The 288358-nt window shown below is 49.1% G+C and overlaps 1 protein-coding gene and 1 non-coding gene across 5 annotated transcripts; both read left to right on the top strand.

Annotated features, from left to right (window-relative positions):
- The first annotated feature begins 137841 nt into the window (after positions 1-137841).
- LOC119944241 lies at positions 137842-137979 on the top strand. Its single transcript, XR_005455738.1, has one exon. It is a non-coding gene; the product is annotated as a small nucleolar RNA SNORA7 (small nucleolar RNA).
- Positions 137980-272221: 134242 nt separating this feature from the next.
- LOC119943737 (NANOG neighbor homeobox-like) lies at positions 272222-275524 on the top strand. Of its 4 annotated transcripts, none has more exons than XM_038764883.1 (4): positions 272222-272472; positions 273040-273353; positions 274146-274224; positions 274600-275524. In XM_038764883.1, exons 2-4 carry the CDS (start codon positions 273066-273068, stop codon positions 274602-274604), a joined length of 372 nt encoding a protein of 123 aa, XP_038620811.1. In that variant the 5' UTR covers positions 272222-272472; positions 273040-273065; the 3' UTR covers positions 274605-275524. The 4 variants fall into 4 exon arrangements, with proteins under 4 accessions (XP_038620811.1, XP_038620814.1, XP_038620812.1 ...); XM_038764886.1 differs by lacking the exon at positions 272222-272472 and adding an exon at positions 272594-272831; XM_038764884.1 differs by lacking the exon at positions 272222-272472 and adding an exon at positions 272744-272940 and having other exon boundaries at positions 273040-273314.
- Positions 275525-288358: the final 12834 nt, after the last annotated feature.

Genomic DNA, 288358 nt, shown 5'->3' with positions numbered 1-288358 from the left:
ATGTGGAGGAAGAGTGCCAGGCCCAGGCGAAGGAGGAGAGGAAAGATGAAACAGAGGTGGTGGGAAATATATCGGTGGGAGGAGGAGGACCAGGAGCAGGTGGAGGAGGAGACCCAGCACCAGACGGATGGGGGTGGGCCAGGACAAGGCAGCAGAAGAAAAGTACCAGAAGAAGGAGGAGGGCCAGGATCTGGAGGAGAAAGAAGGCCAGGATGACGCAGAGGAAGAGGACCTGCATCGAGGGAGGAGGAGGTCCTAAAATAGGAGGAGGGCCAAAACTAGGAGGAGGAGGCGAGCTAGATGGACGAGGAAGGCAAGTACCCCGTTGAGGTCCCAGGATATCTAGGATCTGGCCGAATACGAAGGCCAGGACAAGGCGGAGCTGGAGGTCCAGTGTTTGGTGGAAGAAGATTACCAGTACCAGGAAGAGTTGGAGGGCCAGGAAAAGAAAGAGAAGGACGGCCAGGGACAAGGGAAAGAGTAGGCACAGGATCTAGCAGAGGAGGAGGGCCAGGACCAGGCAGAGGAGGAAGAGGCTTAAGACCAGCCTAAAGGCGATATCCAGGGCCTAGGAAAGGATGAGGGCCAGTGCCACCCTGAGGAGCCAGATGGGATAGGAGGGCCAGGACCGGGCAGAGGAGTATGGCCAAGACCGGGTGGGTGAGGAGGGTCAGGCTCAGGCGAAGGAGGAAGGTGAGGGCCATGCAGACGACGAGGGCAAAAGATCAACTGGAGGAGGAGAGCCAGGATTAGGTGGAGGAGGAGGGCCAGGAGCCGGAGGAGGAGAAGGCCCGGGACCAGGGAGAAGAAGAAGAACAGGATCAGCAGGAGGAGGAGGGCCAGGATCTGGAGGACGAGGAAAGCAGGATGAGGCCGAGGAAGAGGACCGGGATCAGGGGGAAGAGGAAGGCCACGACCAGGATGAGGAGGCAAGCTAGATTGACGAGGATGGCTATTAGCAGGTGGTGGAGAAGAGCCAGGATCCGGCCAAGGAAGGAAGCCAGGCCTAGATGGAGGAGGGCCAGTGACTTGTGGAGTTGGAGGACCAGGTCTAGGCATCGGAGGAGGCCCAATATCCGTTGGAGCAGGAGGGACAGGACAAGGTGAAGGAGGAGGAGGGCCAGAGTGAGGTGTAGGAGGAAGGCCGGTACCAGGCAGAGGTGGAGGACTAGGACCAGATGGAGAAGGTCCTTCAAAGACCTGGGGAAAGAGGAGGAGGACCAGGACCCGGCTGAGGAGGAGGGCCAGGATCAGGCCGAGAAGGAGGAGTGGCAGGCTCTCGTATAAGAGGACGACCAGTACCAGGTGGAGTAGGAAAGAAGAGGATGATTAGGGGGTGGGGGTGGGTCAGAACAAGGCAGATGGGGGATGGCCAGCTCCTCGACCCCCTCCAGTCTGGCTTCCGTCCCCTACATTCCACGGAGACTGCCTTCTCGAAGGTCACCAATGACCTCCTGCTTGCCAAATCCAACGGCTCATACTCTATCCTAATCCTCCTCGACCTTTCAGCTGCCTTCGACACTGTGGACCACCCCCTTCTCCTCAACACGCTATCCAACCTTGTCTTCACAGACTCCGTCCCCTCCTGGTTCTCCTCTTATCTCTCCGGTCGTTCATTCTCAGTCACTTTTGCAGACTCCTCCTCCTCCTTCCATCCCCTTACTGTGGGGGTTCCCCAAGGTTCAGTTCTTGGTCCCGTTCTGTTCTCGATCTACACTCACTCCCTTGGTGACCTCATTCGCTCCCACGTTTTAACCTATCATCTCCACGCTGATGACACCCAGATCTACATCTCTGCCCCTGCTCTCTCTCCCTCAATCCAGGCTCGCATCTCCTCCTGTCTTCAGGACATCTCCATCTGGATGTCTGCCCGCCACCTCAAACTCAACATGTCCAAGACTGAACTCCTTGTCATCCCTCCCAAACCCTGCCTTCTCCCTGCCGTTCCCATCTCTGTTGACGGCACTACCATCCTTCCCGTCTCACAAGTCCGCAACCTTGGTGTCATCCTCGACTCCGCTCTCTCATTCACCCCTCACATCCAAGCCGTCACCAAAACCTGCCGGTCTCAGCTCCGCAACGTTGCCAAGATCCGTCTTTTCCTCTCCATCCAAACCGTTACCCTGCTCGTTGAAGTTCTCATCCTGTCCTTTCTGGACTACTGCATCAGCCTTCTCTCTGATCTCCCATCCTCGTGTCTCTCCCCACTTCAATCCATACTTCATACTGCTGCCCGGATTGTCTTTGTCCAGAAACGCTCTGGGCATGTTACTCCCCTCCTCAAAAATCTCCAGTGGCTACCAATCAGTCTGAGCAGCAGGCAGAAACTCCTCACCCTGGGCTTCAAGGCTGTCCATCACCTCGCCCCCTCCTACCTCACCTCCCTTCTCTCCTTCTCCAGCCCAGCCCGCACCCATCGCTCCCCTGGAGCTAATCTCCTGACCGTGTCTCGTTCTCGCTGTTCCGCCGTCGACCCCCGGCCCACGTCATCCCCCGGGCCTGGAATGCCCTCCTTCTGCCCATCCGCCAAGCTAGCTCTCTTCCTCCCTTCAAGGCCCTACTGAGAGCTCACCTCTTCCAGGAGGCCATCCCAGACTGAGCCCCTTCCTTCCTCTCCCCCTCGTCCCCCTCTCCATCCCCCCATCTTACCTCCTTCCCTTCCCCACAGCACCTGTATATATGTATATATGTTTGTACATATTTATTACTCTATTTATTTATTTTACTTGTACATATCTATTCTGTTTACTTTATTTTGTTAGTATGCTTGGTTTTGTTCTCTGTCTCCCCCTTCTGGACTGTGAGCCCACTGCCGGGTAGGGACTCTCTCTATGTGTTGCCAACTTGTACTTCCCAAACGCTTAGTACAGTGCTCTGCACACAGTTAGCGCTCAATAAATATGATTGATTGATTGATTGATTGATTGATTGCCTGATTGAGTTAAGTAATCTTCCCAAGGGCACATAGCAGAGAAGTGGCAGAGTCTTCATTAGGTCCCATGTCCTCTGACTTCCAAGCCCTTGTTCTTTCTACTGAGCCATGCTGCTTCTCCAATTGTGGTTTTTGTTAAGCATGTATATAGACGCAAAATGAGGATTAAGATTTTGAGCCCTCCTCCCCAACATTTGGAACCGTGCTTTGCACATAGTAAGCGCTTAATAAATACCGTCATTATTGTACACAGGCAAATCGGGTTAGAAACATTTCCTGGTCTACGTGGGCCTCACAGTCTCAACCCCCATTTTACAGATGAGGGAACCGAGGCACAGAGAAGTGACGTGGTTTGCCTAAATTCTCTCAGCAGACAAGTGGCGGAGCCAGGATTAGAAAACCCGTGACTTTCTGAGTCCCAAGCCGGGGCTCTCTCCTCTTCTTCTGGCAGTGAATTTGAGTCCCCACCCTCGACTCTCTTCTCATGCTGCTGCTGCCCCGCACAGGTGAGTTTTGATTGCTAAAGACAGATAGCCTCCCACTCGCTATCTTCTGCTCAAGCTAGGAATGGATGGGTGTACCTCACCCTCCCTCTGCCGAAACTGGTTGAGTACTGGAAATTATCCAAGTGTGACCCTGAGAGGGGCGGGGAGGCCTCTAGGGTTGGGATTAGTGGTTAGGTCAAGCGTTATGGTTAAGTTGAGGGTTAGGGTTGTCGTCGGTTTGAAGTTAGGATTAGGTGTATTTTTATGGTTAGGATTAATCAGTCATTCAATCGTGTTTATTCAGCGCTTGGGAAGTAACAATCGGAAACATAATCGATTAGGGTCAGAGGTGGGTTTGGGGTTAGGGTTAACAGTTATGGTTAGGTTATGTGTTAGGGTTCATCGTAGGCGTAGAGCCTAGAGCTAGACCTCGTGACAGGGTTTGTTTTTAGGGTGTGGTGAGGTTTAGTGTTACGGTTAGGGTTACTCTAGGGTTTACGTTTGGATTAGGTTTTGGGGTAGGGATCTGGTTAGTGTTAGGTCAAGGTATGGGCTAGCTTTTTAGAGTGAGCGTTAGGGTTAGGGTCAAAGTAGGGTAGGTTTGGTTAAGGGTTAGGCAGTTAACTTGTCAAAATGAGCCGAATCGCTTATTTACTTATTTTGTTTATTTCAGCAGGATAAAAGGAATATGGCACAGGCCGAAGACTCGATTCCAGAAGAGTGTTCCACTGTAAGACAAGGAGCTGCGTATCTACCTTTGGTTACCTGATGTCTTTTCTGCAAGGAATTGAATATTTGAAATTTCAAGAAGGAAATTTCTTCTTGAAGGAAATGCTTTCATTTGGCAGTTCATGGTAAACGTGATTCAAAGTCCTGAGTGCCTTTGCCAGAATGGAGAGAAACACCTAGTCACTCCACTTCCTTACTTAGCCGTATAGAACAAAGATGACATATTCAGAACTCTGGACGTCCGAAGGGATGTAACACTGCAGGGCAAGGATCAGTGTAGATATCTGCTGTTGTGTAATATAATCATAATGGCATTTATTAAGCGCTTACTATGTGCCAAGCAGTGTTCTTAGCGCTGGAGAGGATACAAAGTGATCAGGTTGTCCCACGGGGGGCTCACAGTCTTCATCCCCATTTTACAGATGAGGTAACTGAGGCACAGAAAAGTTAAGTGACTGGCCCAAAGTCACACAGCTGACAATTGGCGGAGCCAGGGTTTGAACCCATGACCTCTGACTCCAAAGCCCGTGCTCTTTTCACTGAGCCACGCTGCTTGATTCCTAACGTACATGCAACGGAATATTTGAAAAGTCAAGAAGCGGAGATTTATTGCGTGTCAGACAAGTTTCAATGTAAGTGACTTTGTCGGCATGGAAAGAAACACACATGCCCTCAGCCTTCTTACTTAGCAAGATAGAAGAAGGATGGCTTATTGCTGACGTCTAGAATCCTGATGGGCTGAACACTGCATTGCTTGCAGTGTAGCTGTGTAGCTACACAGATCGGTGGAGCTCTCTCTGTTACTGTATTACTACTGTACTTGGAAGTGCATATTTGGAATTTTTAAAAATGGCATTTCGTGTCAGACGTGTTTCAATGCAGGTGACTTTGATGATTCATTCATTCATTCATTCAATCTTTTTTATTGAGCGCTCAGTGTGTTCAGTTTCCTGTACTAAGGGCTTGGGAAGTACACGTCGGCAACATATAGAGAAGGCCCCTACCCAACAACGGGCCAACAGTCTAGAAGAAATTAAAGAGAAAACCGTGAGCTTAGTAGTGACATAATTCTTACAGCGTCAAGGGTGTTCTTTGCAATGACAACGTGACAAAATAGACTCATTTCCATATTCACTAAGGAAGGATACAAGATAAGGCAGAGCCAAACGACTCGATTCCCGAGCAGATGTACACTGCAGGGCGACGATCAGTGAAGGGTACCTTAGTTTACCATGGAACTGAACATTCGCCATTTCAAGACGAGCCCATTTTGGCATTTCCTTCCAGCGGATTTGAACACAAGTGGCTTTGATATCGGACGCGGGGGGCACCCAGTCACTCAACTCTCTGATTTAACAGGAAAGAGGAAAAGTGGCATATCCAGAAAACTAGACCGCTGAAGGGCTGTACATTGCAACACAAATTTCACTCTAAGTTTCACTCTAATTTCGACATGGACCTGGAAGCGTTGCAATCTCCAGAAGGCTCTCAGTTTGACATTTCATTCTTAGAGGCGTTTGAACACAAGCGACTTTTCCAGAAGGGAGGGAACACACTTTCTTTCAACTTCATTACTAGATTCCTGATGGACGAAGACCGATATAGATCTCTTCGGTTACTTTACTGTTGTTGTACATGGAACTGAACGGTTGAAATTTCAAGAACCGTTCATATGGACAGTTCGCATCATACCGGTTTCAAGTTAAAGTGACCTTGGTAGGGTTGAGTGAAATAGACACTCGATTACCTTTCTTATATAACTTGCCCAATTAGCGGTATAGAAGAAAAGTGATGCATGCAGAACGGTAGACGCCTGATGCCCTGTAAAATGCAGGTCAATGTCCAGCTTGAGCCTCTTCTGTTTCTCTAATGTTATTTTTAAATGGAAAGGAATAGTTGAAATTTCATGAAGCTACCACCATTTGGCAGATCGGGCCGGAGGGATTTCAACACAAATGACTTTTACAGAATGAAGGAAACGCTCATTCGCTCAACACTTCCACTCTTATTTAGCAGGCTGCAAGTAAAACGACTCATGCAGAGGCGTTCAGCAGCTATCTCTGTGAATACATTGCTCTTGAACAAGAACGTTTCTCTTGAACTGAACATTTGACATTTCCTGAAAAGTTCTTATAGTATTTCGTCCCAATAGAGGTTTCAGCGTCTCTGTCTGTTTTTCTCAACTTTGACAGGACTGAGAAAACCTCAGTCAATCCACTTTCTCATTTAACTTGCTGCAAGTTAGAAGAATAATGGTCCATCCCGAAACCTAGACTCTTGACATACATTCTAATCATCCTCCTGTTTCTGTATCAATATTTCAGATGGAATTGAGAAGTTGAAATTACATGAAGCGCCCATGAAGCATTTCGTGCCTGAAGGGATTTCAGCGCATATGTGTTGGCTGGAGAGTGGGGAAAACGCAGTCACTCGTATTTAGCAGATTAGAAGAAAAGTAAGTCGTGCAGAGGAGTAAACTCTTTTTGAGCTGGACGCTGAGTTTTAGGGATCAGCTGTTGAACATAGAAATTGAACAATTGAAATTTCAAGATGACTTCAAATAACATTTGGTGCCACAGGGATTTCAACGTAGATAGTGGCGTAGAGAACAGAAAAGAGCATATGCAGATCATGAGCCTCCTGATGGGCTGCATACTGCAATGCAAGGATTAGTGTAGGTAGTTTCTCTTTCTTCAATATTATGTTTACATGGTACCGAAGAGGTGAAATTTCATAAATCTCGTATACTCGTTCCAGAGGGATGTCAACGCGAGCGTAGTCTCTCTTCCCAGTCACCCTTTCCTACGAAGTTGGAAGAACAATGGCTTATGCCAAAGACTAGACCTCCTTTTGTGCCTCAACATGAAGCACTGAAGGGGAAGGAATCGGTATAGACATCGTCTGTGACAACCTTCAGATGGACCTGAAATTATATTTCAGGAAGAGTTCATATAGTGTTTCGCCCCACACGAGTTTCAAAGCAAGTGGCTTTGTAGGATTGCGAGGAACAGACAGTGAAAGGACTTTCTTTCTTAGCTTGTCTATTTCAGCACGTTAGAAGACAAATGGTACATGCGGCGAATTACACTCCTAATAGGCCGCATACTGTAGGGCAAGGATTGGCCTTGGTTTCTTCGATTCCCCTAAGACATATGCTTTTACAATATTACTATTGTAGATGGACCTGAATTCATATGAAAAGAAGAGTTCATAAAGTATCTCGCCGCACACGGGTTTCACAGCCTGTTGCTCTGTAGGATTGCAAGAAACAAACAGGTCTCTTTCTTAACAAGTTAGAAGAAAAATGGTACGTGCGGCGAATTAGACTCCTGAATTAGACAGACTGCAGTGCAAGGTTTGGCGTTAGAATTTTCGATTCTCCTAAGACATCTTCTGTTGCAATATTACTATAGTAGATGGACCTGGAGTAATAGTAGAGGAAGACTTGATAGAATATTTCGTCCCACACAAGTTTCACAGCAAGTTGCTTTGTATGCTTGCGAGAAACAAACGGCTTTCTTTCCTAAGGAGTTAGAAGAAAATGGTACGTGCTGTAAATTAGACTCCCGATGAGAGGCATACTGTAGTGCTTGGGTTGACCTAGGTTTCTTCGAGTCCTCTAAGATATCTTCTGTTACGTTATTACTATTGTAGATGGACCTGAATTTATATTCCATGAAGCCTTCTATAGTATTTCGTCCCACACGAGTTTCAAAGCAATTTGCTCCGTAGGATTGCGAGAAACAAATGGTTTTCTTTCTTAAGAAGTTAGAAGAAAATGGTACGTGTAGTAAATTAGAATCCCTATGGAGGCATACTGCAGTGCAAGGTTTGGCTTTGGTTTTATCGATTCCTCTAAGACATCTTCTATTACATTATTACGATTGTAGATGGACTTCAAGAAGAGTTTGTATAGTATTTCGTCCCACACGGGTTTCTCAGCAAGTGCCTCTGCTGGTTAGCGAGGAATGGTCATTCAAACGACTTTCCTTTTTAACTTTGCTATTTAAGCAAGATAGAAGAGAAACGGTACTTGCGGCGAATTGGAATTCCTACACGCTGTGTCCAGCAGGGCAAGGCATGGCGTTGGTTTCTTCGATTTTTCTAAGACATCTTCTGTTTATTTGTAGACGGACCTAAATTCATATTTCAGAAAAAGTTCATCCGAACTCCAGTTTCCAAGGAAGTTGCTTCTTAGGATTGCGAGAAACCAGGAGCTTTCTTAACAAGTTAGAAGAAAAGTGGTACGTGTGGTGAATTAGAATCCCGATAACCTGCATACTGCAATGCAAGTGTTGGCGTTGCTTTCTTCGATTCCTCTAAGACATCTTCAGTTACAATATTAATATTGTATATGTACCCGAATGTACATTTCAAGTAGAATTCATAAAGTATTTCATTCCACACGGGTTTCAAAGCAAGTGGCTTTGCAGGATTGCGAGGAACAGACTTTCTTAGCTTGTGTATTTTAGCTCGTTAGAATAGAAATGATTGGTGCGGTACATTAGACTCCCAATAGGCTGCATACTGCAGTGCGAAGATAGGAGTTAGTTTCTTAGACATCTGCCTTTACAAGGTCACTATTGTAGAGTGAGCTGAGTTTGTATTTCTAGAAGACTACATAGACGATTTCGTCCCACAGGGTTTTCAAAGCGAGTTGCTTTACAGGATTGCGAGAAACAAGCATGTTTCTTTCATAACAAGTTAGAAGAAAAATGGTACGTGCGATAAATTAGACTCCTAAAAAGCTGCATATTGTAGTGCAAGGAAAGGCGTTGGTTTCCTCGATTCTTCGAAGACACCTTCCTTTACAATATTACTATTGTAGATGGACCTGAATTCATATTTCTGGGAGAGTTCATATATACAGTATTTCCAAGCAAGTTACTTCGCGAGAAACAAACAGCTTTCTTTCTTAACCAGTTAGAGGAAAAATGGTACTTGCCGCGGATCAGACTCCCGGTAGCCTGCATACTGCCAGGACTGGCTTTGGTTTCTTCGATTCCCTTAAGATATCTTCTGTTACGTCATTAGTACTGTAGATGGACGTGAAATTATAATTCAAAAAGGGGTCGTATAGTATTTCGTCCCACACCGGTTTGAAAGCAACTGGCTTTACAGGATTGCGGGGAATAGACATTCAAACGACTTTTTTCTTAGCTTCTTTATTGAAGCACGTTAGAAGAAAAATGGTTGGTGAGGTAGAACGGACTCCGGATGGACGGCATACTGCAGGGCAAAGAATGGCTTGGTTTTCTTCGATTTTTTTCAAGGTATTTTCTGTTTACAATGTTACTACTGTAGATGGACCTGAATTTATATTTCAAGAAAAGTTCATATAGTATTTCGTCGCACACGAGTTTCAAAGCCAGTTGCTTCGTAGGATTGCGAGAAGCACACAACTTTCATTAGAAGAAAAGTGGTAATTACGATAAATTAGAATCCTGATGAGCAGCATATACAGTGCAAGGATTGACCTTGGTTTCTTTGATTCCTCTAAGATATCGTCTGTTACAATATTACCATTGTAGATGCGCCAGAAGTTATATTTCAAGAAAAGTCCCACTCGGGTTAATAAGCAAGTGGCTTTGCTGGATTGCGAGCAATAGACAATCATTTTTCTTACTTAACAAGTTAGAAGAAAAATGATAGGTGCATTAAATTAGACTCCCTGTTGGCTGCATAGTGCAGTGCAAGGATAGGCGTCGGTTTCTTCTATTCCTCCAAGACACCTGCTCTTACCATATTACTATTGCAGATCGACCTGAATTTATAGGTCCAATAAAGGAATACTATGTCGTTTCACACGGGTTTTTCAACAAGTGGCTTTGTAAGATTGCGAGGGACAGCTATTCAAACGACTTTGTTTCTTAGCGTCTCTAATCAGTGTAGAAGAAAACGGGTACATAGAGCGAATTAGATTCCTTATACGCTGCCTACTGCAGTGCAAGGATTCTTCAATACCTGTAAGATATTTACAATAGATATTGTAAGATGTTTACAATATTACCATTGTAGATGTAATTGAATAAATATTTCAAGAAGAGTTCCTATAGTATTTCGCTTCTCACCTGTTTGCTTCGTAAGATTGCGAGAAACAAGTATCTTTCTTTCTAATCAAGTAAGAAGAAAAATGATACCTCCGGCAAATTAGACTCCTGAAAAACTGCATACTACAGCGCAAGGTAAATGGTTGGTGTATTAAATTAGACACCTAAAAGGCTGCATACTGAAGGGCAAAGAAAGGAGTCGTTTTCTTCGATTCCTCTAAGACATCTTCTGTTTACAAAGTATTGTAGATGAACCTGAATTTATATTTCCCAAAGAGTTCATACAGCATTCCGTTCCACAGGAGCTTCAGAGCCAGTTGCTTCGTAGGATTGCGAAAAACAAGCATGTTTCTTCTTTAGCAATTTAGAAGAAAAATGGTGCGTGTGTTAAATTAAACTCCCTGTGGGCTGCATAGTGCATTGCAAGGATAGGCGTTGGTTTCTTTGATTCCTCTAAGGCATCTTCTATTACTATACTACTATTGTAGATGGACCTGAATTTATATTTCGAAAAGAATTCATAAACTATTTCGTTCCACACGGATTTTTCAGCAAGTGGCTTTGCAAGATTGAGAGGAACAGATATTCAACAGACTTTCTTTCTAAGCTTCTCTATTTAATCACGTTAGAAGGTAAAGCGTAGGTACGCCGAATTAGGCTCGCGATATGCTGCCACGTGCAGTGGAAGAATTCTTCGATTCCTGTAAGACATCTTCTATTTACAGTATTACTATGATGATGGACTTGAAAATATATTTCAAGAAGATTTCATATAGTATTTCGTCCCATAACCTTTTCAAAGCAAGTTGCTTTGTCTGATTGCGAGAAAGGATCATCTTTCTTTCTGAACAATTCAGAAGAAAAATGATATGTGCGGTAAATTAGACTCCTGATAAGCTGCATACTGAAGGGGAAGGATAGGCGTTCGTTTCTTCTGAGATATCTTCCTTAAACAATAGCACTATTGTAGAATAACCAGAATTCATATTTTACGAGGATTTAATACAGTACTTCGTCCCACATGGGTTTCAAAGCAAGTGGCTTTGCAGGATTGCGAGGAACAGGCAGGTATTCAAGTGACTTTGTTTCTTAGTGTTTGCCTATTTCAGCACTTTAGAAGAAAAATGCTTAGTTCAGTTAACTAGACTCCCAAAAGGCTGCAATACTACCGTACAAAGAAAGGGGTTGGTTTCTTCGATTCTTCTAAGACATCTTCCTTTCCAATAATACTAATGTAGATGGAGCCAAATTTGTATTTATAGAAGAGTTCATATAGTCTTTTGTCCCACATCCGTTTCAAAGCAAGTTGTGTATTAGAATTGCGAGAAACAAGCAGCTTTTTTCTGAACAACTTAGAAGAAAAATGGTACTTGCGGCTGATTAGATTCCCCATAGGCTGAACACTGCAATGCAAGGATTGGAGTTAGGTTTTTCGATTCCTGTAAGGCTTCTTCTGTTACACTATTACTATTTTAAATGGAGCTGAAGTTATATTAAAGGAAGAGTTCTTATAATAGATGGTACCGCACGGGTTTCACAGTAAGTTGTTTTGTAGGATTTGGAGAAAAAAACGTCTTTCTTTGTTAAGAAGTTAGAAGAAAAATGGTACGTGCGGTAATTTAGCCAGCCTCCTGATAAGCTGCACACTGGAGTGCAAAGATAGGTGTTGGTTTCTTCGATTCTTCTAAGACATCTTCGTTTACAATATTATTATTGTAGATGGACGTGAATTTATATTGAAGGAAGAGTTCATTTAGTATTTTGTTTCACACGTGTTCCAAAGCAAGGGGCTTTACAGCATTTCGAGGACCAGACAGACATTCGAAAGTCTTTCTTTGTTACTTTCTCTACTTATGCATTTTAGAAGAAAAATGGGTGGAGCGGTAAATTAGACTCCCAATAGGCTGCATATTGCAGCGCAAGGAAAGGTGTTGGGTTTTTTTTATTTTTCTAAGACAATTTCTGTTGACAATATTAGTGTTGTAGATGGACCTGAATTTATGTTTCAGGGAGAGTTCATTTAGTATTTAATCCCACAGGATTTTCAGAGCCAATTGATTCATAAGATTGCGAGAAACAAACGGCTTCCTTTCTTAACAAGTTAGAAGAAAAAAGGTACGTGCGTTACATTAGAATCCCTATGGGTTGCATACTGCAGTGCAGGGATAGGCGTTGGTTTCTTCTATTCCCCTAAGACATCTACTGTTACATTATTACTATTGAAGATAGACCTGAATTTATAGTTCAAGAAGAGTTTATATAGTGTTTCGTCCCACAGGGGTTTTTCAGCAAGGGCCTTTGTAGGATTGCGAGGAACAGATATTCAAAAGACTTTCTTTCTTAGCTTTGAAATTTAAGCACGCAAGAGAAAAACGGTAGATAGGGCGAAATTGAATCCCGACATGCTGGATGCTTACCGCAGGGCAAGAATTGGTGATGGTTTCGTCGATTTTTCTAAGATCCTTCTGTTTACGCTATTACTACTGTAGATATTTCTGAATTTACATTTCAACAAGAATTCATGTAGTATTTCCTTCCACTCGAATTTCAAAGCCAGATGCTTCATAGGTTTGCGAGAAACAAACGGCTTTTTTTCTTAACAAGTTAGAAGATAGATGGTATGTGCGATAAATTGGACTCCCTATGGGCTGCCACTGCAGTGCAAGGATAGGCGTTGGTTTCTTCGATTCCTCCGAGACATCTTCTGTTACCATACTACAATTGAAAATGGGCCTGAATTTATGTTCAAAAAGAATTCATTAACTATTTCGTTCCACACGGATTTTTCAGCAAGTGGCTTTACATGATTGTGAAGAACAGACATTCAAACGACTTTTTTCTTAGCTTCTCTACTTAATCACATTAGAAGAAAAAGACTTTGCACGGCGAAGTAGACTCGCGATATGCTGCCTACTGCAGTACAGAAATTCTTCGATTCCTGTAAAGACTTCTTCCATTTACAACATTACTATTGTAGATGGACTTCAATATATACTCCAAGAAGAGTTCATATAGTATTTCGTCCCACAATCTTTTCGAAGCAAGTTGCTCTGTATGATTGCGAGAAAGAAGCATCTTTCTTTCTGAACAAGTCAGAAGAAAAATGATAACTGCGGTAAATTAGACTGCTGATAAGCTGCCTACTATAGTGCAAGGATAGGGGTTCAAGTTCTTCGATTCTTCTAAGATATCTTCCATACAATATCACTTGTACATGGACCGGAATACATGTTTTACGAAGTCTTGATACAGTATTTCGTCCCACACGGGTTCAAAGCAAGTGCTGTGCACGGTTGCGGGGAACAGACAGACATTCAGGGGACTTTTTTCCTTGGCTTGTCTATTTAAGAACTTTAGAAGAGAAATGGGAAGTGCGGTAAATTAGACTCCCAATAGGCTGCATGCTGCAGTGCAAAGAAAAGGGCTGCTTTCTTCGATTCCTCTAAAACAACTTCCTTTACAATATTACTATTGTAGATGGAGCTGAATTTGTATTTCTAGAAGAGTTCATGTAGTATTTCGTCCACAGGGTTTTCCAAGCCAGTTGCTTTACAGGATTGCGAGAAACAAGCATGTTTCTTTCTTAACAAGTGAGAAGAAAAATGGTACGTGCGATAAATTAGGCTCCTTATGGGCTGTAGGCTGTAATGCAAGGATAAGCCTTAGTTTCTTCTAGTCCTCTAAGACAACTTCTATGCCCTTATCGCGGGAAACAAAGCAAGTTTCCAAACATACAGCATCCTTTCTTAACCAGTTAGAAGAAAAATGGTACGTGCGGTGGATTAGACTCCCGAGAACCTGCATACTGCAAGGATTGGTGTTGGTTTCTTCGATTCCCTTAGGACATCTTCTGTTACATTATTAGTATTGCAAAGGGACGTAAATTATATTTCAGGAAGGGTTGATCTAGTATTTCGTCCCACACCGGTTTCAAAGGAAGTTATTTCGTATGGCTTTGAGAAACAAACGGCTTACTTTCTCAAGATTTTGAAGAAAAATGGTACGCGCCCTAAATTAGACTCACGATGGGAGGTATACTGCATTGCAAGGATTGGCGTTGGTTATTTCAATTTTTCTAAGACTTCTGTTGTTTACCATATTAGTATTGTAGATGGATCTGAATTTATTTCAAGAAGATTTTCTATAATATTTCGTCCAACACGAGTTTCAAAGCCAGTTGTTCATAAGATTTCGAGAAACGAACAACTTTCTTTCTTAACAAGTTAGAAGAAAAATGGTAGGTGTGTTAAATTAGACTTCTTATGTGCTGTGTAGTGCAGTGCAATGATGGGCGTTGGTTTCTTCTATTCCTCTAAGACAACTTCTGTTATCGTATTACCATTGTAGATGGACCTGGATTTATTTTTCTTGGAGAATTCATATATATGAATATATATGAATATATATATATATGAATATATGAATATGAATGTGTTCGTCACACACCCATTTCCGAAGAAGTTGCTTTTTAGAAGAATTGTGACAAACAAACAGCTTTCATTCTTAAGCAGTTAGAAGAAAAATGTTATGTGTAATAAATTAGACTCCCTGTAGGCTGCATACTGCAGTGCAAGAATAGGCGTTGGTTTCTTCGATTCCTCTAAGACATCTTCTGTTACCACGCTACTAGTGTAGATGGACCTGAATTTTTATTTCAAAAAGAATTCATATACTATTTCGTCCCACACGGGTTTTTCAGCAAGTGGCTTTGCAAGATGGCAAGGACTTTCTTTCTTAGCTCCTCTATTTCATCACGTTAGACGAAAAGGTGTGTGTACGGCGAATGAGACTCCCGATATGCTGCATACTGCAGTGCAAGGAGTCTTCGATTGCTGTAAGATAGCTTCTGTTTACAATATTACTATTAAAGATGGACTTGAATATATATTTCCAGAAGACTTCATATTATATTTCTTCGCACACCAGGATTGCGAGAAACAAGCATCTTTCTTTCTAAACAAGTCAGGAGAAAAATGATACTTCCGGTAAATTAGAATCCCAGTGAGCTGCATACAGCAGTACAAGGATTAGCGTTGGTTTCTTCGATTCCTCCATGACATCTTCTCGTACAATATTACCTTTGTCGATGCGCCTGAATTTATATGTCAGGAAGAGTTCATACAGCATTTCCTGCCACACGGGTTGAAAAGCAAGTGGCTGTGCAGGATTGCGAGAAGTAGACAGTTTTCCTTGTTATTAAGTGATAGAATAAAAATGGTAAAATAGACTCCCGATAGACTGCATACATGACAAGGCTCGGCGTTGGTTTCTTCGATTCTTCTAAGACATTTTCTAAGACCTTTTCTGTTTACAGTATTACTATTGTAGATGGACCTGAATTTATATTTCAAGAAAAGTTCAAATAGTATTTCGTCCCACACCCTTGTGGGACTTTGTACCAAGTTACTTTGTAGGATTGCGAGAAACAAACAGCTTTCTTTCTTAACAAGTTCGAAGAAAAGTGGTACATGCGGTCAATTAGCATCCCGATGAGCTGCACACTGCAGTACAGGCATAGGCGTTCGTTTCTTCAATTCTTCTGACTTCTTCCTTTACAATATCACTGTTGTACATGGAACTTTATTTATATTTTAAGAAGAGTTGATATAGTATTTCGTCCCACATTGGTTCCAAAGCAAGTGCTTTGCAGGATTGCAAGGAACAGAAAGACATTCAAGCCACTTTCTTTCTTAGTTTGCCTATTTAAGCACGTTAGAAGAGAAATGTTGGTGCAGTAAATTGAACTCCCAGTAGGCTGCATACTGCAGTGCAAAGAAAGGGGTTGGTTTCTTCGATTCGTCTAAGACAACTTCCTTTACAATATTGCTGTGGTACATGGATTTGAAGTTGTATTGCTAGAAGAGTTCATATTTCGTCCCACCCTGGTTTCAAAGGAAGTTGCTTAGCAGAATTGCGAGAAACAGCTTTTGTTAACAAGATAGAAGAAAAATGGTACGTTCTGCGGATTTGATTCCTGATAGGCTGCACACTGCCACGCAAGGATTGGCACTGGGTTTTTCGATTACTCTAAGATTTCTTCTGTTACAATATGACTTTTTTAAGATTAAGCCTGAATTTCTATTAAAAGAAGAGTTCTTATAATATTTCGTGCAACACGGTTTTCAAACCAAGTCGCTCGGTAGGATTTGGAAAAACAAGCGACTATCTTTCTTAAGAAGTTAGAGGGAAAATGATACATGCGGTAATTTTACCTCCTGATAAGCTGCACACTGGAGTGCGAGGATAGGTGTTGGTTTCCTCGATTCTTCTAAGACATCTTCTTTTACTATATTACTATTGTAGCTGGACCTGAAAATTTAGATTAAAGGAAAAGTTCATTTAGTATTTTGGCTTACACGGGTTTCAAAGCAAGTGACTTTGCAGGATTGCGAGGAACAGACAGACATTCAAGCGACTTTCTCTCTTAGCTGCTCTATTTCAGCACGTTAGAAGAAAAATGGTTGGTGTAGTAAATTATGCTCCCAAAAGGCTGCAATACTGCAGTGCAAAGAAAGGCGTTGGTTTCTTAGACATCTTCCTTTACAATAGTACTATGGTAGATGGAGCTGAATTTGTATTTCTAGAAGAGTTCATATAATATTTCGTCCACAGGGGTTTCAAAGCGAGTTGCTTTTCATGATTGCGAGGAACAAGCAGGTTTCTTTCTTAACAAGTTAGAAGAAAAATGGTACGTGCGAGAAAGTAGACTCCCTATGGGCTGTATGCTGTAGTGCAAGGATAGGCCCTAGTTTCTTCGAGTCCTCTAAGACACCTTCTGTTTCCATATCGCGGGAAACAAAGCAAGTTTCCAAGCAAGCTGCTTTGTAGAACTGCGAGAAACTAACAGCTTTCTTTCTTTCCAATTGGAAGAAAAATGGTGCGTACGGAGGATTAGACTTCCGATAGCCTGAATACTGCAAGGATTGGCGTTGGTTTCTTCGATTCCCTTAAGACATCTTCTGTTACATGATTACTATTGCACATGGCCGTGAAACAAGGGTTCACATAGTATTTCGTCCCACACCGGTTTCAAAGCAAGTGACTTAACAGGATTATGGGGAATAGACATTCAAACGACTTTCTTTCTTAGCTTGTCTATTTGAGCACGTTACAATAAAAATGGTTGGTGCGGTCAAGTAGACTCCCGATAGACTGTATGCTCCAGTGCAAGGCTTGGCGTTGGATTCTTCGATTTTTCTAAGAAATCTTCTGCTTACAATATTACTATTGTAGATGGTCCTGAATTTATATTTCAAGAAGAGTTCATATAGTATTTCATCCCACACCTGTTTCCAAGCAAGTTGCTTTGCGTGAAAAAAAAAAACAGCTTTCCTTCTTAACAAGTTAGAAGAAAAGTGGTACGTGCAGTAAATTAGAGTCCCGGTAACCTGCATACTGCAGTGCAAGGGTTGGCGTTGGTTCCTTCGATTCCTGTAAGACATCTTCTGTTACAATAGTACCTCTTTAGATGGGCCTGAATTTAGACCTTAAGAAGCTTTCAATGTAGTATTCCGTCCCACAGGTGTTGAAAAGCAAGTGGCTTTGCAGGATTGCGAGAAATAGACAGTTATCTTTCTTAACAAGTTAAAAGAAAATTCGCACGGGAGGCAAATCCGACTATCAGGCTGCAAACGGTAGTGCAAGGATAGGTGTTTTCTCTTCGATTCCTCAAAGACAGCTTCAGTTAGAATATTAATAATTGTAGATGTACCTGAATTTATATTTCAAGAAGAGTTCATGTAGTATTTCGTCCCACATGGGTTTCAAACAAGTGGCCTTGCAGGATTGCGAGGAACAGACTTTCAAGCGAATTTTTCTTTCTTAGCTAGGGTATTTAAGCACGTGAGAAGAAAAATGGTTGGTGCAGTAAATTAGACTCGCAATAGGCTGCATACTGTAGTGCAAGGATAGGGGTTGATGTCTTCGATTCCTCTAAGACATCTTCCTTTACAATATTACTTGTGTAGAAGGAGCTGAATTTGAATTTCTAGAAGAGTTCATTCACTATTTCATCCCACAGGGTTTTCTAATCGAGTCGTTTTTCAGCATTGCGAGAAAAAGGCATGTTTTCTTCTTAACAAGTTAGAAGAAAAATGGTACGTTTGATAAATGAGACTCTCGATGAGCTGCATACTGTAGTGCAAGGATCGGTGTTGCCTTCTTCTACTACTCCAAGACAACTTCCTTTACAAAACTACTATTGTAGAGGGGGCTGAATTTGTATTTGTAGAAGAGTTCATATAGTATTTCGCCCCACACTCTTTTCAAAGCAAGTTGCTTGGTAGAACTGTGAGAAACAAACAGCTTTCCTTCTTAACAAGTTAGAAGAAAAGCGGTAGGTGCGGCGAATTCGACTCCCAATAGGCTGCATGGTGCGGTTCAAGGATTGGCGTTAGTTACTTCGATTCCTCTAAGACATCTTCTGATACAATATTACTATTGTACAATAAACTGAATTTATATTTCAAGAAGAGTTCATAGAGTATTTCATCCCACACCCGTTTTAAAGGAAGTGGCTTTGTAAGATTGCAAGAAACAAACAGATTTCTTTCTTAACAAGTTAGAAAAAAATGGTAAGTGTGCTAAATTAGATTCCAGATGAGCTGCATACTGCAAGTGCAAGGATTCGCGTTGGTTTCTTCAATGCCTCTATCACTATTTGACATGAGACAATAGTTGAATTTTATGATGCTCCCAGCTATGTTTTTGTTTTACTGGGGTTTCAATGTAACTGATCCTCAGAGAACGGAAAAAACGGCTACTCACACCTTACATTCACTATTACATCTCGGTCTAGAGGAGAGTTGACTCATGTGCTGAGCAAGGCGAGGCAAGGAACAGTGTAGGTCTTTTCTGTAACTATAAGACTCTATAACGTTTATATAGCCTTAATAATGATAGCAATAATACTAATAATAATGACATTTATTAAGTGCTTACTATGTGCAAAGCACTGTTCTAAGCTCCGGGGAGGTTACAAGGTGATCAGGTTGACCCACAGGGGCTCACAGTCTTAATTCCCATTTTACAGACGAGGTTACTGAGGCACAGAGAAGTGAAGTGACTTGCCCCAAGTCAAACAGCTGACAACTGGCAGAAGCGGGATTCGAACCCATGACCTCTGACGTCTAAGCCCGGGCTCTTCCCACTGAGCCATGCTGCTTCTCAGAATGGCATCTAGTAAGTCGGCGACCAACCTGGGTCGCGTTGGCAATGTTTGTATTGACGTGGTAGATCCCAAAAGCGTTTTGTGAATCAGTGTAGATGTTGGTGCTCTTCCCCTTGGCCAGAATGAAGGCCTGGTGGAGGGCCTCTAATTCCGCCGCCTGAGCACTCCATGCCGGGGGGAAGGGCCCCGACCCAGAGGGCAATGGTGCCATTGGTAACTGCCGCCCCCATGTACCTTCGCCCATAAAAGAAGACCCATCAGTGTAAAGCATTAGGTCAGCATCGTCCAGTGCCACACCCGTCAGGTCGGGTCCCGGCGTGGAACCTTCCTCCACGACCAAATGGCAATCATGTGGGTCAGATCAATCTTCCTCCGGTTCCGGTAGCAGTGAAACTGGATTCATGTCCGAGCAGCGTTTGAACGTCACGTTGTCAGCCACCAGTAGGGTGACTTTGTATCGAGTATCACGCTGGTAGGAAAATGCTTGTGTTTCTTCCTGTAGGAGAAGATTCTCCACCTAATGCGGCGTCTGAATGACAAGGGGACCATCAGTGTCGCTGCGGCTACTGCTCGTAAGCAGGAGACCGCACCCCTGGCCACGGTATCCAGTTGGGCGGAGTAATAAGCCACCTGTCGCTGTCGATCCCCGAAGCGTTGAATTAGGAGTCCTGAGGCCACCCCTCCTTTGATCATAGACAAAGAGGGTAAACGGTTTCTTATGATCAGGGATTCCCAAAGCCGGAGGGCTGGACAATAGGCCCTTCAGCTGCTCGAAGGCCCGATTTAGGTACCCGGTCCACTCTACCGGATCTGGAGCCTCAGATTTCGTGGCCTCAATGAGAGACTTCACTACTTCTCCGTAGGCAGGGATCCATGGTCTGCAGTATCCTGCGGAGCCCAACAGGGCCCGGACATGTCGCTTAAGTGCGTAGCTTGGGTAAGTGGAGCAGGGTCTCTATCTGTTTCAGTGACAGCTGTCGTTCCCCCGGGGACAGCAGGTGGCCCAGTTATTCGACCGTGGGTTGGCAGAATTGAAGCTTTTCCAGAGAAACCTTATGGCCAAGGTCCACCAGCCAGGTTAAAAGCACTACGGTGTCATTAATACAGGTGACGTTAGTCTGCGAGGGTAGGAGAAAGTCATCCACATACTGGACCAGGGTCGAGGAGCCAGGTAGTCTCAGCCCTTCCAGGTCTTGCTTCAAAATCTGTGAAAGGAGAATCGGAGATTCGACGTACCCCTGTGGCAAATGGGTCCAGGTCAGGTGTCTCCCCTTCCCACCACGCAGGTAAAAGCAAAGACGTACTGGGAAGCCGGGTCCACCGGGATGCTGAAGGAGGCAGCACATCGATTGATGAGAGTATATTCTGTGGCGTCGGGTGGGATAGAGATGATGATAGTGGCTGGATTTGGTGCAACAGCATGTCGAGGCAGCACGTAGGCATTGATTGCTCTCAAATCTTGGACGAGTCTATATACTGGTTTCCCTTCCTTATCAGGTCGAGGCTTCAGTACCAGGAGAGCAGGCGTGTTGTAGGGTACGATGTAAGGGACCAGAATACCTTGGTTTAAGTAGGAATCAATGAGGGGCTACCACAACACGAGGTTTTCCTTGTTGGGTGCTCGTCCCACCTCTGTTTAACGTTCATAACCTCGTCCCAATTGAACTGCCCCTATCCCGCTCTCCGGAGCGCCTGAAGGAGGGTCTCACGGTCTCCCCTAAATTGTGTCATATCGGTCTGATTGTTATAGCCCCAGTTTGGGTCCTGCCTCGGCCAGACCACAAAGTTCTTGTTGCCCTGGTCTCCCTTATTAATTTGTCCACTTCGCTCTAAAGCGAATCCCTCTCGTCTGGGGTTAGGAAGGACTGGAGGAGTTCGCCCAGGTCGAACCATGTAGGGTTAAAGCTTCGTATAATGGCTTGGATCTTTTGCGTCACTCCTACCGGGTCCTTCCTCAAGCCCCCATAGCCTTGATTTGTTCCTGCCACAACACCACATCCCTAGGTTTGAAGGGTGTGTGAACCAGGGTGACAGCAGCTCCTCCTGCCCCTCCCTGGCCCTGCACCGGGAGTCCGAGGACTACTACTCTTTGTAATGGGGCCTCCACCTTCGGAAAAGAGGGGTAAATGGGTGCTGGGGGCGCCGCGGCGGACGGGACAGTTGCCTTAGTGGGAGAGATAGGGATAACGTCCTGATCTTTTATCTCCTCTTCTAGGGTAAAGAGGTAGGGGAGCGCAAAGTGGGTTTGTCAGTTTATTGGGTGGTTCTGATAAGACCGCCCACACCTACCAGAAATCCATCTGCCGGTGTTGATCCGTCAAGAACCTTCATAGATCATGGAGATTTCCCCAGTCAAAAGTCCACCACTGGGGCCAGAAATACTCGCCTCCACAACTGTGGTATTTCTGCCAGTCTTGATTTAAGAACACCAGACGATGCTTAGTCATACCGGTCTGAACGTTGGATAAGGAGCCTCCATCCCACTTCCATACCGCAATGCCCAGTGAGCTCTCTGGTTGAAGCCTGGGTTGCCCGCCACCTCCCCCATAATAGCCGTCTGTACTCAAAGTAAACAACGAGTCCAAGGAGCACAAACACAAAAATAGCTGGAAGGAGCAGAGGTCGCAGGCAGGCCTCAATATTTCGCGAGGAAAAGGCATGGGTGGAGAGGCAACACCAAGGAGAATCTAGAAAAGGTAGTGGGCAATAATTGTAGTTCATTAGTGGTCTTTCAGGATTTGAAAATTTTACCATTCCTTGTTGGCCGTCCACCGGGTCCTATGTCCCGGGGCTTTTAAATCTGGGAAACCTTTGCTTGGTTTGTTTTCTTTCACTTTCGCCCGAGTCCCGGCAAGGGCCGCCCAACAAATCTCCTTTGGGCAAGCCAGAGCTGAGAACATGGGTCTTGTCTTTCCAGAACTTTCAGTCAACTTTCCCCAAAAGGAGCTACCGTTGGTGTTCTGGCCTACTTACGATAGAGACACCTCCAGCGGCCAGAGAGTAGCGGAGAGTTCTGGGCGTCTTGACCAGGCCCCATATTTTCGCCCGGGGTTCAGTTCATCTAATACATCCGTCCACATGCACATACAGACTTCACAGCACGGCCGACCAGTTTTAGAATCCATGCAAGCACACCTGTGTACACACACACCAGCCCAACACCTTTTACTTCGGGGGCTTGTAATTACACAAAGACGGGGAGGCGCGGGGTAGACAGAGAAAGCCTCTGGGCCAACATTGTGTGCAGTTGGTCTTAGTTTAACCCGGGGGGGGAGAGAGAGAGAGAGAGAGAGAGAGAGAGACAGAGAGAGAGAGAGAGAGAGAGAGAGAGAGAGAGAGACTCTTACCCAGAGCGAGTGACCCTGTTCACGGGTTTTAACTTCCTGACCCTATCCACGGGTCCTAATTTTCTGACACTATACACGGGTTCCCCGAATAGCCGACCCTGTCCATGGGTCGATCTGGTCACTCTACGGTACCGGGGATACCGACAGTGGAGCCCAAGACTCCAAACTCGCCTTACAGTCCACCGAACCGATGGGGAGGAGAGAGGCTTTCCCAAGGGTGAACTCACTCATGCCAGCGGGGTTTTCCTACTACCTATTACCCAACCCATGGTTCGCTGGACTTGCTGGCGAGTCCCTTCATGGTCGCCAAATTGGTGGACACAAATTTGGGCAGCTCGTTCTGCCGGTGCGAAAGAATGAGTCTTGAGGCAGTCAGCGTCAGCTCTGCAAAGGGTCAGAGCTCCTAGGATCAAAGACTCGTTTATTTCCCTCATGGGGTTTATATGGATTTTGTGAGGTTCAGGGGAGGAGACAGGGTTCGCTGGAGGAACACGTTCTCATAGGTTGCTTTGTAGGACGTATCAATGGGTGATTGGTTCTCTGTGGGCGGGGAAGTGGAGGTTTGTCGGGTCGTCGCCTGGGGTTTTCTGGTTCCTAAGAGCCAATCCGGGCTCAGGCTGCGGCTTCGGCCCTAATAAGGAGCGGTTGGTCCGAATCCTTGGTCCTAGGGTTAGGGTTAGGACTAGGGTTAGGGTCGTGGACAACAAACCCCACATGCACACTTCATTCCTCCGATCCTATCCTTCTCACTGTACCTCTATCTCTGCCTGTCTCTCTCGCCACCGACCGATCACTTATGGCCTGGAATGTCCTCCCTCCTCAACTCCAACAGACAATTAACTCTCTTCTCCTCATTCAAAGTCTTAATGAAGGCATATCTCCTCCAAAAGGCCTTGCCCTGACCTGCCCTTTATATTCATCCCTATGACCCTGTGGACTATCCCCTTCTCCTCCATATGTATCCAACCTTAGCTTCACTGATTCTTTCTTATCTCTCTGACCGCTTATTCTCATTCTTATTCTTTCGCTTATTCTTTCGCGGCCTCCTCCTCCCCCTCCCCTCCCCTAACTGTAGAAGGGGTCTCTCAAGGTTCAGCTCTAGGGGGCAAGGGCTAGTGTTAGAGATGGAGTAGAGTCGGTGTCCCTGGACAGTCCGGTCAATCATATTTATTGAGCACTTACTGTGTGCCGAGAGCTGAACTAAGCACTTGGGACAATACAATATAATAAAATAAAAGACATATTCCCTGCCCAGCCAGAGCCCTGGGCCTCAGCTTCCTCATCTGTCAATGGGGATTCAATCCCTGTTCTCCCTCCTATTTGGACTGTGAGCCCCATGTGGGCCAGGGACTGGGTCTAGACTTGTCATCTGGTATCGACCCCAAACCTTGGCACAGTGCTGAACAGAGACTACAATTATTATTAGTAATGTCATTATTGCTATCATTGAGAATTACCATCCACCAGAAACATCAGCTAGAGCTAGCAGTAGTATTAGGGTTAGTGTTAATTTTATCGTTAAGGGTATGGTTAAAGCTAGGAAAAGGGTTAGGATTAAGGATAGGGTTAAACCTGGGATTTGGGTTAGGGTTAGGGTTAGCATTTGGGCTAGGGTTAGGGCTAGGCCTAGGGCTTGTTTTGGGTAAACTCATATAATTGGGGTTACGGTTGGGTTTTGGCTTATGGTAAGGGTTAGTACTATGGTTAGGATTCACAGTTGGGCTAGGGCTAGGGTTAGGGCTAGGGTTAACATTAGGTCTAAGTTTGGGTTTCGGGTTACAGTTAGGGCTAGGGATAGTTTTAAGGTTAGGGTTATGATTAGTAGCAGCCTAAGGCTAGGGTAATGGTTAGGGCTAGGGCTAAGGGTAGCTTCAGGAAAAGGTGCAGAGATAGGGTTAGGGTTAAGGTTTGGTTTATGATGCACTTTAGTGTTCTAGTTAGGGTCAGCAATCGGATTAGGGCTAGGGTTAAGGAAATCGTTAGCAATGGGTCTAGGTTTGGGCTCAGCGTTAGGGTTAAGTGAGGGGGTTACAGCCGAGGTAATGGTTAGGGTTAGGTTCATGCTCAGGCTTATTTTTAGTGTTAGGGCTAGGGCCAGGGCACTGGCTCAAGTTAGAACCATTGGGGTAGAGTTGGTATTGAGGTTGGTGTTATAGGGCTGAGCTAGTTTAGGGTTATGGATAGTATTGGGATTAGTGTTGGGGTAAGTGTGAGGGCTAGGGCTAGCAGGAGAGTTAGGGGTAATGTTAGTTTTATGGTTAAGGCTATGGCTAAGGCTAGGGCAAGGGTTAGGGTTACGGTTAGACCTGGGGTTAGAGCAATGGTTAGGGTTAGGGCTATGCCTAGGGCTTGTTTTAGGATTAGGTGTTGAGATAGGGTTAAGGTTGGAGTTTGGCTTAAATTAAGGTTTCGTGTCATTAACCATAACACTGGATTAGCCAGTTGGTTAGGCTAGGGCCAAGGTTAGGGGTAGCGTTAGGGCTATGTTTTGGCTTAGGGTTAGGGTTTGGTTTGAGGTTAGTGGTAGGATTAGGGCTAGGGAAAGGGTTAGGGTTAGGGCTAGGGATAGATTTAAATTTAGTGGTTTGATTTGTAGTAGACTTAAGGCTAGGCCTTAAACTAGGATAATGGTTAGGGTTAGAGCTAGGACTGTGGCTTGCTTTAAGATAAGGTGCAGGGATAGGGTTAAGGTTGAGGTGAGGCTTAGGTTTATGGTTTATGGTGAGGTTTTGTGTTATGGTTAGAGTTAGCAGTTGGGCTCGGGCAAAGTTTGGGCAGAGGGTTAGCATTAGGTCTAGGCTTGGGCCTAGGATTATGGTTATGATTTGGGTTAGAGGTCGGGTTAATGTTAAGGTTAGATAAACGCTTAGAATTAATGATAGCCTTAGGGCTAGGGCCAGGGCAATGGCAAGCGTTAGCGATAAGGATGAAGTTAATGTTAAGTTTGAGGTTAGGGCTGAGCTAGGATTGGGTAATGGATAGGATTGGGGTTAAGGTTAGGGCTGGCGTTAGGGCTAAGCAGTAGTGTTTGAGTTAGTGTTAGTTTTATGGTTAAGTTTATGGCTAGTGCTGGGGTTAGCGTTAGGAATAGTGTTAGGGTTAGGCCTGGGGCAAGGGTTAAGGTTACTGTTAGGGCTAGGTTTAGGGCTTTTTTTAGCATTAGATGCAGCATTAGGTGTAGAGATCGGATTAGGGTTGTTGTTTGGATGACGGTAAGGTTTAGAAGCAGCATGGCTCATTGGAGCCAGGCACGGGCTTGGGAGTCAGAGATCCTGGGTTCTAATCCCTGCTCTGCCATTTGTCAGCTTTGTGACTTTGGGCAAGTCACTTCACTTCTCTGTGCCTCAGTTACCTCATCTGTACAATGGGGATTAAGACTGTGAGCCTGTGAGCCCCACATGGGACAACCTGATTACCTTGCAGCCCTCACTAGCGCTTTGAACAGTGCTTTGCATGTAGTAAGCACTTAACAAATGCTATTATTTTATTTATTTATTCATTTTTAGTTAAGATTAGCAGTTGGGCAAGGGCTAGGGGTAGGGGTAGGGTTAGCGTCAGATCTAGGTTTGGGTCTAGGGTTAGGGTCCAGTTTAGGATTAGGGTTAGTATTAGGTATACAGTTAGCTTTATTGTTAGCATTAGGGCTAGGTTTTGGCCTAGGGATAGAGTTTGGTTGAGGGTTAGGGGTAGTATTAGAGTTAGGGTAAAGGCTGGGGATAGTTTCAAGGGTAGTGTTTTGATTAAGAAGTAGACTTAAAGCTAGGCCTTAGGCTAGGGTAATGGTTAGTTTTAGGGCTAGGCCTAGGGCTAGCTTTACGATAACTCGTAGAGATGAGGTTAGGATTGAGGTTTGGTTTATGGTGAGTTTTAGTGTTATGGTTAGGGTTGGCAATTGGACAAGGGCTAGGTTTAGGGAGAGGGTTAGTGATAGGGCTCGATTTAGGGAGAGGGTTAGCGATAGGTCTGGGTTTGGGTCTAGGGTTAAGGTTAGGGTTCGGGTTTGGGCTAGGAATAGTTTTAAGGTTAGCTTTATGATTGTAGTAGACTGAAGGTGAGGCCTAAGGTTAGGGTAATGGTTAGGGATAGGGTTAGGATTAGGTATATGGTTGGGTTTAATGTTAGTATTCGGGCTGGGGCCAGGGCAATGGCTAGCATTAGAGCTAAGGGTAGAGTTAGTGTTAAGGTTGGGTTTACGAATGAGATAGGATTAGGGTTATAGATAAGGCTGGGGTTAGGGTTCGGGCTAGGGTTAGTGTTAGGGGTAAGGCTAGCAGTAGTGTTAGAGCTACTGTTAGTTTTATGGTTATGTTTATGGCTAGGGATAGGGCTAGGGTCAGGGTTAGGGTTAGGGATAGTGTTAGGGTTAGGCTTGGAACTAGGGTAATGTTAAGAGTTAGGGTTAGGGTTAGGGTTAGGGATAGTGTTAGGGTTAGGCCTGGAGCTAGGGTTATGGTAAGAGTTAGCGATAGTGTTTAGGTTAGGCCTGGGGTTAGCATTATGGTTAGGGTTAGGGCTAGGGCCAGGGCGTTAGGTATAGAGACAAGTTTAGGGGTGGGATTTGGCTTCTGGTAAGGCTTAGTCTTATAGTTAGGATTCACAGTTGGACTAGGGAAAGGGTTTGGGATACGGTTAGCATTAGACCTAGGTTGGGCCTAGGGTGAGGTTTTTCGTAGGGTTAGGGTTAGTATTAGAGCTAGAGTTAGTATTATGGTTAGGACTAGGAAAGGTGTTAAGGTTAGTGTTATGATTAGTAGTAGACTGAAGGTTAGGCCTAAGACGTGGTAATGGTTAGGATTCGAGCTAGGTATAGAGCTGGCTTTAGGATAAAGTGTAATGATAGGGTTAGGTTTGAGTTTTGGTTTATGGTGAGGTTTAGTGTTATGGTTAGGGTTAGAAATTGGGCTGGGGCCAGGGTTAGGGAGAGGGTTAGCTTTAGCTCTAGGTTTGAGCCTAGGGTTAGGGTTATGATTAGGGTTAGAGCTAGGATTAGGGTTAGGTATGCAGTGAGTCTTATTGTTAGCATTAGAATTAAGGCCAGGGCAATGGCTAGCGTTAGAGATAAGGGTAGAGTTAACGTTAAGGTTGGGGTTAAGACTGAGTAAGGGTTAGGGTTGTGGATAGGACTGAGGTTAGTGAAAGGATTAGTGATGAGAGGGGGTTAGTGAATGGATTAGGTTTAGGTCTAGGTTTGGGCCTAGGGTTAGGGTCAAAGTAGGAGTTATAGCTAGGTTTACAATTAGGTTTAGGTATACAGTTCACCCTATTTTTAGCGTGCAGCTAGGGCTAGGGCTAGGGCAGTGGCTGGCGCTAGAGATAAGGGTAGAGGTAATGTTAAGGTTGGGGTTAGAACTGAGCTAGGACTAAGGTTATAGATAACATTGGGGTTAGGATTTGGGCTGGGGTGAGTGTTAGGGCTTTAGTGTTAGAGTTCTGGTTAAATTCACGGCTAGTGCTAGGGCTAGGCTTAGGGATAACGTCAGTATTAGGACCAGGGTAATGGCTAGCGTTTGAGAAAGGGGTGGACTTAGTGTTTGGGATGGGGTTAGGGATTAGCAAGGTTTAGGGGTATGGGTAGGATTGGGGTTAGGGTTGGGGTTAGTGTTAGGGTTAGGCCTAGCAGAATTATTAGGGCTAGTGATAGTTTTATGGTTAAGGTCACGGCTAGGGCTAGGGCCAGGGTTAGGGTTAGGTTTAGAGCTTGGCTGAGAGTTTGAGTTAGGGCTAGGAATGGTGTTACGGTTAGTGTTTTGATTAGTAGTAGATTTAATGTGAGGCCTTAGGCGAGGGTAATGTTTAGGGTTAGGGCTAGGCCTAGGGCTAGCTTTAGGAAAAGGTGTAGAGGTAGGGTTAGGGATGAGGTTTGGCTTAGGGTTAGGGTTAGGGTTAGGGTTAGGGTTAGGGTTAGGGTTAGCGTTATTGTTAGCGCTTTGACCGGGGCTAGGGTAGTGGTTAGTGTAGATAAAGGTAGATTGAATGTTAAGGTTGGGGTTAGGGTTGAGCTAGGATTAGGGTTATGGATAGGATTGGGGTTAGGGTTATTGAGAGGGTTGTGTTTAGGTCTAGGTTTGGGCTTAGCTTTAGGGTCAAGGTTAGAGCTTGGTTTACCTTTACCACAGTGTTTAGCACAGTTCTGGGCATATAGTAAGTGTATGATGCCTGCCATCATTGTAATTAGAAGAAGAAAATGGCGAAAGCTTTATTTTTTTTTGTCCCAAGCATGCAGAGACTTCAAGCCCCACTGTTCCCAGCCCATTTGCCTCTCCTCCATTTTCAGAATTGGGTCTGGTTTGGAAGGAGCAGATTCCCAGGCTCTGCTCTCTGCAGCTGAGTGTGACCTCCAGCAGGAGAAAGGGAAAGGGGAGAGAGAGGTCACCAGGTTCCTTGTTCCCTTCTTGTTCCTTTCTTAGGGGATGACCTAGGTGCTGAGGCTGGAGTAAACCAAGGAAGAAATGAAAATATTCCCCTGACTCTGTCAGAAATGGGATGTGTTTTAGAGGAATGATAGTGAGAAAAAGAACTGTGGTATTTGTTATTATTATTATTATTAATAATAATAATAATAATAATAATAATAATAATAATTGTTAAGCAGTTACTATGTGCCAAGCACTGTTCTAAGCACTAGGGGAGATACAAGGTTATCAGGTTGTCCCAGGTGGGGCTCACAGTCTTAATCTCCATTTTACAGATGAGGTAACCGAGGCACTGAGAAGTTATAAAAAGAATAAGGTCAGTTACAGTCTCTGTCCCACACATGGGCTCACAGTCTAGGAGTGAAGGAAAAGTTATTTTATCTCTATTTTACAGAAAAGGAAACGGAGGCCCACAAACGTTGTGACAGTACCTAAGATCTCCCAGCTGGCCATTGGCAGAGCCAAGACTAGGACCCAGGTTACCTGATGTCCAGTTCCCTGCTCTTTTGTTAGACCACAGGAGAGCCACCAAATGCCCAACGAATTCCCAATTCCCCATTGCTGTGTCAGTCCTTCAACCACCTTAGCACTTTTATGGAAAGTGGTTATTACATCTATTCACTTACAGCTTCAGAAAAGTCTTTTCTGAAGTCTGGAGAAGCAGCCTGGCTCAGAGGAAAGAGCTCGGGTTTGGGTGTCAGAGGTCATGGGTTCGAATCCCAGCCGCGCCACTTGTCAGCTTGTCAGCCACTTGTCAACAGTGGGCTCGCAGTCTAGAAGGGGGAGACATCTCGCCTCTGATGTGTATCCTGGAGGCGAAGGGGCCCCATAGGAGGAGGCTGGTCTGGTGTCATTTTTCCCGCTTATCCTCTTCATGGTTTCTACACAGTCTTCTCAAAGAACCAACGTCATCTCTGTGATCAAGGGTCTTTATGATCGAGAGTCCCCCTATCACCCTTTTCTTACTCTTTCCACTAGAGAAGCCGCGTGGCTCAGTGGAAAGAGCCCGGGCTTTGGAGTCAGAGTTCATGGGTTCAAATCCCGTCTCTGCCAACTGCTAGCTGTGTGACTTTGGGCAAGTCACTTCACTTCTCTGTGCCTCTGTTACCTCATCTGTAAAATGGGAATTACAACTGTGAGCCCCCCCCCCATGGGACAACCTGATCACCTTGTAACCTCCCCAGCGCTTAGAACAGTGCTTTCCACATAGTAAGCGCTTAACAAATGCCATCATTATTATTATTCAGTCCCTTAACTTCTCTGTGCCTCGGTTACCTCATCTGTAAAATGGGGACTAAAACTGTGAGGCCTCCGGGGGACAACCTGATCACCTTGTAACCTCCCCAGCGTTTAGAACAGTGCTTTGCACATAGTAAGCGCTTAACAAATGCCATTATTATTATTATTATTAAGTCACTTAATTTCTCTGTGCCTCAGTTACCTCATCTGTAAAATGGGGATTAAAACTGTGAGCCCTCCGGGGGACAACCTGATCACCTTGTAACATCCTCAGAGCTTAGAACAGTGCTTTGCACGTAGTAAGCGCTCAACAAATGCCATCATCATCAAGAGGATCAGCAGAAGGGGGAGGGATAGGATATGGGTGAGAAGGAAGGCCAGGATGAGGCAGAGGAAGAGGACCTGGAACGAAGTAGGAGGAGGGCCAAAACTAGGAGGAGGAGGAGGAGACCTAGATGGAGGAGGAAGGCAAGTACTAGGTGGAAGTCCCAGGAGAGCCAGTATCTGGTCAAGGACGAAGGCCAGGACAAGGCGGAGCTGAGGGACCAGTGTTTGGTTCAGGAGGATTACTAGTACCAGGAAGAGTCGGAGGGCCAGGAAAAGAACAAGAAGGAGGCCAAGACCAAGAGAAGGAGGAGGCGCAGGATCTAGCAGAGAACGAGGGCCAGGACCAGGCAGGGAAGGAACTGGATCATGAAGAGGAAGAGGGTTAAGACCAGGCTGAAGGAGAGAATCAAGACCAAGCAGAGCATGAGGGCCAGTGCCACGTGGAGGAGCCAGATGGGGGTAGTAGGGCCACGACCAGGCAAAGGAGGGTGTTCAGGACCAGGTGGGTGAGGAGGGTCAGGACTATGTGGAGGAGGAGTGCCAGGCCCAGGCGAAGGAGGGGAGTGAAGATCAGACAGAGGAGGTGGGAAAAAGATCATTCGGAGGAGGAGAGCCAGGAGCAGGTGGAGGAGGAGGCCCAGGACCAGACAGATGGGGGTGGGCCAGCACCAGGTGGAAGAAGAAGAAGAAGAGGATCAGCAGAAGGAGGAGTGATAGGATATCGGGAAGAAGGAAGGTCAGAATGAGGCAGAGGAAGTGGACGTGAATCTTTGGAGGAGGAGGGCCAAAACAAGGAGGAGGAGGTGGCAACCTAGATGGAGAAGGAAGGCAAGTTCTAGGTGGAGGTCCCAGGAGAGCCAGGATCTGGCCGAGGACGGAGACCAGGACAAGGCGGAGCTGAAGGGCCAGTGTTTGGTTCAGGGGGATTACTAGTACCAGGAAGAGTTGGAGGGCCAGAAAATAAACGAGAAGGAGGCCAAGACCAAGAGAAGGAGGAGGCGCAGGATCTAGCTGAGGAGGAGGCCCAGAAACAGGCAGAGGAGGAACTGGATCATGAGGAGGAAGAAGGTAAGACCAGGCTGAAGGCGAGAAACAAGACCAAGCAGAGGATGAGGGCCCGTGCCCAGTGGAAGAGCCAGATGGGGTAGGAGGGCTAGGACCAGGCAGTGGAGAATGGCCAAGGACCAGGTGGGTGAGGACGTTCAGAACGATGTGGAGGAGGAGTGCCAGGCCCAGGCGAAGGAAGGCGAGTGAAGATCAGATAGAGGAGGAGGCAAAAAGATCATTAGGAGGAGGAGAGCTAGGAGCAAGTGGAGGAGGAGGCCCAGGATCAGAAGGAAGGGGGTGGGCCAGGACCAGGTAGAAGAAGTGGACGAGGATCAGGAGAAGGAGGAGGGGCAGGACCTGGAGGAGGAGGAGGAAAGCCTGGATGAGGCAGAGGAAGTGGACCGGGTCCGAGAAAGGAGGCGGGCCAAGACTAAGAGGAGGAGGAGGCGACCTAGATGGACGAGGAAGGCAAGTACCAGTTGGAGGTCCCAGGAGAGCCAGGATCTGGCCGAGGACGAAGGCCAGGAGTAGACGGAGTAGGAGGGCCAGTGATTGGTAGAGGAGGATTACCAGGACCAGGAAGAGTTAGAGGGCCTGGAAAAGAACGAGAAGGAGGCCAAGACCAAGAGAAGGAGGAGGTGCAGGATCTAGCTAAGGAGGAAGCCAGGACCAAGCAGAGGAGGAACTCGATCATGAGGAGTAAGAGGGTTAAGACCAGGCTAAAGGCGAGAACCAAGACCAAGCAGAGGATGAGGGCCTGTGCCAGATGTAGGTGCCAGATGTGGTAGGAGGGCCAGGACCAGGCAGAGGAGTTTGGCCATGACCAGGTGGGTGAGGAGGTTCAGGACCATGTGGAGGAGGAGTGCCAGACCCAGGCGAAGGAGGGGAGTGAAGATCAGACAGAGGAGGTGGGAAAAAGATCACTGGGAGGAGGATAGCCAGGTGCTGGTGGGGGAGGAGGTCCAGGACCATAGAGATGGGGGTGGGCCAGGACCAGGCAGAAGAAGAATAAGAGGATCAGCAGAAGGAGGAGTGATAGGATATGGGGGAGAAGGAAGGCCAGGATGAGGCAGAGGAAGAGGACGTGGAACGAAGGAGGAGGAGGGCCAAAACAAGGAGAAGGAGTAGGCGACCTAAATGGAGGAGGAAGGCAAGTACTAGGTGGAAGTCCCAGGAGAGCCAGGATCTGTCCGAGGACGAAGGCCAGGACAAGGCGGAGCTGATGGGCCAGTGTTTGGTTCAGGAGGATTACTAGTACCTGGAAGAGTTGGAGGACCAGGAAAAGCACAAGAAGGAGGCCAAGACCAAGAGAGGGAGGAGGCGCAGGATCTAGCAGAGGAGGAGGGCCAGGTCCAGGCAGAGGAGGAACTGGATCATGAAGAGGAAGAGGGTTAGGACCAGCCTGAATCCGCGAACCAACACCAAGCAAAAGATGAGGGCCAGTTCCAGGAGGAGGAGCCTGATAGGGTAGGAGGGCCAGGACTATGCAGTGGAGGATGGCCAAGACAAGGTGGGTGAGGAGAGGTAGGACCACGTGGAGGAGGAGATCCAGGCCCAGGCGAAGGAGGAGAGTTAAGATGAGACAGAGGAGGTGGGAAAATGATCAATGAGAGGAGGTTGGCCAGGAACAGGTGGAGGAGGAGACCCAGGACCAGACGAATGAGGGTGGGCCAGGAGAAGGCAGAAGAAGAAGAAGAGGACCAGAAGAAGGGGGAGGGCCAGGATCTGGAGGAGGAGGAAGGCCAGAATGAGGCTGAGGAAGAGGACCTGGACCGAGGGAGGAGGAGGGCCAAGACTAGGAGGAGGAGGAGGCGACCTAGACGGACGAGGAAGGCAAGTACCAGTTGGAGGTCCCAATAGAGCATGGATCTTGCCGAGGACGAAGGCCAGGAGAAGCCGGAGAAGGAGGGCCAGTGTTTGGTAGAAGAGGATTACCAGTACCAGGAAGAGTTGGGGGGCCTGGAAAGGAACGAGAAGGTGGACAAGGCCAAGAGAAGGAGGAGGTGCAGGATCCAGCTGAGGAGGAGGGCCAGGATCAGGCAGAGAAGGACCGGGATCATGAGGAGGAAGAGGGTTAAGACCAGGGAAAAGGCAACAACCAGGACCAAGCAGAGGATGAGGGCCAGTGCCAGGTGGAGGAGCCAGATGGGATAGGAGGGTCAGGGCAAGGCAGAGGAGGATAGCTAAGACCAGGCAGGTGAGGAGGGTGAGGACCATGTGGTGGAGGAGTGCCAGGTCCAGGCGTAGGAGGGGAGGGAAGATCAGACAGAGGAGGTGGAAAAAAGATCTTTGGGAGGAGGAGAGCACTGGGTGGAGGAGAGCCAGGAGCAGGTCGAGGAGGAGGCATAGGACCAGATAGATGGGGGTGGACCTGGACCAGGCAGAAGAAGAAGAAGAGGATCAGCAGAAGAAGGAGGGATAGAATATGGGGGAGAAGGAAGGCCAGGATGAGGCAGAGGAAGAGGACGCGGAAAGAAGGAGGAGGAGGGCCAAAACTAGTAGAAGGAGGAGGCGACCTAGATGGAGGAGGAAGGCAAATACTAGGTGGAGGTCCCAGGAGAGCCAGGATCTGGCCGAGGACGAGGGCCAGGACAAGGCGGAGCTGAACGGCCAGTGTTTGGTTCAGGAGGATTACTAGTACCAGGGAGAGTTGGAGGGCAAGGAAAAGAACAAGAAGTAGGCCAAGACCAAGAGAAGGAGGAGGCATAGGGTCTAGCAGAGGAGGAGAGCCAGGACCAGGCAGGTGAGGAACTGGATAATGAAGAGGAAGAGGGTTAAGACCAGGCTGAAGGCGAGAACCAAGTCGAAGCAGAGGAAGAAGGCCAGTGCCAGGTGGAGAAGCCAGATGGGGTAGGAGGGCCAGGACCAGACAGAGGAGGATGTCCAGGACCCGCTGGCTGAGGAGGGTAAGGACCATGTGGAAGAGCAGTACCAGGCCCAGGCGAAGGAAGAGAGTGAAGATCAGACAGAGGAGGTGGGAAAAAACATCACTGGGAGGAGGAGAGCCAGGAGCAGGTGGAGGAGGAGGCCCAGGACCAGATAGATGGGGGTGGACCTGGACCAGGCAGAAGAAGAAGAAGAGGATCAGCAGAAGGAGGAGGGGTAGGATATGGGGGAGAAGGAATGCCAGGATGAGGCAGAGGAAGAGGATGTGGAACGAAGGAGGAGGAGGGCCAAAACTAAGAGGAAGAAGGAAGCAACCTAGATGGAGAAGGAAGGCACGTAGTAGGTGAAGGTCCGAGGAGAGCCAGGATCTGGCCGAGGACGGAGGCCAGGACAAGGCGGAGCTGAAGGAGCAGTGTTTGGTTCAGGAGGATTACTAGAACCAGGAAGAGTTGGAGGCAAGGAAAAGAACAAGAAGGAGGCCAAGACCAAGAGAAGGAAGAGGCGCAGGATCTAGCAGAGGAGGAGGGGCAGGACCAGGCAGGGGAGGAACTGGATCATGAGGAGGAAGAAGGTTAAAAACAGGCTGAAGGCGAGGACCAAGCCCAAGCAGAGGATGAGGGCCAGTGCCAGGTGAAAGAGCCAGATGGGGTAGGAGGGCCAGTACCAGGCAGTGGAGAATGGCCACGACCAGGTGGATGCGGACTTTCAGAACGATGTGGAGGAGGAGGGCCAGGCCAAGGCGAAGGAGGAGAGTGAAGATCAGAAAGAGGAGGAAGCAAAAAGATCATTTGGAGGAGGAGAGCTAGGAGCAAGTGGAGGAGGAGGACCAGGATCGGACGGAAGGGGGTGGGCCAGGGCCAGGTAAAAGAAGAGGACGAGGATCAGGAGAAGGAGGAGGGCCAGTATTTGGAGGTGGAGGAAGGCCAGGATGAGGCAGAGGAAGAGGACCGGGATCAAGGGAGGAGGAGGGCCAAGACTAGGAGGACGAAGAGGCGACCTAGATGGACGAGGAAGACAAGTACCAGTTGGAGGTCCCAGGAGAGCCAGGATCTGGCCGACGACGAAGGCTAGGAGTAGCCGGAGTAGGAGGGCCAGTGTTTGGTAGAGGAGGATTATCAGTACCAGGAAGAGTTGGAGGGCCTGGATAAGAAAGAGCAAAAGGCCAAGACCAAAAGTAGGAGGAGGCGCAGGATCTAGCTGAGGAGGAGGGCCAGGACCAGACAAAGGAGGAACTGGATCATGAGGAGAAAGAGGGTTAAGACCTGGCTAAAGGCGAGAACCTAGACCAAGCAGAGGATGAGGGCCAGTGCCAGGTGGAGTAGCCAGATGGGGTAGAGGGGCCAGGACCAGGCAGAGGAGGATGGCCAAGGCCAGATTGGTGAGGACGGGCAGGAGGTGGGTGAGGAGGGGCAGGACCATGTGGAGGAAGAGTGCCAGGCTCAGGCGAAGGAGGGCAGTGAAGATCAGACAGAGGAGGTGGGGAAAAGATTATACGGAGGAGGAGAGCCAGGGGAAGGTGGAGGAAGAGGCCCAGGACCAGACAGAAGGGGGTGAGCCAGGACCAGGCAGAAGAAGAAGAAGAGGATCAGCAGAAGGAGGAGGGATAGGATATTGGGGAGAAGGAGGGCCAGGATGAGGCAGAGGAAGAAGACGTGGAACGAAGGAGGAGGAGGGCCAAAACTAGGAGGAGGAGGAGGCTACCTAGATGGAGGAGGAAGGCAAGTACTGGGTGGAGGTCCCAGGAGAGCCAGGATCTGGCCGAGGACGAAGGCCAGGAGAAGGCGGAGCTGAAGGGCCAGTGTTTCGTTCCGGAGGATTACTAGTACCAGGAAGAGTTGGAGGGCCAGGAAAAGAACAAGAAGGAGGCCAAGCCCAAGAGAAAGAGGAGGCGCAGGATCTAGCCGAGGAGTAGTGCCAAGAACAGGCAGAGGAGGAACTGGATCGTGAGGAGGAAGAGGGTTAAGACCAGCCTGAAGGCGAGGACAAAGACTAAGCAGAGGATGAGGGCCAGGGTCAGGTGGAGGAGCCAGATGGGGTAGGATGGCCAAGATCAGGCAGTGGAGAATGGCCAGGACCAGGTGGGTGAGGAGGGTCAGGACCATGTGGTGGAGGAGGGGCCAGGGGCCAGGCCCAGGCGAAGAAGGAGAGTAAAGATGAGACAGAGGAGGTGGGGAAAATATCATTGGGAGGAGGAAAGCCAGGAGGAGGTGGAGGAGGAGGCCCAGGACCAGACGGAAGAGGGTGGGCCAGGACCAGGCAGAAGAAGAAGAAGAGGATCAGCAGAAGTAGGAGGTCCACGATCTGGAGGAGGAGGAAGGCCAGGATGAGTCAGCCGAAGAGGAACTGGACCGAGGGAGGAGGAGGGCCAAAGCTTGGAGGAGGAGGAGGCGAGGTAGATGGACGAGGAAGGCAAGTACCATTTGGAGGTCCCAGGAGAGCCGGGATCTGGCCGAGGACGAAGGCCTGGAGTAGCCGGAGTAGGAGGGCCAGTGTTTGGTGGAAGAGGATTCCCAGTACCAAGAAGAGTTGGAAGGCCTGGAGAAGAACGAGAAGGAGGCCAAGACCAAGAGACGGAGCAGGCGTAGGATCTAGCTGAGGAGGAGGGCCAGGATCAGGCAGAGAAGGAGCTCGATCTTGAGGAGGAAGAGGGTTAAGACCAGGCCAAAGCCGAGAACTAAGACCAAGGAGAGGATGAGGGCCAGTGCGAGGTGGAGGAGCCACATAGGGCAGGAGGGTTAGGACCAGGCAGAGGTGGATGGCCATGGCCAGGTGGGTGAGGAGGGTCAGGACCATGTGGAGGAGGAGTGCCAGGTCCAGGCGAAGGAGGGGAGTGAAGATCAGACAGAGGAGTTTGGAAAAAGATCATTGGGAGGAGGAGACCTGGGAGTAGGTGGAGGAGGAGGCCCAGGACCAGACAGATGGGGGTGGGCCAGGACCAGGCAGAAGAAGAAGAAGAGGATCAGCAGAAGGAGGAGGGATAGGATATAGGAGAAAAGGAAGGCCAGGATGAGGCAGAGGAAGAGGACGTGGAACGAAGTAGGAGGAGGGCCAAACCTAGGAGGAGGAGGAGGCGACCTAGATGGAGGAGGAAGGCGAGAACTTGGTGGAGGTCCCAAGAGAGCCAGGATCTGGGCGAGGACGAAGGCGAGGGCAAGGCGGAGGTGAAGGGCCAGTGTTTGTGTCACGAGGATTACTAGTACCAGGAAGAGTTGGAGGGCCAGGAAAAGAACAAGAAGTAGGCCAAGACCAAGAGAAATAAACGGCGCTGGATCTAGCAGAGGAGGAGGGCCAGTACCAGGCAGAGGAGGAACTGGATCATGAACAGGATAAGGGTTAAGAACAGGCTGAAGGCGAGACCCAAGAGCAAGCAGAGGATGAGGGCCAGAGCCAGGTGGAGGAGCCAGATGGGGAAGGAGGGCCAGGACCAGGCAATAGAGAATGGCCAAGACCAGGAGGGTGAGGAGGGTCAGGAGCATGTGGTGGCGGAGTGCCAGGCCCAGGCGAAGGAGGAGAGTAAAGATGAGACAGAGAAGGTGGGAAAATGATGAATGGAAGGGGTAGGGCCAGGAGCAGGTGGAGGAGGAGATCCTGGACCAGACGGATGGGGGTGGGCCAGGATAAGGCAGAAGAAAAAGAAGAGGACCAGAAGACGGAGGAGGGCCAGGATCTGGAGGAGGAGGAAGGGCAAGATGAGGCAGACGAATAGGACCTGGATCGAGGGAGGAGGAGGGCCAAGACTAGGAGGAGGAGGAGGCGACTTAGATGCACGAGGAAGGCAAGTACTAGGTGGAGGTACCTGGAGAACCAGGATCTGGCCGAGGACGAACGTAAGGACAAGGCGGAGCTGGAGGGCCAGTGTTTGGTGGAGGAGGATTACAAGTACCAGGTAGAGTTTGAGGGACAGGAAAAGAACTAGAATGAGGCCAGGTCCAAGAGAAGGAGGAGGCGCAGGATCTAGCTGAGGAGGTGGACCAGGACCAGGCAGAGGAGGAACTGGATCATGAGGAGGAAGAGGGTTAAGACCAGGCTGAAGGCGAGAACCAAGCCCAAGCAGAGGATGAGGGCCAGTGCCAGCTGGAGGTGCCAGATGGGGGAGGAGGGCGAGGACCAGGCAGAGGAGGATGGCCAAGGCCAGGTGGGTCAGGAGGATCAGGACCATGTGGAGGTGGAGTGCCAGGCTCAGGCCAAGGATGAGAGTAAAGATGAGACAGAGGAGGTGGGAAAAAGATCAATGGGAGGATCTGGGCCAGGAGCAGATGGAGGAGGAGACCCAGGACCAGACGGATAGGGGTGGGCCGGGACAAGGCAGAAGAAGAAGAAGAGGACCAGAAGACGGAGGAGGGACAGGATCTGGAGTAGAAAGAAGGCCAGGGTGACGTAGAATAGGACCTGGATCGACGGAAGAGGAGGGCAAAGACTAAGAGGAAGAGGAGGCGGCCTAGATGGACCAGGAAGGTAGGTACCAGGTGGAGGTCAAAGGTGAGACAGGATCTGGCCGAGGACAAAGGTCAGGACTAGCCGGAGAAGGAGGGCCAGTGTTTGGTGGAGGAGGATTACCAATACCAGGAAGTATTGGGGGGCCAGGAAAAGAAAGAGAAGGAAGCCAAAACCAAGAGAAGGAGGAGGAGCAGGATCTAGCAGAGGAGGATGGCCAGGACCAGGCAGAGGAGGAACTAGATCATGAGGAGGAAGAGGGTTAAGACCAGGCTGAAAGCAAGAACCAAGACCAAGCAGAGGATGAGGGCCAGGGTCAGGTCAAGTAGCCAGATCGAGTAGGAGGGCCAGGACCAGGCAGTGGAGAATGGCCAAGACCAGGCGGGTGAGGAGGGTCAGGACCATCTGGTGGAGGAGGGCCAGGCCCAGGCGAAGAAGGAGAGTAAAGATGAGACAGAGGAGGTGGGGAAAAGATCACTGGGAGGAGGAAAGCTAGGAGCAGGTGGAGGAGGAGGCCCAGGACCAGACGGAAGAGGGTGGGCCAGAACCAGGCAGCAGAAGAAGAAGAGGATCAGCAGAAGTAGGAGGTCCACGATCGGGAGGAGAAGGAAGGACAGGATGAGGCAGATGAAGGGGACCTGGATCGAGGAAGGAGGAGGGACAAAACTAAGGGGAGGAGGAGGCGAGGTAGATTTATGAGGAAGGCAAGTACCAGGTGGAGGTCCCAGGATATCCAGGATCTGGCCGTGGACGAAGGCCAGGACAAGGTGGAGCTGGTGGGCCGCTGTTCGGTGGAGGAGGATTACCAGTACCAGGAAGAGTTGGAGGGCCAGGAAAAGAACGGGAAGGAGGCCAAGACCAAGAGAAGGAGGAGGCGCAGAATCTAGCTGAGGAGGTGGGAAAGGACCAGGCAGAGGAGGAACAGGATCATTAGGAGGAAGAAGGTTAAGATCACGATGAAGGCGGCAACCAAGACCAAGAAGAGGCTGAGGGCCAGTGCCCGGTGAAAGAGCCAGATGGGGTACGAGTGTCAGGACCAGGCATTGAAGAATGGTCACGACCAGGTGGGTGAGGACGTTCAGAACGATGTGGAGAAGGAGTGCCAGTCTCAGGCTCAGGAGGGGAGTGAAGATCAGATAGAGTAGGAGGCAAAAAGACCATTTGGAGGAAGAGAGCTAGGAGCAGGTGGAGGAGGAGTCCCAGGAACAGACAGAGGGGGTGGGCCAGGTTCAGGTAGAAGAAGAGGACGAGGATAAGGAGAAGGAGGAGGGCCAGGATCTGGAGGAGGAGGAAGGCTAGGATGTGGCAGAGGAAGACGACCTGGACGGAAGGAGGAGGAGGGCCAAGACTAGGAGGAAGAGGAGGCGACCTAGATGGACGAGAAAGGCAAATACCAGTTGGAGGTTCCAGGAGAGCCAGGATCTGGCCGAGGACGAAGGCCAGGAGTAGCCGGAGTAGGAGGGCCAGTGTTTGGTAGAGGAGGATTACCAGTACCAGGAAGAGTTGGAGGACCTGGAAAAGAACGAGAAGGAGGCCAATACCTAGAGAAGGAGGAGGCGTAGGATCTAGCTGAGGAGGAAGCCAGGACCAAGCAGAAGAATAACTGGATCATGAGGAAGAAGAGGGTTAAGACCAGGCTAAAAGCAAGCACCAGGACCAAGCAGAGGATGAGGGCCAGGGTCAGGTGGAGGAGCCAGATGGGGTAGGAGGGCCAGGACCAGGCAGAGGAGGATGGCCAAAACCAGGTGGGTGAGGAGGGTCAGGAACATGTGGAGGTGGCGTGCCAGTCTCAGGCGAAGGAGAAGAGTAAAAATGAGAAAGAGGAGGTCGGGAGACGATCATTGGGAGAAGGAGAGCTAGGAGCAGGTGGAGGAGGAAGCCCAGGACCAGACTGAAGAGGGTGGGCCAGGACCAGGCAGAAGAAGAAGAAGAGGATCAGCAGACGTCGGAGGTCCACGATCTGGAGGAGAAGGAAGGCCAGGATGAGGCAGACGAAGAGGACCTGGATCGACGGAGGAGGAGGGCCAAAACTAGGAGGAGGACGGGGCAAGGTAGATTTATGCGGAAGGCAAGTACCAGGTGGAGGTCCCAGGAGATCCAGGATCTGGCCGAGGACGAAGGCCAGGACATGGCGGCGCTGGAGGGCCAGTGTTTGGAGGAGGAGGATTACAAGTACCAGGAAGAGTTGGAGGGCCAGGAAAAGAACGAGAAGGAGGCAAAGACCAAGAGCAGGAGGAGGCTCAGGATCCAGCTGAGGAGGTGGGCCAGGACCAGGCAGAGGAGGAACTGGATCATGAGGAGGAAGAGGATTAAGACCAGTCTGAAGTCGAGAACAAAGGCCAAGCAGAGGAGGAGGGCCAGTGCCAGGTGGAGGAGCCAGATGGGGTAGGAGGGCCAGGATGAGGCATTGGAGGATGGCCAAGACCAGGTGGGTGAGGAGGGTCAGGACCATGTGGAGGAGGAATGCCAGGCCCAGGCGAAGGAGGGGAGAAAAGATCAGACAGAGGACTTGGGAAAAATATCATTGGGAGGAGGAGATCCAGGAGCAGGTGGAGGAGGAGGCCCAGGACCAGATAGATGTGGGTGGACCTGGACCAGGCAGAAGAAGAAGAAGAGGATCAGTAGAATGAGGAGGGATAGGATATGGGGGAGAAGGAAGGCCAGGATGAGGCAGAGGAAGAGGACGTTGAACGAAGGAGGAGGAGGGCCAAAACGAGGAGGAGGAGGAGACCTAGAAGGTGGAGGAAGACAAGTACTAAGTGGAGGTCCCAGGAGAGCCAGGATATGGCCGAGGACGAAGGCCAGGACAAGGCGGAGCGGAAGGGCCAGTGTTTGGTTCAGGAGGATTACTAGTACCAGGGAGAGTTGGAGGGCCAGGAAAAGAACAAGGAGGCCAAGAACAAGAGAAGGAGGAGGCACAGGATCTAGCAGAGGAGGAGAGCCAGGACCAGGCAGAGGAGGAACTGGATCATGAGGAGAAAGAGGGTTAAGACCAGGCTGAAGGCAAGAACCAAGACCAAGCAGAGGATGAGGGCCTGAGTTAGGTGGAGGAGCCAGATGGGGTAGGAGGGCCAGGACCAGGCAGTGGAGAATGGCCAGGTCCAGGTGGGTGAGAAGGGTCAGGACCATGTGGTGGAGGAAGGTGAGTCCCAGGCGAAGAAGCAGAGACTAAAGATGAGACAGAGGAGATCGGGAAAAGATCACTGGAAGGAGGAGAGCCAGGTGCATGTGGAGGAGAATGCCCAGGACCAGACGGATTGAGGTGGGCCAGTACAAGGCAGAAGAAGAAGAGGGCCAGAAGAAGGAGGAGAGCCAGGATCTGGAGGAGAAGGAAGGCCAGGATGACGCAGAGGAATAGGACCTGTACCGAGGGAGGAGGAGGGCAGAGACTAGGAGGAAGAGGAGGCAGCCTAGATGGACAGAAAGGCAAGTACCAGGTGGCGGTCAAAGGTGAGCCAGGATCTGGCCGAGGACAAAGGTCGGGACTAGCCGGAGAAGGAGGGCCAGTGTTTGGTGGAGGAGGATTACCAGAACCAGGAAGCGTTGGAGGGCCAGGAAAGGAAAGAGAAGGATAGCCAAGACCAAGAGAAAGAGGAGGCGCAGGATCTAGCAGAGGAGGAGGGCCATGACCAGGCAGAGGAGGAACTGGATCATGAGGAGGAAGAGGGTTAAGACCAGGCTAAAGGCAAGAACCAAGACCAAGCAGAGGATGAGGGCCTGGATCAGGTGGAGTAGCCAGATGGGGTAGGAGGGCCAGGACCAGGCAGTGGAGAATGGCCAAGTCCAGGTGGGTGAGGAGGTTCAGGACCATGTGGTGGAGGAGGGTGAGTCCCTGGCGAAGAAGCAGAGAGTACAGATGAGACAGAGGAGATCGGGAAAAGATCACTGGGAGGAGGAGAGCCAGGAGCATGTGAAGGAAGAGGACCAGGACTAGATAGAAGAGGGAGGGCCAGGACCAGGCAGAAGAAGAAGAAGAGTATCAGCAAAAGTAGGAGGTCCACTATCTGGAGGAGAAGGAAGGCCAGGATGAGGCAGAGGAAGAGGACCTGTATCGAGGGAGGAGGAGGGCCAAAACTGGGTGGAGGATGAGGCGAGCTAGATGGGCGAGGAAGGCAAGTACTATGTGGAGGTCCCAGGAGATCCAAGTTCAGGCCGAGTCCGAAGGCCAGGACAAGGCGGAGCTGGAGGGCCAGTGTTTGGTGGAGGAGAATTACCAGTACCATGAAGAGTTGGGGGGCCAGGAAAAAAACGGGAAGGAGGCCAAGACCAAGAGAAGGAAGAGGCGCGGGATCTAGCTGAGGAGGAGGGCCAGGACCAGGCAGAGGAGGAACTGGATCATGAGGAGGAAGAAGGTTAAGACCTGGCTGAAGGCGAGAACCAAGCCCAAGCAGAGGATGAGGGCCAGTCCCCGGTGGAAGAGCCAGATGGGATAGGAGGGCCAGGACCAGGCAGTGGAGAATGGCCAAAAGCAGGTGGGCGAGGATGTTTAGAACGATGTGGAGGAGGAGTGCCAGGCCCAGGCGAAGAAGCGGAGTGAAGATCAGACAGACAAGGAGGCAAAAAATCATTTGGAGGAGGAGAGCTAGGAGCAGGTGGAGGAGGAAGCCCAGGACCAGACGGAAGGGGGTGGGCCAGGACCAGGTAGAAGAAGAGGACGAGGATCAATCAATCAATCAATCAATCGTATTCTTTGAGCGCTTACTGTGTGCAGAGCACTGTACTAAGCGCTTGGGAAGTACAAGTTGGCAACATATAGAGACAGTCCCTACCCAACAGTGGGCTCACAGTCTAAAAGGGGGAGACAGAGAACAAAACCAAACGTACTGACAAAATAAAATAAATAGAATAGATATGTACAAGTAAAATAAATAAATAAATAGAGTAATAAATATGTACAAACGTAGATACACATATACAGGTGCTGTGGGGAAGGGAAGGAGGTAAGATGGGGGGATGGAGAGGGGGACGAGGGGGAGAGGAAGGAAGAGGCTCAGTCTGGGAAGGCCTCCTGGAGGATTTGAGCTCTCAGTAGGGCCTTGAAGGGAGGAAGAGAGCTAGCTTGGGGGATGGGCAGAGGGAGGGCATTCCAGGCCTGGGGGATGACGTGGGTCGGGGGTCGATGGCGGGACAGGCGAGAACGAGGCACGGTGAGGAGATTAGCGGCAGAGGAGCGGAGGGTGGGGGCTGGGCTGTAGAAGGAGAGAAGGGATGTGAGGTAGGAGGGGGCGAGGTGTTGGAGAGCCTTGAAACCGACGGTGAGGAGTGTCTGCCTGATGCGCAGATTGATTGGTAGCCACTGGAGATTTTTGATTTATGAGGAGAGCGTTTTGCCCAGAGCGTTTCTGGACAAAGACAATCCGGGCAGCAGCATGCAGTATGGATTGAAGTGGGGAGAGACACGAGGATGGGAGAAGGCTGATGCAGTAGTCCAGATGGGATAGGATGAGAGCTTGAACGATCAGGATAGCGGTTTGGATGGAGAAGAAAGGGCGGATCTTGGATATGTTGCGGAGCTGAGACCGGCAGGTTTTGGTGACGGCTTGGATGTGAGGGGTGAATGAGAGAGCGGAGTCGAGGATGACACCAAGGTTGCGGGCTTGTGAGACGGGAAGGATGGTAGTGCCGTCAACAGAGATGGGAAAGTCAGGGAGAGGGCAGGGTTTGGGAGGGAAGACAAGGAGTTCAGTCTTGGAGATGTTGAGTTTGAGGTGGCGGACAGACATCCAGATGGAGATGTCCTGAAGGCAGGAGGAGATGCGATCCTGGAGAGAGGGGGACAGAGCAGGGGCAGAGATGTAGATCTGGGTGTCATCAGCGTAGAGATGATAGGTGAAGCCGTGGGAGCGAATGAGGTCACCAAGGGAGTGAGTATAGATCGAGAACAGAAGGGGACCAAACACTGAACCTTGGGGACCCCCCACAGTAAGGGGATGGGAGGGGGAGGAGGAGCCTGCAAAAGAGACTGAGAATGAAAGACCGGAGAGATAAGAGGAGAACCAGGAGAGGACGGAGTCTGTGAAGCCAAGGTCAGATAGCGTGTTGAGGAGAAGGGGGTGGTCCACAGTGTCGAAGGCAGCTGAGAGGTCGAGGAGGATTAGGATAGAGTAGGAGTCGTTGGATTTGGCAAGCAGGAGGTCATTGGTGACCTTTGAGAGGGCAGTTTCCATGGAATGCAGGGGACGCAAGCCAGACTGGAGGGGGTCGAGGAGAGAGTTGGTGCTGAGGAATTCGAGGCAGCGCGTGTAGACAACTCGTTCAAGGAGTTTGGAACGGAATGGTAGGAGGGATATGGGGCGATAACTAGAAGGTGAGGTGGGGTCAAGAGAGGGGTTTTTTTAGGATGGGAGAGACATGGGCATGTTTGAAGGCAGAGGGGAAGGAACCAGTGGAGAGTGAGCGGTTGAAGATGGAAGTTATGGAGGGGAGAAGGGATGGAGCGAGAGATTTCATGAGATGAGAGGGAATGGGGTCAGAATCACAGGTGACCGGAGTAGCACTTGAGAGGAGAGAGGAGAGCTCCTCTGAGGATACTGCTGGGAAGGATGGGAGAGTAGCAGAGAGTGTTGAGAGCCGGGGGGTTGGAGAAAGGGGGGGAGTGACTTTGGGAAGGTCGGTCCTGATGGATTTAATTTTGTTAATGAAGTAGGAGGCCAGATCGTTGGGGGTGAGGGAAGGAGGAGGGGGAGGAACCGGGGGCCTGAGAAGGGAGTTGAATGTACGGAAGAGCTGGCGGGGATGATGGGCATGGGTGTCAATAAGGGAGGAGAAATAGTTTTGTCTGGCAGAGGAGAGGGCTGAGTTAAGGCAGGAAAGGATAAAGCTGAAGTGAACGAGGTTGGCATATTGTTTAGACTTTCGTCAGCAGCGTTCGGCGGATCGAGCATAAGAGCGAAGGAGGCGGACAGTGGCGGTGATCCAGGGCTGTGGATTAGTGGTACGAGAGCGGCGAAGGGAAAGGGGAGCGAGTGAGTCTAGCTGAGTAGAAAGGGTAGAGTTGAGAGCAGTAATCTGATCATCAAGACTGGGTAGAGAGGAGATGGAGGCGAGGTGGGGTGTGAGGCGCTCAGAAAGATGGATGGGGTCAAGAGAGCGGAGATCTCTGTGAGGGAGTAATATGGATTTACAGGGGAAAGGAGTGTGAGTGAGGAGGCAGGTGAGAAGATTATGATCAGAGAGAGGGATTTCAGAGTTGGTGAGGGTGGACACAGTGCAGCGATAGGAGATGATGAGGTCGAGGGTATGACCAAGTTGGTGAGTGGTTGAGGTGAGGTGGAGCAAGAGGTTGGCAGCGTCGAGGAGAGATAGAAGGCGGGCGACAGAGTAGTCATCAGGGATATCCATGTGGATGCTGAAGTCCCCGAGGATCAGAGTGGGCATGGAGAAGAAGAGAAGGAATGTGAGGAAGGGGTCAAAATCGTTAAAGAAGTTGGAGGTGGGGCCGGAGGGGGCGGTAGATGACGGCTACAAGAAGGAGGGCCAGGATCTGGAGGAGGAGGAAGACCAGGATGAGGCAGAGGAAGAGGACCTGGACCGAGGGAAGAGGAGGAGGCGACCTAGATGGACGAGGAAGGCAAGTACCAGTTGGAGGTCCCTGGAGAACCAGGATCTGGCCGATGACGAAGGCCAGGAGTAGCCGGAGTAGGAGGGCCAGTGTTTTGTAGAGGAGGATTACCAGTATCAGGTAGAGTTGGAGAGCCTGGAAAAGAACGAGAAGGAGGCCAACACCAAGAGAAGGAGGAGGCTCAGGATCTAGCTGAGGAGGAAGCCAGGACCAGGCAGAGGAGGAACTGGACCATGAGGAGGAAGAGGGTTAAGACCAGGCTAAAGGCGAGAACCAAGACCAAGCATAGGATGAGCTCCAGTGCCAGGTGGAGGAGCCAGATGGGGTAGGAGGGCCAGGACCAGGCAGAGGAGGATGGCTAAGACCAGGTGTGTGAGGAGGGTCAGGACCATGTGGAGAAGGAATGCCAGGCCCTGGCGGAGGAGGAGAGTAAAGATCAGACAGAGGAGGTGGGAAAAAGATCATGAGGAGGAGGGGAGCCCAGGAGCAGGTGGAGGAGGTGGTCCAGGACCTGACAGATGGGGGTGGGCCAGGACCAGGCAGAAGAAGAAGAGGAGGATCAGCAGAAGGAGGAGGGATAGGATATGGGGGAGAAGGAAGGCCAGGATGAGGCAGAGGAAGAGGATGTGGAACGAAGCGGGAGGAGGGCCAAAACTAGGAGGAGGAGGTGGAGGCGAACTAGAAGGAGGAGGAAGGCAAGTACTAGGTGGAGGTCCCAGGAGAGCCAGGATCTGGCCGAGGACGAAGGCCAGGACAAGGTAGAGCTGAAGGGCCAGTGTTTGGTTCAGGAAGATTACTAGTATCTGGAAGAGTTCGAAGGCCAGGAAAAAAACAAGAAGGAGGCCAAGACCAAGAGAAGGAGGAGGTGCAGGAGCTAGCAGAGGAGGAGGGCCAGGTCCAGGCAGAGGAGGAACTGGATCATGAAGAGGAATAGGGTTAAGACCAAGTTGGAGGCGAGAACCAAGACCAAGCAGAGGATGAAGGCCAGGGTAAGGTGGAGGAGCCAGATGGGGTAGGAGGGCCAGGACCAGGCAGTGGAGAATGGTCAAGACCAGGTGGGTGAGGAGGGACAGGACCATGTGGAGGAGGAGGGCCAGGCCCAGGCGAAGAAGGGGAGTAAAGATGAGACAGAGGAGGTGGGAAAAAAATCATTGGGAGGAGGAGAGCTAGGGGAAGGTGGAGGAGGAGGCCCAGGACCAGACAGATGAAGGTGGGCCAGGACCAGGCAGAAGAAGAAGAAGAGGATCAGCAGAAGGAGGAGGGTTAGGATATGGGGTAGGAGGAAGGCCAGGGCGAGGCAGAGGAAGATGACGTGGAACGAAGGAGGAGGAGTACCAAAACTAGGAGGAGGAGTAGGCGACCTAGATGGAGGAGGAAGGCAAGTAATGGGTGGAAGTCCCAGGAAAGCCAGGATCTGGCAGAGGACAAAGGCCAGGACAAGGCGGAGCTGAAGGGCCAATGTTTGGTTCAGGAGGATAACTAGTACCAGGAAGAGTTGGAGGGCCAGGAAAAGAACAAGAAGGAGACCAAGACCAAGAGAAGGAGAAGGCGCCGGATCTAGCTGAGCAGGAGGGCCAGGTCCAGGCAGAGGAGGAACTGGATCATGAGGAGGAAGAGGGTTAAGACCAGGCTGAAGGCGAGGACCAAGCCCAACAGAGGATGAGGGCTAGTGCCCGGTGGAAGAGCCAGATGGGGTAGGAGGGCCAGGGACCAGGCAGTGGAGAATGACCAGGGCCAGGTGGGAGAAGACGGTCAGAACGATGTGGAGGAGGAGTGCCAGGCCCAGGAGAAGGAGGGGAGTGAAGATCAGACAGAGCAGATGGGAAAGATATCATTGGGAGGAGAGCCAGAAGCAGGTGGAGAAGGAGGCCCAGGACCAGACAGATGGGGGTGGGCCAGGACCAGGCAGAAGAAGAAGAAGAAGAGGATCAGGAGAAGGAGGAGGGATAGGATATGGGGGAGAAGGAAGGCCAGAATGAGGCAGAGGAATAGGACGTGGACCGAAGGAGGAGGAGGACCAAAACTAGGAGGAGGAAGCGACCTAGATGGAGGAGGAAGGCAAGTAGTAGGTGGAGGTCCCAGAAGAGCCGGGATCTGGCCGAGGACGGAGACCTGGACAAGGCGGAGCTGAAGGGCAAGTGTTTGGTTCAGGAGGATTACTAGTACCAGGAATAGTTGGAGGGCCAGGAAAAGAACAAGGAGGCCAGGACCTAGAGAAAGACAAGGCACTGGATCAAGCAGAGGCGGAGGGCCAGGACCAGGCAGAGGAGGAAGGGGACCATGAGGAGGAAGAGGCTTAAGACTAGGCTGAAAGCGAGAACCAAGGCCAAGGAGAGGATGAGGGCCAGTGCCAGGTGGAGGAGCCAGATGGGGTAGGAGGGCTAGGACCAGGCAGTGGAGGATGGCCAAGACCAGGTGGGTGAGGAAGGTCAGGACCATGTGGAGGAGGGGCACCAGGCCCAGGCGAAGGAGGGCAGTAATGATGAGACAGAGGAGGTGGGAAACTGATGAACGGAAGGAGGAGGGCAAGGAGCAGGTGGTGGAGGAGGCCCAGGACGAGACGGAAGCGGGTGGGCCAGGACCAGGCAGAAGAAGAAGAAGAGGACCAGAATAAAGAGGAGGGCCAGGCTCTGGAAGAGAGAGAAGGCCAGGATGACGCAGAGGAAGAGGACCTGGATCGAGGGAGAAGGAGGGCAAAGACTAGGAGGAAGAGGAGGCGGCCTAGATGGACGAGGAAGGCAGGTACCAGGTGGAGGTCAAAGGTGAGCCAGGATCTGGCCGAGGACAAAGGCCAGGACTAGCCGGAGAAGGAATGCCAGTGTTTGGTGGAGGAGGATTACTATTACCGGGAAGAGTTGGAGGGCCAGGAAGAGAAAGAGAAGGACAGCCAAGACCAAGAGAAGAGGAGGCGCAGGACCTATCAGAGGAGGAGGGCCAGGACCAGGCAGAGGAGGAACTGGATCATGAGGAGGAAGAGGGTTAAGACCATTTCTGAAGGCAAGAACAAAGACCAAGCAGAGGATGAGAGCCAGGGTCAGGTGGAGGAGCCAGATCGGGTAGGAGGGCCAGGACCCGGCAGTGGAGAATGGCCAAGACCAGGCGGGTGAGGAGGGTCAGGACCATGTGGTGGATGAGGGCGAGGCCCAGGCGAAGAAGGAGAGAGTAAAGGTGAGACAGAGGAGGTGGGGAAAATTTCATTGGGAGGAGGAGAGCCAGGAGCAGGTGGAGGAGGAGGCCCAGGACCAGACGGAAGAGGGTGGGCCAGGACCAGGCAGAAGAAGAAGAAGAGGATCAGCAGAAGTAGGAGGTCCAAGATCTGGAGGGGAAGGAAAGCCAGGATGAGGCAGAGGAAGAGGACCTGTATCGATGGAGGCGCAGGGCCAAAACTAGGAGGAGAAGGAGGCGAGGTTGATTTACGAGGAAGGCAAGTACCAAATGGAGGTCTCAGGAGATCCAGTATCTGGCCGAGGACGAAAGCCAATACAAGGCAAGGCTGGAGGGCCAGTGTTTTGTGGAGGAGGATTACCAGTACCAGGAAGAGTTGGAGGGCCAGAAAAAGAACGGGAAGGAGGCCAATACCAAGGGAAAGAGGAGGCGCAGGATCTAGCTGAGGAGGAAGCCAGGACAAGACAGAGGAGGAACTGGATCATGAGGAGGAAGAGTGTTAAGACCAGGCTAAAGGCGAGAACAAAGAGCAAGCAGAGGATGAGGGCCAGTTCCAGGTGGAGGAGCCAGATGGGGTAGGAGGGCCAAGACCAGGCAGAGGAGGATGGCCAAGACAGGTGGGTGAGGAGGGTCAGGACCATGTGGTGGAGGAGGGCTAGGCCCAGGCGAAGGAGGAGAGTAAAGATGAGACAGAGGAGGCGGGGAAAGGATCACTGGGAGGAGGAGAGCCAGGAGCAGGTGGAGGAGGAGGCCCAGGACCAGACGGAATAGGGTGGGCTAGGACCAGGCAGAAGAAGATGATGAGGATCAGCAGAAGTAGGAGGTCCACGATCTGGAGGAGAAGGAAGGCCAGGATGAGCCAGACGAAGAGGACCAGGATCGAGGGAGGAGAAGGGCCAAAACCAGGAGGAGGAGGAGGCGAGGTAGATTTATGAGTAAGGCAAGTGCCAGGTGGAGGTCCCAGGAGATCCCGTATCTGGCCGAGGACGAAGGCCAGGACACGGCGGAGCTGGTGGGCCAGTGTTTGGTGGAGGAGGATTACCGGTACCAGGAAGAGTTGGAGGGCCAGGGAAAGAATTAGAAGGAGGCCAAGATCAGCAGAAGGAGGAGGCGCAAGATCTAGCTGAGGAGGTGGGCCAGGACCAGGCAGATGAGGAACTGGATCATGAGGAGGAAGAGGGATAAGACAAGGCTGAAGGCGAGAACCAAGATCAAGCAGAGGATGAGGGCCAGTGCCAGGTGGAGGAGCCAGATGGGGTAGGAGGGACAGGACTAGGTAGTGGAGGATGGCCAAGACCAGGTGAGTGAGGAGGGTCAGGACCATCTGGAGGAGGAGTGCCAGGCCCAGGCGAAGGAGGGGAGTGAAGATCAGACAGAGGAGTGGGAAAAAGATCATTGGGAGGAGGAGAGCCAGGAGCTGGTGGAGGAGGAGGTCCAGGACCAGACAGATGGGGGTGGGCCAGAAGCAGGCAGAAAAGAAGAAGAGGATCAGCAGAAGGAGGAGGGATAGGATATGGGGGAGAAGGAAGGCCAGGATGAGGCAGAGGAAGAGGACGTGGAAAGAAGGAGGAGTAGCGACAAAACTAGGAGGAGGAGGCGACCTAGATGGAGAAGGAAGGCAAAGCCTAGGTGGAGGTCCTAGGAGAGCCAGGATCTGACCGAGGACGAAGGCCAGGACAAGGCGGAGCTGAGGACCAGTGTTTCGTTCAGGAGGATTACTAGTACCAGGAAGAGTTGGAGGGCCAGGAAAAGAACAAGAAGGAGGCCAAGACCAAGAGAAGGAGAAGGAGCAGAATCTAGCAGAGGAGGAGGTCCAGGCAGAGGAGGAACTGGATCCTGAAGAGGAAGAGGGTTAAGACTAGCTGGAAGGCGATAACCAAGACCAAGCATAGGATGAGGGCCAGTGCCAGGTGGAGGAGCCAGATGGGGTAGGAGGGCCAGGACTAGGCAGTGGAGGATGGCCAAGACAAGGTGGGTGAGGAGGGTCAGGACCATGTGAAGGAGGAGTGCCAGGCCCAGGCGAAGGAGGAGAGTAAAGATGAGACAGAGGAGGTAGGAAAATTATCAATGGGAGGAGAGGGGCCAGGAGCAGTTGGAGGAGGAGACCCAGTACCAGACGGATGGGGGTGGTCCAGGGCAAGGCAGGAGAAGAAGAAGAGGACCAGAAGAAGGAGGAGGGCCAGGATCTCGAGGAGTAGGAAGGCCAGAATGAGGCAGAGGAAGAGGAACTGGATCGAGGGAGGAGGAGGGCATTGACTCGGAGGAAGAGGAGGTGGCCTAGATGGACGAGGAAGGCAAGTACCAGGTGGAGGTCAAAGGTGAGCCAGGAGCTGCCCGAGGACAAAGGCCAGTACTAGCCGTAGAAGGAGGGCCAGTGTTTGGTGGAAGAAGATTACCTATACCAGGAAGAACTGTAGGGCCAGGCAAAGAAAGAGAAGGACTGCCAAGACCAAGAGAAAGAGGAGACGCAGGATCTAGCAGGGGAGGAGGGCCAGGACCAAGCAGAGGAGGAACTGGATCGTGATGAGAAAGAGGGTTAAGACGAGGCTGAAGGCGAGGACCAAGCCCAAGCAAAGGATGAGGGCCAGTGCCCTGTGGAAGAGCCAGATGGGGTAGGAGGGCCAGGATCAGGCAGTGGAGAATTGCCAAGACCAGGTGGGTGAGGACGTTCAGAAAGATGTGGAGGAGGAGTGCCAGGCCCAGGCGAAGGAGGGGTGTGTAGATTAGACAGAGGAGGAGGCAAAAAGATGATTTGGAGAAGAGAGCTAGGAGCAGGTGGAGGAGGAGGCCCAGGACCAGACGAAAGGGGGTGGGCCACAACCAGGTAGAAGAAGAGGACGAGGATCAGCAGAAGGAGGAGGGCCAGGGCCTGGAGGAGTAGGAAGGCCAGGATGATGCAGAGGAAGAAGACCTGGATCGAGGGAGGAGGAAGGCACAGATTAGGAGGTAGAGGATGCGGCCTAGATGGACGCGAAAGGCAAGTTTTACCAGGTGGAGGTAAACGATGACCCAGGATCTGGCCGAGGACGAAGTCCAGGACGAGGGGGAGCTGGAGCTCCAGTGTTTGGTGGAGGACGATTACCAGTACCAGGAATAGTTGGAGGCTAGGAAAAGAACGAGAAGGAGGCCAATACCAAGAGAAGGAGGAGGCGCAGGATATAGCTGAGGAGGAGGGCCAGGACCAGGCAGAGGAGGAACTGGATCATGAAGAGGAAGAGTGTTACGACCTGGCTGAAGGCGAGAACCAAGACCAAGTAGAGGATGAGGGCCAGTGCCCAGTGGAAGAGCCAGATGGGGTAGGAGGGCCAGGACCAGGCAGTGGAGAATGGGCAAGACCAGGTGGGTGAGGACGTTCAGAACGATGTGGATGAGGAGTGCCAGGCCCAGGCGAAAGAGGGGAATGAAGATCAGACAGGGGACGAGGCAAAAATGTCATTTGGAGGAGGAGAGCTAGGAGCAGGTGGAGGAGGAGACCCAGGTCCAGACGGAAGGGGGTGGGCCAGGACCAGGCAGAAGAAGAAGAAGAGGATCAGCAGAAGGAGGAGGGATAGGTTCTGGAGGAGGAGGAAGGCCAGGATGAGGAAGAGGACCTGGACCGAGGCAGGAGGAGGGCCAGACTAGGAGGAGGAGGAGGCGACCTAGATGGACGAGGAAGGCAAGTACCAGTTGGAGGCCCGAGGAGAGCCGGGATCTGGCCGAGGACGAAAGCCAGGAGTAACCGGAGTAGGAAGGCCAGTGTTTAGTAGAAGAGGATTACCAGTACCAGTACTTGGAGGGCCTGGAAAAGAACGAGAAGGAGACCAAGACCAAGAGAAGTAGGAGACGCAGGATCTAGCTGAGGAGGAGGGTCAGTACTTGGCAGAGGAGGAACAGGATCATGAGGAGGAAGAGGGATAAGACCAGGCTAAAGGCGAGAACCAAGACCATGCAGAGGGTGAGGGCCCGTGCCCGGTGGAGGAGCCAGATGGGGTAGGAGGGCCAGGACCAGGCAGAGGAGGATGGTCAAGACAAGGTGGGTGAGGAGGGTCAAGGACATGTGGAGGAGGAGTGCCAGGCCCAGGAGAAGGAGGGGGTGAAGATCAGACAGAGGAGGTGGGAAAATGATGACTGGGAGGAGGAGAGCCAGGAGCAGGTGGAGGAGGAAACCCAGGACCAGACGGTTGGGGGTGGGCCAGGACAAGGCACAAGAAAAGAAGATGACCAGAAGAAGGAGGAGGGCCACGATCTGGAGGAGGAGGAAGGCCAGGATGAGGCAGAGGAAGGGGACCTGGATCTAGAGAGGAGGAGGGCAAAGACTAGGAGGAAGAGGAGGCGGCCTAGATGGACAAGGAAGGCAAGTACCAGGTGGAGGTCAACCGTGAGCCAGGATCTGGCCGAGGACAATGGCCAGGACTTGCCGGAGAAGGAGGGCCAGTGTTTGGTGGAGGAGGATTACCAGGACCAGGAAGAGTTGGAGGGCCAGGAAGTGAAAGAGAAGGACGGACAAGTCCAAGAGAGAGAGGAGGCGCAGGATCTAGCAGAGGAGGAGGGCCAGGACCAGGCAGAGGAGGAACTGGATCATGAGGAGGAATAGGGTAAAGACCAGGCTGAAGGGAAGAACCAAGCCCAAGCAGAGGATGAGGGCCAGGGTCAGGTGGAGGATCCAGATGGGGTAGGAGGGCCAGGGCCAGGTAGTTGAGAATGGCCAAGACCAGGTGGGTGAGGAGGGGCAGACCCATGCGGTGGAGGAGGGCGCGGCCCAGGCGAAGAAGGGGAGAGTAAAGTTGAGACAGAGGAGGTGGGGAAAAGATCATTGGGAGGAGGCTAGCCAGGAGCAGGCGGAGGAGGAGGCCCAGGACCAGACAGATGGGGGTGGGCCAGGTCAAGGCAGAAGAAGAAGAAGAGGGTAGGCAGAAGGAGGAGGGATAGGATATGGGGGAGAAGGAAGGCCAGGATGAGGCAGAGGAAGAGGACGTATAACGAAGGAGGAGGAGGAGGGCCAAAACTAGGAGGAGGAGGCGACCTAGATGGACAAGGAAGGCAGGTCCTAGGTGGAGGTCCCAGGAGAGCCGGGATCTGGCCGAGGACGGAGGCCAGGACAAGGCGGAGCTGAAGAGCCAGTGTTGGTTCAGGAGGATTACTAGTACCAGGAAGAGTTGGAGGGCCAGGAAAAGAACTAGAAGGAGGCCAAGACCAAGAGAACGAGGAGGCGCAGGATCTAGCAGAGGAGGAGGGCCAAGACCAGGCAGAGGAGGAATTGGAATATGAAGAGGAAGAGGGTTAAGACCAGGCTGAAGGCGAGAACCAAGACCAATTAGAGGATGAGGGCCAGTGCCAGGTGGAGGAGCCAGATTTGGTGGGAGGGCTAGGACAAGGCAGTGGAGGATGACCACGACTAGGTGGGTGAGGAGGCTCAGGACCATGTGGAGGAGCAGTGCCAGGCCCAGGCGAAGGAGGAGAGTAAAGATGAGACAGAGGAGGTGGGAAAAAATCAATGGGGGGAGGAGGGCCAGTAGCAGGTGGAGGAGGAGATCCAGGACCAGACGGATGGGGGTGGGCCAGGACAAGGGACAAGAAGAAAAAGGGGATCAGAAGAAAGAGGAGGGCCATGATCCGGAGGGGAAAGAAAGCCGGGTGACGCAGAGGAAGGGGACCTAGATCGAGGGAGGAGGAGGGCAAACACTAGGAGGAAGAGGAGGTGGCCTAGATGGACGTGGAAGGTAAGTACCTGGTGGAGGTCCCAGGAGAGCCAGGATCTGGCCGAGGACGAAGGCCAAGAGTAGCCGGAGTAGGAGGTCCAGTGTTTGGTGGAGGAGGATTACCAGTACCAGGAAGGGTTGGAGGGCCAGGAAAAGAAAGAGAAGGAAGCCAAGACCAAGAGAAAGCGGAGGCGCAGGATCTAGCAGAGAAGGAGGGCCAGGACCAAGCAGAGGAGGAACTGGATCATGAGAAGGAAGAGGGTTAAGATCAGGCTGAAGACAAGAACCAAGACCAAGCAGAGGATGAGGGCCAGGGCTTGGCATTGCAGGATGGCCAAGACAAGGTGGGTGAGGAGGGTCAGGACCATGTGGAAGAGGAGTGTCAGGCCCAGGAGAAGGAGGGTAGTGAAGATCAGACAGAGGAGGAGGCAAAAAGTTCATTTGGAGGAGGAGAGCTAGGAGCACGTGGAGGAGGAGGCCCAGGACCAGACGGAAGGGGGATTACCAGGACCAGGTAGAAGAAGAGGATGAGGATCAGCAGAAGGAGTAGGGCCAGGATCTGGAGGAGGAGGAAGGCAAAGCTGAGGCTGAGGAAGAGGACCTGGACCGAGGGAGGAGGAGGAGGAGGGCCAAGACTAGGAGGAGGAGGAGGCGGCCTAGATGGACGAGGAAGGCAAGTACCAGGTGGAGGTCAAATGTGAGCCAGAATCTGTCCGAGGACAAAGGCCAGGACTAGCCCGAGACGGAGGGCCAGTGTTTGGTGGAGGAGACTTACCAGTACCAGGAAGAGTTGGAGGGCCAGGAATAGAAAAAGAAGGACGGCCCTCCTCCTGCCTCGGTCCAGGTCCTCTTCCTCTGCCTCACCATGGCCTTCCTTCTACTCCACATCCTGGCCCTCCTCCTTCTGCTGATCTTCTTCTTCTTCTTCTACCTGGTCCTGGCCCACCGTCCTGGGCCTCCTCCTCCACCTGCTCCTGGCTCTCCTCCTCCCAGTGATCTTTTTCCCACCTCCTCTGTCTGAGCTTCACTCCCCTCCTTCGCCTGGACCTGGTCCTGGCCCTCCTCCTCAGCTAGATCCTGCGCCTCCTCCTTCTTTTGGTCTTGGCTTCTTTCTCTTTCTTTTCCTGGCCCTCCAACACTTCCTGGTACTGGTAATCCTCCTCTACCAAACAGTGGCCCTCCTACCCCGGCTACTCCTGGCCTTCGTCCTTGGCCAGCTCCTGGCTCTCCTGGGACCTCCAACTCGTACTTGCCTTCCTCGTCCATCTAGGTCGCCTCCTCCTCCTCCTAGTCTTTCCACTCCTCCTCCGTCGATCCAGGTCCTCTTCCTCTGCGTCATCCTGGCCTTCTTTCACCTCCAGATGCTGTCCCTCCTCCTTCTTCTGGTCCCATTCTTCTTCTTCTGCTTTGTCCTGGCCCACCACCATCTGTCTGCTCCTGGGATTCCTCCACCACCTGCCCCGGCCCTCCTCCTACCATTTACCTTTTTCCCACCTCCTCTGTCTCATCTTTACTCTCCTCCTTCACCTGAGTCTAGCGCTCGACTTCCACATGGTCCTGGCCCTCCTCACCCACCTGGTCTTGGCCACCCACCACTTCCTGGTCCTGGCCTCCCTCATCTGGCTCCTCCACCTGGCACTGGCCCTCATCCTCTGCTTGGTCTTGGTTCTCGCCTTCAGCCTGGTCCTAACCCTCCTCCTCTTCATGATCCAGTTCCTCCCCTGACTGGTCCTGGCCTTCCTCCTCGGCTAGAACCTGTGCCTCCTCCTTCTCTTCGTCTTGGCCTCCTTCTTGTTCATTTCCTGGCACTCTAATTCTTCCTGGTGCTAGTAATCCTCCTGAACCAAACACTGGCCCTTCAGCTCCGCCTTGTACTGGCCTCCGTCATAAATCAGATCCTGGCTCTCCTGGGATCTCCACCTATTACTTGCCTTCCTTCTCCATCTACGTCGCCTCCTCCTACTCTTAGTTTTGGTCCACCTCCTCCTTCATTCAACATCCTCTTCCTCTTCCTCATCCTGGCCTTCCTTCTCCCCCATATCTTATCCCTCCTCCTTCTGCTTATCCTCTTCTTTTTCTTGTGCCTGGTCCTGGCCCACCCCCATCTGTCTGGTCCTGGGCCTCCACCTCCACCTGCTCCTGGCTCTCCTCCTCCCAGTGATCTTTTTCCCACCTCCTCTGTCTGAGCTTCACTTCCCTCCTTCGCCTGGGCCTGGTCCTGGCCCTCCTCCTCGGCTAGATCCTACGCCTCCTCCTTTTGTTCTTGGCTTCTTTCTCTTTCTTTTCCTGGCCCTCCAAAACTTCCTGGTACTGGTAATCCTCCTCTACCAAACAGTGGCCCTTCATCTCCGCCTTGTCCTGCCCTCCGTCCTCGGCCAGATCCTGGCTCTTCTGGGACCTCCACCCTGTACCTGCCGTCCTCCTCCATCTAGGGCGCCTCCTCTTCCTCCTAGTTGGCCCTCCTCCTCCTTCGTTACACGTCCTTCCTCTGCCTCATGCTGGCTTTCCTTCTCCCCAATACCCTATCCCTCCTCCTTCTGCTGATCCTCTTCTTCGTCTTCTGCCTGGTCCTGGCCCACCCCCAACTGTCTGGTCCTGGGCCTCTTCCTCCATCTGCCCCTGGCTTTCCTCCTTCCAGTGAACCTTTTCCCACCTCCGCTGTCTGATCTTCTTTTCCCTCCTTCGCCTGGGCCTGGCACTGCTCCTCCAACTGGACCTGACCCTCCTCATCCACCTAATCTTGGCCATCCTCCTCTGCCTGGTCCTGCCCCTTTTATCCCATCTGGCTCTTCCACCTGGCACTTGCCCTCATCCCCTGCTTGGTCCTGGTTCTCGCCTTTAACCTGGTCTTAAGCCGCTTCCCCCTCATGATCCAGTTACTCCTCTGCCTGGTCCTGGCCCTCCTCCTCAGCTAGATCCTGTGCCTCCTACTTCTCTTGGTCTTGGCCTCCTTCTCGTTCTTTGCCAGGCCCTCCAACTCTTCCTGGTACTGGTAATCCTCCTCTACCAAACGCTGACCCTCCTCCTCCGGTTACTCCTGGTCTTCGTCCTCGGCCAGATCCTGGCTCTCCTGGGACCTCGAACAGGTACTTGCCTTCCTCGTCCATCTAGGTCGCCTCCTCCTCCTCCTAGACTTGGCTCTCCTCCTCCCTCGGTCTAGGTCCTCTTCGTCTGCCTCATCCTGGCCTTCCTTCCCCTCCAGATCGTGGACCTCCTACTTCTGCTGATCCTCTTCTTCTTCTTCTTCCTGTTCCTGGCCCACCATCTTCCGTCTGGTCCTGGGCCTCCTCCTCCACCTGCTCCTGGCTCTCCTCCTCCCAATGATCTTTTCCCCACCTTCTCTGTCTCATCTTTACTTTCTCCTTCTTCGCCTGGGCCTTGCCCTCATACACCACATGGTCCTGACCCTCTTCACCCACCTGGTCTTGGCCATTCTCCACTGCCTGGTCCTGGCCCTCCTACCTCATCTGGCTCCTTCACCTGACCCTGGCACTCATCCTCAGTTTGTTCTTGGTTTCTGCCTTCAGCCTGGTCTTAACCCTCTTCCTCCTCATGATCCAGTTCCTCCTCTGCCTGGTTCTGGCCCTCCTCCTCTGCTAGATCCTGCGCCTCATCTTTATTTTGGTCTTGGCATCCTTCTTGTTCTTTTCCTGGCCTTCCAACCCTTCCTGGTGCTAGTAATCCTCCCGAACCATACACTGCTTCTTCAGATTCGCCTTGTCCTGGCCTCCATCCTCGGCCAGATCCTGGTTCCTCTGGGACCTCCACCTAGTACTTGCCTTCCTCCTCCATCTGGGTCGCCTCCTCCTCCTTCTAGTTTTGGCCCCCCTTCCCCTTCGTTCCACGTCCTCTTCCTGTGCCTCATCCTAGCCTTCCGTCTCCCCCATACCCTATCCCTCTTCCTTCTGCTGATCCTCTTCTGCCTGGTCCTGACACACCCCCATCTGTCTGGTCCTGGGCCTCCTCCTCAGCCTGCTCCTGACTCCCCTCCTCCCAATGACGTTTTTCCCACCTCCAATGTCTGATGTTTACTCCCCTCCTTCGCCTGGGCCTGGCACCCCTCCTCCACATGGTTCTGACCCTCCTCACCCACCTGGTCTTGGCCATCTTCCTCTTTCTGGTCCTGGCCCTCCTACCCCATCTGGCTCCTCCACCTGGCACTGCCCCTCATCCTCTGCTTGGTTTGGTTCTCGCTTTTAGCCTGGTCTTAACACTCTTCCTCTTCATGATCCAGTTTCCCCTCTGCCTGGTACTGGCCCTCCTCCTCAGCTAGATCCGGCGCCTCCTCCTTCTCTTGGTCCCCTTCTCGTTCTTTTCCTGGCATTCCAACTCTTCCTGGTACTGGTAATCCTCCTCCACCAAACACTGGCCTTCCAGCTCCTCCTTGTCCTGGCCTTCGTCCTCGGCCAGATTCTGGATCCCCTGGGACCTCCACCTGGTACTTGCCTTCCTCGAAAATCTCGCTCGCCTCCTCCCTCTCCTAGTTTTGGCCCTCCTCCTCCTTCGATCCAGGTCCTCTTCGTCTGCCTCATCCTAGCCTTCCTTCTCCTCATGATCCTGGACCTTCTACTTCTGCTAATCGTCTTCTTCTTCTTCTGCCGGGTCCTGGCTCTCCCTCTTCCATCTGGTCCTGGACCTCCTCTTCCACCTGCTCCAGGCTCTCCTCCTCCCAATGATCTTTTCCCCACCTCCTCTGTCTCATCTTTACACCTCCTCCACCACATGGGCCTGACCCTCCTCACCCACCTGGTCCTGGCCATTCTCCACTGCCTGGTCCTCGCCCTCCTTCCCCATCTGGCACCTCCACCTGACCCTGGCCCTCATTCTCTGCTTGGTCTTAGTTCTAGCCTTCAGCCTGGTCTTAACCCTCTTCCTCCTCATGATCCAGTTCCTCCTCTGCCTGGTCCTGGCCCTCCTCCTCTGCTAGATCCTGCGCCTCCTTGTTCTCTTGGTCTTAGCCGTCCTTCTCTTTCTCTTCCTGGTCCTCCAACTCTTCCTGGTACTGGTAATCCTCCTCCACCAAACACTGGCCTTCCAGCTCCTCCTTGTCCTGGCCTTCGTCCTCGGCCAGATTCTGGATCCCCTGGGACCTCCACCTGGTACTTGCCTTCCTCGAAAATCTCGCTCGCCTCCTCCCTCTCCTAGTTTTGGCCCTCCTCCTCCTTCGATCCAGGTCCTCTTCGTCTGCCTCATCCTAGCCTTCCTTCTCCTCATGATCCTGGACCTTCTACTTCTGCTAATCGTCTTCTTCTTCTTCTGCCGGGTCCTGGCTCTCCCTCTTCCATCTGGTCCTGGACCTCCTCTTCCACCTGCTCCAGGCTCTCCTCCTCCCAATGATCTTTTCCCCACCTCCTCTGTCTCATCTTTACACCTCCTCCACCACATGGGCCTGACCCTCCTCACCCACCTGGTCCTGGCCATTCTCCACTGCCTGGTCCTCGCCCTCCTTCCCCATCTGGCACCTCCACCTGACCCTGGCCCTCATTCTCTGCTTGGTCTTAGTTCTAGCCTTCAGCCTGGTCTTAACCCTCTTCCTCCTCATGATCCAGTTCCTCCTCTGCCTGGTCCTGGCCCTCCTCCTCTGCTAGATCCTGCGCCTCCTTGTTCTCTTGGTCTTAGCCGTCCTTCTCTTTCTCTTCCTGGTCCTCCAACTCTTCCTGGTACTGGTAATCCTCCTCCACCAAACACTGGCCCTCTTTCTCCGGCTTGTCCTAGCCTTTGTCCTCGGCTAGATCCTGGCTCACCTTTGACCTCCACCTGGTACATGCCCTCCTCGTCCATCTAGGCCGCCTCCTCTTCCTCCTAGTCTTTGCCCTCCTCCTCCCTCGATCCAGGTCCTCTTCCTCTGCCTCATCCTGGCCTTCGTTCCCCTTCAGCTCCTGGCCCTCCTCCTTCTTCTGGTCCTCTTCTTCTTCTTGTGCCTTCTCCTGGCCCACCCCCATCCGTCTGGTCCTGGCCCCCCCTCCTCCACCTGCTCCTGGCCCTCCTCCTCCCATTGAACATTTTCCCACCTCCTCTGTCTCATCTTCACTCTCTTCCTTCGCCTGGGCTTGGGACTGCTCCTCCACATGGTCCTGACCCTCCTCACCCACCTGGTCCTGGCCATCCTCCACTGCCTGGTCCTGGCCCTCATACCACATCTGGCTCCTCCACCTGGCACTGGCCCTTATCCTCTGATTGGCCTTGGTTCTCGCCTTCAGCCTGGTCTTAACCCTCTTCCGCTTCATATTCCAATTCCTCCTCTGCCTGGTCCTGGCCCTCCTCCTCTGCAAGATCCTGCGCCTCCTCCTTCTCTTGGTCTTGGCCTCCTTCTTGTTCTTTTCAAGGCCCTCCAACTCTTCCTGGTACTAGTAATCCTCCTGAACCAAGCACTGGCCCTTCAGCTCTGCCTTGTCCTAGCTTCCGTCTTCGGCCTGATCCTGGCTCTCCTGGTCCTGGCCCCTCTACCCTATCTGACTACTCCACCTGGCACTGGCCCTCATCCTCTGCTTGGTCTACGTTCTCGCCTTTAGCCAGGTCTTAACCCTCTTCCTCCTCATGATCCAGTTCCTCCTATGCCTGGTCCTGGCCCTCCTCCTCAGCTAGATCCTGCGTCTCCTCTTCCTCTTGGTTTTGGCCGTCCTTCTCTCTCTTTTCCTGGCACTCCAACGTTTCCTGGTAGTGGTAATCCTCCTCCACCAAACACTGGCCCTCCGTCTCCGGCTAGTCCTGGCCTTTGTCCTCGGCCAGATCCTGGCTCACCTTTGACCTCCACCTGGTACTTGCCTTCCTCGTCCATCTAGGCCGTCTCCTCTTCCTCCTAGTCTTTGCCCTTCTCCTCCCTCGATCCAGGTCCTCTTCTTCTGCGTCATCCTTGCCTTCTATCTCCTCCAGATCCTGGCCCTCCTCCTTCCTCTGGTCCTCTTCTTCTCCTTCTGTCTTATGCTGGCCCACCCACATTTGTCTGGTCCTGGGTCTCCTTCTCCACCTGCTCCTAGCTCTCTTCCTCTAAATCATTCTCTTGCCTCCTCCTATGTCTTATCTTTACACCCCTCCTTCGCCTGGGCCTGCCACTCCTCCTCCACATTGTTCTGACCGTCCTCACCCACCTGGTCTTGGGCATTCTCCACTGCCTGGTCCTGGCCCTCCTACCCCATCTGGCTCTTCCAGCGGGCACTGGCCCTCATCCTCTCTTGGTCTTGGTCCTCGCCTTCAGCCTGATCTTCACCGTCTGCCTCCTCATGATCCAGTTCCTCCTCTGCCTTGTCCTGGCCCTCCTCCTCTGCAACATCCTGCGCCTCCTCTTTCTCTTGGTCTTGGCCGTCCTTCTCTTTCTTTTCCTAGCCCTAAATCTCTTCCTGGTACTGGTAATCCTCCTCCACCAAACACTGGCCCTCATTCTCCGGCTTGTCCTGGCCTTTGACCTCGGCCAGATCCTGGCTCACCTTTGACCTCCACCTGTTACTTGCGTTCCTCCTCCATCTAAGCAGCCTCCTCTTCCTCCTAGCCTTTGCCCTCCTCCTCCCGCGATCCAGCACCTCTTCCTCTGCGTCATCCTGGCTTACGTTTTCCTCCAGGTACTGGCCCTCCTCCTTCTGGTCTTTTTCTTCTTCTTCTGTCTTATCCTGGCCCACCTCATCGTCTGGTCCTGGGTCTCCTCCTCCACCTGCTCCTGGCCCTCCTCCTCCCAATGATTTTTTCCCACCTCCTCTGTCTCATCTTTACTCTCCTCCTTCGCCTGGGCCTGACACTCCTCCTCCACATACTCCTGACCCTCCTCACCCACCTGGTCTAGGCCATCCTCCACTGCCTGGTCCTGGCCCTCTTACCCCATCTGGCTCCTCCAACTGGCACTGGCCCTCCTCCTCTTCGTGGTCTTGGTTCTCACCTTCAACCTGGTCTTAAACCTCTTCCAATTCATGATTCAGTTCCTCCTCTGCCTGGTCCTGGCCCTCCTCCTCTGCTAGATCCTGCGCCTCCTCCTTATCTTGGTCTTGGCCTCCTTCTTGTTCTTTTCTTGGCCTTCCAACCCTTCCTCGTTCTAGTAATCCTACTGAACCAAACACTGCTTCTTCAGATTCGCCTTGTGCTGGCCTCCGTTCTCGGGCAGATCTTTGCTCTTCTGGGACCTCCACCCAGTACTTGCCTTCCTCCTCCATCTAGGTCGCTTCCTCCTCCTCCTAGTTTTGGCCCTCCTCCTCCTTAGTTCCACGTAATCTTTCTCTGCCTAATCCTGGCCTTCCTTCTCCCCCATATTCTATCCCTCCTCCTTCTGCCGATCCTCTGTTTCGTCTTCTGCCTGGTCCAGGCCCACTCCTATATGTCTGGTCCTGGGCCTCCTCCTCCACCTGATTCTGGCTCTTGTCCTCCCAATGATCTTTTTCCCACCTTCTCTTTCTTACCTTCACTCCCCTCCTTCGCCTGGGCCTGGCACTCCTCCTTCACATGGTCCTGCCCCTCCTCACCCACCTGGTCTTGGTCATCCTCCTCTTCCTGGTCCTGGCCCTGCAACCCCATCTGGCTCCTCCACCTGGCACTGGCCCTCATCCTCTGCTTGCTCTTGGTTCTTGCCTTTAGCCGGGTTTTAACCCTTTTCCTCCTCATGATCCAGTTCCGCCTCTGCCTCGTCCTGGCCCTCCTCCTCAGCTAGATCCTGCGCCTCCTCCTTCTCTTGGTCTTGGCCTCCTTCTCGATCCTTTCCAGGCCCTCCAGCTCTTCCTGGTACTGGTAATCCTCCTCTACCAAACACTGGCCCTCCTACTCCGGCTACTCCTGGCCTTCATCCTCGGCCAGATCCCGGCTCTCCTGGGACCTCCAACTGGTACTTGCCTTCCTCGTCCATCTAGGTCGCCTCCTCCTCCTCCTAGTCTTGGCCCTCCTCCTCCCTCGGTCCAGGTCCCCTTCGGATGCCTCATCTTGGCCTTCCTCCTCCTCTAGATCCTGGCCCTCCTCCTTCTGCTGATCCTCGTCCTCTTCTTCTACCTGGTCCTAGCCCACCCCCTTCCGTCTGGTCCTGGGCCTCCTCCTCCACCTGCTCCTGAATCTCCTCCTCCAAATAATTTTTTGCCTCCTCCTCTGTCTGATCTTCACTCCCCTCCTTCGCCTGGGCCTGGCACTCCTCCTCCACATCGTTCTGAACGTCCTCACCCACCTGGCCTTGGCCATTCTCCACTGCCTGGTCTTGGCCCTCCTACCCCATCTGGCTCTTCTACCGGGCACTGGCCCTCATCCTCTGCTTGGGCTTGGGCTTCGTCCTCAGCCTGGTCTTAACCATCTTCCTCCTCATGATCCAGTTCCTCCTCTGCCTGGTCTTGGCCCACCTCCTCAGCTAGATCCGGCGCCTCCTCCTTCTCTAGGTCTTGGCCTCCTTCTCGTTCATTTCCTGGCCCTCCTTCCCTTCCTGGTACTGGTAATCCTTCTCCACCAAACACTGGCCCTCCAGCTCTGCCTTGTTCTGAACTTCGTCCTCGGCCAGATCCTGGATCTCCTGGGACCTCCACCTGGTACTTGCCTTCCTTGTAAATTTACCTCGCCTCCTCCTCCTAGTCTAGGCCCTCCTCCTCCCTCGATCAAGGTCTTTTTCGTCTGCCTCATCTTGGCCTTCCTTCTCCTCCAGATCGTGGACCTCCTACTTCTGCTGATCCTCTTCTTCTTCTGCCTGGTCCTGGCCCACCCTCTTCCGTCTGGTCCTGGGCCTCCTCCTCCACCTGCTCCTAGCTCTCCTCCTCCCAATGATCTTTTTCCCACCTCCTCTGTCTGATCTTCACTCCCCTCCTTCGCCATGGACAGTCACACCTCCTCCACATGGTTCTGACCCTCTTCACCCACCTGGTCTTGGCCATCCTCCTCTGCCTGGCCCTGGCCCTCCTACCTCATCTGGCTCCTCCACCTGGCACTGGCCCTCATCCTCTGCTTGGTTTTGGTTCTCGCCTTCAGTCTGGTCTTAACCCAATTCCTCTTTATGATCCAGTTCCTCCTTTGCCTGGCCCTGGCCCTCCTCTTCAGTTAGATCCTGCGCCTCCTTCTTCTCTTGGTCTTGGCCTCCATCTTGTTCTATTCCTGGCCCTCCAACTCTTCCTCGTCCTAGTAATCCTCCTGAACGAAACACTGGCCCTTCAGCTCCACCTTATCCTGGCCTTCGTCCTCTGCCAGATCCTGGCTCTCCTGGGACCTCCACCTAGTACTTGCCTTCCTGCTCCGTCTAGGTGGCCTCCGTCTCCTAGTTTTGGCCGTCCTCCTCCTTCGTTCCACGTCTTCTTCCTCTGCCTCATCCTGGCCTTCATTCTCCCCCATATCCTATCCCTCCTCCTTCTGCTGATCCTCTTCTTCTGCCTGGTTCTGGCCCACCCCCATCTGTCTGGTCCTGGGCCTCCTCCTCCACCTGCTCCTGGCTCTCCTCCTAAGAATGATCTTTTTCACACCTCCTCTGTCTGACCTTCACTGCCCTCCTTCGCCTGGGCCTGGCACTCTTCCTCCACATGGTCCTGCCCCTCCTCACCCACCTCCTGCCCCTCCTCACCAATCTGGACTTGGCCATCCTCCTCTGCCTGGTCCTGGCCCCTCTACCCCATCTGGCTACTCCACCTGGCACAGGCCCTCATCCTCTGTTTGGTCTTGGTTCTCACCTTTTGCCTGGTCTTAACCCTCTTCCTCCTCATGATCCAGTTCCTACTCTGCCTGGTCCTGGCCCTCCTCCTCAGCTAGATCCTTCGCCTCTTCCTTCTCTTGGTCTTGGCCTCCTTCTCGTTCTTTTCCAGGCCCCCCAACTCTTCCTGGTACTGGTAATCCTCCTCTACCAAACACTGGCCCTCCTACTCCGGCTACTTCTGGCCTTCGTCCTCGGCCAAATCCTGGCTCTCCTGGGACCTCCAACTGGTACTTGCCTTCCTCGTCCATCTTGGTCACCACCTCCTCCTCCTAGTCTTGGCCCTCCTCCTCCCTCATTCCAGGTACTATTCCTCTGCCTCATCCTGGCCTTCCTCCTCCTCCAGATCCTATCCCTCCTCCTTCTGCTGATCCTCTTCTTCTTCTTCTCCTTCTTCTTCTTCCTGGTCCTGGCCCAAACCCATCTGTATGGTCCTGGGCCGCCTCCTCCACCTGCTCCTGGCTCTCCTACTCCCAATGATCTTTTTCCCAACTCCTCTGTCTCATCTTTACTCTCCTCCTTCGCCTGGGCCTTGCCCTCCTCCATCACATGGTCCTGACCCTCCTTACCCACCTGGTATTGGCCATTCTCCACTGCCTTGTAATGGCCCTCCTACCCCATCTGGCTCCTCCACGTGACCCTCGCCCTCATCCTCTGCTTTGTCTTGGTTCTTGCCTTTAGCCTGGTCTAAACTCTCTTCCTCCTCATGAACCAGTTCCTGCTCTGCCTGATCCTAGCCCTCCTCCTTAGCTAGATCCTGCGCCTCCTCCTACTCTTGGCCTTGGCCTCCTTCTTGTTCTTTTCCTGGCCCTCCAACTCTTCCTGGTACTAGTAATCCTCCCGACCCAGACATTGGCCCTTCAGCTCCGCCTTGTCCTGGCCTTCGTCCTTGGCCAGATCCTGGCTCTCTTGGGACCTCCTCCCAGTACTTGCCTTCCTCCTCCATCTAGGTCGCCTCCTCCTCCTCCTAGTCTTGGCCCTCCTCCTCCCTCGGTCCAGGTCCTCTTCCTCTGCCTCAAACAGGCCTTCCTTCTCCTAAAGATCCTGGCCCTCCTCCTTCTGCTGATTCTCGTCCTCTTCTTCTACCTAGTCCTGGGCCACTCCAGGCAGTGGCGGATGGCCAAGACAAGGTGGGTGAGGAGGGTCAGGACCATGTGGAGGAGGAGTGCCAGGCCCAGGCGATGGAGGGGAGTGAAGATCAGATAAAGGAGGAGGCAAAACGATCATTTGGAGGAGGAGAGTTAGGAGCAGGTGGAGGAGGAGACCCAGGTCCAGACGGAAGGGGGTGGGCCAGGACCAGGTAGAAGAAGAAGAGGATCAGCAGAAGGAGGAGGGCTAGGATGTGGAGTAGAAGGAAGGCCATGATGAGGCAGAGGAAGAGGACCTGGACCGAGGCAGGAGGAGGGCCGTCCTTCTCTTTCTCTTCCTGGCCCTCCAACTCTTCCTGGTACTGGTAATCCTCCTCCACCAAACACTGGCCCTCCTCGGGCTAGTCCTGGCCTTTGTCCTCGGACAGATCCTGGCTCACCTTTGACCCCCACGTGGTACTTGCCTTCCTCGTCCATCTAGGCCGCCTCCTCCTCCTCCTAGTCTTGGCCCTCCTCCTCCCTCGGTTCAGGTCCTCTTCCTCTGCCTCATCCTTGCCTTCCTCCTCCTCCAGATCCTGGCCCTCCTCCTTCTGCTGATCCTCGTCCTCTTCTTCTACCTGGTCCTGGCCCACCCCCTTCCGTCTGGTCCTGGGCCTCCTCCTCCACCTGCTCCTAGCTCTCCTCCTCCAATTGATCTTTTTGCCTCCTCCTCTGTCTGATCTTCACTCCCCTCCTTCGCCTGGGCCTGGCACTCCTCCTCCACATGGTCCTGACCCTCCTCACCCACCTTGTCTTGGCCATTCTCCACTGCCTAGTCCTGGCCCCTCCACCCCATCTGGCTCCTCCACCTGACCCAGGCCCTCATCCTCTCCTTGGTCTTAGTTCTCGCCTTCAGCCTGATCTTAACCCTCTTCCTCCTCATGATCCAGTTCCTCCTCTGCCTGGACCTGGCCCTCCTCCTCAGGTAGATCCTGCGCCTCCTCCTTCTCTTGGTCTTGGCCTCCTTCTCGTTTTTTTCCTGGCCCTCCAACTCTTCCTGGTACTGGTAATCCTCCTCCACCAAACACTGGCCCTCCAGCTGCGCCTTGTCCTGGCCTTCCGACTCGGCCTGAACCTGGATCTCCTGGGACCTCCACCTGGTACTTGCCTTCCTCGTCCATCTAGCTCGCCTCATCCTCCTCCCAGTTTTGGCCCTCCTCCTCCCTCGATACAGTTCCTTTTCTTCTGCCTCATCCTGGCCTTCCTTCTCCTCCAGATAGTGGACCTCCTACTTCTGCTGATTCTCTTCTTCTTCTTCTCCCTGGTTCTTGCCTACCCTCTTCTGTCTGGTCCTGGGCCTCCTCCTCCACCTGCTCCTGGTTCTCCTCCTCCCAGTGATCTTTTCCCGATCTCCTCTGTCTCATCTTTACCCTCTGCTTCTTCGCCTGGGCCTCGCCCTCCTCCATCACATGGTCCCGAACCTCCTCACCCACCTGGACTTGGCCATTCTCCACTGCCTGGTCCTGGCCCTCCTACCCCATCTGGCTCCTCCACCTGACCCAGGCCCTCATTCTCTGCTTGGTCTTGGTTCTTGCCTTCAGCCTGTTCTTACCCCTCTTCCTCCTAATGATCCAGTTCCTCATCTGCCAGGACCTGGCCCTCCTCCACTGCTAGATCCGGCGCTTCCTCTTTCTCTTGGTCTTGGCCGTCCTTCTCTTTCTTTTCCTGGCCCTCCAAACCCTCCTGGTTCCGGTAATCCTCCTCCACCAAACACTGGCCCTCCTTCTCCGCTAGTCCTGACCTTTGTCCTCGGCCAGATTCTGGCTCACCTTTGACCGCCACCTGGTACTTGCCTTCCTCGTCCATCTAGGCCAACTCCTCTTCCTCCTAGTCTTGTCCCTCCTCCTCCCTCGGTACAGGTCCTATTCCTATGCGTCATGCTGGCCCTCTTTCACCTCCAGATCCTGGCCCTCCTTCTTCTTCTGGTCCTCTTCTTCTCCTTCTGTCTTGTCCTGGCCCACCCCCATCCGTCTGGTCCTGGGTCTCCTCCTCCACCTGCTCCTGGATCTCCTCCTCCCAGTGATCTTCTTCCGACCTCCTCTATCTGAACTTCACTCCCCTCCTTGCCTGGGCCTCGCCCTCCTCCTAAACATGATCCTTACCCTCCTCACCCACCTGGTCTTGGCCATCCTCCACTGCCTAGTCCTCGGCCTCCTACCCCATCTGGCTCCTCCACCTGGCACTGGCCCTCATCCTCTTCTTAGTCTTGTTTCTCGCCTTCAGCCTGGTCTTAACCCTCTTCCTCTTCATGATCCAGTTCCTCTCCTGCCTGGTCCTGGCTCTCCTCCTCTGCTAGATCCTGTGCCTCCTCCTTCTCTTGTTCTTGGCCTCCTTCTTGTTCTTTTCCTGGCCCTCCAACTCTCCCTGGTACTAGTAATCCTCCTGAACCAAACACTGGCCCTTCCACTCCGCCTTGTCCTGGCCTTCGTCCTCGGCCATATCCTGGCTCTCCTGGGACCTCCACCTAGTACTTGCCTTCCTCCTCCATCTAGGTCGCCTCCTCCTCCTCCTCGTTTTGGCCCTCCTCCTCCGTCGTTCCACGTCCTCTTCCTCTGCCTCATCCTGGCCTTCCTTCTCCCCCAAATCCTATCCCTCCTCCTTCTGCTGCTCCTGTTCTTCTTCTTCTGCCTGAACCAGGTCCACCCCCATCTATCTGGTCCTGGGCCTCCTCCTCCACCTGCTCCTGGATCTCCTCCTCCCAGTGGTCTTTTTCCCACCTCCTCTGTCTGATCTTCCCTCCTCTCCTTCGCCTGGGCCTGGCATTCCTCCTCCACATGGTCCTGACCCGCCTCACCGACCTGGTCTTGGCCATCCTCCAATGACTCGCCCTGGCCCTCCTACCCCATCTGGCTCCTCCACCTGGCACTGGCCCTCATCCTTTGCTTGGTTTTGGTTCTCGCCTTTAGCCCGGTCTTAACCCTCTTCCTCCTCATGATCCAGTTCCTTCTCTGCCTGATCCTGGCCCTCCTCCTCAGCTAGATCCTGCGCCTCCTCCTTTTCCTGGTCTTGGCCTCCTTCTAATTCTTTTCCTGGCCCTCCATCTCTTCCTGGTACTGGTAATCCCCCTCCACCAAACACTGGCCCACCAGCTCTACCTTGTCCTGGCCTTCGTCCACGGTCAGATCCTGGATCCCCTGGGACCTCCATCTCGTACTTCCCTTCCTCGTAAATCTACCTCGCCTCCTCCTTCTCCTAGTTTTGACCTTCCTCCTCTCTCTATCCAGTTCCTCTTCGTCTGCCTCAGTCTGGCCTTCCTTCTCCTCCAGATCGTGGACCTCCTACTTCTGCCGATCCTCTTCTTCTTCTTCTGCCTGGCCCTGGCCCACCCTCTTACGTCTGGTCCTGGGCCTCCTCCTCCACCTGCTCCTGGCTCTCCTCCTCCCATTGAGATTTTCCCCACTTCCTCTGTCTCATCTTTACTCTCCTTCTTCGCCTGGGCCTGTCCCTCCTCCACCACATGGTCCTGACCCTCCTCACCCACATGGTCTTAGCCATTCGCCACTGCCTCGTCCTGGCCCTCCTACCCCATCTGGCTCCTCCACCTGACCCTGGCCCTCATCCTCTGCTTGGTCTTGGTTCTCGCCTTCAGCCTGGTCTTAACCCTCTTCCTCCTCATGATCCAGTTCCTCCTGTGCCTGGTCCTGGCCCTCCTCCTCTGCTAGATCCTGCACCTCCTCCTTCTCTTGGTCTTGGCCGTCGTTCTCTTTCTCGTCCTAGCCCTCCAACTCTTCCTGGTACTGGTAATCCTCCTCCACTAAACACTGGCCCCCCGTCTCCAGCTAGTCCTGGCCTTTGTCCTCGACCGGATCCGGGCTCACCTTTGACCTCCACCTGGTACTTGCCTTCCTCGTCCATCTAGGCCAATTTTTCTTCCTCCTAGTATTTGCCCTCCTCCTCCCTCGATACAGGTCCTCTTCCTCTGCCTCATTCTGGCCTTCCTCCTCCTCCGGATACTGGCCCACCTCCTTATTCTGGTCCTCTTCTTCTTCTTCTGCCTTGTCCTAGCCCACCCCCATCCGTCTGGTCCTGGGTCTCCTCCTCCACCTGCTCCTGGCCCCCCTCCTCCCATTGATCATTTTCCCACCTCCTCTGTCTCATCTTTACTCTCCTCCTTCGACTGGGCCGGGCACTCCTCCTCCACATGGTCCTGAACCTCCTCACCCACCTTGTCTTGGCCATCCTCCACTGCCTAGTCCTGGCCCTCCTACCCCATCTGGCTCCTCCACCTGGCACCGGCCCTCATCCTCTCCTTGGTCTTGGTTCTCGCCTTCAGGCTGGTCTTAACCCTCTTCCTCTTCATGATCCAGTTCCTCCTCTGCCTGGACTCGGCCCTCCTCCTCTGCTAGATCCTGCGCCTCCTCCTTCTCTTGGTCTTGGCCTCCTTCTTGTTTTTTCCTGGCCCTCCAACTCTTCCAGGTACTAGTAATCCTCCTGAACCAAACACTGGCCCTTCAGCTCCGCCTTGTCCTGGACTTCGTCCTCGGCTAGATCCTGGCCCTCCTGGGACCTCCAGCTAGTACTTGCCTTCCTCCTCCATCTGGGTCGCCTCCTCCTCCTCCTAGTTTTGGCCCTCCTCCTCCTTCGTTCCACGTCCTATTCGTCTGCCTCATTCTGGCCTTCCTTCTCCCCCATATCCTATCCCTCCTACTTCTGCTGAATCTCTTCTTCGTCTTCTTGTGCCTGGTCCTGGCCCACCCCCACCTGTCTGGTCCTGGACCTCCTCCCCCACCTGCTCCTGGCTCTGCTCCTCCCAATGATCTTTTTCCCACCTCCTCTGTCTGATCTTCACTCCCCTCCTTCGCCAGGGCCTGGCACTCCTGCTCCACATGGTCCTGATCCTCCTCACCCACCTGGTCTTGGCCATTCTCCATTGCCTGCTCCTGGCCCTCCTACCCCATCTGGCTCCTCCACTTTACCCTGGCCCTCATCCTCTGCTTTGTCTTGGTTCTTACCTTTAGCCTGGTCTTAACCTTCTTGCTCCTCATGATCCAGTTCCTCCTGTGCCTGGTCCTGGCCCTCCTTCTCTGCTGGATCCTGCGCCTCCTCTTTCTCTTGGTCTTGACCGTCCTTCTCTTTCCTTCTCTGGCCCTCCAACCCTTCCTGGTACTGGTAATCCTCCTCCACCAAACACTGGCCCTTCTACTCCGGCTACTCCTGGCCTTCGTCCTCGGCCAGATCCTGGCTCTCCTGGGACCTCCAACAGGTACTTGCCTTCCTCGTCCACCTAGGCCGCCTTCTCTTCCTCCTAGTGTTTGCCCTCCTCCTACCTCGATCCAGGTCCCCTTCCTCTGCGTCAACCTGGCTTTCTTTCTCCTCCAGATCCTGGCCCTCCTCCTTCTTCTGGTCCTCTTCTTCTTGTGCCTTGTCCTGGCCCACCCCCATCCGTCTGGTCCTGGATCTCCTCCTCTACAAGCTCCAGGCCCTCCTCCCCCCAATGATCTTTTCCCCACCTCCTCTGTCTCACCTTTACTCTCTCCTTCGCCTGGTCCTCGCCCTCCTCCACCACATGGTCCTGACCCTCCTCACCCACCTGGTCTTGGCAATTCTCCACTACCTGGCCCTGGCCCTCCTACACCATCTGGGTCCTCCACCTCACCCTGGCCCTCATCCTCTGCTTGGTCTTGGTCCTTCCCTTCAGCCTGGTCTTTACCCTCTTCCTCCTCATGATCCAGTTCCTCCTCTGCCTGGTCCTGGCCCTCCTCCTCTGCTAGATCCTGCGCCTCTTCTTTCTCTTGGTCTTGGCCGTCCTTCTCTTTCACTTCCTGGCCCTCCAACTTTTCCTGGTACTGGTAATCTTCTCCACCAAACACTGGCCCTCCTTCTCCGGCTAGTCCTGGCCGTTGTCCTCGGCCAGATCCTGGATCACCTTTGACCTCCACTTGGTACTTGCCTTCCTCGTCCATCTAGGCCGCCTCCTCTTACTCCTAGTCTTTGCCCTCCTCCTCCCTCGATCCAGGTACTCTTCCCCTGCCTCATCCTGGCCTTCCTCCTCCCCCAGATTCCGGCCCTCCTCCATCTCCTCGTCCTCTTCTTCTTCTTCAGCCTTGTCCTGGCCCACCCCCAACCGTCTGGTCCTGGGTTTCCTCCTCCACCTGCTCCGGGCTCTCCTCCTCCTAGTGATCTTTTTCCCACCTCCTCTATCTGATCTTCACCCCGTCCTTCGCCTAGGCCTGGCACCTCTCCTCCACATGGTCCTGACCCTCCTCACCCACCTGGTTTTGGCCATCCTCCTCTGCCTGGTCCTGGCCCTCCTACCCCATCTGGCTCCTCCACCTGGCACTGGCCCTCATCCTCTTCTTGGTCTTGGTTCTCGCCTTTATCCTGGTCTTAACCCTCTTCCTCCTCATGATCCAGTTCCTCCTATACCAGGTCCTGACCCTCCTCCTCAGCTAGATCATGCGCCTCCTCCTTCTCTTGGTCATGGCCTTCTTCTCGTTCTTTTCCAGGCCCTCCAAGTCTTCCTGGTACTGGTAATCCTCCTCTACCAAACACTGGCCGTCCTACTCTGGTTACTCCTGGCCTTCGTCCTCGGCCATATCCTGGCTCTCCTGGGACCTCCAACTGGTACTTGCCTTCCTCGTCCATCTAGGTCGCCTCCTCCTCCTCCTAATCTTGGCCCTCCTCCTGCCTCGGTCCAGGTCCTCTTCCTCTGCCTCATCCTGGCCTTCCCTCTCCTCCAGATCCTGGCCCTCCTCCTTCTGCTGAACCTCTTCTTCTTCTTCTTCTTCTTCTTCTGCCTGGTCCTGGCCCAACCGTCTGGGCCTGGGTCTCCTCCTCCACCTGCTCCTAGCTGTCCTCCTCCAAATGATCTTTTTGCCTCCTCCCCTGTCTGATCTTCACTTCCCTCCTTCGTCTGGGCCTGGCACCCCTCCTCCACATCGTTCTGAACGTCCTCACCCACCTGCTCTTGGCCATTCTCCACTGCCTGTTCCTTGCCCTCCTACCCCATCTGGCTCTTCCACTGGGCACTGGCCCTCATCCTCTACTTGGTCTTGGTTCTCGCCTTCAGCCTGGTCTTAACCTTCTTCCTCCTCATGATCCAGTTCCTCCTCTGCCTGGTCATGGCTTCCTTCTTGTTCTTTTCCTAGGCTCCAACCCTTCCTGGTACTGGTAATCCTCCTCCTCCAAACACTGGACCTCCAGCTCCGTCTTGTCCTGGCCTCCGTCCTCGGCCAGATCCTGGCTCTCCTTGGACCTCCACCAAATACTTGCCTTTCTCCTCCATCTAAGTCGCCTCCTCCTCTTCCTCCTAGTTTTGGCCCTCCTCCTCCTTCCTTCCCAGGTTATCTTCCTCTGCCTCATCGTGGCCTTCGTTCTCCCCCATATCCTATCGCTCCTCCTTCTGCTGATCTTCTTCTTCTTCTTCTACGTGGTCCTGGCCCACCCTCAACAGTCTGGTCCTGGGCCTCCTCCACCACCTGCTCCTGCCTCTCCTCGTCCCAATTATCTATTTCCCACCACCTCTGTCTCACCTTTACTCCCCTTCTTCGCCTGGGCCTGGTCCTCCTCCACCACATGGTCCAGACCCTCCTCACCCACCTGGTCTTGGCCATTCTCCACTGCCTGGCCCTCCTACCCCATTAGGCTCCTCCACATGGCACTGGCCCTCATCCTCTTCTTGGTCTTGGTTGTTGCCTTTAGCCTGGTCTTCACCCTCTTCCTCCTCATGAACCAGTTCCTCCTCTGCATGGTCCTGGCCCTCCTTCTCTGCTAGATCCTGCGCCTCCTCTTTCTCTTGGTCTTGGCCGTCTTTCTCTTTCTTTTCCTGGCCCTCCAATTCTTTCTGGTAGTGGTAATCCTCCCCCACCAAACAGTGGCCCTACTTCTCCGGCTAGTCCTGGCCTTTATCCTCGGCCAGATCCTGGCTCACCTTTGACCTCCACCTGGTACTTGCCTTCCTTGTCCATCCAGGCCGCCTCCTCTTCCTCCTAGTCTATGCCCTCCTTGTCCCACGATCCAGGTCCGCTTCTTCTGCGTCATCCTGGCTTCCTTTCTCCTCTAGATCCTGACCCTCCTCCTTTTTCTGGTCCTCTTCTTCTTCTTCTGTCTTGTCCTGGCCAACCCCCATCCGTCTGGTCCTGGCCCTCCTCCTCCCACTGATCTTTTTCCCACCTCCTCTGTCTCATCTTTACTCTCCTCCTTCGCCTGGACCTGGCACTCCTCCTCCACATGGTCCTGCCCCTCCTCACCCACCCCCTGTCCCTCCTCACCCTCCTGGTCTTGGCCATCCTCCTCTGCCTGGTCCAGGCCTTCCAACCCCATGTGGCCCCTCCACCTTGCACTGGCCCTCATCCTCTGCTTGGTCTTGGTTCTTGCCTTTAGCCTGGTCTTCACCCTCTTCCTCTTCATGATCCAGTTCCTTCTCTGCCTGGTCCTGGCCCTCCTCCTCAGTTAGATCCTGCGCCGCCTCCTACTCTGGGTCTTGGCCTCCTCGTTCTGTTCCAGGCCCTCCAACGCTTCCTGATACTGGTAATCCTCCTCTACCAAACACTGGCCCTCCTACTCCGGCTACTCCTGGCCTTCATCCTCGGCCAGATCCTGGCTCTCCTGGGACCTCCTCCTGGTACTTGCCTTCCTTGTCCATCTAGGTCGCCTCCTCCTCCTCCTAGTCTTGGCCCTCCTCCTCCCTCGGTTCAGGTCCTCTTCCTCTGCCTCGTCCTGGCCTTCCTCCTTCTCCAGATCCTGACCCTCCACCTTCTGCTGATCCTCATCCTCTTCTTCTACCTGGTCCTGGCCCACGCCCTTCCGTCTGGTCCAGGGCCTCCTCCTCCACCTGCTCCTAGCTCTACTCCTCCAAATGATCTTTTTGCCTCCTACTCTGTTTGATCTTCACACCCCTCCTTCGCCTGGGCCTGGCACTCCTCCCCCACATCGTTCTGACCGTCCACACCCACCTGGCCCTGGCCATTCTCCACTGCCTGGTCCTGGCCCTCCTACCCCATCTGGCTCTTCCACTGGGCACAGGCCCTCATCCTCTGCTTGGGCTCGGTCCTCGCCTTCAGCCTGGTCTTAACCCTCTTCCTCCTCATGATCCAGTTCCTCCTCTGCCTGGTCCTGGCCCTCCTCCTCAGCTAGATCCTGCGCCTCCTCCTTCTCTTGGTCTTGGCCTCCTTCTCGTTCTTTTCCTGGCCCTCCAACTCTTCCTGGTCCTAGTAATCCTCCTGAACCAACCATTGGCCCTTGAGCTCCGCCTTGTCCTGCCCTCTGTCTTCGGCCAGATCCTGGCTCTTCTGGGACCTCCACCCAGTACTTGCCTTCCTCCACCATCTTGGTCGCCTCCTCCTCCTCCTCCTAGTTTTGGCCCTCCTCCTTCTTCGGTCCAGGTCGTATTCCTTTGCCTCATTCTGGCCTTCCTTCTCCCACATATCCTATCCCTCCTCCTTCTGCTGATCCTCTTCTTCGTCTTCTACCTGGTCCTGGCCCACCCACATCTGTCTGGTCCTGGGCCTCCTCCTCCACCTGCTCCTGGCTCTCCTCCTCCCAATGACCTTTTTCCCACCTCCTCTGTCTGATCTTCAATCCCCTCCTTCGCCAGGGCCTGGCACTCCTCCTCAACATGGTCCTGACCCTCCTCACCCACCTGGTCTTGGCCATCCGCCTCTGCCTTGTCCTGGCCCTCCTACCCCATTTGGCTCCTCCACCTGGCACTGGCCCTTATCCTCTGCTTGGTCTTGGTTCTCGCCTTCAGCCTGGTCTTAACCCTCTTCCTCCTCATGATCCAGTTCCTTCTCTGCTTGGTCCTGGCTTCCTCCTCAGCTAGATCCTGCGCCCCCTCCTTCTGTTGCTCTTGGCCTCCTTCTCGTTCTTTTCCAGGCCCTCCAGCTCTTCCTGGTTCTGGTAATCCTCCTCTACCAAACACTGGCCCTCCTACTCCGGCTACTCCTGGCCTTCGTCCTCGGCCAGATCCTGGCTCCCCTGGGACCTCCAACTGGTACTTGCCTTCCTCGTCCGTCTAGATCGCCTCCTCCTCCTCCTATTCTTGGCCTTCCTCCTCCCTCGGTCCAGGTCTTCTTCATATGCCTCATCCTGGCCTTCTTTCTCCTCCAGATCCTGTCCCTCCTCCTTCTTCTGCTCCCCTTCGTCTTCTTCTGTCTTGTCCTCTCCCATCCCCATCCGTCTGGTCCTGGGTCCCCTCCTCCACCTTCTCCTGGCCCTCCTCCTCCCGCCACCTAAAGCTCAACATGTCGAAGACTGAATTCCTTGTCTTCCCTCCCAAACCTTGCCCTCTCCCTGACTTTCCCATCTCTGTTGACGGCACTACCATCCTTCCCGTCTCACAAGCCCGCAACCTTGGTGTCATCCTCGACTCCGCTCTCTCATTCACCCCTCACATCCAAGCCATCACCAAAACCTGCCCGTCTCAGCCCCGCAACATTGCCAAGATCCGCCCTTTCCTCTCCATCCCAACCTCTACCCTGCTCATTCAAGCTTTCATCCTACCCCGTGTGGACTACTGCATCAGCCTTCTCTCTGATCTCCCATCCTCGTGTCTCTCTCCACTCCAATCCATACTTCATGCTGCTGCCCGGATTATCTTTGTCCAGAAACGCTCTGGGCATATCACTCCCCTCCTCAAAAATCTCCAGTGGCTACCAATCAATCTGCGCATCAGGCAGAAACTCCTCACCCTCGGCTTCAAGGCTCTCCATCACCTCGCCCCCTCCTACCTCACCTCCCTTATCTCCTTCTACAGCCCAGTCCGCATCCTCCGCTCCTCCACCGCTGATCTCCTCACCGTACCTCGCTCTCGCCTGTCCCGCCATCGACCCCCGGCCCACGTCACCCCCCGGGCCTGGAATACCTTCCCTCTGCCCATCCGCCAAGCTAGCTCTCTTCCTCCCTTCAAGGCCCTGCTGAGAGCTCACCTCCTCCAGGAGGTCTTCCCAGACTGAGCCCCTTCCTTCCTCTCCCCCTCGTCCCCTTCTCCATCTTCCCCATCTTACCTCCTTCCCTTCCCCACAGCACCTGTATATATGTATATATGTTTGTACATATTTTTTTACTCTATTTATTTATTTATTTTATTTGTACATATCTATTCTATTTATTTTATTTTGTTAGTATGTTTGGTTTTGTTCTCTGTCTCCCCCCTTTTAGACTGTGAGCCCACTGTTGGGTAGGGACTGTCTCTATATGTTGCCAATTTGTACTTCCCAAGCGCTTAGTACAGTGCTCTGCACATAGTAAGCGCTCAATAAATACGATTGATGATGATGATGATCATTTATCTTTTTCCCATCTCCTCTGTCTCATTTATACTCTCCTCCTTCACCTGATCATGGCAGCGCACCTCCACATGGTCCTGACCCTCCTCACCCACCTGGTCTTGGCCATCCTCCACTGCCTGGTCCTGGCCCTCCTCCCCCATCTGGCTCGTCCACCTGGCACTGGCCCTCATCCTCTCCTTGGTCCTGGTTCTCGCCTTCAGCCTGGTCTTAACCTTCTTCCTCCTCATGATCCTGTATCTTCCTCTGCCTGGTCCTTTCCCACCTCCTCAGCTAGATCCTGCCCCTCCTCCTTCTCTTGGTCTTGGCCTCTTTCTAATTCTATTCCTGGCCCTCCATCTCTTCCTGCTACTGGTAATCCTCCTCTACCAAACACTGGACCACCAGCTCCGCATTGTCCTGGCCTTCGTCCTCGGCCAGATCCTGGATCCCCTGGGACCTCCACCTCGTATTTGCCTTCCTTGTAAATCTACCTCGCCTCCTCCTCCTCCTAGTTTTTTCCCTCCTCCTCCCTCGATCCAGTTCCTCTTCGTCTGACTCATCCTGGCCTTCCTTCTCCTCCAGATCGTGGACCTCCTACTTCTGATGATCCTCTTCTTCTCCTTCTGCCTGGTCCTGGCCCACCCTCTTCCGTCTGGTCCTGGGCCTCCTCCTCCACCTGCTCCTGGCTCTCCTCCTCCCAATGATCTTTTCCCCACCTCCTCTGTCTCATCTTTACTCTCCTTCTTCGCCTGGGCCTGGCCCTCCTCCACCACATGGTCCTGACCCTCCTCACCCACCTGATCCTGGCCATCCTCCTCTGCCAGGTCCTGGCCCTCCTCTTTCATCTGGCTCGTCCACCTGGCACTGGCCCTCAACCTTTGCTTGGTTTTGGTTCTCGCCTTTAGCCCGGTCTTAACCCTCTTCCTCGGCATGATCCAGTTCCTTCTCTGCCTGATCCTGGCCCTCCTCCTCAGCTAGATCCTGCGCCTGCTCCTTCTCTTGGTCTTGGCCTCCTTCTCGTTCTTTTCCAGGCTTTCCAACTCTTCCTGGTACTGGTAATCCTCCTCTACCAAACACTGGCCCTCCTACTCTGGCTACTCCTGGCCTTCGTCCTCGGCCAGATCCCGTCTCTCCAGAGACCTCCAAATGGTACTTGCCTTCCTCGTCTATCTAGGTTGCCTCCTCCTCTTCCTAGTCTTGGCCCTCCTCCTCCCTCGATCCAGGTCCTCTTCCTCTGCCTCATCCTGGACTTCCTCCTCCTCCAGATCCCGGCCCTCCTCCTTCTCCTGATCCTCGTTCTCTTCTTCTACCTGGTCCTGGCCCACCCCCTTCCGTCTGGTCCTGGGCCTCCTCCTCCACCTGTTCCTAGCTCTCCCCCTCCAAGTGATCTTTTTGCCGCCTCCTCTGTCTGCTCTTGAATCCCCTCCTTTGCCCGGGCCTGGCACCCCTCCTCCACATCGTTCTGAACGTCCTCACCCACCTGGTCTTGGCCATTCTCCACTGCCTGGTCCTGGCCCTCCTACCCCACCTGGCTCTTCCACCGGGCACTGGCCCTCATCCCCTGCTTGGTCTTGGTTCTCGCCTTCAGCCTGGTCTTAACCTTCTTCCTCTTCATGTTCTTGTTCCTCCTCTGCCTGGTCCTTTCCCACCTTCTCAGCAAGATCCTGCGCCTCCTCCTTCTCTTGGTCTAAGCCTCCTTCTAATTCTTTTTCTGGTCCTCAATCTCTTCCTGGTACTGGTAATCCTCCTCCACCAAATACTGGCCCACCAGCTCCTCCACATGGTCCTGACCCTCCTCACCTACCTGGTCCTGGCCATCCGACTCTGCCTGGTCCTGGCCCTCCTACCCCATCTGGCTCCTCCACCTGGCACTGGCCCTCATCCTCTGATTAATCCTGGTTCTCGCCTTTAGCCTGGTCATAACCCTCTTCCTCCTCATGAACCAGTTCCTCCTCTGCTTGGTCCTGGCTTCCTCCTCAGCTATATCCTGCGCCTGCTCCTTCTCTTGGTCTTGGCCTCCTTCTCGTTCTTTTCCTGGCCCTCCACCTCTTCCTGGTACTGGTAATCCTCCTCTACCAAACACTGGCCCTCCTACTCCGGCTGCTCCTGGCCTTCGTCCTTGGCCAGATCCCGTCTCTCCAGAAACCTCCAAATGGTACTTGCCTTCCTCGTCCATCTAGGTCACTTCCTCCTCCTCCTAGTCTTGGCCCTCCTCCTCCCTCGGTCCAGGTCCTCTTCCTCTGACTCATCCTGGCCTTCTTCCTCCTCCAGATTCTGGCTCTCCTCCTTCTGCTGATCCTCGTTCTCTTCTTCTACCTAGTCCTGGCCCACCCCCTTCCGTCTGGTCCTGGACCTCCTCCTCCACCTGCTCCTGGCTCTCCTCCTCCAAATGATCTTTTTGCCTCCTCCTCTGTCTGATCTTCACTCCCCTCCTTCGCCTGGGCCTGGCACTCCTCCTCCACATGGTCCTGTCCCTCCTCACCCACCTCGCCTTGGCCATTCTCCACTGCTTGATCCTGGCCCTCCTACCCCATCTGGCTCTTCCACCGGGCACTGGCCCTCATCCTCTGCTTGGGCCTGGTCAACCTGGCCTCCTCATGATCCAGTTCTTCCTCTGCCTGTTCTTGGCCCACCTCCTCAGCCAGATCCGGCACCTCCTCCTTCTCTAGGTCTTGGCCTCCTTTTCGTTCTTTGCCTGGCCCTCCACCTCCTCCTGGTACTGGTAATCCTCCTCCACCAAACACTGACCCTCCAGGCTGCCTTGTTCGGGACTTCGTCGTCGGCCAGATCCTGGATCTCCTGGGACCTCCACCTGGTACTTACCTTCCTCGAAAATTTACCTCGCCTCCTCCTCCACCTAGTTTGGCCCTCCTCCTCCCTCGATCCAGGTCCTCTTCGTCTGCCTCATCCTGGCCTTCCTTCTCCGACATATCGTGGACCTCCTACTTCTGCTGATCCTCTTCTTCTTCCGTCTGGTCTTGGGCCTCCTCCTCCACCTGCTCCTGGCTCTCCTCCTCCCAATGATCTTTTCCCCACCTCCTATGTCTCATCTTTACTCTCCTCCTTGGCCTGGGCCTGGCCCCCCCTCTACCACATGGTCCTGACCCTCTTCACCCACCTGTTCATGGCCATTCTCCACTGCCTGGTCCTGGCCCTCCTACCCGATCTGGCTCCTCCACATGACCCTGGCCCTCATTCTCTGCTTCGTCTTGGTTCTTGCCTTTATCCTGGTCTTAACCTTCTTCCTCCTCATGATCCAATTCCTTCTCTGCCTGATCCTGGACCTCCTCCTCTGCTAGATCCTGCGCCTCCTCTTTCTCTGGGTCATGGCCGACCTTCTCTTACTCTGCCTGGCCCTCCAACTCTTCCTGGTACTGGTACTCCTTCTCCACCAAACACTGGCCCTCCTTCTCCGGCTAGTCCTGGCCTTTGTCCTCGGCTAGATCCTGGCTCACCTTTGACCTCCACCTGGTACATGCCTTCCTCGTCCACCTAGGCCACCTCCTCTTTGCCCGCCTCCTCCCGCGATCTAGTACCTCTTCCTCTGCGTCATCCTGGCCTCCTTTCTCCTCCAGATACTGGCTCTCCTCCTTCTTCTGGTCCTCTTCTGCTTCTTCTGCCTTGTCCTGACCCACCCCCATCCGTCTGGTCCTGTGTCTCCTCCTCCACCTTCTCCTGGCCCCCCTCCTCCCATTGATATTTTTCCCACCTCCTCTATCTCATTTTACTCTCCTCCTTCGCCTGGGCCTGGCGCACCTCCTCCACATGGTCCTGACCTTCCTCACACACCTGGTCTTCGCCATCGTCCACTGCCTGGTCCTGGCCCTCCTACCCATTCTTGCTCCTCCACCTGGCACTGGCCTTCATCCTCTGCTTGGTCTTGGTTCTCGCATTCAGCCTGGTCTAAACCCTCTTCCTGGTCATGATCCAGTTCCTCCTCTGCTAGGTCTTGGCCCTCCTCCTCTGCTAGATCCTGCGCCTGCTCCTTCTCTTGGTCTTGGCCTCCTTCTTCTTGTTTTCCTGGCCCTCCAACTCCTCCTGGTACTAGTAATCCTCCTGAAGCAAACACTGGCCCTTCAGCTCCGCATTGTCCTGGCCTTCGTCCTCGGCCAGATCCTGGTTCTCCTGGGACCTCCACCTAGTACTTGCCTTCCTCCTCCATCTAGGTAGCCTCCTCCTCCTCCTAGCTTTGGCCCTCCTCCTCCTTCGTTCCACGTGCTCTTCCTCTATCTCATTCTGGGCTTCCTTCTCCCCCTTATCCTACCCCTCCTCCTTCTGCTGATCCTCTTCTTCTTCTGCCTGGTCCTGGCCCACCCTCATCTGTCTGGTCTTGGGCCTCCTCCTCCACCTGCTCCTGGCTCTCCTCCTCCCAATGACCTTTTCCCACCTCCTCCGTCTGATCTTCACACCCCTCCTTCGCCTGGACCTGGCACTCCTCCTCCACATGGTCCTGACCCTCCTCATCCACCTGGTTTGGGCCATCCTCCTCTGCCTGGTTCTGGTCGTCCTACCTCATCTGGCTCTTCCCTCATCCTCTGCTTGGTCTTGGTTCCCGCCTTCAGCCTGGACTTAACCTTCTTCCTCCTCATGATCCAGTTCCTCCTCTGCCTAGTCCTGGCCGTCCTCCTCAGCTAGATCCTGCGCCTCCTCCTTCTCTTGGTCTTGGCCTCCTTCTCGTTCTTTTCCAGGCCCTCCAACTCTTCCTGGTACTGGTAATCCTCCTCTACCGAACACTGGCCCTCCTACTCCGGCTACTCCTGGCCTTCGTCCTCGGCCAGATCCTGGCTCTCCTGGGACCTCCAACTGGTACTTGCCTTCCTCGTCCATCTAGGTCGCCTACTCCTCCTCCTAGTCTTGGCCCTCCTCCTCCCTCGGTCCAGATCCTCTTCCTCTGCCTCATCCTTGCCTTCCTCCTCCTCCCGAACCTGGCCCTCCTCCTTCTGCTGGTCCTCTTATTCCTCTTCCATCTGATCCTGGCCCACCCCCCTCCGTCTGGTCCTGGGCCTCCTCCTCCACCTGCTCCTAGATCTCCTCCTCAGAATTACATTTTTCCGTCCTCCTCAGTATGATCTTCACTCCCCTCCTTCGCCTGGGCTTAGCACCCCTCCTCCGCATTGTACTGACCGTCCTCACCCACCTGGTCTTGGCCATTCTCCACTGCCTGGGCCTGGCCCTCCTATCCCATCTGGCTCTTCCACGGAGCACTGGCTCTCATCCTCTGCTTGATCTTGGTTCTCGCCTTCAGCCTGTTCTTAAGCTTCTTCCTCCTCATGATCAAGTTCCTCCTCTGCCTGGTCCTGGCCTTCCTCCGTAGCTAGATCCTGTGCCTCCTCCTTCTCTTGGTCTTGGCCTCCTTCTCGTTTTTTTTCCTGGCCCTCCAACTCTTCCTGGTACTGGTAATCATCCTCCACCAAACACTGGCCCTCCAACACCGCCTTGTCCTGGCCTTCGTCCTCGGCCTGATCCTGGATCTCCTGGGACCTCCACATGGTACTTGCCTTTCTCGTCCATCTAGCTCGCCTCCTCCTCCTCCTAGTTTTGGCCCTGGTCCTCCCTCGATCCAGGTCCTTGTCATCTGCCTCATCCTGGCCTTCCTTCTCCTCCAGATCGTGGGCCTCCTACTTCTGCTGATCCTCTTCCTCTGCTGCCTGGTCCTGGCCCACCCTCTTCCGTCTGTTCCTGGGCCTCCTCCTCCACCTGCACCTAGCTCTCCTCCTCCCAATGATCTTTCTCCACTTCCTCTGCCTCACCATTACTCTCCTTCTTCGCCTGGACCTCGCCCTCCTCCACCTTATGTTCCAGACCCTGCTCACCCACCTGGTCTTGGCCATTCTCCACTGCCTGGTCCTGGCCCTCCTAACCCATCTGGCTCCTCCACCTGACCCTGGCCCTCATCCTCTGCTTGGTCTTCGTTCTTGCCTTTAGCCTGGTCTTAACCCTATTCCTCCTCATGATCCAGTTCCTCCTCTGCCTAGTCCTTGCCCTCCTCTTCTGCTAGATCCTGCCCCTCCTCTTTCTCTTGGTCTTGGCCGTCCTTCTCTTTCTTTTCCGGGCCCTCCAACTCTTCCTGGTACTGGTAATCCTCCTCCACCAAACACTGGCCCCCCTTCTCGGGCTAGTCCTGGCCGATGTCCTCGGCCAGGTCCTGACTCACCTTTGACATCCATCTGGTACATGCCTTCCTTGTCCATCTAGGTCTCCTCCTGTTCCTCCTAGTCTTTACCCTTCTAGTCCCTCGATCCAGGTCCTCTTCCTCCGCGTCATCCTTGCCTCCAGATCCTGTCCCGCCTCCTTCTTCTGGTCCTCTTCTTCTTCTTCTGTCTTGTCCTGGCCCACCCCCCATCCGTCTGGTCCTGAGTCTCCTCCTACAGCTGCCCCTGGCCCAACTCCTCCCGTTGATCTTTTTCCCACCTCCTCTGTCTCATCTTTACTCTCCTCCTTCGTACTGGGCCTGGCACTCCTCCTCCACATGGTCCTGAACCTCTTCACCCACCTGGTCTTGGCCATCCTGCACTGCCTGGTCCTGGCCCTCCTCCCCAATCTGGCTCCTCCACCTGGCACTGGCCCTCATCCTCTGCTTGGTCTTGGTTCTCGCTTTCAGCCTGGTCATACCCCTCTTCCTCTTCATGATCCAGTTCCTCCCCTGCCTGGTCCTGGCCCTCCTCCTCTGCTAGATCCTGCGCCTCCTCCTTCTCTTGGTCTTGGCCTCATTCTTGTTCTTTTCCGGGCCCTACAACTCTTCCTGAAACTAGTATTCCTCCTGAACCAAACACTGGCCCGCCTTGTCCTGGCCTTCGTCCTCGGCCAGATCCTGGCTCTCCTGGAAACTCCAGCTAGTACTTGCGTTCTACCTCCAACTAGGTCGCCTCCTCCTCCTCCTAGTTTTGGCCCTTCTCCTCCTTCTTTCCACGTCCTCCACCTCTGCCTCATCCTGACCTTCCTTCTCCCCCATATTCTATCCCTCCTCCTTCTGCTGATCCTCTTCTTCTTATTATTCCTGGTCCTGGACCACCCCCATCTGTGTTGTCCTGGGCCTACTCCTCCACCTGCTCCTGGCTCTTCTCCTCCCAATGATCTTTTTCCCATCTCCCCTGTTTGATCTTCACTCCCCTCCTTCGCCAGGGCCTGGCACCCCTCCTCCACATGGTCCTGACCCTCCTCACCCACCTGGTCTTGGCCATCCTCCTCTGCCTGGTCCTGGCCCTCCTACCGCATCTGGCTCCTCCACATGACACTGGCGCTCATCCTCTGCCTGGTCTTGGTTCTCGCCTTTAGCTTGGTCTTAACCCCCCTCCTCCTTATGATCCAGTTCCTCCTCTGCCTGGTCCTGGCCCTCCTCCTCAGCTAGATCCTGCACCTCCTCCTTCTCTTGGTGTTGGCCTCCTTCTCGTTCTTTTCCAGGCCCTCCAACTCTTCCAGATACTGGTAATCTTCCTCCAGCAAACACTGGCCCTCCTACCCCGGCTACTCCTGGCCTTCGTCCTCGGCCAGATCCTGCCTCTCCTGGAACCTCCAACTGGTACTTGCCTTCCTCGTCCATCTAGGTCGCCTCCTCCTCCTTCTAGTCTTGGCCCTCCTCCTCCCTCGGTCCAGGTCCTCTAACTCTGCCTCATGCTGGCCTTCCTCCTCCTCCAGATTCTGGCCCTCCTCCTTCTGATCGTCGTCCTCTTCTGCTACCTGGTCCTGGCCCACCCCCATCTGTCTGGTCCTGGGCCTCCTCCTCCACCTGATCCTGGCTTTCCTCCTCCCAGTGATCTTTTTCCCACCTCCTCTGTCTGATCCTCACTCGCCTCCTTCTTCTGGGCCTGGCGCTCTTCTTCCACATCGTTCTGAACGTCCTCACCCACCTGGTCTTGGCCATTCTCCTCTGCCTGGTCCTGACCCTCCTAACCCATCTGGCTCTTCCACCGGGCACTGGCCCTCATCCTCTGCTTGGGCTGAGTTCTCGCCTTCAGCCTGGTATTAACATTCATCTTCCTCATGATCCAGTTCTTCCTCTGCCTGGTCCTGGCCCTCCTCCTCAGGTAGATCCTGCCCTTCCTCCTTCTCTTGGTGTTTGTCTCCTTCTCGTTCTTTTCCTGGCCCTCCAACTCTTCCTGGTACTGGTAATCCTACTTCACCAAACACTGGCCCTCCAGCACCTCCTTGTCCTGTCCTTCGTCCTCGACCTGATCCTGGATATCCTGGGACCTCCACCTGGTACTTACCTTCCTCGTCCATCTACCTTGACTCCTCCTCCTCCTCCTATATTTGGCCCTCCTCCTCCCTCGATCAAGGTCCTCTTCGTCTGCCTCATCCTGGCCTTCCTTCTCCCCCATATCCTATCCCTCCACCTTATGATGATCCTCTTCTTCTTCTGCCTGGTCTTGGCCCACCCCCATCTGTCTGGTCCTGGTCCTCCTCCTCCACCTGCTCCTGGCTAGCCTCCTCCCAATGATCTTTTCCCCACCTCCTCTGTCTCACCTTTGCTCTCTTCTTCTTCGCCTGGGCCTCGCCCTTCTTCACCACATAGTCCTGACCCTCCTCACCCACCTGGTCTTGGCCATTCTCCACTGTCAGGTCCTGGCCCTCCTACCCCATCTGGGTTCTCAACCTGACCCTGGCCCTCATCCTCTGCTTGGTCTTGGTTCTTGCCCTCAACCTGCTGTTTACACTCTTCCTCCTCATGATCCAGTTTCTCCTCTGCCTGGTCCTGGCCCTCCTCCTCTACTAGATCCTGTGCCTTCTCTTTCTCTTGGTCTTGGCCGTCCATCTCTTTCACTTCCTGGCCCTCCAACTCTTCCTGGTACTGGTAATCCTCCTCCACCAAACACTGGCCCTCCTTCTCCGGCTAGACCTGGCTTTTGTCCTCGGCCAGGTCCTGGCTCACCTTTGACCTCCACCTGGTACTTCATCATCATCATCATCATCAATCGTATTTATTGAGCGCTTACTATGTGCAGAGCACTGTACTAAGAGCTTGGGAAGTACAAATTGGCAACATATAGAGACAGTCCCTACCCAACAGTGGGCTCACAGTCTAAAAGGGGGAGACAGAGAACAAAACCAAACATACTAACAAAATAAAATAAATAGAATAGACATGTACAAATAAAATAAATAAATAAATAGAGTAATACATATGTACAAACATATATACATATATACAGGTGCTGTGGGGAAGGGAAGGAGGTAAGATGGGGAGGATGGAGAAGGGGACGAGGGGGAGAGGAAGGAAGGGGCTCAGTCTGGGAAGGCCTCCTGGAGGAGGTGGGCTCTCAGCAGGGCCTTGAAGGGAGGAAGAGAGCTAGCTTGGCGGATGGGCAGAGGGAGGTCATTCCAGGCCTGGGGGATGACGTGGGCCGGGGGTCGATGGCGGGACAGGCGAGAACGAGGTACGGTGAGGAGATTAGCGGCGGAGGAGTGGAGGGTGCGGGCTGGGCTGTAGAAGAAGAGAAGGGAGGTGAGGTGGGAGGGGGCGAGGTGATGGAGAGCCTTGAAGCCCAGGGTGAGGAGTTTCTGCCTGATGGTACTTGCCATCATCGTCCATCTAGGCCGCCTCCTCTTCCTCCTAATCTTTGCCCTCCTCCTCCCTCAATCCAGGTAATCTTCCTCCGGGTCATCCTGGCCTTCCTCCTCCTCCAGATCCTGGTTCTCCTCCTTCTTCTGGTCCTCTTCTTCTTAGGCTGCGTTGTCCTGGCCCACCCCCAATCGTCTGGTCCTGGGTCTCCTCCTCCACCTACTCCTGGCTCTCCTCTTCCCAGTGATCTTTTTCCCACCTCCTCTGTCTGATCTTCACCCCCTCCTTCGCCTTGGCGTTGCACTCCTCCTCCACATGGTCCTGACCCTCCTCACCCATCTGGTCTTGGTCATCCTCCTCTGACTGGTCCTGGTCCTCCTACCCCATCTGGCCCCTCCACCTGGCACTGGCCCTCATCCACTGCTTGGTCTTGGTTCTTTCCTTTAGCCTGGTCTTAACCATTTTCCTACTCATGATCCAGTTCCTCCTCTGCCAGGTCCTGGCCCTCCTCCTCAGCTAGATCTTGCACCTCCTCCTTTTCTTGGCCTTGGCCTCCTTCTTGTTCTTTTACTGGCCCTTCAACTCTTTCTGTTACTAGTAATCCTCCTCATCCAAACATTGGCCATGCAGCTCCAGCTTGTCCTGGCCTTCGTCCTCGGCCAGATCCTGGCTCTCCTGGGACCTCCAACTGGTACTTGCCTTCCTCGTCCATCTCGGTCGCCTCCTCCTCCTAGTCTTGGCCCTCCTCCTCCTTCGGTCCCTCTCCCTCATCCTGGCCTTCCTCCTCCTCCAGATTCTGGCCCTCCTCCTTCTGCTGAATCTCGTCCTCTTCTTCTACCAGGTCCTGGCCCACCCCCTTCCATCTGGTCCTGGGCTTCTTCCTCCACCTGCTCCTAGCTCTCCTCCTCCAAATGATCTTTTTGCCTCCTCGTCTGTCTGATCTTCACTCTGCTCCTTCGCCTGGGCCTGGCACACCTCCCGCACATCGTTCTGAACGTCCTTACCCACCTAGTCCTGTCCATTCTCCACTGCCTGATCCTGGCCCTCTTAACCCATCTGGGCTATTCCACCGGGCACCGGCCCTCATCCTCTGCTTGGTCCTGGTTCTGGCCTTCAGCCTGGTCTTATCCTTCTTCCTCCTCATGATCCTGTTTCTCCTCTGCCTGGTGTTGGCCCTCCTCCTCAGCTAGACCCTACGCCTCCTCCTTCTCTTGCTCTTGGCCTCCTTCTCGTTTATATCCTGGCCCTCCAACTCTTCCTGGTACTAGTAATCTTCCTGAACCAAACACTGGCCCTTCAGCTCCGCCTTGTCCTGGCCTCCGTCCTCGGCCAGATCCTGGCTCTCCTGGAATCTCCTCCTCCTAGTTTTGGCCCTCCTCCTCCTTCGTTCCACGTACTCTTCTTCTACCTCATCCTGGCCTTCCTAATCCCCCATATCCTATCCCTCCTCCTTCTGCTTTGCCCTCTTTGCCCTCCTCCTCCCTCGATCCAGGTCCTCTTCCTCTGCATCATCTTGGCCTTCCTCCTCCTCCTCCTCCAGACCCTGGCCTCCTTCTGGTCCTCTTCTTCTTCTGCCTTGTCCTGTCCCACCCCCATCCGTCTATTCCTGGGTCTCCTCCTCCACCTGCCTCTGGTCCTTTTTGGCAGACCTTACGTCTGGGCCTAAGTAGTAAGCCAGGCCCGACCCCCCCCGGCCTTCCGTGCTCACAGGAAGACCGACAAGGAACCATGAAGGAAGTCAGGCTGCTAGATAAATAACTTGGCGCTGTTCTGAGAATTGCCTTAGGAACGTGCCGATCTAAGGATGAGCTCAGCCTTGCTGATAAGCTCAGTCTTGCTGATAAGCTCAGGCTTGCTGATGAGCTCAGTCTTGCTGATAAGCTTATCAGGCTTGCTGATAAGCTCAGCCTAGCTGATAAGCTTGCAGTCATCCGCCTGTCACCTAACTCCCTTGAGGATCCTCACTGTATAAAATCCTCTACAGTGTGCTGAATAAAATGAGCCGGGATTCGAACCCACGACCTCTGACTCCAAAGCCCATGCTCTTTCCACTAAGCCACGCTGCTTCTCTACAAACATATATACAGGTGTTTTGGGGAGGGGAAGGAGGTAGAGCGGGAGGGATGGGGAGGGGGAGAAGGAGGAGGGGGATCAGTCTGGGAAGGCCTCCTGGAGGAGGAGGTAGAAGGAGACCAAGTCCCGGATACATAGAGGTGTGAGCTGACTGTGGGCAGGGATTGTGTCTATTTACTGTACTAGTGTACTCTCCCAAGCTCTGAGGTGACTGCTTTGCATACAGTGAGCATTCAATCAATGCAATGGAATGAATGAATGAAGCAATAAATGAATGAATGAATTCTCGGGGTTTATGTTACTTCATCTACGCTGATGACACCCAGATCTACATCTCTGCCCCTGCTCTCTCCCCCTCTCTCCAGGCTCGCATCTCCTCCTGCCTTCAGGACATTTCATCTGGATGTCTGCCCGCCACCTAAAACTCAACATGTCCAAGACTGAACTCCTTGTCTTCCCTCCCAAACCCTGCCCTCTCTCTGACTTTCCCCATCTCTGTTGACGGCACTACCATCCTTCCCGTCTCACAAGCCCGCTACCTTGGTGTCATCCTCGACTCCCGCTCTCTCATTCACCCCTCACGTCCAAGCCGTCACCAAAACCTGCCGGTCTCAGCTCCGCAACATTGCCAAGATCCGCCCTTTCCTCTCCATCCATACCGCTACCCTTCTCGTTCAAGCTCTCATCTATCCCGTCTGGACTACTGCATCAGCCTTCTCTCTGATCTCCCATCCTCGTGTCTCTCCCCACTTCAATCCATAGGTCATTCTGCTGCCCGGATTGTCTTTGTCCAGAAACGCTCTGGGCATGTTACTCCCCTCCTCAAAAATCTCCAGTGGCTTCCAATCAATCTGTGCATCAGGCAGAAACTCCTCACCCTGGGCTTCAAGGCTCTCCATCACCTCGCCCCATCCTACCTCACCTCCCTTCTCTCCTTCTACAGCCCAGCCCGCACCCTCCGCTCCTCTGCCGCTAGTCACCTCACCGTATCTCGTTCTCGCGTGTCCCACTATCGACACCCGGCCCACGTCCTCCCCCGGGCCTGGAAAGCCCTCCCTCTGCCCATCCGCCAAGCTAGCTCTCTTCCTCCCTTCAAGGCCCTACTGAGAGCTCACCTACTCCAGGAGGTCTTCCCAGACTGAGTCCCTTCCTTCCTCTCCCCCTCATCCCCCCTCCATCCCCCCATCTTACCTCCTTCCCTTCCCCACTGCACCTGCATATATGTATATATGTTTGTACATATTTATCACTCTATTTATTTATTTTACTTGTACGTATCTATTCTATTTATTTTATTTTGTTAGTATGTTTGGTTTTGTTCTCTGTCTCCCCCTTTTTAGACTGTGAGCCCACTGTTGGGTAGGGACTGTCTCTATATGTTGCCAACTTGTACTTCCCCAGGGTTTAGTACAGTGCTCTGCACAGAGTAAGCGCTCAGTAAATACGACTGATGATGATGATGATGATTAACTTGTATCTACCCTAGAGCTTAGAACAATGCCTGGCACATAGTAAGCACTTAAACCAAATCATTAAAAAAATTAAAAGAACCCACATGGGGCTCAAGATCTAAACTCTTTTATGCCAATTTCTTACATGCTGTATAGGTCTTGTAATAATAATAATGATAATAATGATAAAATATGAATTGTTCTATTTGTGAAGCACTTACTACATGCCAACACTGTACTAAGAAAAGGGGTTGATACAAGATAATCAGATATGCTATTGATTCCTGTCTACTTGTTTCATTTTGTTGTCTGTCTCCCCCCTTCTAGACTCTGAGCCCTTTGTGGGCAGGGATTATCTCTATTTGTTCCTGAATTGTACTTTCCAAGTGCTTAGTACAGTGCTCTGCACACAATAAGTGCTAATAAATGCGATTGAATGAGTGAATGAATGAAGGTAGAATACAGTTTCTCTCCCACATAGGGTGGAGAGAGCAGGTATCAAATTGTCATTTGACAGACGAGGAAACTGATGTACAGAGATGTTAAATGACTTGCCCAAGGGCTCACAACAGACAAGTGTAAGAGTTGAGATTAAAATCTAGGTATCCAGATCTCCTGACTGTCCGTTCTGACCTTCTTTCACTAGGCAGAAAGAGACGAGGTCATCTCTTGTTTCTTGGGTTGTTCGGGTTGGATTATGTGGGTCTGAGCAAGGCTGGAGGTACGAGGGTAAATGATTGATGAAGCTTTGGGACATGGGGAGAAGAGAGTATAGGGAAGCCTCAGGGAGAGGAGGTAATAATAATAATAATAATAATGATATTTTTAAGTGCTAATTATGTGTCAAGCATTGGGGTAGTTAGAAGGAAAGCACCTTGTCTCACATGGGGCTCACACCTTTAATGCCCATTTTACAGATGAGGTAACTGAGACACAGAGAAGTAAAGTGACTTGCCCAAAGGCAGACAGCAGACAAGTGGCATAGCCGGGATTAGAACCCATGTCCTCTCATCCTATCCCGTCTGGACTACTGCATCAGCCTTCTCTCTGATCTCCCATCCTCGTGTCTCTCTCCACTTCAATCCATACTTCATGCTGCTGCCCGGATTATCTCTGTCCAGAAAGGCTCTGGGCATATTACTCCCCTCCTCAAAAATCTCCAGTGGCTACCAATCAATCTACGCATCAGGCAGAAACTCCTCACCCTGGGCTTCAAGGCTGTCCATCACCTCGCCCCCCTCCTACCTCACCTCCCTTCTCTCCTTCTACAGCCCAGCCCGCACCCTCCGCTCCTCCGCCGCTAATCTCCTCACTGTACCTCGTTCTCCCTTGTCCCGCCATCGACCCCCGGCCCACGTCATCCCCCGGGCCTGGAATGCCCTCCCTCTGCCCATCTGCCAAGCTAGCTCTCTTCCTCCCTTCAAGGCCCTGCTGAGAGCTCACCTCCTCCAGGAGGCCTTCCCAGACTGAGCCCACTTCCCTTCCTCTCCCCCTCCGTCCCTCTCTCCCTCCCCCCATCTTACCTCCTTCCCTTCCCCACAGCACCTGTATATATGCATATATGTTTGTACATATTTATTACTCTATTTATTTATTTATTTATTTTACTTGTACAGATCTATTCTATTTATTTTATTTTGTTAGTATGTTTGGTTTTGTTCTCTCTCTCCCCCTTTTAGACTGTGAGCCCAATGTTGGGTAGGGACTGTCTCTATATGTTGCCAATTTGTACTACCCAAGCGCTTGGTACAGTGCTCTGCACATAGTAAGCGCTCAATAAATACGATTGATGATGATGATGATGTCCTCTGACTCCCAAGCCCGGGCTCTTTCCACTAAGCCACGCTGCTTCTCTTTATAAAGATTAAAGGTGTCTGCCAAGAACTTGATACAGTAAGACATTGTTATGCTCCCAGTAAGAATCTGCACATAACTGCACAAAATCTGATTGATTATTTGGGGAAAGATTACTAAAGGGAACCCTCACCCAACGCGGCTATATTTTATTCCCACAAGCAATTCATACAAATGTTCTGCACAGATTGGGCACTAGATAAGTAATATCGATTGAAGATAGTGGAATTTATGAAGGAATTTGAAGATGGGGAAATCTACGGTCCACTGGGTTGGGAGAGGGGGAGTTCCAGTTCTACCGGAGCAGCATAGTGGGGAAGGGAGGAGGGCCAAAGAAAGTCTCTTGATGTCTATAGAAATTCTCCGGTGGAACAAGACTTCAGTTCTCAGACTCATATCCCTTCATAATGCTGAGCTGATTCTGCAGAATCATCTATTAACGTCTGCTCATCTTCCTGAGCCACAGATGGACCTTTTATAATTGAATCTCAGCCTATGAGATAAGGTAGATGGATGCTCGGCAAAGGTTTCCTTTTTGTTTTCAGATCGAGAGAGGCTTCATGAAACCTGAAGCCCCTAGGCTGAAAAAAAATGACTGGTTCATGTATGCATTTTACTCAATTTGAAAATGGAACTAAATTTGCATGACCCTGTCAATCAATCAGTGGTATTTATTAAGTGTTTACTATGTGAAGAACGCTGGATTAAGCACTTGGGAAAAACAAAGAACACTATTGTTGCCTTTTAGGAGCAGCAGGGCACAGTGGATAGAGCACAGGCCTGGGAATCAGAAGGTCATAATAATAATAATAATGGTATTTGCTAAGTGCTTACCATGTGCAAAGCACTGTTGTATGCTCTTGGGGGGGATACAAGGTGATCAGCTTGTCTCACATGGGGCTCACAGTCTTAATCCCCATTTTACGGATGAGGTAACTGAGGCACAGAAAAGTAAAGTGACTTGCTGAAAGTCACACAGCTGACAAGTGGCAGAGCTGGGATTAGAACCCATGATTTCTGACTTCCGAGCCCGTGCTCCTTCCACCGAGCCATGCTGTTTCAATGTCATGGGTTCTAATTCTGGCTCTGCCACTTGTCTGCTGTCTGACCTTGGTTAAGTCACTTCACTTCTCTGTGCCTCAGTTATCTCATCTCTAAAATGGGGATTAAGACTGTGAGCCCCATGTGGGACAGCCTGATTACCTCTTATCTACCCCAGTGCTTAGAACAGTGCTTGGCACATAGTAAGCGCTTAAATACCATTATTATTATTAATATTATTATTATGTCTGCTGTGTGACCTTGGGCAAGCCACTTCAATTCTCTGTGCCTCATTTATCTCATCTGTAAAATGGGGATTGAGACAGTGAGTCCCATATGGGACAGGGATGGCATCAAACCCGATTTGTGAAGCAAGTGCTTAATAAATACCACAAATATTATTAGTATTATCATTATTATGGTTTCAAAAATGATGCATTTCTTGGGTGAGATTGCATCCATGAATGTGTCCATATATAAAGTGCTCTGCCCACAGTAAGCTCGCAATAACTATGGTTGATTGATTGATAGCATCTTTGAAAGATATATCTTGAACGCAGAAAATAAAGTATGGCCCCTTTTCTGGCCACAGTCAAATGAAAAGGCTTCTTCCCAGCCCTCAGAGAGCTTGCAGTCAACTGACGTAGCTTGTAATGAAATGGAAGAGCTTTCACCTTGACATAGCAAATCACTCCTATGATTTAAAAACTATACCCAATGTCTTCCTGAATGCCTTCCTTCTTTATACCAGAACTATTTGAGTTGCAGAGAAAATCAAGCTCTTTCTTAAGAGTTGCTCTTTAAGCTTGTGAGTGCCTTCATTACCAACATCACCTCACCTAAGTTCTGTCCTAAGTAAAATCCTATGACAATTTCAATTATATAGCTTGTTTTTTACACTGGCCAGAAACTAGACAAATATGATCTTGGCTTGGGTACATTTTTAGTTGTTCATAGTGCAATTTATTTATTTTGTTCTCTAATAGACAAATGGCTGTTTAAGAAGCGTTTAGTTTTACAAACCACTGGCTCATAATAATAGGCATAAGAAGTCTTGTTATTTAAATGGAAGATTATGATAATTATTGCCTTCAGAGAGCAGACATTTTGTCCGTATGCTTTATAGGCTTGGAGGATTATTTTTGCTAACATGAACCACGGGAGTAATCTCATTATCTGTTACTTTCTCAGGCATTGTGAGTGTGTTATAACAGCATGATCATCCAGTGGGATTATGTAAAATCCCATCTGGGCAACCATCACCAGCTTTTAACTGACATCAGGGGATACAGTGGCATTTTAGATCTGTTTCCTCTTTAATAAAAGTTAAGGCTGTAGTACATTAAGGGATGGAATTTGAGAAAAGTGTGACAAAGAGGCAGGAGAATGGGCTAAATGTTGGACAGATTTAGAGCTACAATACCTTCTCAAGTTCAGACCCAGTCAAAGTGGTTGTAACAAGAGTTGCCTGGTAGTAAACACAGGAGTCATTGTATGCAGGGAATGTGTCTGTTATACTGTTGTGTTGTACCCTTCCAAGTGCTTAGTCCAGTGCTCTGCACAGAGTAAGCACTCAAGAAATACTATTGACTGAGTGACTGACTGACAGGGGACCAAAGCAGGAGACCATGTTTCTAGGTCCCAGCCATGCCACTGACCTGCTGTGTGATCTTGGGCAACTCACCTAACCTCTCTGATTCTCAATTTCCTTATCATATGTGAAAAACTGGATAAAGCCCGAGTCTCAGAATTAGAAGGACCCCTAGGTCTAATCTCAGCTCTGACACTTGCCTTTTGTGTGACTTTGGGTGAGTCACTTCACTTTTCTGTGCCTTTGTTACTGTATCTGTAAAATGGGGATTGATTGTGAGTCCCATGAAGAACATGGACTGTGTCCAACCTGATTAGCTTTCATTTACCACAGTGCTTAGTACCACCCTCTCCGGGTCACACCTAGAGAGTTTCCAGTATTCTACCACTCTTAACTATGGGAGGAAGAGTCAAGCAGAGGCATATCCGTTCCATTCCTAGCTTGGGCAGTGGTTAGCGAGGGGAAGGCAATCTGCTACAAGTCCCCTATGCAGCACAGTCAGCTCTCCTATGCAGCACAGTCAGCTCCCCTATGCAGCACAGTCAGGGAGAGTCAAGGGCGGAGACTCGAATTTACTGGAAACGACTTAATGGCAAAAGACAAGTGCTTAGTACAGTGCCTCACACATAGTAAGTGCTTCACAAATACAATAAAAAAAATTCTGCCTGTGAGCCTCTAATGGGATAGGGAATGCCTGTGTTTAATGCAGTGAATGGCACTTAGAAAATGTTTAATGAATTATCAGTGAGGGAGTGGAAGGTGTCAGCTAATTCTGTTTTGTTGTCTTCTCCCAAGTGCTTAGTATGGTGTTCCATACATAGTAAGTTCTCAGTAAATATCACTGACTGATTGATGACATTGGGAAGGACCCGACTCTTGAAATTGTGTCTTGATGGAAATTGTGATGCATTTGCACTCTTAGAAATAATAATATTTGTTAAGCAGTTACTATTACCTGGCTCCTCCACTTTTCAGCTATGTGACCTTGGGCAAATCACTTAACTTCTCTGTGCCTCAGTTACCTCATCTGTAAAATGTGAATTAAGACTGTGAGGCCCACGTGGGACAACCTGATCACCTTGTATCCTCCTCAGTGCTTAAAGCAGTGCTTGGCACATAGTAAGCACTTATCAAATGCCATTATTATTATTATTATCATTATTATTATTGGACAAGCACTCTTCTAAGCAGTGGGGTTTATACAATGTAATCAGGCTGGACACCATCCCTGTCCCACATGGGGCTCACAGTCTGAATCTCCATTTTACAGATGAGGGAACTGAGGCCCAGAGAAGTGAAGTGACTTGGCCAAGGTCACACAGCAGGCACAAGGCAGAACCAGGTAGAACCCAGATCCTTCTGACTCCCAGACCTATGCTCTATCCACTAGAACATGCTGCTTAGAGGGGTGAAAATCAGCAATGACTCACCTTAGCCAATCCAGGTTGAGGACCAGCCCAACAGCAATCCTGAAAATGGGGGGCCAACGTGGGCAGCCAAGAAGCCAGTCCCGTCTTCCAGTGCAGTTATGGTGCTCTACCCTATGTTCGCTTCAAACACAAATGAGAAACGTTTCTGGGCACTTCTCGATGTGTATGTATTGAGCATTTACTATGTGCAGAGCACTATACCGGGCGCTTGGGAGAGTACAATGCAGCAGTAAACAGATGTTTTCCCTGCCCACAATGAGTTTACAGTCTATATGGGGAGACAGACATTAATATAAATAAATTACAGATATGGGTGTAGATTGTGTTCAGTCCTGGAGTACCAAGACGAGGTTTGTCAGGCATTGACCATGGGCCTGGGAGTCTGAAGGTCATGGATTCTAATCCCACTGCTGCTTGTCAGCTGTGTGTTCTTGGGCACGTCACTTCACTGGGCCTGCTACTTCATCTGTAAAATGGAGATTCAGATTGTGAGTCCCTCGTAGGACAGGTACTGTGTCGAACCTGATCTGCTTGTATCCACCCCAGCGCTTAGTACAGTGCCTAGCACATTCATTCATCATTCAATCGTATTTATTATTTGCTGCGTGCAGAGCACTGTATTAAGCTCTTGGGAAGTATAAGTTGGCAACATATAGAGATGGTCCCTACCCAACAACGGGCTCACAGTCTAGAAGCACTTAATATGTTAAGCGCTTAAAGAATACCATCATCATCATTATTATTATTGTTAGAGACAACGTACCCACTTTAGAGATGAAGTATTTGAGGCACAAAGAGGTGAAACGATCAGACTGAAGCCATACCCCAGGCTAATGACAGAACAGGGACTGGAACCCAAATCTTCTGCGTCAAAACCTTTTAGTCCCATAAAACAGACTGCAGCCTGCCCACTGACGTCTTTCTTCTCCACCTGCATCAGTTCCAGTGAAATCTGGGAAGCTCAATTCTTCCTTTTTTTCATCCCCTCAATTCATCCCTCACATACGTCCACCTGGGCCCCTAGGCATTACAAGGAGCGGTTGCTACATAGACAGAATTTCAGGGTTGACGTTATTTCAAGCTCAGTCTAATTGCATTCTCAACGAAGTCAAATCACGAATCTAATCTCAATCTGCACCTGGCTAGCCTTTGAACAAAAATCAATCCAAAATACTCGGGTTTTTCCGGGGCACACACTGACGGACCGACGGCTTCTCAACCTCGTTTCCTGCAGCTGGATTTTGGGTGGACTGAAACAACAATTTAGCCCAGAGCCTGTGGTTGGGGTGGGGGGGTCTGCCTCTCACTGGCTCCCATTTGGGGAATAGGGAGAGTTACGCGTTTCAGGTGGATTGTAAGGATGTGCTGGCCAGGTGAACCCTGTTGGATGGAGATTCGACTCCAATCAGTAACCTGGTGCGTTTGTGCATTAAGATGGTCATGATTCTGTCAGGCAGCCAACATGAATAGCTCACAATCTGTTTTCTTCCTTTCACAGGCATTCTGCATCAGGCAAATTTCCTGGGGAACCTGCCTGAACTGAACAGCCTATTTTCTTTAGCCCAATCAGACCCCGTTTTTAGTCCTTCTTTTGCAAATAACTCAGTTGCACACCTGATCAGTACTATTTGTAAATATTTTCCCCTTACTCTGTTCCATTGGAGTGTAAGCTTTTTATGGGCAGAGGCCATGTTCCTTCATTTTCTGTGTTTCTCAAGCTCCAAGTACAGTATATCACAGCAAGTGGGCACTCCATAAGTATTACTAATAACTGTGGTATTTGTTAAGTGCTTACTATGTGCCAGGCACTGTACTAAGCACTGGGGTGGACACAAGAAAATCGGGTTAGATATAGTCCCTGTCCCATGTGGGGCTCAATCCTTATTTTCAGTGAGAAAACAGAAGCACGGAGAAATGAATTGACTTGACCAAGTTCACACAGCAGCCAAGTGGCAGAGGTGAGATTAGAACTCATGATCTTCTGACTCCCAAACACATGCTCTGGCCACTATACCATGATTCCTTCTTGTACTCCTCCCTTTCTCCTCCTCCTCCTCTTCCACTCCCCTTCTTCCTCTCTTCCTCCTTCTTCTCTCTCTTCTTCCTTTCCTCCTCCTCCTCCTCTCCCTCTCTTCCTCTCTTCCTCTCCTCCTCCTCCTCCTCCTCCTCCTCTCCCCTTCTTCCTCTCCTCCTCCTCCTCCTTCTCTTCTCCTCTTCCTTCTCCTTCTCTTCTTCTCCTCCTGCTCCTCCTCCTCTTCTTCCTCCCCTTCTCAACTTTCAGAATGTCAAGAAGACTCTGTGACTACTGAATTCTGAGCTGCAAGGAGCCTAAACCTTAGCTAGGAAAAATGCTACATAAGCAGCATGGCTTAGTGTAAACAGCATGGGCCTAGGAGTCAGAGGATGTAGGTTCTAATCCTGTCTCTGCCACCTGTCTGCTGTGTGACTTTGGACAAGCCACTTAACTTTTTTGTGCCTCTGTTGCCTCATCTGTAAAATAGGGATTAAGACTGTGAGCCCCACGTGGGGCAACCTGCTTACCTTTTATCTATCCCAGTGCTTAGAACAGTGCTTGGCACATAGTAAGTGCTTAACAAATACCACTAGTATTTTAATTATTATTACTGTTCTTGTGTTGTATGTTATTTTTGTGGTTTTATTGTTTCATCCTTCTTTATGTATGTGTCACATGTCCCTTCTCCTTTTTCTTATTCTCAGATTGTGAATCCTCTGAAGTCCAGAGACCATGTCTAAGATTCTCTGCAGAAGTCAGCGTGCATTCACCCATTTCTTTAGTTATCTTTGAGTAATGATGAAACTTAAATAGATACCCCACTAATTGATTCATTTGGATTTAGGTCAAATCAGAGGATTGAGCCATGTTGGATTTAGGACTAAAGCAGTTAAAGTCAGAATGAGATAGTTACATTCTTCTGGACAGGTCATGATCATTACAGTATCTATTAAGTGCTTAGTATGTGCTAAGCACTGGGGTATAAGGTTATGAGATCAGATGTAGTTCCTATCCCCCACGGGTCTCTCAGCCTTATCCCCATTTTATAGATGAGGTAACTGAGTCCTAGAGAGATTGAGGAACATTTATAATGTCACAGTAGGTCATTGGTGGACACAGGACTTGAATCGAGTTGCTTGATTCTTTCCAACGAGCCATGTGGGAGGTTGAGGAAAACACCGCGGACTCTGTTGGTGACTTGCTTGGTTCGGACAAGACTCAGGGACCACTGATTGGGGAGAAACAACTGGCCAAGGGATCCCAGAGGCCTGGTTCAAGGGGTGTAAGCACCGAATCAGCACATAGCTCTGCTCCTAAACCACCCAAGAGCCTTTGAGTCAAAGGACCTGGGTTCTAATCCTAGCTCTGCCACTCACCTGTTGTGTGACCTTGGGGAAGTCACTTCACTTTGGGCCTCAGCTTCCTCATCTGTGAAATGGGGATGCGTTGCTCGTTCTCCCTCCCTTGACTGTGAGCCCCATGTGGAAGTGGAACTGTGTCCAACATCATCATTTTGTGTCTTTTTCAGCTTTTAGTACACTGCACAGTCAATGCTTAAGAAATGCTCCCCTTTGAGCAATCGGGTGCAGCGAGAGGGTCCTCTGCTCAAGGCCTCTCGATAATAAGCTTTAGTCCTGAATATGGACCTTCATTTTCTTGGCAGTTAGAATGTAAGTTCCTCAATAGGGAAGTGACCATCTCACTTCATTACTCTGTACTTACTAAGCACAAGTAGAGTAGCAGTGTCGTTCAGTGGAAAGAGCAGAGGCTTGGGAGTCAGAGGTAGTGGGTTCTATTGGCTAGTGGCTCCGCCACTTGTCAGCTGTGTGACTTCGGGCAAGTAACCTCATCTCTAAAATGGTGATTAAGACTGTGAGCCCGACGTGGGACAACCTGATTACCTTGTATTCTCCTCCAGCGCTTAGAACAGTGTTTGGCACATAGTGCTTAACATTCCATTAAAAAAAGTATAGTGCACCACCCCAAATGAACACTCAATAGCTGCTGTTACTACTACTACTACTACTACTACTACTACTACTACTACTACTACTACTATTACTACTACTACTACTACTACTACTACTGTCTGTATTTCTTCTAATACTACTGCTACCGGAGAAGCAGCATGGCCTTGTGGCAAGAGCATGATTTTGGGAGTCAGAGGACAAGAGTTTTAATCCTGGCTCTGCCACTTGTCTGCTGTATGGCCTTGGGAAAGTTACTTAACTTCTCTGTGCCACAGTTTCCTCATCTGTAAAATGGGGATTAAGACTGTGAGCCCCATGTGGTATAACATGATTACCTTATATCTACCCCAGTGCTTGGAACAGTGCTTGGGACGTAGTGAGTACTTACCAAATATCATCATCATAATAATAATTATTATTACTACTATCATGGCCTTGTGGATCGAGCACGGACTTGGGAGTCAGAAGGACCTGGGTTCTAAACCTGACTCCACCATGTGTCTTCTGTGTGACCTTGGGCAATTCACTTCACTTTTCTGTGCCTGTTACCTCATCTGCAAAATGGTGATTAAAATTGTGAGCCCCGTGTAGGTCAGCGGCTGTGTCCATCCTAATTTGCTTGTATTTACTCCAGTGTTTAGAACAGTGCTTAACACACAGTAAGAACTTAACAAATACCATCATTATTCCTCCTCCTCCTCCTTCTCCTCCTCCTCTCCTACTAGAAGCTCCTGTGACGTCAAAATGTCAGGAAGACCTTGGTGCTGCAAATGGGCTCTCTCTTCCATAGCACCTGCAAGGAGTCACAGATAGGAAGATGGAGAAAACAAAATAAAATGAAGAAAAATTAAGATGAAAAGATTAGACAGTGAATTTAAAATACCAATAATTTTATTTATTATTCTTGGACCTGCATCCTTTGGCTGCCAAAATGCATTTCTTGAAATACTTTCATGAGGTCTCCTCCCGCCTCTCAAGTGCTACTCCAGCCACCTGTGCTTCTGACCCCATTCCCTCTCATCTTATGAAATCTCTCGCTCCGTCCCTACTCCCCTCCTTAACTTCCATCTTCAACAGCTCACTCTCCACTGGTTCCTTCCCCTCTGCCTTCAAACATGCCCATGTCTCTCCCATCCTAAAAAAACCCTCTCTTGACCCGACCTCACCTTCTACTATCTCCCTCCTACCATTTCTTTCCAAACTCCTTGAATGAGTCGTCTACACACGCTGCCTCGAATTCCTCAATGCCAACTCTCACCTCGACTCCCTCCAATCTGGCTTCCGTCTCCTACATTCCACTGAAACTACCCTCTCAAAGGTCACAATGACCTCCTACTTGCCAGATCCAATGGCTCCTACACTATCGTAATCCTCCTCGACCTCTCAGCTGCCTTCAACACTGTGGACCACCCCCTTTTCCTCAGCATGCTATCCAACCTTGGCTTCACAGACTCTGTCCTCTCCTGGTTCTCCTCATCTCTCCGGCCGTTCATTCTCAGTCTCTTTTGCGGGCTCCTCCTCCCCCTCCCATCCCTACCTTACTGTAGGGGTTTCTCAAGGGTCAACTCTTGGTCCCCCTCTGTTCTCTATCTACACTCACTCCCTTGGTGAACTCATTTGCTACCACAGCTTCAACTATCATCTCTACGCTCATGACACCCAAATCTACATCTCTGCCCCTGCTCTCTCTCCCTCCCTCCAGGCTCTCATCTCCTCCTGCCTTCAGGACATCTCCATCTGGATGTCTGCCCTCTGTCTAAAACTCAACATGTCCAAGACTGAACTCCTTATCTTACCTCCCAAACCCTGCCCTCTCCCGGACTTTCCCATCACTATTGACGGCATTACCATCCTTCCCATATCACAAGCCCGCAAACTTGGTGTCATCCTCGACTCCACTCTCTCGTTCACCCCTCACATCCAATCCGTCACCAAAACCTGCAGGTCTCACCTACTCAACATCGCCAAGATCCGCCCTTTCCTACCCATCCAAACCGCTACCCTGCTCGTTCAATCTCTCATCCTATCCCGACTGGATTACTGCATCAGCCTTCTCTCTGATGTCCCATCCTCCTATCTCTCCCCACTTCAATCTATACTTCACGCCGCTGCCCGGATTGTCTTTGCCTAGAAACTCTCTGGGCATGTTACTCCCTTCCTCAAAAATCTCCAGTGGCTATCAGTCAACCTATGCATCAGGCAAAAACTCCTCACCCTTGGCTTCAAGGCTCTCCATCACCTCGCCCCCTCCTACCTCACCTCCCTTCTCTTCTTCTAGAACCCAGTCCACACCCTCCGCTCCTCTGCCGCTAATCTCCTCATCGTGCCTCGTTCTCTCCTGTCCCGCCGTCGACCCCCGGCCCACGTCACCCCCCTGGCCTGGAATGCCCTCCCTCCGCACATCCGCCAAACTAGCTCTCTTCCTCCCTTCCAAGCCCTACGGAGAGCTAACCTCCTCCAGGAGGCCTTCCCAGACTGAGCCCCCTCCTTCCACTCCCCCTCCTACCCCTCCCCATCCCCCCAGCCTTACCTCCTTCCCCTCCCCACAGCACCTGTATATATGTATATGTGTTTGTACATATTTCTTACTCTATTCATTTTACTTGTACATGTTTATTCCATTTAATTTATTTTGTTAATATGTTTAGCTTTGTTGTCTGTCTCTCCCTTCTAGACTGTGAGCCCGCTGTTGGGTAAGGACCATCTCTATATGTTGCTGACTTGTACTTCCCAAGCGCTTAGTACAGTGCTCTGCACACAGTAAGTGCTCAATAAATTCGATGGGATGAATGAATAAAAAAGGAAAGACAGTGTCTTTGAAGAAGGAACAAAATAATCCATAATGATTATTTGTCTCAGGCCAATGGAGACAAGCTTGATTCATGCTAGTCTTTATAATATGCCCGTGTTTTTCCTCCATGCTTTTATTAATTTCTTTTAATCTACACAGTTATCCTCCTGAGGTCTATTTTAATAATATCTTTCAGCACTTCAAATTAAATTCAAAGAAGAAATTTCAAATGAAAAATATGCATTTGGTCTGTCCAGCCTTAATGTTTTAGTAGAATATTTCTAGCTCAATCATCCATCCCAATCATCCATGGGTGTTGTGACTGAGGGTATCAGCTACATTTGCTGTGGGTGAGGAAGGAGTGAGATGGAGGTTAAAGGAGGAATGATCGTGGGGAAAAGGCTCATAATTTCCCAGGTAAACTACAGGATTTTCAATTAATAATGATAACTGTGGCATTTGTTAAGCACTTACTATGTGCCAGACACGATACTAAGCACTGCGGTGAATACAAGCAAATCGAGTTGTACACAGCCCCTGTACCACTTGGAGCTCACAGTCTTCATCCCCACTTTACAGATGAGGTAAGTGAGGCACAGAGAAGTGAAGTGACTTGCCCAAGATCACACAGCAGACAAATGGCAGAAGCGGATTAGAACTTGTGTCTTCTAACAGGCCCGTGCTCTTTCCACTAGACACACTCCTTCTGTCTTCCTGCTTGCTGTTTTTCAACACTCACATACAATTTACTGTTAAATCCCATTGTTTCTCTCATGTACAATTCACTGCCAAATATCATCCGTAATTCATGGGCTTGGAATTCAGAGATCTTGAGTTCTTATCCCAGCTCTGCCACTTGTCAGCTGTGTGTCTTTGGACAAGTCACTTAGCTTCTCTGTTACCTCAACTGGAGATTAAGACTGTAACCCCCACGTGGGACACTCTGATTACCTTGAGAAGCAGCGTGGCTCAGTGGCAAGAGCACGGGCTTGGGAGCCATAGGTCATGGGTTCTAATTCCAGCTCTGCTGCTTGTCAGCTATGTGACTTCGGGCAATTCACTTAACTTCTCTGTGCCTCAGTTACCTCAACTGTAGAATGGGGATTAAAACTGTGAGCCCCATGTGGGACAACCTGATCACCTTGTACCCGCCCCCCCCCAGAGCTTCACACATAGTAAGTGCTTAACAAATACCATTATTATTATTATTATTATTATTATTATTATTATTATTATTATTATTATTATCATTACCCAGGCTCTTGGAACAGTGCTTGGTACATATTAAGTGCTTAACAAATTCCATAATTATTTTTCTACACTACATTTCTTGATTCTTCCCCTTTCTCACTCACAAACAGCTAACACTCAGACACAAGCTCTGGTCATAAAGAGACTAGATTAGTTTATTTGAATCCTCACAGGTCTTCCTGTCTTCAGTTTCTCCCTCCAACCTATATTTCACATCGCTACAATGATCATTTTCTTGAAGTGTCTCTCAGCTGCTGTCTCTCTTCTCTTCAAAACCAACCCCAGTTTCTTTTGTCTCTCTGCATCAAGCAAAACTCCCCCCAATCTGCTCCAAGGCTATCCACCATCTGGTTTCACCTTACCTTGCTATTATTTTATCATTTCTTAATGGCATTTGTGAAGAACTTATTATGTAACAAGCACTCTATTAAGCACTAGGGTAGTTACAATATAATCAAGTCCCTTATGGAGCTCTAAGGAGGAAGGAGAATGGATATTAAATTCCCATTTTTCAGAAGAGGTAACTGAGGCAAAGAGAAGTTAATTGACTAGGCTGAGGTCACACAACAGAAAAGTGATGGAGTTGGGATTAGAACCCAAGTCTTCTGACTCCCAGGCCCATACGTTTCCACCAGTTCACATTACTTCTCACAGTTTAAGAACAGTTTGCTAGAATTTGTTCTTTGTGGGAGTACTCAGCTCAGGGAGAAAAGATTTTCCATTCCATAACTATTTGTTGGCCCAAGTTGTGTAGCAGCACGGTATTTAGAATTAGTCAGAGATTTTGTGCATGCAGGTAATTAAGAAAGAGAAAGAGCACCTTTATCTTTTTCCGTATCCTCATAGAAAAACATCATCATCAAATGCCATGGAGTCATTTCAGATTCATATAGACTTTATGGATTTATCCATATTGATTTCTTGGTGAAAAATACAGAAGTGGATAATCAATACCCTCTTCCACAAGGTAAAAACTTAAATCCCTACCATTGTCTTTGACCATCGTAGACCACAAAGGGCAGCTGAACTCTAATTTCTGACTGAATTTTCCTATCTTGGATTACTTTGCCAGGTTGAAAAATCATCTTCTGCTTTTAAGAGTACACTTATACACTGCATCATCGACACAAACTGCATCTGACATTTTTGCTAGTGAGACGTTTTCTTCAACTGCTAAAGACCTGCGTTCCGGGACCTTGGGAGATAGTGAGTTGAAAGTTCACAATGGTTAACTAGAAAATGATAGGGAGGAAATGCTGAGAGCTGATCCTCCAACTGAGAGTTTTAAGACATAACAAATCCAACTTACACAGTCAATAAATTATTCTTATTCTACTTGGAGTAAATATTTTATATAATAATGATAATTATTGTGGTATTTTTCAAGTATTTACTATGTGCCAAGCACTGTTCTAATCATCATCATCATCATCATCAATCGTATTTATTGAGCGCTTACTATGTGCAGAGCACTGTACTAAGCGCTTGGGAAGTACAAATTGGCAACATATAGAGACAGTCCCTACCCAACAGTGGGCTCACAGTCTAAAAGGGGGAGACAGAGACCAAACATACTAACAAAATAAAATAAATAGAATAGATATATACAAATAAATTAAATAAATAAATGAATAAATAGAGTCAAAAAAAATGTACAAACATATATACATATATACAGGTGCTGTGGGGAAGGGAGGGAGGTAAGATGGGGGGATGGAGAGGGGGACGAGGGGGAGAGGAAGGAAGGGGCTCAGTCTGGGAAGGCCTCCTGTAGGAGGTGAGCTCTCAGCAGGGCCTTGAAGGGAGGAAGAGAGCTAGCTTGGCGGATGGGCAGAGGGAGGGCATTCCAGGCCCGGGGGATGATGTGGGCCGCGGGTCGATGGCGGGACAGGCGAGAGCGAGGTACGGTGAGGAGATCAGCGGTGGAGGAGCAGAGGGTGCGGACTGGGCTGTAGAAGGAGAGAAGGGAGGTGAGGTAGGAGGGGGCGAGGTGATGGAGAGCCTTGAAGCCCAGGGTGAGGAGTTTCTGCCTGATGCGCAGATTGATTGGTAGCCACTGGAGATTTTTCACTGGGGTAGATGCAAGTAATCAGGTCAGACACAGTCCCTGTCCTACATGGGGCTCACAGTCTTAATCTCCATTTTACAGGTGAGGTACCTGAAGCACAGAGAAGTTAAGTGACTTGCCCAAGGTCACACAGAAGACAGGTGGCAGAGCTGGCATTAGAACCCATGTCTTCTGACTCTCAGGCCCGTCTCTTTCCACTAAGCCGTGCCGCTTCTATCTCCCCCATTTATATTAGCTCTTTGTGGGAACAGAATGTGCCTTGTGCTTCTCTTTTCTTTCTCATCATGTAAAACAGTGCGCTGTACCTTGTGGGTGCTTAATAGATGCCATTTCCACTGTTACTGCTGCTATTACTCCTCCTCTTCCTACTACTATTGTGGCACTATTATGTACTGTTCTAAGCACTGGGGTAGATGCAAGTTAACCAGTTTTGCCACAGTCCCTTTTCCTCACTGTGACTCAAATTCTATTTTAATAATAATTGTGGTATTCGTTAAGTGCTTAGCATGTGCCAGGCACTATACTAAGCACGAGTGTGGATACAGGCAAATTGGGTTGGTCACACTTCCTGTCCAACATGGGGCTCACAGTTTCAATACCCATTTTACAGATATGGTACCTGAGGCACTGAGAAGTGAAATGGCCTGCCCAAGGTCACATAGCAGACAGGTGGTAGAGCTGACAACCTTCTGACTCCCAGAACTGTGCTGCAGCTACTACTAAATGCTGTTACTATTAAGATTACTAGTACAACTACTTTTACTTCCCCCTCCCCATCCCTTCCGCCCTGCCTCCTTCCCCTCCCCACAGCACCTGTGTATATGTTTGTACAGATTTATCACTCTATTTTACTTGTACATATTTATTATTCTATTTATTTTATTTTGTTGATATGTTTTGTTTTGTTGTCTGTCTGCCCCTTCTAGACTGTGAGCCCACTGTTGGATAGGGACCGTTTCTATGTGTTGCCAACTTGTACTTCCCAAGCGCTTAGTACAGTGCTGTGCACACAGTATGCGCTCAATAAATACGATTGAATGAATGAATGAATATGGTAACTGAGACACTGATAAGTGAAATGGTCTGCTCAAGGTCATTCAGCAGACAAGTGGTAGAGCTGACAACCTTCTGACTCCTGGGGCTGTGCTACAGCTGCTAGTAAATACTGTTTCTACTGTTATAATCACTAGTACAACTACTTTTACTACTACTCCTATTACTTCTTTCTTCTTTTTCTTTTTCTTCTTCTTCTTCTTTTCCTCCTTCTTCTTCCTTCTTCTTCTTTCTTCTTCTTCTTTCTTCTTCTTCTTTCTTTTATTCTTCTCACCACTGCCTCGAAAACCTCTGTTTCTGCTTGCACCTCTTGTCCCATTTCCATTGCAAGGAAGGTAGCTTGGTTTAGTGGATAGAGCACGGGCCTGGGAGTTAGAAGGACCTGAGTAGGAATCCCAGTTCTGCCACTTGTCTGCTGGGTGATTTTGGGCAAGTTACTTAACTTCTCTGCATCTCAGTTACCTCATCTGTAAAATGGGGATTAAGATTGTGAGCCCCATGTGGGACATGCACTGTGTCAAACCTGATTACCTTCTATAATAACAATAATAATAATTATTATTATTATTATGGTATTTGGTAAGAGATTACTATGTGCTGAGCACAGTTCTAAGCCCTGGAGTAGATCCAAGGTAATCAGGTTGTCCTACATGGGGCTTACAGTCTTAATCCCCATTTTACAGATGAGGTAACTGAGGCACAGAGACGTTAAGTGACTTGCCCAAGGTCACACAGCAAAGTGGCAGAGTCACTTGTCACCCACAGCCTCTGACTCCCAAGCCTGGGCTCTTTCCACTGAGCCATGCTGCTTCTCTAATTACTATCTACTCTAACATTTAGAACAGTGCCTGGCACAGAGTAAATGCTTAACAAATACCATAAAATAAGATTCTCCCTGGAGCGGGAACTCATTCAATGCTTGGGCTGTGAGGATACCAGTTCATGTCCAGCCCTCAGTTGTAGCATCAAGCCTGCCCTCAACAACAAAGACCACAAACTCTCCCCTGAAGTCCTGGCATCTGTAAGAACCTCATTCCAAGCTAGGGGGGAATGAAGCAGACAGTCGCATCTTGTTTTCTTTTCTGATTCTGGTCCAAATCCATGAGTGAGGCAGACTACCTCTGCTACCCTTTTAGTTGATCAATTAATCAATCATATTTATTGAGCCCTTACTATGTATAGAGCATTGTACTAAGCACTTGGGAGAGTACAATATGACAGAATTAACAGACAATCCCTGCCCATAATGACCATCGGTAGGAATAAATATGGTATTTATAACATACAATTTAAAGATATGTTTGTAAGTGATGTGGGTTTGGAGGTGGGGAGAATATCAAGTATCCCGGAGTCTCAGATTGGGATGCATAGACATCACAGGAGGGATTAGCTTCAAAGCTCTCCATCGCCTCGCTCCCTCCTACCTCATCTTCCTTCTCTCCTTCTACAGCTCAGACCGCACACTCCGCTCCTCTGCCACTGATCTCCTTACGGTCCTCGTTCTCACCTGTCCTGCCTTCAGCAACTGGCCCACATCCTACCTCTGGCCTGGAATGCCCTCCCTCCTCAAATTCGCCAAACTAGCACACTTCCCCCCTTCAAAGCCTTACTGAAAGCACACCTCCTCCAGGAGACCTTCCTCGACTGAGCCCCACTTTTCCTCTGCTCCCCCTCCCCTCCGCATTGCCCCCAATCAATCCTTCTATTTATTTTATTTTATTTTATTTTATTTTATTTTATTTTGTTAGTATGTTTGGTTTTGTTCTCTGTCTCCCCCTTTTAGACTGTGAGCCCACTGTTGGGTAGGGACTGTCTCTATATGTTGCCAATTTGTACTTCCCAAGTGCTTAGTACAGTGCTCTGCACATAGTAAGCGCTCAATAAATATGATTGATGATGATGATGATACAGCACTTGTGTGTATAAAAGTTCATATTTATTTTTCTATTTATTATATTAGTGATGTGTACATACCTATATTTCAATTTATTTGTATTGATTCTCCCAAAACCTATTTACTTGTTTTGATGTCTGTCTCCCCCCTTCTAGAATGTAAGCCCGTTATGGGCAGGGATTGCCTCTGTTCCTGAATTGTACTTTCCAGGCACTTAATACAGTGCTCTGCACACAATAAGCACTCCTCCCCCTCCCCGTCCCCCCACCTTACCTCCTTCCCCTCCCCACAGCACCTGTATATATGTTTGTACATATTTATTACTCTATTTTACTTGTACATATTTACCACTATATTTATTTTATTTTGTTAATATGTTTTGTTTTGTTGTCTGTCTCCCCCTTCTAGACTGTGAGCCCGCTGTTGGGTGGGGACCGTCTCTATATGTTGCCAACTTGTACTTTCCAAGCGCTTAGTACAGTGCTCTGCACACAGTAAGCGCTCAATAAATACGATTGAATGAATGAATAAGCACTCAATAAATATGAATGAATGAATGAATGAATGAATGAATGAATGAATGAATGAGAGTTTGCTGGGGAAAAGAGGGTTTCATATGGAAAGGCCTCTCGTAGGAGATTTTATTTATTCATTCATTCAATCATATTTATTGAGCACTTACTGTGTGCAGAGCACTATTCTAAGTACATAGGAAATACAAATAGAGACGGCCCCTACCCAACAACAGGCTCACAGTCTAGAAGGGGGAGAAAGACAACAAAACAAAGCAAGTAGACAGGTATCAACAGCATCAGAATAAATAGAATTATAGTTATATATGCATCATTAATAAAATAGATTAATAAATATGTATAAATATACCCAAGTGCTGTGGGGAGGGGAAGGGGGTAGGGCAAAGGGAGAGAGGGGTTGTGATGGGGAGTGGAGGAGGAGGAGAGGAAAGGGGGCACACAGTCTGGGAAGGCTTTCTGGAGGGTGATTTCTCAGTAGGGCTTTGAAGGGAGGAAGAGCACTAATTTGGCAGATGTGTGGAGGGAGGGCATTCCAATCAATCAATCAATCAATCAATCGTATTTATTGAGCGCTTACTATGTGCAGAGCACTGTACTAAGCGCTTGGGAAGTACAAATTGGCATCACATAGAGACAGTCCCTACCCGATAGTGGGCTCACAGTCTAAAAGGGGGAGACAGAGAACAGAACCAAACATACCAACAAAATAAAATAAGTAGGATAGAAATGTATAAGTAAAATAAATAAATAAATAAATAAACAGAGTAATAAATATGTACAACCATATATACATATATACAGGTGCTGTGGGGAGGGGAAGGCGGTAAGGCGGGGGGATGGAGAGGGGGACGAGGGGGAGAGGAAAGAAGGGGCTCAGTCTGGGAAGGCCTCCTGGAGGAGGTGAGCTCTCAGCAGGGCCTTGAAGGAAGGAAGAGAGCTAGCTTGGCGGATGGGCAGAGGGAGGGCATTCCAGGCCCGGGGGATGACGTGGGCCGGGGGTCGATGGCGGGACAGGCGAGAGCGAGGTACAGTGAGGAGATTAGTGGTGGAGGAGCGGAGGGTGCGGGCTGGGCAGTAGAAGGAGAGAAGGGAGGTGAGGTAGGAGGGGGCGAGGTGATGGAGAGCCTTGAAGCCCAGGGTGAGGAGTTTCTGCCTGATGCGCAGATTGATTGGTAGCCATTGGAGGTTTTTGAGGAGGGGAGTGATATGTCCAGAGCGTTTCTGGACAAAGATAATCCGGGCAGCAGCATGAAGTATGGATTGAAGTGGAGAGAGACACGAGGATGGGAGATCAGAGAGAAGGCTAGTGCAGTAGTCCAGACGGGATAGGATGAGAGCTTGAATTAGCAGGGTAGCGGTTTGGATGGAGAGGAAAGGGCGGATCTTGGCAATGTTGCGGAGCTGAGACCGGCAGGTTTTGGTGACGGCTTGGATGTGAGGGGTGAATGAGAGAGCGGAGTCGAGGACGACACCAAGGTTGCGGGCTTGTGAGACGGGAAGGATGGTAGTGCCGTCAACAGAGATGGGAAAGTCAGGGAGAGGACAAGGTTTGGGAGGGAAGACAAGGAGCTCAGTCTTCGACATGTTGAGCTTTAGGTGGCGGGCGGACATCCAGATGGAGATGTCCTGAAGGCAGGAGGAGATGCGAGCCTGGAGGGAGGGGGAGAGAGCAGGGGCAGAGATGTAGATCTGGGTGTCATCAGCGTAGAGGTGATAGTTGAAGCCGTGGGAGCGAATGAGGTCACCAAGGGAGTGAGTGTAGATTGAGAACAGAAGGGGACCAAGCACTGAACCTTGGGGAACTCCCACAGTAAGAGGATGGGAGGGGGAGGAGGAGCCTGCAAAAGAGACTGAGAAAGAACGACCGGAGAGATAAGAGGAGAACCAGGAGAGGACGGAGTCTGTGAAGCCAAGGTCAGATAACGTGTTGAGGAGAAGGGGGTGGTCCACAGTGTCAAAGGCAGCTGAGAGGTCGAGGAGGATTAGGACAGAGTATGAGCCGTTGGATTTGGCAAGCAGGAGGTCATTGGTGACCTTTGAGAGCGCAGTTTCCGTGGAATGAAGGGGACGGAAGCCAGACTGGAGGGGGTCGAGGAGAGAGTTGTTGTTGAGGAATTCTAGGCAGCGCGTGTAGACAACTCGTTCAAGGAGTTTGGAAAGGAATGGTAGGAGGGATATGGGACGATAACTAGAAGGTGAGGTGGGGTCAAGAGAGGGTTTTTTTAGGATGGGAGAGACATGGGCATGTTTGAAGGCAGAGGGGAAGGAACCAGCGGAGAGTGAGCGGTTGAAGATGGAAGTTAAGGAGGGGAGAAGGGATGGAGCGAGAGATTTCATAAGATGAGAGGGAATGGGGTCAGAAGCACAGGTGGCCGGAGTAGCACTTGAGAGGAGGGAGGAGAGTTCCTCTGAGGATACCACTGGGAAGGATGGGAGAGTAGCAGAGAATGTTGAGAGCCGGGGGGTTGGAGAAAGGGGGGAAGAGACTTTGGGGAGGTCGGACCTGATGGATTTAATTTTGTTAATGAAGTAGGAGGCCAGATCGTTGGGGGTGAGGGAAGGAGGAGGGGGAGGAACCGGGGGCCTGAGAAGGGAGTTGAATGTACGGAAGAGCTGGCGGGGGTGATGGGCATGGGTGTCAATAAGGGAGGAGAAATAGTTTTGTCTGGCAGAAGAGAGGGCTGAGTTAAGGCAGGAAAGGATAAACTTGAAGTGAACGAGGTTGGCATGGTGTTTAGACTTTCGCCAGCAGCGTTCGGCAGCTCGAGCATAAGAGCGAAGGAGGCGGACAGTGGCAGTGATCCAGGGCTGTGGGTTAGTGGTGCGAGAGCGGTGAAGGGAAAGGGGAGCGAGCGAGTCTAGCTGAGTAGAAAGGGTAGAGTTGAGAGCAGTAATCTGATCATCAAGACTGGGTAGAGAGGAGAGGGTGGCGAGGTGGGGTGTGAGGCGTTCCGAAAGATGGGTGGGGTCCAGAGAGCGGAGATCTCTGTGAGGGAGTAATACGGATTTACAGGGGAAAGGAGTGTGAGTGAGGAGGCAGGTGAGAAGATTATGATCAGAGAGAGGGATCACAGAGTTGGTGAGGGTGGACACAGTGCAGCGGTAGGAGATGATGAGGTCGAGGGTATGACCAAGTTGGTGAGTGGGTGAGGTGGGGTGGAGGAAGAGGTTGGCAGCGTCAAGGAGAGATAGAAGGCGGGCGGCAGAGGAGTCGTTAGGGATATCCATGTGGATATTGAAGTCACCAAGGATCAGAGTGGGCATGGAGAAGGAGAGAAGGAATGTGAGGAAGGGGTCAAAGTCGTTAAAGAAGTTGGAAGTGGGGCCCGGAGGGCGGTAGATGACGGCTACAAGAATCTGGAGGGGGTGGTAGAGGCGAATAATGTGGGCTTCAAAGGAGGGGAAGGAAAGGGAAGGGGGAGGAGGGATAGTGCGAAAGCGACATTGGGGGGCGAGAAGGAAACCGACACCTCCTCCTTTTCCAGTGAGTCTGGGGGAGTGGGAGAAGAAGAGGCCTGCACTGCAGAGAGCAGCAGAAGAGACCGTGTCGTCCGACGACAGCCATGTTTCAGTTAGGGCGAGGAGGAGTAGAGAACTGGAAAGGAAAAGGTCCAGGATGAAAGGAATCTTACTTAAAACGGAGCGGGGGTTCCAGAGGCCACACTTGGCATCAGCTGTCGAGGGTGGGGAGGGAGGGGGAAGGGTGCGAGGGGTGGGGAGGGTTTGGATTGGGATGAGTTGGCGGGGGCCTGGGCGGGGAGAGTGGGAAGGGGGGTGGCGATGGGAAAGGAGAACTGGGATGGGGTGGGGGCGGGGAGAAGGGGAGGAGGGGGGTCGGGAGGGAGAAGCAGAGGACCTGCGCTGGTACAGAGGAATCCTTGGTAGGGGTTGAGGGGGAGCGGTCTTGGTGGGTGAGAGGGAGGGAAACAGCTGGGTGGGAGAGGGGAAGGGGAAGGTGAGGAATGGGAATGGCAGTTGGGAGCAAGGGAACTGAAAGTTCATGGTGAGGTCAGCAGGGCGAGTGACAGTACAGTGGGGGGTTAACAATTGAGATGCAGAAGCAATAAAACAGTAGCAATGATAAAAGTAGGCGATGGCATCACAGGGTGTAGTTATATTGAACTTTCCCAGTACAGTGCTCCAGACTCATTACCGACTGACTGAGGGCAGGAATGGTGTTGACTGAAATTGTCCCCACCTAGGCACTCTGTACACTGCTCTGCACACAGTTCCAGACCAGAGGTAGGACGTGGGCCAGGTGTTGACGGCGGGACAGGCAAGAAAAAGGCATAGAGAGGAGGTTAGGAGATCTCAGTGAATACTATTATTAAACCTACCCCACAACCAAAAACCACCGGTCATGAAATAGGGAGAATAGATGTCCCATGTCATGGGGGCTAGTTGAGCCTCCAGGGGTTTGGTAAGTGAAGGCCAAATCCACTAAATTTACTACTGGAACTTTCTCCCCCATATGCTGGACCACTACTCTTTCTATCCTCAAAGCATTACTAAGAGAGCTTCAAAGGTCTCCATTACCTCACCCCCTCCTACCTCACCTTCTGTCACTCCTTCTCCAGCCTAGCCTGCACACTCCACTCTTCTATGGCCGCTAACCTCCTCACTAGGCCTCGTTGTCACCTGTCCTGTTGTCGACCCCTGGCCCACGTCTTACCTCTGCCCTGGAATGCCTTCCCTTCTCACATCTCCCAAACGAGCTCACTTCCCTCCTTTAAAGCCCTACAGAGAGCTCACCTCCCCCAGGAAGCCTTTCAAGTCTGAGACCCCCCCCCCCACCTTTTCCTCTGCTCCTTCTCCCCTCTCCACGCCCCGATTCCCTCCCTCTGCTCTACCCCCTTCCCCACCCCTCAGCACTTGTATATATTTGTACATATTTATTATTCTATTTATTTTATTAATGATGTTTGTATATCTATAACTCTATCTATTTTGATGCTATTGATGCCTGTCTATTTGTTTTGTTTTGTTGTCTGTCTCCCCCTTCTAGACTGTGAGCCCATTGTTGAGTAGAGATTGTCTCTATCTCTTGCCGAATTGTACTTTCCAAGCACTTAGTACAGTGCTCTGCATACAGTAAGCACTCAATAAATACGATTGACTGAATGAATGAATTATTATCATTATTATTTTTCATTAAACATGTTCTGTCGGCCAAGCTCTGTTCTAAGCGCTGGGAAACGTACAAGATAATTAGATCAGACACATTCCCTGTCCTAAATTGGACTCACAGTCTGAGAGGGAGAGGGACTCAGCTGTATCCCTATTATATCTAATCTGTCATCTCACTGACTTTACTGTCTCCTTCCTCTCCCCACTCCAGTCCATTCTTCATTCTGTCTGGATCATTTTTCTACGAAAGGCATTTAGTACAGTCCCCAGTCCTCAACATCCTCCAGTGGTCAAACCTAAACTCCTTGTGAATCACTTTGTCCCCACTTAACTGATTTCACTCATCTCCAAACACAGCTCAGCCCACACACTTTGCTCCTCTGTCACTAACTTGCTTACTGTATCTCAAACTCATCTCACTCGCTGCCAACCCTTTTCCCATAACCTTCCTCTGGCCTGGAACTCCCTTCTCCTCCACGTATGACAGATTACAGCTGTCCCGACCATCCCTGACTAAGCCCTCTTTTCCTGACTAAGCCCTCTTTTCCTGGTTCCCTCTCCCTTTAGCATCGTTTACTCACTTGGAGGTGTACATTTTAAGCACTTGATATCCACCCCACCCTCAGCCCCACAGCACTTAGGTACCTATCAGTACATGTATAGACTGGAAGACAAACATGGCCTAGTGGGGAGAGAACATAGGCCTAGGAATCAGAGGCCCTAGGTTCTAATTCCAGTTCTGCCAGCTGCCTGATGTGTGACTCGGGGCAAGTCACTTCACTTCTTTTTGGGTCAGTTTCCTCATCCGTGAAATGGGGTTTCAGAACCTCTCTTCTTCTTCCTACTCCGACTGGGGGCCCCATGTGGTTCAGCGACTGTGACTGACCTGATTAACCCCAACGCTTAGAACAATGCTTAGCACATAGTAAGTGATAAACAAATATAATAATGATGATAATAATCCATAATTTCCCTATTCATATTGGTGTCTGTCTCTCCCTCTAGAATGTAAGGTTAATGTGGGCAGGGAACATGTCTATCAACTTTGTTGTATTTTACTCTCCCAACCACTTAGTATAGTGCTCTGCACACAGTGAGAGCTCAATACATTGTACTGACCGATTAGTAGAAAAGTAGCATGGCGTAGTGGCTAGGGCACAATCCTGGTAATAATAATAATGATGGCATTTATTAAGCACTTACTATGTGCAAAGCACTGTTCTAAGCGCTAGGGTGGTTATAAGGAGATCAGGTTGTCCCATAGGGGGCTCACAGTTTTAATCGCCATTTTACAGATGAGGGAACTGAGGCACAGAGAAGCAAAGTGACTTGCCCAAAGTCACGCAGCTGAGAATTGGCAAAGCCACGATTTGAACCCATGACCTCTGACTCCAAAGCCTGTGCTCTTTCCACTGAGCCACGCTGCTTCTCTGGTAGTTAGAAAGTCATAGGTTCTAATCCCAACTCCACCACTTGCCTGCTGTGTGACCTTGGGCAAGTCACTTCGTTTCTCTGGGCCTCAGTTACCTTAACTGTAAAATGGAGCTTGAGGCTGTGAGTCCCATGTGGGACAGGGATTGTGTCCAACCCTATTTGCTTGTATCCACCCCAGCATTTAGTACAGTGCCTGGCACACAGTAAGTGCTTAACAAACACCAACATTATTATTACAAATGATCTAAATAAGGCCCCGAGAAATTGTGACTTACTTGTCCAAGGCCGCACAGCAGACAAGTGTGAGAGTTGGGGCAATTTTACGGGTTTCCTGACTCTCGGTTCTGTGTTTTTTTCCAAAAAATCCTCCCATGGGGATACACATGTATTTGATTCCTGGATTCCTCGGCTGGAAAAAGACCCTGTAAATTCACTGATGCTAACCCACTGCCTCCAGGCAGGGTTACACATTACGAAGCTTGCAGAGATTGATTTCTACATATTCCTTTAAATACATTTAATAATCTAACTATATATTATGGATTTATCATTTTATGGATTTATCGGTACCATAAAGTCTTTGCTAAACAATTTTCTCCTATGTTAAATTGCTCCGTGTTTTATACTTAGAGAAGCAGCATGGCTCAGTGGAAAGAGCACAGGCTTTGGAGTCAAAGGTCATGGGTTCAAATCCCGGATCCGCCAATTGTCAGCTGTGTAACCTTGGGCAAGTCACTTAACTTCTCTGGGCCTCAGTTACCTCATCTGGAAAAAGGGGATTAAGTCTGTGAGCCCCACGTGCGACAACCTGATCACCTTGTAACCTCCCCAGCACTCAGAAGAGTGCTTTGCACATAGTAAGCGCTTAATAAATGCCATTATTATTATTACTACTTGTTCTTCCATAGATTTTGAGCCCCTCATGTCTAAATCCCTCTTCTATTCTCTTTCCCACATTTGCACCGTGTTCTGCACACTTCATTCACTCAGTCGTATTTATTGACCACATACTGTGTGCAGAGCACTGTAGGTACTTAACTTCTCTTACTACTGTGACTTTCATTCCTTATTCAATTTTGTCTGCCTTCATAGTTAGACTGAAGACTGCTTGAGGACAGGATTAACTTGAGGACAAAGTCACTTCCCCCCCTTATCCAAGCCCCCGGCTCTCAACACTCTCTGCTACTCTCCCATCCTTCCCAGCAGTATCCTCAGAGGAGCTCTCCTCCCTCCTCTCAAGTGCTACTCCGGCCACCTGTGCTTCTGACCCCATTCCCTCTCATCTCATGAAATCTCTCGCTCCATCCCTTCTCCCCTCCTTAACTTCCATCTTCAACCGCTCACTCTCCACTGCTTCCTTCCCCTCTGCCTTCAAACATGCCCATGTCTCTCCCATCCTTAAAAACCCTCTCTTGACCCCACCTCACCTTCTAGTTATCGCCCCATATTCCTCCTACCATTCCTTTCCAAAATCCTTGAACGAGTTGTCTACACACGCTGCCTCGAATTCCTCAACAACAACACTCTACTCGACCCCCTCCAGTCTGGCTTCCGTCCCCTACATTCCACGGAAACTGCCCTCTCAAAGGTCACCAATGACCTCCTGTTTGCCAAATCCAACGGCTCATACTCTATACTAATCCTCCTCGACCTCTCAGCTGCCTTCGACACTGTGGACCACCCCCTTCTCCTCAACACGCTATCTGACCTTGGCTTCACAGACTCCGTCCTCTCCTGGTTCTCCTCTTATCTCTCCGGTCGTTCATTCTCAGTCTCTTTTGCAGGCTCCTCCTCCCCCTACCATCCCCTTACTGTGGGGGTTCCCCAAGGTTCAGTGCTTGGTCCCCTTCTGTTCTCGATCTACACACACTCCCTTGGTGACCTCATTCACTCCCACGGCTTCAACTATCATCTCTACGTTGATGACACCCAGATCTACATCTCGGCCCCTGCTCTCTCCCCCCCTCTCCAGGCTCGCATCTCCTCCTGCCTTCAGGACATCTCCATCTGGATGCCTGCCCGCCACCTCAAACTCAACAAGTCCAAGACTGAACTCCTTGTCTTCCCTCCCAAACCCTGCCCTCTCCCTGACTTTCCCATCTCTGTTGACGGCACTACCATCCTTCCCGTCTCACAAGCCCGCAACCTTGGTGTCATCCTCGACTCCGCTCTCTTGGTCACCCCTCACATCCAAGCCATGACCAAAACCTGCCGGTCTCAGCTCCGCAACATTGCCAAGATCCGCCCTTTCCTCTCCATCCACACCACTACCCTTCTCGTTCAAGCTCTCATCCTATCCCGTCTGGACTACTGCATCAGCCTTCTCTCTGATCTCCCATCCTCGTGTCTCTCCCCACTTCAATCCATAGGTCATTCTGCTGCCCGGATTGTCTTTGTCCAGAAACGCTCTGGGCATGTTACTCCCCTCCTCAAAAATCTCCAGTGGCTACCAATCAATCTGCGCATCAGGCAGAAACTCCTCACCCTGGGCTTCAAGGCTCTCCATCACCTCGCCCCCTCCTACCTCACCTCCCTTCTCTCCTCTACAGCCCAGCCCGCACCCTCCGCTCCTCTGCCGCTAATCTCCTCACCGTACCTCATTCTCACCTGTTCCGCCATCGACCCCCAGCCTACCTGGGCCTGGAATGCCCTCCCTCTGCCCATCCGCCAAGCTAGCTCTCTTCCTCCCTTGAAGGCCCTACTGAGAGCTCACTTCCACCAGGAGGCCTTCCCAGACTGAGCCCCTTCCTTCCTCTCCCCCTAGTCCCCCTCTCCATGCCCCTATCTTACCTCCTTCCCTTCCCACAGCACCTGTATATATGTATATATGTTTGTACATATTTGTTACTCTATTTATTTATTTATTTATTTTACTTGTACATATCTATTCTATTTATTTTATTTTGTTAGTATGTTTGGTTTTGTTCTCTGTCTCCCCCTATTAGACTGTGAGCCCACTGTTGGGTAGGGACTGTCTCTATATGTTGCCAACTTGTACTGCCCAAGCGCTTAGTATAGTGCTCTGCACAGAGTAAGCGCTCAATAAATAAGATTGATGATAATGATGATGACCGCATGCCTTTATATGGTTGTTTTCTTCCACGCACATAGGAGGCACTTGCAGTACAGTATCTAGCATTTAGTAGGCAGTCAAAAAGTTAACTGATTAAGCAGTTCCAAAAATGTTGCCTCGCCCTGATTTTGAGCCTCTTGTTAATGCATTCCAGTTCTCACGTCTCACAATTAGATTTCTCTCTCGATTTCTCTCCTGCCTTCTTGGCTAATCTGTTTCCATCTCTTCCACTGTTTCTTCTTCCATCCCTCCTCCCCAAATTCATTCACGCCATCATATTTATTTATTAATAGTAATAATAATAACGATAATAATAATAATAGCATTTGTTTAGTGCTTACTATGTGCAAAGCACTGTTCTAAGCACTTGGGAGAGTTCAATACCACAATAAACAGACACAATTCCCCACCCACAATGAATTTATAGTCTACTGGTGGTCCACAGGGTTCTGTTCTGCACCCTCTTTAGTTCTCACTTTTTACAATAGCCCTTACGTATGTGTCCCTGTGCTCTGCTTTTCCCCCCATCTGTAATTTATTATAATATCTGTCTTTTCCTGTAGACAGGGCATGGATTGCTTCTACCAATTCGATTGTATCACATTTTCCCAAGTGCTTAGCACACAGTAAGCACTCAAAAAACACATTGTTTAATTGATTAATTGGTTTATTACTGATTTTCTCAGAGTGTTCATCTACCCTTGATCTTCAGCTTATCACCTTTGTGTGCATAACTCTTAAATCTGTTCCCCTAACCCCAACCTCTCTACCCAATGTGGTGAGAATTGAAGTCAAACAATCAATCAATTTCATTAATTGAGTTCTTACTATGTACAGAGCACTGACCTAAGCACTCAGAAGAGTACAAGACAACAGAATTAAAAGACAAATTCCCTGCTCATACAATCCTGTAGCCAAGAGGGGCTTAGAGTGTAGAGTCCTTATCTTCCCTACTGAATCCTAACTTTCCGAGGTAACTCCACCATCCTTCCTTTTTCTGAAATAGGCAAACTTTGCATTATAATGGATTCTGGGGTCTCTTACCCCAGCCTGACTCTCTGTTCCTTCCAAGTTTACCTTCTCATTATGCCTCTTTCCAGAATTTCCCACCTATGACCCTCAGCTTTCTCCCACGTAGGACTCCCTACCCCTCCAAATCTGACATATCCCAGCTGTTCTGTCTTCAGAACCCTTCTAAAATCCCACTTTCACCCCAAGACTTTTCCCAAATAATTTTCCTCTCCTTTACCATTTCAGCATATCTATGTTCACAACCTCTTGCTGAAGTCTGTACATATTTATTTACATATTTGAGCACTTTTATTTGTAGATTATTTTATCCTTGTTTTCCCTCTAAACCAGTGAGTGCCTTGTGGACAGGGAACATGTCTGCATGACCTAGAAGATAGAGCACAGGTTTGGGAGTCGGAATGACCTGCGTTCTAGACCCGACTCTGCCACCTATCTGCTGTGTAACCTTGGGCAAGTCATTTTACTTCTCTATAGCTCAGTTGCCTCATCTGTAAAATGGGGATTAAGACTGTGAGTCCTATGTAGGTCAGGGATTGTTTCCAACTGATTACCTTGTATCTACCCCCACTCTTAGCACAATACCTGGCACATAGTGAATGCTTAACAAATACCACTATTATTATCATTATTAGCATTATTATACTCTCCCAAGTGCTTCACATGCAGTGCTCTGCACACAATATCAATCAATCAAGCAGTCATTGTTTATTGAGTGTTTACTATGGGCAGAACATTGTACTGAGCACTTGGGAGAGTGATAATAATAATAATAACAATGATGGTATTTGTTAAGCACTTACTATGTGCAAAGCACTGTTCTAAGCACTAGGGAGATACAAAGTGATCAGGTTGTCCCACGTGGGGCTCACAGTCATAATCCCCATTTTACAGATGAGGGAACTGAGGCACAGAGAAGTTAAGTGACTTACCCAAAGTCACACAGCTGACAATTGGTGGAGCCGGGACTTGAACCTGTGAATTCTGACTCCAAAGCCTGGGCTCTTTCCACTGTGCCACGCTGCTTCTCAAATACAATATAACAGAGTTGTTAGATATATTCCCTGCCCACAACGAGCTTATAGTCTAGAAGGGGAAACAGATGTTAATGTAAATTCATAAATTAGAGTTGTGGGGCTGAGGGAGGGGTGAATGAAGGGATCAAATCAAAGTACAAGCGTAATGAACAAGAGAGTGGGAGAGGAGGAAATGAGGGCTGAGTATGGGAAGGCCTCTTAGAGGAGATGTGCCTTCAGTAAGGTTTTGAAGGTGGGGAGAATAATTATCTGTGAAATATGAAAAGGGAGGGCATTCCAGGACAGAGTCAGAATGTGAGCAAGAGGTCGGCTGTGAGAAAGATGAGATCGAGGTACAGTGAGTAGGTTGGCATTAGAGGATTAGAGGAGCAAAGTGCGTGGAATGAGTCGAACTAGGAAATCAGGGAGGAAGGAGCAAGGTGTTGGAGTGCTTTAAAGCTGATGGTAAGGAGTTTCTGTTTAATACAGAGGTGGATGGGCAAAGACTGGAGGATTTTTGGAGTGGGGAAACATTAGATTCTCAATAAATAGCATTGTTTGACTGAGCCAAACTTAATCTCTACCCGATATACTTTAAACAATTTCCTCTAGTCTATCCATGAATGGAAATTGAGAGCACTCTATTGCATAAGAAAATAGGATACGATTACTGCAAAGACAATTAGGCTCCTGGGGATCATGGGAAGTCATTAGGACATTTGTGAGTGAGGGGCTAAAACATAACTTTTTGCCTATAGATGTGATATTTTCATACTTTTCAGGTAAAAGGTCAAAGTGTTTCTCTTGCTCCTCCTCATTTTCTGGTTTCTACTAAGAGCTCTTTACATTTTCATTAATATGTGTATTTATGTAGGACCTGATTCATTTACATACACTGAAATGTGATTTATGCATCCAAGGGGAGTTTATGACCATACATACTCTATTATGTGGTTAAATGCTCTAGGAAATATGACATTTTACTCTGACTCCCCTTCCACTCCCGTTACACATTTCGTGATAAAAGTTGGTGATGTGCAAGCTTTGATATTATATAAAAATATATTGTCACTGGTAAGATTAACAGTCATTTTATTTATAATTCTATTACCAGACCAATATTTTTATAACCATGTTGTCAGCAGTAACCTTCCTGCTTTCAACCTTGAATGGACAAGTTTACATTAGGTTTTTACACCCTTTCATGAAACGATGATGTTGATGTGGATACTTTTCGCCCTTGTTCCCAAGAGTAATGATAATAATTATGGTACTTATTAAGCGATTACTATGTGCCAAGCACTGTTCTAACCACCGGGGTAGATACACGTTAATCAGGTTGGACACAATCCCTGTCCCACAAGGGGCTCACACTCTTAACCACCATTTAACAGATGAAGTAACTAAGACAATGAGAAGTGAAATGACTTGCCCAAAGTCAGATGGCAGACAAGTGGCAGATTCAGGATTAGAACCCAGATCCTTCTGACTCCCAGGCCTATGGTCTAGATTATGAGTTTGCTGTGGGAAGAAATGTATCAGTTTGTTGTTATATTGTACTCTCCCAAGAGCTTAGTACAATGATTTGCACATAGTAAGCACTCAGTAAATACGATAGACTGAATGAATGAATGAATGAATGCTCTATCCACCAAACCACACTGTTTCCCTTTATGCCATAAACCTATAGCCCTGTCTCTCTTTCCATTTTCTCTCATTTCCTTTCTCCTTATTTTTCAGTTTCTTTCTTTCTTCCTCCCTCCTTTTCTTCTCTCTCTCTCCCTCTTAATCGCTCCTTTCTCGCTCTCTCCCTCTCTCTCTCTCTCTCTCTCTTCTTGCTTCCTCTTTTTCTCTCTTTCCCTTCCTCTGTCTCTCCATTCTCCCTTTTTCTCTCTCTCTGTCCCTTCCTTGTCCTTCCCCCAAACACATTCACATGGCTCCACTGGATTCACTCTGTAATTCATAGCATTAGCCTGTGTAGTTTTCTCTCTCGTCCCCATAGTCTAAGCATAGCCCACACCTTTCCTTTTGGAGCATCACATGGATATTTCTGGATTTCCATATCTGGCTTCAAAGTACGATAGTCACACTTGGTTGAAATTTGTGCCTTTGGATTTAAAAATTGTCTGTTATCGGGCTTCTCCAGCTTTACAAGAGTGAGGAATATGCACACTCCTCTTCCTGCATACATATTAGAAGTATCTTTATCCTCTGCCGAGCTATGGTCTATGGGAAAAAAGAGAAAAATATCTTAAACCTTTGTTCCTCTGGCCTTGCAGAAAACTGTGTTTTATAATAGAAAGGGGAAATAAAGTCTTTATACATATCAAAGAGCTTTCACTGACCTCAAAACAATGAGTTGTTCTTTAGCAAAATTGATATTTTGGCCAGTGTCTACCTAACCGATTTAAACCGGATGCTTATTGCCATGACAGCATTGCTTTCCCCTGCTTCTGGCCAATGGGTTTATACTTTTTTATGGTATTTGTTAAGAGCTTACTCTGTGCTGGTCAGTAGTCTAAGCACTGGGATAGATACAAACGAATCAGGCTGGACAGAGTCCCTGTCCCACATGGGACTCACAGTCTTAATCCCCATTTCACAGATGAGGTAACTGAGGTACAGAGAAGTTCTGTGACTTGTCCAAAGTCACACAACAGATATGTGGCAGTGTTAGGATTAGAACCCAGATCCTTCTGACTCCCAGGCTTTGTCCTTTATCCACTAGGCCACGCTGTTTCTCTAGATTACTAATATACCTGGGATAAAATCAAAGGTTCCTCTGCTGGTTGACCTTATTTGGTGGACTAGAGGATGGGGCTTTTCCACAATGGGTTCATTTCTCTTAATTTCTCCAGCAGTTCTGATGTAACAGAATTCCAAATCGTTATTAGTTTAGATCATTGCTATGTAGCCTAGAAAAAGTTCCCAGAAATATTGGTTTTTAAGTTCCAAATCTCACTTGATATCAGAGGAAGGTAAGAGAAGGGGAATATGATACCTCTATAATATTGGATCCGGAATCAAGAGCTGTGGGTCTCTGAAAGGTTATTTCATGGTAGGAGAAGCTGGGTGAGATCTAAAAAAACCTACCACTATCATCCCTTGTTTTAATTTTCCTAACTTTGGTGTTTACAATTCTATTGTCTAAGGTTGACGTTTTCTGAGCCTCTATTGTGGAAGTTATTCATTTCTCCCTTAAAAGAGTGGAGTATCATTCATTTAGGGTCATATTACTTTATTTTTAATATTGGCTTTCATCAAGAAATGAAAGGATAATCAGATATGTCAGTCTCTGTCCCGTTCAGACACATACACTAGACTGTGAGCCCGTTGTTGGGTAGGGACCGTCTCCATATGTTGCCGACTTGTACTTCCCAGGCGCTTAGTACAGTGTGCTGCACACAGTAAGCACTCAATTAATACGATTAAATGAATGAATGAATGAAAAAAGGGGGGAAGAGGAGATATCTTATCTTCATTTACCAGATGAGGTAACTAAAGCGAAATGAAGATAAGAAAGTAGCAATGTGGTCTAGTGAAAAGAAAATAGGCCTGGGTGTCAGGGGACCTGGGTTCTAATCCTGACTGTCACTTACCTGCTGTATGTGACTTGAGCAAGTCACTTCACTTCTGCATATCTCAGTTTCCTCATCTGGAAAATAGGAATTAAATAACTGTTTTCCATCCTCCTTAGACAGTGAGCCCCAAGTGGGACAGGGACTATGTCCTATCTGATTATCTTGTTTATACCCCAACAAGATAATAATAATAATTATTATTATAATTAATAATAATAATAATAATGGTATTTGTTAAGTGTTTACTATGTGCAAAGCACTGTTCTAAGCGCTGGGAAGGTTACAAGGTGATCAGGTTGTCCCACGGGGTGAAATCACAATCTTCATCCCCATTTTACAGACGAGGGAATTGAGGCCCAGATAAGTTAACTGTCTTGCCCAAAGTCACACAGCTGACAATTGGTGGAGCCGGGATTTGAACCCATGACCTCTGACTCCAAAGCCCGGGCTCTTTCCACTGAACCACGATAAGAAGCCCTTAATAAATACAGATTTATTAGTCAGTCAGTCAATCATTTATTGAGCACGTGCTGTGTGCACAGCACTGTACTAAGGGCTTAGGAAAGTATACTATAACAATAAACAGATACATTCCCTGCCCACAAGGCAGTTACAGTCTAGAGGGGGGACAGGCATTAATATAAATAAATGAATTAGAGCTATGTAAGTGCTTTGGGGCTGGGAGGGGGGATGAATAAAGGGAGCAAATCAGGGTGATGCAAAAAGGAGTGAAAGAAGAGGAAAGGGGGACTTAGTCAGGGAAGGCCTCTTGGAGGAGATGTGCCTTCAATAAGGCTTTGAAGAGGGGGAGGGTCAGATATGAGGAGGGAGGGCATTCTAGGACAGGGGCAGGATGTGGGCAAAACATTTAGTGTCATCATAAAATGACTTGCCCACACAGCAGGACAATAGCAGAGCTAGAACTAGAACCCAGGAGTTCCAGCTCTCAGCTCCATGCTATATCCACTAGGGTACATTATCACCTGTATCTTAGAGAGTCATTGGGTGGCATGGGGCCTCTGCCAAACTAGCTCTCTTCCTCCCTTCAAATTCCTACTGAGAGCTCACCTCCTCCAGGAGGCCTTCCTAGACTGAGCCCCCCCATCTTCTCCTCCTCCCCTCCCCATCGCCCGCACTCCCTCCCTATGCCCTACCCCCTTTCCCTACACACAGCACTTGTGTATATTCGTGCACCTTTATTACTCTATTTTATTAATGATGTGTCCATATCTATAATTCTATTTATTTTGATGATATTGACAGCTGTCTACTTGTTTTGTTTTGCCCTCTGTCTCCCCCTTTTAATGATAATAATAATAACAATGGCATTTATTAAGCACTTAATATGTGCAAAGCACTGTTCAAAGCGCTGGGGAGTTTACAAGGTGATCAGGTTGCCCCACGTGGGGTTCACAGTCTTAATCCCCATGTTACAGATGAGGTAACTGAGGCACAGAGAAGTTAAGTGACTTGCCCAAAGTCACACAGCTGACAAGTGGTGGAGCTGGGATTTGAACCGATGACCTCTGACTCCAAAGCCCGGGCTCTTTCCACTGAGCCACGCTGCTGTAAGCCCGTTGTTGTGTAGGGACTGTCTCTATATGTTGACGAATTGTAGTTTCCAAGTGCTTAGTACAGTGCTCCGCATACAGTAAGCGCTCAATAAATACGATTGGATGAATAAATACATTAATTAATGGGGCAATTATAACTGCCTTGATTAGGAATCTTTATTAAGATTGTTGACAGTTACAATGACAGGAGGGTGCAATCGGTGTGTTACTTGAGTTGTTACTGAGGGGTACACTATGCCCTGGAAGAGTCAGATCCTTTCTACAGCATCTGACTCTCAGAGTCCTTCATCTGCAGATTTTTCAGTCGATATCCAGTTAGCTCACAGTGGAAGACATGAAGCGTCCAAATGACTCCACCTGAGAGAGTCTGCCCATGAAAGAAGCACAGGGATTGCTATTTTTCAAGCATTGCTTTGATTTGGGGCTTCTTTCTCATTTTATTCCAGCAGTAACTTATGCATTTATGTACATATTTGAAGAACAGTTAGACAGCAACCTATTCTCTGATGGCCCGGGCCATTTTGTGCAGTATATTGCATTTGTAATAATAATAACGAGTAATACTAGTAATCGTAATCATAATGATGGCCTTTGTTAAGTGCTTTCTATGTGGCAAGCCCTGTTCTAAGGACTCATGTAGATATAAGTTTATCAGGTTGGCACAGTCCCTGTCCCAAATGGGACCCAAAGGCAGAATGTACAAACACACATGCATGTGTGTTACGCTCAGATTGTAACCTAGGTAAAATTAGAAGTGCTGGTAACACGAGGTACTTGTTTTCATGAATTAGATGGCTTCATTTAAGAGTTTCATTTAATTACTTTCTTGGCTTTTTCTTATCCTTCCAGATTGTGAGCTCCTTGTAGGCAAAGAATGTGTTGATCAACTCTGTTGTATTATACTCCCCAATGGATTTAGTAAAGTTCTCTGCACACAATCAGAGCTCAGTAAATGCCTCTGATTGACTGACTGATTGATTGGTTCACAACTTTCATCTAACGATTGCCATTGATGCCTTAGAAGTTCCCATTGCCAGTAGATATCGGTGGATCTGGGCCTGGTGGAAAATTCTGTCCCTCACAAGTTGATTCTTTCTTGGATTTGTGGACCCCTCACTGCTTGGAGATCATTTTCTCTTAGGCTCAGAATTTTTCCAAAGCCCCAATTCTTAGTATGCTTTTGCTAATAATAATAATGATGATGATGATGATGATGATAATAATAATAATAATGGCATTTATTAAGCTTTTAGTATGTGCAAAGCACTGTTCTAAGCACTGGATTTTTTGTGACTTTTTTTGTGAAAAAAGACTTTGGAAAAGAGGGAAGCAACAAAGCGAAAGTGGGAATTAGAAAACCTGGGTCCCAGTTTTCAGTCTATCTCACTGATCCTTACGAGGCTTCCCAAGACTTTTACCGAAAAACTGTGGTATTTGTTAAACACTTACTATGTTCCAAACACTATACTAAGAAATGGGGTAGACAAAGGATGAATAGTTTGGACACAGTAGCTATCCCAACACTGGGCTCATAGTCAAAGTGGAGGGAAACAGATATTTCATCCCCATTTTATAGATGAGGGAACTGAGCACTTATGTATACACTTCTAATTTTATTAGTATTGATGCCTGTCTACCCACTTTTAGACTGTGAGGTCATTGTGGGCAGAGAAATATTGTTGCATTGTACTTTCCCAAATGCTTAGTACAGTGTTCTGCACACAGTAGGTGCTTAGTAAGTACGATTGAATGAATGAAGCTAGAAAGCAAAAAGAAAGAAGGCACAAAAAGCAACATGGCCCTAGTGGATTGACCATGGGCCTAGAAGTCAGAAGGATCTAGGTTAAAATCCTTACTCTGCCACTTAACAATAATAATAATAACTCTGGTATTTGCTAAGTGATTACTATGTGCCAGATAATAATAAAAATGATACTGAAGTTATTTGTTAAATGCTTACTATGTGCCGAACACTGTTCTAAGCGCTGGGGTTGATGCAAGGTTAACAGGTCGTCCCACGTGGGGCTCACAGTCTTCATCCCCATTTTACAGATGTGGTAACTGAGGCCCAGAGAAGTTCAGTGCCCAAAGTCACACAGCTGACAAGTGGCAGAGTTGGGATTTGAACACGTGACCTCTGACTCCCAAGCCCAGGCTCTTTCCACTAAGCCATGCTGCTTCTCAGGTATTGTTTTGAGCTCTGGTAGACACAATATAATTGGATTGAACACAGTCCCTGTCCCACATAGGGCTCAGTCTTAATACCCATTTTATAATGGGAGAACTGCGGCACAGAGACATGAAATGACTTGCCCAAGGTCACACAGCAAAGTATTGAAGTCAGGATTAGAATACAGGTCCTTCTGACTCCCAGCCCCTTGCTCTATCCACTAAGCCACACTTGTCTGCTGTGAGCAAGTCACTTCACTGCTCCGGGCCTCAGTTACCCTATCTGTAAAATGGGGATTAAGAATGTGAACTGTATTTGGGACATGGACTATGTCCAATTAGAGTAGGTTCTATCTCCCCCATTGCTTTGCCTGGCGCACAGAAAGCACTTAAAAAATATGACTCAACAAGAAGTACTTATGAGGACTCCCCCAGTAGCACAGCAGTTAAGTGGCAGAACTGGCATCAGAATCCAGGTTTCCTGACTCTCAAGCATGGGCTCTGTCTATGAGGTCTCGCTCCACCTCTTAAATTTTGGTTTACCCCACCATCTCTTTTCAAGCTCTTCAAACTCTCTTCAGTTCCCCATGACTCCTGAAAAACAACCCCAGTAACCTATTGGTGGAAAGAACGCAGGACAGAGAGTCAGGAAACGTGGGTTCTAATTCTCATCTGATTGTACTGTTTCTGCCTTAGCACTTACCACAGTGCTTGGTACAGAGTAAGTGCTTAAGAAGTGCCATAATACTATCTCTATCATCATTATCCCTGACCCCCCTTAACAGGCCCACCCTACTCCAGCACTTAATAGTTTGTATCTGCTCTCTGTGACATCATTATCTGCCAATTTTATTATTGCCAAAGCATATTTATTGTTTAACTACACCCTGTGATGCCATCGCCTGCTTATATCATTGCTACTGTTTTATTGCTTCTGCATCTCAATTGTTAACCTCCCGCTGTACTGTCACTCGCCCTGCTGACCTCACCATGAACTTTCAGTTCCCTTGCTCCCAACTGCCATTCCCATTCCTCACCTTCTCCTTCCCCTCTCCCACCCAGCTTTTTCCCTCCCTCTTTTTCCCTCTCCTCTCCAAGGATTCCACTGTACCAGCGCCAGTCCTCCGCTCCTCCCTCCCGGCCCCCTCCCTCTCCTTCTCCCTGCCCCCACCACATCCCAGTTCTCCTTTCCCATCGCCACCCCCCTTCCCACTCTCCCCGCCCAGGCCCCCGACAGCTCATCCCAATCCAAACCCTCCCCACCCCTCGCACCCTTCCCCCTCCCTCCCCTCCCTCCACAGCTGCTGCCAAATGTGGCCTCTGGAACCCCCGCTCCGTTTTAAGTAAGATCCCTTTCATCTTGGACCTTTTCCTTTCCAGCTGTCTACTCCTCCTCGCCCTAACTGAAACATGGCTGTCTCCGGACGACACGGTCTCTTCTGCTGCTCTCTGCAGTGCAGGCCTCTTCTTCTCCCACTCCCCCAGACTCACCGGAAAAGGAGGAGGTGTCGGTTTCCTTCTCGCCCCCCAATGTCGCTTTCGCACTATCCCTCCTCCCCCTTCCCTTTCCTTCCCTTCCTTTGAAGCCCACATTATTCGCCTCTACCACCCCCCTCCAGATTCTTGTAGCCGTCATCTACCGCCCTCCCGGCCCCACTTCCAACTTCTTTAACGACTTTGACCCCTTCCTCACCTTCCTTCTCTCCTTCTCCATGCCCACTCTGATCCTCGGAGACTTCAATATCCACATGGATATCCCTAACGACTCCTCTGCCGCCCGCCTTCTATCTCTCCTTGACGCTGCCAACCTCTTCCTCCACCCCACCTCACCCACTCACCAACCTGGTCATACCCTCGACCTCATCATCTCCTACCGCTGCACTGTGTCCACCCTCACAATCTCTGACATCCCTCTCTCTGATCATAATCTTCTCACCTGCCTCCTCACTCACACTCCTTTCCCCTGTAAATCCGTATTACTCCCTCACAGAGATCTCCACTCTCTGGACCCCACCCATCTTTCAGAGCGCCTCACACCCCACCTCGCCGCCCTCTCCTCTCTACCCAGTCTGGATGATCAGATTACCGCTCTCAACTCTACCCTTTCTACACAGCTAGACTCACTCGCTCCCCTTTCCCTTCACCGCTCTCGCACCACTAACCCACAGCCCTGGATCACTGCCACTGTCCGCCTCCTTCGCTCTTATGCTCGAGCTGCCGAACGCTGCTGGCGAAAGTCTAAACACCATACCAACCTCGTTCACTTCAAGTTTATCCTTTCCTGCCTTAATTCAGCCCACTCTTCTGCCAGACAAAACTATTTCTCCTCCCTTATTGACACCCATGCCCATCACCCCCGCCAGCTCTTCCGTACATTCAACTCCCTTCTCAGGCCCCCGGTTCCTCCCCCTCCTCCTTCCCTCACCCCCAACGATCTGGCCTCCTACTTCATTAACAAAATTAAATCCATCAGGTCCGACCTCCCCAAAGTCTCTTCCCCCCCCCTTCTCCAACCCCCCGGCTCTCAACACTCTCTGCTACTCTCCCATCCTTCCCAGTAGTATCCTCAGAGGAGCTCTCCTCCCTCCTCTCAAGTGCTACTCCGGCCACCTGTGCTTCTGACCCCATTCCCTCTCATCTCATGAAATCTCTCGCTCCATCCCTTCTCCCCTCCTTAACTTCCATCTTCAACCGCTCACTCTCCACTGCTTCCTTCCCCTCTGCCTTCAAACATGCCCATTTCTCTCCCATCCTAAAAAAAACCCTCTCTTGACCCCACCTCACCTTCTAGTTATCACCCCATATCCGTCCTAACATTCCTTTCCAAACTCCTTGAACGAATTGTCTACACGCGCTGCCTAGAATTCCTCCACAACAACTGTCTCCTCGACCCCCTCCAGTCTGGCTTCCGTCCCCTACATTCCACGGAAACTGCCCTCTCAAAGGTCACCAATGACCTCCTGCTTGCCAAATCCAACGGCTCATACTCTGTCCTAATCCTCCTCGACCTCTCAGCTGCCTTTGACACTGTGGACCACCCCCTTCTCCTCAACACGCTATCTGACCTTGGCTTCACAGGCTCCGTCCTCTCCTGGTTCTCCTCTTATCTCTCCGGTCATTCTTTCTCAGTCTCTTTTGCAGGCTCCTCCTCCCCCTCCCATCCTCTTACTGTGGGGGTTCCCCAAGGTTCAGTGCTTGGTCCCCTTCTTTTCTCAATCTACACGCATTCCCTTGGTGACCTCATTCGCTCCCATGGCTTCAACTATCATCTCTAACGCTGATGACACCCAGATCTACATCTCTGTCCCTGCTCTCTCCCCCTCTCTCCAGGCTCGCATCTCCTCCTGCCTTCAGGACATCTCCATCTGGTTGTCTGCCCGCCACCTAAAGCTCAACATGTCGAAGACTGAACTCCTTGTCTTCCCTCCCAAACCTTGTCCTCTCCCTGATTTTCCCATCTCTGTTGACGGCACTACCATCCTTCCCGTCTCACAATCCTGCAAACTTGGAGTCATCCTCGACTCCGCTCTCTCATTCACCCCTCACATCCAAGCCATCACCAAAACCTGCCGGTCTCAGCTCCGCAACACTGCCAAGATCCGCCCTTTCCTCTCCATCCAAACCACTACCCTGCTCGTTCAAGCTCTCATCCTATCCCGTCTGGACTACTGCATCAGCCTTCTCTCTGATCTCCCATCCTCATGTCTCTCTCCACTTCAATCCATACTTCATGCTGCTGCCCGGTTTATCTTTGTCCAGAAAACGCTCTGGGCATATTACTCCCCTCCTCAAAAATCTCCAGTGGCTACCAATCAATCTGCGCATCAGGCAGAAACTCCTCACCCTGGGCTTCAAGGCTGTCCATCGCCTCGCCCCCTCCTTCCTCACCTCCCTTCTCTTCTTCTACAGCCCAGCCCGCACCCTCCGCTCCTCCACCGCTAATCTCCTCACCGTACCTCGCTCTCGCCTGTCCCGCCATCGACCCCCGGCCCACGTCATCCCCCGGGCCTGGAATGCCCTCCCTCTGCCCATCTGCCAAGCTAGCTCTCTTCCTCCCTTCAAGGCCCTGCTGAGAGCTCACCTCCTCCAGGAGGCCTTCCCAGACTGAGCCCCTTCTTTCCTCTCCCCCTCGTCCCTCTCTCCATCCCCCCCATCTTACCTCCTTCCCTTCCCCACAGCACCTGTATATATGTATATATGTTTGTACATATTTATTACTCTATTTATTTATTTATTTTACTTGTACATATCTATTCTATTTATTTTATTTTGTTAGTATGTTTGGTTTTGTTCTCTCTCTCCCCCTTTTAGACTGTGAGCCCACTGTTGGGTAGGGACTGTCTCTATATGTTGCCAATTTGTAGTTGCCAAGCGCTTAGTACAGTGCTGTGCACATAGTAAGCGCTCAATAAACACGATTGATGATGATGATGATGATTAAAGGGAGCAAGAGGAGGAGAGAAATTGTCTGTCAGATTTGAAGAGGGAGGGCACTACAGAACAGAAGCATTCACTGGAAATAAAATAGGCAGTGTACCCAGAAGAGAGTTTTTTTTAAAAGGTAGTTTTTAAGCACTTAACATGTGTCAGGCACTATACTAAATGCTGGGTAGATACAAGCTAATCAGGTTGAATTTCGTTTATGTCCTATGTGTGTCTCACAGTCTTCATCCCCATTTTACAAATGAGGTAACAGAGGTTCAGAGAAGTTAAGTGACTTGCCCTTGGTCACAATGCAGTGGTGGAACTGGAATTAGAATGCAGGAGCTTCTGACTTCCAAGCCCATGCTCTATCCATTAGGCCATGCTCTTTCTCAACATTTAAAACATTCTTAACAACCAATGAAAACTAATCCAGTTAAGACCACCTTTCCCTGGATCTACTACTTGCCCCCTTCAAGGCTCAGCTTAGAGTCCACAGTTCTTCTTTCCACATGCAGTACTTGGCACATAGTAAGCGCATAACAAATACTATTATTATTATTATCATTATTATGATAATAAGAAGCAGAGAAGCAGCGTGGCTCAGTGGAAAGAACCCGGGCTTTGGAGTCAGAGGTCATGAGTTCAAATCCCGCCTCTGCCAATTGTCAGCTGTGTAACTTTGGGCAAGTCACTTAACTTCTCTGTGCCTGAGTTACCTCATCTGTAAAATAAGGATTAAGACTGTGAGCCCCTTGCGGGACAACCTGATCTTCTTGTAACCTCCCCAGCGCTTAGAACAGTGCTTTGCACTTAGTAAGTGCTTAATAACTGCTATTATTATTATCATTATTATGTTCCTGCAGCATCTGGTGCTTCTCCTCCAGCCCCTATCACAGGCAGATACCAGGATCTGAGATCTTAACATTCTTTTTTCTGGTATTTGGTAAGCACTTACTATGTGCCAGGCACTGTGCCCTAAGCTAGGGTAGATATAAGATTAGTACAGTGCTCTGCACGCAGTAAGTACTCAATAAATACAACTGAATGAATGAATAAGCTACCCTACTACTAGTATAAGCTACTGTGTCGGGTTGGACACAGTCCAGCTCCCACAAGGGGCTCTTTGATTTAATCTGCATTTTGCAGATGAAGTAACTGAGGCACAGAGAAGCAAAGTAAATTGCTGAAAGTCACATAACTGACAAGTGGTCAGTTAGAAACCAGGTTCTTCTGATTCCCAGGCCCGTGCTCTTTCCTCTAGGCCAAAGGCTGCTTCTTTGAGTTGTCAACCTATGTGCCTACAGAAAGTTTTAAAAAATACACGATGGTAACTGTTAAGAGCTTACTATGTGGCATGCACTAAGCACTGGGACAGATAAAAGCTAATCAGGTTGACACAGTTCCTGTCCCACAGAGAGCTCAGAGTCTTAATCCCCATTTCACAGATGTGGTAACTGAGGTACAGAGGAGTTAAGTTACTTGCCCTAGGTCATACAGCAGACAAGTGGTGGAGCTGGAACTAGAACTCAGGTCCTTCTGATTCCCAGGCCCATGCTCTTATCCACTAAGCCATGCTCCTTCCCATGCTGCTTTTGTAGAACATCAAGAGATGCACAGTTACAAAGATAACAATTTTACTTAGCAAGAGACTCATTTGACTGGTCATGCCAGAGGCATGTGACATAATAATATTAATGATAATAATAATAATAATAGGATTTGTTAAGCGCTTACTATGTGCAGAGCACTGTTCGAAGCACTGGCACTTTTCTAAGCGCTGACATGTCAGTGTATACTAAACGAGCACACTAGATTGCCTGGATGGGGGAGGAATTGATCAACAGTGCACCTCTCTCTGGAAGGTGATCATCACAGGAGATAAAATTTGAGTTTGAGTAATAATAATGATAATAATGGCAATAGTATTTAGTTAAGTGCTTACTGCATTCCAAGTACTGTACTAAGCACTGGGGAAGATACAAAAGAAGCAGGGCAACATGGGCTCACTGAGTAAGTAGGAAGGAGAACAGGTAATGAATCTCCATTTAATAGAGGAGAGAACAGAGTTCCAAAGAAATTAAATGATTTGCCCAAGGTCACGCAGCAGACACGCACGTTGTGGGCAGGGAACGTGTCTGTTATATTGTACTCTTCCAAGCGCCTAGTATAGTTCTCTGCACACAGTAAGGGCTCAAAAATTACTATTGACTGACAGACAAGTAGGGGAACCAGGATTAGACGAGCCCTCTCTTTAGAGAAGCAGCATTGCTCAGTGGAAAGAGCCCGGGCTTTGGAGTCAGAGGTCATGGGTTCAAATCCTGGCTCTGCCAATTGTCAGTTGTGTGACTTTGAGTAAGTCACTTCACTTCTCTGTGCCTCACTTACCTCATCTGTAAAATGGGGAATTAAGGCTGTGAGCCCCATGTGGGACAACCTGATCACCTTGTATCCTCCCCAGCGCTTAGAACAATGCTTTGCACACAGTAAGTGCTTAATAAATACCATTATTATTATTATTATTAGAACTCAGGTCCTTTGACCCCCAGGCCCTTGGACCCCCAGGCCCGTGATCTATCCACTAGGCCACGATGCTTTGTGTTTCCTTGTTGTGCCCTGTTTGGACTTTTCAAGAGTCAGGGTCTGGGTCTCTTGGTCTTTCAGTCTTTCACAGAGAGGAGAGGTCTGCCAGGGGGTGAGAGTCCTTGAGGAGTCCAGGCAATCAGCTCAGAGAATAATAATAGTTGTGGTATTTGTTAAGCGCTTACTATGTGCCAGGCACAGTACTAAGCACCAAAGTGGATACCACCAAAGAAGGTTGGACAAAGTCCCTGTCCCATGTGGGCCTCACAATCTCCGTCCCCATTTTCTAGATGAGGTAACTGAGGCAAAGAGAAGTGTAGTGACTTGCCCAAGTTCGCATAGCAGTCAAGCGGTGGAGCAGGGATTAGAACCTTCATAATAGATGTCACTAAATAATAATAATAACATTTGTCAAGCGCTTACTATGTGCAAAGCACTGTTCTAAGCACGGGGCTGGGGGTGGGGGAGCGGGGATACAAGGTGATCAGGTTGTCCCACATGGGGATCGCAGGCTTAAGCCCTATTTTACAGATGAGGTAACTGAGGCTCAGAGACGTTAAGTGACTTGCCCAAGGTCACAAAGCAGACATGTGGCAGAGCCGGTATTAGAACTCATGACCTCTGCCTCCCAAGCCGGTGCTCTTGCCGCTGAACCACGCGGCTTCCAGTATTGTTTGAGACTGGGGAACGGGAGGAGTCGCCTCATGGGGCACTCACAAAAGTTTCTTCGTCTGTAAAATGGGGTTAATATGCCTGTTCTAGTCATAGAACATGTGCCCACGTGGGACAGTATCCATCAGATCATTAAATCCGTCTAGCTACGTGAGTTTATATGAGGCCCTCATGCAGGCAATATTTCTGCTCACAGGAATAATGCTATTATACTACCCATATTTATTATCCCTCTCAGGGTCGCACCTGGAGAGTTTCTAGTATTCTACCAGTCACGGCTACAGGAGGGAGAGTCAAGCAGAGGCATACCCATCTCTTTCCTAGCTTGGGTAGTGGCTAGTGAGTGGAAGGCAATCTGCTACAAGTCAAAACTCGCCAATGCTGGGCAGCAGCGGCATGGGAGAGACTTAAGGGCAGAGACTCATTTACTGCGTGGGAGGTGGCAATGATAAACCGCTTCTGTATTTTTACCAAGAAAATTCTATGGATATGCTACCAGAGCAATTGTAGGTTGAAATGGGGCATTCTGGGAGAGATGTGTCTTGGACGTCGCTATGGGTGGGACATGACTCGACAACATAAGACAACAGTGATATTTATTAAGTGCGTAGTATGTGCCAAGTTACGTCTGCTTGTTTTTGGAATTAGAACCCAGAACTTCTGATTCCCAGTTTCATTCTCTGGCCACTAGGTCATGTTGTTTCCCAAGGATATGTTCAAGAAGATGGCAGTTTAAACAGTTGGTGAGGAGGCAAACTGGATCCAAGACTAGATTGCACTATCTAACTTGTCAAGCTCTCTGTCGTCCATCACCAAACAGCTCTGAAAAACAAATCCCACCTCCTCTAGGAATTCTTCCCTGACTAGCCAGAAGTGCGGTGTTGAACCGCCCCCGTCGACACAAGCATATGCCAGATCTGAGAAACGGCACTCTATATAAAGTCTAGATGGATGTCTTCCTTGCTTGTTCATCATGGAAATGTGTCATTACTTTTTCTATATTTGTGCCTGCATTCATTCATTCAATCAATGGTATTTTTGGAGTGCTTACTGCGTGCAGAGCAGGTTTGATGCATTCATTCATTTGTTAGTATATCTGCAAATGTTTAATTATTTTCTATATTAATATTTTCTTTTCTAGAGAGCGGGGATTCTGTTTAATTTGCTTAGAAAGTTGCCTAGAACAGGAATATAGAGGCACATAACAGAACGTTTATTATGACTCACACACAAGGAAATTTGCTGATCATGGCAACAGTGGCAAATTTAACTCCCCAAACCAGAGGTTGCATGTCCTAATGGAAAGACCATAGGTGTGGGAGTTAGGAGACTAGGGTTCTGAATACAGTTCTGCCATGGGCCTGCTGTATTACTCTGGGCAAGAAATGTAGCCTCTCTGTGGCCTACTTTAATAATGATAGCATTTGTTAAGCGCTTACTAGGTGCAAAGCACTGTTCTAAGCGCTGGAAAAAAATATGCTCCAGGTGAGGATCAAACTCACAACCTCTGCATTCCCCACACCCTTACCGCTCATCTGTACAATAGGGATAAAATACCTACTCTTCCTACTTAAATTGCAAGCCTAGCATTGGTCAGGGACTGAGTCTTTTATGATTGTCTTGTAGCTACCAAAGTGCTGGTGTCCTTAAACTGATTAACTTGTTCTGAAGGACCTAAAAATCTAAACTTTTATGTTCATAATCTAATGTAATAAGTAAAACAAGAAAGTTTCTAACAGTACCTTTGTCCTGAAATTAATATTTTGTCGAGGGCAGGTGAAGCACTTCATCTGTTGCCCCCCTATACATACAGGCTTTCCCTTTCCCAGATAGCCTCCTCATGCATAGCCTCTGTTAGCAGATGGGTCTCAAACCAGCCTTTTGAGCCCAGACAAAACAGTCAGTTTCAGCCCAGGTTCAGACTCCCTGTCAAGGTCTGGCAGCAGAGATCTTTTTACACATGTAGAGAAGCAGGGTGGCTTAATGGATAGAGCAAGGGCCTGAGAGTCAGAAGGACCTGGGTTCTAATCTATGCTGTGTCACTTCCCTGCTGTGTGACCTCAGGGAAGTCACTTAACTTCTCTTTGCCTGTTACCTCATCTGTCAAACCTGCCGGTCTCACCTCTGCAACATCGCCAAGAACCGCCCTTTCCTCTCCATCCAAACTGCTACCCTGCTGGTTCGCTCTCTCATCCTGTCCCGACTGGATTACTGCATCAGCCTCCTCTCTGATCTCCCATCCTCCTGTCTTTCCCCACTGCAGTCTGTACTTCACGCTGCTGCCCGGATCATCTTTGTGCAAAAACGCTTTGGGCATGTTACTCCCCTCCTCAAAAATCTCCAGTGGCTACCAGTCAACCTATGCATCAGGCAAAAACTCCTCACCCTCAGCTTCAAGGCTTTCCATCCCCTCGCCCCCTCCTACCTCACCTCCCTTCTTTCCTTCTCCAGCCCAGCCCGCACTCTCCACTCCTCTGCCGCTAACCTCCTCACCGTGCCTCATTCTCGCCTGTCCTGCCGTCGACCCCCAGCCCAAGTCCTCCCCCTGGCTTGGAATGCCCTCCCTCTACACATCCGCCAAACTAGCTCTCTTCCTCCCTTCAAAGCCCTACTGAGAGCTCACCTCCTCCAGGAGGCCTTCCCAGACTGATCCCCCTCCTCCCTCTCCCCGTCCCCATCCCTCCCGCTCTACCTCCTTCCCCTCCCCAAAACACCTGTATATATGATTGTAGAGAAGCAGCGTGGCTCAGTGGAAAGAGCATGGGCTTTGGAGTCAGAGGTCGTGGGTTCGAATCCCGGCTCCACCACATGCCTGCTGTGTGACCTTGGGCAAGTCACTTCACATCTCTGAGCCTCAGTTCCGTCATCTGTAAAATGGGGATTAAGACTGTGAGCCCCGCGTGGGACAACCTGATCACCTTGTATCCCCCCAGCGCTTAGAACAGTGCTTTGCACATAGTAAGCGCTTAACAAATGCCATTATTATTGTTATTATTATTACAATCTTTGCCATGTAGGAAGCATTTAACAATAGTAATAACAGGAAATAATATCAAATCCATCCCTGTCTGCTTATAACAGAAGTAGACTGTAAAGTTCAATAAGCCTTTGTTTCCAGAGGATGTCTCTCTCTTGGTTCATTCTGTTTAACTATATTTCATTTTCCCCATAAGATGTGGTTCTTATCACAGCAACCTTCAGGCAAGTCGATTACTAGACTCAAATTCTGGGAGAAAAACTACAATTATTCAGGGAGGATGATCGAGGATTACACATTTTGCCTTCGAATGCCATAATGATTTCAAAACTAAATGACAATCTATTTTTCCATGGGAGAATATGGTGGAATCTTTTTCTTTGCTTATAAACACAGTTAAATTGCTAATAAAGTAATTGGGTGAATCTTGATTTAGAGTTAGAATTGTTAGTAAATTCATTGAGAAGCAGCGTGGCTCAGTGGAAAGAGCACAGGCTTTGGAGTCATAGGTCATGGGTTCAAATCCTGGCTTTACCAATGGTCAGCTGTGTGACTTTGGACAAGTCACTTAACTTCTCTGTGCCTCAATTACCTCATCTGTAAAATGGGGATTAAGACTGTGAGCCCCACATGGGAAAACCTCATCGCCTTGTAATCTCCCCAGAACTTAGAACAGTATTAGAACACTTAGAACACATAGTAAGTGCTAAATAAAGGCCATCATTATTATTATTGTTTGAAAAATTCGTTGAGACAGCTAATGATGAATTGATGGGGCTTTATGACCAAAAAATAGAATAAAATAAATTTAACATAGAGCATTTTCCACAATTATTTTTTGACTGACTCTGGACTGCTACTATCAATCAATCAATCAATCAATCGTATTTATTGAGCACTTACTGTGTACAGAGCACTGTACTAAGCGCTTGGGAAGTACAAGCTGGCAACATACAGAGACAGTCCCTACCCAACAGTGGGCTCACAGTCTAGAAGGGGGAGACAGAGAACTAAACCAAACATACTAACACAATAAAATAAATAGAATAGATAGGTACAAGTAAAATAAATAAATAAATAAATAGAGTAATAAATATGTACAAACATATATACATATATACAGGTGCTGTGGGGAAGGGAAGGAGGTAAGATGAGGGAGATGGAGAGGGGGATGAGAGGGAGAGGAAGGAAGCGGCTCAGTCTGGGAAGGCCTCCTGGAGGAGATGAGCTCTCAGTAGGGTCTTGAAGGGAGGAAGAGAGCTAGCTTGGCAGATGGGCAGAGGGAGGGCATTCCAGGCCCGCGGGAGGATGTGGGCCGGGGGTCGATGGCGGGACAGGCAAGAACGAGGTACGGTGAGGAGATTAGCGGCAGAGGAGCGGAGGGTGCGGGCTGGGCTGTAGAAGGAGAGAAGGGAGGTGAGGTAGGAGGGGGCGAGGTGATGGACAGCCTTGAAGCCCAGGGTGAGGAGTTTCTGCCTGATGCGCAGATTGATTGGAAGCCACTGGAGATTTTTGAGGAGGGGAGTAACATGCCCAGAGCGTTTCTGGACAAAGACAATCCGGGCAGCAGAATGACCTATGGATTGAAGTGGGGAGAGACACGAGATCAGAGAGAAGGCTGATGCAGTAGTCCAGACGGGATAGGATGAGAGCTTGAACGAGCAGGGTAATGGTTTGGATGGAGAGGAAAGGGCGGATCTTGGCAATGTTGTGGAGCTGAGACCGACAGGTTTTTGTGACGGCTTGGATGTGAGGGGTGCATGAGAGAGCGGAGTCGAAGATGACACCAAGGTTGCCGGCTTGTGAGACAGAAAGGATGGTAGTGGCGTCAACAGAGATGGGAAAGTCAGGGAGATGGCAGGGTTTGGGAGGGATGACAAGGAGTTCAGTCTTGGACATGTTGAGTTTAGCCATGTTCTGGGTTTGGCATTCTTCTTCCCTACACTCACCCTCTTGAGGAGTTCATAATAATAATAATAATAATAATAATAATAATAATAATAATAATAATAATAACAATGAGATTTATTAAGTGCTTACTACATGCAAAAAACTGTTCTAAACGCTGGGGAGATTACAAGGTGATCAGGTTGTCCCATCGTGGCCTCACAGTCTTCATCCCCATATTACAGATGAGGTAACTGAGGCCCAGAAAAGTTAAGTGACTTGCCCAAAGTCACACAGCTAAGTGGCAGAGCCAAAATTTGAACCCATGACCTCTGACTGCAAAACCCATGCTCTTTCCACTGAGCCACACTGCTTCATCTACTCAAGTGGCTTCAGCTACTGACTCTATATGTGTGTCTATCAAACTAATCTCTCTAGTCTTGACCACTCATCTGACCTACAACACATCTCCCCATGTCTCCAGGATATCTCCACTTGGATGTCCCACCGGCACCTCAAAAGCAATAAGTCTGAAGCAGAATTTGTCTTTCTCCCTAAACTCACTCTTCTGTAGTTCCCATTTTCGGAGAGAACAGCACTATCCTCTGTCACCCAGAAGCTTGCCATCTCTGTGATTTTCTCATCTCCATGCTGTCTTTCAACTCTAACCCTAGGATCTTTCTATTCATTGTCACGGGCTCCTGGTTCATACCAACCAGGACCTTCCTGGACCGGGAGAGCCTCAGTGATAGGTAGTAGAAGTCAAACTACACCTCTGATCATCAAGGTTAATGTGGAAAGATTTTTACTTAGTTCTACCAGCACACAAGGGTGTTACACATACACACACCCACTCGCTCTACCATACCACGGTCCAATACCAGTCTGAGGTCAAAGGAGCCCGTTCTGTCAATGTTTCTTCTTTCTGCTTCCAAGTGCTGCTCTCCTTCTGCTGCTTCTCTGCATGCCTCTGTCTGTCTGTCCAGGAGCCCCCCTCTTTCGGGATGCCTCTGTGCCTCAAAGCAATGGCCTTTTATCTTCCTTAGGCATTGCAGCTGTGGCCCTCCATGCAGTCATTGATTGGTCAAGGCCCATTACTGGGTAGAACAGGAAGAGAAAGCCCCATATTTCTCCATGTTCCACACCCTCACAGACCCAAAAATCACCTGCCTCAGGTAGAGCACATCAGTGCCTTTGCAAATAACTACAACCCTTTTACCAGCTATAGTAATATGGTGGTAGATGTTTTATCAGCTTCCTCATTGGGTATTGTGCCACTAGCCTAATTGGTACTACAGTTGAAACTACACTCTACTGAGCAGATCATCTTCCTGAAGCATCACCTTCACTACATCTGGCTTCTTTTCAAAACCCACCACTGATTTTCTATGTCTCTCAGCTCAAACAAAAGATCCACTCAATTGAATTCAAGGCTTCCCACCAAATCTCCCTGCCTAGCTTTTCTGCTCTCTTTCTGCTATTCCACAGTTCACTCTCTTCGTTTCTCCCAGACTAATCTGATAACTACACCTTGCTCTCTAATCTCTTACCTTCGTGCTCACCACTCAGACTGTTTCCCAGATTTTAAACTTCATCCCTCCCCAAACCCAACGGGCCAAAAACTCTCCCCACATTGAACAGGATCTTAAAATATCATCTTTTCCATTAAGCCTTCCCTGATTAGTTCCCAGCACCCCAAGTCATAGGAACCATCAGCTATTTCTAGAACTTTGAGAAACAGCTGTGCCTACTGGCAGGAGCAAGGGCCTAGGAGTCAAAAGATGTGGGTTCTAATCCCAGCTCTGCCATTTGTCTGCTTTGTGACCTTGGACAAGTTACTTCAATTCTCTGGGCCTCAGTTACCTCATCTGTAAAATGGAGATTAACACTGTGAGCCCCAAGCGGCACAGCAACTGTGTCCAACATGATTAACTAATATCTATCCCAGTTTTTAGCAGGTAGTAAGTGCTTAACAAATACCACAATAATAATTTATGAACCTATTTACCCCCCATCCTATGCACTTCTCTACACAGGTTTTTCTACTGTATGCACAACTAGGGCATTTATATTGATGAGTCTATTTGTAAAATAATAATAATAATATTTGTTAAGCAGGTTGTCCCACGTGGGGCTCACATTCTTAATCCCTATATTACAGAAGAGATAACAGTTACGGAGAAGTTAAGTGACTTGCCCAAAGTCACACAGCTGACAATTGGCAGAGCTGGGATTCGAACCCTTGACCTCTGACTCCAAAGCCTGTGTTATTTCCACTGAGCCACGCTGCTTCTCTATGTCTGTCTGTCTGACCAGTTAGGGTGTAAACACTTTGTTCGCAGGGGATGTATTGCTTCTTGGTTTTGCATTTCCTAAGCACTTAATACAGTGTATAGCACTCAGATAAAGGGTCCACAAAAGCAAGAAACTCAGAGTGTATCTCTTTCTTGCCATCATGATAGAGGGGAGAAAGCTGGTTCCCATGGTAGTTTAAAGATATTAAAGAGGTATGTTAAGGCCATTTATAAAGCCCACAGGTTTTTTGCTTCATTTTGGAATCTTTTTGTTGTTTTTAATGACATTTGTTAGCACTTACTATGTGTCAGGCATGTACTAAGTCCTGGGGTAGATACAAACTAATCAGGTTGGACACAGTCTATGTCCCACATGATGCTCATGGTTTTAATCTCCATTTTACAGATAGAGTCACTGAGGAACAGAGCAGTTAAGTGACCTGCCCAAGGTCATGTGGCACACAAGTGGTACAGCATGGATTAGAATCCAGGTTCTTCTGATTCCTAGGGCCTATCCACTAAACCACGCTTCTTCTCAGTTCACCAACATGAGTATTACCAAAGAGGTGCTGAAAACTCTGCATATCTAATAAGATATTTGTGGACTGTGAGCTCCTCAAGGGCAGGGAATGTGTGTCTTGGCTTTCTAGTGGACACTTCCAAGTGCTTAGAGAAGCTGCTTTGCAATGGAGGCACTCAGTAAATGCCATTGATTGATTGATTGATTTTAGGATATTGTACTAAGCATTTGTAAATGAAATCCTGTCCTCACAGATAATAATAATAACAATAATGGTATTTGGTAAGTGCTTACCATGTGCCAGGGACTGTACTAACCTCTGGGGTGGATACAAGCAAATCAGGATGGACACCGTCCCTGTCTCACGTAGGGTTCACAGTCTCAATCACCACTTTACAGATGAGGTAACTGAGGCCCAGAGAACTGAAGGTCGCACAGCAGACAAGTGGCAGAGCAGGGATTAGAACCCATGACCTTCTGAGTTCCAAACCCATGCTTTATCCTCTACACCATGCTGCTTCATGATGGCATCCTTACTACTTTTGCAGATTACAATCCTAGACAGAATGGATATCACTAGAGATGGAAGTGTTCCTTTATAAAGACCACAAGGGAAGCAGCTTGTCAATCAGAGGACCTGGGTTCTAAACTCAGCTCTGTCTCTTGCCTGCTGTGCGATCATGGGTAAGTCACCTAACTCATCTGTGCCTCAGTTTCCTCAACGTACAATGGGGCTTCAATACCTGTTCTCCCTCCTACTTAAATTGTGAGCCCCATGGAGAGAAAGGATTGTGTCCCACCTGGTTTTCTTGAACCTACTGTAGTGAGAATTACAATGCTGGCACAAAGTAAGTGCTTAACAAATACCATTAAAAAAAGGAACACACCAGGATGTGGTTCAGAGTCTAAGTTCCTACTTTCCTTTCAACTCCCTCCCTTCTTTCAGTCTCATCACTTCCACAGGTGCTTTCCAAGGAGTGAAATCTAATTTTCAGTAGCCAAGAGTCCTGGGACAGTCAGTATAATGACCTCCTCAGTTCTCCAGGTTTAATCACGCCACACATAGCCAATATCATAGCAAGGTGTGTGTACTGGAAAAAAGCAATTACCTTTGTGAGATGGAAGAGCTAATTCACTTCACTTGGGTGAGCAGACTACTTCCAAAGAGTAATTTACTCACTGTTGGATCTGACCCATTAATAACTAATGAAAACAGTAATCCCGAGCACAATAAGAATAATTAGTAGCATAATAATAATTATGATCAGTGGTCTCCCAACTGCCATCTGGGGCAAGTAAGTGTTAATCCCATTTTAGAGAGAGTTAAAATAACAAGAAATTCAGCAATTTTCCCAAGGTCAACTAGAAAGTTGGTTGCAGAAAACGAGGGGAAATTAACTTTCCTGATCCCTTTGGAGATAAAATGGTAAAATTCGTCCTTTACTAATGAACCTTTTCTACAATGAATTTACAAATGGCATTCATTCATTCATTCAATCGTATTTATTGAGCACTTACTATGTGCAGAGCACTGTACTAAGTGCTTGGGAAGTACAAGTCGGCAACATATAGAGATGGTACCTACCCAACAACGGGCTCACAGAGGGGAGACAATAATAGTAGCTATTCCACCATTCATTCATTCAATCGTATTTATTGAGCGCTTACTGTGTGCACAGCACTGTACTAAGCGCTTGGGAAGTACAAGTTGGCAACATATAGAGACAGTCCCTACCCAACAACGGGCTCACGGTCTAGAAGGGGGAGACAGGCAACAAACCAAAACATATTAACAAAATAAAATAAATAGAATAGTAAATAAGTACAAGTAAAATAAATAGAGTAATAAATCTGTACAAACATAAATACAGGTGCTGTGGAGAGGGGAAGGAGGTAAGGCGGCGGGGATGGGGAGGAGGAGGAGGGGGAGAGGAAAGAGGGGGCTCAGTCTGGGAAGGCTTCCTGGAGGAGGTGAGCTCTCAGTAGGGCTTTGAAGGGAGGAAGAGAGCTACCTTGGCGGATGTGCGGAGGGAGGGCATTCCAGGCCAGGGGGAGGATGTGGGCCGGGGGTCGACGGCGGGACAGGCGAGAACGAGGCACAGTGAGGAGGCCAGCGGCAGAGGAGTGGAGGGTGCGAGATGGGCTCTAGAAGGAAAGAAGGGAGGTGAGTTAGGAGGGGGCGAGGTGATGGAGAGCTTTGAATCCGAGAGTGAGGAGTTTTTGCCTGATGTGAAGGTTGATTGGTAGCCACTGGAGAGTTTTGAGGAGGGGAGTAACATGCCCAGAGTGTTTCTGCACAAAGATGATCTGGGCATTCATTCATTCATTCAATCGTATTTATTGAGCACTTACTTTGTGCAGAGCACTGTACTGAGCGCTAGGGAAGTACAAGTTGGCAACATATAGAGACGGTCACTACCCAACAGTGGGGGCAGCAGCGTGAAGTATAGATTGTAGTGGAGTGAGACAGGAGGATGGGAGATCAGAGAGGAGGCTGATGCAATAATCCAGTCGGGATAGGATTTCCAACTCAGAATGCTTTCACCTGGTATTCATTTATTCATAACTGGGAAAGCAACATGGGAAAGAGCACAGGACTGGGAGTAGGGGGAATTGGGTTTAAGTTCTAGCTCTGCCTATCACATGCTGTTTGACTTTGGAAAATCACTTGACAACACTGGGCCTAAATTACCTCAATTCTAAAATAAGGATGAGATAGTTGGAAACCCCTCTTGGACTGAGACTCATGTAATAGCTTTGTACCTATCCCATTGTTAAGCACTGTAAATTCTTAAAAACGTCAATGTTCTAATTCTTATTCTTCTTATTACTTCATCATTATTATTAGTAGAACCGACTGTGAGCCCACATTTGGGTAGGGACCGTCTCTATATGTTACCAACTTGTACTTCCCAAGCGCTAAGTACAGTGCTCTGCACACAGTAAGCGCTCAATAAATACAATTGAATGAATGAATGAATGGTGTCAGGAACAAGCACAGTTTAGAGTGGAGAATCCAGAAGACTTTCTTCAGCATTCTGCATTTCTAAAGATCTTTTAAATGCTCAATGCACCAGAGAAGCAGCGTGGCTCAGTTGAAAGAACCCGGGCTTTGGAGTCAGAGGTCATGGGTTCAAATCCCAGCTCTGCCAATTGTCAGCTGTGTGACTTTGGGCAAGTCACTTAACTTCTCTGGGCCTCAGTTCTCTCATCTGTAAAATGGGAATTAAGACTGTGAGCCCCCCGTGGGACAACCTGATCACCTTGTTAACTCCCCAGCGCTTAGAACAGTGCTTTGCACATAGTAAGCACTTAATAAAATGATATCACTATGAATGAGATATCAGAATGAACATTTAGTTCAGCAAAGTTTGGCAAGTTTAGGATAAAGTATTCCTTTACCTTGTTACTTTCTAATTGCACAGTTTAACAAGCAATCAAGGTGGAAAGTAGCTAAGTCCCAATTGAGAATTTGTTGGAAACTCTTTTCTCAAGAGCTGGCAGTTAAAACATTCCCTGGAACTTTCAATACCTAAGTATTTTCCCATGTTTCAACTAGTTTGCATGAGGCTCTGATGATATTTGCTTTTAAGTATCAGTTGAACTCAATGACCCAGTGAAACTCAAAGATCAAACCAATCAATGAGGCAGGGTGGACAAGTTGCAAGACCATAGGGCTGACGGTTAGAAGATCCGGACTTAAATACTAGACATATCATTAACTTTGGACAAGTAAGTTAAGTTCTTTGGGTTTTGTTATCTGTAAAATGGGGATGAAGTATCCTATTCTTCTTATCTCTCAGATCATAAGTTCCATGTGGCCCAGGGGCTGTGATCTGATCTTATGTCTTGTAATCACATTAATTTGCAGCATAGGGCTTGGCACTTAGAAGAGACTGTAATAGTAATAATAATAATAATTGCAGTATTTGTTAAGTGATTACAATGTGTCATGCACTGTACTAAGTGCTGGGGTGGATACAAGCTAATCAGGTTAGACACAGTCCCTTTACCCCATCAGGTTCACAGTCTTAATCTCCATTTTACAGATGAGATAACTGAGGCAGAGAGAAATGAAGTGACTTTCCCAAGGCTACACAGCATACAAGTGGCAGAGACAGAATTAGAACTCAGGTTCTTCTTACTTCCAGGTCCATGGTCTTCTTTTTCCTAGAATAAAAGGATAATTAAAATATAGAGGGATTAAATAGAATTTTCTTATTTCAATGGGGAATATATTATGAGAGAGAGAGAGAGAGAGAGAGAGAGAGAGCATAGGCAAGCGTATGCTAAGATTTCAACATTGGGGATCTCTTCTATCAGATCAGATTGTTATTTTGTTTTAGATAGATTTAGATATCAAATGTTCCTGAACCAAATGTCTGGGTAGATACCTTCAAACACAAATTTCCACTCCTCTCTCTAAATTACTTTATTTCTTTCCAAGGAACAGACGGTGTTTTAATTTTGAGAGAAAGGATTAATAGTCTCATAGTTAACATTCACATGGACCGTGATCAGATATTTTGGGTCTCCCTTAAATAACTTCAGATCACTTTGTTTCTACAACTGTGGTTTGGGATTATGGCTTCATATTGTAAGTGTAATGTTATAAGGTCTGAACTGCAAGACACAAGATTCTTCAAAGACATCAGATTTTGGTATCAAATGAACTCAGTCTAAAAACCTTAGGGAGGTTGTTATTTGGCAGTTCAGGAGAAGGAGAAAGTTCAAAATGTCATTTGCTGTCCTGGAAGTATTTCATTCTAGAGATGGGTAAAAGATGAAATAGTGGTTCCATTTTAGAGTTGACAACTTTATTCTTGTCTAGATTTTCTAACTCACCCCAGGTCATTGCAGTTCAAAAGATCTTATTATTATTATTATCATTATTATTATTAATATGTGCCGTTGAGTTGTTTCTGATTCATAGCGACTCCATGGATCTACTTTCTCCAGAACGTCCTGTTTTCTGCCATAACCCACACCTTTCTAATGGTTCTTCCGTTATCATTGTTATGGTCTCTATCCATTTTTGCCTGATGCGTCGGTTGATTGGTAGCCACTGGAGATTTTTGAGGAGGGGAGTAAGATGCCCAAAACGTTTCTTCACAAAGATGATCCACGCATCAGCGTTAAGTATAGATTGAAATGGGGAGAGACAGGAGGATGGGAGATCAGAGAGGAGGTTGATGCCGTAATCCAGTCGGGATAGGATGAGAGATTGAACCAGCAGGGTAGCGGTTTGGATGGAGAGGAAAGGGCGGATCTTGGTGATCTTGTGGAGGTGAGACCGTCAGGTTTTGGTGATGGATTGGATGTGAGGGGTGAACGAGAGAGTGGAGTCGAGGATGACACCAAGGGTGCGGGCTTGTGAGATGGGAAGGATGGTAGTGCCGTCAACAGTGATGGGAAACTCAGGGAGAGGGCAGGGTTTGGGAGGGAAGATAAGGAGTTCTGTCTTGGACATATTAAGTTTTAGATGGGGGCAAGACATCCAGATGGAGATGTCCTGAAGGCAGGAGGAGATACGAGTCTGGAGGGAGGGAGAGAGAGCAGGGGCAGAGATGTAGATTTGGGTGTTAGTGTAGAGATGATAGTTGAAGCTGTGGGAGCGAATGAGTTCACCAAGGGAGTGAATGTAGATAGAGAACAGAAGGGGACCAAGAACTGACCCTTGAGCAACCCCTAAAGAAAGGGGATGGGAAGGGGAGGAGGAGCCCGCAAAAGAGACTGAGAATGAACTGCCGGAGAGATAAGAGGAGAACCAGGAGAGGACAGAGTCTGTGAAGCCAAGGTTGGATAACGTGTTGAGGAGAAGTGGGTGGTCCACAGTATTGAAGGCAGCTGAGACGTTGAGGAGGATTAGGATAGAGTAGGAGCCGTTGTATTTGGCAAGCAGGAGGTCATTGGTGACCTTTGAAAGGGCAGTTTCCGTGGAATGTAGGGGACGGAAGCCAGATTGGAGGGGGTCGAGGAGAGATTGGTGTTGAAGAATTCGAGGCAGCGCGTGTAGACGACTCGTTCAAGGAGTTTGGAAAGGAATGGTAGGAGGGATATGGGGCGATAACTAGAAGGTGAGGTGGGGTCAAGAGGGTTTTTTTTTAGGATGGGAGAGATATGGGCATATTTGAAGGCAGAGGGGAAGGAACCAGTGGAGAGTGAGCGGTTGAAGATGGAAGTTAAGGAGGCGAGGAGGGACGGAGTGAGAGATTTCATAGGATGAGAGGGAATGGGGTCAGAAGCCCCCATGTGGCCGGAATAGCACTTGAGAGGAGGGAGGAGATCTCATCTGAGGACGCTGCTGGGAAGGATGGGAGAGTAGCGGAGAGGGTTGAGAGCTGGGAGGTTGGAGAAGGGGGAGGAGTGACTTTGGGGAGCTCAGACCTGATGGATTTAATTTTATTAATGAAATAGGAGACCAGATCATTGGAGGTGAGGGAAGGAGGAGGGGGAGGAACAGGAGGCCTGAGAAGGGAGTTAAATGTATGGAAGAGCTGACGTGGATGATGGGCATGGGTGTCAATAAGGGAGGAGAAATAGCTTTGTCTGGCAGAGTTAAGGCAGGAAAGGATAAACGTGAAGTGAACGAGGTTGGCATGGTGTTTAGACTTTCGCCAGCAGCGTTCAGCAGCTCGAACATAACAACGAAGGAGGCAGACAGTGGCAGTGATCCAGGGCTGTGGGTTAGTGGTACGAGAGTGGCAAAGGGAAAGGGGAGCGAGGGAGTCGAGCTGAGTAGAGAGGGTAGGGTTGAGAGCAATAATCTGATCATCAAGATTGGGTAAAGACGAAATGGAGGTGAGGTGGGGTGTGAGGCGCTCAGAAAGATGTTTGGGGTCGAAAGAGCGGAGGTCTCTGTGAGGTAGGTACTATGGCAAATAGTAAGTGCTTAACCAATACCACTATTATTATTGCCCTTCCCCTCCCCACAGCACTTGTGTAAATTTGTACATATTTATTACTTTATTTTATTACTGATATGTATATAGCAATAATTTATTACTGATATGTATATAGCTATAATTTTATTTATTCTGATGGCATTGACACCTGTTTACTTACTTACCTACTTTTTTTGTTTTGTTGTCTGTCTCCCCGTTCTAGACTGTGAGCCCATTGTTGGGTAGGGACCACCTCTATATGTTGCAAATTTGTACTTCCCAAGTGTTTAGTACAGTGCTGTGCACACAGTAAGTGCTCAGTAAATACTACTGAATGAATAAATGAAGAGAGAAGTTAAGTTAAGAGAGAAGTTAAATGACTTGCCCAAAGACACACAGCAGACTAGCAGTGGATCCGGGATTAGAACTCACGTCTTTCTACTCCCAAGCCCATGCTCTTTGCAAAGCCAAACTGCTTCTCCAGTGACATTAGATGTTCAACACAGTTGAATTAATGCAAACGTAAGTGAATTTTCTGTGTGGAAGGATAATCCAAAGTCTTCCTCATTTTAGGAGTACATGTGTATGTTTTGAAATACTCACTGTCTTCCTCATCCTCAACCTAAATCTTCTTAAAGTCCCTAATCAGTATTGATTTCACCTTACTGGAAACACTTCATTTTGAAATCAAGCAAGAGGTCCCAACATGCCTAGTTTTAACAATCTCCCATCATAAAATCTAAGACTGTGCAGTGCACAGGAAAATTAGCTCCATGAGTATGATACTTCCTTTACCAATCAGTAGCATTTATTGAGCACATACTCAGAACAAAACAGTTGGGAGAAAACTACAGAAACAAAATACATTAAACTTTAGGAAAATCAACTCTCTCCCCTCCAGTAAACTTCACTCCTTTCCCACTTGCAATCCAGCCTGTACATTTTACTACTAAAACATCAACCTATGAACCCTGCTTCACTCTTGTCTCTCACCATCAACCTCTGACTCCTATCCTCCCTCCTGCCTGGAGCTCACTAGTCCTTCATATCCAGCTGACTACTACCCTATAATCCTGGTCGTGAGTTCTAATCCCGGCTCCACCGCTTACCTGCTGTGCGACATTGGGTAAATCACTTCACTTCTCTGTACTTCAGTTACCTCATATGTAAAATGGGGATGGAAACTGGAAGCCCCATGTGGGAAAGAGACTCTATCCAACCTGATTAGCTTGTATCCACCCCAGCGCTTAGTACATTTCTTGGCACTCAGTAAGCACTTAACAAATTCCACAAATATTATGATAAACCATCCCATCTTCAAAGCCCTTCTGAAATCACAACTCGTTCAGGAAGCCATCCCTGAGCATTCTATAATTTATCTCCCTCTAGACTGCAAACTCGTTGTGGCCAAAGAACATGTTAATGTCAACCAATTTATAGAGGCAGCCTGGCTTAGTGGATAGAGCTTAGTATGGTGCTCTGCACACAGTAAGTGCTTAATAAATATGATTGAATGAATAGAGCATGGACCAGGGAGTGAGAAGGACCAGGATTGCTCTGCCATTTGTCTGCTGTGTGATCCTGGACAAGTCACTTCACTTCTCTGTGCCTCAGTTATCTCATCAGTAAAATGGAGACTAAGACTGGGAGCTCAAGGACTGTGTCCAACCCGATTATCCTGCATCAACACCAGCACTTAGAACAATGTCTGACACGTAGTAAGCACTAAACAAATACCACAATTATTACTATTACATTAACTCCATTTTATTGTATTCTCCAAAAGGCAGTACAGTGCTCTGCCAATAGGAAGCACTCAGCAAATACAATTGATTGATTAATCTTTCATCTCCCCATCTGATTTTCCCTCCCAATTACTTACCCCATGAGCATGTCTGTACTCACCCACCACCATCTTCTACCCCCGATGTACTCTCCCAAGCTCTTAGTACAGTGTTCCACAAAGAGTAACTGCTTATTAAGCAGCATTAGAGAAGCAGCGTGGCTCAGTGGAAAGAGCACGGACTATAGAGTCAGAGGTCATGGGTTCGAATCCTGGCTCTGTCACTTGTCAGCTGTGTGACTTTGGGCAGTCACTTAACTTCTCTGGGCCTCAGTTACCTCATCTGTAAAATGGGTATGAAGGCTGTAAGCCCCCTGTGGGACAACCTGATCGCCTTGTATACCCCCAGCGCTTAGAACAGTGCCTTGTACATAGTAAGCACTTAATAAATGCCATTATTATCATTATTTGTACATATTTATTAATCTATTTCATTAATGATGTGTATAAATCTATAATTCTATTTATCTATTTTGATGGCATTGACACCTGTCTGCTTGTTTTGTTTTGTTGTCTCTCTCCCCCTTCGAGACTGTGAGCCCGTTGTTGGGTAGGAATTGTCTCTGTTGCCGAATTGTACTTTCCAAGTACTTGGCACATAGTAAGCACCCAATAAATGTGATTAAATGAATGAATGAATGAATATTATTATTGTATTTGTTGAGCACTTACTATGTGCCAGGCACTGTACTATGCACTGGGTTGATACAAGCAAATCAGGTTGGACACAGTCCCTGTCCCATGCGGGCCTCACAGTCTCCATCCCCATTTTACAGATGGGGTAACTGAGGCCCAGAGAAGTGAAGTGACTTTCCCAAGGTCACACAGCAGGCAGTGGTGAACTGGGATTAGAACCCCGGTCCTTCTGAATCCCAGGTCCCTACTCTATCCACGAGGCCATGCTGTTTCCCACTATGCAGTAGTACTGTATGCAGAGCATTTTAACTGTAATGGGGATATATGTTGACAAGTTGTACTTTCCAAGCGCTTACTACAGTGCTCTGCACACAGTAAGCGCTCAATAAATATGATTGACTTATGAGAATCAGCAAGACCCAATCCCTGCAAAGAATTAGCATGTAATTGACAAGACAGCAGCGTGGCTCAGTGGAAAGTACACGGGCTTTGCAGTCAGAGGTCATGGGTTCGAATCCTGGCTCCACCAACTGTCAGCTGTGTGACTTTGGGCAAGTCACTTAACTTCTCTGGGCCTTAGTTCCCTCATCTGTAAAATGGGGATGAAGACTGTGAGCCCCCCATGGGACAACCTCATCACCTTGTAACCTCCCCAGCGCTTAGAACAGTGCTTTGCACATAGTAAGTGCTTAATAAATGTCATAAAAAAAACCTGATGCAAATGCACAAATGTGAAAGTAATTCATTCATTCATTCAATAGTATTTAGTGAGTGCTTGCTGTGTGCAGAGCACTGTATACTCTTGGAAAGTTCAATTTGGCAACAGATTGAGACAATCCCTCTCCAACAACGGGCTCACAGACTAGAAGTCTCAGGATGTATAGAACAAAAAGAGAATAGAAGTACCCCACAAGACGAATCATGCATACCATTAAAACAGGGGTCTACAAAGTGTTAAACAAGGGAGCTGGGAATAGAGTCATGATGAAGGGTGAGGCATAGTTTGGTAAAGAGGACAAGGAATTAGAATGGTTGGAGGGCACATCAAAAGATGGTGAACAGATTATCTTGCAGATCTCATTGCCTCAAGTAAACCCCACTGCCACCTCTCCAGTAGATGGTTGCTCTGTTGCCCTGATCATTTTTCTAAGAAGCATTTTTCTGAGAAGCAGCATGGTCTAGTGATTAGAGCACAGGCCTGAGAGTCAGGAGGACCTGGCTTTTAATCCCAGCTCTGCTACCTGTCCATTATATGACCTTGGGCAAGTTGTTTAACTTATCTGTGCCTCAGTTACTTCATTTGTAAAATGAGGATTAAGACTGTAGGACGGGGACTGTGTCCAACCTCCTTGATTATATCTATCCTAGTACTTAGTACAGTGCCTGGCGCATAGTTAGCACTTAACAAGTACCACAGTTATTGTAATTATCATTATTATTATTAAGGCACAATTTTGTACATACCTCCCTGTGACATTGCTGGGGTTCCCAGACAGTGCTTAGCACATAGGAAGCATTAAATACCATCATAATCATTATTATTAAATTCCTGCTGTAAGGGCCCATGGAGTTACTTTAGAAGCAGTGTGGCTTAGAGGGAAAAGCACGGGCTTGGGAGTCAGAGGTGGTGGGTTCAAATCCCGGCTCTGCTGCTTATCAGCTGTGTGAGTTTGGGTAAGTCACTTCACTTCTCTGTGCCGCAGTTACCGCATCTGTAAAATAGGGATTAAGACTGTGAGCCCCACGTGGGACAACCTGATCACCTTGTATCCCCCCAGTGCTTAGAACAGGGCTTTGCACATAGTAAGTGCTTAACAAATACAACTATTATTATTATTATTATCATTATTATTACATAGAAGCACCAAGATTCTGGTCAGCCTTCACAGAGTCCTAAGCCCCTCCAGTTCTTCTGATCTAACTCACATTTGGGGAACTCCTGCTCAGTGCACCCCTAGGCTTCCACTACCCTTTAATCAATCAACAAATCAATCGTATTTATTGAGCACTTACTGTGTGCAGAGCACTGTACTAAGCGCTTGGAAAGTACAAGTTCATGACATATAGAGATGGTCCCTACCCAACAGTGGGCTCACTGTCTAGAAGGGGGAGACAGAGAACAAAAAAAACATATTAACAAAATAAAATAAATAAAATAGATATGTACAAGTAAAATAAACTTTAACTGAGATAAAGGCGAAGGGGTCATAAAAGATTCACCTACCACCTCCATCCTGGAGGTGGCTAAAGGAAACTCACAAAAATATTGCTCTTTTTGGCACATTCCAGGTCCGCAATGCGTGTGTCACTGCAGCACCCAGATCTTCTCCTCCAGCCACGACTTGTTACACATCAAGATCTGAGATCTCAATCATGTTTAATAGTTTCTTAATTGAATAGCATAGCATGGAAAACAATTCCAGTTCAATCCGCCTTTCTGTAGGATTAATATTCCCCCGCCAATCCGTTCTTCCCCCCAGGACCCTATCTACTTCCTGTAAGTATCTCGGGGCCCACGTTTATCTGGTCTTTTCTTCCCTGCTTAATCGTTATATCTAAGGTTCCAGTCTCCCCTTTTAAGTTGTTGAGACATACGGTCTGTCAGGGGCACAGCATATCTGGAGTCTTAGCTGCTGGATCCCAAAATTTCAGGGTATCAACTCACAGCCGGGATCCTCTCCAATCTTACTTATGGCCTGTGTCCTTGCAGGGTCTAAACCATGAGCTACCCCCATATCCCACCACCACCTCATCTATGAGATGGCCAAAGGCTGTCTGTTCAGCTTCCTGGACCCTACACTGTCTCCCAATCCTGTCTAATTGGCATGGTTTAGAATTTACACTTTCCTATGGGAGAGTTATCAAGAAGTGATTCACCTGGCTTCCTCCTCCCTGACTCCTGAAGGTGGGGGGCAGCTAGACAGACCGTCCTACAACCCATGTCTCACAATCCTCTAATGGTTGACCATTCCTTCTCCAGTCATTCATTCAATTGTATTTCATTCAGCCAATCACATTTATTCAGTGCTTCCCTTGTGCAGAGTACAATATAACAATAAACAGCCACATTCCCTGCCCACCAGCTTACAGTTTAGAGGGAGGAACATAGAGTCTAGAGTCTACAGTCTAGTCCTCCGTATTGAACAGAAACTTTTGAGTATTGGCTTTAAGGCACACATTCACCTCTCTCCCCTCAATCTCATTCCTCTCCCTCTAGCCACGTTCTCATGCTTCTTCTCTTCCCAAGCCAACTTAACCCACTGTTCCTCATTCTTGTCTCTTTCTGCTTTGATCCTTTACTCATGACTTCCTTTCTTCTTGGAACATTCTGCTCTTTCACATTCAAAAGACCATTACTCCCCTCTTCATCATCATCAATCGTATTTATTGAGCGCTTACTATGTGCAGAGCACTGTACTAAGCGCTTGGGAAGTACAAATTGGCAACATGTAGAGACAGTCCCTACCCAACATTGGGCTCACAGTCTAAAAGGGGGAGACAGAGAACAAAACCAAACATACTAACAAAATAAAATAAATAGAATAGATATGTACAAATAAAATGAATAAATAAATAGAGTAATAAATATGTACAAACATATATACATATATACAGGTGCTGTGGGGAAGGGAAGGAGGTAAGATTGGGGGGATGGAGAGGGGGACAAGGGGGAGAGAAAGGAAGGGGCTCAGTCTGGAAGGCCTCCTGGAGGAGGTGAGCTCTCAGCAGGGCCTTGAAGGGAGGAAGAGAGCTAGCTTGGGGGATGGGCAGAGGGAGGGCATTCCAGGCCCGGGGGATGACGTGGGCCGGGGGTCAATGGCAGGACAGGCGAGAGCGAGGTATGGTGAGGTGATTAGCGGTGGGGGAGCGGAGGGTGCGGGCTGGGCTGTAGAAGGAGAGAAGGGAGGTGAGGTAGGAGGGGGCGAGGTGATGGAGAGCCTTGAAGCCCAGGGTGAGGAGTTTCTGCCTGATGCGCAGATTGATTCCACACAACATGCACAATCCATTTTATTCTCAATTTCCTGTCTTATGCTGTCAAGTCATCTCCGACCCATAGCAAGGCCATGGACAAGTCTCTCCCAAAATGCCCCACCTCCACCTGCCATGCTTCCAGTAGTGGATCCATAGAGATTTCTTGGTAAAAAAACCAGAAGTGATCTGCCATGTCCTCCTTCCACACAGTAAACTTGAGTCTCCACCCTCGGCTCTCTCCCATTCTGCTGTTGCCCAGCACAGATGAGCTCTTACTTGTAGGAGATTGCCTTCCACTCGCTAGCCACTAGCCAAGCAAGCAATGGAACGAATATGCCTCTGCTTGACTCTCCCTCCCTTAGTCGAGACTGGTAGAGTACTGGAAACTCTCCAGGTGGGACACTGAGAGGGGTATTACTGATGGAGAAGTTGAAACCCAGAGAGGATAGCGACTTGTTCAAGGTCTCACAGCAGATTAGTATCAGCTAGGATTAGAAACTGGGTCGTCTTCCTCAGGTCTTGTGCTACTAATTATGATGATTGTATTTATTATGGACTACTATGTACCAAGTACTGTGCTAAACACTGGGATATTTTCAACTTAATAGTACTGGACACAGTCACTGTTCTGCGTAGGGCTCACACTCTGAGAAGAAAGATGGAGTGCAGGTATTTTATCTTCATTTTAAAGATGAGGAAAAATAAGGCAAAGAGAAAATAGCTGGCAGAGCACAGCAGGATCTAGAACTTGTTTTTATGTACTTTTTAATGGTACTTGTTAAGCACTTCAAATGTGCCAAGCACTGTTCTAAGTGCTGGGGTAGATACAAGCTAATCAGTTTGGACACATTCCATGTCACCCTTGGGGCTCACAGTCTTAATCCCCCTTTTACAGATGAAGTAACTGAGCCCCAGAGAAGTTAAATGACTTGCCAAACGTCACACAGCAGAAAAGTGGTGGAGCTGGAATTAGAACCCAGCTCCTTCTGGTTCCCTAGCCCAAGCCTGTCTACTTGGTTTTTTTTTTTTTTGTTGTCTGTCTCCCCCCTTCTAGACTGTGAGCCCGTTGTTGGGTAGGGATTATCTGTATCTGTTGCCTAATTGTACTTTCCAAGCGCTTGTACAGTGCTGTGCACACAGTAAGCGCTCAATAAATACAATTGAATGAGTAAATGAATGATCTATCCACTAGGCCACGCTGCTTCTCCTGCCAGTTATGTGCTCTTTCTATTAGGACATAAATCAATCATTCAATGACATTTATTGAGGTCTTACTATGTGCAGATGATAATATGATGATGGTGGTATTCGTTAAGCGCTTACTATGTGCGAAGCACTGTTCTAAGCAACACATCAAATGCTTGGGAGAGTATAAGACACTAGAGATGGTAAACACGCCAGGTCATAGTGCTGAGGTGCATCATAAAAGACATTTTGGAAGTGCAAAATGAAGGAATGACACATTTCTTGCTCACAATTACTTTACATTCTACTTATGCTATGCAATTTCTATTAATCCCTTTAATCTATTTGAAAATCATCCTTAATCCCCTCCCTCAGCTTTTTCTGTGGTAGTTAATTCCAGTGAGAACCCAGGACTGAGTAACTAGAGACAGTGACATTTCTCTGACTACCAGCGTATTTTGGGATCTCGGACAAGTCATTTAAATTCTGAAGGCCTCAGTTCCTTCTGTAAAATGGGGTTAAAATAGATTGTTAATCTGGGGTGACAGGGACTGTGTCCAACCCAATAACCTTGTATCTACCCCAGAGCTTAGCACACAGAAAGAAGTAAATCAATACCCTAATTATTATTATTCTTTCTTCTAGGATATAAAGCTGCACATTAACCTAAAACTAATTGATGGCAAAATGAGGAGAATAGGATGTCAGGAAAAAAGTGTAATTGGGCAATGCTACTCTTGCCTTTGCAGAAATTTCCAACCATTTCAGGAAGGTCTAAATTGTACAGATACCTGAATAACTTTGCACTTTCCTCTGTGCTCAGTGGACCTGGCCTCAACCAAGAATGGTTGGGTCTGCAAAAGACAAAATTAATGGCAGGATGAAAATAAATACCTTCCATAGACTGTCTGGAGATGATCTGGATAGTATTTGACACTTCAAGGCAGCTAAAGAAAGGGAAATTTGCTGCTTGTATTATTGGTTGCATTTTAGTTCAGAAGGGCTAAAATATGTCTGTGAAGAACGGAGAGCTGATTCCTGCTCTCCCCAGGAGTTGAAGGGATTTTGAAGGATAAGGGAGGGCAGAAACCTGAACCTTATGGTGTTTTCTCGAGAGATGAGAAGCTGAAAATACAGCTGAAAATCACTGTGGTCTAATGGATAGAGCATGAACCTAGGGGTCAGATGGACCTCGGTTCTAATCGTGTCTTTGCTGCTTGTCTGCTTTGACCTTGGACAAGTCAATTTCTCCTTGCCTTAGTTGCCTCATGTAAAATGGGCACTCAGAGCCCCATATGGGACATGGACTGTGTCCACCTGATTAGTTTGTCAGTACAGTGCCTGGTACATAGTAAACAGTTAATGAATCCCATTTTAAAAAATCAAAATACAAAAAATGAACAAGGAGACAAGTGAGCTCACAAATCATGAAATCCTGCTGCCTACGGTGGACACAACCAATTTCTTTCCTGCCACAAGATTTTTGCTTCCAGTCATGGTCACACAGCCTCAGAGAATAAGACTGTGGCACAGTGAAAAACAGGGCTATACACTGCAAACAGCAACCATGGCCACAAAGGACAGAAAAATGTCCTTAGACCAGGCATTTCATTCATTCATTCATTCAATCATATTTATTCATTCAATCATATTTATTGAGCGCTTACTGTGTGCAGAGCACTGTACTAAGCGCTTGGGAAGTACAAATCAGCAAAATATAGAGATGGTCCCTTCCCAAAAATGGGCTCACAGTCTAGAAAGGGGAGACAGACAACAAAACAAAGCAAGTAGACAGGTACCGATACCATTAGAATGAATAGAGTTATAGCTATATACACATTATTAATAAAATAGAGTAATAAATGTGTACAAATAGAATACATAGAGTAATAAATACGTACAAATATATGCAAATGCTGAGGGAACGGGAAGGGGGTAGAGTGGAAGAAGGGAAGGGAGGTGATGGGGGAGAATGAGGAGGAGAGGCAAAAGGGGGGAATCAGTCTGTGAAGGCCTCCTGGAGGAGGTTAGCTCTCAGTAGGGCTTTGAAGGGAGTAAGAGAGCTAGTTTGGCGGATGTGTGGAGTGAGGCCATTCCAGGCCAGAGACAGGACGTGGGCCAGGGGTCGACGTCAGGACAGGTGAGAATGAGGCACAGTTAGGAGGTTAGCGACAGAGAAGAGGACGGTGCGGGCTGGGCTGGAGAAGGAGAGAAGGGAGGTGAGGAGCTTCCTCACTCTTGGCTTCAAGGCTCTCCATCATCTTACCCCCCAACCTCACATCCCTTCTCTCCTTCTCCAGCCCAGCCTGCACCCTCCACTCCTCTGCTGCTAACCTCCTCACTGTGCCTCGTTCTTGCCTGTCCCACTGTCGACTCCCAGCCCACATCCTTCCCCAGGCCTGCAATGCCCTCCCTCCACTCATCCACCAAGCTAACTCTCTTCCTCCCTTCAAAGCCCTACTAAGAGCTCACCTCCTCCAGTAGGCCTTCCCAGACTGAGCCCCCTTTTCACTCTCCTCCTCCCCATCCCCCCGCCCTAACTCCTTCCCCTCCCCACAGCACTTGCATATATTTGTACGGATTTATTTCTCTTTATTTTACCTGTACATTTTTACTATTCTATTCATTTTGTTAATGATGTGCATATAGCTTTAATTCTATTTGTTCTGACGATTTTGACACCCGTCTACATGTTCTATTTTGTTATGTTGTCTGTCTCTGCTTTCTCGACTGTGAGCCCATTGTTGGTAGGGACTGTCTCTATATGTTGCTGACTTGTATTTCCCAAGCGCTTGGTACAGTGTTCTGCACACAGTAAGCGCTCAATAAATACGATTAAATGAATGAATGAATGAACGAATGAATATTTTTACATAGAGAAGCAACATGGCATAATGGAAAGAGCACGGCCCTGGGAGCCAGAGGACCTGGGTTCTAATCCCAGCTTCGCCATTTCTCTGCTGTGTGCCTTTGGGCAAGTAACTTCACTTCTCTGGGCTTCAGTTGCCTCATCTTTAAAATGGTGATTAAAGCTGTGAGGCCCATGTGGACAGGGAGGAATACTCCTGTACCTCCGCAGCACTTCGTACAGTACTTGGTTCATGATAAGCATTAAACAAATACAATTATTCTTATGCCATAATTATCCAGAGGGGAGGGCATGCAGAAAGGTGGATGGGAAGTTTGTGGGTGAAGAGCGGTGTTGGCTGCATGGCAGTTTCTCTGCCACGGAGACTGAGTCTGAGGAGCAAGCAGCTCTGCGGATGCCTGTTGGGTTTGTATAAATTAGGATACATATAATTTTATTGTCCCCAACCTCACCCCTCCTCTCACTGCATGAGATGCTTGCTTTTACTTCTGGAAGACTAGGATTCACCTAGGGCTGTGATCTTCTGTGAGAGCTTGGGCAAGTCACTTCATTGGAAAGACCCCGGGCTTGGGAGTCAGAGGTCATGGGTTCTAATCCTGGCTCCACCACTTTGTCAGCTGTGTGACTTTGGGCAAGATAGTTAACTTCTCTGTGTCTCAGTTAACTCATTTGTAAAATGGGGATTAAGACTGTGAGCCCCACGAGGGACAACCTAAATACCCTGTATCTCACCCAGTGCTTAGAACAGTGCTTGGCATATAGTAAGCGCTTAACAAATATCATCAATATCATCTTTGATATCAATATCATCTTTGTACCTCAGTTACCTCAACTTTAAAATGGGGACTTTAAGTCCCATGTGGGACAGGGACTGTGTCCAACCTGATTACTTTGTATCTACCCCAGTGCTTAGAACAGTGCTTGGCACATAAGTGCTCAACAAATACCATTTTATTATTATTATTATCTTGAACAGTCAGGCTGCAGTGCTTGCCTGTTATGAAGTCAAGAGGACAGGTACAAGCAATGGACTGAGCTCAGTTGGATTCCTGTTGTGGGAAGAAGGTGTCTGTTACATTGTTATATTGTACTCTCCCAAGGACTAAGTACAGTGCTCTGCAAGCAGTAAGCACTCAGTAAATTCAGTTGATTAATTAATCAAATTCTAGCCAAATCTGAGTTGAAAACATGCATTGCATGTGAGCTGAGTACATCTTTTAAGAAGAGTCAATAACACTATTATCATTTGTTTGAAGCAATGAACACTGTGTCAAAGTCTTTCCTGAAAGTTATTTGTTTAATAGTTGTGACATTTGTTTAAAGCTTATGTGCCAAGCACTGTAATAATAATGATAATGTTGATATTTGTTAAGCACCTACTATGAGCCAAACACTGTTCTAAGCACTTGGGTAAATACAAGGTAATTAGGTTGCCCCACGTGGGGCTCACAGTCTTAATCCCCGTTTTACAGATGAGGGAACTGAGGCACAGAGAAATGACTTGCCCAAAGTCACACCCTGGGGTAGATACAAGATAAGGCCCCATGCTGGGCTCACAGTCTAAGTAGATGGGAGAAATGGCTGGGAAGATAAGGGAGCTGAGGTGCATAGAAGTTGTTGCTTGCCCAAGGTAACACAGCAGGTGAACTGCTGAGGCAGGATTAGAACCCAAGTGCTCTGACAGCCAGGCCTGTGCTCTTATGGGAAGCAGTATGGCATAATGGATAGAGCACAGCCCTGGGAGTAAGAAGGTCATGGGTTCTAATCCCAGTTCCACCACCTAATAATAATGATAACAACAATACTAACAATTGTGGCATTTGTTAAGCACTTACTATGTGCCAAGCACTGTTCTAAGCACTGGGGTACATACAAGGTCATCAGGTTGTCCCACGTGGGGCTCACAGTCTTCATCCCCATTTGACAGATGAGATAACTGAGGCACCGAGAAGTGGAGTGACTTGCCCAAAGTCACACAGCTAAGTGGTGGAGCTGGGATTAGAACCCATGACCTCTGACTCCCAAGCCTGTGCATTTTCCACTAAGCCACACTTGTCTGCTGTGTGACCTTGGCAAATCACTTAACTTCTCTGTGCCTCAGTTACCTCATCTATGAAATGGTGATTGAGATTGTGAGCCCCATGTTGGGCAGGGACTGTGTCCAACCCAATTTGGTTGTGTCAACCCCAACACTTAGTACAGTGGCTGGCACAAAGTAAGCACTTAACAAATACCAGTATTATCATAATTATTTCCACTAATAATAATAACAATAGTATTTGTAAAGCGCTTACTATGTGCAAAGCACTGTTCTAAGCACTATTTCCACAGCACTTCTTTAGAGTTGGAAGGCCCAAGTCGGTATAACTTCCCAGACAATACTCCAGAGAAAAAGACCGGAGATCACCGTAGAACTGGTAATGATGGTTAGTATAAAACCTTTATCCAATCAAGTTTAACTGCAAGTGAAATGGAGGTGTCTTCAGTCGGTTGCATTAAACTTGAGCCTGCTTTAATCTTTTCTGAGAGCATGTCTCCAGGACTAGGGCAGCTAAGAGTCTCATTTTCTCCAAAGGTGGAAATGGATGTACAGGCCAGTGTGAATGCAGTGATCTGCCCCTTACTTCCTCCAGACTTGAGGATAAATCGATAGAATCGGTCATGACTTGTGCTTTCTGGAGAGAGGGGATAGTAAGCCTAGTAGGAAGCAATACGGCCTAGTGGATAGAGCACGGACCTGGGACTCAGAAGGGCATGAGTTCTAATCCCAGCTCTGCCACTTGTCTGCTTTTTGACCTTGAGCAAATCACTGTAACTTCTCTATTCCTCAGTTCCCTCATCTGGAAAATGATCATAATAATAATTATGGTATTTGTTAAGAATTTACTATGTTCACGGCACTGTTCTAAGTGCTGAAGTTAATACAAGATAATCAGATTGCATACAGCCCCTGTTCATTCATTCATTCATTCATTCAATCGTAAGTGCTTGGGAAGTACAAATTGGCAACATATAGAGACGGTCCCTACTTAACAACAGGCTCACAGTCTAGAAGGGGGAGACAGACAACAAAACAAAACACGAAGACAGGTGTCAAAGCCGTCAGAACAAATAGAATTAAAGCTATATGCACATCATTAACAAAATAAATAGACTAGTAAATATGTACAGGTAAAATAAATACAGTAATTAATGTGTATAAATATATATGCCAGTGCTGTGGGGAGGGGAAGGAGGTAGTGCAGGGGGTATGGGGAGGAGGAGTGGAAAAGGGGGGGTGGCTCAGTCTGGGAAGGCCTCTTGGAGGAAGTGAGCTCTCAGTAGGGCTTTGAAAGGAGGAAGAGAGCTACCTTGGCGGATGTGCGGAGGGAGGGCATTGCAGGCGAGGGGTAGGACGTGGGGCCAGGGGTCAACGGTGGGACAGGCGAGAACGAGGCACAGTGTGGAGGTTAGCGGCAGAGGAATGGAGGATGCGGGCTGGGCTGTGGAAGGAGAGAAGGGAGGTGAGGTAGGAGGGGGCGAGGGTATGGAGAGCCTTGAAACCCGAGAGTGAGGAGTTTTTGCTTGATTTGTAAGTTGACAGGCAACCACTTGAGATTAAGTGACCTGCCCAAGGCCACTCAGCAGACAGGTTGCAGAGCCGAGATTAGAACCACAACCTTCTGATTCCCAGGCCTGTGCTCTATCCACTAAACCATGCTGTTTCTACAAGGATTAAGAGTGAGTCACATGTTGGACAGGGACTGTGTCCAACCCAATTATCTCGTATCTACCCCAGTGCTTAGAACAGTGTCTGGCCCGTAGTATTTACTTAGCAAATACAAAAATGATTAATTATTGTTATTATTATTATTGCTTCCCCAGGATTCATTTACTATTGAGTAGGGTTTGGTAACGAGAATTATTTAGGACTAGTAAAAGTTGGGTTTATCATATAATCTTCTTTTCTCGTGGTATGTTAAAGCACCTACTATGTGCTAGTTATTGTTTTAAGCCCTGAAGTACTTGCAAGACCATCAGGTTGGACACATTCCATGTCCCACGTGGCACACACAGTCTTAATCCCATTTTACAGATAGAGTAACTGAGGGACAGACGGGTGAGGTGACTTGTCCCAGCTCGCACTGCAGACAACCGGCAGAGCCAGGATTAGAACCCAGGTGCTCTGATTCCCAGGCCCATGCTTTTTTCCAGTAGACCATACTGTTTCTCCTTATCCTTTCCAAGTTGTAAGGGACTGTGGGATAGTATCTTCTTTCCCGGGATCCTCTTCCCTAGTCAGATCCTTTCGGACCCTACTCTCCCTTTTTTTGCCCCAATTCCACAAGATAAGTGCTCACGGCTCACAATGTAACTGATCCAGAGGAAAGAACACTGGTCTGGAAGTCGGGAGACTTGGGTTCTAATCCTGGCTCCCTTACTTGTCTACTTGCCCAAGGTCATGTCTTGTAACACCAAACTTTCCTGTGCCTCAGTTTCCTCATCTGTAAAATGGTAATTCACTACCTATTCTTCCTTCTACTTAGACTTTGTGAGCCAGTCATAACACAGTGCTTGGCACATAGTAAACACTTTACATATGCCATAATCAGTATTATTATTCTGTATGTATCAATGAATCCGTTGGATTTATTGAGAAATTTCTGTTCGCAGAACACAGCAATAAGCACTTCAGAGAGTACGATAGAGTTTAACTCATTCACTCATTCTTTCAATTCAGTCACATTTATTGAGCACTGACTGTGGGCAGAGCACTGTACTAAGCGCTTGGAAAGTACAATTCAGCAGTAAAGAGTGACTGTTCCTGCCCACAACAGGCTTACAGTCTAGAAGGGGGAAAACAGACATCAGAACAAGTAAACAGGCATCAATAGCATCAATAAAAGTAAATAGAATTATAGATTATGTACACATCAAAACAAGTGAATAGGCATTAATATAAGTAAATGGAATTATAGATATGTATACACAAGTGCAGTGAGGCAGGGGGGTAGAGCCAAGAAAGCGAGTCGGGGTGATGGGGGGGCAGAACTGAGTTAAAGGGGGGCTTTGTCTAGGAAGGAGGAGGTGAGCCTTGAGTGGGGCTTTGACGGGGGTATATGTGATTGGCAGATTTGAAGAGGGAGGGCATTCCAGGCCAGAGGTAGGACGTGGGCCAGGGGTCCATAGCAGGACAGGAGAGAATGAGGCACCGTGAGAAGGTTAGCACCAGAGGAGTGGAGTGTGTTGCCTGGGCTGTAGAAGGAGAGAAGGGAGGTGATGTAGGAGAAGATAAGGTAATGGAGAGCTGTATTGCCTGCACACAAGAAGTGTATAGACTGATGTACTCTTTTATATACATTGCGGACTTGTTCCCAAGTGCTCAGTACAGTGCTCTGCACACAGTAAGCACTCAATAAATATGATTGAACGAATGAATGAATTCAAACATTTATTAATCTACATATCCATTTTCCCATCCTCTTTTTCCTCCTAACTGTTGTTCTTTTGTGTCTGCCCACTAGATTGGGCAGATCATTAGGGCAGTGACTTGTCACACCTCTCTATTGTACCATGTAAGTGGTTAGTATAATGTTCTACAAGCAATAGGAGATCAGCGTGGCTCAGTGGAAAGAGCCCGGGCTTTGGAGTCAGAGGTCATGGGTTCAAATCCTGGCTCTGCCAATTGTCAGCTGTGTGACTTTGGACAAGTTACTTAACTTCTCTGGGCCTCAGTTACCTCATCTGTAAAAATGGGGATTAAGACTGTGAGCCCTCCGTGGGCCAACCTGATCACCTTGTAATCTCCCCAGCGTTTAGAACAGTGCTTTGCACATAGTAAGCCCTTAATAAATGCCATCCCATCGTCAATGAATCAATGACCATAGAGAAGCAGCATGGCTCAGTAGAAACAGCACGGGCTTAGGAGTCAGAGGTCATGGGTTCAAATCCTGGCTCTGCCAATTGTCAGCTGTGTGACTTTGGACAAGTCACTTAACTTCTCTGGGCCTCAGTTACCTCACCTGTAAAATGGGAATTAAGACTGTGAGCCCCCCATGGGACAACCTGATCACCTTGTAACCTCCCCAGCGCTTAGAACAGTGCTTCACATGTAGTAAGTGCTTAGTAAATGCCATAAAAAATGAATGCTATTCAGTGATAAAAAAATACACTTTTTGTATTTCAAGCACTTACTATGTGCCGAGCTCTGGGGTGGAACCAAGATGATCAGGTGAGACACACCCCTTTCCCATTTAGGGTTTACAATCTAAGTGGGACTAAACCGATCATCATCATCATCATCAATCATATTTATTGTGCGCTTACTATGTGCAGAGCACTGTACTAAGCGCTTGGGAAGTACAAATTGGCAACATATAGAGACAGTCCCTACCCAACAGTGGGCTCACAGTCTAAAAGGGGGAGACAGAGAACAAAACCAAACATACTAACAAAATAAAATAAATAGAATAGATATGTACAAGTAAAATAAATACATAAATAAATAGAGTAATAAATATGTACAAACATATATACATATATACAGGTGCTGTGGGGAAGAGAAGGAAGTAAGATGGGGGGGATGGAGAGGGGGACGAGGGGGAGAGAAAGGAAGGGGCTCAGTCTGGGAAGGCCTCCTGGAGGAGGTGAGCTCTCAGCAGGGCCTTGAAGGGAGGAAGAGAGCTAGCTTGGCGGATGGGCAGAGGGAGGGCATTCCAGGCCCGGGGGATGACGTGGGCCGGGGGTCGATGGCGGGACAGGCGAGAGCGAGGTACGGTGAGGAGATTAGCGGCGGAGGAGCGGAGGGTGCGGGCTGGGCTGTAGAAGGAGAGAAGGGAGGTGAGGTAGGAGGGGGCGAGGTGATGGACAGCCTTGAAGCCCAGGGTGAGGAGTTTCTGCCTGATGCGTAGATTGATTGGTAGCCACTGGAGATTTTTGAGGAGGGGAGTGATATGCCCAGAGCCTTTCTGGACAAAGATAATGCGGGCAGCAGCATGAAGTATGGATTGAAGTGGAGAGAGACACGAGGATGGGAGATCAGAGAGAAGGCTGATGCAGTAGTCCAGACGGGATAGGATGAGAGCTTGAATGAGCAGGGTAGCGGTTAGGATGGAGAGGAAAGGGTGGATCTTGGCAATGTTGTGGAGCTGAGACCGGCAGGTCTTGGTCACGGCTTGGATGTGAGCAGTAAATGACAGAGCGGAGTCGAGGATGACACCAAGGTTGCGGGCTTGTGAGACAGGAAGGATGGTAGTGCCGTCAACAGAGATGGGAAAGTCAGGGAGAGGGCAGGGTTTGGGAGGGAAGACAAGGAGTTCAGTCTTCGACATGTTGAGCTTTAGGTGGCGGGCAGACATCCAAATGGAGATGTCCTGAAGGCAGGAGGAGATGCGAGCCTGGAGAGAGGGGGAGAGAGCAGGGGCAGAGATGTAGATCTGGGTTTCATCAGCGTACAGATGATAGTTGAAGCCGTGGGAGCGAATGAGGTCACCAAGGGTGTGCGTGTAGATCGAGAATAGAAGGGGACCAAGCACTGAACCTTGGGGAACCCCCACAGTAAGAGGATGGGAGGGGGAGGAGGAGCCTGCAAAAGAGACTGAGAAAGAACGACCGGAGAGGTAAGAGGAGAACCAGGAGAGGATGGAGTCTGTGAAGCCAAGGTCAGATAGCGTGTTGAGAAGAAGGGGGTGGTCCACAGTGTCAAAGGCAGCTGAGAGGTCGAGGAGGATTAGGACAGAGTATGAGCCGTTGGATTTGGCAAGCAGGAGGTCATTGGTGACCTTTGAGAGGGCAGTTTCCGTGGAATGTAGGGGACTGAAGCCAGACTGGAGGGGGTCAAGGAGAGAGTTGTTGTTGAGGAATTCTAGGCAGCGTGTGTAGACAATTCGTTCAAGGAGTTTGGAAAGGAATGGTAGGAGGCATATGGGGCGATAACTAGAAGGTGAGGTGGGGTCAATAGAGGGTTTTTTTTAGGATGGGAGAGAAATGGACATGTTTGAAGGCAGAGGGGAAGGAAGCAGTGGAGAGTGAGCGGTTGAAGGTGGAAGTTAAGGAGGGGAGAAGGGATGGAGCGAGAGATTTCATGAGATGAGAGGGAATAGGGTCAGAAGCACAGGTGGCCGGAGTAGCACTTGAGAGGAGGGAGGAGAGCTCCTCTGAGGATACTGCTGGGAAGGATGGGAGAGTAGCAGAGAGTGTTGAGAGCCGGGGGATGGAGAAAGGGGGGAAGAGACTTTGGGGAGGTCGGACCTGATGGATTTAATTTTGTTAATGAAGTAGGAGGCCAGATCGTTGCGGGTGAGGGAAGGAGGAGGGGGAGGAACCGGGGGCCTGAGAAGGGAGTTGAGTGTACAGAAGAGCTGGCGGGGGTGATGGGCATGGGTGTCAATAAGGGAGGAGAAATAGTTTTGTCTGGCAGAAGAGTGGGCTGAGTTAAGGCAGGAAAGGATAAACTTGAAGTGAACGAGGTTGGCATGGTGTTTAGACTTTCGCCAGCAGCGTTCGGCAGCTCGAGCATAAGAGCGAAGGAGGCGGACAGTGGCAGTGATCCAGGGCTGTGGGTTAGTGGTGCGAGAGCGGCGAAGGGAAAGGGGAGCGAGTGAGTCTAGCTGAGTAGAAAGGGTAGAGTTGAGAGCGGTAATCTGATCATCCAGACTGGGTAGAGAGGAGAGGGCGGCGAGGTGGGGTGTGAGGCGCTCTGAAAGATGGGTGGGGTCCAGAGAGCGGAGATCTCTGTGAGGGAGTAATACGGATTTACAGGGGAAAGGAGTGTGAGTGAGGAGGCAGGTGAAAAGATTATGATCAGAGAGAGGGATGTCAGAGTTGGTGAGGGTGGACACAGTGCAGCGGTAGGAGATGATGAGGTCGAGGGTATGACCAAGTTGGTGAGTGGGTGAGGTGGGGTGGAGGAAGAGGTTGGCAGCGTCAAGGAGAGATAGAAGGCGGGCGGCAGAGGAGTCGTTAGGGATATCCATGTGGATATTGAAGTCTCCGAGGATCAGAGTGGGCATGGAGAAGGAGAGAAGGAAGGTGAGGAAGGGGTCAAAGTCGTTAAAGAAGTTGGAAGTGGGGCCGGGAGGGCGGTAGATGACCGCTACAAGAATCTGGAGGGGGTGGTAGCGGCAAATAATGTGGGCTTCAAAGGAAGGGAAGAAAAGGGAAGGGGGAGGAGGGATAGTGCAAAAGCGACATTGGGGGGCGAGAAGGAAACCGACACCTCCTTCCACAATGAAATGAAACCTTCCACAATGAAACCGATTCATTGATCTACTTGTTCAAACAAGATGGCTCAACCCAACACCACCTAGCACTGCCCAATCGATGACTGGTATTCACTGAACACTTACTGTGTGCAGAGAACTCTACTATTCATTCATTCATTCAATCGTATTTATTGAACACTTGGAAAGTACAATTCGGTAACATATAGAGACGGTCCATACCGAACAACAGGCTCACAGTCTAGAAGGGGGAGACAGACAACATAACAACACATGTAGACAGGTGTCAAAATCGTCAAAACAAATAGAATTACAGCTACATGCACATCATTAACAAAATAAATAGAATAGTAAATATGTACAAGTAAAATGAATAAAGTGATAAATCTGTATAAATATATGCAAGTGTTGTGGGGCAGGGAAGGAGGTAGGGCAGGGGGGAATGGACAGGAGGAGAGGAAAAAGGGGGGCTGAGAAGTAGGGGGTGGTCCACAGTGTCAAAGGCAGCTGAGAGGTCGAGGAGGATTAGGACAGAGTATGAACCGTTGGATTTGGCAAGCAGGAGGTCATTGGTGACCTTTGAGAGGGCAGTTTCCGTGGAATGTAGGGGACGGAAGCCAGACTGGAGGGGGTCAAGGAGAGAGTTGTTGTTGAGGAATTCTAGGCAGCGCGTGTAGACAGTTCATTCAAGGAGTTTGGAAAGGAATGGTAGGAGGCATATGGGGCGATAACTAGAAGGTGAGGTGGGGTCAAGAGAGGGTTTTTTTTAGGATGGGAGAGAAATGAGCATGTTTGAAGGCAGAGGGGAAGGTGAGCTCTCAGTAAGGCTTTGAAAGGAGGAAGAGAGCTAGTTTGGAGGATGTGTGGAGGGAGGGCATTCCAGGCCATGGGAAGGACGTGGGCAGGGGCTCGATGGCCGGACAGGCGAGAATGAGGCCCAGTGAGGAGGTTAGTGGCAGAAGAGCAGAGGGTGTGGGCTGAACTGCAGAAGGAGAGAAGGGAGATGAGGTAGGAAGGGGCGCGATGATGGAGAGCCTTGAAGCCGAGAGTGAGGAGTTTTTGCTTGATTCGTAGGTTGACAGGCAACCACTGGAGATTTTTGAGGAGGGGAGTGACATGCCCAGAGCATTTCTGTACAAAGATAATCCACGCAGCAGAATGAAGTATAGACTGAAGCGTGGAGAGACAGGAGGATGGGAGATCAGAGAGGAGGCTGATGCAGTAATCCAGTCAGGATAGGATGAGAGATTGAACTAGCAAGGGAGCTGTTTGGATGGAGAGGAAAGGGTGGATCTTGGCGGTGTTGTGGAGGTGAGATCGGCAGGTTTTGGTGATGAATTGGATGTGCGGAGTGAACGAAGAGAGCGGAGTCGATGATTCATTCATTCATTCATTCAATCGTATTTATTGCATGCTTTGTGTGTGCAGTGCACTGTACTAAGCACTTGGGAAGTACAAGGTGTGCAACATATAGAGATGGTCCGTACCCAACAATGGACTCACAGTATAGTTGGAGGAGACAGACAACGAACAAAACAAAACATGTGGACATGTGTCAAATAATCAGAACAAATAGAATTAAAGCTAAATGCACATCATTAACATACTAATGTTAGCTTTTAAGTGCTTACTATGTGCAAAGCACTGTTCTAAGCGCTGGGGAGGTTACAAGGTGATCAGGTTGTCCCACGGGGGGCTCACATTTTTAATCCCCATTTTCATAGATGAGGTAACTGAGGCACAGAGAAGTTAAGTGACATGCCCGAAGTCACACAGCTGACAAATGGTGGAGCTGGGATTTGAACCCATGACCTCTGACTCCAAAGCCCGGGCTCTTTCCACTGAGCCACGCTGCTTCTCTGTCACCAAGGATGACACCAAGGTTGAAGGCTTGTAAGATGGGAAGGATGGTAGTGCCGTCAACAGTGATGGGAAAGTCAAGGAGAGGACAGGGTTTGGGAGGGAAGATAAGGATTTCAGTCTTTTACATATTGAGTTTTAGATGGCGGGAAGACATCCAGATGGAGATGTTCTGAAGGCAGGAGGAGATACGAGCCTGGATGAAGGGAGAGAAAGCAGGGGTGGAGATCTGGATGTAAATTTGGGTCCAAAAGCGGTTTCGAACTTTAAAACTTTAGCTATTTCTCACACGCAGCTCCAGTGGTACTGCAGAGTTGATGACTTGTGTGCACATTTGTGCCGGGCTGATCCCTATAAAGTTCTGGGAATAAAAGATTATGGGCCTCCTCTTTGAGACAAAAGTAGGTACAACTTCAGCTCTCTTCACACACTCAATGGTGACTTGATAGATATGCTAATCTCCTAATCCCTCAGCCTCAGGTGAATGCTTGGACTGATTTTATCTTGTTATAAGGCAATTCTTGTCTTCTGTCCCCAGCTCTCACTGACTTCATGAATCCTGATTCAGAGGAGAAGTTGAAGATTTTATCCCGTCCTCAACAAACCAGTCCCTAGCTACAAGAAGCAAGATATTATTCAAACCTATTACTTCCAGTGTTGAAATGAAATGTCACCCTATATCACTTTTAATATGTTAAGATGCACAACCTCTGACTGAAGTTCTTATCTTAGAAGTGAGCAAATTTTCACAACCAAAACAGGCAGTAGCATAACGGAAGACATTTGGAAAATTATTCTGGGAGCTGGTGATGATCAGGTGTTAGATTTGGGGATATTTTTATGGATGGGGCAGCCTTGCTATTCGGGAAGAAGATAGAGAGCTATTGTTAAATATCCATTCATTAAATTGTATTTATTGAGCACTTGTTGTGTACTAAGCACTTGGAAGAGTACAATATAACATCAAACACATTCCCTTCCCACAACATGCTCACAGTCTAGAGGGGGAGACAGACATTAATATAAATAAATCAATCAATAGATAAAAAATTACAGATATATGGAGTAGGGAAGGGAGGGAGGATGAATGAGGAAGCGAGTTTGAGCAGTGCATAGGGTAGTGGGAAAAGAGGAGAGGAGCGCTCAATCAGTGAAGGTTTTCTGGAGGAGATGTGCCTTCAATAAGACTTTGAACTGAAGGAGAGCAATTATCTGTCTGATGTGAGGAGGGAGGGCGTACCAGGCCAGAAACAGGATGTGGGTGAGAGGTTGGCAGCGAGATAGACAAGATCGAGGTACAATGAGAAAGTTAGCACCTGAGGAAGGAAGTAATTAAGAATCTATTACGATAACTTGTAAAGCCTGGAAGGATTACCATTTATTAATTAATTTATTCAAACGTATTTATTGAGCACTTACTGTGTGCAAAGCACTGTACTAAACACTTGAGAGAGTACTATATAACTATAAGCAGACACATTCCCTGTCCACAAGGAGCTTACATTCTAGACCAGGAGACAAACATTAATAAATATATAAACGGATAAATTACAGATACATAAGTGTTTTGGGGCTGGGAGGGGGATGAATAAAAAGAGCACATTAGGGCGACACAGAAGGGAGTGGAAGAAGAGGAAAGGAGGGCTTAGCCAGGAAAGGCCTCTTGGTGAAGGGAAGCTTGATAACAGCAATTCCATTTGTGGCTTAATAACAGAAGAGTAATAATCACCTACACCATGATAGACAGGTATAGTTTACAGGTAGGCCAGATTTTCCTAAATTCAGGAATGATCAAAAAGACATTCTGGGTATATTTGGTATGTCATGGACTAATTTACCAGCTTTTCTATGGCTGTAGTAAGCTTGGGAATTCATCACAAAAGTCTAAAGGGGTGGGGCGATGGAGAAACTGAGAACAGAGGAGGTGACTTCAAGGCTTCTCTTCCATCCCCAAGACATCTCTGCTACCTCATGCCATAGTTGAATGTGCCAGAGCTTCTCTGATCTCTAAAGCTAATCAGGGTCCGGCCTTGTTAGTACTTGGATGAGAGGCAGCCCGGGAATACCGGGTGCTGTAGGCTTTATGTTAAAGGAAGCAGCGTGGCTTAGTGGAAAGGGTCCGGGCTTGGGAGTAAGAGGTTATGGGTTATAATCCCACCTTTGCCACTTGTCAGCTGTGTGACTTTGGGCAGGTCACTTAACTTCTCTGTAGCTCAGTTACATTGTAAAATGGGGATGAAAGCTATGAGCCCCACGTGGGACAACCTAATTACTTCGTATCTACCCCAGCACTTAAAGCAGTGCTTGGCACATAGTAAGCACTTAATAAATGCCATCATTATTATTATTATTGACTGGAGGGTAGTGTATCTCAACACAGCACCAACATGATAGACCACTCTTCCCTTGCTCCCTCCAAGCAGGAGCCTGGGGATTGTCATAGAGCCTGCAGATCATACTCATGTTCCCATGACATAGACAGTCCTTGCTTATAACCAGCTCCTGCAGCTAGTTCTGGATGCCTCTGCATAGAATGTCTTACATCTGATTACCTTGGATCTACCTCAGAGCTTAGAACAGTACTTGGCACATAGTAAGCCCTTAAATACCATCATTATCATTGTTATTATTTATGCAAGAAGCAGCAAGGCTTAGTGGACAGAGTATGGGCTTGGGAGTCAGAGGTCGTGGGTTCTAATCCCGGCTCCACCACTTGTCTGCTGTGTCATCTTGGGCAAGTCACTTAACTTCTCTGGGCCTCAGTTCCATCATTTGTAAAATGGGGATTAAGAATGTGAGTCCTATGTGGGACAACCTGATCACCTTGTAGCTACCTCAGCTCTTAGAACAATGCTTGGCACTTAACAAATACCACAAGTATTATTATTACTAATGGAGGTAGTAGTAGTAGTAGTAGTAGTAGTAGTAGTAGTAGTAGTAGTAGTAGTAGTAGTAGTAGTAGTAGTCACTTGTCTACTTGTTCTTTGTCATTGTCTGTCTCCCCCTTCTAGACTGAGACCATTGTTGGGTAGGGACCATCTCTCTATGTTGCTAACTTGTACTTCCCAAGCACTTAGTACAGTACTGTGCACACAGTAAGCACTCAATAAATATGATTGAATGACAATGAATCGTAGTAGTAGTATTCGTTGAGCAAGCAACCCCATGAATTAGACACAGAACTAAACACTTGCAAAAAGTAAAACAAGAAGGTGAACATTTTCTCTACCCACAGGGTACTTACATTCTAATAGGGGAGAGACCGACATAGAAATATGTGCAAATACAGTAGAAATCAATACTTCAGTGTACAACTGAATAAACACAATAACCAAGAGTTATCCACAGCTGAACAAAGTCAGTGCTGAAATAAGACCTCCTGAAAGTGAGTCCATAGATGCCCCCACTATTAATCCTGGGATAACTCATTCTAGAAAGCATTTCATATTTCATCATTTCCCCAATTTTAAACTTATCAGTGTGCATGTCTGGTTTTTTTAACTTTTCTAAGTTCACTGGTGAAACCCCATCTAGTGCAGAGAAAATTACTGTGGTATTTTTTGTTTTGGCTTTCACAGGTCACAAAGTCCTTGTCGGAACTGAATTATTGTCTGAGAGAATGGAATATGAAGCTTGACTTTGCGAACTGGAATGATTTATCCTCATATCTCTAGAACTAAGGATGAGTCCATCTGGCAGATGGAAGGCATTTGGCCGCTAACTTCCGGTGAGTATTGATGTGCCGTGCTTTCATTCTTTTAACTTCTGAGGTCATGGGTTCAAATCCCACCTCTGCCAATTGTCAGCTGTGTGACTTTGGGCAAGTTACTTAACTTCTCTGGGCTCAGTTACCTCATCTATAAAATGGGGATGAAGACTGTGAGCCCCACGTGGAACAATCTGATCGCCTTGTATCCTCCCCAGTGCTTAGAACAGTGCTTTGCACTTAGTAAGTGCTTAACAAATACCATCATCATCATCATCATCATCATCATACCATTACTGGTTTGGACCAATGATCCCAAAAGTCCAAAATGTTTAAGTACTTAATATGTGTCTATCATTGTACTAAGCACTGGGGCAGATACAAGTTAGTCAGGTTGGACACAGTCCCTGTCCCACATAGGGCTCACACTTTTATTCCAAATTTTACAGATGAGGGAACTGAGGCACAGAGACGTAAAGTGACTTGCCCAAGGTCACATAAGAGACAAGTGTTGGAGTAACGATTAGATCCCAAGTCTTTCTGACTCCCAAGCCTGTGTTCTACCCATTAGGCAATTCTGGTTCCTCTTTGCTAAGCACTTACTCTGTGTCAAACACTGTTGTAAGTGCTGAGATAGGCACAACATAATTAGGACAGACAAGGTCCCTATAGTGCATTGAGCTCACAGACTAAGTAGGAGGGAGAACAGGTATCTTCATTTTACAGTTGAGGAAACAGAGGCACGGAGAAGTGACATGACTTGCCTAAGGTCACACGGCAAGCAATTGGCAGAGCAGGAATTAGAATCCAGGTCCTTCCAACTCCCAGGCCTGTGTGCTGCCTCTCAGGGCAGTGAGGGTGGATGGGAGGGGAAGGGAAGCACTTATTATGGATGTTATCCCATGCGTAAATTGCCAAATATATCCAAGGCTCAGATTATTTGAGTAGCACTGGGGTTCATTTCCAGATGAAGCATGTGTATGTGTGTGTGGGAGGTGTGTGTTAGTGTATTTTCCATATAAAAATCACAGTCCTGGAACACTCAACCTTTTCAAGCTTGGGACTGAAATTAAGAGTGGACTATCAGATTCCTACTTCCTTTGGGGCTTAGAAACTGGATACGGAGACAGAACACTTGTTTGGAGGTGGCAAGGAAAACTTAGAGTGCATTTTCCTTTCTATCCCAGGGATGTCCTATCTTTTCTTTGGTTATGGCCTGTGAATGGACCTTGCTGACCTTCCTGCTTCCTGTCTCTCCCCTCTTTGGTCCATGCTTCACTTTGCTGCATGGATCGTTTTTCTGAAAAACCTTTCAGGTCATGTCTCCCAACTCCTCAGAAATGGCTGACGATTGCCTATCCACTTTCATGTCAAACAGTCCTTACTTTAAGGCAATCAGCTCTCTCCCTTCTACCTAACCCGGCAGATCTCCACTACAACCCAATCGGTACACTCCCTTCCTTTCTACATCGACTAGGCCCTTGTTTGTGTACCCCTTGAGTGCTCTGATACTCATCCTAGTCCCACAGCATTTTTGTACATCTCCTTATACTCTACCATTTCCTGTATTCTAAAAAATATCTAGCTCCCCTGTCTACTGTGAACCCCTTGTGGGCAGGTAGTGTGCCTTCCAACTCTCAGGTGTTGTATTTTTCCAAAGGCTCAGTACGATTTTCTGCACCCAGTAAAGACTTAATAAATATCACTGATTAGTTGATAGTGGAGCAGAGTTTCATTCTCCATGTGGCTCAATACCAACAGCAACAGCCTTCCCAGTGTTTTAAGGTTAATAATAATAATTATAATTAATAAAGATAGTTAAGTGCTTTGTGTCAAACCTCTAACCACCGGGGTAGATACAAGGTAATCAGGTTGGACACAGTCCCTGTCCCACATGGGGCTCACAGTCTTAATCCCCATTTTACATATGAAGCAACTGAGGCACAGAGAAGCAAGGTGATTTGCCCATGGTTACACAGCAGACAGGTGGCAGTACTAGGATTAGAACCCATGAACTTCTTACTCCGAAGCCCGTGCTCTATCCACTAGGCCACGTTGAGAGGGTGGGTTCCATTCTCATATTCATTGCTCGCTTCCCTGCACATCCAGTGATTGAAAGACTTTCTCTGACACAGTTCACTGAGTTGCCTCTCCTATCATTTAATACGTTAAACAGTAATATAAACAATTATGATAATGCGAGAGGCCACACAAAATTACAAGCTGAATCATAATGTAAATGATTATTTAAATCACAGTACTGTACTAACCTTTAGCAGCTGAACCTATGGCAATCCATTGATTTTTGCATAATAATAGCAAATTTGTAGGACTATATATTCTAGAGCAAAAAGGGAAAGAACTTCAGGCATGGATAGAGCCATTTGAAATTGTCTACATAATGAAGGCTCCATTCTGGTAATGACAGCAGGATAATGAGATGTTAATCCACCCAAGATTTAATAGATATACTTTAAAAATGAGTAAGATTTGACAGCTTTAACAAATAGAAAACAGTATCTGGCTTTTGACAGCTGTACAGATGGAAGGTTGGAGTAAGACCTGAAACTTCACTTTAGAATTTTTCTTCCAGACCAGTGGACAGCTCCAATAGCTGTCCTGAAATTCCCTGATATTATTTTTAGCTCTGCACTAAATGAAGAGAATCTTCACGGCTGAAGTGTGAGGACAAACAAGATTGAAACTGTTTTTCAGGTGTATTGATAATGTTATGAGAAAGCTAAATGGCATTTGATAAAGGTGGGCTCTAGCAGCTTTGTTGAGAAGCTCAAACATAATAATAATAATTGCGGTATTTGTCAAATGCTTCCTACTGCCAGGCACTGTACTAAGCACTGGGGTAGCTACAAGCTCAACCGGTTGGACACAGTCCCTGGGCCACATGGGACTCTTAAGTCTTATATCCATTTTATAGATGAGGTAACAGGTGCAGAGAAGTGAAGTGAATTGCTCAAAGTCCCACGGCAGGCAAGTGGTGGAACCAGGATTGAAACCAGGTCTTTCAGATTAGCAAGGCCTGTTCTATCTAGCAGGCCACACTGCATCTCTACCACATCTGCCACAAACCTTGATATCAACTGTTTTGGCAACTCCCAGCCCTGTCCCTCTTCCTAAAGTCCCAGTGATGTCTCTGAGGGTGCACTTCCCTTTCAATTCAACTTTAACATGGCCACCACTTGATATTCTTCCAGTGTGCTCCAACTACTTTTAGGTCTGGGTTGACAGGACACTGCAGGTCTGCATGGAGGCTGCTTTAAGTCAGGGAAAATGTTCTATGAATAATCTGAATGACTACCAAACGTAGCAAAGGCGTTTGATGGGGAATATCCAGGCTCCATCACTAGTCTGTTTTATAACCTTAGGCGAGTCACTTTAAATTTTCTGGGCCTCAGTAACCTCATCTACAAAAACTGGGATTCAGTACTCATTATGCCTCCTACTCAGGCTATGAGCCCCATATGGGACCTGATTTTCTTGTATCCACCCCAGCGCTTAGAGCAGTGTTTGGCCCATATTGGGGGCTTAATTAATACCACAGTTATTCTTCTTATTATTATTAGGCAGTCAGTCAATCATATTTATTGAGGGTTTACTGTGTGCAGAGCACTGAACTAAGCACTTGGAAGTGTCCACACTGAGTTTAACATGATACAGCAGAGCTGAGGAGCATTCTGATCCACAATCACAGACTGATTCGTCACCTCAAGCCTACCATTTAAGAGAGGCAGTGTGGCTTAGTGCAAAGAGCCCAGGCTTGGGGGCCAGAATTCATGAGTTCTAATCCCGGGTCCACCATTTGTCAGTTGTGGGACTTTGGGCAAGTCAATTCAGTTCTCCGGGACTCAGTTACCTCATCTGTAAAATGGGAATTAAGACTGTGAGCCCCATGTGGGACAACCTGATTACCTTGTATCTATCCCAGTACTTAGAACAGCGCTTGGCACATAGTAAGCGCTTAACAAACACCACCATTATTATTATTATTTTTTAAAAAATGACACTGTCGAATGGGTATAAAAGAGGCTATCCAACTGTTTTTAGGAACCAAGCCCATTATAATTATCATTATCCCTATCATTGTCATTATTATTATCATCATTACTCCGATTACATTTTCTCAGAGCTTACTATGTGTCAAATAATAATAGTAATTGCATTTATTAAGTGCTTATTATGTGCAAAGCACTGTTCTAAGCACTGGGGAGGTTACAAGGTGAACAGGTTATCCCACGGGGGGCTCACAGTCTTAATCCCCATTTTGCAGATGAGGTAACTGAGGCCCAGAGAAGTTAAGTGACTTGCCCAATGTCACACAGCTGACAACTGGTCGAGTTGGGATTTGAACCTATGACCTCTGACTCCAAAGCCCGTGCTCTTTCCACTGAGCCACGTATTGGGGTAGAATCATGTTAATCAGGTTGGACCTAATCTTTGCCCCACATGGAGCACACATTCTTAGTATGAGGGGGAATGAATAGGTATTTAATCCCCATTTTACAGTTGAAGGAACTGAGCATAGAGAAGCGAAGTGACTTGCCCAGTGGCACACAGCAAGCAATTGGCAAAGCAGGGATTAGAACCTAGATTCTCTGAGCCCGTTGTTGGGTAGGGACCGTCTTTACATGTTGCATATTTGCATTTCCCAAGTGCTTAGTACAGTGCTCTGCACACAGAAAGCACTCAATAAATACGATGGAATGAGTGGACAAATGATTTCCAGGACCACGATCTTTTCACTAAGCCATGCTGCTTCTCTTCTTATGAGAAAATAGAAAGCAGTATGGCATATTGGATAGAGCACAGAGGAGGAGACATAAGGACTTGGGTTCTAACCCTAGCTCCACTTCTTGTCTTTTGTGTGTTCTTGGGCAAATCAATTCACTTCTCTGGGCCTCAGTTACAACATCTGTAAAATCGGGGTTAAGGCTGGGAGTCCCATGTGAGACAGGGACTGTGTCCAACCTGATTAGCTTGAACCTACTTCAGTGCATAGTAGAGTACTTGACACTTAGTAAGAACTTAACAAATTACATTAAAAAAATTTCAACTTAAAATGCAGTTTTCAGGGACCATTGTGTCAAAAGGCAGGGATCATGTATACTAAATCTACTGTATTCTCTCAAGAGATTAGCATAGATTTTGGCACAAAATAGTCACCCAATAAATATTACTGATTGATTGGCACATGCTACATGCTTAATAAAAGAATGACTTCATGTCCTGGAGGTAACAGCACAGTAAAAGACAATCTTTACATGAATAGTATGTGGAAGAGACCTTTAATGCATTATTATTTTTTGCTACACCTGGAAAAATTAATAATAACGAAAAGTAATAACAATGACATTTTTATGTGCTTATTATGTCCTAAGCACTGGAGTAGATACACAATAATGAGATCAGATGTGGTCTCTGGTTCAGAGGGAACTCATAGTCTAAAAGCAGCAAAGAAGCAGAAGCAGAAGAGAAGCAGTGTGACTCAATGGAAAGAGCCCACGCTTGGGTGTCAGAGGTCAGAGGTTCTAATCCTGGCTCTGCCACGTGTCTGCTGTGTAACGTTGGGCAAGTCACTTCACTTCTCTGAGCCTCAGTTCCCTCATCTGTAAAATGGGGATTAAGTCTGTGAGCCTCATGTAGGACAACCTGATCACCTTGTATCCCCCCAGCACTTGGAACAGCATCTAGCAAATGCGACCATTATTACTATTATTAAAAAGGATGGAGAACAGGTATTTTACCCCCACTTACAGATGAGAAAACTGAGGCACAAATGAAATACGTGACTTATCCAAGGTCTCACAGAAGGCAAATATGCGAGTCAGGACTAGAACCTGAGTCTTTTGACCCCTGGGTTTGGGCTTTTTGTGCCGGGCCACAATGAATTCATTTATTCATTCATTCAATCATATTTAGTGAGCGCTTACTGTGTGCAGAACACAGGCTGGGATGAAAGATTGTTCAGACCCAAGAATAGCACTGTATTTTCATGTTCTTTGGAATTTGCTAACAACTATGGGGAGAATACCTCAAGTAAACCATGAATGGAAAATGTGGTTATCTCTACATGCTTAAGGAGTAACTGTTAAAATAGAAGATAAGAGAATGAGGCCCGGGGTTGCCTAGAGCCATGAGGAGAACATAGCAGTAAGCATTCTCAATAGATAAGAATCAGTAAATACGTCTACCCACTTGATAACTATAGGTTATTTGGTGCTGGTTACATTACCACAATCTGTGATTAGAATCAAATTTTTAATGTGAAGCAGCGAATTAACTGCAGTTGCCCAGGATACAGGAGCCCTTACAGGAGCCCTTAACAAAAAGAAAACAAGAAAGACAAGAGTTGGTGGGTGAGAAGTGTGAACCCCAGACCTCCATCTTGAAGGGACCTCCATTTTCAAGGTGAATTTCCTTTCCTTCAGTGGCATTCGTTCATTAAATCATCTATATTGAGCACTTAATGTGTGCAGAGCACTGTACTAAGTGCTTGGAAAGTACAATTTGGGCAACAAATAGAGACAATCCCTACTCAATGATGGGCTTACAATTTAGACGTGGGGAGGCAGATAACAAAATAAAACAAGTAGACAGTCATCAATAGCATCAGTAAAAATGAATAGAAATGGCTCAGTCTAAAGAGTTTCAATCTATGGGTTTGAATCACAGCTCCACCACTTGTCAGCTGTGTGATCTTGGGCAAGCCACTTCAGTTCTCTGTGCCTCAGTTACCTCATCTGTAAAATGGGGATTAAGACTGTGAGCCCCAGGTGGAACAACCTCATCACCTGGTATCCCACAGCGCTTAGAACAGTGCTTCGCACATAGTAAGCACTTAACAAATGCTATCATTACTATTATTACAGATAAATACACATCATTAATAAAATGAATAGAATAATAAAATAATAAATATGTACATATATACACAAGTGTTGTGGGGCAGGGAGAGGAGTAGAGCAGAGGGAGGAAGTAGGGGTGATGGGGAGGGGAAGATGAGCAGAGGAAAAGGGGGGATCAGACTGGGATGACCTCCTGAAGGAGGTGAGCTCTCAGTGGGGCTTTGAAGGGAGGAAGTGTGCCAGTTGGGCAGATTTGAGAAGGGAAGGCATTCCAGGCTAGAGGTAGGACGTGGGCCAGGGGTCGGTAGGCGGACAAGTAAGAACGAGGCACAGTGGGCTGTAGAAGGAGGGAAAGGAGGTAACGTAAGAGAGGGCTAGGTGATAGAAAGCTTTGAAGCAAATAGTGAGGAATTTTTGATTGATATATGCAACTGCACAGACTAGTAATCTGACTGCTTAATTTGTAAATATTCGTGTGCTTGTCTCCCTCAATAGATTGTAAATTCCTTGAGGGTAGAGGAAGTGTCTTGTGTATCTGTTGGACTTTCCCAAGCATTAAACACAATGCATTACACCCAGTTGTTGCTCCATAAATAGTGGAACTACCCAAGGAATGGGTCTGTTATAGTGTTGTGTTCATTCATTCATTCAGTCGTATTTATTGAGTACTTATTGTGTGCAAAGCACTGTTCTAAGCACTTGGGATAGTACAGTATAACAATAAACAGACACATTCTTGCTCACACTTTGGGGGGGAGAAGACAGCATTATTATGAATAAATAAGAACATAAATAAATGAATTGCAGATGTATACAGATATACACCTATGTGCTGTGGGGATGAGAGGGAGAATGAATGAAGGAGCAAGTAAAGCAGTGCAAAAAGGAATGGGAGAGGAGGCGAGGAGCGTTTAGTCAGGGAAGACTTCTTGGGGAGATATGCCTTTAATAAGGTTTTGAAGTCGGGGAGAGCAATTATCTGTCTGAAATGAGGAGGGAGGGGGTTCCAGGTCAGAAGTAGCATATTCAATCATTCGCTCCCACGGCTTCAACTATCATCTCTACGCTGATGACACCCAAATCTACATCTCTGCCCATGCTCTCTCTCCCTCCCTCCAGGCTCGCACCTCCTCCTGCCTTCAGGATATCTCCATCTGGATGTCTGCCCGCCACCTAAAAAATCAACATGTCCAAGACTGAACTCCTTGTCTTCCCTTCCAAACCCTGCCCTCTCCCTGACTGTCCCGTCACTGTTGACGGCACTACCATCCTTCCCATCTCACAAACCCACCACCTTGGTGTCATCCTCGACTCTGCTCTCTCGTTCACCCCTTACATCCAAGCCATCACCAAAATCTACTGGTCTCACCTTTGCAACATTGCCAAGATCCGCCCTTTCCTCTCCATCCAAACCGCTATTCTGCTCGTTCAAGCTCTCATCCTATACCGTCTGGATTACTGTATCAGCCTCCTCTCCAATCTCCCATCCTCCTGTCTCTCCCCACTTCAATCCATCCTTCACGCCGCTGCCCGGATTGTCTTTGTCCAGAAACACTCTGGGCATATTACTCCCCTCAGAACTCTCCAGTGGCTACCAATCAACCTACGCATCAGGCAAAAACTCCTCACCCTCGGCTTCAAGGCTCTGCGTCACCTGCCCCCCCCCACCTCACCTCCCTTCTCTCCTTATACAGCTGAGCCCGCACCCTCTGCTACTCTGCCGCTAATGTCCTCACCGTGCCTTGTTCTTGTCTGTCCCACCGTCGACCCCCGGCCTATGTCATCTCCCTGGCTTGAAATGCCCTCCCTCTGCACATCTGCCAAGCTAGCTCTCTTCCTCCCTTCAAGGGCCTAGTGAGAGCTCACCTCCTCCAGGAGACCTTCCCAGACTGAGCCCCCTCCTTCCTGTCCCTCTCTTCACCCTCCCCATCCTCCCCACCTTACCTCTTTCACCTCCTCTCAGCACCTGTATATATGTATATATGTTTGTATGTATTTATTACTCTATTTTATTTGTACATATTTATTCTAATTATTTCATTTTGTTAATATGTTTTGTTTTGTTCTCTGTCTCCCCCTTCTAGACTGTGAGCCCACTGTTGGGTAGGGACCATCTCTATATGTTGCCAACTTGCATTTCCCAAGCGCTTAGTACAGTGCTCTGCACACCGTAAGCGCTCAATAAATAAGGTTGAATGAATATGGGCAAAAAGTCGGTGGTAAAATAGATGAGATCTAGGTACAGTGAGAAGGTTAGTTTGTGGTGTGTTGTACTCTCCCAAGCGCTTAGTACTGTGCTCTGTGGACTAAGTGCTCAATAAATGTGATTGATTGAAGTAGTAGTAGCATTCTTTGACTGCCCACTTGAGATGGTGGATGTTACTAGGAGCATGGGAAGTACAGCACAAGAAAGTGCTATGTACCTTTCTGTCAAAATGATTTAACGATAATGAAGAAGGCAAACGTAAAATGATTTACGACAGTCAATAAACATAAATCGAGCAGACCTATGGACATAATAATAATAATAATAATAATAATAATGACATTTGGTAAGTGCTTACTATGTGCAAAGCACTGTTCAAAGCTCTGGGTGATACACGGTGATCAGATTGTCCCACGTAGGGCTCACAGTCTTAATCCCCATTTTACAGATGAGGCAACTGAGGTTCAGAGAAGTTAAGTGACTTGACCAAAGTCACACAGCTGACAAGTGGTGGAATGGGGATTAGAACCCATGACCTCTGACTCCCAAACCCATGCTCTTTCCCCTGAGCCACGCTGCTTCTAATGAATGTTAATTGTTAAGGGCTAGTGTTGACTGAAGGATGATATGGCTCAAGGTACAGGGAATTTTTCTGGAGAAGGTTTGTTGGACAAGGTGGGTTTAGAGAGGGATTTGAAGATGGGGAGAGCTCTCACACAACAATCCTTCGAACACCAGCCTGTTCACTGTACCTTCATCTCACCTACCTCAACACCAACCCCTTGACCACATCTTCTATTTCCTTCATATTTGAGAGGCCACCGCTCTCCTCACCTTCAAAGCCCCACAAACATCAAACCTCCTCTAGGAAGCCTTCTCTGATTTAGGCCTTCATTTCTATTCGCCCTCTCTACTATGTTGTCTATTCTCCCTCCTCCTTAGACTGTGAGCCCCGTGTGGGATAGAGATTGTGTCCTACTTGGTTTGATTGAATCTATCCCAGAGCTTAGTACACTGCCTAGGACATAGTGAACACTTAGCAAGCACCACAATTATTATTTATTAGTATTAATAATAATAATAATGATAATGGCATTTATTAAGCACTTGCTATGTGCAAAGCACTGTTCTAAGCGCTAGGGAAGTTACAAGGTGATCAGGTTGTCCCATGTGGGGCACACAGTCTTAATCCCCATTTTACAGATGAGGGAACTGAGGCACAGAGAAGTGAAGTGACTTGTCCAAAGTCACACAGCTGACAAGTGGCGAGCCGGGGTTTGAACCCATGGCCTCTGACTCCAAGGCCCGGGCTCTTTCCACTGAGCCACGCTACTTATTAAGTGGTCTACAAGTCATCTTCCTGCATGTATTCCTGAATGTGGTCCCAATAGAAAAAATGTTGTCATCTTCCAAGAAATGCATCATTATCATTATTATCATCATCATCATTTTTATATTTGCGAAGTACTTTGTGTCAAACACTGTTCTAAAGCACTGGGGTTTAAACAAGTTAATATGATCCACACAGTCCCAGTCCCAGGAGCTAAATAGGAGGGATAATTTAATCCCCATTTTACAGTGGAGAATTGTGGCTAGACACCCAGGCAAGCACTTGGAGACTCAAAGCGTCTCTTCCAGCTGTTATGTTGGATCCCTCCAGTTCTGGCCTCTCTACCTTCTCTCCTGACCTGACCCCATTGTACACTTTACCCTGGAGAAAAGGTATTTTCTTCTTTTTGTCCTAGACTAATATAAAGGCACAATAGAAATATAAAATTCCAACTAAATTTATGAATGGACTAAAGTGCTCAATATCCCCTTGTGTGAAAGAACATTGCTGTTGTTTCAGCAATCTCATTTCATCTACCCACTGAATATAAAATATGCCTGAGATCCTTTAGACTAGTCAGTTCTCATTTATTATGGACATGCCACCTTATATGAATGTGTGTGTTTCATGCCTGGAATATTTTTTCATTCACCACTTCCTGGTTTTTTTAATTGACTGAACCATTGAAGATTTGACTAATTAGTATGCCATTTCTCAGGATGTCAAAAATGAAAATACTTCATCAAATGTTGTGCTTCTGACAGGACCACATCTGCTGCAGGCTCACCTCAAGTCTCTGGATTGGATGAGTTACTTGCTGGTCTAAAAAGAGTAATATCCTGCACTTCCTTCCCTGGTCTGAAACTTGGTCCTGAGTCCCACCACGTTCCCATGATTCACTTCCATCCAACCTCTAGCATTGCCCCTGGTGGGCATTAAATAAAGGTTATTTCTCCTTCGACTACGTACGGGCCTTAACCCATTCATTCCTCAATACATTTTGATTTTTACTGTTTCATTTGTGGACCTTTACACTGAAGGTGTTTTTGCTGTTTTCTTTCGTGGTATTTTTTAAGTATTACTATGTGTCAGGACTGTTCTAAGCAGAACATGATGCACTGGGTAGATGTATTTTTATCATGTTGACACAATCCAGACTAAGCCCCCTTTTCCCTCTCCTCCTCCCCATCCCCCCACCCTACCTTCTTCCCCTCCCCACACCACCTGTACATATGTTTGTACGGATTTATTTCTCTATTTATTTTACTTGCACATATTTACTATTCTATTTATTTTGTTAATGATGTGCATCTAACTTTAATTCTATTTGTTCTGATGACTTGACATCTGTCCACATGTTTTGTTTTGTTGTCTGTCTCCCCCTTCTAGACTGTGAGCCCGTTGTTGGGTAGGGACTGTCTCTATATGTTGCCGACTTGTACTTCCCAAGCACTTAGTACAGTGCTCTGCACACGGTAAGAGATCACTAAATACGATTGAATGAATGAATGCATGAATCCCTCTCCTGTATAGTGCTCATGGTCCAAGTTGCCTCATCCATTACTTTTAGTCCTAGAGGTTAGGATTGCTAAAGCCTGGGACTGTGGCCGACCTGATTATCTTATATCTACCTCGCTGCTTAGTACAGTGCTTGAGACATAGTAAGCGCCTGGCTTAGTGGATAGAGCACGGGCCTGGGAATCAAAAGGACCTGAGCTCTAATCCCAGCTCTGCCACATGTCTGTTGTGTGACTGGGTAAGTCACATCACGTCTCTGGACCTCAGGTATGCGGTGTGATCCACCAAGCTTGCTCTCTTCCTCCTTTCAAAGCCCTACTGAGAGCTCACCACCTCCAGGAGGCCTTCCCAGAATGAGCCCCTTTTTTCCTCTCCTCCTCATCCCCCCCCACCTCCTTCCCCTCCCCACAGCACTTGTATATACTTGTACAGATTTATTTCTCTATTTATTTTACTTGTACATATTTACTATTCTATTTATTTTGCTAATGATGTGCATATAGCTATAATTCTATTTGTTCTGAAGATTTTGACCCCTGTCTACATGTTTTGTTTTGTTGTCTGTCTTCCCCCTTCTAGACTGTGAGCCCGTTGTTGGGTAGGGACCGTTTCTATATGTTGCCGACTTGTACTTCCCAAGCGCTTAGTACAATTCTCTGCACACAGTAAGTGCTCAATAAATACGATTGAATGAATGAATGAATGACTGTGAGCCCCATATAGGACAAGGACTGTGTTTAACCTGACTAGCTTGTATCTACCGCAATGCTTAGAACAGTACTTGGCACATACTAAGGGCTTAACAAGTACCATTATTATTATAGTTAAATACTGCTATTATTGGTAAACTGATTATTAAAGTGTCTTATGACCCCTTCTAGACTGTGAGCCCTCTGTTGGGTAGGGACCGTTTCTATATGTTGCCAACTTGTACTTCCCAAGCACTTAGTGCAGTGCTCTGCACACAGTAAGTGCTCAATAAATACAATTGAATGAATGAATGAATCGTTATTCATAATTGGGTTGTAAAGAATGGACACTGCTGTAAAGTAATAAGGATGATCTGGAAAAGAAGCCAACAAGAGAATGGATGTGGGAAATCTTATCTTTCAGAGGCAAACAGGGAAAACTGAAAAAAGACAACTTGAAAATAATCATTATAGCAGAATGTGATATGAATTATGTTCCCCTTCATTGAAGGAGTTAGTTTAGTGAAAAGAGCATTAAGGTGGAAGTAAGGAGGCCTGAGTTCTAGTGCCAGTTGTGTCACTGGCCTGTTGTATGACTCTAGGCAAGTCACTTAAATTCTTTGGGCTTTAGTTTTCTCAGGTGTAAAATGGGGGTAAAATGCTTGCCCCCCTTACCTCAAAGATTGGAAACCCAGAACTGTGTCCAATCTGGTTATTTTAGAAATACTCCAGTATTTCATGGAGTACTTGTCATGTGATAAGCATTTAAATCATCATCATCATTGTGATACTTGGTAAGCACATACCATTCCCCAAATACTGTACTGAGCATTGGGGTTGAATCAAGATAATGAGGTCAGATTCTGTCCCTGTCCCACATGAAACTCATTGTCGAAGTGGGAGAAAAAACAAGTGGTCTTATCCCCATATTGCAGATGCGAAGACTGGGGCACAGAGAAGTGCCCAGGGACATTCCACAGACAAGTAGTAGATACATGCTCTTTCCACTAGACCATGGTGCCCAAGTTTTGATTGGTTCAGGCTTGGAAAGAGGAGTCATGGCGACACAGATACATACACATACATATACACACAGAATGATAACCAGATTAGGAAAAATTGGCAGTAATGAATTTCATTTTATGTGGAATGATGGTCCTTAAAATGATTGGATGAACCCCTGTCATTTCACATAGTTTATTTCCAACTGGCGAGTCATCAACTGCCCTTTTGATATGAGTGTGTTGTCAGAGAATATTAATTGTTTGGGGCATATTTGCTAGGCTTTAAATTAGAAAAAAAGGGTGCATTTTGACCCTAGTCTTTTTCTTACGATTTCCCTGGGTAAGTGAGAAGGAGAAGCAAGAAAGGGTCCTAGCAAAAAAAACCTAAAGAACTTTAATCGGAATGTGGGATATGTTATAGGGTAATCTTCCTTTCTGAATACTTTCAGGAATAGAATAAAATTTTCTACTCCAACCTGCCTCAAGGCAGAACCCAATTGGAAAAGAGTCTAAAGGCTCATTTAGTCTAAGAGAAGATTATGTGATTTTTATGGTCACTTCTGTAGACTGGAGAGGCTGAGGAAGGTGTTTAAAGCTGAATTGGTGTAATATAGTTTAGAAAAAATAGTCTGGAAAAGGGATGGCCCCAAATATCAGTTTTGACTACATTAAAACAACACTAAAGCAGCTAGGGAATGCTACTTAGACAGCTCCATCTAATGAGGACAATGATATCTTAAATCATTTTTAAAGACTTCAGAAGCATAGGTAGGACTGTGGATCTGGCCAACGGAAGCAATATGGTGACAAGTGTTTTCACAAAAGTGGGATTCCTTCCAGGGAAATAAGTTGAGCCTTCATTGACTGTGGCCATTGTATTCTCACTGTGGAGAGGTTCTTGGGATTTTGACTGACACGCTATTTGAGGGAAGTGGCAATCACTGGGAGTAATTTTCACAATAATTTGCATCTGCATCAGGCATTACAGGGAAATCATTATCATCATCATCATCCATGGTACTTATTGAGCACTTACTGTTGCCGAGCACTATACTAAGAGCTTGGGAGATTAATGTACAGCAGAGTTGGTAGATATGTTCCGTGCCCAGAGTGAGCTCACAGCCTAAAGTGGGAGACAGATATTCAGATAAATAAATCATTTATAGACTGGTACATACGTTTTTGGGGGCTGAGGGTGGGGTAAATAAAGGGTACCCTTTCCAAATACTGTAAGGAATAGAATCAAAGTCCAAAATTGACCTTCCTCTGGGCAATGGGGAAAATCCTTTCCTGGGAATTTGCCAGTACTTGACAATGCTTTATTGATTAATGATGCTTCCATTTTTTATGGTATTTGTTCAGTGCCTACTGTAAGCACATATATATGTATGCATACATATATATATATATATATATGTGTGTGTGTGTGTGTGTGTGTGCGTATGCACACACACACATTAAGCACTCTATTATGTACTGGAATAGATACAAAATAATCAAGTCCTTTTCCCATGTGAACCTCAGTCTAAGTAGGAGGGAGAACAGGAATTGAATCCCCATTTTACAGATGAGGTAACAGACACACAGAGAAGTTAAGTGACTTGCCCTAGATGACACAACAGACATATGGCGGACCTGAGATTTAAAAGCCAGTCCACTTACTCCCAGGCCCATGCTCTTTCCACTAGGCCATGCTACGTCATTCATTCATTCATTCAATTGCATTTATTGAGAGCTTACTAGGTGCAGAGCAATGTACTAAACGCTTGGGAAACAATAAATGGACATTTTTCCCTGCCCAGAACGAGCTTACAGTCTAGAGAGGGTAGGCAGACATAAATATAAATAAATAAATGACAGAGGTATACAGAAGTGTTGTGGGGCTGGGAAGAGGGAAGAACAAAGGGAGCAATTCAGGGTGAGGCAGAAGTGAGTGGGAGAAGAGGAAAGGGAAGCTCAGTCTGGGGAGGCCTGCTGGAGAACATGTACCTTTAATAAGGCTTTGAAGCCAGGGAGAGTCATTGTCAAAATTGTCTGCTTCTCACTTGAATAGTGGGATTCAGAGCCCAGAGTGCTAACTGAGCCTTTGACATTTGAGGTCTTCTGAATTTATGTTGCTGGAATGAAAACAAAAAAGATCTGCTTGTAGAAACAGGATTAAGCCCTGGGGTGAGTCTGACCACTCAGCTTGATTTCCTCTAGTGCTCAATAAGTGCTCAATAAGTGCCATTGATTGGTTAAAACTTTTTTGAACATGAATGTCTCCACTGCATTTCTTTACTGACCTGAGAACTGAACTGTCAGTGCCATGTCTTCAATTCCAGCATTTTCATCCATCTGCAGAGCAATGCTTCTGATGTTTGGAGTCAGAAAAAATAACTATGTCACAAATCAATAATTTCCTTTCTTTGCTCTATAAATATGTCACCTACATTACTGGGATCAAATCCTAATGTTTTGCTTTTCTCAGTAATTTTTTACAATGTACTGTTCACGATAAAAGCTAACCAAACACTCTAATGGCTCTCTAAAATTGCATTGCTCATGCATGGATTTTGCTGCTTTCATTTTAAAAATTAATTGCTCATCAAAATTAAAAAGGGTTTACACAATTGCTGCTTTCCACACCATTAACCTCCTTCGTTTTGAGTCATTGTTTAATTCCTAGCAGGTATCTTTTTAAAATAAGCTGAGGAAATGCAACGAGTGCTGATTACACATTTTATACATAGCTCATGCTATCTGGGAAAGTGTAGATGCTTGGCAAAGCCTAATATGGTTTGATCACATGTTTGAAGGCAGAGGGGAAGCAACCAGTGGAGAGTGAGTGGTTGAAGAAGTAGAAGTTAAGGAGGGGAGGAGGGAAGGGTTGCCCTCACCAACTCTGAAATCCCTCTCTTGTCTGTCTCCTTCTTCTAGATTGTGGACCCGCTGTTGGGTAGGAACAGTCTCTATATGTTGCCAACTTGTACTTCCCAAACGCTTAGTACAGTGCTCTGCACACAGTAAGTGCTCAATAAATACGATTGAATGAATGAATGAATACGGAGAGCTCACTTCCTCCAGGAGGCCTTCCCAGACTGAGCCCCCTCTTTCCTCTCCCCCTCCTCCCCATCCCCCTGCCTTACCTCCTTCCTCTCCCCACAGCACCTATATATACGTATATATGTTTGTACATATTTTATTACTCTATTCTACTTGTACATATTTATTCTATTCATTTTATTTTGTTAATATGTTTTGTTTTGTTGTCTGTCTCCCCCTTCTAGACTGTGAACCCGCTGTTGGGTAGGGACCGTCTCTATATGTTTCCAACTTGTACTTCCCAAGCGCTTAGTACAGTGCTCTGCATACAGTAAGCACTCAATAAATACGATTGAATGAATGAATGAATGCTGAGAGCTCACCTCCTCCAGAAGGCCTTCCCAGACTGAGCCCCTCTTTCCTCTCCCCCTCCTCCCCATCCCCCTGCCTTACCTCCTTCCCCTCTCCACAGCATCTATATATATGTTTGTACATATTTTTATTACTCTATTTTACTTGTACATATTTATTCTATTCATTTTATTTTCTTAATAGGTTTTGTTTTGTTGTCTGTCTCCCCCTTCCACACTGTGAACCCGCTGTTGGGTAGGAACCGTCTCTATATGTTGCCAACTTGTACTTCCCACGTGCTTAATACAGTGCTCTGCACACAGTAAGTGCTCAGTAAATACGATTGAATGAATGAATGAATAACCTTCTCACCTGCCTCTTCACTCACATTCCTCTCCCCTGTAAATCTGTATTACTACCTCACAGAGACTTCCACTCTTTCGACCCCATCCATCTTTATGAGCGCCTCACACCCCACCTCGCCTCCCTTTCCTCTCTACCCAATCTTGATGATCAGATTACTGCTCTCAACTCTACCCTCTCTATTCAGCTCAACTTGCTTGCTCCCCTTTCCCTTCGCCATTCTTGTACCATTAACCCACAGCACCTGTATATATGTTTGTACAGATGTATTACTCTATTTATTTTACTTGTACATATTTACTATTCTATTTATTTTGTCAATGATTTGCATCTAGCTTTACTTCTTTTATTCTGATGACGTGACACCTGACCACATGTTTTGTTTTGTTGTCTGTCTCCCCCTTCTAGATTGTGAGACCGTTATTGGGTAGGGACTGTCTCTATATGTCGCCAACTTGTACTTCCCATGTGCTTAGTACAGTGCTCTGCACACAGTAAGTGCTCAATAAATATGACTGAATGAATGGATGAATGAATAGGGCAGGTACAAGATAACCAGGTCCCACATGGGTCTCATAGTCTAAAAAGGAAGGGCCAACAGATATTGAATCTCCATTGTGCAGTTGAGGGAATTGAGGCACAGAGGAGTGAAGACACTTTCCCAAAGTCATTCAGCAGGCAGGTGGTGGGATCAGGATGAGAACACAGGTCCTTCTGACTCCCAGGCCAGGGCAGTCTGCACTCAGCCAGACAGAACCCACTGAGGCCTAGCTCCAGGGGCTCTGAGTTTACAAAGACCTGGCGATCCCAAAATGAGTCGGGTGCCGTTTTAATGAGAAACAGGTATTCTGAGGGACCATGTGAGAGTGGAGTCAAAGATAAGAAAAGGATATTGGACGCACCCTTCAACATTAATCAATCCATCAATCACTGCAATTTGTTAAGCACTTGTTGTATGCAGAGTCCTGAATTAAGCACTCGGGTGAGTACCATACAACAGAGTAACAATAATAATAATAATAATGTTGGTATTTGTTAAGCGCTTACTATGCGCAAAGCACTGTTCTAAGCGCTGGGATAGATACAAGGTAATCAGGTTGTCCTACGAGGGGCTCACAGTTTTCATCCCCATTTTACAGATGAGGGAACTGAGGCCCAGAGAAGTGAAGTGACTTGCACAAAGTCACACAGCTGACAAGTGGTGGAACTGGGATTTGAACCCACGGCCTCTGACTACAAAGCCCGGGCTCTATCCACTGAGCCTCACTACTTCTGCCTACGTTGAGCTTACAGTTCCGAAGGGGAGGCAGACATTAAAATAATGAAGTTATGGATAAGCCATCAGCAAGTACAAATCTGGGCACATTACTGTTTCACCTCCAGGTGAAATAATAAATGGCAGAGCTGCAAAAGGCTTTGGAAATCAAGAAAGGGCTGGAGAAATTTAAAACCTGAACAGTCCTCTAGGCGGCCCGCTCCTGCTATCCAGACAAGCGCTCAGCGTACACCATTGATTGCTTGATTAAGTACCACATGGTGTAGTGGATAGAGCACGGATCTTGGAGTCAGAATGTCATGGGTTCTAATCCCTGTTCTGCCACTCGTCTGCTGTGTGACTTTGGGTGAGTAACTTCAATTCTCTGGAATTCAGTTACCTCATCTGTAAAATGGGGATTAAGACTGTGAGCCCCACATGGGACAGGCACTGTGTCCACCTGGATTTGCTTGTATCCTCCCCAGAGCCCTGTACAGTGACTAGGCTTAGTAGATAATGCATGAGCCTGGTATCCACCCCATTGCTTAGTTCAGTGCCTAGCACATAGTAAACACTTAACAAATACCACAATTATCATTATTATTATTACCTCTACTACTAACGTTACTCTTGCTAGTACTGTTACTGCTATGGCTACTGCTATTACTACTACTACTACTACGATGACGACGACGATGATGACGACGACAACTATCAATCAATCAAGTTTACTGAACACTTATTGTATGAAGACCACTGTAAAAAGGGCTTGGAAGAGTACCATCCAACAGAGTTGGTAGACAAACTCCTGCCAACAAGGAGATTTAAGTCTAGAGAAGATAGACTTCTCTGAGCCTCAGTTATGTTATCTGTAAAATGGGGATTAAGGCTATGAGTCTCATGTAAAACATGGACTGCGTCCATGGAGGAGCAGATCTTCTGCACAGGTTCTCATTCGTGAAATCTCATCCCTGAGGATCCTCTATTGCTCTTTTTGGGCGATGCCAGCAGACACTATCTCTATCTTGGGGGGGTCATTTATAAAGGAGGTTGCAGGTTGGATTCTCCTATAAATAGTTCATTGTGGGCAGGGAATGTGTCTACCAACTCTATTTTACTATACTCTCCCAAAAGTGTAGTACAGTCCTCTGCCCACAGTAAGTGATCAGTAAATATCATTGATTGGTAAACTTATCCAGTGTATTTGATAACTGATAAGGTATAGTTGTCTTTTGTACTCAAAGAAGATACCATTGTTGGTTAAATTAATTTTTGGGTTCATGAATACTGCAGAAATACTGTAAATGCTTAACAAATACTATTATTATAATATCATTGTTATTATTGTTGTTGTTATTCTTCTTTGGGTCTAAGGACAGAGGTTCCCAAGTCTGACAAATTCTTAGAGATCAAAGGGTCGGTTCACTTTTCTTTCCATCAGATTCAGATGTTGATAAAAATAAGGCGGAGTCTCTGTGTGCTAGAAATATTTAGGAAATTTACTGGCATAATGATAGTGAATTCAGCTGACAACAAAAGTCTATATTCAAATCGTGGTTTGACCAGTGGTAGAGTTGCAGTTTTAGGTTTGCATTAACAAAAGGCCCAGGAGTGAAAGTAGCTATAATTAAGGGTTCCCAGTGATGACCCTAACAAGCCGTTTTGAAGGATTTTGGCAAATACTTCAAAATCTAGAATGATATTACATAGACCATCTGTTGGTTTGAATTAGATTTTCCCTCATCAACAGCCTTATTAAGTAGAACCAAATTTGCTTAAAAAAGCATCCTGACGTCTGTGCTTTAAATTGGAACATTGATTGATATTAATAGCAAGTCTTCTTCACCTAAATTCATTATTAATAGGGAGTTAAATACAGGATGTAAATGTCACATTTTGAAAGGTACGAACCTAACTGAAGAGGCAGGATATACTTTAGTCATAGTGGCAGAGGTCGATAAATTTTATTAATTGAGTGTTTCCTGTGTGCAGAGCATTGTACAATATGGAATAGAGCTGGCACACTAAACCAATCCAGGGGTGAGTCACAATAGTAATAATAATGATGGTATTTTTTAAGTGCTTACTCTGTGCTAAGCACTGTTTTAAGCACTGGGGTGGTTATCAGCAAATTAGGGTGGACACAGTCCCTGTCCCATGTGGGGCTGTCTCAATCCCTATTTTACAGATGAGGTAACTGAGTCACAGAGAAGTAAAGTGACTTGTCCAAGGTCACACAACAGACAAGTGGCAGAGTGGGGATTAGAAACCATGACCTTCTGACTCCCAGGCCTGTGCTATAGCCATTACTCCATTCTGCTTCTCTACTAACGTGCATCTCCAAGTCTTGGCTCTGAGTTGTTGGATCCAGGATGATGGAAGGAGGGTGTCTCGAATTGGTAGCAATGATAATAATAATGGTATTTCTTAAGTGCTTCCTGTGTCTCAAGCACTGTTCTAAGGGCTGAAGTAAATTCAGGCTTTTCAGTTTAAACACAGTCCCTGTCCTACATGGGGCCCACAGTCTTAATCACCATTCTACTGATGAGGTAACTGAGGCACAGAGAAGTGAATTGACTTTCCCAAAGTCACACAGCAGACAAATTGGGGAGCTGGGATTAGAACCCGGGTCCATTTGACTCCCAAGCCCGTACTCTGTCCATTAGGCCATGAAACCAGACATATAAATAGGAGAAAAGGCAAGGACAGTGATAATATGAATTATAATTGTGCTATTTAACACTTATTGCATGCAAAGCACTGTAATAAGCTCTGGGGTAAATACGAATTAATCAGGTTGGACAGAGTTTATGTCCCATATGGGGATCACGATCTTAATCCTCATTTTAGAGTTAGTTGCAGGAACTCAGTCACAGAGAAGTAAAGTGACTGTCTCAAGGTCATACAATGGGCAAGTGCTGGAGTCAGGATTAGAACACCGGGCCTTCTGACTCCCAGGAACCAAGCTCCTGGAGATGTTATTTTTGTATGACTTTGAAGATGGGGAGAACTACAAGACATTATGACAGAAGGAGTTCTAAGCAGGAGGAAGCATATGTGCAAGAGGTCGACTGTAAAAGAGAAGAGAGAGCAAGGCTCTCAGTTAATTAGGCAGGTACAAGAGGAGCCAAATGTGTGGAGCGAGTTGTAATGGGAGAAGAGAGGGAGGAGAATGCTGACTGAGTGCAGAGATGGATGAGATGGAGGTTTTTGAGGACTGGAAAGACATGAGAGAGAAACAGCATGGCCTAGTGGATCTCTATCCTGGGGATCAGAAGGACCTGGATTCTAATCCTAGCTCTACCACTAGCCTGCTGTCTGGTCTTGGGCAAGTCATTTCACTTCTCTGGGCCTCATTTCCCTCATTTGGAAAATGGGGATTAAGACTGTGAGCCCCTTGTGCAATGGCGACTGTGACCAACCTGACTTGCTTGTAACCACTTCAGTGTTCAGTACAGTGCCTGGCACATAGTAAGAGCTTATAAATACCACAATTATTATTACATCCTCAGAATGATGGCTTAGAAATGTATAAGCAACAGAGTGAAGTATGGACTAGAGAGAGGAGAGCACAAATACAAAAGAGAACACATCATGTAACAAACTATTCTAAATGAACTATAGGGATTTTCTATCTACCCAAAGATAAGCAAAATGATCCAGAAGGCCTCGGACCCTGCCCATCCCCATCAAATTAATCAATATCCTTTTGCTGATGGCTGTAGTGACTTTTGAAAAAAACTGATTCTTCTATAAATGGCCACCTTGGCCAAAATCCTGGGAATTGAACCTTTCATTCATTCATTCATTCATTCAATCGTATTCATTGAGCACTTACTGTGTGCAGAGCACTGTACTAAGTGCTTGGGAAGTACAAGTTTGCAACATATAGAGCCGGTCCATACCCAACAGTGGTCTCACAGTCTAGAAGGGGGAGACAGAGAACAAAACAAAACATATTAACAAAATAAAATAAATAGAATCAACATGTACAAATAAAATAAATAAATAGAGTAATAAATACGTACAAACATATATACATATATACAGGTGCTGTGGGGAGCGGAAGGAGGTAAGGCAGGGGGATGGGGAGGTGGAGGAAGGAGGGGGCTCAGTCTGGGAAGGCCTCCTGGAGGAGGTGAGCTCTCAGTAGGGCCTTGAAGGGAGGAAGAGAGCTAGCCTGGTGGATGTGCAGAGGGAGGGCATTCCAGGCCAGGGGGATATCATGGGCCGGGGGTCGATGGCAGGACAGGCAAGAACGAAGCACGGTGAGGAGATTAGTGGCAGAGGAGCAGAGGGTGCGGGCTGGGCTGTAGAAGGCAAGAACCAGAACTTCTGGTTTCCCAGAACCTCTGGGAAAACATCCTGCTATTTGGAATCATTGGAAGACCAATTACTCTTCCTCTTTCAGATCATTAAAAAAACCCAACCAGTTCTATAATATGGCTGGTTTTAGCACCCACACCAGCCACCACACAATTTATGCATTTCCACATCCTACAAATGGCCATTTATCCCTGTTCTTTGTTTCTTTTTAGCCTGCTTTCTGCCCATCACAGACTGTTCCTCCAATGTCCTGACTACCCTGGGTTTTTGGGGTTTTTTTAAAGCCATGTTGTGGAATCCAGTTTAAAGAGCATTGCAAAAAGTCTAAACCTAATAAATCCACTGCTTCTTTTCTATCCTCATATCCATTGACCCCTTAAAAGAACTCCAGCTGATTAGCCAACCACAATTTTCCCTCCCAGAAACCATCCAGTCTTTACCAAGTAGGAGTGGTTTACTAAGTGTTCACTGATCCTGAACTTAATCATCCATATTTTTTTAAGGTTTAGAACTATGACAACCTAAGCCAAGATTTCCAGAAATCTTTCTTATGGATGGGAGTTACACTGTTGATTACCCAGTGACCTAACACAGGCCTTTCTCCTATTCCTTAATCAGTCTCCCTTGCTCACAATTCTAAACCTGAGTTCCTTTAGGACCCACCATCGATTCCGATCTGGTCACAGGGCTTTGTTTCCATCTAGGCCTTCAAATTGCTCTAAAATAATCTGTGCGGTTGCCACAATTTGATCCAATTCCACTGAGCTGTCTGCTAAAAAAAAAATCAGTTTGGTTGTGGAACCCCCTTGTAACATCTTCCTCAATCGAGTCAGAACTAAAGAATTTGCTGATTCTTTCGGCTACCTTCCCCCTTGATCTCTGAGTGCACCATTTATGCTGGGATGATTAACTGGCCGCATGGACTCCCTAACAGACTTCTGGCTTTTGATAATGAAAATCTTTCATTGGGTTCATTATCTGCTCTTCCTGGGTGCTCTTCCAATTCTATTTTGACCTTCTAATTTTCTTCTTGTGTGACCTCCGATGCTTGAACTTTAAAATTCCTCTCACTCAAGTAAGCTTTCCAATTTCTTAAAGGATGACCTTTTCCCCACTTTTGACCACTTTCACTTTACCAGCTACGTAAGCAGGATTTCTCTTCGATTGGACCCATTTTTCAATCCATCAACACCTGTTTGACTTCGCCCTTTAATAAAGGTACTTTTGAACATCCCCTTCTCCTCTTGTAATGACTCCTCTTGGATTTATCCTAAGGATCACAATTTACATTCCTCATCTGTAAAATAGGGATTAAGACTGTGAGCCCCGTATTGGACATTGCATGTGTCCTAACTGATAAGTTTGTATCTAACCTAGCACTGAGTACAGTGCCTGGAACATAGCAAGTGCGTAATAAACAGCACTAAAAAAATGGCAGAAGGTAAGGACTTTCTGTTTGTTGTGGAGGTAGATGGGCAACCAATGGAGATTCTTGAGGAGAGGGGAAACATGGACTGAAAGTTTTTTGTGGAAAAATGATACGAGCAGCAAAGTGAAGTAAGGACTGAGGTTGGGAGAGAGAGGAGATAGGGAGGTCAGCAAGGAGGCTGATGCAGTAATCACGGTGGGATAGAAAAATTACTTGGATTAAAGTGGTAGCAGTTTGGATGAAAAGGAAAAGGAAGATTTTAGTAATGTTGTGAAGGTTGAACTGACAGGATTTAGTATTAATCATTGAATATGTGGGTTGAATGAGAGAGATGAGTCAAGGATAATGGAGGTTGATGCAGTAATTAAGGTGGGATAGAAAAATTACTTGGATTAAAGTGGTAGCAGTTTGGATGAAAATGAAAAGGAAGATTTTAGTCATGTTGTGAAGGTTGAACTGACAGGATTCAGTATTAATCATTGATTATGTGCGTTGAATGAGAGAGATGAGTCAAGGATAATGCCAAAGTTAGGGGCTTGTGAGGCAGATAGGATAGTCGTGCTGTCTACAGTGATGAGAAAGTCAGGGGATGGACAGGCTTTGGATGGGAAGATAATGAGATCTGTTTTGGACACGTTAAGTTTGAAGTGATGGCAGGACATCCAATGTGCCATCTTGAAGGATATCTTGAAGTTCATCTTGAAGGCAGGAGGAAATGTGAAATTTGAGAGAGGGAGAGAAATAAAGGCTGGAAATTTACATTTGGGTATCATTCACAAAGAGGTGGTAGTTGAAGACATCAGACTAAATGAATTCTCCAGGTAATGGGTATAGATGGAGAAGAGAAGGAGACTCAGAGCTGAACCTTGAGGGTCCCCCACAGTTAAAGGGGCAGAAGCAGAGGGAGGTGCGTGCGAAAGAAACTGAGAATAAGTGGCATGGTAACTGGCCTAGTGAAAAGAGCCCAAGGCTTGGGAGACAGAGAACCTGGGTTCTAATCCGGCTCCATCACTTACCTGCGGTGTGACCTTGAGATGTTATTTCTGTAAGACTTTGAAGATGGGGAGAGCTACTAGATATTATGGAAGAAGGAGTTCTAGGCAGGAGGAAGCATATGTGCAAGAGGTCGACTGTAAAAGAGAAGAGAGAGCAAGGCTCAGTTAAGTAGGCAGATACAAGAGGAGCCAAGTGTGGAGTGAGTTGCAATGGGAGAAGAGGGGGAGGAGAATGCTGACAGTGCAGAGATTGATGAGATGGAGGTTTTTGAGGACTGGAAAGACATGAGAAACAGCATGGCCTTGTGGATAGAGCACAGGCCTAGTAAGTCATTCCACTTCTCTGTACCTCAGTTGCCTTATCTGTAGAACGGCAAATAAGTCTGCGAGCCCTTGGTGGGACAGGGACTGTGACCAACCTGATTACTTAGTAACTACCCCAGAGTTTAGAATGGTGCCAGGCTTATAGTAAGCACTTAACAAATGCCACAATTATCATTATTATTATCATTGTTAAAGCCTTCAAGTAAGTAAAATTGCACTTCAAATCCCCCCCCCCTCACTCTACATGTGTACTTCTTCCTTGTTATTGGAGTTTTTCTGTTCCTCTAGACCTCAAATTTATTACAATCCTCTGCCACCTTCTCATTCCAGACTTCTGGCATGCCCATAATAGAGTGGGGATATATGTCTTAAAACTGTGGCTGTCTCATGAATGGTTTTATCATTGCACTCAACTAATACTAATACTAATGATGGCATTTATTAAGCGCTTACTATGTGCAAAGCACTGTTCTAAGCAGTGGGGAGGTTACAACCTGATCAGGTTGTCCCATGGGGGGCTCACGGTCTTAATCCCCATTTTACAGATGAGGTAACTGAGGCACACAGAGAAGTTAAGTAACTTGCCCAAAGTCACACAGCTGACAGTTGGCAGAGCCGGGATTTGAACCCATGATCTCTGACTCCAAAGCCCGTGCTCTTTCCATTGAGCTACGCTGCTTCTCTGTGCTTGCATGTTACAACATCTGGAAAAATAATGGGAAATTATCTTACTGTGCCATACACTGTTGCATTAAACATGAAACACTAACTTTGTTTAATCTCTGTCTAAATAATCCGAAGTATAACATCGCAACAATAATTTGTCATTGTAAAGCATAACATCGCCAACAATAACTTGTCATTGTAGTATGAATTGTATGAGTTATAATAGATGTAATAGTATGAACTGTAGTATGAATCTTTGCAGGAGCCTGCAAAAGTAGAAGCTTGTTCTTCCCAATATTTTTCAACTAACACCCTTCTTTTTGCCTTCAAGTAGAGTACCTTAATAATTATGGTATTTGTTAAGTGCTTACTATGTGCCAAGCACTGTATTAAGTGCTGGAGTAGAGATAAGATAATCGGGTCCCACATGAGGCTCATAGTGTAAATAGTAGGGAGAATAGATATTGAATACCCATTTTGCAGATGAGGTAACTGAGGCACAGAGAAGTTATATGACTTGCACAAGGTCACACGGCAGACAAGTAGTAGAGGGCGAATTAGAACACAGGTCCTCTGACTCCCAGGTCTGTGCTCTTTCTACTAGGCCATATTGCTTCTTCCCACACCTTTGAATGAGCCATGAATTCCACAAAACTCTGCCCTTCTCACTGCAATATCATATGGCTTTTAATCAATCAATTAATGATAATAATGGCATTTACTAAGACCTTACTATGTGCAAAGCACTGTTCTAAGCGCCGGGGAGGTTAAAAGGTGATCAGGTCGTCCAGTGGGGGTCTCACAGTCTTAATCCCCATTTTAAAGATGAGGTAACTGAGGTACAGCGAAGTTAAGTAACTTGCCCAAAGTCACACAGCTGACAATTAGTGGAGCTGGGAATTGAACCCATGACCTCTGACTCCAAAACCCAGGCTCTTTCCACTGAGCCATGTTGCTTCTCTTGAGCCACGCTGCTTATGTGCACAGCACTGTATTAATTGCCTGGGAAAATACAGTAGAATAGAAAGTCATGAGCCACACCCTCAAAAACCTTACAATCTATTCTATTTTTTTCTTTTCATAGCTGTCCTTTGCTTTTTATGTTGGTTTTTTTCTTCTCATTATTTGATTTTTACATGTGAGTTTGGCAAGCCACTTAACTACTCTGTGTTTCAGTTACCTCAGCTGTAAAATGGCGATTTAGACTATCAACCCCATGTGGGACAGGGACTGTGTCCAACCTTATCTGCTTGTAATCACCTCAGCTCTTAGAACAGTTTCTCACACACAATAAGTGCTTAAAAATGCCACAATTATTATTGTTATTAAAACTAGACTGTATTGGTTGGTTGACCATTGGATATTCACTGAGCATCTCATGGAGAAGGATGTCTTGGTCAAATAGAAAAATTAACCTGAGAAAGAAAGTGACTCTCTCCCACTCAATTTAAGAGAGTTAGTGTCTTGCCCCGTATACATTTATCATTTCAGTGATGACCTCCAAATTGTACAGTGCTCATAGGTTGCTAAAAATCATTAGAGAAGCAACGTTGCTCAATGGAAGCAGCAAGGGCTTGGGAGTCTGAGGTCATGGGTTCAAATCCCAGCTCCGCCAATTGTCAGCTGTGTGACTTTGGGCAAGTCACTTAACTTCTCTACGCCTGTTACCTCATCTGTAAAATGGGGATGAAGATTGTGAGCCCCACGTGGGACAACCTGATCACCTTATATCTCCCCCAGCGCTTAGAACAGTGCTTTGCACATAGTAAGTGCTTAACAAATGTTATTATTATTTTATTATTATTATTATTATTCCTGTATATGTGAGAGGAAAACATCACGGTCACTTAGCCTCCAGAAGCAGTCAAACAGCTGAGACTGACAGAGCACTACTCAGGAAGGAGTAGGGTTAGAGTTTGGTAATTGTGATATTTATTAGCTACCAATTATTTACTATGCTCCAGGCACCTCACTAAGTGCTGGTGTGGAGACAAGTAAATTGGATTGAACACAGTCCCTGCCCCACAAGAGGCTCACAGTCTCAATCCCCATGCTACAGATGAGGTAACTGAGGCACAGAGAAGTTAAGTGACCTGCCCAAAGTTTGTAACTCCGTGCTCTCCCTACCGACTGACCTCCTAGACTGTCAGCTTGTTGTGGGCAAGGAATGTGTCTGCTATATTGTTACATTGTACTCTCCCAATCGCTCAGTACAGTGCTCTGCACACAGTAAGCCCTCAAGAAATATGACTGACTGAGTGGTGCCCAGCAGGACTCTCTCCCAACTCCAAAATGGAGGTATCTGAGGCCCTCTGATTTACTTTAAGCAATCAGTGGTATTTATCGAGCACTTACTGTGTATAGAGAACTATACTAAGTGGTTGGAAGAGTACAAAATAAATGATTGATGGGGCACAAGTTGAGAGTCTCCCAATAATTGTATAATTGGGATCCAGGGACAAGGTTTTTGTTTTTGGTGCTGATATTTTATGAGATCATAGAGGAAAATATAAAAATGAACATAATTAAAGACTAAAAGTCACATATTGGACTTTTAACATTTCTAAAAACTTTTTTATATGGTGTTAACTGGATAACTCCAGGACAGTGACCCCCGAAGACTGTGGGATTCCTTATTGGCAGCAATTTGGCAGTACATTAAACTCTCAAAATCAGAGGATAGCAACAGTTCTTTGAGGGTGGGACCAGTTCTGGATTGAGAAGCAGCACAGGCCTAGTGGAAAGAGCACAGGCTTGAATCAGAAGATCTGGGTTCTAATTCCAGCTCCACCACCTTCCTGCTGGGTGACCTTGGGCAAGCTATTTAACCACTCTGTGCCTCAGTTCCCTCATCTGCAAAATGGGGATTCAATACCCATCTTTCCTCCTACTTAGACTTTGAGCTTCATGTGAGTTCTGATTATCTTGTATCTACCCAAGCATTTAGTAGTATAGTGCTTGACACAAAGCAAGAGCTTAACAAATACCACAATTACTAATTATGATTATTTTCACCTTATATGTCTGTCTCCAGGCCTCTGTCTCCCACTTTATTCTTCGATTGTGAGCCTCTTGAGAGCCAGAGATCTTGTCTAATTATCAACCACATACTCTATCCCAGTGTTTAGTGCAATGCTTTGCATCCAATAGTTAAGTGCTTAATAATTACTTTTGCCACTACTACTACAGTGAATTTTCTCCATCAGGATGATCTTCAACAATTTTACAAATTCACCTGCTTTCCTCAATTCCCAGATCTTTTGGCATTTTGCAATCTTTCATTGGATTGTCAAGATGTCAAACTATAAGGGTTATTTTTCCAAATTGTACGTATCGTGGGGTGGCTGTAACCTAGGGTATGCCCCTACATAGTAGTGGGCAGGGAAAGTGTCTGTTTATTGTTTTATTGTATTCTCCCAAGCACTTAGTACAGTGCTCTGCACACAGTAAGTGCTCAGTAAATACGATTGAATGAATAACTGCAAGAAAGAATAAAATTAATGTGATATGGCCCCACCTGTCACAAAAAGGAAGAAGTCACTAGTGCTGACAGGCAAAAGTAACACTCTTCTTTGTCACAATGCCAGAATCTACTGTTTCATGTTTCCTCTCACAGTACTTTGACAAGGCATTGCCATCTGTACCAGTCTGTATTATTCATGTAGCATTTTACATCAAATAGACACGTTATGATTTCTTATATTGAGAGTTTTAAATAAATGCAATGTGCTTCTGATATGCCACTCTCTTAAATGCCAAAACCCAGGTTTTCTACCATGAACTGGCAAAAGTATGCCTTAGAAGTGGTTCATATTAAATTAGCGAGAAAAATATATTCTATGTATTCTGCAAAGCTGCATCTTTTCCATTCATCCAAGTTTGCTTCTCTGCCAAAGAACTTGCTTTTAGTCCATTAGGGGCTTGATAATATTCTTGGTTGAGACTGTTTTAGTACCATTGGTATTTTTAGAAACTTAACACACCATGCTCATTTACCAGTTCAATGGAAATCTCTAGGATAGAAAAGCCCCATTTCTCATACTTTTGATTCTTTTCCAAAGGTTTAGTAAGGTAGCTCGGGAAACACTGGGTGATTATGATGATGCTAATGATGATGATGATCATAGAAATGGTGCAGTGCTACCTCGTGGGTAGAGCACAGGCCTGGTAGTCATAGGGACCTGGGTTCTAATTCCAGCTCTGCCACTGTCTGCTGCATGACCCTGGGCAAGTAATTTCACTTCTCTGTGTCTCGGTTTCATCATATATAAATTATTAATGATTAACGAGATAAATTAATGGGGATTAAGGCTATAAATCCCTGTGGGACATGGACTGTGTCCAACGTGATTAGCTTGTATCTACCTCTGTTCTTAGAACAGTGCATGGCATGCATGATATGTTCAATTCCAGTCCCAAGGAGGATACTTTTCTCTCCAAAGAGTTGACCTAGTAGATAGAACATGGGCCTGGCACTCAGAAGGACATGGGTTCTAATCCCAGCTCCTCCACTTGTCTGCTGTGTGATTTCCCTGAGTCTCAGTTATCACAACTGTAAAATGGGGAGTAAGACTGTTATCATTATTATTGTTACTATCATTATCATTCACTACAAATCCTCCAGGCCACAACAACTCCAAAACTTGACTTTTCCACTTCTCTCCTAAAACCACTCCTCCTTCTAATGTCCCCCTATGTATTATAATATTGTCATTCTCCCTGTTCTAGAAACCTGCCACCTTGGCGTCATTCTCAACGACTCACTTTAAATTCTCACACACAACTGCCAAATCCAGCCAATCTATCAGTCAGTGGCATTTATTGACAGCTATGTGCAGAGCACTGTAGTGAGAAATTGGGAGAGTAGAATACAATAGAATTATCTACCCATCATCTACAACATTTTTCTGAGTTAACCTGTTTTTCTCCACCAAAACAGCTTCCACCCTGGTCCAAGCTCTCGTCAGACACCACCTATACTACTGAACGATCAGAGAGCTTCTTTTGAAATCCAGACACCAGGCAGATATTAGCCATTTCAAATTCACTTTGCTTACTTGCCCTCTCTTGCTTTCTATTTCCTCAAATCCCTTCATGACCCTCAACAACCTGGTTTCTGCCCCTTCTAATCTAGCAGTTTGAATGAACATTGGAGCTTGAAAGATAGTAAGGCATCGAGAAAGACACCGAGGCTGCCGAATTCTGTTCTGGAGAGAGAACTCTCCAAAGTCACCAAGAGCCTCCTCCTTTCAATAAAGGGTAGCATCTACTAGAATAGAGACTATACTCTCTTCTAATCCTCCACAATCTCTCAGATGCCTTTGACAGTATGGACCATTCTATTCTCTGGGAAATGCTTTTTGACCTTTTTATCAACAGACTTCTATCTTAATCTTTCTCCTATCAATGTTACCACTCTTTCTCAGCCTCTTTCATTGGCTCTATCTCACCATTCATTCCCTAACTGTAGGTGCCCCCTAAGGCTCTATTCCGTGTCCCTTTCTCTTAACTATTTCCACGTACTCTTTTGGGGAGCTCGTCAATTCCCATGGCTTCAAGAACCACCTCTAAGCAGATGACTCCCAAATCTACATCCCTAACCTTGACACTTCATCTCCTTGGCAATATCACACTTTTCTCTTGTCTCTAAGATATTTCCACATGAGTGTCCCACTGGCACTTTAAATTCAATATATCTAAAAAGGAAATCCTCATGTTCCCTTTCCAAGTCCTCTCCAACCAATTTTACCTTCACAGCTAAAAACATTAGCATCATCCCCAACTCTGAAGCCTACCAGCTTAATATTTTCTTTAATTCATCTCCCACTTTCTGTTAAAATCCAGAACAGTCGATCGATATTTTTGGCTGTTAGTGTAGATCTGTGGTCAAAGCACCTTTCAAAAATAAAATTCAAAGGGGGCTATCAAATTTTTGCCAAGTCAGTCTGACATTGCATATCGATATCCCAAGTAGGAGATTGTTCCTATAGCATAGTAGAGATTGAAGCAGATTCTTAAAAGTCAGCCATTTAAAGACCCACAGAAGGAATTGTGTTTATTTTATTGGATTTCAAATTGCTTTTATTCCAAGTCGCAGTTTTCTTCTTATGGCTAAAACGGAATCTTGGGGAAGTAGACACTTGATAGCAGAATTCAGTAACAGCATTCTACTCTTTGTGTCACAACATACACTTTCATCTTTCCCCCTCATTATAGTGTAAGGTCCTTGTGGGGCATGAGCATGCTTCTTGCTTTTATTGTACCAAACGCTTAGTACTGTACATTGCAGTTAACTGTCGCTCAATACAAACTAGACTGTGAGCTCGTTGTGGGCAGGCATTGTCACTATTTATATCCCAAGAGCTTAGTACAGTGCTCTGCACACAGAAAGTGCTTAATAAATAAGATTTAATAACAGAATGGATCATGACATCTGCAATAAGAGACTACAAATGACAAATCGAATGATTCTCATTCCCTTTTACTTAATTTGTGGTGACATAACCTCGAGGATGTGTTTGGTAGCAATAGATTCCTTAAAAAACAACTCCTAACTAAATGTTTTCTCAAAGACAAAATTTTAAAATCTGAACATTTCCAAAAAGTGAAAGATCATTTGGCTAAACAAATGAACCTCTATTTAAATACAAAAGGGTATCATTTGAAGGGTATGTGGTTGAACTACTATATTTTAATTTCATAATAATAGCTTTAAATGAATATTCCCTAGAGATCATTTTCAAAGGATTTATAAACTATTTATGTCACAGCCTATGTAAGGTGAATAGCAGTTCAAGATACCAGTGCATGTTTGGAGACTCTTTTCTAGTTAGACAATTTAGCATTATGAGCATAGGGTATTCTTTTCCATATCCTTTGAAATTAACATCAGCTATAGGACAGCAGCTGCATATAACACAAACCCTGATGGCCAATAACGTCAGGAAGGACATGTTATTGAAACAATAGAGGAACCCCTAGTCCGTGTCCTGCCTCTGACCTGGAACACCCTCCCTCCTCAAATCCCACAGACAATGACTCTCCCCGACTTCAAAGCCTTATTGAAGGCACATCTCCTCCAAGAGGCCTTCCCAAACTAAGCCTCCCCTTTCTTCTTTCCCCATTCCCTTCTGTGTCACCCTGACTTTCTCCCTTTGCTCCACCCCCACTCCCAGCCCCAAAGCACTTAAGTATGTATCTGTAATTTATTTAGTTGCATTCATGCCTGTTTCCATCCTCCTAGTCCATGGCTCATTCTGGACAGGTAATATGTCTGTTTATTTTTATATTTTACTCTCCCAAGTGCTTAGTACAGTGCTCTGCAAATGGCAAACCCAATAAATAGGATTGAATGAAGAAGCGAATGAATGAACAAAGTTTTCTGGTTGCTGAGGGATTTTACCCCACGTTTTCACCTTTCCCTCTCCACCTCTCTCACATTACTCAGTAGAAAAGCGAATGTAGGGAAAATTGTGACAGTGGCCTGATATTCTGATTTTTAGCATAATAATATGATTCTCAGATAGGAAGAGTCAGTTCTTAGACTTGAAGGGCAAGAGAGTTCCATGCAGAAGGCTGTCTTTATATCAGACAGCCAATCATTCTTCACACTTTCCAAGCACATCTCTTCCACGAGACCTTCCTAGGCTAAGCCCTCATTTCCTTTAATCCTACTCCCTTTTGTGTAGACCTTGTATTTGGATTTGTACCCTCTTTTTCACCCCTCCCACAGCCTCACAGCACTTATGTACATATCCATAGTTCATTTATTCATATTAGTGGCTGTCTCCCTCTCTAGACTGTAAGATCATCGTGAGCAGGGAACATATCTACCAACTCTGTTACCCTGTACTTTCTCAAGCACTTAGCACAATGGTTTGCACATAGTAAGTGCTTAATAAATACCAATGATTGATAGATTGATTGACTGAAGTCTGGGCATGAGGAAGAGGATCTCTCCCAGAAATCTCTCCCAGAAATCTCCCCCAGAATGCCCTGCTCTCCATCTGCAAACATTCTGGTAGTGGATCCATAGAGCTTTCCTGGTAAAAAAAAATGCAGAAGTGGTTTACCACTGCCTCCTTCAGTCCTTCTGTTTAATCACCTGGATAGATTCATAACAACAGTATCCATATATTTATCTAGACAGGCTTTCAGAATTGAAAGGGGTATCTCATGAGCACAATGTATAAGTAAAACATGGTTTAATTGTTTCACATTGTGCTTGTCAAACAATATAATCTAAATTCAATTAAATTAAAGTAATCTCTGTACTAATAATGGAAGTCAGAAGAAAGCGGTAAAGCATTAGCTTTGTATTTTAGAGCCCAATCATGTTGGTGAAATCTAACTAAAGGCTCAGTGATCTATTTCGTTTTGCAGTATTTTCTGGAAAAGGGATTTAAATGGGAAACATAAAGCAACTGCATCATGATAGGATTACTATTCAAATTGTCCTTGTTAAATTGGAAAAGCCATCCAAAGCCAATAGAACCTGTACATTAGGAACCTGCCCTGGGTAGTTCATTTGCAGAAGAATAAACTGTGCAAACAGAAGGCAGGGACTGACTAGCTCTATTTGAGTAAGGAAGAGAAATGTCTAACCTCCTAGCTTACAACATATCCACAGGTGTAGCAACCTGACTAACTATCCATATTCTAGAAGAAGAAGCCATCCGCAACGAGTTTCACAAGGGAATTCTGGAAGCCCTGTCAAGATTAAAGGTAATGGAGATTACTATCAAAATATAGATTTTGGCTTATATGACTCTGCTCACCCCATCACAGCACTTTTTACAGTACAATACAACCTAGGGTCGGTTGTAGATGACCGAGCATTAATCAGCAACATAGGCCAAGTGTAGGGAAACAGGCATGGGATGCAGACACGTTAAAAGTTGAGTGTATTTGTAACCATGTGGTAATCTTTCCACTTTCCAGAGTTCCCCGAGTTTTTTTTTTGTCCTTACAATTAATGAAGAGCATGGGAATGGTTCTAAAAATAGCAGTTAATATTTTAGGTTTAGGAAATGAAACCTATGAGGAAAATAGAAAGGAGGGGAAACTGTTCCCTTATGGAAGAGAAGGTGATACAAACATGAGGATGCACATAACACTATATTGAAGATGGTGAAGCAGGAATGACTAAGTTGATAGAACCTTTGAGATGGTTATAATGATGAATTTTCTTCTAGTATGATTACCACACACCCATTTAACTTTAGACTGGATATTTTGGTGAATCATGAGGTCCAAAAAATTGAATGTGTCTTGCAGCACGAGACCTATTTCACTTGATCCTTTGTCCTGTCACTTCAGAGATTAATTAATCAATCAATGGCTTTTCCTGAGCACTTACTACTATGTGCAGAGCACTGTACTGAGGACCTGGAAGAGTATAATACAACAGAATTGGCAGACACGTTCTCAGACCATAATAAGGTTACAGTCTAGAGAGGGAGACAGACATTAATAGGAATAGATCAGTATTTTACAATATGTAATATATACGGAAGTGCTGTAGGTTTGGGGATGGGGTTTAGTACAGTGCTCTACACACACACTCAGTAAATACTATGGATGCATTGACTGAAACCAAAAAGAATATGTCTAATAGAAATATTCTGCTCTGATCATTCATTCATTCAGTTGTATTTATTGAGCACTTACTGTGTGTAGGGCACTGTACTAAGCACTTGGAAAGTATAATTCAGTAATAGAGACAATCCCTGCCCACACTGGGTTTACAATATAGAAGGAGGGAGACAGACATCAAAACAAGTAAACAGGCAATAATCTAAATATAATTATAGATAAGTTCATAAGTACACAAGTGCTGTGGGTGGGGGGGGTACAGCAAAGAGCTAGCTGGGGTGACACGGAAGGGAGGGGGAGTGGAGGAAAAAGGGGGCTTAGTCTGGGAAGGCCTCTTGGAGGAGGTGATCCTTCAGTAAAACTTGGAAAGGGGTGAGTGTGATTCGTGGATTTGAGGAGGGAAGGCATTCTGGGCCAGAGGTAGAATGTCAATCATTTTTATTGAGTTCTTACTGTGTGCAGAGTACTGTACTAGGCACTTAGGAGAGTACAATACAACAGATACATCGGGACATTTTTGTTGCCATGTCCATATCATGCTAATCACAAGGTGAGTTATAAGATTGAAGGAAATTAAGGAAAGGAGAATTTAACACATTTATCATTTTGAATATTTTACAAATTTGTTTTTCTAAACCAAAGCCAAATTAATAGCCGCTGCATTCATCTCTTCTAGAAAAAAACTCAAAAGACATTGACTCAACAAAGTGGCCAGTTTCATTGGACTGTGAGCACGTTGTTCGGTAGTGATTGTCTGTATTTGTTCCCAAATTGTACTTTCCAAGTGCTCAATGTAGTGCTGTGCATACCATAAGTGCTCAATAAATGCAATTGAATGAATGAGTGAATTAGAGTTGGCCGAGGTGACTTACGGCCGGGATGGGGAAAGACTCAACGGGCCTGGATGTAGCAGGAGACTAAGGCCAGGAGGCAGGTAGGGACCAGCGCAGGGAGGCAGATAGGGACTAGCGCAGGGTGGCAGAGGGGGACCTGGGCCATGAGGCAGAAGGGTACCTGGGCCGGGAGACAGGGCGACCAGGGCTGGGAGGCAGAGGGGTACCTAGGCGGAGAGACGGGGTACCAGTGCCAGAAGGCAGAGGGGGAAAAGGGCCGGATGCGGCGGGGTAGCTAGGCCGGAAGCCACAGGAGGACCCGGGCCGAGAGGCAGGTGGGACCATGGCAGGGAGGCAGAAGTTGACCAGGGCAGGGAGGCAGAGGGTGACCAGGGCCGGGTGGCAGAGGGGGACCAGGGCCGAGAGGACGAGGAGACCAGGGCAAGGAAGCAGAGGCAGACCATGGCCGGAAGTCAGAGGGGTACCTGGACCAGGAAACAGGGGGACCAGTGCCACGAGGTAGAGGGGTACCTGGGCCGGGAGGCAGGGAGACCTGAGCAGGCAGGTAGAGGGGACACAAGGCCGCGACAAAGAGAAGGATAGGGGCCTGGAGGTAGACGGAGAACAGTGCCAGGAAGCACAGAGGGCCCAGGCCACGGAGGCAAAGGGGGACCTTGACAGGGCGGCAGAGTGAGACAAGGGCCAGGAGGCAGAGGGGTACCTGGACAAGGAAGCGGAGGGGTACGAGGGCCAGTAGGCAGAGGGGTACCTGGGCCAGGAGGCAAGGGGACAAGGGCCTGGAGGTAGAGGGCAGCCAGGCTCGGGACGGATTGAGACCCAAGGGCCTGGACGTAGAGGGAGATTTGGTCTGGGAGGCACAGAGCATCCAGGGCCAGGAGGGTCAGGGGGACCTGGGCTGGGAGGCAGTGGGACTAGGGCCGAGAGGTGGGGGGAACCAAAATATGGAGGCAGAGGGTGACCAGGGCCTGGAGGCACAGGAGGACCAGGATGGGGAGGCAGAGGAGGGAATCAGGTCCCAGAGGCAGAGGGGGTACCTGGGCCGAGAGACAGGGGGACCAGGGCCTTGATGCAGAGGGGGCAAAGGGCCAGGGTGCGGCAGGGTACCTGGGCCGGAGGCAGAGGGGGACCAGGTCCAGGAGGCAGAGGGGAACGAGTTCCGAGAGGCGGGGAGGACCAGGGCAGGCATAGGGAGACCAGAGATGGGAGGTAGAAAGGGACCAGGGTGGCGAGGCAGAGGGGACCAGGGTCGGGAGGTAGTGGGGTACCTGGGCCGGGAGACAGTTGGACCAGGGCCTGGAGGTAGAGGGAACCAAGGGTCGGTATGGAGAGAGACCCCGGGCCTGGAGGCAGAAGGAGACCAAGGCCGGGAAGGACAGAGGGACCAAGTCCGGGAGGCAGAGGAGTACCTTGGCTAGGAGACAGGGGGCCGATGGCCAGGAGGCAGAGGCGTACTAGGCCAGGAGACAGGCAGCAGGGCTGGGATGTATATGGCTGGGACGGAGAGGGGAAGCCGGGCCTGGAGGCAGAGGAGGACTAGGGCCAGAAGGCAGATGGATACCTGGGCTGGGAGATGAGGGACCAGGGCCGGGAGGCAGAGGGTGACCTGGGCTAGGAGACAGAAGAACCAGAGTCGGGAGGCAAAGTGGGCCCAGGGCGGAAAAGTGGGGGCGACGAGGGCCGGGAAGCAGAGGGCGACCAGCGCCCAGAGGCCGAGGGGGACCAGGGCCTGGAGGCAGAGAGGATCAGGGTTAGGAGGCAGGGGGATATCCGGCCCTGGAAACGGGGACTTGGGCCTGCAGGTAGAGGTGACCCAGGGCCGTGACGGAGAGAGGGACCAGGTCCTGGAAGCTGAGGGAGACCAGGGCTGGGAGGCACAGAGGGACCAGACCCGGAATGCAGATGGGGATCAGGGCAGGGAGGAAGAGGGGGACCAAGGCCAAGAGGCAGAGGGATACCTTGGCTGGGAGACAGGAGGATCATGACCCTGAGGAAGAGGGGTAACGGGGCCGAGAGACGGGGCACCAGGGCCGGGAGGCAGAGGGGTAACTGGGCCGAGAGACGGGGCACCGAGAGATGGGGCACCAGGGCCCGGAGGCAGAGGGTGACCAGGGCCAGGAGGTAGAGGCGTACCCGGGTCAGGAGGTAGAGCGGGACCATGGCCAAGAAGTAGTGGGGACTGGAATCGGGAGACATAGGGGGACCTGGGCCGGGAGACAGGGGTACCAGGGCCGGGAGGTAGAGGGGACCAGGGCCGGGAGGCGGATGGGGACCAGGGCCAGGAAGCATACGGGTACCTGAGCCGGGAGACAAGGGACCAGGGCCGGAAGGCAGAAGGGTACCTCGGCCAGATGAAAGGAGGACCAGGACTGAGAAGCAGATGGGGACTAGGGCCGAGAGTCACGGGTCGGCCAGGTCATAGACGCAGAGGCGGACCAGGGCCTGGAGGCAGAGGGGCACCTGGGCCGGGAGACAGGGGACCAGGGCCGGTGGGTAGAGGGGACCTGGGCCGGGATGGAGAGAGGGACCAGGGCCTGGAGGTCCAGGGAGACCAGGGCCGGGAGGCACAGAGGGACCGGGGCAGGAGGCAGACAGGGATCAGGGCAGGGCGGCAGATGGGGACCAGGGCCAGAAAGCATAGGGGTACCTGGGCCGGGAAACAGGGGGCAGATGGGGACCATGGCCAACAGGCAGAGGGGAACCAGGGCCAGGAGGCTGAGGGGTTCCTGGGCCGGGAGGCAGAGGGGAATCAGGGCTGACAAGCAGGGGGGTCCAGGGTATGGAGACAGAGTCGGATCTGGGCCAGCAGACATGGGGACCACGGCCATGAGGTAGACGTGACCCAGAGCTGGGACTAAGAGAGACCCAAAGGCCTGAAGGTAGAGGGAGGTCAGGACCAGGAGGCACAGAGGGACCAGGGCCAGGTGGCAGAGAGGAACCAGGGCTGGAGGTAGAAGGGTGCCTGGTTCTGGAGACAGGGGGGCCAAGGGCTGGAGGTAGAGGGGACCCAGGTCCTGGACAGAGAGAGACCCAAGGGCCTGGAGGTAGAAGGAGACCCGGGCCGGGAAACACAGAAGGACCAGGGCCGGGAGGCAGAGGGGGCCCAGGGCATGGCGGCAGAGGCGTACCATGGCCAGAAGGCAGAAGGGTATTTGGGCCAGGAGACAAGGGGACCAGGGCCGGGAGGTAGGGGGGTCCTAGGGCCAGAAAGCAGAGGGGAACCAGGTCCGGGAGGCAGAGGGGGACCAGGGCCGGGAGGCAGAGGGGTACCAGGGCTGGGCGGCAGAGGGGGACAAGGGCGGGAGGCAGAGAGGAACCAGGGCCGGAGGTAGAGGGGTACCTGATTCAGGTGACAGGGGGGCCAAGGCTTGGAGGTAGAGGAGACCCAGGTCCGCGACGGAGAGAGACCCAAGGGCCTGGAGGTAGAAGGAGACCAGGGCCGGGAGGCAGAGTGGGACCAGGGCAGGGTGGCAGAGGCGTACCAGGGCCTGGAGGCAGAAGGGTAGCTGGGCCAGGAGATAAAGGGACCAGGGCCAGGAGGTTGAGGTGACCCAGGGCTGGGACGGAGAGGGACCCAAAGGCCAGGAGGTAGAAGGAGACCAGTGCTGAGAAGCACAGAGTGTCCATGGCGGGAAACAGAGGGGTACCTGGGCCGGGAGGTGGGGGACCAGGGCCGGGAGGCGGAGGGATACCTGGGCCAGGCGGCATAGGGATAACTGGGCCAGGCGGCATAGGGATACCTGGGCCGGGAGGCAGAGGGGGCCAGGGCCGGGAGGCAGATGGTGACCAAAGCAGGTAGGCAGAGGGGTACCTGGGCCGGGAGACAGGGGGACCAGAGCCGGAAGGTAGAGGAGACCCAGGGCTCGGACAGAGAGAGACCCAAGAACATGGGTGTAGAAGGAGAAAACGGCTGGGAGGCAAAGAGGGACGAGGGCTGGGAGGTAGAGGAGGACATTCATTCAATCGTATTTATTGAGCGCTTGCTGTGTGCAGAGCACTGTGCTAAGCGCTTGGGAAATACAGGTTGGCAGCATGTGGAGACGGTCCCTACCCAACAGTGGGCTCACAGTTCACTTCTCTGGGCTTCAGTTACCTCATCTGTAAAATGGGGATTGGGAATGTGAACCCCACGTGGGACAACCTGATCGCCGTGTATCCCCCCCCAGTGCTTAGAACAGTGCTTTGCACATAGTAACCGCTTAATAAATGCCATCTATTCATTTATTTATTTTACTTGTACACATTTATTCTATTTATTTTATTTTGTTAATATGTTTTGTTCTGTGTCTCCCCCTTCTATGGACTGTGAGCCACTGTTGGGTAGGGTCCGCCTCTATATGTTGCCAACTTGTACTTCCCAAGCGCTTAGTACAGTGCTCTGCACAAAGTAAGCACTCAATAAATACGATTGATTGATTGATGGATTGACCAGGTCCGGGTGGCAGAGGGGGACCGTGGCCAGGAGGAAGAAGGGTACCTGGGCAGGAAGACAAGGGGACCAGGGCCGGGAGGTAGAGGGGACCGTGGCCAGGAAGTAGAGAGGACCCAGGGCCAGGTCGGAGAGAGACCTGCCTTCCAGGGCCGGGAGGCAGAGTTGGACCATGGCAGGACAGCGGAGGGGGACCAGGGCCATGAGGGAGAGGGGTACCTGGGCCGGAACACGGACCAGGGCCGTGAGAACAGGGCTGGGAGGCAGAGTGCTACCTGAGCCGGGAGACAAGGGGACCAGGCCCTGGAGGTAGAGGGGACCCAGGGCCAGGACGAAGAGAGACCCAAGGGCCTGGAGGTAGAAGGAGACCAGGTAGAAGGAGACCAGGGCTGGGAGGCAGAGGGGGACCAGGGCCAGGAGGGAGAAGGGTACCTGGGCCGAAAGACAGGGCGACCAGGGCAGGGAGGCAGAGGGGTACCTGGGCCGGAAGACAAGGGGACCAGGCCCGGGTGGCACAGAGGGACCAGGGCTGGGAGGCAGAAAAGGACCAGGGCCGGGAGGGACAGAGGACCAGGGCCGGGAGGCAGAGGGGGACCAGGGAAGGGTGGCAGGGGTGGACCAGGCCCAGGAGGCATAAGGCTAGCTGGACTGGGAGCCAGAGGGGGATCAGGGCTGAGAGACGAGGGGCACCAGAGCAGGGAGGCATAGGGGGCCATGGCCAGGGGGCAGAGGGGTATCAGGGAATGGCTGGGAGGCAGAGAGGGGTCAGTACTGGGAAGCAGAGGGGGACCAGGTTCGGGAGGTAGAGGAGTCCCAGGGCTAGGACAGAGAGAGACCCAAGGGCCTGGAGGTAGAAGGAAACCATGGCAGTGCTGGGTGGCAGGGGGGATCAGGGCCAGGAGGCACAGGGTTACCTGGGCTGGGATACTGGGGATCAGGGCTGAGTGGCAGAGGGGGACCAGGGCCGAGAGGTGGGGCGACAAGGGCCTGGAGGCAGAGAGTGACCAGGGCCAGGGGCCAGAGGGTTACTGGGGCCCGGAGAAGGGGGACCAGGGTCGGGAGGTAGAGAGGGACCAGGGCTAGAAGGCAGAGGAGTACGTGGGCAGGGAGACTAGGGGTACAGGGCCGGGAGACAGGGGGACCTAGGCCGGGAGGTAGAGGGGACGGAGAAAGGGACCAGGGCTTGGAAACCAGGGCTGGCAGAACAGGGGGAACCATGGCTGGGACGGTGAGAGACCCTTGGCCAATAGTTTGGAGGGAGAAGGGGGCCAGGGCATGAAGGCAGAGGGGTACCTGGGCCAGGAGACAGGGGGCCCAGGGCCAGAAGGTAGAGGGAGATCAGGTCTGGCAGAACAGGGGGACCAGGGCCCGGAGGCTAAGGGGGACCAGAGCAGGGAAACGGGGATCACGCCGGCAGGCAGAGTGATACCTCTGCCTTCCTGCCCTTGTCCCCCCCACCCGCTTCTCGGAAGTAAAGGAGAACTAGGGCTGAAAGTCATAAGGGGACCAGGGACTTGTGGCAGGGGGCGACCAAGGCAGGGAAGCAGAGGCGGACCAGGGCTGGGAGGCAGTGGGGGACCATGGCCCGGATTTAGAAGGGTACCTGGGCCAGGAAACTGGGGGAACAGGGCCCAGAGATTGAGGGGACGCAGGGCTGGGAGGCAGAGGGGGACCCCGGCATGGCGGCACTGGGGGACCAGAGCCAGGAGGCAGAGGGGTACCTGGGCCGGGAGATGGGCTACTAGGGCCAGGAGGAAGAGGGGGACCGAGGCCAGGGACAGAGCGGTACCTGGGCTGGAAGGCAAAAAGGGACCAGGGCCGAGGGGCATGGGGCGACCAGGCCAGAGCGGCGGAGGCCTACAAAATCTGGGAGGCAGAGGAGGACCAGGGCGGGAAGGCAGAGGGGGACCAGGGCCAGGAGGCTGAGGGGCACCTGGGTCAGGAGATGGGGGACCAGGGCCGGGAAGTAGAGATGGAACAGAGCCCGGAAGCAGGGTGGTACCTGGGCCGGGACGCTGAGGGGGACCAGGGCCGAGAGAGGGGACCAGGGCAGGGAGGCAGAGGGGGACCAGGACCGAGAGGCAGAGGGGGACCAGGTCCGGCAGTCAGAGTGGGACCAGGCCTGGGAGGTACAAGGCGACAAGGGCCGGGAAGAACCTGGGCTCCAATGCTGATAGGCAAAGAGGGACCAGGTCCGATCAGAAGATGGGGACAAAGGCAGTGAAGTAGAAGGGACTTACGGCCAGAGGGATAAGGGGAACAGACCCGGAAAGCTTGCGGGGACAAGGACCAGGGATTAAAGGGGTACCAGGGCTGAAGGTCAGCGGGGGACCAGGGCTGAGAAGCAGAGGGGGACCAGGACGAGAGGCAGGGGATGACCAGGTCAGAGAGGCAGAGGCAGACCAGAGCCGTGAGGCAGAGGATTCCCTGTGCCAGGAGACAGGGGGATTAGGGCCGGGAGGCAGAGGAGGACCAGGGCTATGACGGAGAGATACCCAAGGGCCTGGAGGTAGAAGGAGATGAGGGCCGGGAGGGAGAGAGGGACCAGGGTAGAAAGACAGGGGGACAAGGGCAGGGAGGCAGAGGGGTACCTGGGCTGGAAGACAGGGGGACTAGAGATGGGTGGTATAGAGGACCCAGGACCAGGACAGAGAGACAGAGGGCCTGGAGGTGGAAGGAGACCAGGGCCGGGAGGCACAGAGGGACCATGGCCGGGAGGCAGGGGAGACCAGGGAAGGGCGGCAGAGGGGAAACAGGGCGAGGAGGCAGAGGGCTACCTGGGCCGGGAGGCAGATGGGGACCAGGGCTGAGGCGGTCGTGGGGGCGGGGACCGGGGCAGGGAGGCATAGGGGGACCAGGGCTGGGAAGCAGAGGGGGACCAAGGTAGGAAGGACGAGGGGGACAAGGGCCAGGAGGCAGAGGGGTACCTGGGGTGGGAGACAGGGGGACCAGGGCCTGCAGGTAGAAGGGACCCAGGGCCGTGAAGGAGAGAGACCCAAGAACCTGGAGGTATAAGAACAGGGCCGGGAGGAACAAGGGGACCAGGGCCAGGAGGCAGCAGAGTAGCAGGGTAGGGTGGCAGAGGGGGACCCGGGCCGGGAGGCAAAGGGGTAGCTGGGCTGGGAAACAGGGTGACCCGGGCAGGGAGGTAGAGGGGTACCTGGGCCGGTATCCAGGGGGACCAGGGCCCGGAGGTAGAGGGGACCCAAGTCCAGGATGGAGAAAGGGAACAGGGCCTGGAGGAAGGAGACCAGGACCTGGACGTACAGAGTGAGCAGGTCCGGGAGGCACAGGAGGACCAGTGCCAGGAGGCAGAGGGGTACCTGGTCCAGGAGGCACAGAAGGTCCAGGGCCAGGAGGAAGAAGTGTACCTGGGCGGGGAGACTAGGGGATCAGGGCCAGGAGGTAGAGGGGACCAAGGACCGGGAGGTACAGGGGACCAAGGGCTGGAAGGCAGGGGTGGACCATGGCCAGGAGGCAGAGCGGTACCAGGGCCAGGAGGCTGAGGGGTGCCTGGGCCGAAAGGCCAAGGGGGACCAAGGCCCAGAAGCGGGGGGGGGGGGGGACAAGGGAAAGATGGCAGAGGGGGACCAGGGCCTGGAGGCCGAGGTGGGCCAAGGGCCAGGAGGCAGAGGGCTACCTGGGGCGGGAGACAGGGGAACAGGGCCGGGAGTCAGAGGTGGACTAGGGCCTGGAAGCCGGGGGGACCAGGTCCAGGAGCAGAGGGGTAACTGGGCCTGTAGACGGGGGACCAGGGTCGGGAGGCAGAGGGGGACCTGAGCTGGGAAACGGGGACCAGGGCCGGAAGGAAGAGGGGGCCTCCCTGCCCTTGTCCTCCCTCTTCTTAGAACTAACGGGGAACTAGGCCTAGCAAGCACAGGGGAACCAGGGATGGGAGCCAGAGGGGGACCAGGGCAGGGTAGCAGAGTGGGAGCAATGCCAGGAGGTAGAGAGGTACCTGGGCAGGAAAACAGGGGACCAGGGAGGGGAGGTAGTGGGGACCCAGGACCGGGACGGAGAGCCTGGAAGTAGAGGAAAACTAGGGCTGAGAGGCACAGAGTTACCAGGGCCTGGAGGAACAGAGGGATCTGGACAGGTACAGAAGGATATGGACTGGGAGGCACAGAGGTACCATGGCCTGGAGGCACAGAGGGACCTGGGACAGGAGGCAGATGGGGACCCAGTGCTGGGAGGCAGAGGGGTAAGTGGGCCGGGAGGCAGAGGGGGACCAGAGCCGGGAGGCAGAGGAGGATCAGGTCCTGGACGCAGAGGGGTTCCTGGGCCAGGTGACCCGGGATCCAGGGTCGGGAGTAGAGAGGTACCTGGGCCGGGAGGCAGGTGGACCAGGGCAGGGAGGTAGAGGGGACCCAGAGCCGGGACGGAGAGATACCCAAGGGCCTGAAGGTAGAGGGAGAACAGGACCAGGTGGCACAGAAGGTCCAGGGCCCGGAGGCACGGAGGGACCAGGGCCGGGAGGCAGACGGTGATCAGGGCCGAGAGGCAGAGGGGTACCCGGGCTGGGAGACAGGTGGACCAGGGCCGGGAGTCAGAGGGGTACCTGGGCCGGGGGACAAGGGGACCAGGGCCAAAAGTCAGAGGGGGACCAGGGCCGGGACAGAGAGAGACCCAAGATCCTGGAGGCAGAAGGAGACCAGAACCTTGAGGCACAAACGGTCCAGGGTTGGGAGGCAGAGGGGGAGCAGGACAAGGAGGCTGAATGGTCCCGGGACCAGGCGATCAGGGCCTAGAGGTAGTGGGGACCCACAGCCAGGGAGGAGAGAGACCCAAGGGCCTGGAGGTAGAAAGAGACAAGGGTCTGGAGGCACAGAGGGTCCAGGGCTGGGAAGCAGAGGGGGAACAGGGCTGGGCGGCAGAGGGAGACCAGGTCAGGGTGGCAGAGGGGTACCAGGGCCAGGAGGCAGTGGGGTACCTGGTCCAGGAGACAGGGGGACCAGCGCCGGCAGCTAGAGGGGACCCAGGGCTGGGACAGAGAGCGATCCAAGGGACTGGAGATAGAAGGAGACCAGGGCCAGGAGCAACAGAGCTACCAGAGCCGGGAGGCAGAGAGGCACAAGGGAAACGTGGCAGAAGAGGACCGTGGTCAGGAGGCAGAGGGTTACCTGGGCCGGGAGACGGGGTACCAGGTCAGGGAGGCAGAGGGGTACCTGAGCCCGGAGACAGAGGGACCACGTCTGAGAGGCAGAGGGGTACCAGGGCCGAGATGCAGTGGGGGACCAGTGCCGAGAGGTAGAGTTGCCTCTGGGCTGGGAGACGGGGTCCAGGGCTGGAAGGCAGAGGGGGACCAGGGCAGGGAGGCATAGAGTGACCAGGACTGGGAGGCGGAGGGTGACCTGGGTCAGGAGGTAGAAGGGACCCAGGACCGGGAGGCAGAGGGATACCTGGACCAGGAAACAAAGGGACCAGGGCTGGGAGGTAGTGTGGTACCTGGACTGGAAGTCTTGGGGACCAGGGCCGGGAAGTAGAGGGCGACCAGGGCGGGAGACACAGAGGGTCCAGGGCAGGGAGGCAGAGGGGGACCAGGGCAAGGAGGCAGAGCGGTGCCAGGGCCGACAGTCAGGGGGACCAGGGCCGAGCAACAGAGGGAGACCAGGGCCAAGAGATGGAGGGGGGACCAAGGCCGGGCAACAGGGGGAAGAGGGCCGGGAGGTTGAGGGGTACCTGGGCCCGTAGACAGGGGAACCAGGGCCGAGAGGCAGAGGGGGACCATGGCCGTGAGGCTGGTGGGGGGACCAGGGCTGAGAGGTGGGAGGGACCAGGGCAGGGACACAGAGGGGGACCAGGACTGGGAGGCAGAGGGGGACCTGGGTTGGGAATCAGAGGGTGACCAGGGCTGGGAGGCTGAGGACTACCTGGACTGGGAAACAAAGGGACCAGGGCCGGAATGTACTGGGGTACCTGGGCCGGAGGTCTTGAGGACCAGGGCCGGTTGGTAGAGGGGAATCAGGGCAGTGAAGGAGAGGGACCAGGCCCAGGAGGCAGAGGGGCACCAGGGCGGGGAGGCAGAGGGTGACCAGGGCCAGAAGGCAGAGGGGTACCTGGGCCTGCAGTCTGGTGGACCAGGAGCGAGCGACAGAGGGGGACCAGGGCCAAGTGGCAGAGGGAGACCAGGGCCTAGAGACATGGGGCACCAGGTCCGGGAGTCAAAGGGGTACCTGGGCTGGGAGGCAGAGGGGTACCTGGCCCGGGAGACATGGGGACCGTGGCTGGAAAGTACAGGGGTACCCGGGCCGAGAGAAGGCCACCCAGGGCTGGCAGGCAGAGGGGAACCAGGGCCAGAATACCTGGACTGGGAAACAGGGGGACCAGGGCTGGTATGTAGAGAGGACACAGGGCCGGGACCGAGAGAGTGGCCAGGACCTGGAGGTAGAGGGAGACCAGTGCTGGCAGGCGCAAGGTGACCAGGGCTGGGAGGCAGAGGGCGGCCACGGGCCGGAGGCAGAGGGGCGTTGCTCCCCGTGGTTTCGGGGGCAACTCTCGGGTTCTTACCCTCTCCGGGTCTTCGGATGTCTCCGGAAGCGGCCCGCGCGTTCATACCAGGAAGAGTCAGCCAGAGGTTCAAAGCTTGGTTGCCGTTTATTTGCTATCAGCGGTTACATGGTTGAAAGAGAGAGCGAGCGAGAGAGAGAGAGAGAGAGAGAGGGAGTGAGCGCGCGCATGCCCCCCCCCCCCTTTGTCTTGTTCGTCTCTTATACCCCCCGTTGCCCGGGGGCAGGGTTTTCTCGGGGGATGGCGTATCGAGGCTTTGACCGCCCTCCAGCCACTAGCCTAACAACAGCTCTGTCCAGTCATGAAGCGTTTGCTCTGGCTCGCCCCCAGCCACCCGTTGCCAACCATCGCTGGCTGCAGATATGACCTTGAGGTTGCCTCCGAGCCTTGCAGGTGCAAGCTTGCTTTTCTTGCCCTGGTCTCTTTATCTCCTGTTGCTGAGTCTGTTTGGCCTTGAGCCGTTGGGTACGGTTTGTGTGCACATATTGCCCGTCTCATCGCCTTCCCCCGCTCCCTACGGAGGGGCACCAGGGCCAGGAGGCTGAGGAGTTTCTGGGCCGGGAGGCAGAGGGGGGATCAGGGTCGATAAGCAGGGGGAACCAGGATATGGAGGCAGAGGAGGACCTGGGCCGGGAACCAGATGGGGACCGGGGCCGGGAGGCAGAGGGATACCTGGGCTGGGAGACAGGGGGACCAGGGCCGTGAGGTAGAGGGTACCCAGGGCCAGGATGGAGAGAGACCCAAGGGCCTGAAGGTAGACGGAGACCAGAACCAGGAGGTACAGAGGGACCAGTGCTGTGAGGCAGATGGGGACCAGGGCCTGGAGGCAGAGGAGAGCCAGGGCCAAGAGGCTGAGGCGTTCCTGGGCTGGAATACAGATGTACCAGGGCAGGGTGGCAGAGGGGTACCTGGGCCAGGGGACAAGGAGACCAGTGGCAAGAGTCAGATGGGGACGAGGGAGGAGATTCAGGGGGTGGACCAGGGCTAGGAGGCACCGGGAAACAGGGGGACCAAAGCCAGGTGGTAGAGTGGTACCCGGGCCGGGCCGGAACCATGACAGGAAGGTATAGGGGACCCAAGCCCGGGAAAGAGAGAGGGACCAGGGCCTGAAGGCAGAGGGAGACCAAGTTCGAGAGACAGGGAGGGACCAGGGCAGGAGACAGAGGGTGACCAGGGCGGGGAGGCAGAGGGTTACCCGGGCCAGGGGGTAGAGGGGTACCTGTGTCCGGAGACAGGGGGCCAGGGCCTGAAGGTAGATATGACCCAGGGCCTGGACGTAGAGAAAGGCCAGGGCCAGGAGGTAGAGGGAGACGAGGGCTGGCAGGCACAGGGGGACCTGGGCCTGTAGGCAGAGAGGAACCGGGTCCAGGCGAAAGATGGGGACCACGGCAGGGAGGTAGAGGGGAACTAGGGCCGGAGGGAGAACGGGACAAGGGCCGGAAGCTTGGGGGAGACCAGGGCCAGAATGTAAAGTGGGACCAGGCCTGAAAGACAGAGGGGGATCAAATTGGTACCCGGGCTGTGAGAGGGGGACCAGAGTCGGGAGGTAGAGGGGATCCAAGGCAGGGACACAGAGAGACCCAAGGGCCTGGAGGTAGAGCGAGACCAGGGTCAGGAGTTCTTCTAGTCTTCTAGAAGAATGGTTGGGTGGTTGGGTAGGGACCGTCTCTATATGCTGCCGACTTGTACTTCCCAAGCGCTTAGTACAGTGCTCTGCACACTGTAAGCGCTCAATAAATACGATTGAATGAATGAATGGGTGACCAGGGTCCGGAGGCAGAGAGGTACCCGGGCCGGGAGGCAGAGGGGTATCTGGGCCGAGAAGCGGTGTGACAAGGTCAGGGAGACAGAGGGCGACCAAGACCGGGAGAAAGAGGGGGACCAGGGCCGGTAGACAGGGCGACCAGGGCCGGGAGACAGGGGGACCAGGGCCGGGAGTCAGAGTGGTACCTGTGCCGGGAGACAGGGAGACTAGGGTTGAGCAGCAGAGGGGAACCAGGCCAGAGAGGCAGCGGGTGACCAGGTCAGAGAGGCAGAGGCGGACCAGGGTCGAGAAGCAGAGGAGGACCAGGGCGGGAAGGCAGAGGGGGATCAGGGCCCGGAAGGCAGAGGGGGATCAGGGCCGGGAGGCAGAGGGGGACCAGGGCCGGGAAATGGCCAGTAAGCCAGCAGGCAGGGTGGTACCACTGCCTCCCTGTCCTTGTACCCCCGGCTTCTCAGAAGTAAAGGAGAACTAGGGCCGAAAGTCAGAGGGGGACCAGGGACTTAAGGCAAGGGGCGACCAAGGCAGGGAGGCAGAGGGGGACCAGGGCGGAGAGACATAGAGGGCTAGGGCTAGGCCGCAGAGGGACCATGGCCGGAAGATGGAGGGGACCCAGGGCCGGGAGGCAGAGGGGGACCAGGGCAGGGAGGCAGTGGGGAACCAGGGCCAGGAGGCAGAGGGGTACCTGGGCCAGGAGACGGGGGTTCAGGGCTGGGAGGATGAGGGGGACCAGGGCCCGGAGGCAGAGGGGTACTCGGGCTGGGAGATGGGGGACCAGGGTCGGGAGGCAGAGGGGAACCAGGGCAGGGAAACCGGGACCAGGTCCTGCGGGCAGATTGATTCCTCTGCCTCCCTGACCTTGTCCCCCTGCTTCTTGGAACTAAAGGGGAACTAGCGCTGTCAGGCACAGGGGAACCAGGGACGGGAGGCAGAGAGGGACCAGGGCAGGGTGGCAGGGGAGACCAGGGCCAAGGAGTCGAGGGGGGGATGGACTAGGGTAGGGAGGCAGAGGCGTACCCGGGCTAGTAGATGGTGGACCTGGGCCGGGAGGTAGAGGGGAACCAGGGCCAGGAGGTAGAGGGGTACCTGGGGCAGGAGGCAAACGGGGACCAGGGTCGAGTAGTGAGGGCGACAATTCGGGGAGGCAGAGGTTTACCTGGGCCGTGAGACGGGGGACCAGGGCCGGGAGGCGCTTAGTACAATGCTCTGCACACAGTAAACGCTCAATAAATACGATTGAATGAATGAAAAGGAGACCAGGACCCGGAGCCACAGAGGGACCAGGGCCGAGAGATAAAGGGGGACGAAGTCAGGGTGACAGAAGTCGATTAGGTGGAAGAGGGGCACCTATGCCGGGAGACAGCGGGACCAGGGCCCGGAGGTAAAGGTGACCCAAGTCCGGGATGGAGAAAGAAACAAGGGCCTGGAGGCAGAAGGAGACCAGGGGCGGTTGGCACAGAGTGTCCAGGGCCGGGCGGCAGAGGGGGACCAGTGCAGGGTAGCAGAAGGAGATCAGGGCCAGGAGACAGAAGGAGACCAGGGAAGGAGGCCAAGGTGTTCCTGGGCCCGGAGATGGGGTACCAGGGCAGGGAGGCAGAGAGGTACCTGGGCTGGGAGGCAAAGGGTGACAAGGGAAAAGAAGTGGGGACGACAAAGACAGGGATGCCCAGGGGGATCAGGGTCTGGAGGCAGAGAGGGATCAGGGCTAGGAGGCAGAGGGGTACCCTGGCCGGAATACAGGGGAACCAGGGCTGAGAGGCAGAGGGGGACCAGGGCCGGGAGGCAGATTGGGACCAGGGCGGGTAGGCAGAGGGGGACCAGGTCCAAGAGGCAGAGAGGTACCTAGGCCGGGTGACATGGGACCAGGGCCGGGATATAGAGGAGACTCACCCAACGGCCTGGAGGTAGAAGAAACCAAGGCCGGGAGGCCCTGGGGGACCAGGGCCGGTAGGCACAGCGTAACCAGGTCCGGGTGTCAGGGGGGACCAGGACGGGGTTGCGGGGCAGACCAAGGGCAGGAGGCCGAGGGGTACCTGAACTGGGAGACAGGGGGACCAGTGCCGGGAGGTAGAGGGGTACCTGGGCCGGGAGGCAGATGGGGACCACAGCGGGTTGGCAGAAGGGCACCATGACCAGGAGGAAGAGGGGTACCTAGGCCAGGAGACAGTGGACCAGGGCCAGGAGGCAGAGGGGTACCTGGTTCTTGAGGCTGGGGGACCAGGGCCAGGAGGTCGGGGGAACCCAGGACCGGGAGGTGGAGGGTGACCAGGGCAGGGAGGCAGTGGGGGACCAGGTCCAGGAGGCAGAGGGGTACCTGGGCCAGGAGACACAGGATCAGGGCTGGGAGGATGAGGGGGACCAGGGCCCGGAGGCAGAGGGGTACCTGGGCCGTAAGGCAAATGGGGACCAGGGCCGAGAAGCATTGGGGGACAAGGGCAGCGAGCCAGAGGGGGACCAGTTCCTGGATGCAGAGGGGGACCAGGGCCAGGAGGCAGAGGGTACTTGGGCCGGGAGACGGGGCACCAGGGTGCGAAGGCAATCGGAGAATCCGGGAATCGGAGACCAGATCCTGTGGGCAGGTTTGTTCCTCTGCTTCCCTGCCCTTGTTCCCCCGCTTCTAGGAACTGAAGGGGAACTAGGGCCGTCAGGCACAGGGGAACGAGGGCAGGGAGGCAGAGGGGGACCAGGACCTAGAGGCTGGGGGTGACCTGGGCCGGGAGGCAGAGGGGGACCTGGGCCGGGAGGCAGAGGAGTACCCGGGCCGGTAGATGGTGGACCGGGGCCGGGAGGTAGGGCCAGGAGGCAGTGGGGTACCTGGGCCGGGACGCAAAGGGGGACCAGGGCCGAGTAGTGTGGGGGACAAGGTCAGAGAGGCAGAGGGGGACAAGGTCCGTTAGACAGGGGACCAGAGATGCGAAGCAGAAGAGTACCTGGGCCGGGAGACAGGGGGCCTGGGGCTGGGAGGCAGAGTGGTACTTGTGCCGGGAGACAGTGGGACTAGGGCTGAGAAGCAGAGGGGAACCAGGGCCGAGAGGCGAGGGGCGACTGGGTCAGAGAGGCAGAGGCCGGCCAGGGCTTGGAAGCAGAGGAGAAGTAATCATGATGATGGTATTTATTAAGCCCTTATTGTGTGCCAAGCACCGTACCTAAGCCCTGGGGTAGAAAAAAGAAAGTCATGTTGGACACAGACCCTATCCCATTCAGATAAATTCATTCAATCGTATTTATTGAGTTCTTACTGTGTGCAGAGCACTGTACTAAGCGCTTGGAAAGTACAAGTGGGGAACATATAGAGACGGTCCCTACTCAACAGTGTGCTCACAGTCTAGAAGGGGAAGACAGAGAACAAAACAAAACATATTAACAAAATAAAATAAATAGAATAAATATGTACAAATAAAATGAATAAATGGAGTAATAAATATGTACAAACATATATACATGTGCTGTGGGGAGGGGAAGGAGGTAAGGCGGGGGGATGGTGAGGGAGAGGAGGGGGAGAGGAAGGAGGGGGCTCAGTCTGGGAAGGCCTCCTGGAGGAGGTGAGCTCTCAGTAGGGCTTTGAAGGGATCTCAGTCTAAATTGGAGGAAGAACGGGAATTTAATCCCCACTTTCCAGATGAGGAATCTGATGCACAGAGATGTTACGGGAACGTGACTACCAGCTCTGTTTGATTGTACTCTCCCAAGCACTTAGCACAGTGCTCTGCACACAGTAAGTGCTTAGAAAGTACAGTTGCTTAATGAACTTGCCAAAGGTCCCTAAGCGGGAAGGTGGTGGAGCTGGGATTAGAACCCAGGGCCTCTTACTTCCAAGTCCGTGCTCTTTCCTCTAGGCCACACATTTCCCCTTGGTGCTTACCCATGCTTTTTCTCCTAAGGACTGGGTGTTTTATCATCTTGTCCAATTTTGAGCATTGTCATTTCTTTTCTCAAGATTTAAACATGATCCCATTTTGCTGATGTCAAAAGTTCCACTTGTATATGAGCCAAATGGATTTTACATGACTCAGTGGGACAGTGGGTGACACAGTAAGTGCTCAAAAGCTGTTGACCCCTGTTAACGGCTTTAAGAGTGCTTGGTCTCAGTGGGTCTGTAAGCCATACTGTGTGCCTGCTAGTTTGGTGAGAAGGTAAACGGCACCAGAGGAGTGGAGTGTGTGGGCTGGGATGTAGAAGAAGAGAAGGGAGGTGAGGTAGGAAGGGGCGAGGTGATAGAGAGCATTGAAGCCAATAGGAGTCTTTGCTTGATACAAAGGTTGGTAGGCAACCACATACTATGTACCAGGCACTTTACTAAACGCTGGGGTATTTCCAAGCTGATCAGATCGGACACAGTCCCTGTCCTGCCTTAGCTCACGATCTTCATCTCCATTTTACAGATGAGGTGACTGAGCCAAAGAAAAATGAAGTGACTTCCCCAAGGTCACGCAGCAGAGTGTTGCATTATTAACCATATTTATTGAGTGGTTACTATATGCAAAGCACTGTGCTAAATGTTTGGGAAAGGACAATGTACCATCAAACACATTCCCTGCCTACAACCGAGCTCACGGTCTATAGGGGGAGACAGACATTAATATAAATGGATAAATAAATCACAGATATGTACATATGTGCCATGGGAAAGGGAGATAGGATGAGTGAGGGAGCAAGTATGAGTGGAAAAGAAGGGAGTGGAAGAAAAGGGGTCAGTCAGGGTAAGCTTCCTGGAGGAGATGGGCTTTCGATAAAGCTTTGAAGTGGGGGAGAGCAATTATCTGTATGAAAGGGGGAAGGGAGTTTCCAGGCCAGAGATACGTTGTGGGTGAGAGGTCGGCTGCGAGAGAAATGAGATCGAGGTACAGTGAGAAGGTTAGCAACAGAGGAACAAATTTACAAGCTGGGTTGGAGGAGAGTAACAAGGTGAGGTAGGAGGGGACAAGGAGATTAAGTGCTTTAAAACCAATGATGAGTTTTTGTTTCTTGTGGAGGTAGATGGGCAACCTCTACAGTTTCTAGTGGGGAAACAAGATCAGAATGTTTTTGAAGGAAAATGATTCAGGGAGCAGAATGGAGTATGGACTGGATTGGGCAGAGACTGGAGGCAGGGAGGTCAGCAAGGAGGCTGATACAGTAATCTAGGCGGGCTAAAATAAGTGCTTGAATTAATGTGGCGGTTTGGATGGAGAGGAAGGGGTGACCTGGCAAGGTTGGGAAGGTAGAACTGACAGGATTTAGTGATGACTTGAATATGTGGGTGGAATGAGAGAGGAGTCAAGGATAATACAAAGGTTATGGGCGTGAGAGACAGGAAGGATGGTGGTGCCGTCGGCAGCGATGGGAAAGTGAGCAGGAGGACAGGGTTCGTGGGGGAAGAAAAGTTCAGTTTTAACCGTATTAAGTTTGAGGTGACGAGAGGACATCCTTGAAGTAAGGAGGAAATGCAAGACTGCAGAGAAGGAGAGAGATCAGGGCTGGAGTTGTAGATTTGGGTGTCATCAGCATAGAGGTGATAGTTGAAGCTGTGTGAGCGAATGAGTTTTCCAAGGGAGTGTAGATGGACAAAAGACAGGGACCCAGAACTGAACCTTGAGGGACACCCACAGTTAGGGGATGGGCTCAGAGGAAGCAGTGTGGTGAGAGAAGCCCCCGACTCACACCAGTGGAGCGAATGTCTGCTGGGCTTTTGGGGCCAGGAGAGAGGGGGCTTGAGAATGTAGCACTGTTGGGCAGGGGGTTGCTATGGTGAGGAGGCAGGGAGAGGTAGAAACTTCCACTTGGGCTCCTTAAAGTTCAGCCATCAAATGCGCCCAAGGAGGTTTCTGGGAATCAGGTGAAAAAACCCAGAGTTCCTAAGTTTTCCATCTGATGGTGGAGAGTAGAGGGCAGGAGTCGGGGAACTGGCCCAGTCTCCCCTCTCCCCTTAGTACCGTCCAAAGGAGGGAGAAGGTTCCGGAAGCCACTGGCAGCTGGGACATTGAGAGGGCTGTGGAGGCCTGAAGTGAATCCCTGTCCGTGGCCGACTTGTTCCGCTCTACCTGGGTGTTGTCTGGTGAGTGACTGATTTGATTCGGGGGGCGAGGGAGGACCAGTTTTTGGGAGTGGGGGGTTGTCTTTGAGGGGACCCATCCTCCTGGGACCAACAGGTAGCCATAGCCCAGCATGGCAGAAACATCCCTAAGGCAGCCATCTGAGGCAGACTTGTTACAGCCTGCCGTGATGGTGGCAGCAGCCCCTCAAGACTCAGCCTAGTGGGAAATGATGCTAATAATTATGGTTTTTATTAAGCGCTAACACTTTGCCAGGTACTGTTCTAAGTGCCGGGGTAGATACACATTAATCAAGTTGGACACAGTCACTGTTCCCCGTGGGGCTCACAGCCTTAATCCCCATTTTACAGATGAGGGAACTGAGGCCCAGAGAAGTGAAGTGACTTGGCCAAGGTCCCGCAGCAGACAAGTGGCAGAGCCGCGATTAGAACCCAGGTCCTCGTAACTCCCAGGCCCATGCTCTACCTACTAAACCATGTTGCTACTGCCCCTCCCTCCTCTCCCCAGGATGCCACGCCCTGGGTACACAGCTTTCCACACGCCACCACTTGTGACTTGCTAACCTCAGGTGGCATCCGTTGTTGGGTAGGGACCATCTCTATATGTTGCCGACTTCTCCTTCCCAAGCGCTTAGTAAAGTGCTGTGCACACAGTAAGCGCTCAATAAATACGATTGAAAGAATGAAGGGCCACCCTGTTAGTATGTTTGGTTTTGTTCTCTGTCTCCCCCTTTTAGACTGTGAGCCCACTGTTGGGTAGGGACTCTCTCTATATGTTGCCAACTTGTACTTCCCAAGTGCTTAGTACAGTGCTCTGCACACAGTAAGCACTCAGTAAATACGATTCATAAGATAAGATAATCAACGGCATTCATTCATTCATTCAATCGTATTTATTGAGCTCATTGTGCGCAGAGAACTGTACTGAGCGCTTGGGAGAGAACAGTAGACAATAGGGCACGGGCTTGGGAATCAAAAGGACATGGGTCCTAATCCCAGCTCTGCCATTTACCTGCTGTGCAATTTTGGGGAAGTCACTTCGCTTCACTGAGCATCAGTTCCTTCATCTGTAAAATGGGGGTTCAACACATGGACTGTCCAACCTGATGACCTTGTATCTACTTCAGCGCTTAGAACAGTGCCTGACACAAAGTGCTTATAAATGCCATTTTAACACAAATATAGTAAAGAGAGACTAGAGCTCTAATCCCAGCTCTGCCAGGGCCTGATCTCTGTGAGCTTGGACAAGCCTTCTCTTAGTTTCTTCATCTCCTTCCCTATTAATTAATTAATATAGTTTTAGTTATGGTACTTGTTGAGCACTTACGCTGTTCTAAGCACTGAGGTAGATACAGATCTCTACCCAACCTGCCTACCCTGCCATCAGCAGCTCTTTTCAAAGGGCACCCTCCCTCCTTTCTTCCTCCTTAAAGGTATTTTGTTAAGCACTTACAATGTGCCAAGCACTGTTCTAGGAACTGGGGTTGATACATAGTAATCAGGTTGTCCCACTTGGGGCTCACATCTTAATCCCCATTTTACAGATGAGGTCACTGAGGCACAAAGAAGTTAAGTGACTTGCCCAAGCTCACACAGCAGACAAGTGGCAGAGGTGGGATTAGAACCCTTGGCCTTCTGACTCCCAAGCCCATGCTCTTTCCACTGTCATGCTGATTTCCTCTCTTCTCCCTCTTTCCCATCTTCCCTTCTTCCCCTCTCATTGCTTCCTCCTGCTCCTCTCACTCCTCTGCCCCTCTCTTTCTCCCTGCTCCTCCCTCCCTCCTGCCCCTCTCCCTCGTTCCTGGGCCCACTCCCCATGCTCCCCTGGGGGCCGCCTGTCCCAGCCCATCCTGACCAGACTCTCCCCTACCTGCTTGCTCTCTCCTAGGCTGGCCACCATGGGCATCTTCCAAATCCTGATGAAAAAGAAAGATCGGCAGTCTTCCCCTCCCTCGGCCCCTTCCCCACTTCTCCCTGCCCCTGTCTGTTCCTTTGACTGGGCTATCGGGGGGAGATCTCACCCCCACTTTCCTTATCTCCTCCTTCCTACTCCCCCCAATTCTGCCATCCCTATATTCTCACCACTTCCTTTGCCTCCCTGCTACCCCCACCTCCCTCTTCCCAAATCTCTCCCCTGCAACTACCTTAACCTTCTTTCCTCTCCTCCTCCTCTGCTCCTCCTCTGCTACACCTACCTCCGTCCCCCACCTCTTTCTCCCCTAGTCTCTTTCCCCTTCCCTTGCCTCTTCCTCCCGCTTCTTCCCCCATTTCCTTCTCATCTCCACCCATCTCCTCCCTCCACCTACTTCTCCCCAAACTCCTCCCCCATGTCCTCTTACCATCTCCTCTCCTGCTCCCCTCCTTTCCCCCACTTCCTCCTCCCCATTTTCTCCCCCCACTTTCCCCCATTTCCTCCTCTTCTACCCCTACCTTTTTCCAACTTCTTTATTCCCCTACCTCCTCCCCATCTCCTTCCTCCACCTCCTTTTCCCCCATCTCCTCCCCCTGCTACCCTAACCGCTTCCTCCACATCCTCTTCCCATCTCCTCCTCTGCCACTCCTACCTCCTTCCCCCAACTTTTTCCTCCCCCCCGGCTATCCCTATTTCCTCCTCCCACTTACTCCTTCCCATCTTCTACCCTCACTGTCCCCCATTTTTCTCCTTGGCTACGCTTACCTCCTTTCTTCCCACTTCTTTCTTCCCCCATCTCCTCCCATCTCCTCTTCCCACCTCCTTCTCCCCCAATCTCTTCCCCTCTCTATCCCTCCCTCCTCCCCAATCTCCCTCCTGTTACCCCTATCTCCCAACCCCCACACCGTTTCCTATTTTTCCTCAATCTCCTCCGCCCTGCCACCCTTCCCCCTCCCCAATCCAGCTCCCCCAGGGCCACCTGACCCTTGACCCTGGCCCCTGACCGCCATCTGTACCTTGGCTGCTCCCCAGCTCATCCCACTGGCTACCATCGTCACCATCGCCGGGTTGGGAGCCAACTCCGTGTCCGTGTACTCTCTCTTCAAGACGGCCGTCATGTGAGTAGCAGGCCCCAGGACCTGTCTGGCAGTCAATCCATCAATCAATCAGTCGGTGGCATTTATTGAGCACTCACTGGGTGCAGAGCAGTGCACTAGTGCTCGGGAGACTACAGTAGAACAATGTAACGGACACACTCACTACCCACGGTGAGCTTACAGTCTAGAGAGGGAGGCAGACAAGTATGAGAAGTGACAGATTGTAGGGATAGAAACCTAAGTGCTTTGGAGTAGGGATGGGGTGAGTATTGGTGGCTTAAGGGGCATCCATACAGCAACTACTCTCCCTGCCTTCAAAGCCTTATTGGAGGCACATCTCCTCCAGGAGGCCTTCCCCAACTAAGCCCTCCTCTTCTCCCACTCCCTTCTGCATCTCCCTGACCTGCCCCTTTATTCATCACCCAACCCCCACAACTAGCTCCACAGCATGTAGATACATATCTGTAATTTATTTCTAATTAATGTCTGTCTCTCCCTCTAGACTGTAAGCTTGTTTCGTAGGGATGGAACACGTCTGCTAATTCTGTCGTACTGGGCTCTCCCAAGCACTTAGTACAGTGTTCTGCATACAGTAAGTGCTCAATAAGTTCCGCTGATTGATTGATTGCCTCACCTCCTCACCCCTCCTACCTCACCTCCCTTCTCTCCTCCTACAGCCCACCCCACACCCTCTACTCCTCTGCCACTAATCTCCTCACCGTGCCTCGTTCTCGCCTGTCCCGCCATCGACCCCCGGCCCATGTCATCCCCCGGGCCTGGAATGCCCTCCCTCTGCCCATCCGCCAAGCTAGCTCTCTTCCTCCCTTCAAGGCCCTACTGAGAGCTCACCTCCTCCAGGAGGCCTTCCCAGACTGAACCCCTTCCTTCCTCTCCCCCTCGTCCCCCTCTCCATCCCCCCATCTTACCTCCTTCCCTTCCCCACAGCACCTGTATATATGTTTGTACATATTTATGACTCTATTTATTTATTTATTTTACTTGTACATATCTATTCTATTTATTTTATTTTGTTAGTATGTTTGGTTTTGTTCTCTGTCTCCCCCTTTTAGACTGTGAGCCCACTGTTGGGTAGCGACTGCCTCTATATGATGCCAACTTGTACTTCCCAAGCGCTTAGTACAGTGCTCTGCACACAGTAAGCACTCAATAAATACGACTGATTGATTGATTGATTCAGTTCCTGTTCAGGGCTGCTGGGGTTTGGTGGGGTTGAAGGAGAGTACAACATAATTAAATCAATCAATGGTATGATCAATCAATTAATGAGCACTTGCTGTGTGCGGAGCACTGTACTGTTTGGGACTACAACAAAACAATACAGTCAATCAATCAATGGTATTTATCAATCACTTACTGTATGCAGAGAACTGCACTAAGTGTTTGGGAGAGTACAATAAACAGAATCGGTAGACACGTTCCCTGCCCACACTGGGCTTGCAGTCTAGAGATGAGCTAACAATCAATGCTATCGATTGGGTTCTCTCTGTGTGCAGAGCACTGCATTAAGTGCTTTCAGAGTACAATATAACAGATTTGGTAGACACGGTTTCTGCCCACAACAAGCTTAGAGTCTAGACACGAGTTTACAATCGATGGTACTTACTGATCTCTTACTGTGTGCAGAGTACTGCACTAAGCACTTGGACAAGTACAATATAACAGAGTTGATAGACACGTTCCCTGCCCCCAATGAGCTTCCAGTCTAGGGAGGGGGGGGGATAGGAAGTTCAGAAATGTCATTTTCAGGTGGACACTACAACTGCTTAGCATCTTTCCTAATGGATGCCATCTTGGGCTTCAGCTTCAACAGATCCAAAAATCCAGAGCCATGGGAGAACGTGGATCCCACCCAGCCTCAAAAGGTAGCGGGCCCACCTCCGCCCCTTCTTCTGAAGGGCTCCTCCGTCCCCCGCTGAACAATGGCAGGCTCCTTGACCTGATGACCTTGGTCCTGAGCCCAATCCTCTCAGAGGGGCAACTGCCCGCAGCCCCCCTGCCCTGCCCTGCCCTGCCCTCTGGGCCCCGGGAAGAGAGGCATTGGTGCTACTTCTCGGTGTGTGGGTGGGGAAGGGAGGAAGCACGGGGGCATTTGGGCAGGGTGGGCCGGTCGAGATGGGAGAGCAGGTGGACCAGAAAGGCCATCTCCTGGATCTTTATGATCCCAGTCTGACCCAGGGATGAGGAGGGACACTGTGGGAGTGAAACAACCATTTTGTTTTTGTTTTTTACGGTATTTGTAAAGCTCTCACTATCGGCCAGGCACCGTACTAAGCATTGGAGTAGACACGAGCTAATAATAATACACTTACTATGTGTCAGGCACTGTACTAAACATTAGCATAGATACAACCTAATCTGGTTGGACACATCCATGTCCCACGTGGGGCTCACAGTCTTAATTCCTATTTTACAGATGAGAGAACTGAGGCACAGAGAAGCAAATGGACTTTTTTAATGCTATTTGTTAAGTGCTTATTCTGTGCCAGGAACTGTACAAAGTGCTGGGGTAGATACAAGCTAATCTGGTTGGACACTGTCCCTGTCCCACATGGAGCTCACAGTCTTAGTCCCTATTTTACAGATGAGGGAACTGAGGCACAGAGAGGTGAAGTAACTTTTCTTAATGGCATTTGTTAAGCACTTACTATGTGTCAGGCACTTGTTCTAAGCACTGGGGTAGATACAAGGTAATCTGGTTGGACATAGTCCCAGTCCCACATGGGGTTCACGGTCATGGAGTTCATGGTCTTAATCACTATTTTACAGATGAGGTAACTGAGGCCCAGAGAAGTGAAGTGACTTGCCCAAGGTCACCAAGCAGAAAAGTGGCAGAGGCAGGATCAGAACCCATAACCTTCTGATCCCAAGGCCCATGCTCTGTCCACTAGGCCATGCTGTCGCAGTCCCAGTCCCACATAGAGCAGAGAACTATTTTCTGGGTGAAAATCAAGGGAAATCACTTTCTAATGACTTATCAATCAGGAATATTTCCCATGCACCTACTATCTGCAGAACAGTATACAAAATACCCGGGAGAGGACAATAATGTTAATAAATACCATTCCTGCCCTCAGTCAGTCAATCAGTTCGTCTTTGTTGCACACTTACTTTGAGCAGAGCACTGTACTAAGCACTTGGGAGAGTACAACATAACAATACAACAGAAACGTTCCCTGCCCACAGTGAGCTTGCAGTCTAGCAGGGGAGGCAGAGATTAATATAAATAAATAAATTACAAATATGGACATAAGGAGCTCAGGAAGCTTAGGATCTAGCAGAATGTATTCTCCAGGGTTGTGGTTCCTGGAACACAGGTTTTGTCTCTCTGCTCTGCAGTTACTCTCGGTTAACCAGCAGTGGAAACCCATTGAGTAACTGCAGAAGGTGAGAAGGCTGACCAAGTGACCAAGCCACCAGCCCCCACCCCCTGGGAATCCAGAGGAATCACCTCTGCGCAAATTCACCTTCCGAACCAGCACACGGAGATACTTCCGCTGCATTCTCGGGGTCATCCCCCAATCTGGGGGCCTTCTTGGTCTGGGGTCTCCCGCCCCACGGAGGGACCACCTTGCAGGCTGGCGACCAGACAAGTGGCATCCGACCCTAACCCAGCACTCCCAGTTTGGCGCCCACGGTCTTCTCTGGAAAGGTCAGTGGTGGCCTCCCCACTTCAGCCTTCCTTGAGCGGAAACAGGTTCGCATCTACTGCTTTGTGAGGTAGATTGAATAAAGTCCGTTTTTTTCCCCCCAAATAAAGGCAGAATGCATGCTTCCTCATTCAGACAATTTTAGCTCATCCAAAGGAAACACATTCTGAAAAAAAGAAACACGCAGAATTCATAGTTAGGGAACTTGGAATGTCAGAATTCATTCATTCATTCATTCATTCAATCGTATTATTGAGCACCTACTGTGTACAGAGCACTGTACTATCATCATCGTCATCATAGTAAGCGCTCAATAAATACGATTGATGATCATCAATCGTATTTATTGAGAGCTTACTGTGTGCACAGCACTGTACTAAGCGCTTGGGAAGTACAAGTTGGCAACATATAGAGACAGTCCCTACCCAACAGTGGGCTCACAGTCTAAAAGGGGGAGACAGAGAACAAAACCAAACATACTAACAAAATAAAATAAATAGAATAGATATGTACAAGTAAAATAAATAAATAAATAAATACTGTAATAAATATGTACAAGCATATATACATATATACAGGTGCTGTGGGGAAGGGAAGGAGGTAAGATGGGGGGGTGGAGAGGGGGACGAGGGGGAGAGGAAGGAAGGGGCTCAGTCTGGGAAGGCCTCCTGGAGGAGATGAGCTCGCAGTAGGGCCTTGAAGGAAGGAAGAGAGTGTTTGAGTGTACTAAGTGTTTGAGAGAGTACAGTAGGATAAAAAATAGACACATTCCCTGCCCACAACAAGTTTACAGTCTAGAGGACCTGGCTTCTAATCCCAGCTCCCCCATTTAAGAATTGCGGTAAGCAGCATGGCTCAGTGGAAAGAGCTCGGGCTTGGGAGTCAGAGGTCATTCTTTCATTCATTCAATCCTATTTATTGAGCACTTACTGTGTGCAGAACACTGTACTAAGCACTTGGGAAGTACAAGTTGACAACATATAGAGACTGTCCCTACCCAACAGCGGGCTCATTTTCTAGAAGTCATGGGTTCTAATCCCAGCGCTGCCACATCTGCTGTGTGACATTGGGCAAGTCACTTAACTTCTCTGAGCCTTAGTTACCTCATCTGTAAAATGGGGATTGAGACTGTGAGCCTCACACGGGACAACCTGATCACCTTGTATCCCCCCAGTGCTTAGAACAGTGCTTTGCATATAGTAAGCACTTAACAAACGCTATTATTATTATTATTATTTTTATTTTTATTTTTATTATGGGACTTGTTAAGCCTTTAGTATGTGCCAAACACTGTTCTCTGCACTGGGGTAGGTATAAATTCATCAGGTTGGACACAGTCCTTGTCCCACATGGGACTCATTATCTAAGTAGGAGGGAGTAGGATTTCATCCCCATTGTGCAGATGGGGTAACCGAGGGACTTGTCCAAGGTCACAAAGCAGACAAATGCCAGAGCAGGGATTAGAACCCAGGTCCTCTGACTTCCAGGCCTGTGTTCTTTCTACTAAGCCAAGCTGTTTCTTTGCCTACTGTGTGACGTTAGGCCAGTCTCTTCCCTTCTCTGGGCTTTAGTTCCCTCATCTGTGAAATGAGGATTAAAATTAAGAGCCCCATGTGGGACAAGGCCTGGGCTGTGTCCACCCTGATTACCTTGAATCTACCCAAGCACTTCCCCTCTCCCGGTCATACATGGAGGGTTTCCACTACTCTACCAGTCTCGGCTATGGGAAAGAGAGTCAAGCGGCCTACCCATTCCATTCCTAGCTTGGGCAGTGGCTAGCGAGTGAAAGACAATCTGCTACAAGTCAAAGCTCAGCCATGCTGGGCAGCAGCGGAATGGGAGAGAGTCGCGGGCGGAAACTCGAGTTTACTACGCAGAAGGCGGCAATGGTAAACCTCTTCTGTATTTTTACCAAGAAAAATCTATGGATACACTACCAGAACGATTGCAGATGGAGAGCCAGGAGTTTTTGGGAGAGATAGGTCTATGGTGTCGCTATGGGTTGGCAATGACTCGACCACATAAGACAAGACCCAAGCCCTTAGAACAATGCATGGCATCTAGTAGGCACTTAACAAATAACGTAAGAAAAAGGAAAAAAACAAGATCAGATGAGAAGGCTCATGAGTCATATCTGAAGCTTGACCTTACCATAGGGATTGTCTCTGGTGCCGGTTTGTACTTCCCAAGTGCTGTGCACACAGTAAGCATTCAATGAATATGATTGAAGGAGTGAAGGAATGAACCATTCCTTCCCATCGTCTGCCCAGAGAAGGATCTCCAGGAAAAATCTTCCAGGCTTTTCAAAAGACATAAATGAATTCCACATTCCCAAAAGAGATTTTCATGTATTTATGCATTACAATTATCATTATTATTATTATCCTTCACAATACAGGTATACCTCCCAACTGTAGTATGTTCCACCAGGTCAATGCTTTGCACAGAGAAAGCAGCCAGTAAATACCATTCATTGATTCCCTCTAGACTGTTTAGCTCGTTTTGTCAGGGAGCACGTTTGCTGGTTCAGTTGTACCATACTCTCCCAAGCACATAGTAAGCGCTCAGTAAATACGGTTCACTGATTGGTTGAAGTGGCTTTGTGGTCTCGTTGTATTCATTCATCTGATCGTATTTATTGAGCATTTACTGTGTGCAGAGCACTGTACTAAGCACTTGGGAGAGTACAATATAACAGACACGTTCCCTGCTAAGAATGAGCTTACAATTTAGAGGGGGAGACAGACGTTAATATAAATAAATAAATAAATACATAAATAAATAAATAAATAAATAAATAAATGGTAGATATGGACATTCTCCTGCTGCAACTCAGCCCACACACTTGGTTCCTCTGGTGCTGACCTTCTCACTGTGCCTCGGTCTCGTCTAGCTCGCCGCTGACCTCACGCCCACATCTTGCTTTTGACCCGGTACCCTCTCGCTCCTCATGTCAGACAGAGCTCCTCCAAGAGGACTCCCCTGACTGGGCCCTGCTCTCCTCTTCTCTCACCCTCTTCTGAGCCGCTATTGCTTGCTCCTTCATTCATCCCCCATCTCATCCCCACAGCATGTATGTTGATGTCTTGCACGTGGAAGCAGCGTGGCTCAGTGGAAGGAGCCCTGGCTTTGGAGTCAGAGGTTATGGGTTCAAATCCCAGCTCCGCCACTTGTCAGCTGGGTGACTTTGGGCATGTCACTTCACTTCTCTGGGCCTCGGTTACCTCATCTGTGAAATGGGGGTGAAGACTGTGAGCCCCACGTGGGACAACCTGATCACCTTGTAACCTCCCCAGTGCTTAGAACTGTCCTTTGCACATAGTAAGTGCTTAATAAATGCCATTGTTATTATTATTATTATTATTATTATATCTGTGTGCATATATATAATACACATATAAAATATATACCCATAATTCATTTATTTATATTAATATCTGTCTCCCCCTCTAGACTGTAAGCTCATTGTGGGCAGGAATGTGTCTGTTTGCCGTTATAGTGTACTCTCCCAGTGCTTAGTACTGTGCTTTGCACACAGAAACGCTCAATAAATATGATTGAATGAATGATTGAATGAAAATGCTATGGGGCTGGGACAGAGGATGAAGGAAAGGGAGCAAGTCAGGATGATGCAAAAGGGGAATGGTGAAGAGGAAAGTAGGGCTTATCAGGGAAGGACTCTTGGAGGAGATTCATTCATTCATTCAATTGTGATTCATTCATTCCATTGTAAAACCTGGCCCCTGACCCACCCCCTGCCTGATTGATGGACAGCTGCTGCTCAGGGTCCCAGAACCCTGATCTCTGCCCCCTTAATAATAACAATAATGATTATGGTATTTGTTAAGTGCTTACTAAGTACCAAGCACTTTTTTAATGGCATTTATTAAGCACTTACTATATGCAAAGCTCTGTTCTAAGAGCTGGGGAGGTTACAAGGTGATCAGGTTGTCCCACGTGGGGCTCACAGTCTTAATCCCCGTTTTACAGGTGAGGTAACTGAGGTACAGAGAAGTTGAGCCACGCTGCTTCTCTAATCACTGTTCACTGTTCACTCTTCTAAGCACTGGGGTAGGTAGAAAAATGCAATCAGGTTGGGCACAGTCCTATCCCACTTGGGGTTCCCAATCTCAATCCCATTTCACAGACGAAGTAACTGAGACACAGATAAGTGAAGTGACTTTCCCAAAGTCACACAGCAGACAAGTGGCAGAGTCAGGATTAGAACCCACAACCTCCAACTCCCAAGCCCGTGCTCTTGCCACTAGGCCCTCCCCTTGCCTGCTTGACAGACGGCTGCTGCTGTAAACTGTCCCCTTACCCTAACTCCACTTACAGGGCTCTGGGAAACCACCTGGAGGAAGACAGTGACAATGAGGAAGTTCATTCATTCAGTTGTATTTATTGAGTGCTTAATGTGTGCAGAGCACTGTACTGAGTACCTGGGAAAGTACAATACAGCAATAAAGAGAGACAATCCCTGCCCACAACGAGCTCACAGTCTAGAGGTGGGGAGGCAGACATCAAAACAAGTAAACAGCCATCAGTATAAATAAATAAAATTACAAATATATACACAAGTGCTGTGGGGCAGGGAGTAGGGGAAGAGCAAAGGGAGTAGGTCAGGGTGACGTGGAAGGGAATGGGAGATGAGAAAAAGTGGGGCTTAGTCTGAGAAGGCCTCTTAGAAGAGATGTGCCTTCAGTAAGACTTTGAAGATGGGGAGAGTAATTGTCTGGCGGGTTTGAGAAGGGAGGAAGTTCCAGGCCTTGGGTCAGGGGTCGGCAGCGAGACAGGCGAGATCGAGGCATGGTGAGAAGGTTAGCATCAGAGGAGTGGAGTGCGGGCTGGGTTGTAGAAGGAGAGAGGTGAGATGAGTTAGGAGGGAGCACGGTGATGGAGTGCTTTAAAGCTCATGCTGAGGAGTTTTTGCTCGATATGGAGGTGCATAGGTAACCACTGGAGATAGTTGAGGAGAGGGGTGACATAACCTGAACGTTTCTGTAGAAAGATAATATGGGCAGCGGAGTGAAGTATGGATACTGCTCTCTCCCCGTCTCTCCAGGCTCGCATCTCCTCCTGCCTTCAGGACATCTCCATTTGGATGTCTGCCCGCCATCTAAAGCTCAACATGTCGAAGACTGAACTCCTTGTCTTCCCTCCCAAACCTTGCCCTCTCCCTGACTTTCCCATCTCTGTTGACGGCACTACCATCCTTTCCGTCTCACAAGCCCGCAACCTTGGTGTCATCCTCGACTCCGCTCTCTCGTTCACCCCTCACATCCAAGCCGTGACCAAAACCTGCCGGTCTCAGCTCCACAACATTGCCAAGATCTGCCCTTTCCTCTCCATCCCAACCGCTACCCTGCTTATTCAAGCTCTCATCCTATCCCGTGTGGACTACTGCATCAGCCTTCTCTCTGATCTCCCATCCTCGTGTCTCTCTCCACTTCAATCCATACTTCATGCTGGTGCCCGGATTATCTTTGTCCAGAAACGCTCTGGGCATATCACTCCCCTCCTCAAAAATCTCCAGTGGCTACCAATCAATCTGTGCATCAGGCAGAAACTCCTCACCCTGGGCTTCAAGGCTGTCCATCACCTCGCCCCCTCCTACCTCACCTCCCTTCTCTCCTTCTACAGCCCAGTCCACACCCTCCGCTCCTCCACCGCTGATCTCCTCACCGTACCTCGCTTTCGCCTGTCCCGCCATCGACCCCCGGCCCACGTCATCCCCCGGGCCTGGAATGCCCTCCCTCTGCCCATCCGCCAAGCTAGCTCTCTTCCTCCCTTCAAGGCCCTGCTGAGAGCTCACCTCCTCCAGGAGGCCTTCCCAGACTGAGCCCCTTCCTTCATCTCCCCCTCGTCCCCCTCTCCATCCCCCCCATCTTCCCTCCTTCCCTTCCCCACAGCACCTGCATATATGTATATATGTTTGTACATATTTTTTACTCTATTTATTTATTTATTTTATTTGTACATATCTATTCTATTTATTTTATTTTGTTAGTATGTTTGGTTTTGTTCTCTGTCTCCCCCTTTTAGACTGTGAGCCCACTGTTGGGTAGGGACTGTCTCTATATGTTGCCAATTTGTACTTCCCAAGCGCTTAGTACAGTGCTCTGCACATAGTAAGCGCTCAATAAATACGATTGATGATGATGATGATGATGATGATGATGATAGGAGTTGGGGAATATAAGGAGGATGTGAGGTCAGAAAGGAGGCTGATGAAGTAATCTAGGTGGGATAGAGTAAGTGATTGTACTAACTTGGTAACAGTTTGGATGGAGAGGAAAGGGTGGATTGTAGCAATGTTAAGAGGAGACAGACAGGATTTGATGACGGATTGGATATGTGGATTGAGTAAGAGAGAGGGGTCAAGCATAATGCTGAGATTCTGGACTTGTGAAGGAAGGATGGTGGTGCCATCTACAGTGATGGGAAAGTCCAGGAGAGGACAAGGTTTGGGTGGGAAGATAAGGAGCTCTGCTTTAGACATGGTAGGTTTGAGGTGATGGGAGGACATTCGAGGTAGTGATATCTTGAAGACAGGGGCAGATGCAAGCCTGGAGAGAGGGAGAGAGATCAGGGAGGAGATGCAGATTTGGGTATCATCTGCATAGAGATGGTAGTTGAAACCATGGAAGTGAATGAGTTCTCCAGGGGAACGAGTGTAGATGGAGAATAGAAGGAGACCCAGAACTGAACCCTGATGGACCCCCACGGTAAGGGGGTGGGAGGGAGAGGAGGAGCTCGCGAAAGATACTGAGAGTGAACGGCCAGATAGATAAGAGGAGAACCAGGAGAGAAGGTGCAGTGGTCTCACTGATCGGCAGGCAAACCCAGCACAAGGTCCTTGGCAGGGTCGGGTGTAGGACCAAATCTGTTTGCCTCAGGCAGAGCGGGATCCCAAGCTGAATTTTTTCTAGGAAAACAGTGGAAATTGAGAATAGAGAAGCAGCATGGCCTAGTGGATAGATCCTGGGCCTGGAAGTTAGAAGGACCTGGATTCTAATCCCAGCCCGGTCACCTGTCTGCTGTGTGACTTTGGTTAAGTCACTTCATTTCTGGGGGCCTCACTTCCTTCATCGGCAAAATGGGGATTAAGGCTTGAAGCCCAGGTGGGGCTGGGACTGTGTCCCAGTTGATTAGCTTGTATCCACCCCACTACACTACCTGGCACAGAGTAAATGATTAACAAATGCCTTAAGGGAAAAAAAGGTGCTTAACAAATATCATTCATTCATTCAATTGTATTTATTGAGTGCTCACTGTGGTCAGAGCACAGTACTTGGGAAGTACAAGTTGGCGACATACAGAGATGGTTCCTACCTAACAATGGGCAAGAGCTTAGTCCAGTGCTCTGCACATAGTAAGGACTCAATAAATATTGATTGCTTGATTGGCACATAGTAAGCACTTAACAAATACTGTAAGACAAAAGAGATGTGCTTAAGGAATGCCAACTGCTTAGTCTAGTGCTCTGCACATAGGAAACACTCAATACCATTGATTGATTGATTGGCACATAGTAAGCACTTAACAAATATCATTAAAAAAATAAAAAAGAAAGTCGGGTTTTTTTGCCACCCTGGCTCCTCTCCTGGGACAGATAAAGTTTTGGGTGCATGGGAAAATGGGCAAATCGTGGAGGTTGGCACAGACTAGTGGCCAGAGCCTAGGCCTGATAGGCAGAGAATCTGACAGTAAGTTTTTTAAGGGCAGGGATCACGTTTCCCAACTCTACCATACTCTGTATTGCAGTATACCAAGCAGCATGGTTCAGTGGAAAGAGCACGGGCTTTGGAGTCAGAGGTCATAGGTTCGAATCCCAACTCTGCCACATGTCTGCTGTGTGACCTTGGGAAAGTCACTTTACTTCTCTGAGCCTCGGTTACCTCATCTGTAAAATGGGGATTAAGACTGTGAGCCCTACGGGGACAACTTGATCGCCTTGCCCCCAGGGCTTAAAGCAGTGCTCTGCACATAGTAAGCGCTTAACAAATGCTATCATTATTATTATATTCTTCAAAGCACTGTATTAAGTGCTCTGCACAGGTACGCTCTCAAGGAATACCACTGATTGATTTTCTCAGCCTTGACATAGGCCTGATATATGAGCTTGAGCCAGGCACTTAACCTTTCTGGGAATCAGTTTCCTCATCTGGAAAAGTGGCATTAATAATAATACTTATTAAAAAATAATGTCTGTGATATTTTAAGGGCTTACTATGATCCAAGGACTGCACTGAGTACTGGGTAGATACAATGTGATCAGATCAGAATAAATCCCTGTTCCAAATGGGGCTCAAAGGTTAAGGTGGAGGGAGAACTGTTATGTAATTCCCATTTTACAGATGAGGAAACAGAGGCACAAGGAAGTTAGGTGTCTTGCCACAGTTTTACAACAGGCAAGTGTCTGAGCCGGGATTATAAACCAGGTCTTCTGACCCCCAGGTATTTGTCAGCCTACTTCCCAGGACTGCTGTGTGTGGCCTAGTGGGCTGGGAGTCAGTGGAACCTGGGTTCGAAGTGGTTAAAGGGCTATCCTGAAGGTCAGGATGGGTTTTTGGGTTTCGCAAGACCTAAGTGGGTCATTGGGGCCCACCAAGGGTAAAAGGTCACTGGGGCCTCCAAAGGCTCAGGTGGGTTTTTGTGTTTCTCTAGGTGGGGGAGGTGAGCAGGATTGTCCCAGTTTGTAATGGAAAGGAGACAGAGCATGGCCTGCCCTGGGCTTTGGTGAGTAGGGGGCTTTGGCTACTTCACCTTCTCCCTCCCTCTTTTAGAGGGGTGTGGGATTGGGCTTGTTGGAATTGTTGATGCCTATTGTATTGGTGATGAAGATGACAATGACAATAATGATGCTGTGGGGTTATCAGGGTTGAGCAGGTGGGGTGGAGAGGAGTTTGGAGGAGGTGTTGATTACTACCGTTTCAGAAATGATTTAAATGTTCATTTTGTTGAACTGTGTGGGGATGAAGACTGTGGGGGCAAGGGAGAGGTGCTTGATGTTGATGGGTTGTGGCGCTGCTAATGCCAAGTATACACTGTGCCCTGCCTGGGTGTGGGACAGTGGGGAAACTGGGGAGGAGTTGGGGTGGTGATGACTGTTTTGGGTGTTCTGATGATGTTTCCAGGATATTGCCGCTGGGCTGGCGTGGGGTCTGAAGTGGAAGGGAGGGGGGACTGGAGGCTGAAAGCTGCCCTTGCTTTTTCAGGCCGGGGGTGGAGAGCATATGCAAGAGGAGATGGCATGGAGGAAGGCTTTGGGATCAGATGGGCTTGGGGAAGGCCTGGGTTGGGGGTGACTGCTGGACCTGGGATTGAGAGTCCTGGGAGGCTGGGTTAGATGACCCCTTATGCACGGGGGTATGTAGCATGGTTTAGTGGAATGAGCCCGGGCTTTGGAGTCATAGGTTATGGGCTCAAATCCAGGCTCCACCAATTTTCAGCTGTGTGACTTTGGGCAAGTCACTTCACTTCCCTGGGCCTCAGTTACCTCATCTGTGAAATGGGGATGAAGACTGTGAGCCCCCCATGGGACAACCTGATCACCTTGTAACTCCTCAGCTCTTAGAACAGTGCTTTGCACCGAGTAAGCGCTTAATTAATGCCATTATAAAAAAAATGATGAAAACATGACTTGGCGCGTGCTCGGTGTCTGTCTGTGTCTGTGGGTCTGTCCATTCTGTGTCTCCCCTGTTCCCACTAGATTGAGGGTCAGGACGGTGTTCTCTCCATCCCCCTAGACCTCATCACAGCGATCGGTGCCCAGTTGGTAATGGTCATGGTGGGCGAGGGGCTCCTGATATAGCTGCAGTGCTCATCCCACTGCTCCTACCCCTGTAAGGCTGAGGGCAAGCATCCGGTGTGTGTGGGCAAAGACTGTGTCTCTTCTTCAGTGGGCTGCCCCCTGCTTTATCTCACTTCTTAAACCTTCCTCTTCCTGCTAGCTAAAAGGAATTATATTAATCAATGGTATTTATCGAGCGCTTGTTGAGTACAGAGCACTGTCCTATATCACATGGTCAACTCCTTAAAAACAGTGATGGCTTGTCTTGTCTGTGTTGAATCGCCCCCAGTGACTAGCAGGCAAAAATGTCCTTAATATGAGATGTGCTCACTACGGTTCTCTGCCCAGTAAATGACAGACAGTAGGTCGGTCATTCATTCATTCATTCATCCATTCATTCATTCAATCATTTATTGAGCATTTACTGTTTGAAGAGTACTGTACTAAGCTCTTGGAAAGTACAGTTCAGCAACAAATATTCATTCAATCATATATATTGAGCGCTTATTGTGTGCAGAGCACTGTACTAAGCGCTTGGGAAGTACAAACCGACAACATATAGAAACGGACCCTACCCAACAATGTGCTCACAGTCCAGAAGGGGGAGATGGACAACAAAACAAAACATGTAGACAGATGTCAAAATCGTCATAATAAATAGAATTTCACGATACTCCAATAATCACCTTGCCCCAGCTGACTGCCGTTAAACACGTCTTTGGGATTTTGTCAGCGGTAGGGAACCAACAAAATGTAAACGTAGATTCTAACAACAACAAATTGTGTTCTATAGCCCAGCCCGCACACTCCACTCCTCTGCCGCTAACCTCCTCACTGTGCCTCAGTCTCTCCGGTCCCGCTGTCACCCCCTGGCCCACATCCTCCCTCTAGTCTGGAAAGCCCTCCCTCCTCAAATCCATCAAACTAGCACACTTCTCCTTTCAAAGCCCTACTGAAAGCTCCAGCAGGCCTTCCCAGAATGGGAAAGATGAAATTCCTTCAATGGGCTCACAGTCTAGAAGGGGGGAGGCAGACATCAAAACAAGGAAACAGGCAACAATAATATCAATATAAATTAATAGAATTAATGATATATACACATCAATAAAATAAATAGAATTATAAATATGTACATATATAAACACAAGTGCTGTGGGGTGGGGAGGGGGGTAGAGCAGAGGGAGCGAGTGGGGGCGATGGGGAGGGGAGGGGGAGCAGAGGAAAAGGGGGTGCTCAGTCTGGGAAGGTCTGCTGGAGCTTTCAGTAGGGCTTTGAAAGGAGAAGTGTGCTAGTTTGATGGATTTGAGGAGGGAGGGCTTTCCAGACTAGAGGGAGGATGTGGGCCAGGGGGTGACAGCGAGACCGGCGAGACTGAGGCACAGTGAGGAGGTTAGCGGCAGAGCAGTGGAGTGTGCGGGCTGGGCTATAGAAGGCGAGAAGTGAGGTGAGTTGGGGGGACAAGGTGATGGAGAGCTTTGAAGCCAGTAGTGAGCAGTTTTTGGTTGATATGGAGGTTGATAGGCAACCACTGGAGAATTTTGAGGAGGGGAGTGACATGCCCAGAATGTTTCCGTAGAAAGATAATCAGGGCAGCAGAATGAAGTATAGACTGGAGTGGGGAGAGACCGTAGGTTGGGAAATCCACAGGGCCTGTCCAACCCAGTGAGGCCACTCAATGGCCTGTCTAATATTGTGAGCCCCTCGAGGGCAAGGTCACCTTGAGAGTAGGCCTGTCTGATGTTTTGAGCCCCTGCCCTGGAGACAGGGCCACAGGGACTTTGTGACATTCTGACAATGTGAGCCTCCCACAGCAGGGGCTCTGCAAAGGTGAGCCTGTCTGACTTTGTGAGCCCCCTGAGGGAAGGGCCCAGGTACCAGGGAGAGAGAGAAAAATATGGGTGCATGGAAAAGGGGGCTAGCTTCATGCCATGAACCCCAGATTTGAGTCTTCAAATCTCAGGGCACCGGGAAGAACAATACAGATATGGGTGCTGGTAAAAAGGGACTGGTTTCATGCCATGAAGCCCAGATTTGACATTTGGGTCTTCGTGTCCTGGGATCCAGGAAGGATACTAAAAGTTTGGGTGCCAGCAAAAGAGGGGCTAGCTTCAAGCCACAAAACCCGGAGCCCCAGGGCCTGAGAGTAATCACATGGGTGCTGGCAAAAGGAAGTGCGAGAAGTGGGGGAACTGGTGATATGCCATGAACCCAGGAAACAGGGAGAGAGAGAGAAAAACATGGATGCTGGCAAAAGGGAGACTGTCTTCATGCCATGAGTCCTAGATTTGTGTCTTCCTATTTGAGTCTTCGTGGTGCAGGCACAATAAAGATTAATAAAAATATGGGTGCTAGCTAAAGGGGATTGGCTTCATGGTGATGGTGATATTTATTAACTGCCTGCTATGTGTCAAGCACCGTTCTAAGCACTGGGGTAGATAAAATCTAATCAGGTTGGATCTAGTCCCTGTCTCCCAGTATTAATCCCTATTTTACGGACGAGGTGATTGAGACACAGAGACGTTAAATATCTGCTGTGTGACCTTGGACAAGTCCAGGTGTGGAACTAATATTAGAACCTAGATCCTTCGCACTCCCAGACCCATGCTCTGTCCATTAGACCATGTTGCCTCATGCCCCGAACCCCAAATCCAAGTGTTCCTTTCTGGAACTTCTTGTCCCGGATACTGGGAAGAACAATAAAAGCAGGGGTGCTGGCAAAAGGAGAGACTGGCTTCATGCCATGAACCCCAGATTTGAATCTTCCCAGAGAGATCTTCATAACCTAAGCACCAGGAAGCAGAAAAATAAAATGGGGGCAGGCGAAAGGAGGCTTGGTTTCATACCAAGAACTCCAGCTTTTTGTCTTCCTATTTGGGTCTTCACGGGCCAGGTCCTGAGAAGAGCGATTAAAAATATTTGTTCTGACAAAAGGGAGGTTGGCTTCACGCTACTAACGAAAGATTTGCGTCTTCCCATTTGGGTCATCATGGCTAAGGTGCCGGGAAGAAGAATAACATGAGTACTAGCAAAAGAGGGCTGGCTTCATGTCCTGAACCCCAGATCTGAGTCGTCCCACTTGGGTCTTCACGGCTCACACATCGTGATGAAGAATGATAAACGTGGGTGTCGGGAATCGCGGGTCTGGATTCGTGCCATGAACCCTCGATTTGAGTCTTCCCATTTGGGTTTTCATGGCCCAGGTGCCGGGAAGAACCATAAAAGTGTGGGTGCTTGCAAAAGGGAGGTTGACTTCATGCCATGATCCTCAAAGTGGACTCCCTTTGGGGTCTTGATGACCCAGGTAGTAGAGAGAAAGATAGAAAATAAGGGTGCCAGCAAACCCGGATACATACACATCATTAATAAAACAGAATAATAAATATGTACATATATACACAATTGCTGTGGGGTTGGGAGGGGCGGCAGAGCAGGGAGAGGGAGTCGGGGCGATGGGGAGGGGAGAAGGACTAGAGGAAAACGGGGGCTCAACCTGGGAAGGCCTCCTGGAGGAGGTGAGCTTTCAGTAGGGCTTTGAAGGGAGGCAGTGTGCTTATCTGGCGGATGTGAGGAGGGAAGGCAGTCCATATTTCACTACGCTGCCCCGATTAACTTTCTACAGAAAAGTTCAGGGTATGTCACCCCCCACCTCCTCAAAAAATCTCCAGTGGTTACCTATCAACCTCCTTATCAACCAAAAACTCCTCACCATTGGCTTCAAACCTCTCCATCCCCTTGTCCCTCCTACCTCACCTCCCTTCTCTCCTTCTCCAGCCCAGCCCACACCCTCCGCTCCTCTGCCGCCGCTAACCTCCTCACTGGGCCTCGTTTTCTCCTGTCCCACCGTCGACCCCCGGCCTACGTCCTTCCCCTAGCCTGGAATGCCCTCCCTCCACACATCTGCCAAGCTATCTCCCTTCCTCCCTTCAAAGCCCTACCGAGAGCTCACCTCCTCCAAGAGACTTTCCCAGATTAAACCCCTTTTCTTCAGGTACCCCTCACCTCACCCCGACTCGCTCCCTTTGCTCTACCCCCACCCCACCAAACAGAACTTGAGTAAATATGCACATATTTATAATTCTATTTATTTATATTAAAGATGTGTTTATATCTATTATTCTATTTATTTATATTGATGTTATTGATGCCTGTTTACTTCTTTTGATGTCCCTCTCCCCGCTTTTAGACTGTGAGTCCGTTGTGGACAGGCACTGTCTCTGTTCCTAATCCTCCTCGACCTCTCAGCTGCCTTCGACACTGTGGACCACCCCCTTCTCCTCAACACGCTATCCAAACTTGGCTTCACAGACTCCGTCCTCTCCTGGTTCTCTTATCTCTCTGGTCGTTCATTCTCCATCTCTTTTGCAGGCTCCTCCTCCCCCTCCCATCCCCTTACTGTGGGGGTTCCCCAAGGTTCAGTTCTTGGTACCCTTCTGTTCTCGATCTACACTCACTCCCTTGATGACCTCATTTGCTCCCACAGCTTCAACTATCATCTCGATGCTGATGACACCCAAATCTACATCTCTGCCCCTGCTCTCTCCCCCTCCCCTCCATCCTCGCATCTCCTTCTGCCTTCAGGACATCTCCATCTGGATGTCTGCCCGCCACCTAAAATTCAACATGTCCAAGACTGAACTCCTCGTCTTTCCTCCCAAACCCTGCCCTCTTCCTGACTTTCCCATCATAGTTGACGGCACTACCATCCTTCCCGTCTCACAAGCCCGCAACGTTGGTGTCATCCTCGACTCCGCTCTCTCATTCACCCCTCAAATCCAAGCCATCACCAAAAGCTGCCGGTCTCAGCTCCACAGCATTGCCAAGATCTGCCCTTTCCTCTCCATCCAAACCGCTACCCTGCTCGTTCAAGCTCTCATCCTATCCCGTCTGGACTACTGCATCAGCCTTCTCTCTGATCTCCCATCCTCGTTTCTCTCCCCACTTCAATCCATACTTCATGCTGCTGCCCGGATTGTCTTTGTCCAGAAACGCTCTGGGCATGTTACTCCCCTCCTCAAAAATCTCCAGTGGCTACCAATAAATCTGCGCATCAGGCAGAAACTCCTCACCCTCGGCCTCAAGGCTCTCCATGACCTTGCCACCTCCTACCTCACCTCCCTTCTCTCCTTCTACAGCTCAGCCGGCACCCTCCGCTCCTCTGCCGCTAATCTCCTCACCGTGCCTCGTTCTCGCCTGTCCCGCCATCGACCCCCGGCCCATGTCATCCCCCTGGCCTGGAATGCCCTCCCTCTTCCCATCCGCCAAGCTAGCTCTCTTCCTCTCTTCAAGGCCCTACTGAGAGCTCACCTCCTCCAGGAGACCTTCCCAGACTGAGCCCCCTCCTTCCTCTCCCCCTCGTTCCCCTCTCCATCCCCTCGTCTTACCTCCTTCCCTTCCCCACAGCACCTGTATATATGTATATATGTTTGTACATATTTATTACTCTATTTATTTATTTATTTTACTTGTACATATATATTCTATTTATTTTATTGTGTTAATATGTTCGGTTTTGTTCTCTGTCTCCCCCTTCTATCAATCAATCAATCAATCAATCGTATTTATTGAGCGCTTACTATGTGCAGAGCACTGTACTAAGCGCTTGGGAAGTACAAATTGGCATCACATAGAGACAGACTAGACTTCTAGACTGTGAGCCCACTGTTGGGTAGGGACTGTCTCTATATGTTGCCAACTTGTACTTCCCAAGCGCTTAGTATAGTGCTCTGCACACAGAATGTGCTCAATAAATACGATTGATTGATTGATTGATCGTTGCTGAATTGTACTTTCCAAGCATTTAGTACAATATTCTGCACAGATTAAGCACTGAATAGATTGAACAAATGAAGTGTAGTTTCAGTACAATCCCTACCCCCTGCTCTCCCAGCCCACACCCCTGCTGACTTGAGCTCAGCTAGGACTCCACCCAACCCCGTCCGGAGCCTCTGCCACTTGTCAGCTGTGTGACTTTGAGCAAGTCACTCCACTTCTCTGGGCATCAGTTCCCTCATCTGTAAAATGGGGATTAAGACTGTGAGCCCCCTGTGGGGCAACCTTATCACACTGTAACCTCCCCAACCTTCCTGTAACAGGTCGGACACAGTCCCTGTCCCACATAGGGCTCACACTCTTAATCCCTATTTTACAGATGAAGGAACTGAGACTCAGAGAAGTGAAGTAAATTGCCTAAGGTCACACTGCAGACATGTGGTGGAGGTAATTATATTAATGATAGTAATGATGGTATTTGTTAAGCGCTCATTATATGCCAAATAGTTTTCTAAGCTCTGGGGTACAGACAAGGTCATCAGGTCATCAACCCATGTGGGGTTTACAGTGGACCTGCAGATAGGAAAGCAGTGTGGCACAGCGGAAAGAGCCCGGTCTTTGGAGTCAGAGGTCAGGGGTTCAAGTCCCGGTTCTGCCAATTATCAGCTGTGTGACTTTTGGCACGTCACTTCAATTCCCTGTGCCTCAGTGACCTCATCTGTAAAATGGGGATGAAGACTGTGAGCCCCCCATGGGACAACCTGATCACCTTGTAATCTCCCCAGCGCTTAGAACAGTGCTTTGCACATAGTGAGCATTTCATAAATGCCATCATCATTATTAGTATTGTTATAGGCAAAATGACTCGGAGACATGAGTTCAGTTACAGCAATAAAGGAGGAAGGTGGCTACCAGCCCGTCTCCCGAGAGAGGTACGAATGACAATTGGGTAGGGACCATCCCTATATGTTGCCGACTTGTACTTCCCAAGCGCTTAGTACAGTGCTCTGCACACAGTAAGCGCTCAATAAATACAATTGAATGAATGAATGAATGAATGACAAGCAGCCCCTAGTTCCATTCCCACTGTCTTTTATTGAGTTACAGCAACGGGCGAGCGAGCAATGGGTACTTAAGGGACCCAATGAGGACCGACAGGATGGTCGTAAATTTTCATTGGTCTCTTATCACAGCCTTGAGTTATTTGATATCAGCCCTACAACATTGCATAGACAGGTGTTAATTGTTTACTGGACTTGACGACATTCTGTTGTTGAGCCATACATAAAATACAAAAAAAAGGAGTTGCTCTCAGCCAGCACAAAATGGAGGATTACTGTCAGTATGCACAAGATACAGTCAGTCACGTCAATTCCGCTGGCGGAGAACAGAAGGGAAACTCATTTATCATGCAAACTGGAATTGGAAGGGAAACTTAACTATCTTGCTCGGAAGTCTGGGGAGAACTTGAATTCCCGAGGCGAAACTGAGTAAGTTTGCAGAAAAGTCTGAGGAGCACTGGAGTGGATGAGGAAAAACGGATTGTTTTGCAGAGGAGTTTGAGGAGTGGGTACATTGTTCTCCTTGGCGGGAGAAAGCCTAGCAGATCGGTTGGAGCCCGAGGGGTAAATCAGCACGGGGTTGGTGGCAGGCGTGGTCGCGGTCCTCCCTGGCTTCTCCTGGTAATGAGCCGCCGGGGTTGCAGACCCCGCGGAATCGGAGCAACAATGGGGAACTCCCGCTGCCTTCCCCTTCCCCCCCCCACCCCCCCGGCCCTTCAACAACCGATAAAAGGAGGAAAGAACTGTTCCCCTGGGGCCGCGGAACAAAGAAATGAAAACCATCCAAGACTTGCCCTGAGACACCTTATTGTTGCCTAGGCCAAAGCACCTAAGACTGGAACCAGGGTGGCATGCTGCGGGAGGCCAGACTCCTTCAAACTCCTCTGACGTGGGACTATCTTCACGAAAGGTGGGGAAGCCCGTCGGAATGGTAGCCGTTTTTTGTGATAATTGTGTGTGTTGGTGCGTGTGTGTCGCGATCCATCCCCCTTTTAATTAGGCTAAGTGTGGACTAAAATGTTCCCGCTGTATACAGTGGTAATAATAATGATGGCATTTATTGAGTGCTTATTATGTGCCCTGTTCTAAGCTCTGGGGAGGTTACAGGGTTATAAGGTTACCCCACAGGGGGCTCACAGTCTTAATCCCCATTTTACAGATGAGGGAACTGATGCCCAGAGAAGTGGAGTGACTTGCCCAAAGTCACACAGCTGACAAGTGGCGGAGCTGGGATTCCAACCCATGACCTCGGACTCCAAAGCCCGTGGTGGTGGCTTGGTTTCACTTTTCAAGTTGTTCCCGAGCACCTGACACTGAAGGGGAGACAATTCCCTGATGAGCTTGGTAGTCAAATTCATGGGTTCTAATCCCGGCTCCACCACTTGTCAGCTGTGTGACCTTGGGCAAGTCACTTCATTTCTCTGTGCCTCATGTACCTCATTTGTAAAATGGGGATTAAGACTGTGAGTCCCACGTGGGACAGCCTGATTACCTTGTATCTCCCCCAGCGCTTAGAACAGTGCTTGGCACATAGTAAGTGCTTAACAAATACCATCATTATTATTAAGTACTTAGTACAGTGGTCTGCACACTGTAAGCACTCAATAAATACGATTGAATGAATAATTGAATTCTCCTGTGACAGGCTCATCCGTCGAGCACCCGAAACCGAAGGGAAGACAATAATAATAATTATAATAATAATAATGGCATTTGTTAAGTGCCTACTCTGTGCCAAGCACTGTTTTAAGCGCGGGGGAAGAGGGAGGGGATACAAGGTAATCAGGTGGTCCCACATGGGGCTCACAGTCTTAACCCCCATTTTCCAGATGAGGTAACTGAGGCACAGAGAAGTGAAGTGACTTGCCCAAATTCACACAACTGACAAGTGGCAGAGGCTCCGGACAGGGTTGTGTGGGGTCCTAGTTGAGCTCAAGTCAGCAGGGGTGTGGGCTGGGAGAGCAGGGGGTAGGGATTGTACTGGAAACTACACTTCATTCGTTCAATCTATTTAGCGCTTAGTCAGTGCAGAATACTGTACTAAGCGCTTGGAAAGTACAATTCTGCAACAGAGACAAAGCCTTCCCACAACGGACTCACAGCCTAAAGGCGGGGAGAGGGATATCAAAACAAGTGATGGCGGTGGTTGTTCCGGATGGCCACCAAGTCGCCGGGCGACTAAAGAATTAGTCAGACAGCATGTGACTCCCGAAAGTTTTAATAAAATTTTATTGGTAAGACCGAAGACCGAATAGGGGGTAATGCACCCGGAGAGCTCATTTCCCTAAGGGAAAAGGCCCCGAGTGCCCGATACAACGGGCTTATATACTGCTGTTGCTGATCACAGTGACTGGTAGATTTGAAAACAGTGGGGACTGGATTGGTGCAGATTTGGTACAGAGCTGGGTGGAGTCTATCTCCTTATTTGGTTTGGTTCCTGGACCCAGCCAGTGGGCTGCAGGGTCTAAGGCCCACACCAAATATGGCAACAGAACCGCATACATTCAAACAATATCTGCAACCTTTCCATGGTGCATGGGGGGGCCCCCATCATTTTCCCCCCACCAAAGACATAGGACCCTTATTCCTAAGCAGTTGCTGAGGGTTGATGGTCCGTCTTCTGGAGCGGCTTCATGCTGACAGTGGGCGATGAACTCATAACTAGATGCATTCAGGGTCGTATGGTTGTACCACAAACTGGCCGTGAGCCTGACAGCGAGATGGCGGTGGTGTCACGGTTGGGGTGATTTCTCGTAGAGCCTGTAAGATGGGGGCAGCGTCCCTGTCAGGTTCCTCAGTTGACTTCTGTCCCATGGGTTGGTGCTCTTCCCTGTGGAGCCGGAGGCGGAGGTCGCCAATTCGGTCACAGGTGTATTGTGAGGGAGTGTCCTTCTGGGGAGAATCAGAAAAATCTGGAACAAGAGGTGTCCTCGGTTTTGGTGCGGGCTGCCAGCAGCTGAGTCTGGAAAACGATTTCCCATGATTATTTCTGTATTCCCCTTTTGGTGTCCTGACAGTGAATTACAACCACTTCCCGAGGTTCCCCAAAGTGCTGCGAGTAGCTGGAGGATTTCCTCTGCATGTTTGATAGGGGTGCCTCGGGCAGTAAGGAGACCTCACTCTTTCCAAATAGTCCCATGAGCATGTAAGACATGGAAGCCATATTTGGAGTCAGTAAATATGTTAAGACGCATCCCCTTTGCCAATTCCATAGCTTGAGATAGGGCTACTAGTTCTGCTTTCTGCGTGGAGGTCCCTGGAGGGAGGGGTGACCTCGTGGAGGCTCCCTACTGCGTACCCTGCATATCGGACTCCCTGGTCCATGTAACTGGACGCATCAGTGAACCAGTTAGCATCCACGTTTTCAAGGGGTAAGTCCCTAAGTTCTCATCTGCTAGAGTAACTCTCATCAATTTTGTTTAGGCAGTCATGAACTGGGGCTGGCCTGTCCCCTTCGCCGTCTTCTGGGAGAGTGAAAAGCGTTGCTGGGTTCATAGAGTTACAGGTCTTTAAGATAACCTCAGGGGTGTCAAGAAAGAGGGCCTGGTATTGCAGCAAGCGACCTCCAGTGAGCCAACGCTTGCCCCTATTTCCTAGCACTGCTAGGACTTGATGTGGAGTATAGACAGTAAGGGCTTAGCCCAAAGTCAGGTTTCTGCTCTCCTGTACTGTTATGGTGGTGGCCACTACCGCATGGAGACATGCTGGCCAACCAGAGGTGACACTATCCAATCACTTGGAAAAATACGCTACCGCCCAAATGTCTGACCCCAAGGATGGACTTAGAGCCGTAGCACAGTGGTGTCGCTGCTCGACTACATATAAGGCAAAAGGTTTGGCTAAGTCAGTTCCTGCTAGTATAAACATGATAGGGGGGCAGTTTGGCGACAAGATTTTGAGATGCCGTCGATCCCCACCACCCATACTCCAGATGGATGGGTACGGCCGCGAAAACTGGGAAGGACAGAGTAGGTGGCCCCCGTATCGATAAGAAAATTATATAATCTTACTGGACACTTCCATGCTCACCCTGGGTTCGGCCATGGAGATTGTTCCTGCGGGGGCCCGGCCGTTTCCTGGGCCCCATCAGTCCCGGCTCTCAGACACGCCAATAGCCGGGAACTGGCCAGCCTCAGGGTCGGCACTCGCCTCCAGTAGTGGGCAGTTCTGCTTCCAGTGCCCGTGTCCCCGGGAGAGGGGGCACTGTCCAAGTGGCTGGTGACCGCGACCAGGCCTCCGTGCCGGGGGGCACTCCCTTGCCCAATGGCCAGACTGGTGGCACACAAAACAGGGCTTCCCAGACCCTGGGCCAAGGGCAAGCACCATTGCCGCATTGGGCGACCTTCCAGGGTGAGACCGGCCCTTTGTCAGGGCCGCCACAAGTAACTGGGCCTGCTCTCTGGCCTTCACTTTGGCCCTGCAGTCCTTCTCATCCCGGGCTGCCTGGTCACGGTTGTTAAAAACTCTAAAGACAGCCTGTATCAACTGATTCGTGGGGGTTTTTGGCCCCAACTGCTCCTTCTGTAGTTTTCGGTGGATATCTTCAGCCAATTAATAAAGTACAGATTTAGAATTACACTTCGCTCTACCGAGTCAGGATCAAGCTGGGTGTACTTTCGAATCGCCTCCGCCAGCCTGAGTCTAAACATGGCACGGTTCTCGGTAGAGTCCTGGGTGACAGCTCAGACCCAATCATAGTTAACTTGCTTCCTTATTCCTTTCTCCATGCCCGCCAGTAGGCATGTAATTATATGATCCTGGAGCTATCAGTACTCTCCCCCTGATAACTCCACTCTGGTTTGGAGCAAGGGACCGCTATAAAGCAACAGGTTAAGATCTTCCCATGACAGATTGTACTGCAGGGTCAGACTCCAGAATTCTTCCCGAAAATGCATGGGGTCCACAAAATATTGTCCCAATTTCCGTTTTGCCATTTCCAATTCGCTCAAAGAGAAGGGTGCCTGTACCCGCACTATCTGTCCCCTTTCCCTTGTGACCTCCTTCAAAGGAAGTATCCTTTCCTCTGACTCTGGAAGGGCATAGCGTGTGCCTCCCCGGGTGCTGGAAGGGCTTAGAACCCACGAGGTGGACTGGTATGGAAAGCCATCCTCCCGGGGTCCCCGGTCGAGGAGAGGATCATCCAGTACATCTGGGGAATCGGACATTAGAGCTGGACCCCCGGGAGGGGCCCAGGAAAAACACATGGCAGTTCTTTCCCTCAGGGCTCTGGGACAAAGCCAGAAAAGCTTGGACATATGGGATTTCTGACCATTTATCTAACTGCCTGCAATATAAGAGGTCCAGCTGGAGAATGGTATTAAAATTTAGTGACCCATATTCGGGCCAGACCTCCTGATCCTCTAATGTATACTAGGGCCATTTTGTGTTGCACAAAAAAAAATCAGTTACTGGCATTTTAAATCGGCCGAACCAAATTTGTCCTTATTTAAACATTCCTCTTTTGAGGTGATTGAAAAAAAAAAAACTTCCGATAATGGGTGGAAAACGTTCCTGTTTTGAGGCTCTGTGTCTGTTTCGGGTTATGAACGACCCGGTCGGCCTCCCTTCCTCCCTAGTGAACCTGGAGACTAGAGGGTGCCACCGCGAGAGCAGACAAGAACAATTCCGGTTCTGTGTCTGTCTCGGGCTATGTCCGAGCGCCACGTGGTGTCCCACTGGCGCTGAAATACCCGTACCATCTCCTGACGAGAGGTCCTTTTACCAGACCGACCTGGTCGGCCTTTCTTCCCCCCAGTGTACCCAGGAACTAGAGGGTGCCTCCGCGAGAGCAGACAAGAACAATCCCGGTTCTGTGTCTGTCTCGGGTTATGCCCACTCACCGAGTGGCGTCCCACTGGTGTTGAAATGCCCGAACCGTCTCCTGATGAGAGGTCCTTTTCCCAGACCGACCCGGTCGGGCTTCCTTCCCCCTTAGTGTACCCGGGAACTAGAGGGTGCCTCCGCGAGAGCAGACAAGAACAATTCCGGTTCTGTGCCTATCTCGGTTTATGCCCAAGCACCGCGTGGCATCCCACTTGCCCATGCTGTGGTCCCTCCAACTCAAGGAGTCGCCTGATGAGAGGTCCCTTCCCCGGACCGCCTCCTGACAAGAGGTCCTTTTCCCGGATCGCCTCCTGATGAGAGGTCCTTTTCCCGGACCGACCCGATCTGTCCTTCCTTCCCCCCTAGTGTACCCTGGAACTAGAGGGTGCCTCCGCGAGAACAGACAAGAAAAATTCAAAAAAAAAAAGAACTCACCACTCTGATGGCTTCAGGCTGTGCTGTGGTCAGCCAGGATGGCAGCAGTCGCATCTACTGGATCTCCCTGTACAGGCCACCAAAATGATGGCGGCGGTTGTTCCAGATGGCCCGCAAGTCGCCGGGCGACTAACTAATTAGTCAGACAGCATGTGACTGCCGAAAGTTTTAATAAATTTTATTGGTAAGGCCGAAGACCGAATAGGGGGTAACACACCCGGCGGGCTCATTTCCTTAACGGAAAAGGCCCCAAAGACCGAATAGGGGGTAACTCACCTGGCAGGCTCATTTCCTTAAGGAAAAAGGCCCCGAGTGCCCGATACAACAGGCTTATATACTGCTGTTGCTGATCACAGTGATTGGTAGATTTGAAACCAGTGGGGACTGGATTGGTGCAGACTTGGTACAGAGCTGGGCGGAGTCTATCTCCTTATTTGGTTTGGTTCCTGGACCCAGCCAGTGGGCTGCAGGTTCTAAGGACCACACCAAATATGGCAACAGGACCGCAATTGAAACAATATCTGCAACCTTTCCATGATGCATGGGGGGGGGGGGCATCACAAGTAAACAGGTATCAATAACATCATTATAAATAAATAGAATTATAGATACATACACATCTTTAATATAAATAAATAGAATTATAAATGTATACATATTTACACAAGTGCAGTTTGGTTGGGAGGGGGGTAGAGAGAAGGGAGTGAGTGGGGTGAGATCATCATCATCATCAATCGTATTTATTGAGCGCTTACTATGTGCAGAGCACTGTACTAAGCGCTTGGGAAGTACAAATTGGCAACATATAAAGACAGTCCCTACCCAACAGTGGGCTCACAGTCTAAAAGGGGAAGACAGAGAACAAAACCAAACATACTAACAAAATAAAATAAATAGAATAGATATGTACAAGTAAAATAAATAAATAAATAAATAGAGTAATAAATATGCACAAACATATATACATATATACAGGTGCTGTGGGGAAGAGAAGGAGGTAAGAAGGGGGGATGGAGAGGGGGGCGAGGGGGAGAGGAAGGAGGGGGCTCAGTCTGGGAAGGTCTCCTGGAGGAGGTGAGCTCTCAATACGGCCTTGAAGGGAGGAAGAGAGCTAGCTTGGCGGATGGGCAGAGGGAGGGCATTCCAGGCCCGGGGGATGACGTGGGCCGGGGGTCGATGGCGGGACAGGCGAGAACGAGGTACGGTGAGGAGATTAGCGGCGGAGGAGCAGAGGGTGCGGGCTGGGCTGTAGAAGGAGAGAAGGGAGGTGAGGTAGGAGAGGGCGAGGTGATGGAGAGCCTTGAAGCCGAGGGTGAGGAGTTTTTGCTTGATAAGGAGGTTGATAGGCAACCACTGGAGATTTTTTGAGGAGCGGGGTGACGTGCCCAGAACTTTTCTGTAGAAAGATAATCAGGGCAGCGGAGTGAAATATGGACGGCCCTCCCTCCTCACATCCTCCAGATAAGCACACTGCTTCCCTTCAAAGCCCTACAGAAAGCTCACTTCCTCCAGGAGGCCTTCCCAGATTGAGCCCCCGTTTTCCTCTAGTCCTTCTCCCCTCCCCATCGCCCCGAGTCCCTCTCTATGCTCTACTCCCCCTTCCCCACCCCACAGCACATGGCTCAGTGGAAAGAGCCCGGGAATTGGAATCAGAGATCATAGGTTCGAATCCCGGCTCCGCCACATGTCTGCTGTGTGACCTTGGGTAAGCCACTTATTATTGCAATGGAACTCGTGCAGCCATATCGTAACTGGGGCGGGTGGGCCATTCTGACCTCTCGGACCAAACTCGAGACGTGCCGCTCTGCACAGAGACACTACACCTACAAGCATCTGCCCACGACCTGAATCAGGGTCAACAACACAAACTCCGACAGAGCCAAAGCCCGTACCCCCGTAAAGCAGTGAAAAAGTCAGAATAAGCCCCCTACCTTCACTCACCATGACCCGGGAATACAGAGACGAGGGCAGGCACTGGGAAGCTACTGAAGAGGCAGCAGCTGGGAGAAGGCCCATCCTCCGGGGACCTTATACAGAGTAGGGAAGGGGCGGGACTCAACTGCCTGGCAATCCCTTGATTGGGAGCAGCAGAGCAGTGGGCCACCATTGGAGGGGACTGTGCCAGTGAGCGGCTCATCCTTTGCAGAACAAACACCGTACCTGCTTGGCAGAGTGTGTGGGATGCGGCAGGGGGCTTCCTCGGCAGCCGGTGGCATGGTAAACCCAGTAGGGAAAGACCGAAAAGGAATCTGGGGTACTCCATGGGATCCAGGGGATGGGAGAGCTAGGGTATGGCCCAGCTGAATATTTAAAAAGAAAGAAAAAAAAACGAACTTAAAGTTTCCCGATCCAACATTCTGCCCCAAGAGGCGGGAATCAAATAAAATTTCTTTCGATTTGGACAGTGAAGACCCAGTGAGACTGGAACTGAGACCCTGCCGATCTTCAAGTGTCCACCCCAAGAGGTGGACCCCGGGAAGAGTGCCCTAAATCCCACAGGGAAATAAAATTGAAAAAAAAACCCAAGATGGCCTCCAAAAGAAGAGAAGGGTTTAAAACATGCCTTAGAAACCTGAGGACCACAACAGGAACCGAAATGAAAAAGTAATTGGCATTTTGATTTCCTCTTAAATTTATTTTAAGATAAAATCAAAAAGCCAATGCATCATCTGACTATTAATATCCATGGTGCCTCGGGAAGGGAGGTGGTTCCTTTAGAGGATGTACAAAGGGAATTGCCGGCCCGAAGGTTTTTTCGTGTTTTGGGGATTTTTTTTAATGGCCCATCCACCTTCCTTCCAGCATTGGGGTAGACACATGGCTAGTCGGGCAGCCCACCCGAGTCTGTTCCACTTTCCAGAGTAATCTCCATCGATTTTCAAGGAAATCAAAGTACCTCTGGACATCCAGAATATTGATATCCTTTATCCTCCCATCAGGAATATCAAATTACCAGTCAAAAGTCATTTTGGGCACCGTTGGGGACCAAAAACCATTTTAGGCCCCCCCCACCGTTATTTAAGGTTTACTTGTGACCCTGCGGCCCACAATCGCACTTTTGGGTATGTGTGGACATCGACAAAACCCTCGACCGACGCCCACTTCTCCCCATGGTGCCCAAAGCACTCATTAGGGTATCCACGGGCACCAGAAATCCTTTTGGATCCTATAGCCACCTAAAAACCGGTTTTGCGATCGTGGGCACAAATCAACAGATTTGTTCTGCCGGGAGCACCAACAAAGCGTTTGCTCTTGCAGTATTCAGTTGGGGAGAGTGATTTTCGTTTTAAAAATAGGGAGGGTGTGAGGTTTGGGTTTAAAAAGCCTTCTACAGTTGTTCCTTTTTTACGAGGAGGACTAGATGCGGAAAACGGGAGAGGAAGCACCAGGAAAAAAAAAAAGGCTGTAAGCTATTCACTTGCAGGGGTTTTGTGGAGGAACAGCCACGTCTCCCAAGGCTCTGGGTCAGTGATTAATCTAAATAGAAAGCCAAAAAAATTAGAGAAGCAGCGTGGCTCAGTGTAAAGAGCGTGGGCGTTCGAGTCAGAGGTCATGGGTTCAAATCCCGCCTCCACCATTTACCAGCTGTGTGACTTTGGACACGTCACTTCACTTCCCTGGGCCTCGGTTCCCTCATCGGTAAAGTGGGGATGAAGGCTGTGAGCTCCGCGTTGTACAACCCGATTACCTTGTAACCTCTGCCGCGCTTAGAACAGTGCTTTGCACATAAAAAGTTCTTAATAAATGCTACTATAATAGATGGAATTATGATTCCAATGGAACTCGTGAGCCATACCGTAACTGGGGCAGGTGGGTCATTCTGACCTCTCGGGCCAAAGTCGAGACGGCCCCCTCCGCACAGAGACACTACACCTACAAGCATCTGCCAACGACCCGACTCAGGATCAACAACACCAACTTCGACAGAGCCAAAGCCCCTACCCCCAGAGAGCAGTGAAAAGTCAAAATAAGCCCCCTACCTTCACTCACCATGACCCGGGAATACAGAGAGGAGGGCAGGCACTGGGAAGGAACTGAAGAGGCAGCAGCTGGGAGAAGGCCCACATTCCGGGGGCCTTATATAGAGTAGGGAAGGGGCGGGACTCAACCGCCTGGCAATCCCTTGATTGGGAGCAGCTGAGCAGTGGGCCACCATTGGAGGAGACTGTGCCGGTGAGCGGCTCATCCTTTTCAGAACAAACACCGTACCTGCTTGGCAGAGTGTGTGGGTTGCGGAGGAGGGTTTCCTCGACAGCTGGTGGCATGGAAAACCCAGTGGGGAAGGACCGAAAAGGATTCTCGGGAACTCCAAGGGACCCATGGGATGGGAGAGCTAGGGTATGGCCTAGCTGATTATTTAAAAAGAAGGAAAAAAAAACGAACTAAAAGTTTCCCGATCCAACATTCTGTCCCCAAGAGGCGGGAATCAAATCCAATTTCTTTCGATTTGGACAGTGAGGACCCAACGGGGCTGGAGCTGGGACCCTGCCGATCTTCAAGTGCCCATCCCAAGAGGTGGACCTCGGGAAGAGTGCCCTAAATGCCACAGGGAAATAAAATTGAAAAAAAAAAACCCGATGGCCCCCAAAAGAATAGAGGGGTTTAAAACATGCTATAGAAACCTCACAACCACAACAGGAACCGAAATGAAAAAGAAATTGGCTCTTTGATTTCCTCTTAAATTTATGTAATTTAAGAGGAAATCAAAAAGCCAATGCATCATCTGACTATTAATATCCATGGTGTCCCGGGAAGGGAGGTGGTTCCTTAAGAGGATGGAGAAAGGGAATTGCCGGCCCGAAAAATTTTTCGTGTTTTGGGGATTTTTTTTTAATGGCCCATCCACGTTCCTTCCAGCATTGGGCTGGACACTTGGCTAGCCGGGCAGCCCAACCGAGTCTGTTCCATTTTCCAGAGTGATCTCCATCGATTTTCAAGGAAACCAAAGTACCTCTGGACAGCAAGGATATTGATATCCTTTATCGTCCTGTCAAGAGAAACAAATTACCAGCCAAAAGTCAATATGGGCAAAGCTGGGGAATCCAAACCAGTTTAGGCCACCCCAACGGTTATGCTAGGTTTACCCGTCACCCTGTGGCCCCCAAACGCACTTTTGGGCAGGTTTGGGCATCGACAATCAATCAATCGTATTTATCGAGCGCTTACTGTGTGCAGAGGACTGTACTAAGCTCTTGGGAAGTACAAGTTGGCAACATATAGAGGCAGTCCCTACCCAACAGTGGGCTCATAGTCTAATACACTCGACAGTCACAATACACTCGACAGACGCCCCCTCCTCCCCGTGCTGCCCAAAGCACACAATATGTTATCCACGGGCACGTGAAATCCGTTTGGATCCTGTGGCCACCAAAAACTCGGCTGTGCGATCGTGGGTACAAAAAAACAGATTTGGTCTGCCGGGAGCACCAAACCGTTTGCTCTGGCAGGGTTACGTTGGGGAGAGTGATTTTCGTTTTTAAAATAGGGAGGTTGTTGGGTTTTTGTGTAAAAGCCTTGTACAGTTGTTTCCTTTGTTTTTATGAGGAGGGGAAGATGCGGGAAAAGGGAGAGGAAGCACCAGGAAAAACAAAAGTCTGTAAGCTACTCACTTGCAGGTGTTTTGTTGAGCAACAGCCACGTCTCCCAAGACTCTGGGTCAGTGATGAATCTAAAAAGAAAGATGGAAAAATAATAATTAGAGAAACAGCGTGGCTCAGTGGATAGAGCACGGGCTTTGGAGTCAGAGGTCGTGGGTTCCAATCCCGCCTCCACCAATTACCGCCTGTGTGACTTTGGGCACGTCACTTCCCTTCTCTGTGCCTCGGTTCCCTCATCGGTAAAGTGGGGATTAAGGCTGTGAGCCTCCCGTGGGACAACCCGATTATCTTGTGACCTCTGCAGCGCTTAGAGCAGTGCTTTGCACATAGTAAATGCTTAATAAATGCTATTATAATAGATGGAATTATTATTCCGATGGAACTGGTGCAGCCATACCGTAACTGAGGCAGGTGGGTCATCCTGTCCTCTCGGCCCAATCATGAGACGGCCCCCTCCACATAGACACACTACACCTAAAGGCATCTGCCCACGACCCGACTCAGACTCAACAACACAAACTCCGACAGAGCCGAAGCCCCTACCCCCAGAGAGCAGTGAAAAAAAATCAAAATAAGCCCCTTACCCTCCCTCACCATGACCCGGGAACACAGAGAGGAGGGCAGGCACTGGGAAGGTACTGAAGAGGCAGCAGCTGAGAGAAGGCCCACCCTCCTGGGGCCTTATATAGAGTAGGGAATGGGCGGGGCTCACTGCCTGGCAATCCCTTGATTGGGAGCAGCAGAGCAGTGGGCCACCATTGGAGGGGACTGTGCCCGGGAGTAGCTCATCCTTTGTAGAACAAACACCATGCCTGCTTGGCAGAGTGCGTGCGAGGCAGAGAGGGGCTTCCTCGGCAGCCGGTGGCATGGACAAACCAGTGGGGAAGGACCGAAAAGGAATCTTGGGTACTCCATGGGATCCAGGTGATGGGAAAGCTAGGGTACGGTCTAGCTGATTATTTAAAAGGAAGGAAAAAAAAACCCTAAAAGTTTCCCGATCCAACATTGTGTCCCCAAGAGGCGGGAATCAAATCAAATTTCTTTCCATTTGGACTCTGCGGACCCAACAGGACTGGAACTTGGACCGTGCCGATATTCAACAGTCCACCCCAATAGGTGGACCCCGGGCAGGGTGCCCTTAATCCCGCAGAGAAATAAAATTGAAAAAAATCCACGATGGGCCCCAAAAGAATAGAGGGGTTTAAAACATGCTTAGAAACCTTAGAACTACAACAGGAACCGAAATGAAAAAGTAATTGGCGTTTTGATTTCCTCTTAAATTTACTTACTTTAAGATTAATTTACTTAATTAATTAATTTAAGAGGAAATCAAAAAGCCAATGCATCATCTGACTATAAATATCAGTGGTGTCCCGGGGAGGCAGGTGGTTCCTTTCGAGGATGGACAAAGGGAATTACCGGCCCAAAGATTTTTTCGTGTTTTAGGGATTTTTTTCAATGCCCCATCCACCTTCCTTCCAGCATTGGGGAAGACACATGGGTAGTCGGGCAGCCCAACCGAGTCTGTTCCATTATCCAGAGTGATCTCCATCGATTTTCAAGGAAATCAAAGTGCCTCTGGACAGCCAGAAAATTGATATCCTTTATCGCCCCGTCAAGAAAACCAAATTACCAGCCAAAAATCAATTTGGGCACCGCTGGGGACCACAAACCATTTTAGGCACCCCCACGGTTATGTCAGGTTTACTTGTTACCCTGTGGCGCCCAAAAGTACCTTTGCACAAGTGTGGGCATTGACAATACCCTCGACCTACGCCCCCTCCTCCTCCTGGTGCCTATAGCAGGCATTAGGGTATACACGAGCACCAGAAATCCGTTTGGACTCTGTGGCCACCAAAAAATCGGTTGTGCGATCGTGGGCACAAAAAAACAGATTTGGTCTGCCGGGAGCACCAACAAACCGTTTGCTCTTGCAGGGTTAATTTGGGGAGAGTGATTTTCATCTTAACAATAGGGAGGTTGTGGGGTTTTTGTTTAAAAGCCTTGTACACTTGTTCCTTTTTTTTAATGAGAACGACTAGATGCGGGAAAAGGGGGAGGAAGCACCAGGAAAAAAAAAGTTTGTAAGCTACTCACTTGCAGGGGTTTTGTTGACAACAATCAATCAATCAGTCAATCAATCGTACTTATTGAGCATTTACTGTGTGCACAGCACTGTACTAAGCACTTGGGAAGTACAAGTTGGCAACATATAGAAACGGTTCCTACCCAACGGTGGGCTCACAGCCTAGAAGGGAGAGAGAGAAGAAAACAAAACATATTAACAAAATGAAATAAATAGAATAGATATGTACAAGTAAAATAAATAAATGACTGGAGTAATAAATACGTACAAACATATGTACATATATACAGGTGCTGTGGGGAAGGGAAGGAGGTAAGGCGGGGGGCATGGAGGGGAGGGGGGGAACCAGGCCCGAGAGGCAGAGGGGACCAGGGCCGAGAGGCCGGGGAGATCCAGGACTGGGAGGCAGAAGGGGACCAGGCCGGGGAGGCGGAGGGGGACCAGGGCCAGGAGGAGAGGGGTACGTGGGTCGGGAAACAGGGGACCAAGGCCAGGAGGTAGAGTGGATCCCGGGGCGGGACGGTGAGTGACCCAAGTTCCTGGAAGTAGGAGGAGACCAGGACTGGGAGGCACAGAGAGACCAGTGCCGGGAGGCAGGGGCGGACCAGGGCAGAGCAGCAGAGGGGGACCAGTGCCGGGAGGCAGAGGGGTACCTGGGCTGGGAGACATGGTCCTTGGCTGCGAGGCAGAGATTGACCAGGGCCAGGAGGCAGTGGGGTACCTGGGTGCGGAGGCAGAGTGGGACCAGGGCCAAGAGGCCAGGGGGACCAGGGCAGGGAGGCAGAGGGGGACCAGGGCTGAGAGCCGGGGGGACCAGGGCAGGGAGGAAGAAGGGGATCAGGGCCTGGAGGCAGAGGGGTACCTGGGCCAAGAAACAGGAGGACCAGGGCCTGGATGCAGAGGGGTACCCGGGCCAGGAGACAGGAGGACCAGGGTACCTGGGTCTGGAGACAGGGGGTCCAGACCTGGGAGGTAGAGGGGACTCTGGGCCAGGACAGAGAGAGACACAATGGCGTGGAGGTAGAAGGAGACAAGGTCCGGGAGGCACAGAGGGACCAGGGCCTGGAGCCAGGGCCAGGAACCTGAGGGTCGGGGGGCAGAGGAGTACCTAAGCCGGGAGATGCCCCCCGAAATCGACGGGGACCCCTCCTAACCTCGGAGGTGCGGTAGAATACCCCCGGTGGCGGGAGCACCCCGAAAACGAAGGGAGCACCCCCATATCCGCGGGGGCCCCCCGAAATCGAGGAGGACCCCTCCCAACCTCTTCGGGGTGGTGGATTACCCCCCGGGGGCGGGTGTACCCCAAAACCGTTGGGGTACCCCCAAACCGGCGTGGGGGCCCCGAAATCGAGGGGGAACCCTCCCAACCTCTTCGGGGTGGTGGAATACCCCCCGGGGGCGGGGGTACCCCAGAACCGGGGGGGCATCCCAAAACCGGCAGGGGGCCCCCCGAAATCGAGGGGGACCCCTCCCAACCTCTTCGGGGCGGTGGAATACCCCCGGGGTAGGGGTACCCCAGAACCGGGGGGCACCCCGAAACCGGCAGTCCCCCCCCCGAAATCGAGGGGGACCCCTCCCAACCTCTTCGGGGTGGTGGAAAACCCCCCGGGGCCGGGGGCACCCCAAAACCGGTGGTGTACCCCCAAACTGGCGGAGGGCCCCCTTTACAGACGAGGAACCCCCCACCCCCACCCCCAAACTAAAAGAGGGGGGTCGGGGGAGCGGCCGGCGAGAGACAGCGGGCAGACGGCCCGCAGGTGGAGGTGGAGGTGGGGGGTGGCAGACAGGGTGACGGGGTACGGACGTGGGGTGGGGGGCCGGCGGGGGCCGGCCGCGACCTTCCTCGGGGGGGGCCGGCCGGCCGGGTCACTTGGTGGGAGTGGTCCCGCCAAGGGGGTCAGATTGGCCGCGCGCGGCCGAGGCAGAGTTCCACGGTCCCGGCCTGAGAGTCAGATTGCTTCCGCGGCCGGAGGACCGGGGATTATTTCCCACCCTCGGCCAGAAAGGTACCTGCAGATCTATGGCGGAAGCCGTTGGCGCCGCGGTGGCGCCAGCGGGCCCCGGCCCGGAATCACCTGGAACCGGGCCCCGAACGCCGAGGGCCGTCCGCCCCCGCTTCGCCGGCGCCGCCTGGCGGTGGCAGCCCGGAAACAACAGGCCAGAACCGGGGTGGGAAAAGAAGGGGAACCGCCCGTAGCGGTCCTCAGTGCCCGCGGTGGCCGAGGCGGAGGGGCGGGAGCCCGGCCTGAGATTCCGGCGGCCCCCGCGGTGGGGGTCACCGGGGCTGAGTGCACACCCCGGGGCCGGGGAGGTGGTCGCAGACCTCGGGGAGCTGGCCCAAGTCCCCTGCCGGGCTGGACCTCCGTGCTGAGAGCCGCTCCGGGCAGCGGGGGAGCGGGTCGTCCCCCCGTCCCCGGAGAACCCCCCCCCCCCAGGGGCCGGCCGCGACCTCCCCACGGCGGGGACCGGCCGGTCCATCCGTCATGTCGACTCGGTTGGAAGTGGAACCGCGAAGGGGTCCGATCCGCGGCCCGAGGCCGAGGCCGAGTTCCACGACCCCGGCCTGAGAGTCAGATTGCTCCCGCTGCCGGACGACCGGGGATTATTTCCCACCCTCGGCCAGAACGGTACCTGCAGATCTATGGGGGAAGCCCTTGGTGCCGCCGTGGCGCCAGCGGGCCCTGGCCCGGAATCGCCTGGAACTCGGCCCCGGACTTAGGGACGTCATCGATCGGGGTGAGGGCTGGGCACTGGGAGAGGGGGATTGGTCCGCCCTATTCCGTGTCGGGCGTTTCCCGGGTCCTCCACTTACTGTTGGCTTTCTGTCTCTAATAGCGCCCTTCTGCCTTCCGGAACTGCGAATGGCACCCCCAGATCAGGCACATGGGTCCGGACCTTCCTCTGGGCTCATCGGCATTGCTAGGAACAACGACGGAGGTGATGGGATGGAAGAGACAGAGGCGGAAGAAAAGGAAAGGAACGCAACCAAGAGGAAGAGGGACAAGGTGGTGGTCCACGAAACCCCCCGGAATCGTCCTGTGAGCAAATCCATCACGGAAGCCTTGTGGACGACATTTAAAACGAAGCATCACGTCAGGACCGCTGAAGCGGTAAGACCGGCCGGAGATTTGACAATCTCCGTTCCACGGGTAAGAAGCCCGCTTATCTGTGGGCTTGCGTTCTCTCAGGTAGTGGTCTAGAGGAGTGCATTCTTGACCGGTGGAGGAAGCAGGAACGGGTGTGGTACCAAGAATCCATCGTCTATGCAGAATTGAGGTTCCTTGGCCCTTCTGCCCACATCCCACATCCATCAATCTTTCAAGATGCTTTGCTTTCGCTCTCCCATCTGCCTCCTCTCCCCTGCTCCACACGCCATGTCTTCCATTTCATAATAATAATAATGGCGTTTATTAAGCACTTACTATGTGCAAAGCACTCTTCTAAGCGCTGGGGAGGTTACGAGGTGATCAGGTTGTTCAACGGGGGGGGCCTCACGGTCTTAATCCCCATTTTACAGATGAGGGAACTGAGGCCCAGATAAGTGAAGTGACCTGCCCAAAGTCACACAGCCGACAAGTGGCGGAGTCGGGATTTGAACCCGCTAGACCTGTGACTCCAAAGCCCGTGCACTGAGCCACGCTGCTTCATCTGACCACACATGAGCCTCTACTGAACTGGCTGGAAGGGAAGTCGTGGCCTGGAGAGGTGGTTGTTCATCAGCTCCCAGGAGTCTGAATCGCGTCTTCGTTTTACAAGATGAGGTCAAATGTTGCCTCTGCCGGGAATCAGTTAGGTCTGCTCCCGCTCTGTCTCCAAACTTCCCTGTCTTCCTTCACAAACACACTCATACACACAAACACACACACACACACACACACACACACACACACACACTTGTTTGACCCAAACTGAACCGATTTTCTGTTTACTTCCCCATCCAGGTTACAGCCTGGTTCCAGAGCACCAGAAGGAAACACCAGGAAACGGCTAAGGTCCAGAAGAAGGCGACAAAGTGCACAGGTGAGTTATTATGGCAGAAAGTCTGTCCCTTGCAGCAGCCGAACCCGAATCGCAGAGAAAGAGGGGGGAGTGTGTGTGGAGCGGCAAGAGGAGATTGGAGCCTGAGGGCGGGAGGGGGACATGAACTTCACGCTCAGGTAAAAGAAGAGAGATGTCTTTGTGACCCGCAAACTCGAGAGACTGAAAGGGAAAACATGGTATGGAGGCTGGTCGCAACATTCCATGGACTGAGGTCTTAGGGGTCAGGAAGGGAGATGGGGGTGTTGGAGGGTTGTTATGAGATCTCGTGATCCCATGGGGATGGAGGGTGTTATTACTTTCGTGGTCTCTGAACGCTACGCCTAAAGTTTGTGTTTGTCCCCGGTCTGTTCTTAGGATGAAGTCTTCCATAACCCACTGCACGTGCTCCCCTTAAAACGGATTGGGAAGAGTAATTCCTTCTACGTCTCCAGCTCCGCGCCCCGACACCAGCCCAGAGGGATTCAGAAATCCCACCACCTCCGGTTCTTGAAAACACAGTACCATTGACTTGCGTCTGAAACGCATTCCCCCGTGTCTCCAAGAGCATGCAATTAGCAACTGTGTCCGAGGGGTGGGATATTCAGGTATCAGCGTGACTTGGTGGAAAAAGCACGATACTGGGAGTCAGAAGAGCCAGGTTTCAGTCCCACGTAGACCTCATTCCTGTTGCGTGATCTTGGGCAGGTCCCTTTCTTTCTCCGTTTCTCTTTCCCCACCTGTGAAATGGGAACAAGAGTCCTGTTCTCTCCGCAAGCTCCGGCTCTCACCCCTCCCGCAATGCTTTGCCCTCTCTGGCCTGACGAGTGCAGAGATGGACCTGAGGCAGCATGAACCACCCAGAGGAGCTGGCAGAGCCCTGACTGCGGAGGCCTAAACCATGATTCCCTCTTCCTCGGAGTTCAGTTCGAGGGTCACTTATACACACTTCAGTTTCGGAGGAAACCTCGTCCCCCTCCCCTCACCGCCCCAGCCCTTGTTCTACCTGGGTTCCTTCTTCGCATAGTTCACGGAAGGTCTCTCTTCCCCTCTACCCCAGAGCTGCCCCCTGCTTGCTCCATCGGGCAATCTGGGAATTCCAATTCTGAAAACGTCAAACATAAGCCATTGAAAAGGGCAGACTTTGACATATCTTCTTGAAGGATTTCACCCGATTGAAATTGCATCGTGAAGGAATTGACCTGAATAAAAGTTTTGTAGAGGATATTGCTCTAAATCACCGTTGGCTTCCAAGTTCTAGTCTAAATTGAAACCATCACTTATTTCCCTAGGTAAATGTATAAACTACACAATCGAATAAAGTGTTTCTGAATGTTAATGTTTGCCTCATTTTTTGTCTTTTTGCAACCTTTTTTCAGAACTCATGAAGCTTCCTGGAAGAGGGAGGGGGAGGGAAGGGGAAGGACAGCGGGAGAGGGTCCCAATGGGAACTGGTCCTCTGTGCCAAGGTGACTCTGGGCATCGGCCATCCCGAGGTCAAAATGCCACCTCTGATGCAACTTCTCTGGTCAGAGGGGAGCAGGCCGAAAAGATAGGTGTCCCTCACCTCCGTGCCGACCAAATTAGGTATGGAGGACGAAAGGGGTGGAGATTGAGCAAGCAGAGGACGGAAACGGGAATGGCCCAAGCCACAGGTGATGTAAATACCTGTGGTCTCTCACCTTCGGGGGCAGAACACCAAGACACGCAGCAGCAGGAGGAGCAGTCGCTGTAGCAGCAGCAGCAGAGGCCCTCTGCTCAGAAGGCCAGATGCCCGCTCTGCAACCAGAACCAACACACTGAGGGAAAGGGCCGTGGGACAGGTGAGTGTCTTGTAGGTGGGACCTAGATGCCCCGCTGCGGATGGGCATCCTAAGTGGACTCCTCCCATGTAGGGAGAGCACATGGTGAGAGCTAGCCGCCCGTCACGTGCGCAGGTAATGGAATGGATTCGTCCCGTGTGGGAAAGTAAGTGGATTCGTCCAGAGTGGGAAGTGCATATGGGTGAGAGCTAGACGCCTCACCCACGCGCGATTATCGTATGATTATGTTCCTCCCGTTAGGGAAGCTCGAATATTGCTGATTTAATTACATTCCTCCCAAAAGGGAAGCTCAATCAATTGCGCCTAAACAACTAAATAATTCAATTTGCCTCGGGGAATAAATTTTATATAAAACTCAGGCTTTCCATTCCCAGCCTCTCTCTCTGTCTCTCTCTCTCTCTCTCACCTCGCTGATTGTCACTGAACGAACCAATCCCCGGACGACGGGTGACACCCCCTAACCTGTAAATTCTCAATACGCTTTGAAACACTTATAACGCCTGCAACCAAAAAATCCTTTTCCTTTCCACTCTGAACAATTCCCCCCTGTCTGTATTCTCATCTTTAGCTTTGGCATTTATTTCATTCAATCGTATTTATTGAGCACTTACTGTGTGCAGAGTTCTGTACCAAACGCTTGGTATGTGTGTGCCTGTGTTCATAACCCCAAAGCATCCCGGATGGGCTTGAGCCGAGCATTCATTCATTCATTCAATTGTATTTATTCAGCGCTTACTGTGTGCACAGCACTGTACTAAGCGCTTGGGAAGTACAAGTTGGCAACATATAGAGACGGTCCCTACCCAACAACGGGCTCACAGTCTACAAAGGGGAGACAGACAACAAAACAACATGTGATCAGGTGTCAAGTCATCACAATAAATAGAAGTAAAGCTAGATGCACATAATTGACAAAATAAATAGAATAGTAAATATGTACAAGTAAAATAAATAGAGTGATAAATCTATACAAATAATAGAGTGATAAATATATACAAGTATATATATATACAGGTGCTGTGGGGAGGGGAAGGAGGTGGGGTGGGGATGGGCAGGGGGAGAGGAAAAAGGGGGCTCATTCTGGGAAAGCCTCCTGGAGGAGGTGAACAGTGAGTGAGGGCCCAGAGGTGGTTGAAAATCAGGGGCAGACCCCTCTACACCACCAACACTTGGGCTCCTCGGCGATAGATAAACGCTCAGGAGAGTACAGTGCAACAATAAACAAACACATTCCCTGCCCACAGCGAGCTTATAGCCTAGACGGGGAGACAGACATCAATATGAATTAAAAAAGAAATGACAGATGAGTACATACGTTCTGTGGAGCTGGAAGGGAGTATGAGTAAAGGGAGCAAGTCAGGACAACACAGAACGTAATGGAAGAAGCGGAAAGGAGAGCTTAGTCAGGGAAGGTCTCTTGGAGGAGATGTGCTTTCAAGAAGGCTTTGAGGAACGGTGGTGGAGGGGATAGGGTAAGTACCTATGGGATATGAGGCAGGTGGGCATTCCAGGCCAGAGGAAGGACATGGGAAAGAGGTCGGCAGCAAGATGGTTGAGATTGAGGTACAGTGAGAAGGGTGGCATTAGAGGAGTGAAGTATGCGGGCTGATTTGTAGTAGGAGAGTGACAGGATGAGGTAGGAGTGGGCAAGGTGACTGAGTGCTTTAAAGCCTATGGTGAGGAGCTGTTGTTTGACACAGAGGTGGATGAGCAATTCCTGGAGTTTCTTGAGGAGTGGAAAAATATGGCCTGAATATTTTTGTAGAAAAATGATCCTGGCAACAGAGTGAAGTATGGGCTTCTGTGAGGAGAGGCAGGAGGCTGGGTTGTCAACAAGGAGTCTGATAAAGTAATCCAGGTGGGAGAGCATAAGTGATTGGTTTAACGAGGTAGCAGTTTGGATGGAGAGGAAAGGCCATATTTTAGCGATGTGGTGAAGGTCGAACCACCAGGATTTAGTGATGGGATGTATGAGAGAGAGGAGTCAAGGATAACGCCAAATTTACGGGCTTGTGAGACAGGAAGAATGGTGGGGTCGTTTAAGGTGATGGAAAAGTGAGTAGGTCGACAGGGTTTGGATGGGAAGATAGGAGTTATGTTTTGGACACGCTGAGCTTGAGGTGTTGGGAGGACATCCAGGTAGAGATATCTTGAATGCAGGAGAAAATGTGTGACTACAGAGAGGGAGAGAGATTAGGGATGGAGATGTAGATTTGGGTATCAAACACGCAGAGGTGGTAGTTGAATCCATGAGAGTGAATGAGTTCTCTAAGGGTTTGGGTGTTGACGGAGAATAGAAGGGGACCAAGAACTGGAACTGTGAGGGACACTTTCAGTTAGCGGGTGGAAGGCAGAGGAAGACCACGCAAAAGAGACTGAGAATAAGCGGCCGGTGAGATCAGAGGAGTAACAAGAGACAACAGTGTGAGTGAAGCGAAGGTTGGATAATGTTTTCAGGAGAACGGGGTGGTCAACAGTACCGAAGGCAACCCGAGAGGTCAAGGAGGATTAGGATGGATTTGGCATGAAAGAGATTCATTCATTCAATCGGATGTACAGAGCACTGTACTTGAATCATTGGTGACTTTTGAGAAGGCAGTTTCTGTGGGGTGAAGGAGATGGAAGCCATATTGGAGGGGGTCAAGGAGAGAACTGGAGGAAAGGAATTTGAGACAGCAGGTGTAGACAACTCGATAAAGGAGTTTGGAGAGGAATGGTAGGAGGGAGATGGGATGATACCTGGGGGAGCTGGGTGGTCAAGGGAGGGTATTTTTAGGGTAGGAGAGACATGGGCATGTTTGAAAGAAGTGCGGAAGAAGCCATTGGAGACCAAACCATTGAAGACGGCTGTTAGGGAGGGAAGAAAGGGAGGGGGCAAGTGTTTTGTTAAGGTGCGATGGAATGAGTTTGATAGTGCAGGTGAAGGGGCTGGATTATGAGAGAAGGCAGGAGATCTCCTCCAGAGATGCTCCTCGGAAAGATGGGAGAGTCGAAGAGGGGGCAGGAGGGGTCATTATTGAAGACAGTTGGAAGGCTGCCCAGGAACATCACAGAAACCCCGATTTGTTCCAAATTCATCTCTGTGGATGTTCCATATTACTTCCCCTTCCACCACCTCATGGTCTCCTACCGCAGTGCTCCAAATTGAGGAGCTGGGATGGGACAAAAGAAGAATAGTGGCCTATTGGAGAGAGCACGGGCCTGAGAGGCATAAGGACCTGGGTTCTAATCCCAGCTCTGCCATTTGTCAGTTGTGTGACCTTGGGTAACTCACCTAACTTCTCTTTGCCCCAGTGATCTCATCTGTAAAATGGGGATTAGATTAGAAGCCTCATGTGGGACAGGGACTGTGTCCAGCCTGATTAGTTTGTATCTATCCCAGTGCTTCTACAGAAACTCTCTGGACATGTCACTCCTCTGCTCAAAAATCAACAGTGGTTGCCTATCAACAATCGAATGAAGCCAAAACTCCTCACGGTCGGCTTCAAGCTCTCCATCACCTCTCCCCCTCCTACCTCACCTTCCTTCTCTCCTGCTACAGCCCAGCCTGCACACCCCACTCCTCTGCCGCTCACCTGCTCACTGTGCCTCATTCTCGGTTGTCCCACCATCGACCTCTGGTCCACTTCCTACCTCTGGCCCGAAGTGCCCTCCCTCCACACACCCACCAAACAAGCTCTCTTCCTCCCTTCAAAGCCCTACTAAGATCTCACTTTCTCCAGGAGGCCTTCCCAGACTGAGCCCCCCTTTTCTTCTTCTTCTCCTCCTCCTCCTCCCCGCCCTCCCTCTGCCTTGCCCCTTTCCCCTCCCCGCAGCATTTGTGTATAGTTGTAAATATTTATTACTCTATTCATTTTATTAATGATGTGTATATAGCTATAATTCTATTTATTCTGATGGCACTGACACCTGTCTACTTGTTTTGTTTTGTTGTCTGTCTCCCCCTTCTAGGCTGTGAGCCCGTTGTTGGGTAGGGACCGTCTCTATATGTTGCCGGTTTGTACTTCCCAAGCACTTAGTAGAGTGCTCTGCACACAGTACGTACTCAACAAATACGATTGAATGAATGAATGAATGAATGAATACAGTGCCCGACATATAGTAAGCATAAATCAAATACTACACATACACACGCAAAAATGTGCCGACTAGAGCTGAAGAGGGTGGACCCCTGCAGCGGTACCCCCAGGCTAGGGATGCCTAGGGAACACTGAGTGGGAAGGGGGGCAGAGTTTTGTGCCACCCAGGTAGGCCTTCTCTTTCCCATCCTGTGCCAGCCTCTTCCTGGAGATGAGAGGGTTAGCCGAGGCAAGACCTTCAGAGCTGGGGGTGTTCCATGCAAGCACCACCCTGAAAGAAAGGAGAGTGGTCACTAACAGAGGCAGAGTCCTGATGATGACTGCCACCCGGAAAGACCTGGTGTCCGCTCTTCGGAGGGCCAGTAAAGGACTTGCAGAGATCAAGTTTGAGGGGGACACTTTTAGGAAAGACGTTGGTTATCGAGCGATAGCTTTCCTCAAACAGCCCAGGTTAAAAAACATTGTCTGAAAGAGGGAGTCTCAGTACTTCTCAGAAGGTCTGTAACACACCCATATCGTAGAGTGCAATTAGCCTGTATGTGTTCTGTTCATTATTCATTTTGTGTTTATTGTTACACCTGTTTACATGTTTTGTTGTCTGTCTCCCCCTTCTAGACTGAGCCCGTTGTTGGGTAAGGACCGTCTCTCTATGTCGCCAACTTGTACTTCCCAAGAGCTTAGTACAGTGCTCTACACACAGTAAGCGCTCAATAAATACAATTGAATGAATATTGTATTCTCCCAAATGCTTTGTACAGTGCTCTTCCTCCCTTCAAGGCCCTACTTAGAGAAGCAGTGTGGCTTAGTGGACAGAGCCTGGGCTTTGGAGTCAGAGGTTATGGGTTCATATCCCTGCTCCACCAATTGTCAGCTGTGTGACTTTGGGCAAGTCACTTAACTTCTCTGGACCTCAGTTACCTCATCTGGAAAATGGGAATGAAGACTGTGAGCCTCCCATGGGACAACCTGATCACCTTGTAACCTCTCCAGCGCTTAGAACATCGCTTTGCTCATAGTAAGCACTTAATAAATGCCATTATTTTTATTATTATTATTATTAGTATTACTGAGAGCTCACCTCCTCCAGGCGGCCTTTCCAGACTGAGTCCCCTCCTTCCTTCCCCTTCCCCCTCCCCATCCCCCCGCCTTACCTCCTTCCCCTACTCCCCATCTCCTGTATATATGTATTTATGTTTGTACGTATTTATACTCTATTTGTTTATTTATTTTATTTGTACAAATTTATTCTATTTATTTTATTTTGTTAATATGTATTGTTTTGTGGTCTGTCTCCCCCTTGTAGACTGTGAGCCCGTTGTTGGGTAGGGACTGTCTCTATATGGTGCCAACCTGTACTTCCCAAGCGCTTAGTACAGTGCTCTGCACACAGTAAGCACTCAATAAATATGATTGATTGATTGACTGATTGAAGGACCTGGGTTCAAATCCCGGCTAAACCACTTGCCTGCTGTGCGTCCAGCCTGATAAACTTGTGTCTACCCCAGGGCTTAGAACAGCGCTCGGGAAGAAAGTTAGGGTTTAAGAACTGTTATTATTATTATTATTATTATTGTTATTATTATTATTTAATAATAATAATGATAAACGCTACTGCACAGCTTCCTACTCGCATGCGCGGCCGCTCCCCGCCCGGGCCTCTCACGCCTCTTCCTGCGCACGGGCAGCGGCACGTGACGAGGACCGGGGAGCGGAGCATGCGCGCAAAGGCCAGGGAGAGGGCGAGGAGCGGAGCATGCGCACAACGGAGAGGGCGAGGGCGAGGACTGGAGCATGCGTGCATCGGCCGGGGAGAGAGAGAGAGAGCGCGAAGGCGAGAAGCGGAGCATGAGCCCATCGGCAAGGGAGAGGGCGGCGAGCGGACCATGCGCGCAACGGAGAGGGCGAGGAGCGGAGCATGGGCGCATCGGCCAGGGAGAGAGGAAAGGACGCGAAGGCAGGAAACGGAGCATGCGCGCAACGCCCAGGGAGAGAGCGAGGAGCGGAGCATGCGCGCATCGGCCAGGAAGAGAGCGAGGATAGAGCACGAAGGGGAGAAGCGGAACATGCGTGCATCGCCTAGGGAGAGAGCGAGGAGCGGAGCATGCGCGCAACATCCAGGGAGAGGGGGAGAGAAAGAGAGAGTGAAGGCGAGAAGTGGAGCATGCGCCCATCGGTCAGGGAGGGGGCGAGGAGCGGAGCATGCGCGCAACGGCCAGGGAGAGGGAGAGGAGCGGAGGATGCGCGCATCGGCCATAGAGAGAGAGGGAGAGGGAGAAAAGAGAGAGAAGAATAAATTTTCTATCAAATTTGGGGCTTTCATAATAAAGTAAGTCAAATCCACAGTGAACAATTTACAAATGAAATACATGAAATTGGATGTCCTTAGATCATGTATTGATTAGATTTTTATAAGCACATTTGCTCCTCAATATTGTGAGTGATCATTGTTCAATCTTTGTGAAACTTAAGGGGGCTATAAACTCCAAGTTAAACTTAAACGTGAGGCAATTCTTATTATATCAGCATTCTGAGACGTACCATGTGAACTCAGAACACTTACCCCAACTTTCTAAAAGTATGGTTGCTATGATAAATGATCTGATTAAATTTAAAGTTTAAAGAAGATATGGATGAATTCTTAGCCTAGGACTACGTTGTCCTGGAAGGTCTGGTATTTCATAGGTAGAACATAGTTTACCAAATATAGTAATAATAATAATGGTGATGATGATGATTTTTCTTAGGCACTTACTATGTGTCAAACACGGTTCTAAGCCCTGAGGTAGAAACAAGTGAATCAGGTTGGACACAGTGCAGGTCCAACATGGGGCTCCCCATTTTAATCTTCATTTTACAGATGATGTGACTGAGGCCCAGAGAAATGAAGTGAATTGCCCAAGGTCACAAAGCAATGAAGTGGAGGAGACAGAATTGGAACCCAGGTCCTTTTGATTCCCAGGTCCTGGCTCAATCCGCTAGGCCATGCTACTTCTCAATATGTGTCCTTAATGCACATCTACATCTACATCTACATATATCTATATAATGCCTGCAGGTGTATATATTGTTTGGTGGGTAAAAATATCCCAGTGCTTTCGAGTTTGTGACTACCTCTTCCAGAAAATTTCTCAGTAGAGGAAAACAGCGATTACAACAACAACGAAGTCAGGATTATTTTAGCTTGGCAGAAAGGGATGAGTGGAGAAACCCCATGTTTAAAAGACACATCTTGTCAAATTTAAACAATCATTGGTATTTACTGAGCACATACTGAAAGGAGACTAGGAACTTGTCTTATGCTGTTGAGTTGTTTCCTACCCATACCGACACCATGGACACATCTCTCCCAGAATGCCCCACCTCCCTCTACAGTCGTTCTGGTAGTATATCTGTAGAGTTTTCTTGGTGGAAATATGGAAGTGGTTTACCAGTGCCTCCTTCCACGCAATAAAATTGGGTCTCCACCCTTGACTTACTCCTGTGCCACCGCTGCCCAGCAAAGGGGAGTTTTGACTTGTAGCAGATTGCCTTCCACTTGCTTGCCACTGCCTGAGCTAGGAATGGAATGGGTATGCCTCTGCTTGACTCTCCCTCCCGTAATAGAGATGGGTAAAATACTGGTAACTCTCCAGGTGTGATCCTGAGAAGGCAACTAGGTACCTGGGAGAGTATAATACAATAGTGTTGGTAAACACGATCCCTGCCTTCAGGGAGCTTAAAATCTAGTGTGAACATAAGTAAATGCTTAAAGTTTGATTTAATTCTTGAAGGCACTGGACTCTCTCTTTGGCCTAGTGCTGCTTTCATGCTACTCTGCTTGATAGCCTCAAATAAAATATTATTATTATTAATTATATTCATAATAATAACAACAGTAATAATAATGTCATTCATGTACTAAGACAGGATAGATGAAAGATATTTGGTACAGTCCTGAACCAGGAGGGCTTTCCTGATCAATTTCCAATCTCCCTACCCAAACATCCTTCAGACAGCCTCTTCAGCTCTTGTTTGCCACCTAAGCCCTTGTGTCCTCACACAGAGGAGGATTTTTTTTATGGTAGTTGTTAAGCATTTTCTACATGCCAAGCACTGTTCAGAGCACTGGGGTGGATAGAAATTAATCAGGCCGGATACAATCCCGGTCCCACATCTCTAGTTAGGAGGGAGAAAAGATATTGAATCCCCATTTTGTAGTTGAGTAAACCGAGGCATGGAGAAGTTAGGTCACTTGCCCAAGCTCACACAGCAGGAAATTGGCAGGGCCGGGATTAGGACCCAGGTCCTCTGATCCTCAGGGCTACTGTCTTTCCACTAGGTACCACTGCTTTGCAATCCTGTTACTGAGCTCCACCTCCAACCCTGCCAGGGACCCTGACCCAAGGGAGAGGCCCAATGTGCCTACCCAGCCTCCGGGTACTGTGGGGGTCCCCCAAACCTGGGCCTTCAACCTTCTGTCCTTGTGCTAAATGGGGAGTGGGCTTTGGACCCCAAGAAGAGCCAAGACCAGGCTGGCTACGTAAGTGGGGGAGTGGAAGGCTCCAGGGCAGTAGGAGCAGTGGAAAGAACAGGCTTCAGCTGCAGCAGGCAAGTGTGTAAGGGATAGACTGCAAACTCCGTGTTAGATACCAAGCTCCTAGAGGGGAAGCACTTACTACACAATCCCTACCTTCAAGGAGCTAAAGGGTTAGAAGCCCCAGCACTACCAGGAACTCCTGCGCCCTACTTGTCCCCAGCAGTCTCCTCCACTAGAGGTATTGCTGTGTCTAATCCCCGTCAGAATACATGCTCTTCGTGGGAAGGGAAAGGGTGTCATGAAGCAGCGTGGCCTAGCAGATGGAGCACGGACCTGGAAGTCAGAGGACCTGGGTTCTAAACCTGGCTGTGTGACCTTGGGAAAGTCACTTCACTTCTCTATGCCTCACTTACCTCATTGCTAAAATGGGAATTAGGACTATGAACCCCATGTGGGACAGGGACTGGTCCAACCTGATTAGCTTGTATCTACGAACACAGACACACACAGACACACAAACACACACCCCTCCCCTTTCTCCTTCCTTTCTCCCCTTCCCTCTCCCCCCTTCCCCTCCCCCCTTCCCTTTCCTCTCTCCCCTTTTTTAGAGAAGCAGCGTGGCTCAGTGGAAAGAGCCCGGGCTTTGGAGTCAGAGGTCACGGGTTCAAATCCTGGCTCCGCCAATTGTCAGCTGGGTGACTTTGGGCAAGTCACTTAACCTCTATGCCTCAGTTACCTCATCTGTAAAATGGGGATTGAGACTGTGAGCCCCCCATGGGGCAACCTGATCAGCTTGTAACCTTCTCAGTGCTTAGAACAGTGCTTTGCACATAGTAAGCGCTTAATAAATGCCATTATTTTCACTCTGTAACCTTCTCAGTGCTTAGAACAGTGCTTTGCACATAGTAAGCGCTTAATAAATGCCATTATTATTATTATTATTATTACTATGTGCAGAGCACTGTACTAAGCACTTGGGGAAACCCAATAGGATCCAGGTTTTCCAGGCTATAAACATTATAGGGGAGTTGGGCTGGATGTACATTAATGGTGTGACCCTTTATGAGAGTAGCAAGATATATGGAGACAGCAGAAACATTTTACTAGGAATGTCTGTGGGTCTCAACTTCAACCCTAAAATGATTATCATCACAGGACTGTCCTGTAGATCATGTGACCAGGATGAAGAAAATGAGCAAGATAAGTATAATTGAAGAAATTATGAAACATGGGAACATAGCATGTCTATAAACTATGCTGTGCTGTGCTCTCCCATGGGCTTAATATAACTGATCTTCACCCAGTAAGTGCTTAATAAATGCCACAGATAGATAATAAGATAGCACTTAGTACAGTGCTCTGCACACAGTAAGCGCTCAATAAATACGATTGATGATGATGATAAGATAAGAAGTTTTCAGAATGAGAATTCAGTATTGTACTCTCCCAACCACATAGTACAGTGTTCTGCATATAGTATGTGCTCAATACATGGCATTGATTGAAAAATGACGTTTCAAATTTTCTAATTATTTAATTAATCAGTCAGTAGCATTTAACGACCATCCATTGCATTCAGAGCACTTTATAATTTATGCATGTATCAATAACACGTGTCTCTGTGTGTGTGTGTGTGTGTGTGTTAATGTCTGCCTTCCACTCTGGACTGTAAGCTTGTAATGGGCAGGGAACATGTCTACTAATTCTTTTGTAGTGTACTCTCTCAAATGCTTAGTATAGTACTCTACAAATAGTAAGTATTCAATAAATATCATTGATGGATTGATTGATTGATATCAAGCATGTTGGACAGTACACCAGAGTTAAAGGATCCCTGCTCTCCAGGAGGTTGCAGCTTTTAGGGTGCACCTTTTAGCTTCCTAGGAAATAGTCCTTACTGGATTTAGCTCTGAAATGAGGACAGGTTCTGGTGTAGGAAAGTTATGAGGGCAAGTCAGGTAAACACCAAGTGTGCCGCTTTGTCAACTATGATTCCAACGAATAAAAAAAACTTTTGGGGAACCTTTGTAGTTTAGATTCTTCCAATTAAAACACAGGAAATTAGATGGTCATCCTTGGCACTCATGCATTTTGCTCTTCATTGTTTTTGCTTCTGTTTCCTTTTTTTTGTAGCTCTACCTATGTTTTTACTCTTTTCCTCCTCCCCCCAGGAACCCAACATGCCTGATTCACATACACAAAATCGAGGCAAACAGCTAGAAATAGGGGTGTACTAAGTGCTTACAGCATGCAGAACACTGTACTAAGCACTTGAGAGAGTACCATGTAACAGAGTTGAGAGACATGTTCCTTGCCCCCAAGGAACTTAACAGGGCAGAGGGGGAGACGAGCATTAAAATATATTATGGATATGTACATAGACTGTGAGCCCACTTCTAGACTGTAAGCCCACTGTTGGGTAGGGACCTTCTCTATATGTTGCCAACTTGTACTTCCCAAGCGCTTAGTACAGTGCTGTGCACACAGTAAGCACTCAATAAATATGATTGATGATGATAAATACGGTTGAATAAATGGAAGTACATAAGTGCTGTGGGGCTGAGGGTGTGGTGAATAAAGGGTACAAATCAAGTGCAAGTGTGATGCAGGAGGGAGAGGGAATAAGGGAAATGAGCGATTCCTGGGGGAAGGCCCCTTGGAGCGTGTGATGTTTAATAAGATTTTGAAGGCGGGGAGAGTAATCCATCTGTTGGTTATGCCTCCTTGTCTGGTCTTATTAGATGTTGGAAAATAATTCCATGGCACCTGGAATCCTGAAGTCTTCTTGAGCATCTAAAAGCCTGGTGTACCCTTTCAATCATGTAATGGAATTTATCGAGCCCTCACTGTATGCAAGCCTGGGATTCAGAGGCTCTGGGTTCTAATCCAAGCTCTGCCACTTGCCTGCTGTGTGAATTTAGGTCAGTCACTTCTCATTTCTGTGCCTCAGGTTCCTCATCTGTAAAATGGGACTAAAATTCCTGTTCACCTCGAACTTAAAGTGTGAGCCCCTCCAGACTGAAAGCTACTTGTGAGAGAGAACATATCTACCAACTCCTCTATACTGTACCCTCCCAGTAACTTAGTACAATGCTCTGTGCATATTAACTGCCCAATAAATATCACTGATTGATTGACTGAGGTGGGACAGGCGCTGTGCTCATCCTGATGATCTTGTATCTTCTCCAGCATTTACTACAGTGTTTACCATATGATAAGTACTTAACAAATACCACAATTATTATTATTACCATTCATTCAATCATATTTGCTGAGCGCTTACTGTGTGCAGAGCACTGTACTAAGAGCTTGGGAGGTACAAGTCGGCAACATATAGAGACGGACCCTTCCCAATACCAGGCTCACAGTCTAGAAGGGGGAGACAGGCAATAAAACAAACAAGTAGACAGGTGTCAAAATCGACAGAACAAATAGAATTAAAGCCATATGCACATCATTAAAAAAATAATTAGACTAGTAAATATGTACAAGTAAAATAGACTAATAAAACTGTACAAATATATATATTTGTATATATATATATGCAAGTGCTGTGGGGAGGGGAAGGAGGTAGGGCAAGGGGGGATGGGGAGGAGAGGAAAAAGGGGGCTCAGTCTGGGAAGGCCTCCTGGGGGAGGTGAGCTCTCAGCTTCCAGGCTCTCCATCACCTTGCCCCCTCCTACCTCACCTCCTGTCTCTCCTAGTATACTCCCTGTCTC

The sequence above is a fragment of the Tachyglossus aculeatus genome, chromosome 22, assembly GCF_015852505.1.
Source record: "Tachyglossus aculeatus isolate mTacAcu1 chromosome 22, mTacAcu1.pri, whole genome shotgun sequence".
NCBI classification, from domain to species: domain Eukaryota; kingdom Metazoa; phylum Chordata; class Mammalia; order Monotremata; family Tachyglossidae; genus Tachyglossus; species Tachyglossus aculeatus.
This window is presented reverse-complemented; position numbering and strand designations above follow the sequence as displayed.

Excerpts from the sequence above, each read along its gene's own strand:
- LOC119943737 (XM_038764883.1), top strand. The coding sequence starts at position 273,066 with ATGGCACCCCCAGATCAGGCACATGGGTCCGGACCTTCCTCTGGGCTC. Across the intron at positions 273,354-274,145 it reads TGACAATCTCCGTTCCACGG|GTTACAGCCTGGTTCCAGAG; the intron begins GTAAGAAGCCCG and ends TTCCCCATCCAG.